Source organism: Engystomops pustulosus, chromosome 1, assembly GCF_040894005.1.
Source record: "Engystomops pustulosus chromosome 1, aEngPut4.maternal, whole genome shotgun sequence".
NCBI lineage: Eukaryota > Metazoa > Chordata > Amphibia > Anura > Leptodactylidae > Engystomops > Engystomops pustulosus.
The window spans coordinates 256,835,580-257,123,937 of record NC_092411.1 but is presented as its reverse complement, the minus strand read 5'-3'; the positions used below and the strand labels follow the sequence as shown (position 1 = coordinate 257,123,937).

At 42.0% G+C, this 288,358-nt stretch overlaps 2 protein-coding genes across 2 annotated transcripts; both read left to right on the top strand.

The window, feature by feature from the left end:
* Positions 1–80,884: 80,884 nt before the first annotated feature.
* NWD2 (NACHT and WD repeat domain containing 2) lies at positions 80,885–213,002 on the top strand. The gene is made up of 7 exons (XM_072125901.1): positions 80,885–81,287; positions 127,270–127,358; positions 132,991–133,107; positions 181,354–181,557; positions 190,694–190,835; positions 193,046–193,635; positions 208,007–213,002. Exons 1-7 carry the CDS (start codon positions 81,137–81,139, stop codon positions 211,937–211,939), a joined length of 5,226 nt encoding a protein of 1,741 aa, XP_071982002.1. The 5' UTR covers positions 80,885–81,136; the 3' UTR covers positions 211,940–213,002.
* Positions 213,003–224,060: 11,058 nt separating this feature from the next.
* PGCKA1 (PDCD10 and GCKIII kinases associated 1) lies at positions 224,061–273,918 on the top strand. The gene is made up of 5 exons (XM_072125887.1): positions 224,061–224,137; positions 224,262–224,414; positions 266,405–266,447; positions 268,622–268,674; positions 271,486–273,918. Exons 4-5 carry the CDS (start codon positions 268,643–268,645, stop codon positions 272,246–272,248), a joined length of 795 nt encoding a protein of 264 aa, XP_071981988.1. The 5' UTR covers positions 224,061–224,137; positions 224,262–224,414; positions 266,405–266,447; positions 268,622–268,642; the 3' UTR covers positions 272,249–273,918.
* The last annotated feature ends 14,440 nt before the right edge of the window (positions 273,919–288,358 follow it).

Here is a 288,358-nt window from a genome sequence, read left to right as displayed (position 1 = left end):
AGAAGATATAGAACAGAGAATAATTGGGTATAAAAATATCCAAAGTCAATATAATGACTAGACTCAAGAGAAGAGTGGAAGCAATTATTAAGGGGGGAAAAAAAAATTTTCTTTTTACAGTTTGGAATATTTATTTTGGTGCCTTAAAAGTTGTAACTGTATGTTTGGAGCCCTGATACTGTAAATGACACCAGTTTTCCCCTATCAAATCTATTTTTCGAGATCTGCTATTGCCACCTTACAATGTAGACACTGCTAAAACCAGTGGTCACTCAATGGGGGGGGGGGGTTATAAACACACTTGTGCCACAGTTCTGGTGGTTTTGCACCAAAAACACTGTCGAAAATGCCTTGCACCGCAGTTATCAAGGCTTTCTGACCTTTTTTTGGCACTTCCCCGACTTGTCTGATTAAGGGGCGTGACCTTCAGAGAAAATGGGCATGGCCTCACGAGAAAGGGCCGTGGCTTGCGGAAAATTGTCTGTGCGCCCAAAATTCTGGCGCACAACTAAAAGTTGGTCTAAAGTAGGAAATAATACTTCTACTGCACCAGAATTCATCAATACAGTGAGAAATCTGGCGCAGCAAAAGACAAGTGTTTTCCAGCTAGAAACCGGCAGAACCTGAGACACATTGTTAAATCCCCCCAATGTTGTACTAAAGAAATTCTTAAATTAATGTCAACTAAATGATAAATGTCATATTGCTGCTCAAACTAGTAGTCACTCAATATTGTGCAATTTTTTTTTAAAACCAATGTCATATTTTATGGCTGTAGACTACATATTTTCGCTAAAACCGTGTTTCTGTGATTTCCTATGATGAGGGGTTCTAGGACATTCGAGCTGGATGCTCCAACAGTAATCAGCCATAAGAACACTAAGAGCCATAGCCATAAGAACATGGTATTCATTGCATCAACATCATATAAACTAAAGATGCCAGAGAGAAATGGAAGATATTTTCAGAATCAGCAGCTCAAAAATAATTGTCCTTAACTTTTCAACTTTGCATAAATCTGTGCAACAAAAAAAAAGGAATTCCCAGCACCCTCCACTTTTTGATAACCTTCCAATACTTATCGAGAAAGTCGAGAGTGCTCAGAATTCCTTCCTTTTGTAGCATACTTACCAGTAAAGCCACCCCATGACATTACAAGTAGAGCAGTGAGCTGTTAGATTCTTTTGAACCTTATTCTTGTTGCATACGGATATAACAACAAGAAACTTTGTATTATATGTTAACTGAGGAAAGAGCTTCTTTCTACATTTACATTTGCTCTTCTCATCCTACCTCCAAATTTGCTTCTCACTCTGAAAAATCGGATTTGTCCGCTTCTGTAAGAAAATGGACAGAATCTGACTGCGGTGTCAGGTTACATGGAAGTCTATGCAGAAGGGAAGGGGAGCAGGGAGTCACAACAGCTAGGTCTCAACTCTGAGAGCACTGCAAATTACAGAAACAGACTGCAGAGAGGAAAGCGGCAGAGAAAAATACATTACTAGTCACATTATATGCAGAAGCTGCTCTACTTCCTCATGTACATGACCTAAACTGCTGACTTTAAATTGTTAAAACTAAAAAAAAGTAAGAACAGCATTAAAAAAGCATCCGCCGGTAGCAATAACAGTGCCACTATATGCAGGTGAACATTTTTCATTCCATATTATACTTAAAGAACTTCTACCACCAGGATGACGGATTGTAAATCAAGAACACTGGCGTACTGGTGTGTGCCCACTCTGGCAGGTTCTGCTCTTCTTTTAGCCTAGTTTTAAAAGAAGTCGTTTCAAAATTATGCAAATTAACCTAAGGGGCCCCTGAGCTCTATAGGAGTTATTGGAGCCTGGAGCCCTGCAGGCTAATTTGCATAATTTTTAAAACCTATTTTTCTTAAAAATAAGGGCATAAGAAGCTCAAAGAAGAGTGGATCCTGGCACAGAGGGCACACACCAGCATGTTAGTGTGCTTGGTTTACAATCCTTCATCCTGGTGGTAGATGTTCTTTAATGGCAGCTGTATTTAGTAGAAGTTACTATATACAGTGCAATAGATATTGGAAGTTTATTCAGCTTGGAGCATTATGAAGTTCTATCATCTGTTCTTTTATCCATTATACCCAAGACACCTGATAAAAAATTCTGTGAATCACAATATGCACAGAACTTTTTTTTTTCTTCAGCCTGTGGAGCTTGGTAAGTGACCGCGCATGACCGTTCTGCTCCATTCATCTCTATGGAGCTGATGGAGATCACCGGCGCTCGGCAATTTCCGTTTGCTTCGTTGAGATGTATGGAGCAGAACAATCATGACCGGCTGATCCACTACTCTCCCAAAATAACAAGGGGTCCGACTGAGGTAACCACATCCCATAGGAACTCTTGTTTTCATGATCTGACTTCACTGAGATCCCCCCCGATTAGCAAGTTATACCCTATCCTGTGGATAGGACCTAACTTTGAATTGTGGGAAAACCCCTTTAAACAAGTGTTTTCTCACCTCTAAGATTCCAAACAACTTATTTGTGAAATTCCAGCATTACCTGGCAAACATTTATCACCTTAACTCTCGACATCTGTTGTTTGCTCTTTTATTTTCTACTCCATGGGTCTACGGTCTTCCACTGTTTAGAATATGCTTTCAATAGATGTCCCCCTATCTTGACTGCAATTACATTGTACTAGCAAACAGTATGGCCATGGGATATTTTATCGCCCATTGAACATTTTTATTACTATTATGTTACAAAAAATAAAACTTATTTTTCATTTTATTCATTTCAAGTAAGTAAAAAATATATATATAAAAAATACAATTAAATAACGGGGTCGTCTGTGATCTGTTATCTGCACAGAGGCAAAGGATTTATTTTTAAACCAAAATGTCAATTAAATTTCTAATACTGTAGTATTGCAATATATGGTATGATTAATCAGACAACCTAGAATTTAAGTACCCTAGGGGGTCTGAAAAATAGTAAAAAATGTAAAAAAAAATGTTAGAAAAAAATTATATTTAAAAAAAAAAATTAAATCACCCCCCTTTCCCTAAAAGTCATATAAATATAAATAAACAGTAAAAATCATAAACAAGTTTCTGCATCCAAAAATTCCCGATCTATCAAAATATAATAATGTTTTTTCACTGTGTTTAACCCAGTAACAAAAATAGCGCCCAAAGTAAAAAGGTGCACTTTTTTGCCTTTTTGAAAAATATAAAAAAATTCAATAAAAAGTGATAAAAAGGCTGTACAGTCCTAAAAGTAGAAGCATTGAAAACATCATCAAAAGTCACAAAAAAGACCCTATCCTCAGCACCGTACACCGAAGTATGAAATAGTTATTAGCCAGAAGATGGCAAATTAAATTAAAAACATTTTTAAACAGGAGGTATTAATTCTTATAAATGTATAAAAACATTATAAAACCTATACAAATTTGATATCCCACTTTCATACCGACCCAAAGAATAAACTAGACATGAAATTTGGGGCGCAAATACGTTTTTTCACCAATTTCACTACATTTGGAATTTTTTTCCCCCTTCCCAGTACACGGCATAGAATATTAAATACCATCACTATGAAGTGCAATTTGTTACGCAGAACACAAGCCATCACACAGATCTTTATATGGAAAAATAAAAAAGTTATAGATTTTTGACGGTGGGGAGGGAAAAATGAAAACGCCTCGGCATTAAGGGGTTAAAGAAAATCTACAAATAAAATCAAGCATCATAAACCAGGGACATTCATCTAGGCACCGTGACTGCAGTAATCTTCTTACAATTGTTATTCATGGCCTCCTCCCTTCTAAAATCTACTAATTACACTAATTAGCCTGAAGTTCCTCAGTGCTGAAGATTCACAGACTTTTACTAGGAGCAGAACAACCCTTGCTGTCTCCCTCCTCCCTGTTCTACTCCTTGTAACAGCTTGTGAAGTACTGCAGCGCTCTGGAAGCGCCCACCAGAGCCCTTTTGGTACATACCGTATATACTCGAGTATAAGCCGACCTGAGTATAAGCCGAGACCCCTAATTTCAACACAAAAAACTGGGAAAACCTATTGACTCGAGTATAAGCCGCAGGTGGGAAATGCATTGGTTACAGCCTCCCAGTATATAGTCTGCCAGCCCCTGTAGCACACAGCCTGCCCAGCCCCTGTAGCATACAGCCTGCCCAGCCCCTGTAGTAGGAAAAAAAATAACACTGTACTCATCTTTCCGACGTCCCCCATAGGTCCTCTTCTGTCTCAGACAGAAGAGGACCTATGGGTGACGTCAGAAAGGTGAGTTTTGTCTTTATGTTTTTAGTTGACTCGAGTATAAGCCGAGTTAGGGTTTTTGAGCACAAATTTTGTGCTGAAAAACTAGGCTTATACTCGAGTATATAAGGTAATCATAATTATAAAAGTTGATTTTAGAAGTAAAGAGGCCATTGATAAGAAATATAAGAAGATTACTACCGTCACAGTGCCTGGATCTATGAGTAGTAGATTTCTGTTAAGTGCATAGGAGATAGCAGACATCAATCAAATATGCGGGGTTACCTAAATTTTGGCCCAATCCCTTCAACCAAGGTGACACTTTCAGGTTTTATTTTCTTACCTATATTTTGCCTCTTATATCATTCTGCGTCATATGAAATGGCTCGAGGATTATTCATTTTTATGGCAATAAAATGAAAACTGGAGAAAGACACCGAGGCTTGAAATAATGTTGCATAAATATATTAAAATAATTTTTTTTTGTCCTTTCACAATGTTATTACAATGGTTGTGTGACAATAATGAGTCTTGGTTGCAATTGAAAAGAACAATATCATTTCCAGTCCTATTTGGATTTTGCTATCTTTACCCACGTCATGAAAAAGTGAACCTTGTCAAAACAAAAGCTGGAAAAGGAAAAAAAAAATTTTTTAAAGTTGTAATTATAATTTTTTTCATATTTGTGATAATGAATAACTTAACAATTGCAGCCTCAACTTAGAGAACAAAATTCCTGTATAGAAAGGACTTGGATTGATGGGCCATTTACATTCCATGCAATTAAACGCCATGCCGGCTCCGATTTTTCTCAGCTATATCTTGACAGATGTCAAGCAAAACAATCACACGTCAAAACTTACATTATTCTTGGCTAAAAAAAAAGTTATCCACTTAGTAGCGCTCTAGGCTGACAAAGGAGAGCTGAGGCAGTGAATGAAAACATACCTGACTGTTTTCTGTATTTTGGGAATGAGCTGTTTCAAAACTTGCTTAAAGGGTCTGAGATTGAAAAAAAAGTATGTATCGATGGCGGGGGGGGGGGGGGGGGGGCTGTGGGCTATATAAAAAATAAACCTCATATATTCACCTTTTCTGTTGCTCCTGTTCACCCGAGGCACAGTCCATCAATGCCGGTCCCTGTTTGTTTACAGAGTCTGCCGGTGACATCTTGAACATGTACTTGGTTTTGGCTCACAATAACTGAAATAAATAACTGAAGACCTAATACAGAGGTGAACAATTATACTAGAAATAACAAGAGGAACAACACAAAACCTGTTATAAAAAATATGAACAGAACAAGTTTTTTTAGAGGCAGCATGTAATGTCCATGCCGTGATGTCTCTGTATCAGCAGTTTGCAGAATAGGTGGCGTTAATATGTGTTTCTTGTGTGTGAACTGTGGCTTACGTTTCTCCTGTGTTTGAATTTATTGAGGCACCTGCCTAGTTCCCATCAGACCTTGCTGCTATTTAGTCATCTGTGTTATCTAGTGCTATTGTTTTTTGTTATTGACTTTTGCTACTCCTTTGGTCCATTCTTTTGCTATTCGATTCTGTACCTTTGCCGCCATCTTGGTTTTGACCCGGTTTTGTCTGACTCTGATTGTCTGTCTGTATCTGTTGTTTGTCCCATAGTGTTGTGTAGTCGAGACAGAACCTTATAGTATTAAATTCATACACCTTGATTAATTACACACCAGGATATTGGCACAAGCGATAGCTTTACTGCCCTGGCCCACCCTGCTCTCCATGGCCTAGTACACAATACCACCAAAAAGACTGGCACACAAATATGTGTGTCCCTTTTAGTATTACATATAGTAGTGATTATAATAACTGTCTAAAGATCATAGAACATCATCTACTATTGTTGCTTCAAGAGGAACCACTATCTCATAAGGTTGTCGTTTTCTAACCTAAAACCCTACTTCTTTTAGGAAATATGCTCACTTAGCATCTTTATGCATGAGGTGTGGTTTAGCTCCCAGGTTATAACTGTAGCCACTCAGATCCCTCCCAGGGGCGTAACTATAGGGGGGTGCAGACTGTGCGATTGCACCTGGGCCCAAGAGGTTTCGGGGGCCCTTATGGTGTCACTTTCCCATATGAGAAGATTATTACTAAAAACCATACATTGTAGTCGGTGCCTGGCGCAGACATTGCACTGGGGCCCATCAGCTTCTAGTTACTCCATTGACCATCAACTGCAAGCACTGCCCCCTTGTTCTGTGGAGCTTCATACATCCTCTTCTTGAAATATTGACTGTACCAGCAGAGACCTGGTGTGAACAGTGGCTTTAGGCAGAGAATCAGTCTATACTGCACCTTTATATATAAATACTACTATTTATAATAGCGCAACATAGAAAATTACACCAAATACAAATCTATAATAATATCCTTTTTGCTATTATATTAAATGATTCTCTGAATGGTACAGTACATTGAATCCCACATGTACAAGAAACTGTAACATAATACAAATACATCATCTCTTGTAGGTATGAGGCCATATTTGACTCTCCTCTCCTTTGGCAAGACGGATAAATGGCTTGGATGCCCTCCAGAGATCTATATGAAACTGCTGATCATCGTCTGTGTTCTGGCAGAGCTTACAGACTATAATCCATGAGTGCTGTTGTGTTTCGCTTTGCATTTTTTATAATGGAGATTAGACTTTTCAACTCTTTATTCGCTGGTGCATTAAAACAATAAATCAGGTATACAAATCAGTGATTTGTATTTAGGGGCACACTGCACTTGTAAGAATGAACTATGGGAACAGCATGTAGAATAAGCAAATGCTCACTGCCTTTATATCTCATTATAGTGTTTTTCTAATGGAGGCAGACCATTTAACTGCTAGGAGGTCCTTTGGCTGTTCATACCCCATATAGCTCCTGCAGATACAAGTCATTTTCTCAGACCTTCTGTTCTGTCCCCATCTTCTTCTGCCCCAACACTAAGAAGGCTTTTCTAGATACAATGGATAGCCCCAAGGGGTGAAGAACCAGGGATGGCGGTGAGAAAATGATGATTACTTACCTTCCTGCAACTCATGGCTCACCATTTATGCCTTTGGCTGGGCTGGAACTGTTGGTGGATCCATGACCACTGTGGGCAATCAGAGTGAAAATTGAGACCTCTGATTAGCCACAGTGGTCACAAGAACATTTTCATTTCTTGACATGTCAAAATTGTAAATTAAGCTTCACTGCAGAAAATGTCTGTGGAAGGTACAGTAATTACTTTTCCAACTTCAGCCTCTGTACCTGTCTCCCCCATCAAATTGAAACTAGAACACCCCTTAAAGTGAGGCTACATTAGAGTTCACATCCTTGTTGGATCTTCATATTATTATGTGAGCCCAAACCAGGAGTTGTCGAACACATAGAAGAGATGCCCTCAGTGTCTAGGACTCTACAGAGTTAAGGTGAAACGGAAAGACTTGAACATGAACTTGGTTTTGGCGCACAATAACTGAAATAAATAACTGAAGACCTAATACAGAGGTGAGCAATTATACTAGAAATAACAAGAGGAACAACACAAAACCTGTTATAAAAAATATGAACAGAACAAGTTTTTTTAGAGGCAACATGTAATGTCCATGCCGTGATGTCTCTGTATCAGCAGTTTGCAGAATAGGTGGCGTTAATATGTGTTTCTTGTGTGTGAACTGTGGCTTAGGTTTCTCCTGTGTTTGAATTTTTTGAGCCACCTGCCTAGTTCCCATCAGACCTTGCTGCTATTTAGTCATCTGTGTTATCTAGTGCTATTGTTTTTTGCTATTGACTTTTGCTACGTCTTCGGACCATTCTTTTGCTATTCGATTCTGTACCTTTGCCACCATCTTGGTTTTGACCCGGTTTTGTCTGACTCTGATTGTCTGTCTGTATCTGTTGTTTGTCCCATAGTATTGTGTATCTCCCAGTATGACCCGCTTTCCCTTTTTCAGACGTGTGTAGATTTTCTGTGTACCAGTGTGAACACCGGTCTTTATCTGCCCGCTCCCCCATCCAGCAGCCGCCAGATGAAGTATATTTTCCTGTTTCCTTCTAGGGGCACTCAGGGACCGTTAGTTGGGTTCCTCATACTGGGTTCACCCTTGCCAGGGAGTTTTATCTGTTTTAGGCAGCTAGCGCCAAGCCTGGTTGTGGCTGCACGGTTGCTGGACAGTATCATTACACAATACAAATGATTTTCGGAAAAGAGATGGATGCTTTTTAAACTTAGATTCTATGCAGAGGAAGATGTTTCTTTGCAGAAGAAGATATCTAGACAGAACAGAAAGATTTGGGAATTGAAAGCAACTGCTGGCATGGGATGGGGCGGAGTTTACAGACCAATGTGTCCTCATGATCTAGGACCTCATAGCAGCTATTCGACTTGCCTCCATTGAAAATACTCCACTGATGTATTATAGTCAAAATATTCAATCATTTCGACTAGAAATAACAAGGAGAACACCAGTGGGGGCTGGGGATGGAGAAATGTGAGGGGGGAGTATAATTTTATAATTTAATTCCCCCCCGCCCCCTTTTTTTTTTTTGTAGGTCTGCTTAATATTTCTTCTCCTTACCATTCTCTGCTACTTTACCCTAGGATACTACTGGAGTCCGATTTTAGAGATGGTTGGGGGGGAAGAATAGACACATCTAGACATATAGAAAGTGATAGGGTATTGGGTTGTTAACCCTTGGGATTTGGGGGGGTTGGGTATGTTATTTACATATGGATTGTATTTTTGTCTTATTGAAGCATATGTTACAAAAATGTGTTCTTTTTGAAAAATTTAAATAAAGAATTTTTAAAAAAAATCTTTTTAAAAACAATACTAGTTATTAAAAAATCTGAACAGAAAGTTTTTTTAGAGACACAACTTTGTAAAGAAACAACGATTTTAGGAAAAGAGATGCATGCTCTTAAAACTTAAGTTCTATTACATGGAAATGGAAAGTTTTTATGCAATTTCTCGCTTACATACTGCTGTTTCATTATGAAAGTATTAACATGCGTAATGCTGATCTTTTATTAAAATGTACATTTTGCATACAATTATATTTTAAAAGAAGAAACTGGGATATAACATTTGCCAGTGGTGCTCAGCGGGGATTTTCTACTATCTCTTGAAAAGGTCAACAGAAATTTTGGGAAAAAAATAAGTGAGAAAGCCTGAAGCTTTCTAACACATGAAGTTGTTTCAACAAAAGGTCAAGGTTATTGTCTTTTTTACGTAACTTTCATCTTGAATATATCAGGGTAAGGATTCAAACAATGCTCAATCCATTCGTATACACAAATGTCACTGGACATGATATACAGGAGTAGCTGACTAATGGTCCACATCAAATCCATGTCAGAACTAAAAACAATCAGCGTTCTGCACACAGGAATTAGGTTAATAAATCTATTTCATATACAAAGAATTATTATCTTTTTCTTCAAAGGACATCTACCACCAGGATGAAGGATTGTAAACCAAGCACACTGACATACTGGTGAGTGTTCCCTATGGCAGGATCTGCTCTTCTTTAAGCCTCTTATGTCCTGGTTTTTAAGAAAAAAAAGGCTTCAGAATTATGCAAATGAGCATAATTGGGCTCCAGGCTCTATTAACACCTATGCAGTCTGGAGATCCTCAGGCTCATTTGCATAATTTTAAAAGCCTTTAAAAAAACAGGCCATAAGAGGCTTAAAGAAGAGCAGATCCATCCAGTATGTTAGTGTGCTTGGTTTACAATCCTTGGTTTTAGTGGTAGATGTCCCTTAACCCCTTAGCGCTCTGCGCCGTAGCTGTACTGCGCTGAGTCCCGCGAATAGCGCTCAGCGCAGTACAGCTACTGCACAGAGACGATGCCGGTTCAGCGCTGCATAGCAGCCGAACCGGCATCGTTAGCCGTGGGATTTCAACGGTAATCTACCGCTGACATCCCCGGCTAACACCCGCGGTCGGAGTGGGCTCCGATCGCGGGCGTTTAACCCGTTGAATGCCATGGTCGACGCAACCGCGGCATTTAACATGCCTTCCGGGGGTCTTTACCCCACGCGCCGTTTTCGGGGGGGGGGGGGCGATCGCTGCTATGGCACCTAAGGCAGTGCCTTTAAGATGGCGTCTGTGACGTCATCTTAAAGGTAAAGTGTCAGCCTATGCATCTGCATAGGCTGGCACTGCTAATACCCTGCAATACATCAGTATTGCAGAGTATTATCATGAACAAGCAATCAAATGATTGCTTGTTCATATCCCATGGTGGATCAAGTAAAAAATGTAAAAAAAAATGTTTTTCAATAAAAAATAACTTTATAAATCACTAAAAATGCCCATAAGCCCCAAAACATATAAAGAGACATATAACGCTCAAAAAAGTCTAAATCATAACACAAACCCCACATTTATAGTATCACCGCGTCCGTAACAATCCATAGAATAAAACTAAATAACTATTGAACTCACATGATGAACACCGTAAAAAAAAACGTTAAAAACCCGCCAAAAATTATGATTTTTACCTATTATATCCCACTAAAAATGCAATAAAAAGTGATCAACAAAACATATCTACTCCAGAATGATACTGTTGCAAAGAACAACATATCCCGCAAAAAACAAGCCATCAACCAGCTCTGTAGCCAAAAACGTAACAATGTTATGCCACTTGGAAGACGGCGATGCAAAAATGATAGATTTTTCCCCACATTAGGGTTTTATTTGGCAAATTTAGTAAAACATAAGAAAAAATATTCATGTCTGGTATCTCCGTAATCGTATCGACCCATAGAATAAAGATAACAGGATTATTAGGATATACGGTGAACACAAAAAAAAAAAAAAGTAAAAAATCCAGTACAGAATTGATACTTTTCTACTCATGACCTCAAAAAAAGTTCCTAAATTTTCAACAATAGGTGATACCAACCCCAAAATGGTAACACTGGAAAAAGCATCTCAACGCGCAAAAAAAATGCCATCACATGGCCCAAATAACAGAAAAGCGAAAATGTTATAGCCTTCAAAAGGGGGCAACGAGAAAACTAAAATCCTGGCAGCTGCAGGGTGCTCCTTCCCTTCTGCGCCTGGCTGTGCCCCCATAACACAAGTAATGTCCACATGTGGGGGGTCGCTGCACTCAGGAGAAATTGTAGAACAAATTGTATGGTGGGTTTTCTCTATTTATCTTTTGGAAATGTGTAAATTTTAGGGCTAAATGAACGTATAACCGACAAAATTTGACCATTCTAAATTTCACCGCCATTTTGATTCAATTACTATGAAGATCTCAAGGGGTTAACAATCTTTGTAAATGCTGTTTCTGATAGTTTGTGGGGTGCAGATTTGAAAATGGGTTGGATATATAAAGGGTTTTTGATGCTAAATATGTAAAATTTTATTTCAAACAGTATTTATCCCCAAAATATTCAATTCTGAAAATACGGAAAATCGCTATTCGATTTGTAGGCCGCGTGACGTCAAAATAAATTATCCAAACATTTCAAAAAGTACACAAATGGGAAATGCTATTCGGCAAGTTATTTAGGTGGTAAATCGATCTGCCTGAAAACGCAGTGATTTTGAATTCCGAAAATGGCAAATTTTTCTAAAAATTCATCATTTTTTTCTTTTTTTTGTAAATAAACGCAAAACTTATCAGCCAAAATTTACCACAAAAATGAAGTACAACATGTGGGGAAAAAACAATCTCAGTATCGCTTTGATAAGTAAAAGTGTTCAAAAGTTATAACCATATAAAGAGACGCAGGTCAGAATCCAAAAAATGGGACTGAGCCTTAAGCTGTAAAATGGCTGCGTCCTTAAGGGGTTAATAAGCAAAGATTCAATATAAGAATAGATGGCATGCTACTTATTTAGATTTCTAGTCCCACTGAAAAACAATGAGCATAATGATTTTCCCTGTAGAACTTATAGTAAAATAATTACTGCATTTTCATGGGATTGGATTTACATCTAAGTAAGTTACCAGAAATCCTGGACAAACTGTTTGGGTAAGGAAGGGGGTTGATCCCAGTTCCTCCATTTGCATTAGTACTTTTAGCCTTCACTTCTGGATCCCTGCTGAAGATCTAGGGCAGTGGTGGCGAACCTTTGGCACGGGTGCCAGAGGTGGCACTCGGAGCCCTCTCTGTGGGCACCCAGGCCTTCACTCCAACACAGAGTTTGCCAGACATGGCACCTTCCTGCAGTCTCAGGTAGTCCAAGTAGTGCCCTGCTATTTTAAAGTGACCCATCCTGTGCTGCTTGGTCCTGTCCAAAAAGTGAAAAGGTGTGGACAGGGTCGGATTGGAGCTCCAAAATTCTGGTAGCAATAGGTTTGTTACTGACTAAATTGCCGCGTTGGCACTTTGGGAAAAGCTAGTGTGTTTTGGGTCTCATTTTGGGCACTCGATCTCTAAAAGGTTCACTATCACTGATCTAGGGGATCGTGGAATTTACTTTGGCCAATTATTGGCCTCTTTTGACCATGCCCCAATGTCACATGTGAGAGGAAGAGTTCCAAGGAGAACATAAGTTGCCTGAATCAGTTCCAGTGACCTCTGCACTTTCATCAGGGGCAGCAGCAAAGACTAAAAGTACCAGCTAAAAGCAGTAGCTGGGAGCCTAAGCAGAGTCAGGTATCAAAAAGTCAGAAATATCAAGCTAAAAAATGTCCAAGATCATCTTGCATACCCAATGTTTATAAATTGATTGATAATAATTTCCAATGGATATAGGATTGACTATGCTACCATGGGTCTACCCAGTGGGTCCATAGGTGTAATAGGGTCTTTTGGGCCAAAAAGATGGCCATAGCTTGGCCAAGTAAGATGCTCTTACCTACTTGTTGGTAAGTGGTGACTTCTCATTGTTTGGATTGGATTTCTTTGAGGCAGGCAGCTTTGTACATAATAATTTTTATCCACTAATTTAATTATAAGTAGTTCATTATTCAGAAGATTTTGTAAGGTGGTATGTTCCTCAATGGATAAATTATCTGACGGCGTGACCTGGTGTTTTTGATAAGATAATTTTTTGCCTTTCTCTTTTGGTCATAGATATGTAGGTCTCTACCAGGTGATAGTTCCTTGATGGCATGAACAAGCTCTTATTCCTCAGACTAGTGATGAGATTTGTTGTGATAATTGTTTCCTTTAATTTCCTGTTGTAAGGCTAACATACTAACACTTGTTGTTGACCTTTGTTTTAGGCTTGCACTGAAAACTTTCTCTATTAATGTGTTATAAACTATACATATATGTAAATATAAAATTCAAGCTAAAAGAAAACTTTAGTTTTGCCCATTGGACTGCCTATAAGACTGAGCAGAACACAAGAACCCTGTATTTGTTTGTCTCTCCAGGTGCTTAGAACAGCTCGATCCAGATTCCCATAAATCTGCTTTATTGTGTTTCATTTCCCTTCTGACCTCCTTTGACCCTATGAATAAACCCACTAGGTGACCATCTCATATCTCCATTTGCTCCTGACTATGCAGGACCTCTTATCAGTCACCCTCGAGCCAGAACAAACTGGAACTTCTCCAGGCCAGCAATGGGTTATAGATATGGGCTTCATAAAACTAAATATATGATTTCCCATATAATGGAGAAAACTTTTATAAAAGAGGTTACTCTTTCAGAGTCGTATTCTTCCTAAAGACAATGATCTATACCTCACTACCCTAAGGTTAAGGGGGATTAACCTATTGCAATATATGGGTATTTTCCTCCTAATTCATTACAATGTGCAAATCGCACAGTGTAATGAAATGGTTAAAATGAGACAGCCTTGGGTCTTCAGAAGACTCGAGGCTGTCATGGCGACCGATCGGTGCTCCCCATGACTTCATCAGGGAGCGCCGATCGGTCACCATGACAGCCTCGAGTCTTCTGAAGACCCAAGGCTGTCTCATTTTAACCATTTCATTACAGTGTGCGATTTGCACATTGTAATGAATTAGGAGGAAAATACCCATATATTGCAATAGGTTAATCCCCCTTAACCTTAGGGTTACCAAGATGGCGGCACCCATACACAATATGCAACAAAGACTTACCGGCTATGGATAGGGGTCAGCCTGTGAGCCCTCTCCATGTACCCGCACCCGACGCGCGTCGTACTATCATAGCGCACGTTGTTAAGGGGTTAATTATCCTGGAACCTAACGTAACTTATTAAAAACTTTATTTTAGTAATATGTAAATTAACTGCAGTGCCTACTGAGGTGTGTACTAGCCTGGCCCGGGAGCTAATGCTACTCCACGCCCCCCCACAGACCCTGTAGTTAATTTACATATTACTAAGATAAAGTTTTTAACAAGTTAGGTTGCAGGATTATTAAATTACAGATTAGGGCAGAGGAATCTACCATCACATCTCCTTCTGATAGTAGACTCCTCATGGTAGGTTTCCTTTAAGCACAAGCCAGATACTACTGTGCACCTACTCTTTATTCAGACCTTTTGCTTCAGCACAGCGATGTTGCTATTCCTGTTGGCATCAATTCAACAACCCAAAATGTCAAATTTCATTTTCCTTCGGAATGACATAGTGAATACTCACAGGACTGCGTGGCCTTCTTGGATGTTCCTAAAATGTGAGCTTCCAATCTCATTGTTATTTATTACCTCATTTGTGGTAGCGAGGTATTCAAGGTGAAATAGCAATGGGACTGTCCAATAAAACACATCCTTTTTTATTATGTTATTTCTGCAATGGTAGAAGGACGTCCCAAATGTATCCTGTATATATATCGTTATACGTGTTTAGACTGTTTATCATTAGTCACTGCAAGATCCCTTCCAAGTAGTTATGGTATGTAATAGAAAACTCACTGACAGTTACAATGGTAAAATAGACAATAAAATAGTCAGTTCATTTTTCGAAGACTCAAGGGGGGGGGGATTTATAATGTTTCACTTCCTATTGGCATGCCCATCCCTCCTTTTTAAAACTGTGCCTTGTGCAACATATTTCTTTTTTGTCAACGCCACAAAAAGCTTTACTAAGACTCAAAATTTTTTTGGTCTCAATTTTAACGCACTATACAGGAGGGTCCACACAGTGTTCATGATTTTACAAGAAAACAAATGAATCACAAGCACACAGTGGGGAAATACTTCCTCTTCCTTTATTTCCAGCACTTTCATACTGCTTCTGAGAAGGATGTAAGTTTTTTAGACAATTCTTGACAATGGCCGAATTTAACCCCTTAACAACGTGTGTGGTATTATTACGTCACACGCCGGTAAGCCCTCTCCATATAAGGTGGGCGTTTGCTGAATGTTGCAGCAAACACCCACCAGTAACACCCACAGTCAGTGCTGGCACCGATTGTGGGTGATAACCCTGTAAATGCCTCCAACAAAGCTACTGGTGGAATTTAAATCCTGGACGCCGCTATCTTGAATTTGATCGCTGCCCCCTTGTGAGGTGATTGGGGGCTAGCACCAATCGTGTGTATTAACCCTTCATTCGACTATGGTAAAAAGCTGACATTGGTCAAAGCAGAGCCCCCATATTGGCTTGGATCTTCTCGTTCCCTGTGACGTCATCGTGGAGCAACGTTCTGTTACCATAACAGCTTAAGGTCTTTCTTGTTTTAGCCGATCTATTACAATGTGTGATCTGCACATTGTAATAGATGATGTGGAAAATCCCCCAATACTGCCATACTGTAGTATCAAACAGACAACCCAAGGTTAAAGGACACCTGTCATAAGGTCACTGTCACTTGTCCTGTCACTACTACCTGTTGGAGCAGCTCACAACGATCCCATCCCAGGCTTTATCTAGTTATTTCATACATTAATCATTGTAAAATCAACTATTCTTTATTATGTAAATGAGCCTGGTCACATGGTCAGAGGCAGTGATGTCACCCCTGTTACCCCTCCCCCTGCTCATGTCTGTGTGTAATGTATAGTAAAGCATAGTTAGTGTATCTGCTGACATGCTGCATCCTCCTAATACACAGAGACACAGACATCAGCTACACAAGTACCTGACATGTGCTGCTATAACATGGCTGCCTGGAGCTGCTGTATCTCTCCTATACACACACACACATGCACACACAGGCTGCAGGAGGCGTGACACCAGCAAGCACATGGAGCAGCAATTACATGGAGCGGCTCTCAGTCAAGCACTGGGGATGTGGCTGTGCCGCCCACTCATGAATAAGCTGGACAGCTTGAATATGCTAATGACTCATTGGACATTTCACAGGTCATTTGCATACAGCTTTAGGACCTCATTGCTTAGGTTTTTAGACATGTAGAGGGACAATGAAGGGATAGAGGCAATGCTCTCTAATGGCAGTTTATGAAAATATATTTAGTTTAGGGGTGTTATTTTGCATGACGGGTTCTCTTTAAACTACTCTAGGGGGTCTGAAAAATTAGAAAAAATATTTTTTTTTTGAAGTTTAAATAAATAAATTATTGCAAATCACCCCCTTTTCCTTAAAGGTGATTTAAAAATAAATAAACAGTAAACAATAAACAGTAAAAATCATAAACATGTTATGTGCGTGTTGTGTGCGGCGCGCAGCTCTTCGTAGCTGCGCGCCCTCGTCTGACAAGCTGGCTACTGCGCATGCACAGTGGCTCCGGCCTCGGAGCTGGGGCTGCTCAGCCTCGGGCCTGCCTTCTGCGCATGAGCAGAATGCCATCATGACGGACGAGGGCGCGCAGCTACGAGGAGCTGTGCGCCGCCCACAACAGGGTAGGAGGAGTAACGTGGATACTGGGGCGTGGAGTAGCCGCGATATGTAGCCTCGTGCTCTACTCTATGCCCCAGTACTCTACTCTATGCCCCAGTAGCCGCATAACTAAATTTACATATTAGTTCAATAAAGTTTACCAAAAGTTAGCGGGGCGGTGAGGATTAGCTCTAAAAAGAGCTATCCTCACGTCCCTTACATCCACCTACCACCCGTTCTACCTTTATAGGTAGAATTGTGGTGGTAGGTTCCCTTTAACATGCAAATTGAAGTGATTACACATGCTTTAAATGTTCAAAATTTTGCACAGTAACCTCTTTTTTGAAATTTCAGAAATTTTTGCATTTACATTTTAAAAAAAAATGTATTTCCTCTATTTAGTTACAATTTAGCTTAATGACTGCTTTGTCACAGCTTCATCAAGATACCATTACTTTATTCTTATTGGGGCTTATTTACTAAGAGTCCCGCTGTCGCATTTCTGTTGGGTTTTCCATCATTTTCAGGGATTGCGCCGCTGGGTCAGGCATTTACCTGGGGATTGTGTCGCACGCGATCGGATTTTGGTGCCGGATTTCGTGGGACAGAAATTGGGGGACGGACCGTCAGACGATCCAACGGATTCGGACTGAGCGCAGGTTTTTAACATTTAAATTGTGTCGCAAGACATACACTTACATGCACCAGGAAGAAGCAGATGAACTCTGTCGGCCCTGAGCGGGGAAGTGACACATGCAGGAAATCAGGCGCACAATCTTAGTGAATCACGCTGGAGTCCATGATCGTTGGACAACGCACAACGGGGATCGTGACAGGGCCGCGTTAGTAAATGTGCCCCATTGTTTTTAATGTGTGTATAAGTGCGGGGGCAGGTCAGTAGATGTCCTGTATTTTATGGCTGCAGATGGAGGTTCACGTGATCTCTTACTGTCCATTTACCTTCCAGTGCCTTGTGATAGCGTCCTTAAATATAAGAGTGATGAAAATGAACCACCTAAAAAACAAAAAAAGGGTATAAGTACCCACCTCCGGTCCACTTTATCTTGATCCCGTCTCTGTCTGTCTCTAGTATTGACACCCTGGGATCACCTAGAAAACAAACTTTGTCTGGCACTGTGGGTTTGCTAATTATGCACAACTCCTTCTCCCATGCTGGGAGTATGGGAGAGGAAGGTGACATAACACGAGAGGCGTGAATTCAGCTTCTCAAGTGACATCACCTTGCTCTCCCATGCTCCCAGCATGGGGGAGGAGGTACGAAGGCGTGTAAAATTAGCAGCACGGAATACTAGACATCTTGTCCCTACGCTCTTGTGCTGCTAAGTTTGTTTTCTAGGTGATCCCAGCATTCCAAGACTAGAGAGGAACAGCGTCGGTTATGTGCTCACATCTCTCCATTTCCATTCTCTCTGAATGACCCCTTATTTTCATGTTATTCCCAAAATGATCTCTGATATATATATAGATCTATCCATATGTACAAAATTTTATTAATGGTTTTTAAACATATACTATCCCTTTTATGAGCTATTTGCCTTCTTGTAGGTTCTGGAAGCATAAGAAAGAAGATAAATTATTCATAATTCAGCAGAGTGTAAAGTACAAAATATAATGAGGAAATAGCAGAAGTCTGTAAACTGTAAATGTGACAAACTTGTGGAGAAGCATGGGTGCTATCATCAGCACAACCATTAGATTGAGGGAGAAGAGCAGATATGATAGTTTTTTAGAGCGTGGAGTTTACGATTAAAACTAGTGACTGAATAATGTGTCTGTGCTGGTTTATGGTTACAAAATGCTAGAGTTAAGGGGGGTTTGGTGGACATAAAATAATCATATAGCAGATCGTATCTTTTCAATAGATATTGTAAACCTGAATATGACAACTTACGGGTCATAGCAATATCATATTACTTGTGGCATTTATCATGGCCATGAAAATTAGATATTTCTTCCCTTCGTGCCATCTAAGTTGCCTGGATCAGTTAATAGAGTGGACCAAGCTGGTGCTCATTGGGTTGGGCTTGGGCAGGGAAGAACCAAACCTGCACGGTGTCTATACCAGTCCCTGCTCAGGTTATACTCCAATGCCATGTAAATCAATTTCATGTAAGGACTGGTGTAGAATTAATCTATCATAGAATTAAAAGAGTTTACCCACTAAATAAAAGTCTCAAATGTTAATCCCCTAGTGATGTTTACACAATAAAGATATTTTTTAAGCCTTTAATTTACAATTTTACTCAGTTTTATTGCTGTTTTAGTGTGGGCAGGGACTCTCTAAGCAGACATTTCATGATCCCTCTAGTGCTGCGAGATGCTGTGTGCTTACAATGTGCTTAGATTATCAGGGACCAGGTTTATATACACATTTATTAAGCTTCTGAACATTGTACTAGTATCTGACACATGGAATCAGAGATGAGACAGAGATGAGATGATGAGATCCATGAGATGCATATAACACACAATGACACAGTCAGCCATTTTACATCTCTGCTCTGCCACAATACACCATCAGATCTAATGTGCTTCTTTTCCCCTTCTTTCTCCCTCCCCTGGAAAAAGTACTTATCTCCCTGTAGCTTGTAGATTTACTCTCCTCACACTGTGATGTGTAGTGGCAGGGAGTGAGTGTGTGTGAGCTCGTCTTGAAATGCAGGGGAAGAGGGATAGAGGCAGAGAGCAGAGAAGAGCTCAGCTCCATTGCATCAGACAAGATGTCTGCCGACCCTAAATTCAGAAGATTCAGGTCAGAAACCAGGGGCAGCTGAAATTGTGTACACCAGGACAGGTTGGAATTATATCTTTGAAATGCTGTATTTTTGTTAACACCTTCCTCACATTTGATGTAATAATAATACTGCATGGCGGGAGGTGCGTTCTTGCATTTTGCAGTATTATTACGTCATGATTTTGGCACCAGCACCTGAACGGAGCCGGTACCAGAAGCAGCTGACACCCATCTCTAGCACCCGCAATCGGAGTTTCCACCAATTGCAGGTATTATCCCCCTTACACGCAAGGGTCCCGTGCGTGAATCGTTACATTCCCCCCCAGCATGCTCAGTGTGTTACATAACACAGTGTAATGCATCTGTTTTACACTGTATAACACTGTGTTAGGTGAAGAAGAGCTTTAACAAGAGCATCACTTGTTGGAGCCAACCTGTAAAAGTAAAGAATCAAAAGTTAAAAACACTTGATAAAAACACTTTTTAATTAAAAGAATTAAATAAAGTACAAAGTGTCACGAGAAAACAATTTCAAAATCACTTTGATATGTTCCGAAGTTATAACCACTTACAGTGACACAGGGCAGATTTGAAAAAATGGGCCGTGTCAGGAAGGTGAAAAGTGGCTTCGGCATTAAGGGGTTAATAACAGTGAATTAGAGAAAGTGTTATTTTGTTATCCTTGGTATATTTAAGAAACCTGTCTTTGTGGGAGGAATACCCCTTTAAGGCTGTGTATCCAGCACAACATTCTGGGTGTGTAGAACATCAAGAGTGAGTGCACAATGTGCCAACTCTTTATAAATTACCCCTTAGTGTCTATACTTAGAAATTCCCCCCTAGTGTATATGGTATATGTATCTAGCCAGGTTTTAAAAACATAATTATGAAAAAGTTTGTAGTATATTTTTAGTAGCAATTATGTAGAAAATTGCTAAAGAAAATTCTAAAATTCTGAAGTCACGACTGTGATGAAGCTGTCTTTGTGCGCGGTGAACTGTCCATGGTGCTGAAAGTAATAAATATATAATCCTTTGTAATGAGCTTTAATCTTTAAAGGGCTATTCTATTTTGGGAGCTAACAGGCGGCTTTTAAGACTTTTCCGGTGCAAGATTCATTTTGTAAAATAATAACAGAAAGTAGGATTTTTACTGTTGTGCCCTTTGTACACACAGAGATCGCAAGTGTTTTCTGCTTTATAGATGGTAAAACATAAAGATGAGTATTTTTTTTCTGTGTTATGGGCATTTCCGAATTTAAAATATAAATAAAGCTTTTTCATGTTTAAAACATTTTTAAAATGTGAAAATTATAAATGAGGTTTTGCTTAAGACAAATTAATTTACTAATTCTACTAAAGAATAGTTATCCTGCTGTGTTCATCCCTACTGATGAAGGGAAATGGGGTTTGGTTCCCTTAGTTCTAGGGGTTCCCTTAGTTCTATCCAACCCACTAGTCTGTGCTATTTATCCTAAGTACCCACTCCAGTCCTTCATACATCACAGGAGTAACATACAACCCTCGCGGATACTTATGTATAAAAAGACATGGGACAAAGTAACTACATAAATTACAATACAAAATGCATAGAGAACACAACTACACACAGATGCCTCCTTTCCTGCCCCCTCATGGACTCCCAGTAATGTGTATGTATATACAATATATTCTAACACTACATATATTCTGATAGCAGGAGTCACATGCAGTACCTGGCCATATACATGTACATATAGAGACTCATGCACAATAGCGTCTATATATCTACTCCTCCAATACATGTGCAGGACACAGATCCACGTGTGAATGAGATATGGCTACAGATTGTACATGTGTAATATATACACATTCACTGCAGTTATGTATATATGGTAAAACACAGAACACCTAGAACATCTATAGGTACACGTATAAGGTCTACTATATTATGATTACTGTTATAAAGTCATATACATAGACAGAAAGCAAACACAATATAACCTGGCTCTCTGAAGTTTGTGCTGCTTGTCCAGAGGGTTCTGAAAGAAAAAGAGAAAGATTTTTTAGTTTCACCAGTCTAAATACCTCTCTGGAAAACCCCTGCCCACCTCATTACTCCACCCTAAGACCCCTCAGGATAGACCCCACTGTATACAGGGAGAGAATCTCCTGGCTCGTGATGGCTTCTTCCTGCTGAAGGTCTCTGTGATACTAATGACCAAATGGCCTCAGTACACACTGACATCTCACTACAGAATATCAGTGACTGCTATAAGTGTATACTATATCCATTTACCTTTACCCTGTATGTAATTTATATAGTAATAGCGTAAAGTGTAAAGTTAGGAACAGTGTTCTCCTATAACACCTACAATAAAATTACTAAATAAATACACACAATACACATCACCTTTAGTTTACTTGTATTTATACATAAGGATGAGTGAACCCAACACATTCATTTTCTAGGATAAGATTTAGAAAAAAAATTTTGGCGCCTATTTGGCTACATATGACTTTTTGATTGCTTTTTATTTCAATGTTTTTCAGGAGAGATGCAACAGGAACCAGGCAGTGTGTTACATTCACCTTCCTGCTGCCTATGTGTATTTTCATCCTGGGGCACAATCTGTCCACTAATGAGGACCTAAATGTATATCATAGGGTTAAAAGGGTATTCTCATCTTTGGCACCAATTCAATAATTATAAAGCAAGAGCCAATCCGGAGGACGTTGGCCCTTTAAGTCTTAAAGAGCCGTCGTGCTTGCCCTAGCAGTGGGAGCGTGCTGCCTAGCAGGAGTACAGCCAGGAGGGTGGAGAGGTGAGCTAGGCCGGGGTGCGGGACAGCGGCAGCGGGGATTGCGACACATAGAGGGGCATGGTTGTGCCGCAGTAAGGATAGTGGGTGCATCTGTGACAGTCTGGCCACAAGATGGGAGTTGGGGGGACCCAGTTTATCCATATGAAGCAGGTACTTCACGCAAGATCTATAAAATATATTCTGTTACAATGTTCTGAAGCATAAATACATATAGTAAGAATACCCCAGTTAAGCTGGCAAGATATAATCAGTATCTGAATATACACTAACACTAGGCACAATGGTCACCATGATTGCACAATGCTGAAAAACTTCACTACTGTAAATTTCTAGATGCTAATGAAATAAAGAGGGTTTATTATGCTGGTGAAAGTGTCGAGCCGCCAGCAGGTGGGAAACTATTTATATTTTAGAATTTAGATATTACAAAGATCACCAGGAGACTTCGCCTTTTGCATATATAATTTCAGGCAAACAAAGGAGCAATCAATTCTTTGGAGAAGCTACTGGAATGCCAGATGAATACATCAAGGATCTAAATTACAAGCTTAAACCTGACTTGATAAGAACATTTTTATTCAAAGTTGAACAATGAACAATAAAATTGTGAAGCAGTCAAGCGGATATTAGGTAGTAACAAGGAAGCAAATCCTAGAAACATCACTTGTGGAGCTAAGGTCCTCACATGCAGGGTTTAGATGTCCGTCCCATCCCAACTCACTATAGTTTTATGTTAAAGGGGTTATCCGGGTTTAAAAAATTTCTTATGTCCGGGCTGAGGAGGGCTATTTAAACACAATAAACATGTACTTACCTCCTCCGGTGCTGCCGATGTCCCGCGCCGCGGCCGGTCTTCACTGTGCGCCGGTTTCATTACAAGTGCGCACAGGGAGCTTCCGGCCGGCCGGAAGCTCCCATGCGCACCATCTCCCAGCGCTTACAACGCTGAGAGATAGGGACGGATGGGAGGAGCCGTCCACATCGCGGACCGGAAGCTCCCTGTGCGCGGCTTCCGTGCCCCTGTAAACAAACAGGGGCACGGATCAAAGGGACCGGAGCGCGGGACATCAGCGGCGCTGGAGGAGGTAAGTCCATGTTTATTATGTTTAACTTGCCCTCCCCAGCCCGGCCATAAGAAATTTTTTAAACCCGGATAACCCCTTTAATGCTTTTGTGTATAGAGATTCCTCACTGACAATACTTAAGATATTGGGGAAGTTTTATCAAGCTGTCTAAAAGTCAGAATATTCTTAGTTGCCCATGGCAACCAATCACAACCCCCCTTTAAAAATTTTATGAATACTGGTAAAATGAAAGCTGAGCTGTAATTGGTTGCCGTGGGCAACTAAGAATATTCTGACTTTTAGACAGCTTGGTAAATCTGCCCCATTATTTTTTACATATTACACATAATAGAATTCCAGGAGTTAATAATGTTAAAACTTTATGTACTCCAATTGTGTTACGGTGTTCATTTTGTAAAGCAATAAAGGCTTTGTATTCTACGATTGTGTCTTCTAAGTTTTTCGGAAAAATTAATCCACAGTACAAGATGTGACCTTTCTTATGGCTTGAGGTATCTTGAGATAAAGGACATGAGATGATTCGCTATTAAGGACCAAATTTTTGGGTCACTCTGGCTTTTTTATGCTACATGTATGTTCATAAGAATGTATTGAATTTGTGGCAAGAAAATTTCGGTATCATAATTTGTGGAATGATAAATGTGGCCACATTTGCATGTGTATCCAAAAAAGCATGAGTAGATTTACAGGCAACTGTTGTCACCAGGGAAATCAAAGGCTACTTTGGTACAGTGAGAAAATGACGTATTCAGTCAGCCACAAATTGTGAAAGTTGTCCCACCGGTTATTCAACTAGAAGAGACAAAGGGGCACATTTACTTACCCGTCCCATTGACGCCACCGATCCGGACTGTCCAACGAGGATTCGGAGCTGCCGCGATTCACTAATATCGTGCGTCCAATTTCCTGCATGTGTCTCTTCCCCCCGCTGAGGTCCGCCGGAGTTCACCTTCTTCCCGGTGCATGTAAGTGCTGATCTTGTGACACAATTTCATCTTTAAATTCCGCGGTTTGTCCGAATCAGCTGGGTTGTCTGACGTCCATGCCCCCCCGATTTGTGTCGCATGCAAGCCAGCGCCAATGCACCACAATCCGATCCCGTGCGCCAAAAACACGGGGCAATTCAGCGCAAAACAAAAAACTTCAGGAAACCCGGAAATGCGTTCAATGGACCCTAAGTAAGTTTGCCCCAAAATGTAAAAAAAAAATCCAGAAAATCACATGGTCTGATTTTTAGAACATGTATTTGCAAATTATGGTGGAAAATAAGTTATTTGACCATTGGTGGACTTTTTCTGTGTATGTTGTCTTTTTAAATGCATTTGTTTTATTTGATCTAATAAAGTGTTATTTTATACTTTCTACATTTCTGCTTTTTGTTTCCTTTTTTTGTAGTCTTATTTGATTTTTAGGAACAATCTATTTAATCTAGTGGGGGTACATTTTGTTCATGCCCCCTATAACTTGTATCAGTGTTCACTCTTCTATAAAAGTTGTTTTATGTACGTGGGGTATAGTTTCTATAATGGGGTAATTTATGGGGTTTTACTTTTATTTAGGCCTCTCGAAGTGACTTGAAACCTGAGCAGGTCCCTCAATAGCAGGATTTTGCATTTTTTATGAAAATGTGAAAAATCGCACCTAACGTTCAAAGACCCATAACATCCTACAAAAATAAGAGTGTGCATAAAAACCATGTCCCCATAAAGTAGACATTCGGTGAATGTTAGTCATTAAGTTTTTTTGTGGTTATAACTATGTATGGAAAAAGTAGAACATTTTGAAGTTCGAAAATCGAGAATTTTTCCAAATATCTGATTTTCTCATAAATCAATGCAAAACATACCACCAAAATTTTTCAACTAACATGAAGTATAAAGTGTCACGAGAAAACAATTTTAAAATCACTTGGATATGTTAAAGCGTTTCAAAGTTATAACCATTTATAGTGACACGGGGCAGATTTGAAAAAATGGTCCATGCCAGGAAGGTGAAAAGTGGCTTCGGCGTTAAGGAGTTAAAGGGGTATTCTCATCTGGGCAATTTGCCATACAAAAACATGTCGTCAATTGGATGTTATTAAAAAAAAATGTACCTGGGTGAAGATAATTTCCCATAAATGTAGCCATGTTGTCCCTTTGAAACAAGATTGTTGCCAGATATATTGCTCAAAGAAACATGTTGTTTTTGCATATGAAATGTCTGGGGGTTACTGCATGTCCCACAGCCGTCCTCTGCTAATTGACCGCTGTATCCAGGTGGTCAGACAGAGCTCAATAGGGCATATCTGGCCACCGCTGCCAGGGTGCGGGGATGGTCGTATCCAAGGGCAGCTATCTTGTTTCTAAAAGACAACATAGTGCCATTTATAGGAAATTATCTTCACACAGTTGCAATTTTTTTAACAACATGTAGTTTAAAAAATGTATTTTTATGGAAGAATAATTAAAACAAATGTGAATGCTCAGACGAGAATACCACTTTAGTACATCTGCTAGTTGTTGCTATATGAAAGATATGTCTTTACTACTTACGTAACTCCCACATGAGCATGAAATTCTCAGAATAAGACTGGGAACTGTTTTTAATGGACTCAGTGTAAGAACTTGGCATTACATGTTGTTTTCATCATCTAATGTTATTATAATGTTAATAGAATATTTATTCATGCACGAGAACGGTTCCGAAGCTACAACAGAAAAGTCAATCCTATGCTATTTGCTTAGCTGAGAGTAAACACACACATATAATAACTTTCCGATGTGTTGGCAGTGAAAGGTAGACAGAATTTCTGTCTCGATGGCTTTGTGAATATGGATGACTGGCATTCTTCCAGACACTCCAGCATCACATTGATTATTTCTCCTGCTCCGGAGAGCCTCTGCTCAATCCCAATTTTTTTGTTGAGAGGACAATTTAAATTCAGAATATTAACGTAAAGAAGTAAAGATATTTTGACAAACGGATAGACTTCAACATAGTCACTTGCACAGATTGAGGGGAAGAATTTCTATCTATAGTAATACCTATATAGTAATAAGCTTATACTTGGATCCATACTATAGGAGGTGCTGTAGAATTTCCATTCTGATCACAGTTGATTGATCAAATCACTTGACTACTATAAACTCTTAATACACAATTAGTAAGCCTATAGACACTAAATTTACAGAAAGTGTCCTGTTATATCATTATTAATGTGTTAATATTTTTACTTCCAGAATCTGGCAAGTCTCTTTTTCATATAATTTTACCTCCTCCTGGACTCCTGGGCAGTCCTGTAGCTTAGGGCTTATTCACATGGCCATCCGCGTACGTCCCCATAGACGGCAATAGCGGCGCGGCGCAGATACGGTGCCACACATGTGTGGCACCGATGCAGCCTGCACACCACAAAAAAATAGAGCATGCTCTATCTTTTGGCGTGTGTGCGGTCGTGCGCCGCTATTCTCTATGTAGGGAGGAGGGGTCGCCTCCTCCTCCTCTCCAGCACACGGCGGTATGCCCGCATGGAATGGACCCTTAACCTCTTCTATTATGTAGCCTTGCCTCCTTCCAAGCCTCTGCCACATATCTCTGCCCGCTTCTGGGTTCAGACTGAATCCTTGGGGGAAATTTATCATTTGCTAGCACTACGTGAAGCGGTGTATGATGATACCTACCACACTGGCACGGCCCTGAACAAGACCAGCCCACCAGTCGCATCCCCTTCACACCAATCTTCACCAACTTGATGTGGTGGTGCCTTACAGGCCATGTATTTCGATTATTTTACAGCCTGTACAGAAAACTGGAGGCATGTAGCTCTCCTCATGATGTGATGTGTGGTTTGCTGGCAGGAAGTGAATGTGTGTGAGCTCGTCCTGGAATGCAGGGGGAGGGGCTGGAGGCAGAGATCAGAGAAGACCTCAGCTCTGCAGCGTTAGACAAGATGTCTGCCGACCCTAAAGTCAAAAGATCAAGGGTCGAAAACCAGGGGCAACTGGAATTGTGCACACAAGGACTGATGGGGACAGGATGGAATTGTATATTGTTAATAACAGTGAATTAGAGAATGTGTTATTTTGTTATCCTGGGTACATTTAAGAAACTTTTCTTTGTGCAAATACCCTTTTAAGGTTTCTAATACTTTTCTACTTGAAATACTTTTCATGCCAAAGTTTTTTTTCCATGTTCCAATCTATTATCCTCCTAGTGTACATGAACTTTTACAATTGTCCCATTGTACAGTTTTATAGGTCTGCAATTAGCTGTGAGTGACAGATGCCACTGGGGTAAATGAGTGGTTTAATGGGTAGCCAAATGTTTAAAGTTAACTTCAGACATTTTACCAAGGAAACTAATTGTATGGTTGTCAATACCGTGGACCAGTTTAACCTGGGGGCTCCCTAGAGAAAGGAAAAGAGCCATAGGAGATATTGTAGCACTTCTGTACCGCCACTGTGCTCAGCACATTATCAAACAATTTGCTAAAAGCATACCGCCACTAGTAATGCAATCAAAGAAGTGTTTTATTATGCCAATAAGTCACAAAAAGTGTTTCATGCCTTCCACAGAGTGAGTCACAGATTTGCTGAATCATACCCTCTCCCGTTAAAGGACTGTAACTAATTTTGTAAGGGGAAAAAAATGTCTAATTTTATAAATTCCTGTGGTGACTGTTGCCAGAGAAAGCAGAAAAGGAAGTTTCGAGGCTTTAGAGGAGCTCAGGGCTCTGTTAGAACAATTAATTGCTTTGCTGCTGTATATTCATTTCCTTTCCATATGGTTTCTCTGATTCATTCTTAGATGATAGAAGATGAAATTATGAATGTGCAGTATTAGTATGCAGCAGGCACATAATGGAGGCGCAGGAGCTCACCAGGAGTCTTTGCCTCAGAGCCATGGCGCTATGTTGTCTTCTGATAACAGTAAAGATATAATTAATGTGATGGCTGAATGTACCTGTCATTATTTGGTTATGATATCATTGTAACAGTGAATCAACCTTTGAACATTTCCAAATCCACTGCCTGTCATAACTGAGGAATGGAGTTAAAAGGATTGTGTCACCAGCTTTTACATCACTAAACTACTAGTGAATATTGATGATCGGGATGGTCGAAATTCGGGTTCATCGAGTTTGTCTAAACATTGTGAAATAATTTGGTTCACGGACCCGGACTGGTAAATGGAGGTACTATTGGGTACCTAGCTGAAAAATTGTGTAAATAACAGAGCAGTTGCCTGATAAAATGGGCTACAAAATGTACTTAAAATAATAACATGATATTAAAAATATAAAACAAAATAATTCAAAATTTATGCCTGAGTCACAAGGTTGGTGGTGACGCCCAAGTCGCACAAATGCCGCAGTCGGTAACGCTGCCTGCATCCAGTAATCAGCGCTATGTGCATCTTAGACACATATAGTACTGATCGCAAATTGAGGGCTGGGAATTGGGATGCCACCCAAGGGTGGTAGGCGAAGGTGGCAACCTAAGCAAGCACCTAGTCATGGCCCTGCTTGTCGGGCACAGTGCAGCTGCAACATAAAATCAGTGACAACACCTCCCCCATACATGCCCCCAGTTTACAGGTAGTCCTAAACTTTGCCCCAGTATACAGGTATTCCCAAACATGCACCCAGTATACAGGTACTCACAGACATGCCTTCAGTATACAGTTAGTCCCAACACATCCTCCCAGCATACAGTTCATCCTCACACATGCCCCCCAGTATACAGTTAGTTCCCACATATGCATTGAGTATACAGTTCGTCCAAACACATACGCCAGTATACAATAACTCACACATATGCACCCAGTATACAGGTACTCCCACACATGTCCCCAGTATACAGGTACTCCCACATATGTCCCCAGTATACAGGTTTTCCCACACATGCCTCCAATATACAGTATACAGTTAGTCCCTAACTTGCCCCCCAGTAGATATGTGTGCCCACCACCCGCCCTCCAGTTTGTGAGTTGCACAGAAAAATAAAAAAAAAATTATACTCACCTACCCATGCTCTCTGCAGCCGCTGCTTTCTCCTCAATACCACACTTGTCTTCATTTCAGTAAAGAGTAGTGGATGTGCATCCATTTCTCTCCATGACCCAGGCACCATTGCCTGAGCAACAAGGTCATTGGTGAGCCCTAGTCACACAGAGGGTGCAGGCAGCGGTAAAATTGCTGTCTGCATCAAGTGATCAGTACTGTGTGCATCTTAGACACATATGGAGGGCCCAGGAATCAGGGCAGCGTCACAGGGTGGAAGGCGAAGGTGGCGCCTTACACAGTCGCCTAGCCTTGCCTACACCTTGTCCCAGCTCTCCTTGTTGGACACAGTACAGCCGCAATCCAAAACAGGACACTTCATTAATTAATGTGCAAGCAGTTTTCACCTTCTTTTCAGTGCAAAGTCAGACAGAAAACTGGTGCAAACACTTTAATAAATATGGGCCCATATAATTCAATGGCAAACTTCCGATGAACCCTGTAGATATATGGAAATATGGCAGGAAAACTTGTTTTAGCCTTTAATTTAAATTTGATTTTGCAGATAAATTCTAATATCCAGCATGCAAAGCTGTTTTTATGAAAAAGAACATCTCTTTACTGTCGCTTGTCATAAATTTGTAAGGCATAAATAAATTTGAGCTTCTCAGTATTCCAGCAATTTTCTGTGTACCCATGTTACAAATGTTCCCAAGGTCGTCATAGTCACGCCGGAGAATATGTGGATTTATTGATGGAAACATAAGTAAGAACATGACTGAACAAAATATTTCTTCAGTCTTCAATTAACTGAATCTATCGAAACCTCAGAAGGTTCACATTTACTGCACCATCGCCTCTGCCGCAACACGCATGCAGCTAAATGAATGCAGTGAATTCTGATATTGCTTGAGGTGCTGTCTTAAAGATTAAGTGATTTGTTCTGGATTGAGAACAGGGTGAGAGCACTTTATCCCCAAGCTCAGCTGCAGTAATAATAAGAGAGTCAGACAAAGGAAGATTTTATCCTGCATGCGCCAAAATCATCCAACACTTTTCTTCCGGTCTTTATAGTCTATCTTCAATCATTTCATAGCTCAGATGAAACGCGCCCCTTTATCTGCTGATGTTTACTGAAGAAGCACATTTTAATTAACTGTAGAGATATTGTTAAGGAAAATGTATCACTTGATTACCTTAATTCCCATTGTAATATCTATAGAGATCTAATTACACACACAAAAGGTTAATCACTCAGATGTTCTCACTCATTTTGATAAACCTTACATTGCCTGAATAGTAATAATATTTAAAGGGGTTTACCCACAAATTCAAGTTAACTTGCTGATCGGTGGGGGTCTATGGAGCTGACGGAGATCGCCGAGTACGGTGATTGGCAATTTCCTTCAGCTCCATTGAGATGTATGGAATAGAACGGTCAAGCATGGCCGTATGCTACATTACTCTCATGGAGCGACGAGGGGTTCGATTGCACTACGTGGGACAACATTGGACCCCTTCATTTTGTGATCTGTGGGGGTCTCATCACTGAGAGCCCCACCGATCAGCAAGTTAGGCCCTATCCTGTGGACAGGACCTAACTTGAATTTGTGGGAAAACCCCTTTAATCATCAAACTGCATATGCAAAATTTGCCAAAATCTCCCCAATTCTTTAAAAGATTAGGTTCAGAACAAATCAGTTCGAAAAGATGTTGCTCCAATTCTCCTGAAAATTGGTATAGAACCACCTCTTGTTTTCTAAAACACAGATTTTTCATTAGAAGCTGAAGAACTCCTGCAGGATCTAGTACATCAGTTTAAGTTTTCTCAGTACCACACCCAGGTTCATGCTCTGCAGAGGGCTGTATGATTGATGGGTCAGTAGCCTCTCTCATCTGGGCATGTGTGTGCATATGGTCCTATGATGGTGCCGGAGCGTTGCACCAATCAGCTGCAGGGGTTGAGTCCAGTCAGTAGTTTGATATTTCCTAGTTGGGTACCACACCCACTTGGCGTACTTTGGCCAAACTCTTCCCACTTGCATTTTGACTGCGTTCAAAGAAATGTCAAAAATGTATTGTGGAAACACACCCTCTGGCTCTATTAATTCCATAATGGAAAAAAAATAACATGTACACCAAGAGGCACAGACCCGCACCCAGAACACACAGAAGCCTATTCCTAAAGATGAGAAAGGTACTTTCTCTAAAATTGAAAAGCAATAAAGTATGTCTTGAAAGCTTATAAAGTGCCCTTCACAATTTTTTCATAGACTCACTTTAAACTGCTTTTCTAAAAGCAACAAGATTTCATTAAGGTGTTACATCTGTGCAAGGAGAAGCTGATGTTCTCTGTGTCTCACTCTTTCTTCTTGTGTGCACATGGTTTTATTTGCTGGGATGTTACACCACGCTTGTCTCTTCTGCAGCTCCACTCTGGAACAGAAAAGGTTAACCTCCTGACATTGGCAGAGCTTTACACCAATCACTTGGGGCAGAGGTTGTGCTTGCACATAAATATCCTGTTCACGGCTTGTCTGGTGCCCATTAAAGCTCATCTTCACCTTCTGCATATCCTGCGAGTGAGACTTTTATCTCTATCCCTGGTATTGATGACGGCTTCTGTTTTTGACTATTCTTCTGTATCTTCGACTCTGTACTGCATCGCTATCTCTGCTGTGATCTGGAATGTTTACTATTAGTGATGAGCGGACCCATCAGTATTTGGGTCTGATGAGTTTGGCCAGACCCAGACCAAAAGTCCAGGTTCGTGGACCTGGACCCAAATACAAACTCTCATGATCGATTCTGCAGACCCAAACTTGCAATGTTTGGTATGAACCTGAACATTGCTCTTCAATCCGCTCATCATATATTCACTTTTCTTCTTTGTTTTAGTCCTGTGTTGTGTCTTAACTTATGGCACATGGAAGAAACATCACCCAGTTACTGACCACTGTTTAGATTGGACCCAGTTAGTAGGCAGGGGCAGTTTGGGGAGCTCGGTCTTAGAGCTCACTGTCCTTGTCCATGTCATGCCATTACAATACAGTACTCTATAGTCACTGCCCTACACGTATCTGTGTGTGCCAACTGAGATATGCATTTTTTAAGGATAAAATCTAGAAAATCTGAGATCTTTAATGTTCAGCTGTCCAAAGAGAGTTTCCCCCAGTATGTAACTAATGCCTACCTGTCCAGACTAATACACTGCCCACCTGTCAGCATTATTCTTTCTGACAATGGAATATGCTCCAGAATCCATCAATACTTTACAAAGCTGAAGTTCTTTTATATTGTTAATGTGTCTTGCTATTTATTTCCTGCAGGATTTTTATTTCTTGATAATGAATTGTTGTGAGTGACTTTCTATAACTCATTTATGCAGGGAACATGGTCTTGCTGAGTTTAATCCTTACAATAATTTTCTGGGGAAAAATTGAAATTGACTGTTAATTTAACTACGAGGAGAAATGTTCAGTGTTTAGCTAGAATTTTACAGAAAAACAGAAAAGAGATGCTGGAGACTCTCCTGTTCAAATTCAATCACATGGAAATATACAGTAGATGAAATGAGTCCTATTGTACCATTTACCCCTTTAATAATGAAAAGTTAAGAAAATCTATAAAAGGGAACCTGTCACCAGGAACCTGTCACCAGTCCCCACAGAGCATAGTGCATACACTGCCAAAGTGTTTTTGTATAAAAAATAGGTTTTACAGAAGAAAAGATATGTTATATTGTACCTGTCATTAGCATCTGCTGTGTGACTAGGCAGTTGCCAAATGGGAGGGTCTGGAAAGGAGCAGTCCCCCCCCCCCACCCTTGGGAAACATGTGACCTTTTCAAATATATGAATAACTCCCCACACTTGGGATTGGCTGTAGAGCAGCAGGGGGCGTCGCTAAGCCCAGTGATGGGTGTTTTCATATATTGGAAAAGGTCATGGAGAAACTGTTCCCCAAGGGTGGGGGGGGGACTGCTCCTTTCCAGCCCCTCCCATTTGGCAACTGCCTAGTCACACAGCAGATGCTAATGAAAGGTACAATATAACATATCTTTTTTTCTGTAACCAATTTTTAATACAAAAACACTTTGGCAGTGTATGTACTATGCTCTGTTGGGACAAGTGGAGTGCTAAAAATGGGTCTCCTGGTGACAGGTTCCCTTTAAAATCAAGCATGATAAACCAGGGGCACTAGATCCAGGCACTGTGACTTTCTTCTAAAATCAACTTTTAAAATTATGCAAAAGAATATAGGTGTGTTACTATAGCCTTAGATTACAGGATGTGCAGGGGGAGGAGGGTGAAACGGAGACCTGCTGCTTCAGTGTAACAAGAGCTTGTGAAGCAAGAGCAAAGAGGGCTTCTGTAACACACCCATAGCCTTTCACCCTCATTAGCATCACCCTTTGAATTTAATGTAAGGATGGATACACTTGCAATATTTTTTTGCTATTTGATAAGGGAAAGGGGAATGGCACCTGCGGAACGCAGGTGTGAATGTAGCCTAAGATGTACTAATAGTATATATTTAGACTGATTGTACACAAGAGATTTTTTCTTACTACAAATCCTGTGTATGTGATCTATCAGTATGGATACAGAACTGAGCTCAATATATCAGAGAGTGTTTGGTAAGATAATTTTTAATAATGTTCTTGCCATTGAAATAATGGGATGGCAGAATATGTGTTATATTTAGTGATAAGTCAACATTCGGGTTTGTCCGAGACCAAACTTTAAAACCATGTTTGGGTCTGAATACCACACCGAGGACAGTTACCTGTTTAAAATCATGGGCGGCATTGAAACTACTCCGGCCGAATGTGCCGGCACTGGCATGTTGGCAGCCTTGCGTGTCACCATTCTGTGGAGGATTGTCGCTCCCGATAACATCATCAGAGAGCGATGATCCTCTCCAGAATGGTGGTACTCTGTGCCACCCACATTTTAATGCTGGTGCAGGGGGTTTAGCTATTTAAATGCTTCTGGCCACTATGTTTCCGCCATTGAATTCTGCTATCCGTGTTGGTGGAGTGGTCATTATTGGCAGGGGGTTTGAATGAACCCGCAACAGGTCCAGAACTTATAATGAAGTTGGGTACGAACCTGAACTTTACAGTCCTGGTCCGCCCATCACTAGTCATTATTCTATCATTATTCTTCAATTATAATTAAATCCTCATCAAATGTAGTGACAGAACTGCTAGTAGAAACCTCATCGTACAACTTGCCCATTGATTGCTAAAACGCATGCACACCACTTAAGGGTCAAAAGTATTAAAAAAAATATTGATCTTACCTCGATTAAGAGCACAAAGAATATCAAGCATGTCAAAAATTCTGGGGCTCAGCTGGCACTAAAGCGTTCATGAATGCAACTCTAGGTACTAGACAAAAACGAAAACCAAGAGCCAACATCAGTGTATAATGGCCAAACAAGTAACCATGACAGTAGACATATTGAAGTTAACAATCAGCAACAATCACATGTTTTCTCAAGTTGTACATCTCAGATAACCAAATACTAATATAGCAATTACATAGTAAGGAGGTTGTAATTACAAAATAATGTACTAAGCGGTGGAAAACCTAATTCAGTTAGCTTTCAATTTGTAGAAACTTTAAGCTTCTCCGTGATAGCTGAGGCCATCACCACAAGGCATCCACAAACAAGGGCACAATATGACCTTAGTAAATGAGCCCCAGGAGCTTAAAATGTGGTTAAATTTAAATTGCTGGATCCTAAATTGGTTCAAACCTGAAAGATCAAGTAAAGACCACTTTAACTCCTTCATGACGAGTCCTGAAGAAGCTTTGACCCCTTAGTGACCAAGCTCTTTTTTGCCTCATATCATCCCTCAATAACCTTGGGAATGCTTTTTAAACAGATGGAGGATGTATCATATGTTGGCGCATTGTATAATGTGATGGATCAGGAAGTTTGGACCTTCTGATATATCCAGCAGCCGTTGTGCCAAAGAGCAGTTCTATGCCAGGTCCGATGCAGTTCCAGGTGAAGGCTAAAGGCAGTGCGCGGACCCCCCTTTCACCGCAATGCATGACCCCCTTTACACCCCAGGTGTGAGGTGGAAAATAGGCACAATTACTGGCCATGCAAAATGAATTGTGGCTTGCAAACCAGTTCCCTGGCATACTTCGGTGGGTCAGTACAATTACAGTGATATCCCATTTTTTATAGTTTAATAATTTTTCAGTAAAAAATGCATTCAAAGTAAAATCACATGAAAAATAGAATTTTTACTTTTTTGTTCATGGAGCTATGTGATGGCTCATTTGTGCTTGTAATTGGAATCCTCTTGGAGTTGATATGGCATTGTTCTCCAAGTTACAGGGAGAAATACCCCCCTTTTGGGGGCAAACGTTTTGGGCTGAGCTGTGCTAAACGCTTTCACACCCAGTGATAAAACAACCATATAGAGGCCGCAGCACATGCTTCTTCCACCGGACCTGACAGTTCCATCATTTTATCAATCCGTTAGACTCCTTTTCTCTTGATTCTCCCGGATTTTGCAACCATTAAAGCCTATTAAAACTATAAAATCCTTCACGACCATCCATCATAAATATATGACGCGAAGTTGTGAAAGGGAGTATGGAGAGGGCTCATGAACAGAGCCGTCTCCATAAGCGGTGGGTGTCAGCTGGATTACACAGCTGACACCTGCCAGGAACTGCAATAATTGGTGCTAGCATCTGTCTGGTGCCACAGTCAAATCCGACCACGGCACATAAGAGGCATGCTGCAGGGCGCCTATAATGGCAGTCTGTGCCCTCCATGACGTTGTCAACTAACAGTCTATTAAAGTGTCCCATAGCTGTCATTTGTAATTATATATAACATGATAGGTATCGTTGCATTGCCAAAATGTCGATGAACCCACATAGAGAAAATGGTTCCTAAATGTCCAAACTGTCACTTTTTTGCCATTTTGCTTCTAATAAAAATTTTTATAAAAAGTTTGTACTGTTTTCAAACTTTTTTTTAAAGGTATTGAGACATAATATAACTATACAGTATAAATTTGTCATCTCGACCACACAATGAAAGCCCTATGAATAAAGCCCAACAGAATATGGCGCTTTTTTTTTTCTTTTTTTGCCAATTCCACCACCTTTGGAATTTTTTTATCAGTTTCTCAATACATGGCACAGAATATTAAATGGTGCCACTAGAAAATAACATTTTTCTCGCACATAACAAGCCAACATATAGTTTGCCGATGGAAAAAATCAAAAAGTTATGGCTTGTGGAAGGAGAGGAAATGCTAAACATTTTTAAAAAACTTGGTCTTGAGGAGGTTTCATAGTTTATACGGTTGAAAAAAGACACTTGTCCATCAAGTTCAACCAAGGAAGGGAAGGGATTGGATGAGGAAGGGATTTAGGGAAAACAATTCTATATAACATAACCATCAATGTTATTTAGGTGTAAAAAGGCATCTAGACCCTTCTTGAAGCTCTCTGCTGTCCCTGCTGTGACCAGCGCCAGAGCACTGCTATTCCACAGATTGACACTTCTCACAGTAAAAAAGCCCTGTCGCCTCCGGTGATTAAACCTTGATTTCTCCAAACGGAGACAGTGCCCCCTCGTCTTTTCATTTGATTTAATCTGAAACAACTTACCACCATATTTTTTGTACGGACCATTCATATATTTAAATAAATTAATCATGTCCCCTCTCAGTCGTCTCTTTTCCAGACTAAATAAATCTAGTTGTTTTAATCTTTCCTCATAACTGAGACCCTCCATACCCCTTATCATTTTTGTGGCTCTATGTTGAACCCTCTCCAGCTCCAGGGCATCCTTTTTATGGACCGGTGCCCAGAACTGGACAGCATATCCCAGGTGAGGCTGAACAAATGCCTTGTACAGTGGTAATATTACATCCCTATCATGAAAGTCCATACCACTTTTGATACATGACAAGATCCTACTAGCTTTAGAGGCAGCTGCTTGACATTGCATGCTGTTATTCAATGTATGATCTACTAGTACCCCCAGGTCCTTCTCAACAAGGACTCTCCCAGATTTACTCCCCCAAGGACATATTTTGCCTTTGGATTATTAGCCCTCAGGTGTATAACCTTACATTTATCCACATTAAACTTCATTTGCCAAGTGGATGACCAAACATTCAGTTTGTCCAAGTCACCCTGCAGCCTATGAACATCCTCCATAGACTGTACTACACTACACAGTTTGGTGTCATCTGCAAAAATAGACACAGTGGTATTAATTCCTACCTCTACATCATTAATAAATTTATTAAATAGTAGTGGGCCAAGCACAGAACCCTGAGGTACACCACTCATAACTGGTGACCATTTCGAGTAGGAATCATTGACCACAACTCTCTGGATACGATCCTTCAGCCAGTTTTCAATCCAATTGCAAATGATTTCTGCCAAACCAATAGCCCTAATTTTACCAATCAGGCGTCTATGAGGGACAGTGTCAAATGCCTTTGCAAAGTCCAAGAACACAATTTCCACAGCTGCTCCTCCATCCAGGTTAAACCATTATTTGTCTCATGCCTCCCAATCACTAATATCCAATCCTCTACTGTTATCTTTTCAGACCTTTTTGAAAACTCAAAACAAGTTGAGGCTTTAACTTTTTTGGGCCACCTCTCCAGCTCTGATCTTTCATGGACATCTCTGACCTCCCTTTTACAAGCCACTTCCGCTGCTGTTTTTCCCAATGAACTTGGGATGAGTCAACTTGTTCTCTCTGATAATTTACCCGGATGTCCCCATTTTGGGTTTAGAATCGATGGACTTCATTCTTCCAACTCTCTTGATACTCACATAATGTAGTTTGGATCTTTTCGTGCCAGATAATCAGCATGAATGGTGGTGTTTCATTCTAAACTGTAATGAATGGTACAATATGGAGCGTGAAAGCCTAAGGTTCAAAACCTTTTGAGATCTGTAGTTAGTTTTTCAATATTTTCAGAACAACCTATCTACTAGGGACCGTGCAAGTGGATCTAAAAAAGGTGAAAGATGGTCACACCAAATACTGATTTGATTTCTTTTCTGCTCATTAACTTTGCATTTTGTAAAATGATAAAAATAAACTATTAACACTTGTGACCACACTTCTATCCCTGAAAACATTCTTACTTTACAGCGTTTTTTCACACCTTCCTAAAACGTATGCACCGTGCAGCATTAGTAACGTTATGTATACTGAACAGAATCAGGATAAACCTGATATGACAGTATAATAGATAATTAGAGAAAAACAACACACAAGAAGACCGTGTGATATGGAAATTCTTTGCATGATTTACTTACAAGAACAGATGGGGGTTAATATATACAGAAAATTACAATAATTTACTGCAGGGATTAATGTGGCCGAGGGAAGAGGAGAGGATGCATGGTTCATAGGCAGCAGACTGTCAAAACACAGAGAGGTTACTGGTTGCTGAAATCTTTAAAAATCTGACAACCCCTTAGAGGACACTCTACAGGTTTATATCAAAGGGGTGAATCTGCTGTTAAGTGTTTTGCTAAATCAAGCTTTTCTAAGTTAATAGGCATTAAGTGCCCCCAAATATAAGCCAGGGGTTCTCAGTCTGGAGGTTTTGGAACTTTGCTGCCATTTTATATCAATGTTCACAATTTATTGCTTTATTTCTCCTGTAGTGGTGCTATACATTTTGCCTAATATTAAAGGACATCTACCACCAGGATGAAGTATTGTAAACCAAGCCCACTGACATGCTGGTTTGTGCCCCCTGTGGCAGGATCCGCGCTTATTTAAGCTTACTATGCCCTTGTTTTTAAGAAAAAAAGTTGTAAAAATTATGCAAATGAGTCTGGAACTCCTCAGGCTTATTTGCATGATTTTAAAAGCCTTTTTTTTGTACAAACCAGGACATAAGAAGCTAAAAGAGCAGATTCTTCAGGGAGAGGGGGCACACACCAGCATGTAAATGTGCTTTGTTTCCAATACTTTATCGTGGTGGTAGATTTCCTTTGAGTCATCCGCTTCTAAATGGGATTGCCCATAGTGAATATACACTAACATATTAATCATTGATTTCCACACTATGAGTAATAAGAATAATTTAGCTGTATGTGGAGTTTGTTTTACAGTCCAGCCTCTTAGGAATCATGGAAAAACCCAATCGGAGCAGGGTTCTTGGAGCTCAATAAACAACGTTCTTACCCTTCTCCAGATCCTTCTCCAGATTTTGCCTGGGAGTTCCAGGTCAGGACCAGCTTTGGCCAATCAGTGACATCCTAGGACCAATAACGTCTTGTGATCCGAGGAGGCCACTGATTGGTTAAAGTGGGTTCCTTGACCCGTGCCACTTTCCGACGAAGACCATCACGATGCAGGACCTGCCAGCCAGAGCGGAGCAAGTACACACTTTTTTATTGGCACCCATGGAAAACCCCTTTTAAGAATGTATATATAACTTTTAGATACTTTTGATAGATCTGACCTCATTGAGGCATGGAATACCATATTTAATTTAACCCCTTTCATGGCCCGACCTTCCAGATCATCACTTGATTGCTTTGGGTCTAGATGCTAAGATTTCTTTGACCAAAGACATTACCATTTAGTCGGCATAATAATATTATTCATGATTTATGTAAAGTTACATATCCCTGCAGTGCTAATGGCACATGCTAACCACTCGTATTACATTTTACTAGTGCTAAGGTATTCAATGTATTTATTCATCATGGGAGCTACCTCCGATACGTAAGTCAATCTTAGAGATGTGCCAAGGGTAGGTCTTTTCTTCAACCTCCAGATAGACCCCCACTTCCTGGATAACTGTTACTAAAACAGGTCATCATTGTGGTAATTGAATTATTCCTTCTAAAATGTTACAGGGAATAAGGTAATTGAATAGGATGTGCTATAACAGCCATGAAATGTGCATTATATCCGGAACAGAATGGATCTTGCTGCACACAATCGTATGAAACTTACGTGTTGGGTCATAATTGCTTCTGCATACATGTAAGATTTTCATGCCATCTCTTAATATTCAGTGTCGAGGCTCCTGCATTTGCAGATGTGATACAGCATCTTCCTTTAAGCTGCAGTATGGTGTCATCGACACTCTCCTCTCTAATGCCAGCTGGCATGAACCAAACAGGATATTCGCCTTGAAGTGCAATTCATTTCTTCAATGAATCAAGTTAAAAGGCTTTATCATTCCAGACTTAAAATAAAATACAAAATTGACTTTCAAATGGCAATTCAGAATGAAAGAGTTAAAGGGATGCCGTGGTTTGAGATAAATATGGCTCATATGTTGGAGCAGGTGTGATAGTCTCAAGCGCTGATCTTCGAAGACTACAGGGAGAAGGTGGGGGCTGCTTTGTTATTTGCATGTGCAAATTTATACAGGAAGTCTCTTATAATCTACAAGGGCTATATCCATTGAAGTCTATGAACGGTAATGTATATATTAAATCTATAAATCTTCTGGGATTTCTGCAAAGATATTCTTGTTTTGACAATGATATTAATTTTACATGAAGGAGGGACTGATAAACCGGAATATAACAAGACCTTAATAAGGTTATACAAAGTATTATTGTTATATACTATTTATAGGATAGGGAATAACAAGCTGATCAGGGAGGGTCTGACTGATGGAACCAGGGTCGGCGACAGCACTGGGAGTACCTGGACATGTGCCGGGGCCCAGAGCTGCTGGGGGGCCTACATAAAAATGTACATAAGGATTCCATGGGGGTGAAGGGGCTGTATCTAATGAATCCATGGGGTGTGAGTGGGGCTTATATAAATTAACCAAAAGGGGCTGTATATAAAATAACGATAAGGGGGTCTGTTTGGTATGATAAACTAGGGAACAGAAGACTGTTTTTATTTCAGAATTTTTTAATGCTACCATGTGAGTTCACTGCAAAGGGGCCTACTGAGGCTCTGTTGCCAAGGGGTTTCTGAATCCTGAAGCCGACCCTGGATGGAACCTCCATGGATCACAAGAATGGACCCCCCACAGTTCAATAGAATAGGGGTCCTGTTCTCAGGAACTGAATGAAATAGCAGGTCAATCATGTGTCCTTCCCATTCAATTAGAAATGCTGACCATGAGGCTTGGCTCTCTGCAGAACTACCATTTACTATCAGAGAGAGTACTGGAGAGAACCCTGTGCACAGAAGTTTCCGTCTACTCCAATAGAATTCAGTGGAGCTCCAGGACATACTCTGCCACTTCAATTACTGAGAACCAAATCCCCTTTCCAATTACATACTTCTTCTCCTTTTTTGTGAATGACGTGTGTGCTTGTTCTTGTGATTTTTGTAACAATTAAATTTGGTGCGAACACTGTAAAAGGGGTTATCAGAGATTCTGAAAAAATACATGTCCTGGGGGTGGGCAGTAAAAAAAATGTAAACTAATACTTACCTTTCCAAGCACTCCTGTCGTCTTGCCATCTGTCTGTGTTGACAGTGGCAGCATGCTAAGCTCCGACAACTTCCGATCGCCTAGCATGCCCACCTGTCCCCTGCTGCCTGATTCTCATTGAAACTAATTCTGTATCAGGCTCAGGGACAGGGGACAGGTGGCCGTGCCAGATGGGTGAAAGTTGTCAGAGTGGAGTGTGCCTGTCTCTGTAAACAAACACGGGCCCGGCACCAACGGCCAGTGGCACAGGACAACAGCAGTGCTGGAAAAGGTAAGTATAAGTTTGGGTTTTTTTAAAGCCACCTATATATTTTTTTAAACATTGTGACAACCCCTTTAAGTATCCCATTCACCTAATATTGCTGTTGGGCATTGTTTGTTCAGCTAACAGCTATCTGACCCAACTCACTGTACAACAACGGGATCTGCTGGTCTGAAAGTGTAATAAAAAGAATAAAGGAGTGTAATAAAAGAAGGACGCCACTGCCAGACTCCTGTGTCTGCAGCTTATCTTCCCAGAATAAAAGGATTGGAAAGTCAAATTCCAACTTTATCTCTCCATACTTGTGCCCTATATATTTGTATGAGAGTAAGGAGACGGCATGCGTGTAAGATAGCTGATCAAACCCATCAAAATCTTATTTGACTGCTATTCATTAGGCATTTTCCGGACTATGCACCTTTTTCAGGACTAAAACGGCTTGCACAGGTATTTAAGAAATGTGGGATTGTGGCGCATGCAATCCTTTTGTGGCTCAGCCGCGCTGCTTCCATGCAACACAAAGTAGGGGGTGTGCCGTCGGACTATCCGACTGATTCGGACTGAGCGTGGGATTTAACTTTTAAATTGTGTCGCACGCCCTATGTTTAAGATGCATCACAAAAAATATGGTGAACTCTGTGGGGTCTGAGAGGGGAAGCAACACATCCATGATACACCGTAATGGCAGCTTATATATTTTATATGCCCTGTGACTCCTGAGCTTGTGTTCTCCGGTGAAATGCCAATTGGGGTGCAGGTCACTGCTGTAGCCAATCCCTGGCCTCGGCAAATCATGTACCATGAGTATAGAGGTCACTGATTGGTGATCTGCCTATCAGGGGGAGGATACATTTATTTTGATACTTATAATACATCTGATTTGAAACATTTTTTTTTTCATGTATGAGCAGGACAATTGTTTTAAAAGTTTTTTTTCCATTTTTGTCGGAAAACCACTCCATAAAAAGTACAAAAAAATGAAACTTTATCATTTCTGTTTTCGGATGATCATTCTCATTCATGAGACGTCACTATGGTCTGTCAAGATGTTTAATTCTCTCCTGTGGCTTCTCTGCGTGAACTTGAATACTGAATACTGAAAACCTGTCTGTGCAGAAGACAATTTTGCTGCACTTTTACCCTATAAGTTAGCTATGGTTAAAAATAGTGAAGATACTTATTCTGTAAGATGCGTTCCACTCTGACTTTTCGGAAAATTTTTATGCAAGGTTTGTAAGCAACATTTTTGGCAACACCTTCAGATCTACTTGTTGCAAGAGTATAATTAATAGAGGCACCATATGGCGGCACACCAAGCGCCAACAGCTCCAAATTGCTGTGCAAATGTCTCTGTAATGTAAGGCACAACATTATTTTGTCTTAACTTATTTTGCAAGATTCCCCAAAAAACATATGATTTAGTCTTTTTCAGCTATCCGTGCTTTTTATTTAGTTTAGAGCTAAATGCAATTATAAAGTTTTTCTGTGTAGAAGTTATTCCAAAAGTAGATATTTTGACAGCTTTGTCAGGCTAAAAATAAATCAATGTCTTCAAGTAAGTGAACATGAGGTAAAGTGATTTTTCTGATAAAGACGAGGACAGTCTGTTTCAAAATGTTTAACATGTCACAGGGTTTTGTGCCAAAAAAGAATTGAAAAAAGTTATCAAATAGATTTCTATAGGGAAGCAAATGAAACTTTTAACCACTACTGATGCAATGTCCTATACAGCTCTGCAGCAAAAGAACTATGTAGAACATGGCTCCCTGAAGGAGCCCATGATGTCTGTTTTATTACAGTCCTGAACTATCACTAATACCTAGTGAATGGAAGAGCTCAGATCCCGGGTGTTGTGCTCCTTAGACGAATGTCAAATTGGTTGCAAGGGTTTACCTGTAGTGTTGTTCAATTAGGCCATGCCAGAGGTATGGCCTAACAGATCGCACGTCAGTAACTACAATATAATAGTCACGGGTGCTCCTGCGACCCATGCCCTGGGTCGCAGGCGCAGCTGTGCCCCTCTCCACTCCTTAGGACCCCCACTGTCTTGCTTTGATCCAGCACTGGCTTCAGTGATCCACCCTAGGAGTCAGGAACGCATGCCGGCTTCACGAGATTTAAAGGGCCAGCGCGCCCATAATTGGAGCTGACCGGCTGCCAATTCTGTTAAATTTCCAGCCATTTCATAAGTCCACCTGCCTGACCTTTGTGCTTCAGGAAAGCTGCATTCTTTGCCCTTTGCGATTATAATGATTTCCCATTGTAACCTCGATTCCGTTCCTGACTTCGCTCCTGTGCTGCTTGTGCTGACCTACCGCTACTCTGATCCTGTGCTGCCTGTCTCGACATCCTGCCTGTCCCCGACCACGCTTTTGCCTTACGACTCTGTACTACATCTTGGCCGTCACCAAAGTCGCGCCTGTGGAGCAACCTGATGGTACCACGTAAAAACCAGACATCTCGTGAAAACCAAATGCCACTTAGACTCCGTTCCATCGTCGTCCATGGTGGTCCAGTGGGTACACTGCCCCGGGTTCCTGACAATAATACACTGTACTGCATGAGTAGTGCAGTGTATTATACCACAGATCAAATGATTTCATGCTAAAGTTCTCTTGGTGGGACAAAGCATTGTATTGTACTGTAAGTAAATACCTAAAAAATAAAGTTTTATACAAAACATTAAAGTCTGTAAAAATATATTAGAAAAAGATACCAACACACAAAAAAAGTCCACCTTTTAAAGAGAAATCTAGCACACGGAGGCAGTGCTTCTTAATCAAGTTTGGCGGAGAAGAATCGCATGCCACACCAGGTATGGATAAAACCATGAAACTTTTATTCCAACTCTCTGGTTGACAGAGAGTAAATATGCTGACAGATGGCCTACGCATTTCGGGCGTGCATGGCTGAGCCATGAGTAAGGGCGGCTTGCACGCCCGAAACGCGTAGGCCATCTGTCAGCATATTTACTCTCTGTCAACCAAGATGCTTCACTATGTTTCACCTATACCCTTCATGTGATTTTAAGAAGTTTTGGAATAAAAGTTTCATGGTTTTATCCATACCTGGTGCGGCATGCGATTCTTCTCCGTCAAGCTCCGACTCAACTTTCGTGGTCCCAGAGCAGCAGCCAGCACAGTGAATGGACAGAAGACGGTGAGCGGAAAATTTAATTTCTTTGTTTTGACTTCTTAATCAAGTACACTTCCACGCTGGGGTGTATCTCCTGAATTGGGATCTGTTTTTCTCTTTGTTTCTTATAACTTGATTTTTCTTATTTAAAATTACTTTCAATTTATGCAAATTAGCATCAGGGCTCAAGTCTACAACACAGGAGTCCCTTCTGCCTATGTCATCTGCCAATCATTTGAGTCAAGGGCTCTCAAGCTGTGGAGGAGGAGGCAGAAACAGCCAAATAAAGGTACGAATAGTATAGACAACAGAGCCAGCAGAGGCTCCTGTGATGTGGACAGGAGCCCCCTTAGGTTGCATTTGTATAATTTTAAAAGACATTTTTCTCAAAAACTGAGCTATTAGAAGCAAAATGAAGGACTCTGGAATACTCATCAATCTGTAAAGTGAATTGCATCATGTTGCTCTCTAGGATCCAGAGAGTCAAACCCAAAGTACCAGTGATGGTTGGGTTTCACAAAAATATTGTAGACCCATAAAACCGAAAAGGAGTTACTTATCAAAAAATAACTTATTTATGATGGATCAACCAACTGTAAATAAAAAGTCTTGTCCTGCTACCCAAAAAACTAACATTTTATTACTAGGTTGAAAAAAAAATAATTTAATACAATAAATAACTAGGAAAATATCCACAGCTCCAAATTTATCCACAGCTCCATACACCAAAGTATGAAAAAGTTATTGGCGCCAGAAGATGGCAAAATAAAAAAAAAATATTTTGTACAGGAGGTTTTCATTTTTTTAAATGTATGAAAACATTATAAAACCTACACAAATTTGCTATCCACGTGATCGTACCGACCCAAAGAATAAAGTAGACATGTCATTTGGGATGCCGAGTGAAAGCTGTAAAATCCAAGCCCACAAGAAAACGTCGCAAATGTGGTTTTTCACCATTTCCACTGCATTTGGAATTTTTTTCCCGCTTCCCAGTACATGCCATGGAATATTAAATACCGTCGCTATGAAGTGCAATTTGTTACGCAGATAATAAGCCATAACAGAGCTCTATATGTGGAAAAATAAAAAAGTTATAGATTTTTGAAGTTGGTGAGGGAAAAATGGAAGTGAAAAAACTAAAAAAAGGCCAAGTTGTTAAGGGGTTAATATTCAATTTGATTGCCATATACATCATTCATTTTTGTGTGGCTGGTGAACACCTGATGAAGTTGGGGTGAGGAGAGACAGCTTTGTCAGTACAGCTCATATTGTAATATTACACTTTGTTCTAAATTTGCAGCAAACCATGACCCAAGTCAGCCGTGTGAAGGTGGCGGTCAGTACTTGAAACATAATGGAGCTCTGCAGTTGGTCCGGTGTACAAGCACAACCATTGTTTATAAAGCCTAGCATAGCGTATAATGACTGCCGCCCTGTGCACTGTTATTTCACACTCCATGGCAGGATTCCTGCTACCAGAAAATGTTCATTTATTGGAGATTGCTGCCTGCATGCGACTTTTAAACAATAATTTCTATTTTAAAGTACACGGTGTTGTATAATATGAAGTATAATTCTAGGCTTTAAGCAAATGACTTGTCATGTTTTAAGAGTGCGGTGCAAATTGCTGCATGTCACATTCGTCTTGGTAATAGCTTAATCGCCTTATGGGCGTCTAATATCTGTACTGACAGGTTCTGAAAAATAGTATTGTCTTAAAAGACCCAAGTCCGTGACAAATAGACCATGTATGTATTGTTTAGCCTTTAGACGTACAAGCTAGCCATCTGTCACCACGCACTTCCATACCTTTGTATTGAATTGTATTGATTTGGATATTTAGTGGCGTTTTATATAGAAGTATAATTTACATGTCCAGACACATTCAAACCTCGATGGTAAAATGGATCAATGGCGGTCCAACTGCTGAGGAAACGCCAGAACCAAATAGCAAAACTGAGGCAACAGTTTAATCCACTGTTGTTGTCACATTTCTAGAAGGTATAAGAGGTACCAAGATCGATTGCTATCTTCTATCTGTTATCTTCTAAGAACAGAGGTCCTGACTAATTGAAGGAAGCATAAGGCAGAGCACGAATCAAGCCATTGCGTTCAATACTATGGGAGGGTTAGAAATAGCAGAACACAGACCTTGACAATCTCATCATTTTCATGGACAGTGAATAAGACTCATGGTCATTCAATGAGTTACCATTAGATCCCCATTCTCATGATTTACAAGGTCCATTCTCATGATTGTGGGTATAGAAAAGATAGCCCACACTGATCATACTGCCACCCCCTATCCTGTGGACCCCTATCTAAGTGTCAAGCAGTGTGTAAAAGGGAGTTCAATGGAGCACATATTGTCCACTTCTTAGGAAAACTACTCCAATACTGGATAATGGGCCACTGTGTCAAAATTATTTGAGAGTTAAAAGGGATTTTACCAGCAGTTATGGCCATACAAAGCGTTAAATAGAGTAAGTTAGCTACTCCAGAGATCTGTGTAGCCATAACATTGTATTCATTTTCTAGAGTTGTAGCTGGACTTGGTACAGTGTGGGAGTGCTGTACAATCTCTGCTTCGTAGCCCCTCCTCCCTGAGAAAATATTGTAGCAAAGTACTGGTTGAATATCACAGCTGTAACCCAGAGGGGGCGTCTGGGAAGAACTGTAATGCAATCTATTTCAAGTTCAGCTGCAATTCTACTACTAACAATGCACAATGGTATGGTTACACAGATGTCTAGGGCTGCTACTTAAAGGGAACCTGTCATCAGGCACTATAGAGAATAGTGAACACATTGACAAAGAGTATTTATAGTAAAACTGGCTTTTTTTTTTTGAAACAAGGATAAGTTAGATCAAAGTTTATGTATGCAGAGCTGTGTCCCTAGTCCCCTCGGAGTAGGCAGTGAGGAGTGCCCACCCTTCACACCGTTGAGAAACCGCTCCATCATGCATCAATTTCAAATTAAAAAAACTCCCATGTCCCCCATTCCCATTCCCATCGCCCCCCCCCCCCCTTCAGGATGTCATATATGTCTGCCCCCTCCTCACTGCCCACTCCCAGAGGGCACAGCTCTGCATACAGAAAGGTAAACTTTTATCTCACTTATCTTTTTTTTGGAAAAAGATAGCTTTACGATAAAAACTCTTTGGAGGCCTCCTGGGATTTCATGTTATCAGATACATACATGAAGATTTTTCAAATGATAGTGGGTAAAGGACCTTTGATGACATCACTCTGGTCACATGACATGCAGTACTGAATGGGGAGGAGCAACTGGACAGGTCCGAGCTGGATACGCCCCCTCTGGCTCCTGATAGATCTGATGATCTGTTTGCCAGATAAGATAAAAAAGTTGATTTTATGTCGATGTAAGGGAAACTATGTTAAGCTAAAATAAGAATGGCATTTAGTTCATAAAGCTCTATGGTTACCTGCCAGGGCATTTCCCCCTCCCATTGTGTGAGATTGCAGAAAGAGGAGGAATTACCTAGGGAGCGGGGGGGTAAAAAGTGTAACAACCTGTGAAGCAACAGCACAGCACATAGGGGCTCTGCAATTACCTGCAATTAACCCCAGAGCCCTTCTGGTTCACTATGAGGCCATGGATAATAAATATAACAAGATTACCGCGGTTACACTGCCTGGATCTATGAGTAAGTGTCTTATGTATTCTTTTGTGATCGAATAATTTTACTCCGAAATTCTGACATGTAGGGCTTAATAAATTGCCAGATAAATTTTTATTCTAGGAACAGAACATACGACCTTAACCCCTAAAGAGGTTAAAGAAATAATTGATTCTATCTCTTTTTCTTGGGTTGAAACATGAGTGACTGACATTTCTTTTTCCAGGGTTCTGTGTAAATGGAGAAAAACTGTCAACTGTTTCTGTGTGTATCGGTTATCCTCCCCTCCCCCAGCAGACATCAGCTGCCACAGAGCAGAGGGCACAGACTGGAGATAACTTCCCGTTTAGATGCAATGACATGTGTGTGTATGTGTGTACGTTTGGCTCTGCGTTGGGTAAATGAGTAAAAGCTGTAGATACTTTGATTCTTAAGGAAGTCCTTTAGCCTTGCTAAATTTCTTTCTGTAGTTATCTAATAAGAGTCCCAAAAAATCCAGGAGTATATTATATAAAACATATAAAATATAATTTATGTCACCAGAAAAGTGGGCAAAATGGGGGAGATTTATCAGGGCTTGTAGTCTAGTATTTTGTGGCGTTTCAAACCCTGAAATAATTGTAATTCCTTGTGAACCGGCAGGAATTGGGATTATTTTGCCCCTTTATGACACCTTCGCAGCAAGTGACCAGGGGCACAGGCTATAGCGCAATACTACACCAGAATTGCGTATCTGGTATAGATGTATGTATGGTGGGGGCTGGGCCTCATACGCCGGCACACAATGGACATGAGTATAATAATTTTCCCCCAATTAGTCTAAACTTGGGTGCAGATTTCATGAAATCACCACCTTCTGTACCTTTCTCCCACTGAAAGAGGTTATGGACTAAATAAACAGTCACATTGCCAGGAATGGAGCCAACGATCATAAACTAGACATTGGTTATGGAAGGAGAAACAGGCCCTTGTGGAATGGATGGAACGGAGATCAAATGTCATCTCCATGGGGGGAAAGGTACGAAAAAGGGGTCAAGTGTTATTGCAAGAGGAGCTAGTTAAAAGAAATTTACCATCAATATCAATTATCAAAACCAGGAGCACTTCCTAATGCTTTTACATGTACACCGGCACTACAAGTGTGGTATATTTGTTTATTTTGTATACTTCCTTCTAAAATCAACTTTTGCTTTCAACAAGAAAGAAAAAAGGATGATGTGTATATAGGACAAAAAGATTTTTATCAGTAAAAAATGCTACAATTAAAAACACTTAAAACAGCCAGACAAGCTGGACAAATGTACAAAATCCACTCCCAAGCTTTGTTCAATATAAGTCTATAGAAGCCAATGTAACCAGATAACTCCAAAGTAAAGGTATATATAATAACCAATATACAGAACAAAAGCAAAATTGTTATTATTGAGCTTAGAAATGCCTGAAATCAAACATATAGTCCATAAACATTGCAAAATTATAGCAGCAATAGTGGGGTTACATTACCGATATAATGTGGATAGAAGTCTGCCTTTTTTTCTTTCTTGTTGAATGCTATTACTTGATGTGTGGACTAAAAACATTGGGGCACATTTACTTACCCAGTCCCTGGGCAATCCCCGATCTGGAATGTCCGACGAGGATGAAGTCTGCCACGATTTACTACGAGCGTGTGCCCGGTGTCCTGAATGTGTCGCTTCTCTGCTCAGGTCTGCCGGAGATCACCTTCTTCCTCCAGTTGCATGTGAGTGCTTGGCTTCTGACACAATTTAAAATGTTAAATCCTGCGCGTTGGATCGCCCGCCCCCTGTTTTGTGTCGCGCGAAAGCCGGCGCGATTGTGACACAATCCGATCGCATGCGATGCAATTCCCGGCACGATCCCCGAAAACGTCGGAAAACCCGGCGGAAATGCGGCCGCGGGACCTTAGGAAATAAGCCCCATTATGTCCAATTAGTCCTATTTCTTTTTGATAAGTTATAAACTCAGCATTTGCTATTATGCCATTGAACCTGATGGGCTACCAAAGCCCCTCTGTGATCTGACTTTACAGACTGTAAGACCGGATAATTTCTTCAATAAAAGATTACATTGTGGGATGCTGGAAGCTATGATGGGAAGAGTCACAACTATCACACTCTTTCCAACTATTTTGATAAACAATGCCCCTAAAAATGTCCAAAAAGTTCATGAAAACATTTAAGACTTTTTTGAGGGGTGAAAAGATCCTAAAATTCTAGAGCATTTTACTTAATCTCCCACATTTGTATAAATAGATGATAAAGGGCAAGAATTACCAGCAGTTCTGGCCTCATGCACACAGTCGTGATTTTTATGGCCAAGGCAATTGGCCAAATGCCCTTGGGGCTCAACTCCGAGCAGGTTCAATACTTGTTGGCCTCACAAACACATGACACATGGGCGTGTACATCTGCAGCAACTGCCGATTGGCTGCTGCCAATGAAGGATTGTTCCCCCAGTGATGTCACTTTCCTTATATGGACAGTGATATTACCGGGTCCTCCCTCCTGCCTCGCGAAGTATGCGCTCGGCGGAGCTGTGAATAGGGATGCAATAAGCTGCATTCGGTCCCCAAAGCCGTCCATTGCCTCCACTGAGCACATACGTCGGACCTCACACTGATGACAAACGGGCCACAAACATGCGTCTCTTGCTTGTGTGCCTGTAACCTTACTCATAGAAATTTAGCTGACCATCTAAAATTATGGCACATTGGCACCCAACAGTGTGGGGGTATCCCCTGCAAGTTTTTCTGTAGGACATTTAAACAAAACCACAGTAGGAATTTCCCAAATAAAACTATCCATGAACAATATACAACATAGTTTTATTAGCCATATCTTATTCTGAAAGTATACTGTAAAGGAATTATATGGAAAAGACAATTGCTAAGACATTTTTGGGAAACTGAAAAACATGGGATATCCTCTATGTGTTAACATGATGACAAGGCTGCTCACACCTTTCCCCCTCTTTCGATCTGATACTTGCTAATCACACTACACATTTCATTGAGAACCTCAACACCTTCTGTGCCTTATTAGCTCTCGGAAAAATAGAAAGGAGTAGGAGAACGCAGTTTCTAAATTATGTGACAAAGATCAATAAAATCAGCTAAAAAATACAGGCTCACATTCATAAAAGGACTGAAAAGAACGTGCAAACTTCTTGCACATGTATTTATAAAGTGCATTTTGTGTCGTGGCTGCAACTCACATGCACCGGGAAGAAGAAGGTGGACTCCGGCGGACCTCAGCGGGGGAAGCGTCACATGCAGGAGATTGGACGCACGATGTTAGTGAATTGCGGCAGCTCCAAATCTTCGTCGGACATTCCGGATCGGTGGCGTCAACGGTACGGGTAAATAAATGTGCCCCATTGTACAGAGTGCACCAGTTTTGATAGATGTGACCCAGTGTTCTCCTAGAAAAAAAGAAACAGCATATATGGTACATACATGGGTCTGGCTATGATGAGTGCAGTATGTGAAACCATATGGGGAGGTTGCCCATGGCAACCAATTACAGCTCAGCTTTCATTTTACCAGTGCTCATGAATATTTTAAAGGGGAGCTGTAATTGGTTGCAATGGGCAACTAAGCATATTCTTACTTTTAGGTATCTTGATAAATCTCCCCCTATGGTGTTTTCATGGACTCAAAGACCCACTGTTGAAAAATGACACCTAAAACGTGATAGACCAGACTTTGGTTTGGAGCCCAAAAGCTTTCTTTACAGCCCTGATATGGCTAATTTGTGAATTTCAAGGATGACCTATTGTAATCCTACAATAAAAGCCCTTGATGATCGGTTTATTGTGAAAAGATTTGTTATATAGTGAAGGATGTTAATGTAGCAAACTCTCACAGGAGGAACTATACAGTACCTGCAGATAAAATGTATAAAAAAGTTTTAGCCGCGTAAGAATTTTTTAGTATTGCATCTGATGTACATATGAAAAAGTCACAATTTTGGACTAAATCATGATTAAAAAGTGGAAAATAATACCAGTCCCGGCCAGGCATAGGAAAAACTTTAGAAGGGGTTTCAGAAGAATTTTGCTACTTTTGTGCAACCTTTTAATAAAAAGTCACAAAAACCCTACAGATTCAGCTGCCTGATTTATCAACCTCTTAGATAACTGAAACAAGTCCGAAAACCGGAATAACCACAAACAGACAAACACAAATGTCCTGACTAAAGATAAATAACCACCATTGTCTTACATTTCCATTGTTTAAGCAAAATGATCATACTTATCTCACATCTGGTCTTTATATGGGATGTTATCATTACATTACAGCTGACTCTCACAGATAACAGAGCAGCCTGTGTCATCTCTGTGCCATACGTTAATGGCAAGTTGCAGGAAGGGCTTAATACAGGTAAACAGAATGATCTTAATATTGAAGACTAGAGATGAGCGTGCATACTCGGACCGGCTCGTTACTCGGACGAGTATCTCGGCTGCTCGGAATCGAGCATTAAATTAATACAATAAAGTGAAGAAAAGTATTTTTATTGCAAAATAAAATATTCCACATGTTTCCAGATGTTTTAATTGTTAGAATACATTGAAAAAACACAATTCTTCACTTCCCAGGTGTTCCAGGCGCGTGTCTCCCGCTAAGTTCGGAGATGTTCGGAACATCTGGAATGTGAAGAATAGTGTTCTTTCAATGTGTTAAATGCTCCTGTGTTCACTGTTTTCACTGTTTTTATTCTATTCTTCACATTGCAGGTGTTCGCGCGTGTCTTCCGATAAAGTCGGAGATGTGCGCGCACATCAGCAATGTGAAGAATAGAATAAAAACATTAAAAACAGTGAAAACATGAACGTAGTGCAGAACACATTCAAATAACACTATTCTTCACATTGCTGATGTGCGCGCACATCTCCGACATTATCGGAAGACACGCGCTAACATCTGCAAAGTGAAGAATAGAATAAAAACAGTTAAAACAGTGAACACAGGAGCATTTAAGTGCAGAACACATTGAAAGAACACTATTCTTCACATTCCAGATGTTCGGCGCACATCTCCTAACTTAGCGGGAGACACTTGCTAACACCTGCAAAGTGAAGAATAGTGTTTTTTCAATGTATTCTAGCAATTAAAACATCTGGAAACATGTGGAATATTTTATTATGCACTGTTCTTTTAATGTTCTATTTTATTAAAAAAATGCTCGGGTCTCCCATTGACTTTAATGGGTTTCGTTATTCGGTACAAGCACCCGAGCATCGGGAAAAGTTTGTACCGTATAACAAGTACCCGAGCATTTTAGTGCTCGCTCATCTCTATTGAAGACCCTATTTTGGGCTCTAGCAAAATACTGCTACCTACTGTAGATAGAGACATTAAACACATGTCCATATAAAAATTATTAGAACAACTGTCTCCTTTCTTTTATCCCACTATGGGCAAAATGGCATAAACCTTACAGGGTTTTTTTGTACCTTTGGATAACCCCTATGAGATTATGGGTTAGAATTGATTTGCCCCATCTGATGCCCTAGAAGAAGCCTCAGGATGGAACCCAGGGTCGGGCAGTCATGTCCTCTGGCTATTGTTTGGACCGATTTTATACAAAACGCTATTTTATTCTTGTTTGTGAGTCCCCCGGGTTACATGCAAGATAGGGTCTGTAGGTTTGTTCTTAAGTTGAATTTGCATGTAAGTCGGAACTGTATACTTTATAATTGTAAACCCAGACAAAATTTTCTTGGTCTCTCTAACAACTGTATTTTTAAAAATGTTGGATTGTCATAAGAACCAGGATTAACACTAAAGCTTCATTGCAGACATCATTTATAACTGTTATAGCTGTTTATTGTAGCCTGGGACTAAAGTACAGTAAATTACCAACATCCAGAGGTCCGTTTGTAACTATGGGTCGTCTGTAAGTCGGGTGTTCTTAAGTAGGGGACCGCCTGTATATGGAAGTCCAAAAAAACCTTAAACTTAAAATTTAATGATATAAACTTAAAAATAGATCCAAGATGTACAAATAAAATTGAATAAATGGCCCATGACAAGATACACCATACATTAAAAAATGATGAAGCAGAGGTGTAGGTATCATACATATGGAGTATGTATGACTGGTCGGTAAAAATAATTATATTATTGGTCATAAAGGGTCACCGTGGGATCGCAATGTCTCACCCTATTGTGACCCTTGATGAACTGTGGTCCTAATAAACCCTTAGACCTCAACTCGGAGCAACACCCTAACTGGGTATGCCCCCGACTGGAACCGGACCCTGGGAACAATACAGTCCCTACTTTATCCCTCGGGTGTATGCAGGATCCCAATTAATCAGTTCTGTTGCAGCGAATATAATTAATTTGGTCAAAAATGTTTCCAGATATAACATGTTTCACCTGGATGAATGTGCCAAATGTTACTGTGCAGGTTAGTTGGAAAATTAACGTGGGAATATCGTACAAAACTGAAATTTATTATTTCTTATTTTAAACAGGCTTTAATAGGGGTTTCCATAATTACCATGGTTTATTTTGTCCTATGATGTCACATATGTACCTCATAAAGGGTAGTACTTGCTTAGGACCCCCTCAATAAACCAGATTTGGCAACCTCTAGAATCTTTTTTTCTGATGTTTTATAAAGATGTTCTATGGTCAGAATTTTGATCATAACAAACTATTTGCAGGTTCTGAAAACTGATATTGGACCATAAAATACAGGAATTGAATGAGTGATGATTTCATTTGCATGTAGAGATGAGCGAGCACTAAAATGCTCCCGATGCTCGAGTGCTCGTTTCGAGTAACGAGCCCCATTGAAGTCAATGGGAGACTCGAGCATTTTTCAAGGGGACCAAGGCTCTGCACAGGGAAGCTTGGCCAAACACCTGGGAACCTCAGAAAAGGATGGAAACACCACGGAAATGGACAGGAAACAGCAGGGGCAGCATGCATGGATGCCTCTGAGGCTGCTTAAATGCACCATTATGCCAAAATTATGGGCAACAGCATGGCAATGACAGAGTGACAGAATGAAGCTAGATAGCATCTAAAACATCCAATAATTGACCCTGACACTATAGGGGACGGCATGCAGAGGCAGCGGCAGCAGCGGACTCGCCTACTCTCCCTCGCTACTTGTCCCGCAGAACTACGCACTCTGCCGCTAGCGCTGTCAGAAGGGAAATACTGTTTCAGCTTGTGCACCAGGGCCTGCTGGTATTCATGCATTCTCACACTCCTTTCCTCTCCAGGGATGAGAGTGGAAAGATTTTGCTTGTACCGTGGGTCCAGGAGAGTGAACACCCAGTAATCGGTGCTGGAATAAATTCTTTGAACGCGAGGGTCACGGGATAGGCAGCCTAGCATGAAATCTGCCATATGCGCCAGAGTACCAACGCGTAAGAATTCACTCCCCTCACTGGCCTGACTGTCCATTTCCTCCTCCTCCAACTCCTCCAACTCCTCTTCTTCTGCCCATACACGCTCAACAGTGTAGGACTCAACAATGGTCCCCTCTTGTGTCTCGCCAACATTCTCCTCCTCTTCCTCCTCATCCTCCTCCACCTCCACCTCCTCCGATATGCGCTGAGAAACAGACCTAAGGGTGCTTTGGCTATCAACAAGGGAATCTTCTTCCCCTGTCTCTTGTGAGGAGCGCAAAGCTTCCGACTTCATGCTGACCAGAGAGTTTTTCAACAGGCCAAGCAGCGGGATGGTGAGGCTGATGATGGCGGCATCGCCACTGACCATCTGTGTTGACTCCTCAAAGTTACTCAGCACCTGACAGATATCAGACATCCACGTCCACTCCTCATTGTAGACTTGAGGAAGCTGACTGACCTGACTACCAGTTCTGGTGGAAGTTGACATCTGGCAGTCTACAATCGCTCGGCGCTGCTGGTAAACTCTGGATAACATGGTCAGTGTTGAATTCCACCTCGTGGGCACGTCGCACAACAGTCGGTGAGCGGGCAGTTGGAGGCGGCGCTGCGCTGCCCTGAGAGTGGCAGCATCTGTGCTGGACTTCCTGAAATGCGCACAGATGCGGCGCACCTTCGTGAGCAAATCAGACAGATTGGGGTATGTCTTGAGGAAACGCTGAACTATCAGATTTAACACATGGGCCAGGCATGGCACATGTGTCAGTCTGCCGAGTTGCAGAGCCGCCACCAGGTTACGGCCGTTGTCACACACAACCATGCCTGGCTTCAGGTTCAGCGATGCCAGCCACAGATCAGTCTGCGCCGTGATGCCCTGTAATAGTTCTTGGGCGGTGTGCCTTTTATCGCCTAGGCTCAGCAGTTTGAGCACCGCCTGCTGTCGCTTAGCGACGGCACTGCTGCTGTGCCTAGAGCTAGAGACTGATGGCGCCATGCCCACGGATGGTCGTTCGGAGGAGGAGGTGGAGGAGGGGTGGGAGGAGGAGGAGGCATAGTAGGCCTCAAACACCTGGACCGAGGTAGGCCCCGCAATCCTCGGCGTCGGCAGTATATGACCAGCCGCAGGGTCACACTCGGTCCCAGCCTCCACCAAGTTAACCCAATGTGCCATCAGAGATATATAGTGGCCCTGCCCGGCAGCACTCGTCCACGTGTCCGTGGTCAGGTGGACCTTGTCAGAAACGGCGTTGGTCAGGGCACGGATTATGTTGTCTGACACGTGCTGGTGCAGGGCTGGGACGGCACATCGGGAAAAGTAGTGGCGGCTGGGGACCGAATACCGAGGGGCGGCCGCCGCCATGAGGCTGCGAAAGGCCTCGGTCTCTACTAGCCTATAGGGCAGCATCTCCAGGCTTAGCAATCTGGAGATGTGCACATTAAGGGCTTGGGCGTGCGGGTGGGTTGCACTATATTTGCGTTTCCGCTCCAGCGTCTGGGGTATGGAGAGCTGAACGCTGGTGGATGCTGTGGAGGATCGTGGAGGTGACGATGGGTTTTTTGTGGCAGGGTCCTGGGCAGGGGGCTGACTATCAGCTGACACAGGGGAAGGAGCAGTGGTGTGCACGGCCGGAGGTGAACGCGCTTGTTGCCACTGAGTGGGGTGTTTAGCATTCATATGCCTGCGCATACTGGTGGTAGTTAAGCTAGTAGTGGTGGAACCCCTGCTGATCCTGGTTTGGCAAATGTGGCACACCACAGTCCGTCGGTCATCCGGTGTTTCCTTAAAGAACCTCCAGACTTCTGAAAATCTAGCCCTCGCCGCAGGAGCCCTCGCCACGGGAGCTTCACTAGTTGACACATTTGGCGCTGATGCACCAGCTCTGGCCCTGCCTCTCCGTCTGGCCCCACCACTGCCTCTTCCAACCTGTTCTGGTCGAGGACTCTCCTCCGTCTCAGAAGCACTGTGCTCACCCGGCCTCTCAACCCAGCTTGGGTCTGTCACCTCATCATCCTCCGATCCCTCAGTCTGCTCCCCCCTCGGACTTCCTGCCCTGACAACAACTTCCCCACTGTCTGACAACCGTGTCTCCTCATCGTCGGACACCTCTTTACACACTTCTTCCACTACGTCAACAAGGTCATCATCACCCACAGACTGCGACTGGTGGAAAACCTGGGCATCGGAAAATTGCTCATCAGCAACCGGACAAGTGGTTTGTGACTGTGGGAAGGGTCCAGAAAACAGTTCCTCAGAGTATGCCGGTTCAAATGGCAAATTTTGCTGGGAGGGGGCAGACTGGGGGGGAGGAGGCTGAGGTGCAGGAGCTGGAGGAGTGCCGATTTCGGTGACATGGGTGGACTGCGTGGAAGACTGACTGGTGGACAAATTGCTCGAAGCATTGTCGGCAATCCACGACATCACCTGTTCGCACTGTTCTGGCCTCAACAGTGCTCTACCACGATTCCCAGTAACTTCAGACATGAACCTAGGGAGTGTAGCTCTGCGGCGTTCCCCTGCTCCCTCATAAGCAGGTGGTGTCTCACCCCGCCCAGGACCACGGCCTCTGACCCCTGCAGTAGTTGGACGCCCACGTCCCCGCCCTCGTCCTCTACCCCTAGCCCTCGGGTTAAACATTTTGAAAATGAGAGTTATAACTTGTATTTTTTTTTTAACTTTTTTTTTTTTTTTTGTTTTTTTTTTGTGTTTTTTAGTTTTTAAAACCAAACGATGCTATCCTATTGCTATGGCTATTTTCTAGCCAAGTATTACAGCACACTACTATGCCAGATGAGATGACGCTGAGTTATGAAAAAAATAAACGTAAAATAAAAAGAAACTGGCAGACTGTGCCTAATTGAAATACAACCCCGGGCCCTAATAAATTTTCCCACTTCGGTCTTTGCGATTGATATGTGCATCACTAAAACACAGTGGTCGCAAGTCTGACTCCAAATTGCTCCCAATTTGATAGTAGATGCACTGCCGCAAGTACAGCCACCAGCAGATCAACCAGAAATCAAATATATATAACGCTACTGTAGGCGTAATTAAGACGTTTGTATTCTCCTATGGCTATTTTCTAGCCAAGTATTACAGCACACTACTATGCCAGATGAGATGACGCTGAGTTATGAAAAAAATAAACGTAAAATAAAAAGAAACTGGCAGACTGTGCCTAATTGAAATACAACCCCGGGCCCTAATAAATTTTCCCACTTCGGTCTTTGCGATGGATATGTGCGTCACTAAAACACAGTGGTCGCAAGTCTGACTCCAAATTGCTCCCAATTTGATAGTAGATGCACTGCAGCAAGTACAGCCACCAGCAGATCAACCAAAAATCAAATATATATAACGCTACTGTAGGCGTAATTAAGACGTTTGTATTCTCCTATGGCTATTTTCTAGCCAAGTATTACAGCACACTACTATGCCAGATGAGATGACGCTGAGTTATGAAAAAAATAAACGTAAAATAAAAAGAAACTGGCAGACTGTGCCTAATTGAAATACAACCCCGGGCCCTAATAAATTTTCCCACTTCGGTCTTTGCGATGGATATGTGCGTCACTAAAACACAGTGGTCGCAAGTCTGACTCCAAATTGCTCCCAATTTGATAGTAGATGCACTGCAGCAAGTACAGCCACCAGCAGATCAACCAGAAATCAAATATATATAACGCTACTGTAGGCGTAATTAAGCCGTTTGTATTCTCCTGTGGCTATTTTCTAGCCAAGTATTACAGCACACTACTATGCCAGATGAGATGACGCTGAGTTATGAAAAAAATAAACGTAAAATAAAAAGAAACTGGCAGACTGTGCCTAATTGAAATACAACCCCGGGCCCTAATAAATTTTCCCACTTCGGTCTTTGCGATGGATATGTGCGTCACTAAAACACAGTGGTCGCAAGTCTGACTCCAAATTGCTCCCAATTTGATAGTAGATGCACTGCAGCAAGTACAGCCACCAGCAGATCAACCAGAAATCAAATATATATAACGCTACTGTAGGCGTAATTAAGACGTTTGTATTCTCCTATGGCTATTTTCTAGCCAAGTATTACAGCACACTACTATGCCAGATGAGATGACGCTGAGTTATGAAAAAAATAAACGTAAAATAAAAAGAAACTGGCAGACTGTGCCTAATTGAAATACAACCCCGGGCCCTAATAAATTTTCCCACTTCGGTCTTTGCGATGGATATGTGCGTCACTAAAACACAGTGGTCGCAAGTCTGACTCCAAATTGCTCCCAATTTGATAGTAGATGCACTGCAGCAAGTACAGCCACCAGCAGATCAACCAGAAATCAAATATATATAACGCTACTGTAGGCGTTATTAAGACGTTTGTATTCTCCTATGGCTATTTTCTAGCCAAGTATTACAGCACACTACTATGCCAGATGAGATGACGCTGAGTTATGAAAAAAATAAACGTAAAATAAAAAGAAACTGGCAGACTGTGCCTAATTGAAATACAACCCCGGGCCCTAATAAATTTTCCCACTTCGGTCTTTGCGATGGATATGTGCGTCACTAAAACACAGTGGTCGCAAGTCTGACTCCAAATTGCGCCGCAATCCTCGGCGTCGGCAGTATATGACCAGCCGCAGGGTCACACTCGGTCCCAGCCTCCACCAAGTTAACCCAATGTGCCGTCAGAGATATATAGTGGCCCTGCCCGGCAGCACTCGTCCACGTGTCCGTGGTCAGGTGGACCTTGTCAGAAACGGCGTTGGTCAGGGCACGGATTATGTTGTCTGACACGTGCTGGTGCAGGGCTGGGACGGCACATCGGGAAAAGTAGTGGCGGCTGGGGACCGAATACCGAGGGGCGGCCGCCGCCATGAGGCTGCGAAAGGCCTCGGTCTCTACTAGCCTATAGGGCAGCATCTCCAGGCTTAGCAATCTGGAGATGTGCACATTAAGGGCTTGGGCGTGCGGGTGGGTTGCACTATATTTGCGTTTCCGCTCCAGCGTCTGGGGTATGGAGAGCTGAACGCTGGTGGATGCTGTGGAGGATCGTGGAGGTGATGATGGGGTTTTTGTGGCAGGGTCCTGGGCAGGGGGCTGACTATCAGCTGACACAGGGGAAGGAGCAGTGGTGTGCACGGCCGGAGGTGAACGCGCTTGTTGCCACTGAGTGGGGTGTTTAGCATTCATATGCCTGCGCATACTGGTGGTAGTTAAGCTAGTAGTGGTGGAACCCCTGCTGATCCTGGTTTGGCAAATGTGGCACACCACAGTCCGTCGGTCATCCGGTGTTTCCTTAAAGAACCTCCAGACTTCTGAAAATCTAGCCCTCGCCGCAGGAGCCCTCGCCACGGGAGCTTCACTAGTTGACACATTTGGCGCTGATGCACCAGCTCTGGCCCTGCCTCTCCGTCTGGCCCCACCACTGCCTCTTCCAACCTGTTCTGGTCGAGGACTCTCCTCCGTCTCAGAAGCACTGTGTTCACCCGGTCTCTCAACCCAGCTTGGGTCTGTCACCTCATCATCCTCCGATCCCTCAGTCTGCTCCCCCCTCGGACTTCCTGCCCTGACAACAACTTCCCCACTGTCTGACAACCGTGTCTCCTCATCGTCGGACACCTCTTTACACACTTCTTCCACTACGTCAACAAGGTCATCATCACCCACAGACTGCGACTGGTGGAAAACCTGGGCATCGGAAAATTGCTCATCAGCAACCGGACAAGTGGTTTGTGACTGTGGGAAGGGTCCAGAAAACAGTTCCTCAGAGTATGCCGGTTCAAATGGCAAATTTTGCTGGGAGGGGGCAGACTGGGGGGGAGGAGGCTGAGGTGCAGGAGCTGGAGGAGTGCCGATTTCGGTGACATGGGTGGACTGCGTGGAAGACTGACTGGTGGACAAATTGCTCGAAGCATTGTCGGCAATCCACGACATCACCTGTTCGCACTGTTCTGGCCTCAACAGTGCTCTACCACGATTCCCAGTAACTTCAGACATGAACCTAGGGAGTGTAGCTCTGCGGCGTTCCCCTGCTCCCTCATAAGCAGGTAGTGTCTCACCCCGCCCAGGACCACGGCCTCTGACCCCTGCAGTAGTTGGACGCCCACGTCCCCGCCCTCGTCCTCTACCCCTAGCCCTCGGGTTAAACATTTTGAAAATGAGAGTTATAACTTGTATTTTTTTTTTAACTTTTTTTTTTTTTTTTGTTTTTTTTTTGTGTTTTTTAGTTTTTGAAACCAAACGATGCTATCCTATTGCTATGGCTATTTTCTAGCCAAGTATTACAGCACACTACTATGCCAGATGAGATGACGCTGAGTTATGAAAAAAATAAACGTAAAATAAAAAAGGAAATGGCAGACTGTGCCTAGTTGAAATACAACCCCGGGCCCTAATAAATTTTCCCACTTCGGTCTTTGCGATGGATATGTGCGTCACTAAAACACAGTGGTCGCAAGTCTGACTCCAAATTGCTCCCAATTTGATAGTAGATGCACTGCAGCAAGTACAGCCACCAGCAGATCAACCAGAAATCAAATATATATAACGCTACTGTAGGCGTAATTAAGCCGTTTGTATTCTCCTATGGCTATTTTCTAGCCAAGTATTACAGCACACTACTATGCCAGATGAGATGACGCTGAGTTATGAAAAAAATAAACGTAAAATAAAAAGAAACTGGCAGACTGTGCCTAATTGAAATACAACCCCGGGCCCTAATAAATTTTCCCACTTCGGTCTTTGAGATGGATATGTGCGTCACTAAAACACAGTGGTCGCAAGTCTGACTCCAAATTGCGCCGCAATCCTCGGCGTCGGCAGTATATGACCAGCCGCAGGGTCACACTCGGTCCCAGCCTCCACCAAGTTAACCCAATGTGCCGTCAGAGATATATAGTGGCCCTGCCCGGCAGCACTCGTCCACGTGTCCGTGGTCAGGTGGACCTTGTCAGAAACGGCGTTGGTCAGGGCACGGATTATGTTGTCTGACACGTGCTGGTGCAGGGCTGGGACGGCACATCGGGAAAAGTAGTGGCGGCTGGGGACCGAATACCGAGGGGCGGCCGCCGCCATGAGGCTGCGAAAGGCCTCGGTCTCTACTAGCCTATAGGGCAGCATCTCCAGGCTTAGCAATCTGGAGATGTGCACATTAAGGGCTTGGGCGTGCGGGTGGGTTGCACTATATTTGCGTTTCCGCTCCAGCGTCTGGGGTATGGAGAGCTGAACGCTGGTGGATGCTGTGGAGGATCGTGGAGGTGACGATGGGGTTTTTGTGGCAGGGTCCTGGGCAGGGGGCTGACTATCAGCTGACACAGGGGAAGGAGCAGTGGTGTGCACGGCCGGAGGTGAACGCGCTTGTTGCCACTGAGTGGGGTGTTTAGCATTCATATGCCTGCGCATACTGGTGGTAGTTAAGCTAGTAGTGGTGGAACCCCTGCTGATCCTGGTTTGGCAAATGTGGCACACCACAGTCCGTCGGTCATCCGGTGTTTCCTTAAAGAACCTCCAGACTTCTGAAAATCTAGCCCTCGCCGCAGGAGCCCTCGCCACGGGAGCTTCACTAGTTGACACATTTGGCGCTGATGCACCAGCTCTGGCCCTGCCTCTCCGTCTGGCCCCACCACTGCCTCTTCCAACCTGTTCTGGTCGAGGACTCTCCTCCGTCTCAGAAGCACTGTGTTCACCCGGTCTCTCAACCCAGCTTGGGTCTGTCACCTCATCATCCTCCGATCCCTCAGTCTGCTCCCCCCTCGGACTTCCTGCCCTGACAACAACTTCCCCACTGTCTGACAACCGTGTCTCCTCATCGTCGGACACCTCTTTACACACTTCTTCCACTACGTCAACAAGGTCATCATCACCCACAGACTGCGACTGGTGGAAAACCTGGGCATCGGAAAATTGCTCATCAGCAACCGGACAAGTGGTTTGTGACTGTGGGAAGGGTCCAGAAAACAGTTCCTCAGAGTATGCCGGTTCAAATGGCAAATTTTGCTGGGAGGGGGCAGACTGGGGGGGAGGAGGCTGAGGTGCAGGAGCTGGAGGAGTGCCGATTTCGGTGACATGGGTGGACTGCGTGGAAGACTGACTGGTGGACAAATTGCTCGAAGCATTGTCGGCAATCCACGACATCACCTGTTCGCACTGTTCTGGCCTCAACAGTGCTCTACCACGATTCCCAGTAACTTCAGACATGAACCTAGGGAGTGTAGCTCTGCGGCGTTCCCCTGCTCCCTCATAAGCAGGTGGTGTCTCACCCCGCCCAGGACCACGGCCTCTGACCCCTGCAGTAGTTGGACGCCCACGTCCCCGCCCTCGTCCTCTACCCCTAGCCCTCGGGTTAAACATTTTGAAAATGAGAGTTATAACTTGTATTTTTTTTTTAACTTTTTTTTTTTTTTTTGTTTTTTTTTTGTGTTTTTTAGTTTTTGAAACCAAACGATGCTATCCTATTGCTATGGCTATTTTCTAGCCAAGTATTACAGCACACTACTATGCCAGATGAGATTACGCTGAGTTATGAAAAAAATAAACGTAAAATAAAAAAGGAAATGGCAGACTGTGCCTAGTTGAAATACAACCCCGGGCCCTAATAAATTTTCCCACTTCGGTCTTTGCGATGGATATGTGCGTCACTAAAACACAGTGGTCGCAAGTCTGACTCCAAATTGCTCCCAATTTGATAGTAGATGCACTGCAGCAAGTACAGCCACCAGCAGATCAACCAGAAATCAAATATATATAACGCTACTGTAGGCGTAATTAAGCCGTTTGTATTCTCCTATGGCTATTTTCTAGCCAAGTATTACAGCACACTACTATGCCAGATGAGATGACGCTGAGTTATGAAAAAAATAAACGTAAAATAAAAAGAAACTGGCAGACTGTGCCTAATTGAAATACAACCCCGGGCCCTAATAAATTTTCCCACTTCGGTCTTTGCGATGGATATGTGCGTCACTAAAACACAGTGGTCGCAAGTCTGACTCCAAATTGCTCCCAATTTGATAGTAGATGCACTGCAGCAAGTACAGCCACCAGCAGATCAACCAGAAATCAAATATATATAACGCTACTGTAGGCGTAATTAAGCCGTTTGTATTCTCCTATGGCTATTTTCTAGCCAAGTATTACAGCACACTACTATGCCAGATGAGATGACGCTGAGTTATGAAAAAAATAAACGTAAAATAAAAAGAAACTGGCAGACTGTGCCTAAATGAAATACAACCCCGGGCCCTAATAAATTTTCCCACTTCGGTCTTTGCGATGGATATGTGCGTCACTAAAACACAGTGGTCGCAAGTCTGACTCCAAATTGCTCCCAATTTGATAGTAGATGCACTGCAGCAAGTACAGCCACCAGCAGATCAACCAGAAATCAAATATATATAACGCTACTGTAGGCGTAATTAAGACGTTTGTATTCTCCTATGGCTATTTTCTAGCCAAGTATTACAGCACACTACTATGCCAGATGAGATGACGCTGAGTTATGAAAAAAATAAACGTAAAATAAAAAGAAACTGGCAGACTGTGCCTAATTGAAATACAACCCCGGGCCCTAAAAAATTTTCCCACTTCGGTCTTTGCGATGGATATGTGCGTCACTAAAACACAGTGGTCGCAAGTCTGACTCCAAATTGCTCCCAATTTGATAGTAGATGCACTGCAGCAAGTACAGCCACCAGCAGATCAACCAGAAATCAAATATATATAACGCTACTGTAGGCGTAATTAAGCCGTTTGTATTCTCCTATGGCTATTTTCTAGCCAAGTATTACAGCACACTACTATGCCAGATGAGATGACGCTGAGTTATGAAAAAAATAAACGTAAAATAAAAAGAAACTGGCAGACTGTGCCTAATTGAAATACAACCCCGGGCCCTAATAAATTTTCCCACTTCGGTCTTTGCGATGGATATGTGCGTCACTAAAACACAGTGGTCGCAAGTCTGACTCCAAATTGCTCCCAATTTGATAGTAGATGCACTGCAGCAAGTACAGCCACCAGCAGATCAACCAGAAATCAAATATATATAACGCTACTGTAGGCGTAATTAAGCCGTTTGTATTCTCCTATGGCTATTTTCTAGCCAAGTATTACAGCACACTACTATGCCAGATGAGATGACGCTGAGTTATGAAAAAAATAAACGTAAAATAAAAAGAAACTGGCAGACTGTGCCTAATTGAAATACAACCCCGGGCCCTAATAAATTTTCCCACTTCGGTCTTTGCGATGGATATGTGCGTCACTAAAACACAGTGGTCGCAAGTCTGACTCCAAATTGCTCCCAATTTGATAGTAGATGCACTGCAGCAAGTACAGCCACCAGCAGATCAACCAGAAATCAAATATATATAACGCTACTGTAGGCGTAATTAAGACGTTTGTATTCTCCTATGGCTATTTTCTAGCCAAGTATTACAGCACACTACTATGCCAGATGAGATGACGCTGAGTTATGAAAAAAATAAACGTAAAATAAAAAGAAACTGGCAGACTGTGCCTAATTCTACTCAAACCCCTAATAAATTTTCCCACTTTGGCGTTTGAGGTGGATATGTGTGTCACTAAGAGCTAAACACAACGGTAGCAAGTCCCCCTGCTAATTCCTCACAATATGGTACTAGCTGCAAATAAAAAAAAAAAAAAATTATAACGTTATTGTAGCCCTAAGAAGGGCTGTTGGGTTCTTTTAGAATCACTCCTGCCTAACAGTAAGCTAATAGAACACCCTAACGCTTTCCCTGAGCAGCAGCAGCTCTCTCCCTAGCGGCATCCAGACAGAGAATGATCCGAGCAGCGCGGGCAGCGGCTAGTCTATCCCAGGGTCACCTGATCTGGCCAGCCAACCACTGCTATCTACGTGTAAGGGTACCACGTCATGCTGGGTGGAGTGCAGAGTCTCCTGGCTTGTGATTGGCTCTGTTTCTGGCCGCCAAAAAGCAAAACGGCGGGAGCTGCCATTTTCTCGAGCGGGCGAAATACTCGTCCGAGCAACGAGCAGTTACGAGTACGCTAATGCTCGATCGAGCATCAAGCTCGGACGAGTATGTTCGCTCATCTCTATTTGCATGTGATTTTATTGCAGGATTTAGCCAGAACAACTTCAGGGACAAAACATCAATAGCAAAGAGCATGCTCGCTATATAATAACTGGGCTGGTAACCATTCTATATGTTATATGACTTGTGTTCACAAAATAATAAAACCAAGTTCAGACCTTGACTGTCTTGTCATCTGTGATTCTTTTGTTAGTGGATGATGACAAGCATTCACACATATCAGCTTTATTGTATTTGGTCCAGTTTAGAAAACAAAGGCTGGAGTCTGATGGTTGTAGTGAGATATATAGGGCACTTCTTCTCAATGACAGCTGGAGGATGTTTGTAGATAGAGTACATTAAAGGGAACCTACCACCACGATTCTACCTATAAAGGTAGAATGGGTGGTAGGTGGCTGTACTGAAAGTGAGGATAGCCCTTTTTAGAGCTAATCCTCACGTCCCCGCTATCTTTTTAAAATATTTAATACCCTAATATGTAAATTTTCTAGAGCGGCTACTGGGGCGCCTTCGTCCAAGAAGCCGGAGTTCTGCACATGCGCAGTAGCTCCGGCTTTGGAGCAGTGGCCTCAGAGATGCGGGCCGGCTTCTTGGACAAGTGCACGCAGCTACGAGGTAGAATCGTGGTGGTAGGGTCCCTTTAACGCAAACCACTCTCAATCCATTACCATCTTATTTCCCATATGTACTGTACATGTAGGTTCAGGCTGGCAAACCATATGCAAGTAAAGGCCAAAGAGCTGCAGAAGAAGACAACCTAATTTGAAGGTCATTATGGCCCATTTCCTGGGGCTGCTCCAAAAAAAACCCATATCACTACAGACACCTTAAATCTGATCATTGCAGCCTCGGGCTAAAGTGAAGTATGCAGAGAGCTTCACAAGAGGTCACAGTTGGCAGAGAGGTCCGTTTGTAGCTAGGGGTCATCTGTAAGTCGGGTGTCCTTAAATCGGGGACTGCCTGTATTTCTCAGAGAATAGTTGCATGTGTAAATCATGCCCATCCATCATGCCTGGAATTGTATCTTTACAGGATGCGTCACAAAGTCACAGCCTACCACAGACTGTATCACGTTGAATATCTGAGTATGAGTAGCAGGTATATGTAGCAATTTCTCATCCTTAAAATAAATTCTTGCTCCCGAACACATACTGACTTTTATCTGAAGGTCACCAAGAGTGAACTAGTCAGAGAAAATTTTTTGCACAGAGGACACCCTGATTCTATAATGACTGCCACTTGGCTTTTACTTCAAAGGCTATGCTCAGCAAAGCGGAAAATCAAGATGTTTTCCCCATAATAAACATGCCATATATTATTATCATAACTGAGGGTGTTTTTACACATCTTTTAGGATCACTATTATTTTTAAAACTTAAAGTGACCCTGTCACCAGAAATGTGATTTTCTTTTAGCTGGGGACAGGTTCCAGTAGCCTATGCTATGCTAATTTTAATTATACCTTAGTCAGCATTCTGAATTATTTCAGTAGTTATATATAAGTTTAATTCATATTACCTAGCTCCCTGCCAGCAGCATGTAGTGAGTCTCCAGGTAGGGAGAGCTGCAGCCTGTGTGTGCCTTTGTTACCTCATACCTTCTTCCTCTACTTCACAACATCCCCCTCCCCTGCCGGCTCAATGCATTGAGGAGAGGGGAGGGAGCAGGATGAGTGGGGAGGAGAGAACAATGATACAGGCACACACAGACTGATGATTCCCCTCTCTGCTGACTCGCCACATTCCTGGTGATAGGATCGCTTTAAAATATCACCATTTACAAGTTAAAGGGTCCACACATTCAATTTTTAATCAACCCTTGCATATACACATGGTAGGTATCCTGAACAAGACCAAGAGACCTTTCAACAACAGTCTCCCAATAGCCCCTTCTTTCAAGTGATTGTTCCATTCATATTCAAATTTTTCCACCTCAACCCCCAGGAGGATCCTAAGGTAGGACAGCTCAACCCTAATGGAGAATCATTTCTATTCTGATGGAGTTATATATTACCAGGTGAAGAAGTAGTCATCCATATTTTCAATTTAGTCAATTCCAGAACCCAGGACCATGAACAACAATTTTTTTGTGTTCTACACTGTAAGAGGTTTCCTAAAAGTAATGAACTGTGGTTGATCACCTTGACCTTGGTGTATCTGGTATTACAGTTTGGATTAAATTACTTGAATGTGGCTGAGCTTCCTTACCAGACTCAATCCATTAAGAGGAACTGGTTACTCAGAAATAGGCTAATTTTGTTATCCAGGAAAACATATTTAAAGTAGGCTTTGTATACATCTATATAATGGCCAATTCAGGCCACCATGAACAATCAGAAAATGTGGTCCATTTTTTGCATCTGAACTAGTCATAGTGATTTATGAGGAATCAAGTCCCAAAAGAATTGCATCTCTTTTGCCCTTTACAGCCTTAAGAAAATCTTGGAAATAATTTGGCACACAGAACGAGTTTACCGATACAGACCTTACCTATTTTCCATTTTTTTACACAACTCCAGTTGTTACTGTAAAATAATAGTTTTTAATAGTTCTTACAGGAAAATAATAAGCCATTGCTTACTTCTGGTCAATGCTTTCCCAGGTGGAAAAATGAACCCCTTTCAGCCGGTAGTGGATTACAACATAGGCGGTTCGGGCGGTGGCCCAAGGCCCAAGCCTCCTTGGGGGCCCATGGTCACCGAAACCACCCTCCAAATTTTACACTCAAAAGGACTTCACCCAGGAAATCCTCATACATCTGTTCCTGCTCTCAATACACTTGTTCTCAAGAGCCATTTAAGCACCTTTAAAGGTCCTCCTAACGTTAAGAAGCATTAGAAGGGACACATCATCCATTCCTCAAGAAGCCTGATTCTATAACAATGGGGCTCATTTACTAAGGGTACGCGGACCGCATTTTCGTCGGGTTTCACAACGATTTCCAGGGTTTTTTTTTTAACAGGGTGTTTTGGGGCATGGAATCGGATTTTGGCGCAATCGTGTTGATTTTCATGCGTCGCAATTTGGGGGCATGGCTGTCGGACTACGCACTGGATTTAAAATTAAAATTGTGTCGCAAGACACCCACTTACAAGCACCGGGAAGAAGAAGGTGAACTCCAGCGGACTTCAGCAGGGAAGCAACAGATGCAGGAAATTTGGCGCACGAGTTACGTCAATCTCATTGCGCCGCGTTTCATCTTCGTCAGACCTTCCGGATCGGGGATCGCGACCAAACCGGGTAAGTAAATTTTCCCCAATGACTCAAATTTACATTGTAGTGCAGATAAGCCTGTATGGAGGGGTTCCATACAATGTACAAACCTGTCATTATCTCTCGCATCAGTACTGCACCAATCACGGCAGTTACATTCAAGACACAATGGGGCAGATTTACTTACCCGGTCCTGTCGAGATCCAGCAGCACGTTCTCCATCGAGGATTCGGGTTTTCCGGCGATTTACTAAGGTAGTGCGCCCGATGTCCACCAGATGTCGTTGCTGCGCTGAAGTCCGCTGGAGTCCGCCGGAGTTCACCAACCTATGCTGGGTGCAGATAAGCGCATGTCAAGCGACACATTTAAAAAAAAAAATACGGCAGTTTTTTCGAATCCATTGGGTTTTCTGACGGCCACGCCCCTCGATTTACGTTGCATGCATGCCGGCGCCGATGCGCCACAATCCGATTGCGTGCACCAAAAACCCAGTGCAATTCAGGGAAAAGCGGCGCAAATATTCAGGAAACCTGACGGAAAAACGCGATTCGGCCCCTTAGTAAATGACCCCCAATGTCACCTCGGCCAATCACTGGGAGAGTGGCCACTTTTAACGTGAATTGCAGCTGGAAAACTAACCGGCGGCACCAAAGTAGACTGGGGAGCAGCTGGTAACATTTACTTATTTTACAGCTACCCGTGAGATTGTTTCATTTACTGGATGACCACTTTAACCACTAAAGATCTATAGATCTCATGGGATTTCACCCATAACCGCCATGTATAATGCACAACTTATTCCTATTAGACCACTAATAACTTTAGGTTTTAACTGCTAATCCTCACTAAACCACCAGTAATCAGCAGTATAATACCTGTTATACTAATCCCGGGGCTATTATACTGTCCTTGCATGAAGATAATTAGTGGTCAGTGTCGGCCATATCTGATACAGTATGTGAAGGAAGCAACACTGGATTGTTTGTTTACAGTCTTGTCCATTTTGCATTCTTCCCGTGTTTTCTCTACACTGATTTTGATGTTGTTTTCTTTGATTCCGTAAATGCCTGTGAATAAGTGATTTTCCAGACTAAAAGGAAAAACATCATTTAGAAGAGCCTGTGGTACGGAGAAAACTGGAGCAGCAGAAACAAGATTGCTGCATGTCTCACCAAACAATGAAAGGAAAACATTGATTCTTTTTTGTAACTTTTTATAAACATGAAGCCGAGATATTTTCCTTTCTTCTTTATTGTGCAACTGTTTATCCTCTTCTGTCAAAGTGTCTGAATGGAAGGACGGTAAAACATCAGCTTTTTGTCTCCATGACTTTGATGGAATTCCATGTTTTGTTCTTTTTTATATATAAAGAGGGCATTATTGTGTTTTTTAAAGGAATTAGAAATCGTTACAGGTTTTTAAAATGTCCCATGGGTCTAGATCCAAGGGGATCAATAAAAAAATCTTTTTCTGGAACTTAGCTTTGTAGTTAAGTGCAGGGATACAGTACCATATGTGTGACCTGTATGTCTGTAAGCCCACCACCTATATGGCTCCCTACGGGGGACTGTATGAGCGCTTGCAAAAAGAGTGAAAATTTGTACAGAAGAAGAAAATTTAGCACATAGTGGCCAAGATTTATTGAAGCCCCTGCGCCAGGTTTATGTCGAACTTTGCACGTTCTTTTTCGTGCAAACTGCTTGCACGTTTAATTAAGAAGTGTCACATGTGGGTCATGGCTGCACTATTCCCAAAGCTAAACACATTTCTGCATTGAAAGCGGCAGTCTGGTGCACAGTCGGATCGTGCACCACATTTATTAAGCAGTGTCCGACAGAAATGTGTTGCATGCCCTTTGTAAAAAAAAAAGTTGGTGCACTCTGTTGGGGCAGTGCAGAGAGCACCAGGTTCATGAAGAACGGGTGCCACAATTCATGAATCAGGCGCACCCTGCACTATACATAGGCAAACTGCACCTTAATAAATGTGCCAATTGAAAATAGAGTACATAGTGATAAAGCCACAGCTAAATTGCGAAAGGGGAACTCCAATATGACCATTGACACTTGCACCTTGGAGTATGGACAGGACAGGGTGTACATACTGGTTGGTATGTGATAAAAACTATAATCCACAGTAAATGGTTAGCACTGGATACAACCCAATCAATAGCTTGAGATTAGGAGGTCCTACACAGTGTTGGAATCCAGTCAGTTCTCCTACACCGGATTGTTAGAATAAGTGGGATGTGTCCTGGTCTCCCTGTGTTCTGTCTATCATAGGATGCAGTTTAAAGCTATGACAAATTCTCTGCTGTACTATTCAGAGAAGAACTGTATTTTAGGGCGGTAGTAAAAGACATAAATTTGCTTAAATCCCCGAAATAGCAAGTACACCCATGAGCATAGCAGGTATTCAATCTATATTGTAGTTCTATACAAAGAAATTTGAACAGTTTTTCCAAGTATGTTGAAAAAACTTGTGGAGAATGAGGCAGGAATGACAAAAAGAGAACAAGGACTTCTTCGGGTCCAGGATTCCAGGTTGCTCTAGTATTTCCTGGTTGTCTTATGGAATTTCAAGGAGGTACAGGAACATGCTTCAGTAGGCTCCAAAAAAAAGTGTTCAAATTAGCACGAGTGGTATCTAGATTTGGGTTGTCAATGATCTTTTGTGGATGGTCTATCCCAGAGATCCAAATGCACTGTTCATCAGCAGAGCAAGATGGAGAAAGTCGGGAAACAAGTCACCGCCATCATGTGTAGAGTCATAGCTCTGAAAAAGACATAGGGAAGATTTATTAATTTGTCCACAATATAATTATGTTGTAGTTTGCACTGAAAAACTGCCCGCACCACATTTATATAGGATTTTAGACTGTTTTGGGGCGTGGCCTAATAAAATGGGGCGTGGCCTTGCACCAAAAAGATCCAGTGCGCCAGAAATGCTGCTTACCTGACAGAATTGTGTCCTAACCTTCTGGTGTAAAGTAGGTTGGCTTAGGAGGTGCAGAGTACAACTAGACAGTCTCATACTAAGGACAGAGTACATGGAGCTGCATTGGCTGGATGCCATCATCACAGCACTGAAAATGAATTTACAGCTTCCTGTAGTTATAGCTTTTTACAGAGACCTGTTGCAAAACAGCTGACGGATGCAGGGTCCGGTTATTGGCCCCCAATGATCAACTATAGGTTGGCTATGAATAATTAGCCTGGATTCCCATACAGTGAGATACTGTGCATTGCAGCCTTCAGTCACACATACAGGGCCTAATGCGTTTTAATTTTAAATTTCCACCAATCTTATTTTAAGGAAATGCTCCAATTGTTTACTGCTGAAATAATTATTTTTCGTGAATTCCAGAATGTACAGAATATCCGCATATTGCACCAATACAGAAGAAGTTATATGGAGGTCCCCAGTCCACCGCAGGAAGAGTAACAAAGAAATCCCCGTAAAGTTCTTAGTTCTTCCACATTGTAAAAAAAGCTAATTAACAGAAACTGTACAGCAATCCCATTTACTGACTATTAGCATACATGACTTTATTCCGCTTCTTAAGAACCCTGATTTACAAAAATACTGAGTCCACAAATCCTGATTATTAGCACAGTCAGTTTTACCTTGTTAAATGGCGTTTCTGACAAAAGATATTGACATTCCTCTTCCTGCGCAATAAATACATCCGAGAAACGGCAAAATGAAGGTCTGCTTTGTAACTAATGTCCTTACCCCGAGGGATTAATTGGCATCAAACCGAGTCTTTGATTCATCTGCATTCACTTCCACCCAGCCACTCCAATTCAATCAATTCTGCTCCATTTGATAATTAAACCTTAACTCAGAGACAGTCATTTGGAGAACAGTGCTGTGGCATTTACCCAGAGAAAAAGCAAGTGATGTCCTGTAATATGTCAAGGGAAGAAAAAAAAAATCATAAAATCCATTCTTCCGGTAGTGTCAAGTCATGATGTCACTGTCCTGGGCCTCAGAGATACAGCCATGAGCTCATTCCCAGATGCATCTTTATTCCGGCTTGTATAAATGTAATTAATGTATAATATCGGGAGCGCAGTCTGCTGGTGGGGACATTATAATGAAAATATTGATTTGCCATGAAAAAAAATGTTTTATGGCTGGGTCCTGGGAATGGAGGGAGAGGAGACACAATTTTTGTTATCATAACAGGGCTCGCCATAGGAACTGCTTCAGCTTCAAGGTCAAAGGATATAGACTGTAATATCATGATGGGTTACCCTATTACACGTATTTTGGGAATGCCAAAGGCTAGTTATCTTTTGGTCTTGCCTGTACCAACTGATCAATTATATATTTGAAAATCTTTACTTGGTTTTTACCTTCTTAAATCAGGCTTAGAAAACATTTGTTACACCCCAACACAGGTTTGTGCAATGTCATATTAGTTGTTCTATTGCTTGAAATATGGAAAATATGCAGATGACCGACATCCAAAGAAACTATTTTAAACGTCAATAGTAATTATATGTCTACACCCCACTCCATTAACAAGAAAAAGGTGGATACACCGAAATGTCGCATCTGAAATAAAGATCACCCTGCATTAATACACAAACTGGAGTGCTGCTGCCTTTCCTGAATATACTATTGGATCCTTGCCACTGATATACAGATTTATGCACCCAGACTAGTAGGTTGTGCTGCCTTGAACTTTCTTTTTTCTATATATATATATGTAAACATTTCTTCAATTAGATGTTATTAAAAAAATTTACCTGGGTGAAGAAAATTTTTTCATAAATGTAGTCATATGGTCCCTTAGAAACAAGACTGGGTCCTTGGATACGACCACCTCTGCTGGAGGGATTGCACAAAGAAACAAAAGGTTTTTGTACATGAAATGTCCAGGAGTCACTACATGTCGCACAGCCATCCTGTGGTAATGAACCCTGAATCCAGGAGGTCAGGCAGGACTCTATAGCACATGTCTGGCCACTGCTGCCAAAATGTGAGGTGGTCGTATCCGAGGAAGCTATCTCGTTTCTAAGGGACAACATGGCAACATTTACGAGAAAACCCCTTTAACTCTTTAAATGCTGCTGGCATTTGAATGGCTTAACTGTGTGTTGCTGGCACTAGCATTGCAGAGGCCCAATGATGTCCCTAAAGGATCGTCACTCCCTGATGATGTCATCGGGAGAGTCGATCCTCCTCAAAATGGCGGTGCGTGCCTGCCGCAGTAATTTTAATTCTGCTGACAACTTTTTAAACAGTTAATGGGGCAGATTTCTCAAGCTATCTGAAAGTCAGAATATTTCTAGTTGCCCATGGCAACCAATGACAGCCCAGCTTTCATTTTACCAGTCCTCATGAATATTTTAAGGGGGAGCTGTGATTGGTTGCCATGGGGAGCTAGAAATATTCTGACATTCATACATCTTGAGAAATCTGCCCCAATGTCTTTGACTGGTGTTGGCACCGATCACGGGTGTCACTAGTGGGGAGGGGGGTGGGTGGATCTAAAAAGGGTTTTGAAATTAGGGTCTGACGTTTGACCGGTCTGCTCCTCACTATGTATGAGTACATATTTACACACAGCCAAAATACTTGCGGTAAATTTAATTGTAAATGGAATTATTGGAGAACCTCATTTTGGGCTAAGCCCTTACACTTTTAACAGTCCCCCTTAATGTGCTATATCTTATTGGGGTTTTTTTTTACTTCCTTCTGCCTGCTTGTCTCTTGTGTACATGTATATTGAGAGCAGAAACAGCTGTATGAGCATTTCATAGGTAAAGTAATTTAGGGAATGGTTTTGGTGGCTCTGGGTCCCTAGAAGGCTTGCGCCCCGGGCTACCGCCCTCACCCACATATTATCCACTACTATGTTAAGAGTGGACATGCAATTATTCCATATACTGATAAGTATAGATAGAAGTTAAATAGTCATTAATGCATAGGAACCTGTGGTCAGTATTATCACTGAATAACTTTGCAGTCCATGTCCAACCAGAACTGGTTGATGCTATGGAACCATTGACTATATAGAAGGGTCAAGTTTCCTTTAAACCATACATATTCCTAATATTTTCTGGTTTGGTCAAATTAAACTGAATCCTCATAAATAAAAATACCTGATCTTGTATCCTTAGTGCTTTGAAGGCTTTGCTTCCTCCCGGGGACTTACATTTCCTGCCCATTCTAAGCCGCTCTCTCTGGGAGGTTTATATATAATGCACAGACTGTAAAGGTCCACGGCTCACATTAATGTCGCCTCTAGCTGTGACCACAGACACTTCTTCCTCTCTTGGCAGTAAAATAAAAGAAAGTGTTTTGTCTACAGGGTGCAGCCTTTTAGCCTGATCTTTGTACTACGCCTTTTTCTCCAATTCTTGAAACGCACAGAGAGAGAGATTTACGGATCATAATTATAAAGGAAGCACTGCCAGGCACCCAGGGAGCTACTAAATTTTTTATTTGGGCCATATTCACCAGGATGCCCCACCGCACACTGGGCAAGCGAGCAGCACAGAGTAAGTACAATTATTTATTTATGTTTTGAATCATTAGGCAGCAGAAGCATTATACACTGTAGATAATGGATCACCCTTGCATATTTTAAGAGCACTAGAAATGGCACTTGGCACTGCTATGGCATTTATAGAACACAGACGTAGCATATACTATGCCATCTGTAGGACGTAGGGGTGCGGCGTAAGCAATCAATATACTGCAAGATCCACCATAAATCACAGCGATGATACTATATTTACTATATACATGCATATTTATAGAGAGCGAGAGACGTAGCGTTAGTTACAGAATGCATCTAAATTAAAGGGATCCACAATGTATTTATTACTTACTAATAAAATGTAAATGAAAGGGAAATGGCCCCAATACCAATAATTTAGAGCAATAAAACCATTAATAGACGTAGACAGAAGCCCATTGGGCTCCTCAATGTTACCATTACAGGTCACTTATTCATGAAACTTTGGGGATGATATTTCATCTGTTTTCCTTTATCACTTTTTCCGAATTTTTTGTCTTCATTAAAGGGGTTGTCCGAGTTTTGAAAAAAAAACTATATGTGGCCAGGAGCGGGCTGCCTAAAACAATGAAGATGTACTTACCTCCCGATGCCCTCCGGTATCCAGCGCTGCTGTCGCTCTGGTCCGGGCGCCATGTAAACAAACATTGCCGCCGGACCAGCGCTGCATTCAGCTTCCGGCCGTACCCGACAACCTTCTGGCCCCCATACACAATGTTGTGTATAGGGACGGATAGGCGTACCCGGCCACGGCCAGCCGGAAGCTGAGTCCAGTGCTGCTCCGGCGGCCATGGCGCCCGGACTGGAGCGACAGCAGCACTGGATAGCGGAGGGCACCGGAAGGTAAGTACATCTTTATTGTTTTAAGCAGCCCGCTCCCGGCCACCTATAGTTTTTTTTCAAAACTCGGACAACCCCTTGAAGACTGGAACAAATAAGGGACAAATAAATGTCAACTTGGACAAATAAGTAGTTAAAGAAACCTAGAAATGTATCTTTATTTTGACTTTTTTCTTCTCTTTTTGTACATTTTGTATTCTTGTGACTTTTTTAAAATATTTGCGTCTTTTTTTTTTAGCCTATGCCCGGGTGTTATGAAGTTCGCTGGTGAGTGTGACTGTCGCAGCGTTCCTGAAGTATCTTTGCAAGACAGGTGTTTTATTTGATGTGCAACTTATTTTTGAGCAAAACAGTGACGTATTATTCGCAAATCGAAGTACAACAGACCCATACTTCCTTTCATACATGCACCAAAAGAGTAAAAAAATTAATTGAAAACCCGCGAATCAAAGAAAAGAAAGACATACATCAAAACGGCTACTATGGAAAAGTACATAGCACTGCTAAAGTATGCCGACTTCAGCCAACTTCAGAGGTAATAAGTCATCCCCTCTGTGCCGGAAACCTTGTGCCAGCAAGTGCCGAAATCTCGTGGCAGCAGAGAGCCGTAGGGAGGAGGCACTGAGAGAGCAGGGAGAAAGTGGGAGGGGGGGCGGTGCAAGAGCCAGAGCCCAGGTGCATGAAGGGTCCTGTGACGCCTCCTGAAGCCCTTGTGCTCCATTTGAATTAAGATAAAAGAAAATTTAATACATAGAGTACTGGAGCAAAGCTGCTTATATGGATATACCCGTATTCACACTACTGAGAGTTAGTGATAAATAAAGACAGATTAAGGTTTGTAGATTTGCTAGTACATCCACAGGGTCAAATCCCCTCTGCCAAAAAATGCAGGTCCCAGAAGTCCAATATCTCCAGAATCTCCTGAGCCTTGTGAAATGTTATTGCATAAGGCATTTGATATGTGATATAGGTACTTTACTTCACATGCTGTAAAGGGGCGTGGGCGTGGCTTACATTTTCTATGCCCCTGTCAAAAAAGGGGCTTTCTACATCCCACAAGGGGTGTGGCTTTAGAAAAAGGTAGATTGGTCCTGAAATGTTGTGCAGAATGCCTAAATGTAATTCAGAAGGTGGATCCAGGCCTGGGAGAAACCAATACAGTATAAGCAATACGTCTTAGTGATGGAGCCTGGTGCAGGTTTTTACATTTAAATCTCTGATGCTCAGGTTCATGTAGCAAGTAGGTGGTGAAGCTCCAGTAAGAGACACAGGCGTCTCTGTGTTGGGCCACTTTAATGTAAATAGAAATCCGCAGAGTCACTTGTATTGATTATGAGAGTCCTGTATGATGTGACTTATAACTATGCATATATAAAGTGCTTACATTGTATCTTCATCACATAGTGGACCCTACAGTCAGTAATAATTAATGAATGTTTTGTTATTGTCTTACTACTAAGTAAGATCTATTTCCCCTGCTCTGTGATGTTGTTGGCTATGAGGTTACTTTTATATAAAGAAGAGATTTTGGATCTAAAAAGTGGGGCATTTATCCAGTATAGCGCCTCCCGCCTTGGACTGGATCCTCCGGTGTGCCCAGGCTCTAACCCAATGATGTTCAAGCAGTAGACAACCCAATATGTAGAATAGTAGGTTTTATTTTCTAGTGGATGATGAATTGTGGCCCCCCCATTAAAATGTTATCAGGTGGGACGGAGCAGACCAGTCCAACACTGGTGCCTCCTATTGTTGAAGTAGAAGCTCTACCAATAGACCTGGATGGCAGTACCTTTAATTGTGTAGCTATTTGATAATGCTTAAATGTGTAACAATAAATAAATAAATAATAATAATCTTAATGAATCTATCAACTCAGGATAAATATATAAATATAATAATAATCTGAACAACAACACTAATCTACCGTATTAATAATGAAATCATTGAATAATCTAATAATAATCTAATAATTATGAATTAATTAAACTGGTTAAGAAAATATTTTAAGTTTATTAATAACATTAATTATCAGGGATGATGATGATGATAATAATAATAATAATAATAATAATAATAATAACACTATAATTATATGATACTAATATAATTAGTATACTAACTATATTATTTGATTATATGATGATAATAATAAAAATTATTTAATTACTTAAACAACTTAAGATACATATATAAATATAATAATACCATCAATAATAATAATAATGTAATTCATTAATGAATGAATTAAGCTGCTTAAGAAAAGAATAATACCAACAATAATTTTTTTAATGAATTAAACAACTTAAGATACATATATGAATTTAATACTATTACTAATAATAATAATAAAAATAATGGTACAAATGATAATATCATTAATCATGATAATGGTAAAGATAAATTATTAATAATAATTGCAACAAATGAATAATATGCGTATTATAAGGCACTTTTCTATTTAAAGGAGAATAAAGGAGAAACATAAGTATAAGTCATCTGATAATAAAAGTATAGGTAAGTATAAAGGATGCTGGGTGTGATTTTGGATACTATTCTCTGTGTTAGGTAATATTCTGCTTCCACCTGCATGCACTATAGTATACAGTCTGTATCTAGATGCAATTCTTATATATGCACTGTGAGGATGGGCACTGGGGGTGCCTGCTGTGCCCGGTGTGCAGGTGGTGTGTGCAGCCCTGGTGCCCCTCCTTGTAGCTGGGCAGGGAGAGGAGGGCTGAGGATTCTCCCAGTCACATGCTCCCAGCAGTAGCTGCACTAGCTGGAGCTGCCTGACTGCAAGAGAACAAGCCAGCCTGGCACTCACACTACATGCTCCCTGTGATGCCACTCATCCTGGACCTACCCCTTCACTGTGCTGTCTCCTTGCAGTAGTTGGCATGGTCCCTCTCTGTCTGCAGGTGATTAACCATTTAGATGTGGGTGGCAGTGGCTAAGAAGTTGCCCAGCAGTGACTTGCCTACTTCACTTCTTGTCCCTGGCATGTCCCTGTGAAGCAGATGACATGTGGCCGTCTGGAGCGAGCAGTAGGGCACCATGCCCCCGGGACTCTGCTATCAGGAGGGCAGCTTTCTCTGGGAACCTCTCTGCCATGCCCCCTCACCTCGTGCCAACTGGGAAAAGCGTCAGAGTCTTCATCAGTGCCAACCCTGAAGGTAAGTCATACTTTATTACACTCATATGCTGCTGCAGAACCTCTTGGATAGTGACAATAGTAACAGTTGTCTATGGGATGAGACTGCTACATGCACTATACATGTATATTATTCCAATATAATGTGTGTTCTTATATACAGGTCTTTCTAAAACATATCTATATAGATGTTTTATGGGGTAGTGACATCTGTTTGCTTATTATTTGGATTTTTTTTACCCAATATATGTCCTTTTTGCTATGTATCCCATGTTAAGGATATTGTATTATGATGTAAGTATTATGTATATATATTATATGTAAGGCTAAGGGATATTATATCTATGTATGGTGTATCAGATACCAGTATACGATCATATAGATCCGGTGTCATGGATGCAGATTTATGTGTGTGGTTATTAACCCCCTCTCTCCAGGAGAAGCCCCCTATCCCTAATAGTTGGGGAATACACTACAGAGTGTGTGAGCATGTCCTCATCATTAAGTGTATTTATAGTAAGCCTACACGGCTCATTGAGCCGGAGATGAATGCCAGGGTTACAGAAGATCCATCACATATTAGCCTGTTGTCTACACTTCCTCTAATGTATTTCTGATCTCTCTACAATGTGCTCAGATGTCAGACACCAAGGATGTGTGAACCCTGCATAACAGATGACTGGCATGTGCTCACAGCACCCATCACAGAGACAGCAAAAAAAAAGTAGGTGCCCCAGATTTAGCAGAAGAAGATGTTACTGATATAGTAAGCAGAGCAGAAAGTACAGTAGTTATCTCCGAAGGGACCAGACCAAGAGACGGATGAGCCCGGTAGAGTGACAGTTCTCTATGTGGACTATGTCTAGATGGAAATGATAACATGTGTATATACAGAACAATGTACAGTACAGTATACGGATCTGATATATACAGTACAACAGGTGCAGCGGTGCTGAGTTTGTCATAGGAAATTGTATTACAATTTTCACCTAGTTCTAACATATGATATGAAACCTATACAGTATAATTTTAGGCGTATGTGATGCGTTTGGTGTCAATGTAAAGTTTGCTACATTTGTATCAGGAAGGAAGTTATTACAACAAGAAGCTACATGGTGGATATATATATATATATATATATATATATATATATACATTCAGATATTCTATATATTGCATAAAGGAATTATTATTGTTATTATTATTATTGCATCTTCTTTTGCGCCATAGCTTGCGATATTACATAGGACCGATCTATAAAATATTCTATATATTGCATAAAGGAATTATTATTATTATTTTATTATTATTATTATTGCATCTTCTTTTGCGCCATAGCTTGCGATATTACATAGGACCGATCTATAAAATATTCTATATATTGCATAAAGGAATTATTATTATTTTATTATTATTATTATTATTATTATTATTATTATTATTATTATTATTGCATCTTCTTTTGCACTATAGCTTGCGATATTACATAGGACCGATGTATAAAATATTCTATATACTGTCCTATGGCAGTTGTATGATTTGCGTCTCCTCCTCAATGATATCATCCTACCAGGAGACTGTGACTGCATAGCAGTAAGTTTTGAGGTTGTGCACTGGTGACATCATCGTCTACAAAAAGCGTTGACATCACTGCCATCTGAACTGGGGATGTGAAGACTTTTTGCTAAGGAGAAGGATGGGGCCTGACATGATCACACATGATCTTGCTTATATATTTGACCTTGCTTGGATATGAGATGCCCAGCCATTCTCCAGCTTCTGTAGATAACCTGAGCTTTCCAGGGTCTGTAGCTGTAACCAGATCTCTACATTATGGCTCACAATATGTGCACTGTGTACTTCCAGCCTACACTAAGAAAAAGCTGGAAGCTGCTAAAACTATCAGTATGTCATGTAATATTTGCTGATAAATCATTTCCTATAACCTGAGGATATATGATCAGGCCTGGACTTCATGCGTTTTCATCAGGGTCACTCACTGCTGAGTATATGTTTATGTAGAAAGCCAATGTCACTATGTATTCTGCCTTTCTCCCTTCTATTATGTCTATTACATAATTACCATCTACTTCTGTTATCAGAATGAGCAGAGCAAACAGCGATGACCCCCCTAGGGGGGCAATGATGTCCTGTACCTACAAGCAGTCACCACTAGTGGGTCAGAGCAGAAGGCAATCTGCCCAATCTGCAGGAGTAGATTTGGTGTATATGATGCCCAAGCAAATTATGTCCTCATACATTGTATTGACACACTAAGGATGGGCAAGGCAAGGCATGGTATAGAGCAAGTGTGGCTGAACAGATGTATGTATAGTTTGGCTGTCAAAATTATAATTTCTGTTCCTACTTGTTTTTAAGTCTAATAGGTAGTACTTATTTGATAAATGATGACTCTCTACACAGGGTTGCCATCAAGAATTTCAGGGCCCCATTCAGGAATAATTTACAGGCTTCCCATCCTAGTGCACTTTACAGTTTACTATGCTATACCATAACACAGAACATATCACAGGCCCATACCTTAAAAGGTTTGCCACACAGTTCTAGATAGAAGTAGCAATCTAAAGATGGGCCCTTTCAGGTCCACAACTTCATAACGTCTTCTGATCATCATTTCTCTTTCATTGCTGCATTGTTGCCCACAGTTGTTTTCAGTTCCTTGCATTAAATCTTCACACTGCGCCTCTAAAAATACCACAGTCACTACAAAACTGTAGTCAGACCACAATTGACCCTTGTTTGCCCCTGCATGTATCAAATATACTCATCACAACACAGCTGTGATCCTTGCATGTATTAATGATGATAAATATTATGTCCCTTTAATAAATTATATATTCCTCTCTAAATAAAATTAATAAGTATAAATACAGAACACCTTCAATAATTCATTAAAATATATATAAACCCTTAATTACATTGGGGCAGATTTACTTACCCGGTCCATTCGCGATCCAGCGGCGCGTTCTTTGCGGTGGATTCGGGTCCGGCCGGGATTCATTAAGGTAGTTCCTCCGACGTCCACCAGGTGGCGCTGCTGCGCTGAAGAGCATCGGAACGCGCTGAAGTTCACCTGCCTATACCTAGTGAAGGTAAGTGCAAGCTCCGCAACACTTTTTTTTTGTTTTAAATGCAGCGTTTTTTCCGGATCCGCCGGGTTTTCATTCGGCCACGCCCCCCAATTTCCGTCGCGTGCATGCCAGCGCCAATGCGCCACAATCCGATCGCGTGCGCCAAAATCCCGGGGCAATTCAGGGGAAATCGGCGCAAATCGGAAATATTCGGGTAACACGTCGGCAAAACGCGAATCGGGCCCTTAGTAAATGACCCCCATTAAGTTTAATGTACCCCTAATAATGTACTCGCTGCACCCCTGAAGTAATTATATTACAAGGAGTGCTTGTTCCCTGCTAGTAAATATACACTCACCGGCCACTTTATTAGGTACACCTGTCCAACTGCTCGTTAACATTTAATTTCTAATCAGCCAATCACATGGCGGCTGATGGTGCATTTAGGCATGTAGACATGGTCAAGACAATCTCCTGCAGTTCAAACCGAGCATCAGTATGGGGAAGAAAGGTGATTTGAGTGCCTTTGAACGTGGCATGGTTGTTGGTGCGAGAAGGGCTGGTCTGCGTATTTCAGAAACTGCTGATCTACTGGGATTTTCACGCACAACCATCTCTAGGGTTTACAGAGAATGGTCCGAAAAAGAAAAAACATCCAGTGAGCGGCAGTTCTGTGGGCGGAAATGCCTTGTTGATGTCAGAGTTCAGAGGAGAATGGGCAGACTGGTTCGAGCTGATAGAAAGGCAACAGTGAGTCAAATCGCCACCTGTTACAACCAAGGTAGGCAGAAGAGCATCTCTGAACGCACAGTACCTCGAACTTTGAGGCAGATGGGCTACAGCAGCAGAAGACCACACCGGGTGCCACTCCTTTCAGCTAAGAACAGGAAACTGAGGCTACAATTTGCACAAGCTCATCGAAATTGGACAGTAGAAGATTGGAAAAACGTTGCCTGGTCTGATGAGTCTCTATTTCTGCTGCGACATTCGGATGGTAGGGTCAGAATTTGGCGTCAACAACATGAAAGCATGGATCCATCCTGCCTTGTATCAGCGGTTCAGGCTGGTGGTGGTGGTCTCATCATGTGGGGAATATTTTCTTGGCACTCTTTGGGCCCCTCGGTACCAATTAAGCATCGTTGCAACGCCACAGGCTACCTGAGTATTGTTGCTGACCATGTCCATCCCTTTACGACCACAATGTACCCAACATCTGATGGCTACTTTCAGCAGGATAATGCGCCATGTCATAAAGCTGGAATCATCTCACACTGGTTTCTTGAACATGACAATGAGGTCACTGTACTCAAATGGCCTCCACAGTCACCAGATCTCAATCCAATAGAGCATCTTTGGGATGTGGTGGAACGGGAGATTCGCATCATGGATGTGCAGCCGACAAATCTGCGGCAACTGTGTGATGCCATCATGTCAATATGGACCAAAATCTCTGAGGAATGCTTCCAGCACCTTGTTGAATATATGCCACGAAGAATTGAGGCAGTTCTGAAGGCAAAAGGGGTCCAACCCGTTACTAGCATGTTGTACCTAATAAAGTGGCCGGTGAGTGTATATTGTATCTCTGGCAATTATAATTTAAGCAATTATCTCTGGCAATTATCTCTGGCAATTATAATTTAAGCAATGTCCCTTATTAATAATTTTATATAAATATCCCTTAATCAACTATAACACATGTAATGACCTGCATTCTTCATATCAGTCCCTGATGAATGTTATATATATGGCCACATTATAATTATTATGTAAATATTGCCTGGTATAAAAAATTATTACCGTGTATATGTCTGATGCCTCCATCATGAATTATAGTTATTACAAGCAGAGGGAAGACTCTTCTGTGCTGCTTGGATAATCAATTGTATCAGTGTCTTAAAGGCACTTGTACAATTTATTATTTAATTAACTAATTGTTTAGTAATCCAGAACCCCATTGTGGCCACATCGAGTACTAAAGTAATGGGTCACAGCACTAATGCACATGACAGAAAGTGGGGAGGGGGAGGGACATGCGTGAGTGGGGAGGAGAGGAGACTGATACAGACACACACAGGCTGGCTGGGAGCTAGGTAATGAGAATTAAACTTGTATAATGTATTGAAATTATTCAGAATGATGACAAAAGATTTTTTTAAATCAGCACAGCATAGGCTATTGGAACCTGTCACAAGCTAAAAATGCCATTCCTTGTAACTGGTTCACTTTAAGGAAATGCTGTCCCACTGGACAGGAACATGCTATGATTGCTTTTAGGTCACCTATCATATTATTTAGATAGTAGGTCATTAGAGGAACCTACCACCAGGAATACACTGATGGTAGATTCCTTTTTCTTGTTCAAAGCCCTACACTACCAAATATTTTTCGCCCTATCTAACTAAATAAAAACTTTATATGTCCTCTAGGTAAATTAACTTCAGGGGTAATGGGGCATGGATTAGAATGGCTGGGAGCTGAGGCTACTCCACGCCCCTGTAGTCTCCGAAGCCTTCCTACACATCCCCGAAGCACTCTCCGGCTCTTTAGCCCTTCTTTACGAAAGGGTGATAACTTTCGGCTCACTTGGTGCCATCTCCCCTGGAGAAGAGCAGGAAAATTAGAAAAAAATCAGCTCATAAGTGAATGACACAACTGTCTTCCGAAATGAGGCACAATGTGGGTGGGGCTTAAATGAAAGAATGAAATTTGTGCCGTTTTATAGATGAGATGTGAGTAAATCCCAAAAATGGGTAAATGCTTGTTGGAAAGCCATCGCCCCCCCCCCCCTCTATTAAATAGATATTAACAAGTTAGCGGTTGGGTGGGTTGTGAAGGTTTTCTCAAATTTTATCTGTGGGGTCACTGCTGATCTATATAAAGATCTATTCTTTTTTTGTATCCGCATTTTAATGTATTATCCTGTTTTCTAGAGTTATATCAGGTCCATTTAATTTGAGAATCTTACGGCAAGAACAATATGTGCTGCCTGTCAAAGATACAGTGATATATTGCAATGCAAACATCGCTAGACACCCACGGCGCTCAATTTAGGAAATTTATTGACGGGAAATTAAGAAGCTTTAATTGAAAAGATTTAAATGTACAAAGAAATTACCAGAGAAAAGAGCTGATAAGAAGACATAACGGTTCTTCCAACGGTGCTTTAACGCTTTAAAATTGGTAATAATTGCTCCAAATGGCGCAGCCGGGTGTGCAAGGTTGGGGAGATTTCTCTTTCTTACACAATGGGGCAGATTTACTTACCCGATACTGTCGCAATCCCGTGCGTTCTCCGATGAGGATGAAGTCTGGTGCGATTCTTCAAGATCGTGCGTCCATTTTCCTTCATCTGTCACTCCCCCGCCGAAGTCCGCCGGAGTTCACCTTCTTCTTCCCGGTGTATGTGAGTGCATTGTCTTGCAACACAATTTGAATTGTAAATCCCGTGCTTAGTCCAAATCAGTCGGGTTGTCCGTCGGCAATGCCCCCCCCATTTTTGTCTCATGCAAGTCGCCGCGATTGCGCCAAAATCCGATCGCGTGTGCCAAAAAACCCCACTTAAATGTGGCGCAAATCGGAAATAGTGGGGAAACCCTTAGTAAATGTTCCCCAATGTCATGACCGACACAATTCCAGAAATTTCAATTGTAGAAGGTAAATGTCATTGTCTCCTAAACTGGGGAACATATAAAAAACATATACCTGCTACTGCTTATGTGGTAAGGGTTAAACTAAAAATTCTCTATCCATTTACCCGAATACACGTGAAGGCAGTATAAAATCTAAGAGGTTGTTGCATAACAGACAAGCAGCTCTGACATTTCCTCTGCAGAAGATGATGTGAAGGAGATGTAGTGTTACAGGACGGGCAATGAGATGATAACTACATAGATGTCTGAAGGCTGCCATAGTGTGAACTTCTCTCAGCTGTCACAGAGAGATGCCCTGTAATTCAGCTGAGAGTTGTGGAACCTGTCAAAAAATACCTCCAAAATACAGTTCAAAGGGCTCTAAAGGAGTGCAGGCAGTATATACACATGGTCACATGAGCAAGAATACAGCACATATCCCTCCACAGTATGTCTTCTCCATGGTGTGCCAAGGTTTGGGAAGAGCTTTTATTTCTAAAAATATTAAAAAATATTGGATAATACAATTACATCTGCTTTTTGTAGGGAATCTGTCATTGGGGGTTAAAGTATGTAGCCCTATCTCTTATTACCTCGATATGTCACTTGTCACACTGCACACTATACGGAGAAGACTGTCAGTCAGTGGCAGGGGAGCACACACCTATAAAAAGGGGCATAACAGGGTTTTATGGAATCTGTTACCGTGAAAAGTAAGAGATGCAGCTCTAAAACAGGGTCCTGTGACTTGTAGATTCATAGTGAATCATAAGGACACAGAGAAGGTTGCCCCTTTTATAGTAAATCTCTTCTATTAGACATGTCTCAATGGGGCATATTTATCAGGAAAACGTCAGTGGCGCAGAGGCCCTGAAATAATCGTAAATGCTAGCTTATTGCTAGCTTTTGCTATTATTTGCCCTGCTCTGCCACCTTCACCCCAGTGGGGCGTGAAGGGGGGGGCGCGGCCGGCTGAGTGGAGGGCGCGGCCGGCCAGGAGTGGGCCAGCGCGGGCGTTACTGTCCCCGTGAAAAGTTACTATCATACATGAAAAGTCACCGGCTGCTTCTTTTTTTACGCCAGGTCCTGCCTGGCGTAGGATAAACGCTGCTCTGCTGGCAGCCCGATACATCAAGAGGTGGAAGCGCGAGCGCCAGCGTATGATAAATATCCCCCAATATGTATATGTACCCACGTCTTTACAAGCTGCAGCCTCTCCATGCCCTGTGCTTATACACACACATAGCTGCAATCTCTGTCTCAGCTCCAGGACGTCCGTGTGATGTCACCCTCTATTTTTCTCTCTTCTCACAGTCCACCCATACTGATATAGGCAGGGAGAGGGAGACAGAGGGAGCAGGATGACTCAAACTAAGCTGCTGCAGCTCCTCCTATTTAGCAGAGCTCACATGTGTAAAGAAAGAAGCACAGAAGGTCTGCACACAATATAAGAGTAAGTAGCAGGACAGCTTAATCACTGCATGAAATTACAGGGATTGTCTACAAGGCAGTATAGGCAGACAAGCAACTTACGTGAAGTAGTAGCTAACCCCTTTAAGACGGGGACTAATAAACACATTTTAACTTTTAACTTACAAAACATGGATTAAAGGTGAATAAAAGGGGTATTCCCATGTTGGAATGATATTACATTCTTATTAGGGTACGCTGTATGGTACATTATGAGAACTTTACAAATCCAAACAAAGCGATGACATCCATCCATGGGACTGAGTGATAGTTGTATACATACTGCAACCAATGGTAATGATCATAATGGGCCTTCACAATCACTAAGACATGTTATATCTGAATGTTTTGCTGTCACTTGTTTTAGTGATATTTTAATGCATAGACCCAGACTTAAGAACACCCGACTTACAGACAACCCCTAGTTACAGACGGACCCCTCTGCCCCCTGTGACCTCTGATGAAGTCTCTGGATGTTACTATAGTCCCAGACTGCAATGATCAGCTGTAAGGTGTCTGTAATAAAGTTTTATTAATAATCATTGATCCCATTACAGCAAAAAATTTTGAAAATCCCATTGTCCCTGGGACAAAAATTTTTTTTTCTGGAGTTACACTTACTACCTAAACCTGTTCCAACTTACATACAAATTCAATTTAAGAACAAACCTAAAGAACCTAACATGTACATAACCCGGGGACTGCCTGGAATCCCTATTTATGGATTTTTATTCATAAAAAAACTTTAACATTTCTCTTCTGTTGTTGTACACTGTCCTTGTTGTCCCCATGTGTGATGAAGCATAATGAATCATTTGTGTAAAGTTGTGAGGATGGTAAAAGTGTGAAGCAGCCGCACAAATTCTCTATTATGCCAATTACATTCTGTATCGCGTCAATCAAATTACATTTTATGGAAAAACGGCAGCTAAAAAAAAAAAAAGCTTCTATTTAAGGAATACCAAGCCCGTGTATTGCTGAGATAGCAAGATATCGCTGATATGATTGGGAGGATAGAACATGGAATTAGGGGGAGGCATGTACTGTATGGGGAATATACTGGTAACATATACAGACAGTCCCCGGTTACATACACAATAGGGTCTGTAGGTTTGTTCTTAAGTTGAATTTGTATGTAAGTCGGAACTGTATATTTTATCATTGTAATCCCAGCCAGAACTTTTTTGGTCTCTGTGACAATTGGATTTCAAAAATGTTGGGTTGTCATAAGAACCAGGATTAACACTAAAGCTTCATTACAGACACCTGTGATAACTGTTACAGCTGTATATTGTAGCCTAGGGATTAAGTACAATAAATTACCAATATCCAGTGGTCCGTTTGTAACTAGGGGTCGTATGTAAGTCGAGTGTTCTTAAGTAGGGGACCGCCTCTATATTATAGGTTATTATCTGCACTATTTCCAGAACAAAAATTACAGATTCTAAATGTAAGGAACAATTAAGCTCGTCTCTGTATTATTTGGTCGCATTTCAGTAATGTTACTGTAATTTGTCAAAGAATCAATTGTTACCATCGATTTCCAGTTAGTGTATATAACGCATCATTTGTTTCTCCAATACCAAATGTCTAGGGATGTAAGTTATAATATAAGGACGTAGATTCGGGGAATTCATTAGGACTGATATATTTGATGTGACTTTTTCTTGGTTTTCCTTGGTTGAACATTGTATGTGCGTGATGGATGGGATGAGCGGCTTTTAAGGCAATATAGTTGTACTGTATTGTGCTGTATGTGCAGCTGTTTTAAGGTTTTGTTCTTAGATAGCGCCGTTCTCTGTGTAGTGGTTGAACAGTGACATGGCAGCATAGCTCCTATTCATTTATATGGGAATGGAGTTGTATGTTGGAAGCATACGGCAGCTCATGGTAACAGGTGTTCCCCCATTCTGCAGATCGCAGTGGGTCACACATTTATCCTATGGATAAAGGAAGATTTACTTTAATTGTTAAGTAAGAATCTCTCTCTCTCTACCCTAGCAGGAAGTCCCAGCACAATCTCTCCTGCAGCTAAATGGTATCATTTTTATCTGCTGCATGTGAAAAGGCTCTTTTTTCTTTATACTCTAAAAGCATAGAAGCTGAAGAGACATTCTTACTTTATACTGGTTCACTTGTTTCTTGTAGCCTACTGAGCCAAATATATCCTAGTGCAGCGGTAGGGAACCTTTTTGGCTGTGAGAACCATGAACGCCACATATTTAAACATGTAATTTTGTGATATACAATATGCACATGCCCCACCCAGTAGATAGGTAGCCACAGCACATGCCCCCAGTTGATGGGTAGGTAGCCACAGCACATTCCCATCAGTAGTTAGGTAGGTAGCCACAGCACATGCCCCCCAGTAGATTGATAGGTAGCCAAGGCACATGTCCCCAAGTAGATAGGTAGCCACAGCACATACCCCCTGGTAGATAGGTAGCCACAGCACATGCACCCCAGTAGATAGGTAGGTAGTCACAGCACATTCCCCCAGTTGATGGGTAGGTAGCCACAGCACATTCCCATCAGTAGTTAGGTAGGTAGCCACAGCACATGCCCCCCAGTAGATTGATAGGTAGCCAAGGCACATGTCCCCAAGTAGATAGGTAGCCACAGCACATACCCCCTGGTAGGTAGATGGCCACAGCACATTTCTCCCCAGTAGATAGGTCGGTAGCCAGAGCATATGCCGCCCGGCTGATAAGTAGTTAGCCACATCACATGCCCCAGTTGATAGGTAGGTAGTCACAGCACATTCCAAGTGGATAGGTAGCCACAGCACATGCCCCTTGTTAGATAGTCACAGCACATGTTCCCCAGTAGATAGGTAGGTAGCCACAGCACATTCCCCCAGTAGATAGGTAGGTAGCCACAGCACATTCCCCCAGTAGATAGATAGGTAGCCACAGCACATTCCCCCCAGTAGATAGGTAGGTAGCCACAGTATATGACCCCCAGTAAATTGCTAGCCACAGCACATGCCCCCAGTAGATAGGTACGTAGCCACAGCACATGTCCCCCAGTAGATAGGTACGTAGCCACAGCACATGTCCCCCAGTAGATAGGTAGCCACAGCACACGCCCCCAGTAGATAGATAGGTAGCCACAGCACATGTCCTCCAGTAGATAGGTAGCCACAGCACATGCCCCCCCAGTAGATAGGCAGCCACAGCACTAGCCCCCCAGTCGATAGGTAAGCCTCTTTTAGGATCTACTATTATGTGAGGCACATAATAATGGAGGGGGTTGCTCCTCATTAGTGAGGGAGACTTTAAGAGGGAAGTATGAGCTTCTGAGGGTACCGTTACCTCATGGGAAACACCATGTAGTGTATAGAGATATTATTGATAACATTGGTCCTGTTGATGTATATATGCCTAGTGTATAACTGTATTACATATAAATACTTTTTACATTTTTTTGGACTTGTACCTATAAATCAAGGGGATGAATTAACACACCTCTGATGAGCCTAAGGCGCATTTGCCTGTGCTTTATACTCCTGATGGAGCAATGAATCATAGCAGAGAGCTTGAGGTATGCTGTGTTCAGTGAAGAGTGAGCTCCAAGTCCAGGTACAATCCTGGAATATAGATTTGTTGTTAGCAGAAAAAAGACTAGAAAATGCAAAGGTAAAATAGCAAACTGCTGACCGATTACATTATCTTCCTGACATCATGGGATTATTTTTACCAGAAAATTTCTATACATTCTGTAATAACCAATTTCCAAGCGCTGATGCACAATGTTACAGAACACATTCAGATCAATACTTCCCAACATGTTGTCTAAGGTGTTAATATTTGTCATTGCAATGTGAAGAATTGGTTATTTCACTTCCAGCTTTATCTATATGTTCCATTGAACTAGCAGCGACATGTGACAGATGATCCCATCCTATCAATTCCTTGACATTTTCACGGCTATGTGTGTATCCCAGTTAAAAGGGCAGCCGCATATATATTGGATGTTGTTCATTTAGTTTTCACTTATCTATCGAATGGCTTCTGTCAGCTTCAAGACTCAACTATTTAAACTCTTAACTATTTTCTTTGTAAAAGCAAAGCTTCTCCTCGGGCCGATTGTGGCTGAGGCTCTTATTAGATATATTGGATTCTATACATCTTTTTCCGTTCAGCTGCCGGGTGCAAGGAACAGTAAGAGCGTGAAGCCTGGCATTATTCACCTGTTTTATTTAACTCCCTCCATACCCAGGGAAGGAAGACTCTCTGTATGACTCTATATTATGGCTTTTCTCGAAACAATAACCTTCCCCGGTGAGGTCTAGTGGATTATTACTTTCAAGATGTAAGACAATATTATATGCTTTAGGCTTTGTGATAAGAAAAAAAAGCGCTATTCAATAATTCCTACGAAAATGGTTTTACTGTCAGAGTGAGAACTACTCTAAGGCTATTGTAAGTCTATGTGCTGTGCAGTAGATAGGCTGGTAATCATGCATCCAACCATTACAAGGACCTCCAAAGTGGTGAAATGTTTTTATACATAGAAAAAGTATTACCATTAAAAATAATACATAAAATATATAGGAATGTGAGCCCTGAACCTAGCAGACTTTCTCTACCTACTTGCCCAAAACCACCCTAGTGGTGGCCAGTAACTGGGCGACAGTACCTGCTTAATTCTAAGTGATAACAACAGACGAGAGCAAGAGAAATGAAAAAGAAAAGTAGCCAAAAACCTAGAGGACAGCGAAGTACCAAATCGATAGAGAAAAGGGAAAACCAGGAAGACAAGCCAAGGGGTCAGAAGATACCAAGTATACGCAGACAGAATACATGTAAGCTTAGTCAAGTGTGCACTATAACAATCCTGGTTCCCAGGATCTTTTATGTGATGTTGGAATCCTGATTCTAACGCTGATAGGATAAGGATTCTGTCCATCATAGCAGGTTAACTATAAAAAAAAACTGAAATGAGGTGGTATATAATTAGCCACATTTATTTACAGAGACATTTTAAAAGCTCTAAAGGTTGCAATTCACTCCAGAAAGTGGGGTAGTATCTTTTGAAAATTTGAAGATGAAGGGAATTCATTAATGTGCCACCTGCTCTGATCAGCGCCGAGCTCAACAACGCTAGTCTAGTGCTGCCACAGATTTGTCATTGTGATGATGAATCTATCGTAATTTAAGACTGTCGAGTCCTACATTAAGATCTGCATTTAGCTTTGTGGCGCACCCTGCTTGTATTTGGGAGAACTTACTGGGGCAGATTTATCAAGCTGTCTGAAAGTCAGAATATTTCTAGTTGCCCATGGCAACCAATCACAGCTCCCGTTTAAAATATTCATGAGCACTGGTGAAATGAAAGCTGAGCTGGGATTGGTTGCCATGGGCAACTGGAAATATTCTGACTTTCAGACAGCTTGATAAATCTGACCCACTATTTCTGGCCTAAACCACGTCCCCTTTTCTAGTGACCCCACCCCTTTCTCGTGGCCATGACCTTTCTCAACCAAGAAGGAAAAGTACCAAAAAATGGTCTAAATCTTCATAAATCTGTTGCAAGGTATTTTAGGCACTGTCATCACTGACTGCAATGAGAGAGTCTATACGAGGATATCCATTCAACTGGAAGCAGATACTTGTAACATCTAGTGATAACACTCATTAGGGGGGGATTTATAAACACACTTGTGCCACAATTTTGGTGGTTTTGTGCCAAAAACAGTGTCTAAAATGCCTTGCACCACAGTTATCAAAGCTTTTAGACCATTTTTTTCCTGACTTGTCCAATTAAGGGGCGTGGCCTTTATGAGATGGGTGTGGTGTCGTGAGAACTGGGCGTGGCTTGCGGGGAAATCATCCATCCACTCAAAATTCTGGTGCACCGTTTAGACCAACTAAAAGTAGGTCTAAAGTGGGAACTGACAGTCCTATACGCACCAGAATTCATCATCAAATTGGGACACATTGTTAAATCCCCCCCATAGGGACAGATTTATAAAAAGTGCCCCAAAGGTTAGACTAAACAGAATCTGCACTAGATTCATATAAAAGCCTGGTTCTGGGTGATAAATCTGGTGCACTTTCATACTCTGCAACTCCCATTAGTTGGCTTACTTTACACCAGAAATGAAGACAAAATTGTGGCAAATCAGCAGTATTTTTGGCGCACAGACATTTGTGGCTAGTCGTAGGAGAGCCAAAAAACCCTTTATAAATGAGGGTCTTTTAGTGCAAACTACAACAGAATTGTATTGTAGACAGATAAATAAATCTCCCCCATTATGGTACAACAGAGAACCCTGTGCTCAGTAGGGGTGGTGTTTTGATGCACCACCAAACTTGGTCCCCCATACACCATAGACCATAATTACTGAGTTTATCTCTAAAATAAAAGGTCACTGAGAAGCAGGAATAACGAGGGGCATTTATTGATTTTGGCACAGTGTGGCACTAGAACCGTGCTATATTTTTCAGTGGGATGTAAGTTTGTCTGATTAAGTGTGATTAATGAATTGGTGCATGGACTTTTAGCTGCTCTAATTTTGCACCACAAAAAGTAACTAAACGTGTCGAAAAAATAGAAGCGCTAGAAAAATGGTGGATTCACAAGTGCCGCCAAAATTTAGCGCCCAGAAATAAAGGTATAAGAAGCTAAGAGAAGAACAAATCCTGCCAGAGGGGAAGCACACCAGTCTGTCAGTGTGCTTGGTTTACAATCCTGGTGGTAGATGTCCTTTAAGAGTTATTTTTACTATTAGAGCTACATAAATTATATCTTGGTAGTGCCTGTGTAAATGGAGTTATAGATAAGTTGTACCTGGCTTATATCTTCTGCTTAAATAATAACTTGTTATTTGACAACACAAAGGGAATTATGGTGGTCCCAGAGCTGTCCGACCTGCCAGATATCTTCGGTGATTAGCCTTTAGACAAATTGGTGGATAATTAGCTGTCATCACATGTCCTTCTGGAAACAGTTAGAGGTGTTCCTTGTGTCTGGAAAAGTATATTTTTGCCTCAGATTTTGCTGTACAGCAGATAAATTAAGTTCAAATTTTGGTCCACAGCCAAACTCATCCTACTTTTCCTATCTCAAAACAGTGAAAGTCAAAATGGAAATCTAAGCTTCGGAAAATGTAGAAAATCAATACCAAACGTATACAAAAAATATTGTTAAAGTGTTTTATTTGGATGAAAATAATGACAGCTTCTTAATATTTTTATTGACGGGGATATAGAAAACACTGCAAAATAAATTTTGGCAACATTGATAGGTATTTCTTAATTTCCTTTTGCCACGCATGGATAACATTGATATCAGCTTCATTTGTTGTGTATCGACTGAGTTGTGTTGCCGAAGAGTTCTCTATCACTAGAGACAAAAAGCAAAAACGTAATTGTTTCTTTGTCTCTCAGATAGCGGTGGAGAAATTGTGGCTCTAGTGGCCCTAGAAGCACGATTGAGGATTTGGGCAGTTAGGTCCCTTCTTCTTTGAGATGAATGGAAATAAACTAAAAAACTGCAAAAGTGGAAAGTTCCAGGAAAACTATATTTACAGTCGTTGTTACCCCTCATGTACAGTGCACATACTGATCTACTGATTGCTGATGAACATTTGATGAAGGGGTGAAAGGTTAAGGTATATCTTTCAACTGGTCACATGACCACTTAGTGTCAAGGTCCACTGAAGGATTTTCTGGTAGGCGAGTCCAATGCTGGGGTTGAGGTTGACTGAGAAATTGTATCCCTTTGAATCTTTTCTTTTTTATCCATTGTGTTATAGATTTGCTGGTGTGCTTGGTTTTACATCCTATGCCATGATTTAGTCCCCTTCAAGTTTTAGCTGTTGGATAGAGAGGCTCACATGTGACTTTAAAATACATTGTTGTTCAAAGTAACTCATGGTCAGCACTATCACAGCTAGGTGCCCAGGTCCTGCAGCTCAAAGTTAGGCCCAAATTATTACCACTCAACCAAAGTTTGATAGATGATATGAGGTGTTTTTGCCCATATTCTGGTTTGGTCTACATGAGAAGTGGCACTATGCATTACAACCAAAATTTAGTTTTTTTAGTGTTTTTTTTGTTTCTGTAGAGCAGTGGGGTCCTGGGATGTCCCCTTCTGAGAATATTGTAAACTGACTTAAATATTTTCCACTTGTGAATGATCTCTTATTCTTTTAGCTTACTGTCTTCAACAATTGTTTCTTCAAGACAATGGGAAAATATGCAATGTTTTCCAGGATGGGATAAGGAAAACCACGCCTCTTTTAGCTACCTTGTAAGGCAGCTCCCTTGACATCAAGCATGACCTACAAGAGGCCTTATTAACTGATGCGGAATTAAAACCAAACCAGTATATCTATTTCAGAAGGAACAGACTCCCAACAGTAGACAGCTCTGTTTTGACCTGATTGGGTCTCCTCAGAACAGCGTAGGGAACTGGTTTGGTTGAGTGAGAGGCTTGTGACTAGGGTCGTGAAGTAAGAGTTCTCTTACTTCTCCACAATAAATGCAGTCTTTTCTACTTGGTACTATGTTAATACAACCCTGATTGTTCCAGATGGAAGCTGTCAAAGCTTCTGTTTAAATAGAGATGGTCACATTTTTTATAATCAATTACCATATATACTCGAGTATAAGCCAAGTTTTTCAGCACAAAAATTGTGTTGATAAAACCTAACTCGGCTTATTAAAAAAAATTAACACAGTACTCACCTTTCCGACGCCCCCTTTCCGGTCCTCTTCTTATTTCCGATGCTCCAGTGCCTCTTTGGGTCCTTTTGCTCCTTTACGGGTCGTTTGGCTCCTTTTCGGGTACACTTGCAATGCCAGGGAATCACAAACCACGACGTTGGCAAGCGGCTGACATCATTCTGCGTGCCGGCCATGTTCAGGGACCTGAAGGGGAGCCAAGCAACCTGAATAGGAGCGGAAGGACCTGAAGAGGAACTTACAGGCTTGCCATACTGAGGGGCATGGGCTGGCTATATACTGGGGGGATGAGCAGGCTATATACTACAGGGGCTGGCTGGCTACATATTACAGGGCCGGGTTGGCTATATACTTTGGGGCTGAAAAGCTATATACTACAGGGGCTGACAGGCTATATATTACAGGGCCTGGCAGGCTATACACTGGGGGGCAGGAGTTTGCAGGCTATAAACTACAGGGGACAGGGGGTGGCAGGCTATATACTACAGGGGAGGCAGAGGCTGGCTATAGAATGCAAGGGCTGTCATGCTCTATAATGGGGGGCAGAGCTGGCAGGCTATATGCTGGGGGCAGGGGCTGGCATACTATATACTGGGGGGCTGGCTAGCTATATGCTGCAGGGGCTTGTAGACTATATACTGGGGCGGGCAGGCTATATACTGAGGTATATGGGCTGGTCTGCTTTATACTGACTGGAGGTTGAGACCAATGCATTTCCCACCCTAGGCTTATGCTCGAGTAAATAGGTTTTCACAGTTTTTTGTGTTAAAATTAGGAACCTTGGCTTATAATTGGGTCGTCGTATACTGAGTATATACGATAATAAAGGATTTTGAATGTCAGAGCCTTTCTGCTACTCACTCTCTTATTTCCTTCCAGGAAGCAGTAAGGGTAAAATTATTTGCTGCAATCTGTTGCATTTGTTATTTTTCTGAGGTTGTATTTACCTAGTTGTTATACCTTCCAAGAGCTAGATTAGTTTTTTCTAATCCTGACATGTAAAAACCGTAGAATTATTTTTCTTGTTTTTTTCTTTTTCCTGTGACTGTATCTACAGTATGTAGAGAATATATCATTTTGTAGTGATATTAGCTTTTTCTTATCATGTTTCTATCAATAATTCAGCAGCCAGTAATTGACATAGAAGTGGCAGTGAAATCTGATACAACAGCCGTAATCAACATTAGAAAAAAAACATCAGTTCTGATTTGACCTTTAAATATCATTTCTAATGTTATGTCATTGCTCTAAATTTAGGTGAATTTGACAAAAATAAAATAAAGGAGGAGAAAGTCGCTGATTACTGATTAGGATTATGCGGTTTTGGTATTTGGTTTATGGCATTGGCGGGATAAATAATGACATCAACTAGAGTATTTTATACAAATAGATATATACAGTAAAGCCCAGATTATCTGCCACTGAATATTTACCAGTGACCTTCGAGGCTAACCCTACAATTGTAAGGTTTTGTCTCTAGTGTGGAATTTAGGCACATTTTGAATTTTTTTTTTCATGTTTTTTTACTACATATATGCTTTTGAAATCTATAATTTGGTTCATTCAAAAATTAAAAATAATTCACACAAGGTTTTATTTTCATATGACTATGTTTTTGTTTTAATTGCACAGCACGTTGCATAAATATTTATCTATATTCTAAAAATTATTTTTTTTATTCATTATTTTGACAAATTGTGGCTTCTGTAATGTCTAAAGACCTTTGTGGGGTATATGAATAAGCTTTTATTTTCATGGCAATTTTTCTGTAGCATGAGCTGACATTTTAATTCCAGTAATAGAGGGCGACTATAACCTCCAGAGCTATACTGCCGAGCGACATTGGTTTGCTAAGACCATGCAGCTGCCGCGGCTACTTGGCGGCCACCTACTTGGCAGCCACATGTCCGGGAGAAGTAAACTTGGTCTTTTATATTTGTGTTTTCAACAGATTTACGATACCTGATTATCAGTGGACTTTCCTTAATCTATTACAAGTCCCAAGTCCAACCACAAATGAATGACAATCCAAGTAATGCAAGGGCGTACTGGGTAAAGATCCTGAGAAGGGGAACCCTTAAAGTTTCTATTGAAAGGAGTTCTCACCGTGAGATGTGATCCTAAGAATGGGACCCATAATAAGTTGTATTGAAAAGGGGTTGAGGTGGTAAAATTAGGAATCCTATATATGGTACCCCAAGTAGGGAAACTCAAAATGAGTTGTCACAGTGAGACCACCTCTACCACAAGTAGTCTTCATTCTTTATAAGATGATAGCACATCATGGTGTCTGTAAAATTGCGGCTTATAGCATCTAAAAATTAGGGATCCTAATCCCCCACTACTAAAATTATGGTGTTGTATCCTAGCGCTAAAATGATCTAGGTTCCCATTTTACCTTGTCACCACACCGTCACCAATGGGGTAATGCATGACCCGTGTAATTACGGATAGTCCGGCGATGTGCTATATTTCACCGCATGGTTTTACTGGTTTGTAGCCAGTCATACGCTATATACCTTGATTGAATAATTTTCTAGTAATGAACAAAGTTAAACATTTATGCCTTAATGGAGGCTGCGCCCGCTACCTGCCATCCATAAATAATACAGAGGCCGGAGCGGCTTTTAGAGTAGATGGGAATGCCGGCAAGAGTGATGGGAGTGCTGATACCTCCTCTGAACTCTTCCTTTACTTCGGGCTTTACAGAAGGAAACATTCACGTTATAACCCGGCTAATGCAATATGTTATGGTAGTGCGAGGAGCCGAGACCGGATTCATAGTACACAAGCTTAGAATTGTTTAATAGAGACAGACTGACATACTGACTTCCATTGCCGATTGTAGAACTGATGTTTTCAGAAATACCTGAAATAACTGTTCTATGTATAGACGATAATAGGTATTTGGAAATAAAACATTCGGGGATAAAAAGCTTTGTGTAGCATCAATGTGGTTCAGAAATTCTTGACTCTTTACAAGCTGCAGTGGGTTGTATTTATAACATACATACATAATATGATAGAGCGGCTTGTGACCTTGCTGCAATCCAGATCAGATTCAATATAAATAGTCACTGAAGCTGTTTCCTAGGAATGAATGAGGGAAATTCGACAGAATCCAGGAGTAATTTGTGCCCAAAAAAAACTGAAAATATGCCTTTTGAAAAGGGAGCAAGGCTTCACGTCAGGAAGTTGGTGCGCCGATAAATAAAGTTGGTGAACTAGACCAACTAATATTATGTTTTATTTTGGCATTTATTCCTTTTATTCTTCATCTTCCTTTCTGTTGTGCCCATATTAATAGATAGAATGATTTGGAATTGGGTGACATGTTTTTGTTATCTTACAGAGGGTGCTGTCCCTCGCTGTGCCCTCGGGTCAGGATGTCCGCATTCATGAACTTGTCTGGGTCATCATACGCTTGGGGGATCTGGACGTGTGGTATTCCCAGTCTCCAATGTCATGGTGAGGGTGGCATTTTCTTAATATTGTGGTGGCTGAATGAAACTACGAGGCCCTCTAGTATTATGTAAGAAGCCTGTATATATTTAAAGAGAACCTACCACCACGAATCTACCTATAAAGGTAGATCGGGTGGTAGGTGGATGTAAGGGACGTGAGGATAGCTCTTTTTAGAGCTAATCCTCACGTCCCCGCTAACTTTATGTAGACTTTTACATAATAGGGGAATAAAGTCTACATAAAGTTAGCGGGGACGTGAGGATTAGCTCTAAAAAGAGCTATCCTCACGTCCCTTACATCCACCTACCACCCGATCTACCTTTATAGGTAGATTTGTGGTGGTAGGTTCCCTTTAAGGGTGCAAAGTAAATGGACACATATGATATAGAACACATAGGTCCACATTCATTTAGCAATCTGCGCCAGCATTCTAGCGTAGATTGCACATAAATAGATGTATTTATGAAGTTTTTGCACCAGTATTGCATTGTAGCTGCACTATGGACCCACGACACAATACAACTAAAAGGGCGTTCTCTTGCCGATTCCCACCAGCCGTCCAACATAATTGTGGCAAACGCCCATTAAACTGAGTGTGCTGCGCACAACTCCCCTCTCCACTGGGATGCACTGCCCACACCATCCAAATAGAGAAAGATCTTTTCCCACGTGTGTGGCACTGTACTACTGTCGTCTATACAACGTATATACGGCTGCAGGCATGCACAACGGCAGTGTGAATGGGGCCTTAGATTACCACAGATTTTTCATCAAGTATAAGACAAAGTGATAAATCTGGTGCAACAGAAGACTCTTCCCTGGTCTAATGTGCAACACAATGATAAATCTCCCCAAAATGTCATAAGGTAACTCCCCAAAATGTCATAAGGTGACTTCCGCTTACTTTTTTCCCAGGCGCCTATATACCATATGAGGATGCTTTTTATCCTCAAAGCAGAAAAACTGATGGTGTTCATGCTTTGAATTTTGATATGATTTAAATCCATTGGGTTCCCAACACTGGGACCTCCACCGATCAGCAGGTTGTTATTGAAAACTTCATATGGCGGCACAACCACTTTAATGATGACCTTCATGTCTACCATCTTGTATCAGCAAACACCCACCACTTACACTCAGGGTCACTTGCAGGTGTTAAACATTTAAATTCATTTGACGCCATTTTAAATTGGATTATTGCCCCCATGATGTCATCAGGGAACCATCACCATGACAGTCTGGAGTCTCTGTGAGACTTGACGGCCTATTAATTAGACAGATCTGTTACAGTCTGTTTGTGACAGATTGACACAGATCAATGATAAAATGGCAATACAGTAGTCCTGGAGTATATTGGAGGAGCAATACAGCACAACATACAAAAATGTATTTTTATCCCTAAATTTTACCAAAATGTTCTTTCTTAAACAGCTGTATTCATTGAAAAGTGAAAAAGTTATGTCTATGAGATGATTAAAACACAAAACACAAAACACAAAAATAATGCCCTGAATTGCAGTTTTCTTTTCAGTTATGCTCATAAACATCAAGCTTCTAGCCAATATCAGAGTGATATTGGAACTTATGTATGGTGTCTGGAAAGCATATGGATTAGCAGTCAGATAGATGCCTGTATCTGGACATGTATTGATCCCCTGCCCTGTTTAGTTGTACTCATGTTCCTTACAGTAAAGCTCTGTCCACATCTATCACTTTTTCTCTATGTTTCCATCTATTATTTGTAACCAGAAGACAGAAGGAAAAATAATGGCAGAACGAGTTCCATTGATTTTAAAGAGACATTGTCTAGTAAGATTCTCTTAGTATTCTTGGTTTAATTACCAGGGTAGAAGACGTTGCAGATGTAGTCACTGCTTGTGAGATAAGGGACACTGAGTGGCTGTACCCAAATGTTATCAGTGTCTGGATCCAGCATTAAAACTGCTAAACAGATACACTGTTAGTACATCCTTATACTGAAACTTTTTCCACTAACTAATAAACAGTTTTTGCTCAGCTCCTCCTGCTCTATAACATGCTGCTATCTAATCACATGAAAGCATCGACTCACAGTGATTGTCATGACTGTTCTCTTTCTTAAACACAATGGGGCAATTTTACTTACCCGGTCCTGTCGCGATCCCCGATTCGGACAGTACGACAAGGATTAAGTCCGGCGCGATTCATGAAGATTATGCGACCGAGTTCCTGCATCCGTCGCTTCCCCGCCGAGGTCCGCCGGAGTTCACCTTCTTCTTCCCGGTGCTTGTAAGTGCGTGTCTTGTGACACAATTCTAAATGTTAAATCTTGCGCGTTGTCCGAATCCGTCGGGTTGTCCGACGGCCACGCCCCCGGATTTCTGTCGCGTGCAAGCCGGCGCCAATGTGCCAAAATCCGATCACGTGCGACAAAAACCCGGGACAATTCGGTGCAAAACAGACCCTTAGTTAATGAGCCCTATTGGCCCAGATATGTTATTGGGTCTGTGTCAGGATTTTGTCTTTGGAGCTTGCACTTGTATTTATTATTATTGTATTTATTGGGGCAGATTTACCAAGCTGTCTGAAAGTCAGAATATTCCTAGTTGCCCATGGCAACCAATCACAGCTCCCCTTTAAAATATTCATGTGCACTGGTAAAATGAAAACCCTGCAGACTCATTGGGGGAGATTTATTATGGCTTCTCTGCCAGTTTTCTGCCAGGGAAATCTCTGATCTGCACGTCACTGTGGGCGTCATGGAGCGGAGAGAGGGAATGGAGCAGGGCGGAGGGCAGGCTGGGACAGGAACGTTTACTATAGTCTTCTCTGGTCTTCGTACTATAGTAGAAAACTCCATGGGGCACATTTACTTACCCGCTCAACGGAGTTCACAGAAAGTGTATTGTCCGACTATAATGCTGTGTGCGGATGTGTCACTTCCCTGCTCAGGTCGGCCGGAGTTCTCCATTTTTTTAGTGGTTCATGTAAGTGCTAGGGTTTGCGAGACAATTTGAAAGTTAAATACTGCGCTCAGTCCGAATCAGACGGCACGCTCCCTACTTTGTGTCACATGGAAGCCAGCGTAGCTGCACCACATAAGGGTTGTGTGCTCCAGAATCCCAGTGCACACACTTCTTAAATACCTGTGCAAGCTGTTTTAGCCCCAGAAAACGTTGCACAGTCTGACAAGAGTGCGCGCGACCCTTAGTAAATGAACCCCCCATGAGTTGTGATCTGGTCAACAGGTTGGACCGAATGGAGCTCGGACCAATATTCATTAAGAGGCCGGACCCACGTGAATATGGGTGCATGAGAGACTTCAGCGGGGGGTTTAAGACTGGCGTTCTAAATGTCTTAATTAATTCCTCCTGTGTAGTCAAATCTATATTTGGAATCATCAATATCAAATACACAAGAGCTATGTAATTGTCACAGCAGTGAGTTTAGCCTATGACTGTGCTTATGGTTATGACCAACTCCTTACTAAACCAAAGTAAACAAATTCCAGGGGCTTTTATTACTTATTAAAATCCAATTAATATTAAATTAATAATATTACATAATAATACATAATAAATTAATATTGGATTGACTATGGAAGTATATAAATACATAATATATATCGAGAGAGTCATTTTATAATTCCTTGTTTCATCCCACTTGGGGAGAAGTCGTCTCTTGATCTGACATGTGCACATGCTGCACATCACTAAAACAAAAGCAAATAGAGCAAAAACCAAATAGATCTAAAATATGTTCATGCTGTGCTTCTTTTTTTAGCTGGCCTACTTTTGTAGTTAGTAACCCCCATGGCGGTTTTACTGTCCACATCAGATGGAGCACGGAGGATAATTAGTACATCGCTCACAAAACATTTCCCGTACAACAATCTTCTGCTGCTGACATTGTTGTGCCCACAGAGTCTCCTAACATACAAAAGTTGTGAAAAGTTCCACCAGGTAGAAGATAAGTCACATACATGAGCTTCAGAACTGGTGCAGAAGAAATCCTCAGCCCAACTAAGAAAGAAGAATGTTCCATAAAATTGGCTGAATTAGTTTCCACTTTAAACCCAATAGGGCTCATTTACTTACCCGGCCGTGGAGTTCACCAAAAGTGCACTGTCCGTGTATAATGCACTGTGCCGCAATTCACTAAGATCGTGCACCTGAGATCCTGCATATGTCGCTTCCCCGCTCAGGTCCGCCGGGGTTCACCTTCTTCTTCAAGGTGCATGTAAGTGCATTGTCTTGCGACACAATTTTAAAGTTAAATCCCGCGCTCAATCCGAATCCGTCGGATCATCCGAAGGCACGCCCCCGATTTCTTTTGCATGAAATCCAGTGGAGTTGCACCACAATCTGATCGTGTGTGACACAATCCCCTGTTGAATAGCTGTCCCAGTGGCGCAAATCCAACTGAAATGCGATCTGCAGACCCTTAGTAAATAAGCCCCAATAAGTGAAAAAATTTCTTTTATACACAGTAATTGGAGGAAAAATAAGAGGAAAAATATTTTATTAAAGAAAAGTTTTATGTTTTCTACATTTCAAGCATCGAAGAGCTTTGAAACTAAGGTGCAGACGATTCACAGAGGAGTGTAAAGAAAGTAAAACACATCAGTAACACGTCAGTAAAATGCCACAAAGAATATGTAGATGCTAAGAAAACAGGGTCCTTTGATGAAAAAATCCCTTTTCATTTTTTATAAACTATCACGTCTTCTGGTGTATTCTTCATGAACGGATCGCTCAGGAGCATCTGTGCTGTCATATCCCTCTAGTGTTCCTCCTAGAAATTATGAATAAGTTCACAACTGGGTCTTTCCATTCCCTCTTGGCAAAAGGGTGTGTTGATCCACGTATAACTCTCCTAAATGAAGAAATGTCTTATGTTAGTATTATTAGTAGCACTGCCCTATAATATCCATCTGGAATATAGAAATAACTCAGAAGGATGTTTCACAGAGTATGTTCCAAAGATCTTTTGCCATACGTACAGCCTGGCTGTATAGCTCCGTATGGAGAGGGAAGGGGTGAGGAGCGCTCACCCCTCCTCCTCTCCAGCTATTCCTATTCAGGTGCGGGTATAGCATAAGTATATGTGAAAGGGGCCTTAGATAGCCAACTTTTGTCCAAAATCGCCCCCATGCTCCAGTGTTTTTTCCCCAGGCTTGTTCATGGCCAACTGTATAGGAACACACCAACAATAGTAACACCCAACAAATGGTAAGAGACAAATTATTTTTAATTATTTTGGCTCTGTAACAGAGGAACAGCACAACTTATATATTAGAAGCACCCATAAATTCAAGCCAGGGCCTCACTGGGCTGCAGTAACGCAGCATGACCACTACACAGAGAATGATGCTATGCTTCCCACTGCATTCTCAGTTTTGTGCTTGATGTTTGGGGTGCTCAACCCACACTGATCAGATATGGATCGCTGAGTCAAAGGATAAGTCATAAATAATGAATCTTGCAACCCAATTGAAGTCAACGTTGTCACTATTTTTAATAAGATCAAGTGGTTGTCCACTTTCAGTACAGTATTTATATTGTTCGTGTAGTAAAAGTTTATCCAATTTTCTGATATATTTTCTGTAAATTCAGCACTGATTTTAGATCTTTTCTTGCTGTCATTCAACAGGAAGCTTCAGAGTCTACTTCCTGTGGATAAAAAACAGTCCGTGGTCATGTGATGTCGCTCAAGCGTACGGCCTATTATATTCCTGATCATGTGATGTCACACAAGTGCACGGTCTATTAGATCCCTGTTCATGTCACATCTCATGGCACGTCTCATTAGTATCACAGAGAGTAAATATAGCTGTGTAATAAAAGTTTTTTATCCACAGCAAGTAAACAATGAGGCTTCCTATAGAAGGACAGCAAGCAGAGATCTAGAAAACCTGTGAGGAATTGATACAGAAAGTATATTGGAAATTTGTATATCTCTTCATAATAAATAATATACAGACAGTCCCTGGGTTAAGTACTAGATAGGTTCCATTGGTTTGTTCTTAAGTTGAATTTGTATGTAAGTCGAAACTGTATATTTTATAATTGTAGTTTCAGACCAAAAATTTTTTTGCCCCAGTGACAATTGGAGGTTTCAAAATTCTTTGCTGTGATGGGATCAAGGATTATCAATAAAGCTTCATTACAGACACCTTACAGCTGATCATTGCAGCCTGGCACTATAGTAACATCCATACCCACCTACAGGCGGCCCCCAGATGCTCTGTTCCCCGCGGCCGGTCTCTGGTCTTCTCTGTGTTGTATCAGCCGGCAGATACGGGCCCACGCCATCTGCCGGCTGGCACGCAATATGACGCGGCGGTGTTGCCGCTGATACAACACAGAGAAGAGAGAAGACCGAAGACCAGCTGCGGGGAAGACAGAAGAGGACCCACCGAACATCGGGAGCCACGCGGACCATCGGCCCTCTGGAGGGTCAGTATGGAAATTTTTTATTGACTCATGTATAAGCCGAGGGGAGGTTTTTCAGCACATTTTTTGTGCTGAAAAACTCGGCTTATACACGAGTATATACAGTACTATTATTTTGCTACTGTTTTGTTATAATTTGCTGACAGTGAACAACCCCTTTAGTCCTGCCAAACCATTTTACTAATAGTATTTATATTTTTTTATGGAATAGGTTGCTTACATTTACCCTAAAGTAGCTCTGTATGATATATGATGGCACATTTCTATCCACAAATAAAATATGTGATGTAATACCATTCCAGATGCCATACATATGTTAGGGAGTCACATTCCAGACTCATTGGATGATGGACAATTAAGCTGAAGTTATGCGCGATTACATCAGACCCTCTCCACAATCATTCTCAATAACGAGATGACTCTTCTGAGTGATGAGAATGCAGAACGTGATGATTTCAGGTACAACTAGATACAGAACACGAGCTACCGGAGGCAGATCCTGAATACAAATCCATCAACCTAAAAATGAGATACAGATATGGAAAGAGAACACTCTCGTCTATATGCATAGAATCTAAATCTGATGTCATTGAGGAACAATCAGGAGTTCATCAGTCTGATTGTTAAGTGCTGGATAATATCTATAGGTACTCAGCTGATTGACGACGAACCACTTATGACCAGACTACACATGCTCAGTATACAGGAGAACATAGAGCACGGATACAAGGTTTACTTCGGTGGTTTTTTGAAAATTAAAAAAATTATATATTTATATAATTATTATTATTATGACTGCATAAAATCCTCACCTATACGGTTGAGCGGATCCAAATATTGGGGCTTAGGGTCCCTGAACCCGAACCCGGAATTGAACCTGAAGTTCATATTAGGGTTCACCCCCACCGACAGCATTTAAACGATTAACAACCGCAATCAGTGTCGGTACTGAACACCAGGTGGGTGTTCTGGTTTGGGTACCCAAAGCCAACTTTTTAAAACTATTTTTACTACTTCCTATGTGGTGGACCAAAGAGCTATTTTGGTGGAAACAGTCTATGCTTGTTTCACATGGCTGAGTATTCATACAGTATATAGAGTAACTTATATTACCATTATGCAGGTGATATGGTTTGCCTGCTACAGAGATTACTGCCCAAAATCAAGATTTATCCCATATCCAAAATATATGCAATAAATATCCTATGGGTTTGACTGCTGGGGACTCCTGTAATTACAAGAATCCAGGTGTGAAGTATTGCTTTATATATAATGAAAATGTTTTTATTTTTCATATACTTGCTGAGTGTTGAAACTAAGATGTTTGACTATGGCTGAAGCTGATCAAAGTCCCCTGCTCTCCACCAAAGGAGTGAAAGACCCCCCACAGCGGCTGTTTGCATCTCTCTTAGTCAATGTTTGCATCTATCAAGAGGGATTTACGATTCTATATCCACTTCAGGGAAGTGTCTCCGATGCCCATGTAATAATTTACCAACCAATGGACTATGGACATTACCTCTCTATCCCTAAGTAATGAAGCCTAGGTTCTGCCCCACTGCAGGTTTCTGTATAATACTTTGTGACACAAATAAAGCATCTCACATCTGCCTTACTTTTGATGGCATCATTTCGCAGAGACTGAGATTTTATACCATACGTTGTTTTGGTTTGATTTCTCCTGAGCTCAAACTGCGAATGTTATCAGTCATTAGAGAACCTGAGGTTGTGTGAACAAGGGCAGAACTTGACACAGGAATCCAATTACCCAAGCTCTTTTTTCGCTTATACTTTATCATATTGGGGAGGTCAGTCAGTCATGTGTGGTGGATATGGAAGCCATCAGTGAGATTACTGATTGGCTGTAGTAGTGTCCTACTCTCGACAACAGCAGACAACAACTGAACCGGAACTTCAGCTAACATGGAGCCACTTAGGAGGTTAACATAAAACGGCATTAAATCTGCACTAAAGCAGTGTGCGTTAGCATTAGAATTTATGGCATCTGTGTGTGTCCTATGTGTTTTGGCACGAATAACACTTTTTTTCTCCATCATTATCTTCTTAGATGCAGTCAAGACAGCAGGAGAACCCTTACACCCAGTCAGGCTCTCTCGCCCCTCGCAGCCGCTGTGGCTTGTAAAATACACCCTTCCATGTTCCCTGTGGTAGCTCTCTTGCCGGCACCACGCACATGATACCTGTGCTTATGCAGTGCACTGCTGCAGCCAGCCAGAGATGAGCTACCCACACCAACATGTCAGGCACACTGCGCATGCGCTAGAGTTTTGAAACAGCTTCTAGTGACATGTGGCTGGGACATGGGCATGTGGAGGAACTGGTATTATTATCCACAGAGGCTGTGAGGAGGCATATCTAATAAAATGATGGAGAATAAAAGTGTTTTTTGTGCAGAAGCACCAACACATCGGACACACAAAGGCACCATTACACCACAATTAAAGTCCCCTTTAAGGTAATGGTCATGGTTTATTTTAATGTTTTCTAGTGACAAGTTCCCTTTAAGTAGCCATTAAATTATCAATTCTGCAACAAAAATAATAGAAAGATATGTTTTGTGTTGGTTGTTTTGATAAACATAGCTATGTGTTAAGAAAGAAAACCAGAAAACATTCTTACAAACACTTTGTATAGAAACTAAATTGCTTGAGTGCATAAAGAAATGTCAGTAAACATTACGGTAAATGGTTGATAAGTTGGCAAAAACAAGGAGCTAAAACTTGGCAATAAAAGTCCAAATTCTTAACAATGTAATGTTTCGAGTAAAACATAAAAATAAATAATTTTTTTTTTTCCTAACTTTATTCCTTTATTGTACTTCAGCTTGTCAGCAGGTAATGTTTTTACACTCTTTAGCATTAAACCTAATCTTCAGTTCTGCGCCAGGTTAGTTATTTGCCAGGGCAATGTATAGTGTTTTCTTCTTTTCCTTTTAATTATCATGTCAGATGAATAGTTACTGCTATTATCTCACGCTAAGTTGTAATCACCAGCTAGTGCACCTTATGTCTCATCTGGTGAAAGTATGATGAAAACACATACTAGCAACGCAGACTACAGCAGAGATAGGGAGGGAAGGAGGAGATAGGAGTCACATTATATACGTTACAACGTTTTGAAATTTTGAATTTCCGGCTCCATGTTTCACCAACCTCTACAGCTTTGAACATGAGATGACCATTTTATAGACAATTGTCTTGGCTTTCTCATACATAAATTTAACTTGCAAAAATTATGATTTGTAAAGCGCTACGTAATTTGATGGCGCTATATAAATAAAGATTATTATTATTAAAGATTATTAATATTCAGCACATGTTCAGTTAGGCCGATTCTTGTCATGTAACTGCATTGTTAAAGTTTTCCTCCTGCTGGTGGGACAGTCTTTTTCTTCTTGTATTATAAAAATTAAAACCTGATCTCATGTTCCAAAATATTTAAAATCTAGATTTTTAGGTGCACAACAATAATACAGTTACATGGCAAGCATCTGCTTAACTAGATCTATCTATCTATCTATCTATCTATCTATCTATCTATCTATCTATCTATCTACCTATCTATCCTTAATATTTATGTGTTTTAATTAACATACTTTGGATTCCTCACTTGTGTGTATACAATGATTAATTGACAAGTGCATGGAAAAATCTTTAAGTACATATGAAAATACAATATTCTAAATATAGACATAGAATAATGGAGGAATATAATGTATAAAGCAGTGGTGGCGAACCTATGGCACGGGTGCCAGAGGCGGCACTCCAAGCTCTTTCTGTGGGCACCAGGGCCATCGCCCCAGCACACCAGACAGGACTCAAAGAATTTTCCTGCAGTTCCAAGCAACTTAAAAGATGCTGCTTACAGTGATATTTTAAAGTGATAGTTACTTGGCTACTTGGGACTGTAGGAAGAGGGAGAATGTGTAGACAGGGCCAAATTATCTTTGGAGGACCTTCTGCTGGCCCCATGATTCTCTGTGTACAGAGGGACACTGGAAAGAAGCTACAATGATGCAAATTTTCCCTCCTTCTTTCTACTGTGTTGGTGTCCTCAGGAGGCCAGTATGATTGAACATTGTTGAAGAACATGGAGCAATAAGTTAATGCTCTAATTTTTGGTTGGCACCTCGCGATAAATGAGAGGGGTTTGGGGCACTCCGTGGCTAAAAGGTTCGCCATCACTGGTATAAAGTGAACTAATGTTTCTTCTATGAAATTAATTCATCAGCAATATTGCTAGGAATATGAGTCTGTAGCTTGGGCTGTTAGTGATTTATTATTGCTTATACATAACTTATGGCAGTTGTTCTTGCCTAGCTATTCTTTTTGTCCCGCCATCAGCTATTCTAGCTCTTCCAGCTTATCTTTCTAAAGATTGTACTGACTTAAAATAGCATTAGAAGCTGATATCAACCCATCCAATCCACAATGGCAAAGAAATTGAGTCATAGATGTTCACATATTATGTTATATGTATTAATGAGAAATGGCCTATGTATAACATAGCATTAAATACATGGAAGTCATGACACTAGCTGAAATCTATCAGTAATTAGAAAGCAATCTTGCCACTTAAAATAATAAAATCTGATTCAATTGATGGTGTCTCATTACCAAGGTGCCACAAAAACCTGTGAGCTATCTCAAGACCTTTATAACCTCATTGTTACATTGATTGCAGAAGTATTTCCAAACAACTGAAGATTCCAACGAGCACAGTTGTGGACAAAATAAGTTTAAATAACATTATTTCACCATAAACTGGCCAGAGCTAGAAAAAATTAAGACAGAGGAGTGAAAAGATTGTCCAAGTGGTCCAAGAACCAAGGAACATCTGTGGTCAATTGTCATTAATACACATTAATTAATGTTTGGACATCTGGTTGGTTTTAGTTTTTCAACAGTGTAGAAAGGTGAGGTTGTTACTGACATGTGGAGACATCTTTGCTTGTGAATGTTGGATGGTCTATCTTTGATTCCATATGTAATGGATTTTGTAAGATCACTAGATGTAGTTGCTGGTTTTCCGACAAAGATTATCATATAAAATAGGAGGCTTGGGCATTCACACCAACGTTGCCACCTCCACCTCGTCAAGCAGTCAAAAAATCAAAAATTTCAGAACTGGGGCTTTTTATATGTCTTGTCCACCAGCAACTTGGCCAACAAGGCATCTTAAAGTCCCTACCATATTTGTGGAGATTTTGGAAATATATGATAAATGGATATTATGAAAAATGCATTTTGGTGTGGATAATTCTTTCAATCGCTACATTCATTATTTAAGGAGAACCTAAGTACCACCCATTGATGCCAATAACAATACTAACACTCAGTTACTCGGTTTGTTCCATCTTTGGGGAATTTCATGGCAATATCACCTTTAGAAATATATATATATATATAGAAAATTGGTGACGTGTTCAGTACTTGTCAGATAGAGCTCACTGTGCACGGATGAAAACCACTGCTGCACAGTTACAAACATATTCTTGTCTAGCAGAGACCTATAGCATTGTTCATTGTGATCTCTCCAGTTTATGAATAGAATGGAAGACGTACAGTGTGAATAGTGCCAAAACTACAACAAAGAGCAGAAGCATCCAGGAGCAGGAGGATGTCATTCTTCTTAACAATATAGATTTATATACCATAGTGTCACCAATAGACTGGAAGGTTTCTTCTGCAGAATGTTTTATGAAAACCTTCACTTTACAATTATATGTGCAATTTAATAGAACACAGTAAATGGTGTCCACATAATAGTACTTACTTTTAAAGCAAACCTGTCGCTAGGAACAGCATTTTTAGCTGGTGATAGGTTCCATAAGTTTATATACTTACCAGCTCCCTGCCAGCAGAATGTGGTGAGTCCCTGGGGCAGCTACAGTCTTCCTGTTCCTGGGTCAGTCTTCTCTCTGCCACACTCACCCACCCCCCTTAGTGCATTGAGCAGGCAAGGGAGAGAGAGGGATGGTGGGGAGAAAAGGAAAAATGGATGAGGAGACACAGGATGCAGCTACCCTCTCCATTGGGACTCACCACATGCTGCTGGCAGGGAGACGGGTAATGTGAATTAAACTCATATAAAGTACTGAAAGGATTCAGAATGCTGACAACGACATTTTTAAAATCAGCTATTTGACACCAGCTAAAAATGATGTTCATGGTGACAGTTTCAGTTTAACCCTTAAAGGATGTGGCTTAGTTTGCAAAATATGTATTTGGATTTGTTTGTTTTTTTGTTGCCTTACAGCAAAAAGTCATAAAATTTTTGGGTTATACAATTCTTGGCTTGTTTTTTCTTGGCTTGGCCTTATTTACTATTGGCATCTATCACATTCTGTTCTTTTTTCAATATAATTTGAAGGAGGCACACAATGATTAGACCAAGATAAAAAAAAATGTCATTGTAAAACCATATACTATTTACTTATAAAAAAAATCCTGGGTGTTGGCAGGGCAAAAACAATATTAATTGACACTACTGAGTGGACAAAAGGATATCAGCATCCAATCAGTGACCTTGCTGGACAAAGGAGTAATCATTAGTGACAGGCAACTTCAACATCATTGGGGTCTGTTGAGGTGACTTATTGGGTGCAATGGTCCTGTCACCTTTAACACTTCTGGTCCAGCCAGCAGTGTCAACAAAAAAAACTCCTGCAAAACTCAAAATGGAAACATTGAGGTGGAGCAGGGTAAGTACTCTTAATTCTTACATTTTTTTAACCCCTTCCCAAAAAAAACTCCATTAACAGATGTCTCTTAATAGTCCAAGTATCTGTCAAAGAAAAAAATAAACACAAAAATAGGAATCTGCAATGACAACAACAATGACAGGAGTTTTTTGGTAAAATGTTGCACTCTTGCACTGACTTTAAAGGAAATCTACCATTTGTTTTTATGCACTGTGAACCAAACATACCTTGAGAATGCTGTAGCTACACTAATGCAGAAACATGTCTTGTTTAATTCGTGAACCAAGTGGTTTTGCTCAACAAACAATTATAAAATTCAGGACCTTGGGAAAGCTGGGTGCATACAGACTGCCATTCATAAACACATTACATGGAGCTGCCTCAACTGTCCAGACAGGACTAATCAACCTGAGTTGGATGACTCATGCACAGCAGCTGAGGGATGGTGCAGCGATTGATTACTTCTGCCTGTCAGGGACAACACAGTGATGAATCAGCTTATGCTGGGCAGGACAAAGCTTTAGCAGGGCATAATTAGGGTAAGAGGAGAGTTCTGGGGCACCCACAGGAGTGATAGAGCCTCATTATCATAATTTTATAATTGCTTTTTCAGCAAAACTATTCAGTTCAGGGTTTAAACAAGATATGTTTCTGCATCAATGTAGCTATAGCATTCTCAAGGTATGTTTGGTCCACAATGCATGAACACAAATTGCAGCTTTCCTTTAAGGAATGTATTTACATGGAGCTAACAGGTTATAGGAGTTATACCATTTATAGAGATCGTTGTAGTACTTGAATTCCCTCCATTCACATCTGAAACTGTATAACCCAAGATCCACATTAGAGCTTGGAATTTTATAAATCATTAAGTGAGAAGATTGTTATTTTACCATTCAGGTTACAATGGACACAAGGCATGGTCAACAAACCATAAAGACCTTAGTGCCGAACGTTGTACATAATGCACCATTGTGTTCCTTTAATTAGCAGATGGCAATACAACAGGGTTCATACAGGAATTAATTGTAGATAGAAGGATTTATATTTCTGAAGCCTAAAGCTAATGGCCGCTGCTTATGTTAATGCTCATTAAGTAAAGCCTCTTGAAACTGGAATGAACATAATCAGTATTGTAGCTGCTGGAATAACCAGTAATGAAATAAAATCTCCCATCTGATATACAAGAGTCAATTTCCTCATTGGCACAGTTACCGTGTATGGTAATTGCTGTAGAGAGCGAGACAATCCCCAGTAATCACAATAACATGGAACAATTTGCAATGGTAAAAGTAAGGTTTACAGAATCGCCTTGTGTTTAAACAGGTGTAAAAGAATGGAACATGTGTTTAAGTCAATTATCAATGTCTATGGGATCAAATCAGTTTCAATATGGATCTATTTAGATGATGTTGGTTGAAAGAAAGCCTTGTACAGTACATTATATGTTTTATAGGATTTTTTATGACTTTTTTGTTTTTGTTAGTCTATTTGGCTAATGACTTGGCAGGATAAAAATCCAGATTTTTTTGTTTTAGAAACAACGGGGCCAAATGATCAATTTTCCGGGCTATAGCACTCTTCTCGCCACTGATTTACTATATTATACCATAGAAATCTGTAGCTGAAATCAGAACCAGATAATAATTACAGACAGGTTCCCATAGAGCCCTTCTTTTAGCTAAAAATTGTTCACCTCAGATTCCCATATATTGGTCCCTGGTCATGTGATGTCACACAGGTGCGCAACACATTAGTATAACAGAGAGTAATCAGAGCTGTGTATTATGAGTAGGGCGCCTCGGTGGCTGAGTGAGTTGTGCTTCTGCCTTGCAGCACTCGGGTCCTGGGTTCGAATCCCACCCAGGTCAACATCTGCAAAGAGTTTGTATGTTCTCTCCATGTTTGCATGGGTTTCCTCTGGGTACTCCGATTTCCTCCCACACTCTTAAACATACTGATAGGTTGTTTAGATTGTGAGCCCCGTGGGGACAGGGACCAATTGGACATGCTTTGTGCAGCGCTGCGTAATCTGTGTGCGCTATATACGTAAAGAATTATTATTATGAGTAGCCGTGCACCTGTGTGACATCACATGACCAGGGACCAATTGTATCCACAGGAAGTGAACAATGAAGCTTCCAGTTGATCATTTTTTTTTATTACACAAGGAATATCAATTTTTGCTTAATGTGATAAAACCTCTTTAGTGTGAGTTGTTTATGCCCTTTGGTATAGCTTTATGCATGTTTAATTGAAACCAAAGACAAAATTATTTAAAGAGCCACCAAATAAATAAGATTTCACTAATGCGCAGGGAGCCACTCTCCGGGAATGGAATCATCTTGCTGTTCAATTTTATTTCATCAACCAAACTATCTATCATGGATCCTAATTACTTCAATCCACCCTAATTACAGCAGCTCTATTCCACTAATGGCAGCGTTATAAATTACCACAAATATAAACTGAGTCACATTCTAGGCCCTGCAGCAATAATTTCCCTGGAGACCATCGGATAATGATGCCACTTTAAGAGAACGTAATTGTACAAGATTTTCTAATTCCGGTGACATATAAAGTTTGTTATTATTTTCCAGTATATTTAAGTTTTATACATTTAAAGTGAGTTTTATAGTTTAAAGTTTTTGGGGGGTTTTTTTGTTATATTTACTATAGATTTGTTCAGGTGTTATAGAGCTTTCAGCACCGATTGTGGGGAAGATCTACTAAGCAAAATGGTCAGAATTCTGGTGTAAATTATGCCGTAAAACTTTGTAACATACAAGGTTATATAGATTTATGAAATATTTTTAAACTTTTTAAAACATTTATAATGGCTTTACGCAGAAATGGGTGTGAGTCAGGGGCAGAGATTGACAGGAGCAAGCGACTAATTTATGTCCAGGTAAGTGCTTTGCCACAAATTGGGTACATGCTCCACAGGTCCCGATAAATGACCCATATGCCATATTTTTGAGTGTTTTGGATGCTTTTTCTACCATAATCAGCAAGGTGTGTCACATCTTACTAAACAAGATGCCTGAACTTGTTGAATTGGTTTTTGCTGCTTGTGAACTGCACTCAGGGCTGCTCTGCTTGGAGCTGTGAGTGATAGCTTACCATGCAGAGTTAATTCCCTTGGCTGTGTTGGATGTGTGTTCTGTGTTCTGTTTGGTTTCATCTTGTTTCTGAGCTGGGGATGTCACACGTGTGTTAACAGACAGCTCCATTTAGATTCCCTCCTCCCTTCATTCTTGGGTGGTTAAACTGGTATGTTAATACTTCTGGTTCTACCTTCTCAATTGTGGCATTGCTGGTAATTCAATCTTTGCAATGTTTTTGACTACTGTTTGCCTCATGATTCTGTACCTCACAACCATCTTGGTTTTGACCCAGTTGGCCTGATTTTGCTCAGGTGTGTCTATCTGTCTGTCTGTCTCTGTTCATTAGTTGTCTGTTTTGAGCACATACTCAGAGCAGGGAACGTCAACCAGCTGGGTTTGTGTAGGGCCTGGCAAGTAGGCAGGAACAGAGGTTGTGGGTTTCGGAGTTCAAGGCCTGCACCTATTTCTCTTCTATTTTATCTTGGTCTGTCTAAACTGGAAATTGACTAGGCTTAACAAAAACAAGCCTTATATGCAATAAATTGTGTCAAATGAACAATGAAATTAAATAAAGATAGACAACAGTATGTAATGATGCAGAATATGTGCACAACATGTTGCCTATTATTTAACTTATGTGAAATAATAATAATAATTCCTTTATTTATATAGCGCACCCAGATTACGCAGCGCTACACAGAGCTTACCAAACCAGTCCCTGTTCTCATAATCTAATCAACCTACTAGTATGTTTTGGAGTGTGGGTGGAAACCGGAGGATCCGGTTGCTGTAACATGGCTGCCTGGAGCTGTTGTATCTCTCCTATACACACACACATGCACACACAGGCTGCAGGGGGCGTGGCCACCAGCACCAGGAAGCACATCATTATACAGCCTCACACCATTATACAGGATGTCAGTCAAGAACTGGGGGTGTGGCTGTACCTCCCACTCATGAATAAGCTGGACAGCTTGAATATGCTAATGACTCATTGGACATTTCACAGGTCATTTGCATGCAGCTTTCGGACCTCATTGCTTAAGTTTACAGACATGTAGAGGGACAATGAAGGGATAGAGGCAATGCTTTCTAATGGCAGTTTATGAAAATATAATTAGATTAGGGGGTTTTTGCATGACGGGTTCGCTTTAAAGTGAACCTGTCACTGGGAATGTCATTTTAGTTGGTGACAGGTTCCAGTAGCCTATGCTATACCTTTGTCATTATTCTGAATCATTTCAGTACTTTATAAAGGGGAATTCACATTACTTGGTTCCATGGCAGCACAATGTGGTGAATCCCCCTGAAGGGTGCAGCTGCAGCCTGTGTGTGCCTGTATCAGTCTCTTCCCCTCCTCACTCATTCAGCTCGCTCACTCCTCCCCACTTCCTGTCATGTGCATTGAGCAGGCAGGGTAGGGAAGGGGATGGTGTGGAGTAGAGTAGAGGAATAATGTATGAGGAGATATAAACTACTGAAATGGTTCAGAATGCTGACAAATTCATTTTTAAAATCAGCATAGCATATGCTAATGGAACCTGTCACCAGCTATTTTACAGATTCTCTTTAAGAAACAGGCCATTTTCAGATTTTACATTTCCATTTTTAACTTCCCGTATTACAAAAGTCTTAGCTTTTTCTTATTTTTCCATTTAGAGAGATGTGTGGGGGCTTACTTTCTAGTGGAATCTTTCTATATCCTGTGCAATCTCCTGGGAAGCTAGAAAAATTTCCAAAAATGGTGGAATTGATAGAAAAAAGTTGCACCATTTTATAGTGTGCATTGCAATTACAGCTGTAACTAGACTGTGTAGATGACACCTACCCTATATAATATAGGTCAGCATGATCATGGGGATACCAAATTTATATTTAGCTGTTGGGAGTAAATCATTGATGTGTCGTATGGTCGAACAGTAAAGACCTCGACAACACTACTATTTTGCTGCAACAAAGTCATCATTGAGATGTTGAATCTGTTGCAATTTCAGACTGTTGATTTCTACTTTCAGACCTGCTTCTAGCTGGTTTAATCTTTGCGCCAATATGGTGCACCTGCCTAATTTTTTGGCACATGGACTAATTTAAGCCCATCCGCACTCCCTTTCTCATGCAAGTGGGAAAAGGGGAAAAAAGCCTTCATAAATGTAGCAGAAGGCGTTTTTTGGCATAAATTGCAGAAGAAGTTTGGCCAAAGTGGTTCTATTAATTCCCCCTATTATTTCTAAATACCTCTAAAAAAGAAATTTTTAAGTCACTGTTTTGCAGAATGAAACAACATTTTCAGAAATACTATTTTGAAAACTGTGAATTTTTTTTTTATGGGTCACAAAATGGTGAAAAAGTCCCCCGGGTTACGTACAAGATAGGGTCTGGAGGTTTGTTCTTAAGTTGAATTTGTATGTAAGTCGAAACTGTATATTTTATAATTGTAGATCCAGACAAAAAAAAATTTGGCCCCAGTGCCAATTGCAATTTAAACATTTTTTGCTGTAATGGGACCAAGGATTATCAATAAAGCTTCATTACAGACACCTTACAGCTGTTTATTGCAATCTGGGACTATAGTAAAGCATTCAGAGAGGTCACCAGAGGTCAGAGTGGTCTGTCTGTAACTATGAGTTGTCTGTAAGTCGGGTGTCCTTAAGTAGGGGACCGCCTGTATAGCATTTTGCTTCTGCAACATGTTCATGATTTTTTATGCCTATATATTTTTATGTGTTTTAAGCTAAGAAAGGCGATTTGAGTTTTCTAAAATGTTTTAAAAGATTTTTAAAAGATTTTTTATTTTTTAGTTACTACACGCAATGGGCCCCTGGGGTTTTTGAACCCTAAGGGGTCTGACTCCTTATACTATATACTGTAATGCTGTCATGGGTCGGATGGGCGAACCGTCAGTAAGTCTCTGTGGGAAGAGTCTGTGGACTCCCTGGACCACCGCAGAGGATGATGGTACTAGCCGCAACCCGGGACCGGAGTCTAAGTGGGATGGTCTTGCGGCAGGGTGCCACCAGGTCATTCCACGGGTGCGTCTAGGCCCACGGTGGCAGCCAAGGTAGGGAAGCGGGAAACAGGAATCAAAGGAACGGATCACCGGAGTAGGAACAGCTGGAAGGATCACAGGAGCCGGACACAGGGCAGGACCACGGCTGGATGGCAGGACCTCGGCTGGATGGCAGGACCTCGGCTGGATGGCAGGATATCAGCTGGATGGCAGGACCTCATGATGACCACTGGGATACCGAACTGCCACAGGAATACTGGACTGTCATAGGAGTATGGTAACGCCACAAGAACACAGGAACGCCACAAGAACACGGAAACGCCACAGGAACACAGGAACGCCACAGGAACACAGGTATACAGGAACTCGGAGGAACACTGGAGTACAGACACACGGATGAAACCTGGGAAGACTAGAACACTAGGAAACACAAGAGGGCTTTCACTTCAGGGAACTTACTTGAAGATACAGCAGAGAGTGAAGGGAAGTGCTGGATTATAAGGGTGCGCCGGATTAGCCAGCGCCAATTAGGGGGGCGCTGACCTTTTAAATCCCGAAGAGACGGCACGTGCGCATCCTAGAGACTGCAAGCACCGGGAAGCAGGCTCGCGGACAGGTGAGTCAGAGTGCGGGGACGGAGTGCACCCATGATCGGCAACATTGATTGCAGGAGCATAAGCCCGCGTGCCATGGCACAGCGGAGCACGGGTGCCACTGCGATCTGAGACATGCTATTGTGAATATAGAGCTCTTTTATAAAAGCCCATCCCCAGAAGGCTGTCATAAAGTATAAAAGTATTAATTGTCAGCCATAGAAATCTCCCATAGGCTCCTGGTGAGAACGGAGAACTTATAAAGTCCCTGAGCTCTATGAATTCACTGGGGGAAATTTATTACTGTGTTGCAGGCTCCCACAGTGTAGAGCTGTGCGAAGATGAATCTGTTGGAGTATAAGACTGTTGAGTTCTACTTTTAGATCTGCTTGAGCGCCCCCTCCTTAATTTTTTTGCACGCAGCCAATTTTCTGCCACGCCCCCTTTTTCCATAGACCTCAGGTCTTTCTCAAGGTCACGCTCCCTTTGTCGGAATAGTCGGAAAAAGTGCCAAAATTTGGTCTAAAAGCATTTCTTAATGTGTCGGAAGGCATTTTTATTCTTTGGCATAAATCATTTTTTGGCACAGTAACAATAATGTCAGCTCCGTGCTGACACTGCTTTATAAATTATGGGCCACCACTTGCGGGTAAAAATGTGCTAAACCGTGGTCTTCATAAATGGCCTTCAATTCTTGGCTTAAATTATTGCATCCTATTGCAATATACAAAAGCAAGCAAAAAAAAAAACACTAGTGCTATAAAACAATACCATCACCAACCTTGTAGAACATTTTGCCAGAAGAATATTAAGTTCTTAATATAGCCAGTATCTGTAGGCAGCAAGTGTCCCAGTTACAATGTAACTCTGGTGCCTGAGGTATAGGAGATGAGAAACTTTTACAAAGTATGTGATTGTCACACAGATGACAAACTCTTTTATATGCTCCATTGGGAACAAAATATTAAAAAAAAGTTCTTATTCCCGGATGATATTACATAACACGATTTTACGCAGATGCATCTATGTCATAGAAATGTGGTTGTGTTTAAGTGATTGTAACAGATGTGTGTCCTTCTCTGGTGGAAGATATCCGGAGATGAGTAATGAAACATGCCGAAACCTTCTGTCATTCTGTTGGACTCAGCACTAAAGTTACGACAGTAGTTGTCTCGACATGTCACTTATATTAGCACATTTTAAACCACATAGAAATACATAGTTTGAATGAGTTACAAGAAAAAACAAAAATTTCTTTTCAACTTACCTCTCTGATGTCCCTCCAGACCGGTGCACGAACTATCGGAGTCAGTATTTGGTATCACAAAAGAAGAAGGGTTGTCCAGCATTCAACCAAATCCGTACAGTAATTCGGTAAAGTTAAAATCACATTTTATTCCATACCAAAAAACATTTGCCATGACAAAATAAAGAAAAACTGACGCGTTTCAGATCTAAGGGTTCCTTAATCGTAGTGTGCTTTAAGTTTTTCTTTATTTTGTCACTGCAAATGTTTTTTTAAAAGTATTGCATAAAATGTGATTTTAACTTTACCGAATTACCTTATGGATTTGGCTGAGTGCTCACAACCCTTCCTCCTTTGTGATAGTTTGAATGAGGTTGGCTTTAACTTGGTACATCCCAGCCAGCAGGCCTGCAGTTCTGGCACCATAGGCATGCATTACAGTTTTTGTAAATTCTATAGAAGTGAATATGAGCGATGGAGACAGTATGGCCCTTTATGTAACATTCTATATGTAATTCATATGTGTCCCTATAAAAGATATAGAAATATGGAAAGATATGTGTAGCATTGCCTGCGAGCTATGACCCCCCTTAAAAAAAAAAAAAATCTTCTCCTTACCCTAAACTTTTGTAGTCTTAAATTTTCCCTCTCTGAATATAAATCAAGGACACTGACCGTTCATTAGAAGCAGCAGGAAGACTTATGTTACCTTTATACACTAAATACAGAAGTGTTCAATACTACAATCCGTTCGAACCTGGATTCAAACCACACCCACAGTGCACCAGCAACAATTGCAGATTTTAACTGTTAAGTCGCCATTGGCAATTAAGTTGATGCTGCCGTGTCCACCGCCATTTTGGGGAGGATCAGAGCTCCTCATGATATCATCAGGGAGCCACAATTGTGGAGGGCATCATCGCCAGTATGTAAATGATGACATGCATGTAATCCATTGGGGCTTATTCACTGAGGGTCCAGTGCTGCATTACCTTTGGGTTTTCTGATGTTTCCGGGGATTACGCCACTGGGACAGGGATTTTGGTACATCGTCGCCGGCTTTCATGCAACAAAAATCGGGGGGTGGGCCGTCGGACAATCAGACGGTTACGGACAGAGTGCGGTATTTAACTTAAAAATTATGCACTTACATACACCGGGAAGAAGAAGGTGAACTCGGCGGATCTGAACGGGAAAGCGACACATGCAGGATATCGGGCGTACAATCTTCTTGCATCGCGGCATAGTGCATTGTCTTCATACAATGCACTTTTGGAATCTCCTCCGGACCGGGCAAGTAAATGTACCCCATCGTGTTAAATGTTGCTGGTGGCCTTGCCATTGGTATTTAAGGTGTTGACGCCCGGTATAAGTGCCAGCACCGATTGCAGGCATTACCACCACTCAGCACTTATCATTAGGACAAGCTATATAGACACTTACCTAACAAGTTTTTAATTCTGAAGTTGCAGAAATATGAATTTAGCTCTGGATGTTGATACAGGCTTCAAGTTCAACATAAGTAACGCAGTTTACTGTCCATACAGTGGGTTACAGAGTTCTCATGCCCAATATTGGACTTTTTCTTAAACATTACAGCCACAAACTAATGTATGTTTTTGCTATTTTATGTGAAAGAACAACACAAAGCATCAAGTATTTGTGAAGTGTTTAGATAATTATACCTGCTTTTTCTCATATTTGAAAATGTAAAAAACCCCAAACTTTCAGAGGCAGATGTATTCAGCCCCCTGTACTCAATTCAATGGGGGTTATTATCAAACACTGGTGCTCATTGGTCTCTGGATGTATCCGGCGGGGTCCTGCGCAGTGTTTATCTCAACGCCATATGTAAAAATTTGCCATCCGTATTGAGTGCGCAGATGAGGGGATAGGAACGCCCTGCACTGGCCCACTCTACGCCGGCTGCGCCCATGGCCCGGCTGTCTCTGCGCCATTTACACCACTCCAAGTCCCCCTGACATTAAGGTGGCGGTGCTAGCAGTTAGCTAGCATTTGCAATTGTTTCAGGGCTTCTACGCCCCTGACATGGCACAGATGCCCGGATGAATATCCCCCATTGTGTCTAATTGCCTTCAGAGGTCTCCAATATAGTAAATAAAGTACATCTGTATATCATTTATTATCACATTAACTGCAACTGTTTTGTGAAGGCATCAGAGGTTTGTTAGAGAACATTAGAGAACAAACAGCATCATGAAAACCAAGGAACATAACAGACAACTCATAAAGTTGTGGCAAATTAATATCTCAAGCAGTGAACATCTCCCATAGTACTGCTCAAACCAGCATCTGAGCATGCAAGGAGTATGGCAAGATATGGTTTTCCTCCCCAACTGACAACGCAGACAAGTTTGTGGCTGTAACATTTAAACATAAGCAAATGTTGAAGGGATGTGAATAATTTTGCAACTCACTGTATTTGCATACATTTCTATGTATCTACCGATCGACATAAAAACACACAATGGGGCACATTTACTCGCCCGGTCCTGTCGCGATCCCCGATGTGGACTGTCCAACGAGGATGAAGTCCGGCGCGATTCACCAAGATCGTGCGCCCGATATCCTCCATCTGTCGCTTCTCCGCTGAGGTCTGCCGGAGTTCACCTTCTTCTTCCCGGTGTATGTGAGTGCATGTCTTGTGACACAATTTGAATTTTAAATCCTGCGCTTAGTCCATGCCCCCAATTTGTGTCGCCGATGCGGCGAAAACCCCTGTTAAATGCGGCACAAATCGGAAATGGTTGTGAAACCCGACGGAAATGCGGTCGGCGGACCCTTAGTAAATGTGCCCCTATGTGTTCTCCATAGCAGACACAGTTGTATGACTATTACAGGGTGAGAGGATTCTCTGTATTTCACATATCACTATTATATATAAAATGAAATCTTTTAGCAGCCAGGATATCATTTGCTTTTACATTCAATTACTTTTCCCCTTAAGATATGACACTAATCTCTCCTCATAACATCCTTCATATATTGCTGATTCTTCCGAACGTTGCATTAAAAAAATTCTCCTAATGTCTTTATAATTGTAGACACAGACATTGTACTTGTCATTTTTCCATTCATGGCACTGAGGATGTAGCTGAACATTCGGGCAGATATGGATGCGCTGTAAATGCTTAGCAAATTGCACGACAGCAACGAGCAAAAAATAAGATTTCATTTTGTGGCATGCGATTATTCAAATGAGATAAAAATGCGCTGGCGGGAAACGTTTCTTCCGTGTATCAAAACAGACTTCTCTCTCCAAGAGGATTTTACTTTTCCTTCTAGCAGAAATTGACTTTCTATATGTTAAAGGTAACATTTCAGATCCAAATTGGCTCCCATATAATACAAGTGCTATATAGGAGGCATTATATGAGTCATTAAATGATCAAGAAAAGCAGAGACAGTCATCTGTTTGTGTTTATGCGCCAAATCTGCCTGAAAGTGCAATGAAGGTGAACCGTATTAACTCTCTAGAAAAATCTATAACTTTTTATTTTTCCATGTAAAGAGCTCTGTGATGGCGTGTTTTCTGCATAACAAAAAAAATGATTTCATAGTGATGGTATTTAATATTCCATGCCGTGTACTGGGAAGCGGGAAAAAAAATTACAAATGCAGTGAAATTGGTGAAAAAAAAAAACGCATTTGCACTGTGTAAATCGCACATTGAAATGAATAGGTTAAAACGAGACAGCCTTGGGTCTTCGGAAGACCTGCGGCTGTCAATGCAACCGATCGCCGCCCACCCATGACGTCATGGGGAGCAACGATCTTCACCAAGATGGCGGGGCCCATGCAAATCCAGCAGCACCAACAGCTTTGCTAGCAGCGATAGAGGGGTTAACACCCGGTGTCGTTGCTAGAACAGGGTCGGTGCAAAGACTTACCGGCTATGGAGACGGCACAGCTCGTGAGTCCTCTCCATGCACCTGCACCCGACGTGTGACATACTATTACATCACAGGTCGGTAAGGGGTTAATACATCTCCCCTATATGTTTTGTTTGAACTAGTAATTATTAATTCATGATTAATTAATGATCGGATCCTGAATGTTTGAGACCAATACTTTTATCCTATTTTTATCCTATTGTTTTAAAGGGCATCTACCACCAGGATGAAGAACTGTATGCAAATGAACATACACCAGGATGAAAGAACTGTATGCCTGGGGGGCCCCAGGCTTCATAGGTGTTAATGGAGCCTGGAGCCCCTCAGCCTCATTTGCATATTATCTCTTATCCTGATGGTAGATGTCTTTTAAACTCTGTGGATTTTAACACCAACCAATAAAGGTCAAATCTTTACATTAGTTTTGTCCAACTACAAAAAAAACTCTATTTTGGGTGGGACTGTCCATTGACTACTAATTCTCTGAAATGAATCTATTTAAGTGGGCTCAATCTGAAATCAAAGCTTTAGTTTTTTTAATTTTGTGTTTTTTGGTAAATTTTATAAATAAGTATATTTTTTATTATTTCATGATTTTTGATGAAGATGTTCTCTCTGTATATTGTGCAGATACAGAAGCGGAGAGGAGCGCCCTAAGAGAGCAGGTGTACCCCAAGCTGAGAGAGTTCTGCAGAGAAACCTATGGCATGGAGTTCCAGGTAATATATTTAGCGCACCTAAATTTTGCTATATCTAATTATGTTATTTTAGTCATTTATTTCTGAAACCAGTAACTTCCTTTGTTCTGGATTGTATTTGGAGCAAAGCGGAAAAGAAAGAAAACCTGAGTTATGTTACAAAATGTAAGATGGATAATTATATCCCGAGCTCTATTGATCTCTGCGCGGTATCAACATCAGAGCTGTAACCGTGTATAATAAACAGCCTTGAGATAAGCCGCGGCGGCACGTAATTACACGACTTTTACATGTGATTTTCTATATACACAGGAGACTCGGTAACTAGCTGGTCTTAATGAATGGCAATCATAGATGATGTAGATACATAAGCTGCTTTTCTACCAAACACGACCAATTAGTGGAAGTTAAGCGATGCTTCGTGTTTTTATAGACTTTTTTTACATTTTTGTAATCTAGTGTCTCACTTAAAGGGAACCTGTCAGCAGCAATCAGCCTAATAAACTATTAGCAGTATATTGTCATGCAACTTAACACCATTCAGATCATGTGTCTTTAATGGTGCAATATGGTGGCATCATCCAGAAAATCAACTTTGAAGTGAGATATAAATTGTATGGAGGCAGCGAGGTGGAGAGGTCAGCACAGAGGTCAAGCTCGTAACTCCACAGCACCTCCCCTCTGCTATGAGTGACATCATGCAGCAGACTTCTAGAAAGATCCGGTTAGTGATGTCTCTGGGCAATCAATTACAGTGAAGGGGGCATCGTGAGGCTAAGAGAGCTTGACTTCAGCGTTAATCTCTCCGCCTCCTTGACTTTATACAACCAGTTTACATCTCCTTTCAAGCTTGATGCCACCATACGGAGCCATAAGAGAAACATACTCTTAAAGGTTTGCTTGATAACTTACTGGCAACGGTTTATTAGGTCAAATTCTGCTGACGGGTTCCCTTAAAGGGAACTTGTCACCAGGGACCTCATTTTCACTAAAGACAGGTTGTAGATGCCCTTCACACCTGCAGTGCAAATCTACCTTTCTGCCTTTTATAAGCATTTGTATTACAATATAATTGTGTGTTATAACTTACCTTGCACACTGACAAAATCCTGGGATAGTCACAGGGGCCGGACTTTGGTTTGGATGCATTTCAAAAAACAACACGTGACTTGTCTGTGTTACTCACTCCTCAGATCTTTGTGCTCTTGTACAGCTCCACCTCCTGCTCCTTCTCAGAGGTCACAGCCTGGTGAGATGACATCAGTGGGGGAGGGAGGAGCTGTACAGGAGAACCAAGATAGAGGCAGCCTGCAGCTCAGACAGGTCACATGTTGTTTTTTGAAATGCATCCAAACCAAAGACCAGCTCCTGTGACTACCCCAGGATGATGTTAGGATGCAAGAGTAAGCTATTACAATCTGTCTTTAGTGAAAATGAGGTCCCTGGTGACAGGTTCCCTTTAAATGTCATTTTTTTTCAGAAATCTGAATTACATAGGAAATAATTACATAGGGAATCTGATGTAGACATGGCAGAATGATGGACAGCCATTTGAGCTCAGTCTGTCAAAATGCGTAAAAAAAAACTTCTTTCTGGGTCACTTCTAGAAAAAAAATCATAATTTTGTGATATTTGTAGTTCTAATAACTAAAAAAAAATATTTTACTTCAGGATTGCTGATCGGAAACGGCGGTGATGGGTAAATTGGCGACAGGGTGAGATTTTGGATGTCTAGTGAGGTCTCTCCTATCCCCGCTATAGACACAGTGGTCCACTGCCACTGACAGGGAACCGTGGGACACAGCTCTAGTGTCACAGCTGTCTGGGTGCAAAGCCACAATAGATTTAGTGTGAGTGGGAGCTCTGAGTTCACTGCCTTCACTAACAAAGGTAAGATGGCCCTGCACGCTCAGCAGGAGAGTTGTCCCAATCCTTAGAGCAGAAATCAGACAGTGTCAGCACCTGGAGAGGGGCAACTCTGCTGCTGAGGGTGTGCTGAAAACAGAGGCTATCTTATCTCCATTAGTGAATGCCACTACCCTCTCAGTATGGGATTTCCCTGTCTTTGGATGGCATTAGCTTTCTCCAATCAGCAAAAACATCTCTGGGTGTCACCTCTGACATGTGTGTCCTATGTAGCTATTAATGGTTACATCATCTTCATTATTGAGAGACCTGGATGCCTTTCTGGAGAATTTCTGCAGAAATATCACAGGTGATGGGGGGGGAAACAATAGTTTATTTCTTAAAAGTTGGGCTTGATCGGACGTTTTTTTCCAGCCTTATATACTATGATACTATGATCGGGCACGTGTAATTGATGAGGTCTCCATCAGATGATGGTGAAGCGATGTATCATAGTATCACATCCATGTCTTCATAGACCATTTGTAAATGCAAATACAGAATTTAACTAATTTTTGGGGTACATTAGGTCTTATTTTTGGAGAAACACTGTAATTCTGGTTAAACAAGCTAAGCTCCAGCCACATTTTGATATCGGTCACAAAATTTTGATGGTATGTTGCAACATTTTAGAGCCATCCTTATGCAGTCCAGGGCAAGAAAACTACCATATCCATTGTATGAACAGGAACTCCCTCTTGATCTGACAAGTTATGTGACTTCATATCAATGTGTCTATTAACCACACTTGAAATATAAGTGAATCTGGGTTGTTTCCACATCCTTACAAAAGATCAATGTTTCCCTCTAATAGAGTAAATGTATTCAGTAAACGGAACTAGAAATAACAGGCGTCCAAATCCTTATAATCGTTCCTTCCCTTTACGCTTATCTCTGTGCACAGATGCCCATAGCCAGGAAATGTTTTACTTCTGATAACTTACTAAAGAAAGATATACTTAATACTTTACTAAATATCAAATAATAAAGTGGGTTTGTTCAGGAATGCTTTTCTTAAATGCTAAAATACAATGGGGGGATATTTATTGTTTCTCCTATGCCAGAAAATGACAGATTTGCTCCAAAGAAAACAGTCTTTCTGAACTTTCATTTTCTGAACTTTTGCAACTTTTGAAATACATATATATGTGTGTTTGTGGTCATCTATATCTATCTATATACATAGATATAGGGAGACTATCCATACCTTCTGCCTGCCTTCAATTTTCAGTTTCAGGACCCTTGGTGGACCTGAAATGGTTCTTGTGTGGATATTTATTGAGAGCAGGAACAGATGTGCAACATCCCTGCCAACGCAAGGCAGAGGAGTTGTTGCGAATAAGCCCCTCATATGTGTGTTCTCCTCATGGAGAGTCTGATCAGCTCCTCTGCAGGACACTACACATATAATTAGGTCATTGTGCAGCAGGAGATTCTGCCTGGATAGGCAAGGGTTAAATGTTATTTGTTGTTGTCATCCAATAGTATGCCTCAATGCACTTAATTGTGAACTGGAGTGTGATTGGAGGATGAGACCACCTGACCAGGGATTAACTAAACCCTTAGTCAGGGGAGGAGAGAAAGTTCCAGAAACTTCTGAAGAGAGCAGTTCTCTTCAGGCCTAGCTTCTGACTGAGAAGCACCACATCAGAGCTTGTGCTCTGACAACAGGCCCCTAGGCCTCAGCAGCTCTATAGAGTGTCAGTCCACCTCTAGGGCTAACACTGAACCATTCCAGGATTAAAGCTGAAGCTTCCTACATTGGACACAGCTCCATCCCAGCCTGCCCCTGCATCCAGGCTGGTGAACAGACTCCTGTGGTTCCCTCTCCAAGAGCACTCCCAGTATCCTACCTCTGTAAGGAATCATTGGGCACATTGCCTGCTGTCGCTGTTGGTTCGAATAAAGAACTGTAAGTTATTTTTGCACAACATTGCCTCCGTCTGGTCCCTGCTACGGCTGTATCACCATCAAGGGTGCCCCATCCATCTACCAGCGACACACACTACAGACTCCAAATGCTGCCCCAGGGAGAACCAGTACCTAAGCCTCTACATCATTTCTTGCACACACCACCTGCTGGAGACCTGCCAAACTGTAGGACAGCCCTCCGGTCCCCATACCAAGCACCGTGACATCAGCGCGCCCTAGACCGCAACCGCCAGCCACTCCGGTATTCTGGGCCCCGGCTGCCTCCAGGCCCCAAGAAAAGGCTAGGCCCCGGTGGGGGATGTTGCAGATGTACTAGACTTTCATGGTTGGTTTGGGAAGCCATGGTCCTGGGCTACCACACAAACCGCCTGTATTAGAATCCACTACTGGCTAGATGTTATTCTTATTATTGAATCTCAACTTCTCAATATCCTCCATTCCACACTGTGGAAATCTAAGTACAATGAAGTGTTATATGAAAATGTCCAGCTTCAACGTGTAGTCCGTCTATGTTCTCACATCCTAATCGATTATGGGTATGTTTCCATCCGAATGGGCTGTTTTAGTAATGCAGGGATTTGTTGCCCAATTGGTGTCCATTATTGCATACAATGGGGATCCTAGTGTTGGTGTGAACTTAGCCTTAGCTTGTATATCATTTACTAAGTAATGGTACAGATATGTAAGGTAAACCTTCTTAACCAGGTATGACATGAGTATAATGTTTGTTGTTGTCCTCTCACCAATAATCCATGATCCGTGGTGTTTTTGATGATTAAAACATCAGCTACTCCATATTATAATCTTTCAGCTGTCACCGGCTTTTACATCACTAAACTACCAGCCCCCTCAGGTAGGTAACGTAATGTCCTTTCCAGAATCCTTCTGTTAAGTCAAAACTCAGCCTTTCATCTATGAAAAAATCACCTTCAAGTCATGTGAAAATGAGCTGAGAAGAGTCATGTTTAGAGGCTGGAAGTGGGGCATCACTTTAAATGCGTATATCTTGGACATAGCTATGGCTCTGTAAACCATGCTTTTTATAACAAATTTAAGATACGCAACAATGCGCCACAATTAAGGGGCAACAATGAGACTTGAGCACATAAAAGCGATACATCTGGCCCATAGATCAATGTTTTCAAAGTAAAAGTAAAGTGTTTTTTACTAAAGTGTTACCGGATTCTGACATTCGTTATGTTCAGTTGTATTACCATTTATTTAGCATCCATTATCTTTTAGTAACGGAGTTATATAAGTGGAAATACAGATGGTAGAGTGAACTTAGCCTAACTGGGAGAAATCTATCAATTCTAGACATTTCATACATTACCTGATGGATATAGGAGTTTAATGGGATAATCGCTGGGGACAGTTTCCGTATACTACAATATGTATGTGGACAGTTGTGTTTATTCCACTTCAGTATGCAAATTAGTAAGTTGTACACATTAACATTTGCATATTTTTGATTCCACCTACAGTCTTATATGAAATGTTGGATTATAAGACTTAATTACTATATAATTGGCTTATTACTAAGAAACGGATGATCTCTGCATCTAAATATAATACACAATAATCTAGTCTCTACATTTCTAAATGTAAAAAGCCACAGTAACAATGTTGTGTGTGATTACACCCGCCGGCATTTCCAAAAACTTAGTCATAGAGTGAGTGCAGCTTAATAAATTATAGGATACTACAAAATAAAACACAAATCTTATGCAAGTAATATAGAGTCATGTAGGAGAGTGAAATTGAAGGTTTTTAATAGTTCCGTCTTGGGATACTAATATGTTACATTACATCCTAGGCTATAGACTTGTATTGGGGGATACCAGAAGAAGAGTGGGATAGCCCCGAGCTGCAGAGGACGCGTATGCGGCTGCTGGAGGAGTGTCTGAAGACATCTGCTGGACCATGTTTTGTTGTAAGTGAGCAGTATACTTGTTTCCTACATAATAGCATGGCTTCTGTACTGAGAGAAATGTGCATATTTCCATATCTAATATTAGACGTGATAAGTGGTTTGGTTCTGTAACGTTTTACACTTGCAAATATTATAATATGGTGATTGTAGCGGAAGGATCTGTGTTGGTAGAAACAAGTCAGTGCATTTGCATCTTGAAAGAAATTATATCATATATTATATATATCCTGTAAATGCAAATCCTATAAATGCAAATGTATATTATTATATACTGTATTAGTTACATAGTTGAATATTTATGTGAAATTCGATAATGCTAGTATGCCCTCTCCAGGGCTGGATGATTGTGACTTTGTAGGCTTAAAGGGGCCGGCAAAAAGTGATTTTTATACTATTGAAGCAGCTCAATATTTAAAAGGAACCTGTCATCAGGTTTTGACATTTCAACCTAATGACAGGTTCCCCTAGCATTTTAAAAGGGGTTGGCCACTTTACCTCATGTTTTTTGTAATCTCAGTGTAAATGTGGGAGGGGGGTTATTAGCTAATTTACCAATATACATCTATTAATAGCTCTGCTTTCTTGTAATGTAAAGTGAAGCCTCCGGTCTTTTACCTAATCAAGCAGAGATTCCTGACCATAAAATGGCCACAGATGGAGGGTCATGTGATCTCTATCTGTCCATGAACAATCGCCCTGCCAGGACCTTATGATAGTATTCATGAATATAAGATCAATTTCCTGGCAGGGTGATTGTTCATGGACAGATAGAGATCACATGACCCTCCATCTGCGGCCATTTTATGGACAGGAATGTCTGGCTGGTGTGGTAAAAGACAGGAGGTTTCACTTTACAAATCTAGAAAGCAATGCACAAATGAAGATGATGCGACTTCTCTTCAAAACTCAATGAGAAAGTCAGATAGCAGGAGCTGACAGAGCAAGCTGGAGACCTGCTTCTAGTTATGTAGGCAGATAAGGAAGAGCGGGGAGGTGCATTCTAAAAGACTTAATGGGGCAGATTTACTTACCCGGTCCATTCGCGATCCAGCGGCACGTTCTCTGCGCTGGGTTCAGGTCCGGCCGGGATTCATTAAGGTAGTTCCTCCGCCGTCCACCAGGTGGCGCGGCTGTGCTGAAAAGCATCGGAGCGCGCTGGAGTTCTCCGAGCCAGGCTGAGTGAAGGTAAGCGCAAGCTGCGCAACAGATTTTTCGTTTTAAATGCGGCGGTTTTTCCGAATCCGTCGGGTTTTCGGTCAGCCACGCCCCTCGATTTCCGTTGCGTGCATGCCAGCGCCGATGCGCCACAATCCGATCGCGTGCGGCAAAATCCCGGGGCAATTGAGGGGAAATCGGCGCAAATCGGAAATATTCGGGTAACACGTCGGGAAACCGCAAATCGGGCCCTTAGTAAATGACCCCCAATGATTCAGAGGGTTCACAAGGACCCATATGAAGTATACTATAGATCTACTTTTTCCAGTGAATGGAACTAACAAAGGTTATATAGAAAAAAAAGTTGAGACTTTTTTTTAAAAAATATTATTAGAATTGGTCATTAGGGTAAGATGTCAATGACAGGTTCCCTTTAAGAGAGAAGCAAATGTAGATCAAGACTTGGTAATTTAAGATAACACATCCTGAATTACACTAAACCTGTAATGTAATACTAAGTAATCTAGTGCTTCCCCCCTGGAGAATATGTTTTATTGCTGATTCATCCGGTTCTCTCTCACCCTAGAATATGATTAGATCTTTTTTTTCCATATTTAGAGAAAAAGGAAATGGCAACAAATGGTGTCACAACACAATTGTCTGATATTAGTTACTAAATTATTCCTCCAATTACTTGCAAATCCAGTCTATACAGTTAATTCACATTTGTTGTATCAGAGACTAGACACGTTCTCTACATTGTAACCTCTACTGATTGTCTGTTTTAGTAAATTCTTGTTTCCCCATAAAATGACAATTCTAGAACATCTGTTGTTAGATCTTATTGGGTTATTTATCTGTTAATCCTACTAGAACCTTGGAATAAATTGTCAGCTGGGTGTTACCATTTGGGTAAATTTTAATACCTAGTTGTCAATTAAAACAAAATTAGGAAAGAAGATAACAAAGATGAGAAAAGATAATCCTTTATTGGCTCTTCACAAGGAATGTGAGTATCCAGGGAGACAAGTGAAGAGAACTGATAGGTCCCTCTTTATGTTTAATCTAAAACTTTTACTGGGGTTGTACGGATTGTGAATGCCAATCAAGTCCAAGCAAGCCTAACCTAATGGAGATTTATCCCCAATCTTTCCCCGTTGTACACGGTTGCATGTAGCCTTACAAATGTTACCCATTCAATAACTAAGATAGATCGACACAGTCAAGGCTGTTTACTCTATTTGGAAACCAAAATCTTCGTAGAAGAGGGGTTCAAAATCCATCATGATAAACCAGGGACGCTTACTCATACATCCAGACACTGTGACTGTGGTAATCTTCTTATATTTGTTATCCATGGCCTCCTTTCTTCTAAATCAACTTTTAAAATGATGCTAATGAGCCTGGTGTTACACTGTCTCCCCTTCTGCTCCTTCAGCACTTCCTCCCTCCCTCTGCCTGATGTAATCCCCCTGCAGCACAGGAAGGTTCAGCACACAGTGGGAACTGCCCCTGCAAAGAGTAACAGTGGGGTAATGCCCCCAGAGCCTTTCAGGCTCATTAGGATAATTTTACAAGTTGATTTTAAAAGGAAGGATGGCCTGGATAACAAATATAAGAAGATCACCATAGTCACTGTGTCTGGATCTATGGGTAAGTGTCCCTGGTTTATCAGGTTTGATTTTGATAGTACATTTCCTTTAAGAGAGTAACCTGTATCATAACCAGCCTGATCGTTTTCCATCTACAGTACGTGACAGCAGTCAATAATAAAGAAAGAATGAAAAACACATATTTAAACAAGAAACCAAGAGCTCAACATCCCCCTATCCAAAAAATATTGAAAAAAAAAATATTGTTTGTTCCAGGGGCCTCATATTGTATCATAGGTTTTAATTTTATCCGAAAATTCTGCTGAATAAAATTAATTCATCGTTTCCACATGTTCTACAATATTATCAGATATATTATTTATAAAATTCTGTAATATAAGTTTTCTGGCCATCAAACAACCTTTAAAAATCAATGAATTTGTATATTTGCCCCCTGTGAACCCTGATCTGAATCTTATATACAGGCAGTCCCCGGGTTACATACAAGATAGGGTCTGTAGGTTCTTAAGTTGAATTTGTATGTAAGTCGGAACTGTATATTTTATCATTGTAATCCCAGCCAGAACTTTTTTGGTCTCTGTGACAATTGGATTTTAAAAATGTTGGGTTGTCATAAGAATCAATATTAACACTAAAGCTTCATTACAGACACCTGTGATAACTATTACAGCTGTTTACTGTACAATAAATTACCAATATCCAGAGGTCCGTTTGTAACTAGGGGTCGTTTGTAAGTCGAGTGTTCTTAAGTAGAGGCCATGATGTCCTGTGTTTTGCTTATAGCAGGAAAAGTTTTTAACAAAGGTTGTAGATTGAGATTATAATAATCTGGAGACTTCAATACAAAGATATGGGGTTGTATTTAGAAACAGAGAAAAGGCCAAGTTCTGTAATTTGTTAAGAGGCTTCTAAATAAAGAGCAGATTTATTAGGTTGGCTCCACCGGGTGAGTGGCCATGAAGCCGTATAATGGTGTACCCACCCTGCTTCCAGTATACTAATCCGATAATACAGCCTGAGACAGAGCAGAACTATTGTCACCAGTTATTCCTTGTGGAACACGACAAATTGGCCTACAAGAAATCCACTGTGGTTATGAGCAGCTGCGTTACAGCCGAACCCTAAACACTACAGTCTATAAAAAGACAGCATGAAAACACACCTGAGAGTGTCATCTGAAGAGAACCCGCCACCGAGAGAGATGTCTCTAAATGAGGTCATAAGATGCTCTAGTTAGAAAGGGCCATAAAAGACATCAAATGTAAATCAGCACATTTTAGGGGATATGACTTCATCACTGAATTAAAGACACTGGGACACATTAATCATAGGCTGCTTTTACCGTATGTGCGCCGCCGTATGATGTTCTCCCCCTGGCTCGGCATCAGAACTGGGCATACCTGGGCAAGTGCCTGGGCCCCGGGCTCCTGGGGGGGGGCACATAAGGCTGTACATAAGGAATCCCTGGGGGTGAGCGGTGATGTTTCTAATGAACCAAAAGGGTGTGAGGGGGGCTTTAAATAAAATAACCATGACGGGGCTATTTGGGATGATAAACTAGGGAATATTTTAGGGAACAGGAGACTGTTTTAATTTTTAATGCCCCCACATGAGGTCAACGTAAAGGGGCCCACTGTCACCCAGGGGCCTACTGAGGCTCTGTCGCCCATGGGCCTTCTGAAACCTGGAGCTGACTCTGTTCTCCCCATTGCTGTCACGCGCCGGATGTATCAGGAGCAGAGATACGCTGTGCTGTAGGGGCACATCTACACCAAGACTGACCAGGCACAAGCTATAGGCAGTGTGCACATGCCGGCCCAATGCACAGGCCAGCACTGCTCCCTCCTAACCCAACCGGTCGTGGGCAAAGAAGCCACAACTCCCAACTATTTTCCGGTTGTACAAGATGTGATAAATCACCCTCCACACACACACTTTATTGGAAATGCAATAAAAAAAATTAGTTAAATGAAAACCTCTGGACTTAACTCATCCAGCAGTGCAGTGGACACATTGGAACATATTATCAAAGTATCATAGAACCACAGGGGCAGATTTAGTAATGTGTTTACTACTGCATTTTGTTAGAATTTTACACAATTTTGGGCAGAAAGGGAGCAGGGCGGGCAGAGGGTGGGCAGGATTATTAATGCTGGGCCCGCCCCATTTACTATAGTCTGACTATAGCCGGTGAGATTATAGCAAAAAACTCTGCTAGTTCAGACCTGGTCTACAGGTCGGAACTGGTGGAGTTTGTGCCCGTATCCCTCAAGAGGCCAAAGTCTCATAATGGATACAAGCACAGGAGCCCTGATCATGCTTGATAAAGCCTCGATTGAATTGGGGAAACGTGGCACTACTATGGTGGAATTAAAACTTTCTTCGTTTGAATTTCCGGAGTACTGCTTCGTGCTTGTCTACTATTGAACTTTGGGATCAGTGTCGGACACCCTTGAGACGACCTGCACCCGAACTTTTCTCTGTACACAGTGCCGCTCTACACACTTTTTTTGGAGCCCTGATCGTGTGACTTTGAGGGTGTGGTCATACCCCTTTGATTCCGTTTAGAAGCAGAATCGAAAGAACACGGGAGCGTGATACAAATATTAAAGAATTACATAAAATACTTGATTCACAACTAAAGAACTTAGCATCTGTCTCTTACTTTTTATTATAATAACTGAATATTAAATAGATGTCATCCAACACTGGGCCTAAAGTCATCATTGTAATCCCTGCATCTTATTACCCACACATCAAACAGTAACATATCCTATGAGTTTCCTCTCATCTATCCGTGGTATTAACTCACTATTCCCCTGCAGAGGTGCAAGAGGCAAATATTATATTTTCTGTTAAAACAACAAAATATTCCAGAAAGAATAATGTATCGGTTTCTAGGACAGGGAGGATCCATTGCTATATGTTCTGCAGGGAGCTGGTTAATGAGCCAGATGTCCATTTGCTCAGCGCTGATAGCATAGGCAGATGCAGCTGGGAGGAGGTTGTCAATATAGCTCGGCTTAGTTTGCGTTTTGGTCATATAAAAACATATTTTCTGATGTTTTTTTTCATCTCTGTGAAAAATGTGTTACATTAGAATATAGTTATTAGCAATTTACTGTTCTTCTGTAGTCTGTTTATTTAGCCATTCGTGTAAATTGTATCCTCCACAGAGATCTACACTATGATAAATAGTCACATTTAAGGTTTGCAAGGAAGAAAAGTATTGTAACTACCTTTGCTCTTAGATCAGATGAGGATACATCTTTATCATCTTTATTTGGGCAATATCCTTGGGCTGCCATAAATCACTTATAAAAGTTAGCAGACTTTAAGAAAGTGTGCAGGTTCTACACTTTTTATTTACACCGTATTTAAAGGGAACCTGTCATCAGTGAGGTCATTTTTACCTGAAGGCAGGTTCCAATAGCCTATGGCAGTGATGGCGAACCTTTTAGAGACCGAGTGCCCAAACTCCAAACCAAAGTCCATGTAATCATCGCAAAGTGCCAACACGTCTATTTAGCCTAAAATCACACCATACCCCTCTATAAGAGACATATAACACTGCTACATGATGACCATTACCAGTACAACAAGATAAATACCACCATACTGATAATAAACAGACCACAGAAAGTCCAACATCACCAATTATATCACAAAGCAGGAGCAAATACAGCGGGGAACACTACCCCCATCCACTGAGAATCACTACCCCCATCCAGTGAGGGACACTACCCCGTAGAGTGAGAAACACTACCCCCATACAGTGAGGAACACTACCCCCATCCAGTGAGGAACACTACCCCCATCCAGTGAGGAACACTACCCCCATCCAGTGAGGATCACTACCCCCATCCAGTGAGGAACACTACCCACATCCAGTGAGGAACACTACCCACATCCAGTGAGAAGCACTACCCCCATCCAGTGAGGAACACTACCCCCATCCAGTGAGGAGCACTACCCCCATCCAGTGAGGAACACTACCCCCATCCAGTGAGGAACACTACCCCCATACAGTGAGGAACACTACCCCCATCCAGGGAGGATCACTACCCACATCCAGTGAGGAACACTACCCCCATCCAGTGAGGATCACTACCCCCATCCAGTGAGGAACACTACCCCCATCCAGGGAGGATCACTACCCACATCCAGTGAGGAACACTACCCCCATCCAGTGAGGATCACTACCCCCATCCAGTGAGGATCACTACCACCATACAGTGAGGAACACTACCCACATCCAGTGAGGAGCACTACCCCCATCCAGTGAGGAGCACTACCCCCATCCAGTGAGGAACACTACCCCCATCCAGTGAGGAACACTACCCACATCCAGTGAGGAGCACTACCCCCATCCAGTGAGGAACACTACCCCCATCCAGTGAGGAACACTACCCACATCCAGTGAGGAGCACTACCCCCATCCAGTGAGGAGCACTACCCCCATCCAGTGAGGAACACTACCCCCATCCAGTGAGGAACACTACCCCCATCCATTGAGGAGCACTACCCCCATCCAGTGAGGAACACTACCCCCATCCAGTGAGGAACACTACCCCCATCCAGTGAGGAACACTACCGCCATACAGTGAGGGACACTACCCCCATCCAGTGAGGATCACTACCCCCATCCAGTGAGGAACACTACCCCCATCCAGTGAGGAACACTACCCCCATCCAGTGAGGAACACTACCCCCATCCAGTGAGGAACACTACCCCCATCCAGTGAGGAACACTACCTCCATCCAGTGAGGAACACTAGTGGGAATATGAAGGATTGTTGAATTCGGCAGGGGGTGTGTAGGGTAATGTGTATGTTGTAGGGTGGAGGGTGGGTGCACTGAGCAGCAAATCTACATGCAATCAGGCAGGTGAATTTACCATCAAATCACCACATGACAGATGTCTGTGGCCACACACACATACATATATACATATATATACTGCCCTTGGTCTGGAGCTCTGGGCACTGAGGGCGGTATAGTGCACCCCAGGGTCACTGGCAGCATGGCACAGTGACAGGAGAACTGGATAAGGGGCAGTATACATGTGGCCACAGACATGTGTCATACAGGGCAGTTTGGGACACTAAACAATAAGCACCTACAGTTGTTCAGTGTCCCAAAGCTGCCTGAATGCTGCCTGTGTAATGCACACAGAGCATCTCCTGCCCTCCTGCTGCACTCCTCTGTACTCACTGTGCGCTGCTGCGTGCTCCCGCTGTTCTCTCTCTCTCTCTCTTCATGTTCCCGGGCTGAAGGGGGAAGGGGAGGGAGTGGAGGGGCGGGCACAGACCTGCTGCTGTGTCTCTAGGCAGCACTAATGAGCACAGAGCAGGTCAGACGCAGCCTTCAGTGAAAGAGATCACTGGAGCTCTCGGCAATCGGCAGCTTTTCCTGCCTGCCGGGAGTTCTAATGATTTATATATAGACAGCAGGGGAGATGGTCCGCGTGCCCACAGAGAGGGCTCGGCGTGCCCTCTCTGGCACGCGTGCCATAGGTTCGCCACCACTGGCCTATGGCATGTTCATTTCAAAATTGCTGTTGTAAATGGTTTTTAATTGCTTATTTTACGTTACTTGGTCCCTTGTAAGCAGTACATTTCAGAACCAAAGTGGGTCCACTCAGGACTGTAGAACCACCATAGATCACAAACCACTGAGCTCAGAAACTGCAGAAGCTCAAAAGGATAATAATTTCTTAACTAAATCTCATAAAAAGTATCAATCTTCTCAGATCCTCCTCAACTACAACAAGTTGCCTTCAGAAAGGGGCACATTTATCATTAGCTGACGCTAATTGTTAATTAGTGGGGTAGTTAACTCAACTTCTCCTGCTTTATAACATGCTGCCTGCAGATAGGACACTAAGTATAATTGTAATGGCCCTGCCTTTAGACAAATTTCACTCCTGGAACATTGGATTGCAAATGTCCATAGAACCTGATCACCTCCATGCGCCATCTTCTGTTTATATCTGGTATTGCTGCTGCATTACATCTGCCTGGGAGGGAACTGTTTACATACTGACCAATATTTTACAAATGTTTTTTGATTGTTAATTCCAATTGTAATAAGGTCCCTGGTTGGATGGCTGAACTCTTCGCCCCCAGATAAAGTTCCTAAACACATGCATCGGGCATCTCCATCTTTCTTGCAACCCACCTGTCAGACACATGCCAGAGTGGATGAGGCCTGTACAATCTGTACCAAGTAAATGTGACCCAGTAGAGCACTACTCAGCCACTTAGGTACCAGGGGAATCCAACTGCCCCCAAGTCAATAGGTAAGGCCGCGGTGGCGGGATGTTGCATAATCTGTTGCACCTCTCAAGTGCTATGAGATGCTGTCTGCAGATAGGACACAATGTACAGTCTGTTCAGTCTCCTGCTTTACAACCTGCTGCCTAGTAGTTAGAATGCATTTATAGTTTGTTAGTGCCATTAAATCTAAATCCATCATGATAAACCAGGGACACTTATTCATACATCCAGGCACCGCTACTATGGTAATCTTCTTATATTTGTTATGCATGGCTTCTTAGCTTCTAAAATCAACTTTAAAAATTATGGTAATGAACAAGAAAGGTTCTGAGAGTGTTACCATTGCCTCTTTATGCTGTAGCTTCACAGGCTGTTACAGTGTTCCCCCTCCCACTGTGTGCTGAAACTTCCTCTGCTGCCATGAGATAACAGCAGGCAGAGGGAGGGGGAGGTGCAAGGTGAGACAGTGTGACAGCCCGTGAGGCTGCAGCATGGAGCTCTTGTAGGCCACCAGAGCCATCTGGCTTATTAGCATCATTTTAACAGTTGATTTTAGGAGACCAAAGATAACACATATAAGAAGATTACCACAGTCACTGTGCCTGGATCTATGAGTAAGTGTCCCTGGTTTATCATCATGGATTTTGATTATAGATTTACTGTTAAGCGTGCACATACTATGAAGGGGTTAGCAATGTAGTATGTGAATGTCAGTGAGGAAATTGGTAAAAATGTATTAAGCTTATTAAGCTACTCAGGAGAAATGAGCAGCAGAGTATATAAAGAAATATGTTATGTTATTACTGTGACAAGGCTGTCAGCCAGTGTCATTCTGAGTATCAGGACTTGTTTTGTTGTTCTCCTCTCGGGTTTCCTCGGTTATTATGTGACATGTGCTAGCACTGGAAATGGTAATGTAAGCGCAGGGCAGTACACACAGGCGTTTATTACTTAGTGTAATCTGTTTAGCCTTCAAGGCTCCTCCTGACTGTCCTGATTGACAAATAAAAGCCACTAAACCGAATTCAGAGCTGTTCTTGTCTTTTTCCTTATAGATGTAATTGCAGGTCTTTATCACCCAGGACCAGAATCCTCTGGATGTAGTTATTCATGCAAAGTGCAATAGGTTACTGATGGCTGGTTTTACTGGGATAGAAACAGCTGAGTAATGGTGTGGTCTACTCTAAAAGGCTTTGTGTATGTAAATGAATAGAAATGAATAATGGAAATGCATAGCTTGCTGCGTCTTTTTTCATCTTGTGTTTCCCATGGTATGCAAGGTATGCCGTGCAGACATCGCCAGTATATGTCTATGTATACACTCAGCATATATGCAGGGAGCTTTCCTGGAATGTACACTGAATGTATAGAGAAAATGCAATGTGTACAATTATCAAAAAAAGAAAAAATAGAGTATACAAACTAATACAACTATGGTAAAACACTATAGATTTATTATATGTGCTGTAAAAACATATACCGCTAGTTAATAAAATACAATGGAAAAGAATGCTGGACAGCGACAAACATAAATAATACAAGATGAGGCTTAGCTTAAAGGGGTATTCCGGGAATATGAACGTCTGACACAAAAACCCATGATGATAAAAATAAATGAATACAACAATACTCAATGTCATTAGTGACAAAACGGAACTTAAATAGTTTGATTTTATGATTTACAAAATTTATGGCCTCTCTAAAGTAGGTGGAGTTATCACTAAGATGGCCGCCACTGGAAACTACAAGACCCAAGATCCTTTAGTTCTCAGTAACTCCTCCTACCACTTATGCTCTGCTCCCAGTGATGATGTAACAGGTCTTCTTGCACTGTTACCATAGTAATGAGGTATAACAGTGGCCATACTGGATGCACTGCAACCAACTGACTACAGCCAAACGTAGTGGTGATCACATGACCCTGCCCAGGCAGGTGCAGGACATGTGATGTGGACATGTGACCAGCGGCCATCTTCTGTCCTGTGTCTGCTCCAAGCGGAGGAAATTAACGGACTGATTAAAGGGCCAGTAGCAATTTAATTCTTCATTACAGTCTATGTCACCAGCATTTTCTGCTAAGGGGAGCAAAATTTTAAATAACAACTAATTACACATTAGCTTATATTTTGAGTGCCCACTTGTATATGAATTATGCTGATTTCTGGAATACCCCTTTAATTTATAATGGAGACACAATGAAATAAAAGTAATGGACAAAGTATATCAGATCAAAACCATCTTCCCCCTCTAAGCCCAATAGGTGCCGCACCTTGCAGTGGGCGCTCCAAAGCCTAGCCTTGCCTTTAGCCTGACCTGGCATAGAAGGGCTCCAGCGGCTCCGGCAGCCCCCACTTATCCGCAGGACGGAGTCTCCTGATAGATCCAGCGCATTTAGGGACAGCATTATATGCTGACACACTATGCCCCAGTCTATCATCCATATCCTCCATAGTAATTTCCCATCATCCATTATATGCCAACTATCCCTATCTTCCGTTTGTGCTCTCTGATTCCATCACCATCCTGTTCCATTTGTTTTTGGTGAGTTACTTGTTACTTGCTGTGGAACATACTGATTGCTGAATAGTTTGGCTCTACTGTAAGTGATACATAAGTAACAGGAGACACTGTTAGGCTCCATGCACACATTGTGCCATATATGCGGCTAGCTTATGGTCGCCATTTGCGGATATGTGCATGGAGCCTTAGTAAGCAGGGTAAGGGAGGTGGAGTCCAGTTCTACCATCTTGAATCCAGCAGTCATCATTCTGCACCCCTTATGGTCTGGCTTCAGGGGAAAAAAGCAGCATTGGCTTAGAATAGGCCAAAAGAAACAGAGTTCTACTTACTTGCACAAAGAATTACCTCAATCGCAATGGTCAGTGACTGCTGCAGGCTATTGCCATCATCCCTGTTACAGCCAAGTTGAGTGGCGGAAACCATGAAGAATAAGATTCAGAAGTTAATTTTTTAACTTTATGGTTCCCTTATTTGAGAGCAGCACAGCATAAAGGCGCATGTGTATAATATTATATATATATATTCCCCCTAGATGCAATTACAGTACATTCATGAATACATTAAATGGTTCAGCAGTCTAATTTGGTGCAGCCCCCACAACACTACATCCCACCTGAATGCTGTTCTAGATTATGTTTCTTCTGCTGTGACATACAGTACATCATATATCATGCTCAATTTCATTTAATTGCCGAATAGATAAAACCTCAGACTTTTCTGTCACTCTTTCTTTCTGGTAGTTTTGTAATTTGTTCCTTGTCAGTAGGGTAATTAGAGTCTAAACAAAACTTAAATTATTATGTTGGGAGGAGCAATTTGTGCTCCGAGCTTGAGGTCAGGTAGTGATAGAAACTGAGGGTTTTCGTGAAACAAAGCCACACATTTAGGTGCAAATATTCTCCAGCCCTCTCCTGACATAGGAAATGGTTAGGAATCAGTTGAGCAAAAAAATCTCATTTTTTATTAGAATTTTCACCAAAAAGTCACAAATCCAATGCAGATATTCAATGAAATCTACCATCAAAATCCATCATGATAGGCCAGGGGCACTTAGATTCAGGCACCGTGACTGTGGTAATCTTCTTGTATTTGTTATCTATGACCTCCTTCCTTCTAAAATCAACTTATTATAATCATGCTATTCAACCAGAAAGGCTTTGGGGTTGTTACCAGAGCCCCTGTCTTCACAGGCTTTTACACTGTGCAGGAGCTCTTTCCACCTCTCACTGTTTAAGATTACAGCAGGCAGAGAGAAGGGGGAAGTGCTGAGGGAGTGTAGTGTCCCAAAGTACACCTTTGGGCCCCTCCACATCAGTGAAAGGGTTAATGTTTATTAATGTGATGTTATGTACTGAAGTGCACTGTTTATAATGTGATAACACTGTTCCCATTGCATTATCCATGTATGCTATGTAAATTGGTTGTACCACTTTAAGGTTCAAGCCCTGCTAGGTTGGGAGGTAGAACCTGTATATGTAGGAGTTACCTAATATTCTGAGTGTCAGAGCAGAGTATATAAGGAAGGGACCACCCCACAGACATGTGCTCAGTGAGTGTGTCCTCAGTCAGTGAGTGTGTGCTGAGGAGAGTGTCAGCCTGACACAGCAGCAGGAGCCTGACCACAGGCAAAATATCATCATATACAGCTCACAGAGAGGGAGAAAGACCACCCCATCACCAAGGTGAGAGACTAAGGTCCCCCAAGTCACCCAGTCTCCAGGAGCAGCTGGATGAATGTCCCAGTATACAGGCCACGGCCTACAACACGGAGACCAGAGAGAAGCCAGAGGAGCTTAGGCCCAGATATAAGGGTCCAGTGAAGATAGAGAGCACTGCCACAGGAATAGAGGAGTGCAGCAAAGTGACAGTTTTGGGGCTTGGATCTTAAAGATACAGAACTGTATTGGAACAAGTGTAAATTTGCTTTCATTATATGGACCTTGTAAGCATTGAAGTAAACTGAGCCGTGAGCTGGGCCTGTTGGATCGTCACTCCTGCCTCCTGGTTCTTATTTTACCATCAAGGGCACCCCGATTCACCACCTATAAACCAGGAGATTATAAGCCGGGTGTTTGCCCCGGGGTTTACATCAATCCACACCCCCTTCCAACGCTACAGTGAGCCCCACATCAGCCAGCAGACTGCAGAGATTGGTGGGATTAACCTGCTAGCCACTGTGACCCTAGAGCTAGCCAATCACCCTAAGAAGCAGACCGCCACTCGAGGGACCCGCCATCTTGAAGCCTCTGCGTGGGCCGCTACGGTGCCCGCGTTAACCCCTCAGCTGCCACCTCACATGAGAGGGGTTCCTGCATCTGGCCTGCTGACTGTCGCCCACGGGCAAAACAGTGGTCCCACTCCCTGCATAGCGCCGCTTGGCGTCACGAACAGGATCACCGCCTCTGCGCCTGAGAGGTTGGAAGAGAATAGAGTGTACTGTAAAGCATCGCAGACAACGTTGGAGCTGCATGACCAGTGGTGAAAGAGTTAACAGCCAGAAGTTAGCTACACCAGCGAGTAAACCAAGGAAGAAAAAGAGCGAGAAAAAGGCCGGAAGTTGCCGCCATCTTGAGAAGGTACTGCAAGGACCGCTAGCCTAGCGGAGCAAGTGCTGAAGTTGCTGAGGAGCATTCCAGTGAGCTTCATAGAGACAAGTGTCCAGCTAAGCTGTGGAGAGTGGACTTAACCGTTCATCTGCCGTGCTGCATCCTGAGATTGATTGTGGTGAGTGTCCACTGGACAGAAAACAGGGTACAGGGAATTAAAGAAATAAATAGAGACTGTGTAACAGAGCAAGTTCCGGGTAGGGGACCCGAAGATAGTGATACCGGCAAGTTTAGCTGCTGCAGAGTGAAAATACTGTACTGTTGCTAGGGGCAACCAGCAAGTTAAAATTATAGAAGATGTCTAATGATGGGGACCGTGAGATGCCCAGCCCTAGTGGATCATCCCCAGCTATGAATGCTATGCCATTTGCCTTGCCTTACTATTTTGGAGCACCCTGGCTCCCACGTTACAAGGGAGATGTAGGCACCTTTAAGGACTTTCAGGAAAAGATCCGAGCCATGTTCCGTTTGTTTCCTGTGAATGCTGAACAAAAGTTGGAGATATTAATTGGACAGTTAGAGGGCGCTGCCCTCAGAGAGGTCAAATCCTGGCCCAGCACAGAAAAGAGGTCTGTGGAACAAGTGCTTGAGAGACTGCAAGCTACATTTGATGTAAGAACTGTATCTGAGTTGAAAATGAGATTCTTTGGCAGGAAGCAAATGCCTGATGAGACTTTACGTGATTTTGCCCTGAGTTTGCAGGAAACCTTTAATGCTTTAAAGCAGGAAGACCCCAATGAGGCAAATGATGCAGATAAGACCCTGCGAGATCAGTTCATAGAGGGAGCTAAAACAGAGAATTTAAAGACACAGTTGAGGATGTTATCCATGCAGCACCCTAATTTCTCCTTCCTGGATTTTAAAGAAACAGCCATCCGTATCCTTGGAAAAGAGTCTGGAAATTGCCAAGTGCAAACTACAATGTATCCTGCAGAAAATTATCCTAGTACAAAGCTTGTGTACTCCACGCAGATGAGGACAGGAGCTGAAGTGACTACTACTCCAGGGGAAGTAATGGCCCAGTGTTCCCCTATGCAAGTGCCAGATCCTGTACAAGAACTTAAAGAGCAAGTAGCTGCCTTATCTAAGAGTTTCAATGAGTTATGCCAAGAGTTCAAGCATCGAGAACAACAGCGCCCCCGCGAGGAGAGAAGTTGGTACTACAGGAACCAGCCAAATGATAGGCTCAACAGAGGAAGCTATTATCCTCCAGGTAGACGACAGTCAGATCAGTTTGATGCTGGTGGAAGGCCTATATGCAGAAGATGTGGGAAAAAGGGCCATATTGAAAGAGAGTGCCGTCAGTTAAACGGGAATACCCCAAGGCCAAGGACTGCCCCTTGGGAGGATGACCCAAAACAGCAAGTAAAGTTTGCACACCAAGCAGCTGTTTTGACCAGGAACCAGAAGAGGTTCCCACCAAAGTCCAACATGCCTGAACCATCTTCACTGCATACTGATTGGATTCGCATCCAGAGAGAAAGTAGAGTTTTACAAGACCTTGTAGCTCACCTAGATTCAGGTCAAGAGCCTTGGAAAACACAGCATGGGAAAAGCATCCCTGAATTAGTCAAGCTATGGAGAAGTCGTGCATACTTCTATAGAGAAAAGGGGTTGTTGCTACGGAGAACACAAGATCCCATTACTGGTGAGCGTATCCATCAGATAGTAATCCCCCGACGTGATGCAGGAGTTGTGCTAGAAGCATACCATGATAAATCAGGTCACTTCGGTGTCCAGAAAACAGAAGCCACAATCAGGAGAAGATTTTATTGGATTGGAATGAGAGATGACATAGAAAGATGGTGTCGTGAATGTCCCTCCTGTGCCACCAAAAGAGGTGAGAGGCAAGATCAGAGAGCTCCCCTGCACTCTATTGTGAGTCACAGACCACTGGAGCTAGTCGCCATTGATCATGTGAAGCTAGAGCCAAGCAGAACAGGCTATGCATATGCCATGACCATAATCGACCACTATACAGGCAGTCCCCGGGTTACATACAAGATAGGGTCTGGAGGTTTGTTCTTAAGTTGAATTTGTATGTAAGTCGAAACTGTATATTTTATAATGGAAGTTCTAGACAATTTTTTTTCTTTTGCCCCAGTGACAATTGGAGTTTCAAAATTTTTGGTGTAATTGGACCAAGAATTATCAATAAAGCTTCATTACAGACATCTTACAGCTGATCATTGCAGTCTGGGACTATAGTAAAGCATCCAGAGAGCTTCACCAGAGGTCACAGTGGGCAGAGGGGTCCGTCTGTAACTATGGGTTGTCTGTAAGTCGGGTGTCCTTAAGTAGGGGACCGCCTGTACGAAGTTCACAGTGGCCATTCCTGTAAAAGATTTGACAGCGAGAACTACAGCAGAGATCTTCTGGAAGACTTTTGTGTTACCGTATGGATACCCAGAACAGATCTTGACAGACAAAGGTGCTGCATTTGAATCGCAGTTATTTCAAGAGATGTGCAACCTTTATGGATGTAAGAAGCTTAGAACTACATCATACCACCCACAAGGAAATGGATTATGCGAAAAGATGAATCAAACACTGATTGACATGTTAAGAACTGTTCCATCTCATAAAAGAGCTGACTGGCCAAAGCTATTGCCAGAGCTGGTGTTTCTCTATAATAACACTAATCACTGTTCTACGGGGTATACTCCTTATTACCTCATGTTTGGTCGTCAGGGAAAGCTACCATCTGACATTGTCATGGATGTACAGATACCAGATGAAATCAATCCATTGCCACAGACAGATTGGGTGTCCGATCATCAGCGCCGCCTGAATGAAGCTAACGAGATTGTGGAAAGTCGTACGGAAAGTGCCAGAAGAAGACAACAAGAGGACTTTAACCAGCGTGCTAAAGCTGAACCATTGAAGGTTGGTGATAAAGTTTGGTTGAAAAATAACCACCGCACCGGTAAACTTGATAGCAAGTGGGAAACAGATCCCTACATTGTCAAGACCATCCCACGTCCTGGTATTGAGATATATGAGATTGGCAGAGAAGGCAAAAGTACCCAAGTTGTCCACCGTAATCGTTTGAAACCCTGCCTAAAAGAAGCTGGCCTTATGCACCTTGTTTGCCAGTCTACCTGCCTGCTGTTGTTCCTGAAAGAAGTGGATTACCAGGAGAGTCCACAGTCGCAGATGAGCCATTGAGGAGATCTGAAAGAGCCACTAAGGGTAGGACGCCCGCCAGGTATCAGGACTGAGGGACTAAACCTGTTATTTGTTTTGTTATTTCCAGGACATTGATGGACTTAAAAGTTTATGCTTATTGAGAGACTGTTTGAGAAGGACTTTAATGACATTTATATTGTTCTTATGAAAGAAGAATTATTTGCCACCGCACATTTGAAATGTTTCCAGGTTGCACTTGAACAAGTATGATATATACTATTTTTCCTGTGCATGTTGTCCCTTTGTTCTCTCTTACAGGAGTTCCAGAGAGGAAGACGTCGCCGGGACGGCTTATGTCAACAAGTGGGGAAATATGTAGTGTCCCAAAGTACACCTTTGGGCCCCTCCACATCAGTGAAAGGGTTAATGTTTATTAATGTGATGTTATGTACTGAAGTGCACTGTTTATAATGTGATAACACTGTTCCCATTGCATTATCCATGTATGCTATGTAAATTGGTTGTACCACTTTAAGGTTCAAGCCCTGCTAGGTTGGGAGGTAGAACCTGTATATGTAGGAGTTACCTAATATTCTGAGTGTCAGAGCAGAGTATATAAGGAAGGGACCACCCCACAGACATGTGCTCAGTGAGTGTGTCCTCAGTCAGTGAGTGTGTGCTGAGGAGAGTGTCAGCCTGACACAGCAGCAGGAGCCTGACCACAGGCAAAATACCATCATATACAGCTCACAGAGAGGGAGAAATATCACCCCATCACCAAGGTGAGAGACTAAGGTCCCCCAAGTCACCCAGTCTCCAGGAGCAGCTGGATGAATGTCCCAGTATACAGGCCACGGCCTACAACACGGAGACCAGAGAGAAGCCAGAGGAGCTTAGGCCCAGATATAAGGGTCCAGTGAAGATAGAGAGCACTGCCACAGGAATAGAGGAGTGCAGCAAAGTGACAGTTTTGGGGCTTGGATCTTAAAGATACAGAACTGTATTGGAACAAGTGTAAATTTGCTTTCATTATATGGACCTTGTAAGCATTGAAGTAAACTGAGCCGTGAGCTGGGCCTGTTGGATCGTCACTCCTGCCTCCTGGTTCTTATTTTACCATCAAGGGCACCCCGATTCACCACCTATAAACCAGGAGATTATAAGCCGGGTGTTTGCCCCGGGGTTTACATCAATCCACACCCCCTTCCAACGCTACAGTGAGCCCCACATCAGCCAGCAGACTGCAGAGATTGGTGGGATTAACCTGCTAGCCACTGTGACCCTAGAGCTAGCCAATCACCCTAAGAAGCAGACCGCCACTCGAGGGACCCGCCATCTTGAAGCCTCTGCGTGGGCCGCTACGGTGCCCGCGTTAACCCCTCAGCTGCCACCTCACATGAGAGGGGTTCCTGCATCTGGCCTGCTGACTGTCGCCCACGGGCAAAACAGTGGTCCCGCTCCCTGCAGGAGCAGAGGGAGACATTTTAACAGCCTGTGAATCTGAGGCATGGAGGGAATCTGGTAACACCTCCAGAACGTTTATGGCTCATCGGCATAATTTTATAAGTTGATATTAGAAGGAAGGAGGCAATGGATAACAAATACAAGAAGAGCAACACAGTCACAGTCACTGTGCCTGAATCTAAGTGCCCCCGGTTTATCATCATGGATTTTGACAGTAGATTTAATTGAATATCTGTTTTGGATTGGTGACTTTTTGGTGAAAATTCTAATAAAAAAAAAATATTTTTTTCTCCTCCAATGATTCCTACTGAGTCACAGTGTCTGGATCTATGTGCCTCTTTTTTATTCTACTTGATTTTTTATCACACTCATACAACAAATTTATTTTATATACAAAAAGCTGGTGCAGGAAGCCTGATGATAAATTCACCCTCAAGGTATCCAGAGTTTTAGGAAAGTTGAAGGAGAAATATTTCCCGCTAAATAACTCATCTCTCAGCTTTCTATGCACCAGGGATTGTGACATGGGAAAGATATTGGAGTTAACTACGGTCATAACAGGTCTAGAACAGAGTTTTTGAACTTTTTAATGCAAAGTACACGTAGTAACAAAAACATTCCAGCCAATAAAATGTTATTTTATAACAATATTAACACAATAATGGTCTATTCTGGAAGTCAATAGACATAGATCAAATTTGGGTTGAATAATAGCACAGTCAGGGAATTCTTCCTATGATCTTATTGTGACAGATCCCAATATTCTGCAATGGGGTCTGGAGGAAGGGGAGTCTTATGGTGTCCATAACTGAACTGGCTTACACACTAGAGAGGAAAACACACAGCGGAGCATGTATCATGCCCTGTATGGAGGCATCTGGGACTGGTACACAATTATGTGGGAAATGGTGTCTGGTACACACTGTTATTGGGGCCCATGTGGCTGTCATGTACTATTATGGAGGCACGAATGTTTGGCACGCTCTTGTGAAGGACCTTGTTCCTGAAAACCAGTATATAAAGGGTTACTTGCTAGCCTACACTTTTATGGGGCAAATGCTGTCATAATCTATAATGGCCACAGTTGTGGCTGGCATCCACCGATATGCGGGCAATCGATCGTAGATGCCACATATAGAACTGTGGTTACTAATGTGAAGGAAGCAGGAAGGAAAGTGTTATCGCCTATTCTCTCTATAGTAAGACCATAGAATGGTAGATTGAACATTCAGTGTACAGATTTTCTTTAATGTTACCTTTTATTTTGAGATATTCTTAGACTGTGTCAGAGGGAGTGTTGTAGAATTTCTTTTTAATATACCTTATTAAGACATAATTAATTTTTAAAGCTGCCTGGTGCAAAGTGCCCCTTAGTAACAGTTTTTATCTCTGCTTATAAGGAAGATCTGTATTCCAGCTAGACTTCTGCTCTTTCTGCTGTTCTACATAGCGCTGAGAAGTTTGTTATTTGTTATAATCTTCCAGGAGCAGTATTTTCTAGCAGAATTGTTTCTCGTTTTTTGTTTTTTTACTTTCATTGAGTGATATAATCTCCTGTTAGAAAATATGCTCATATAATATTGTAGCCAGGGGGAGAGCAGAAAGGGTTCATCCTAACTGTTCAGAGCCATACAGGAAAACACAGGATTGAGGCTCCATAGACTCACTTTCTACAGTCTAGAATATAGATCTCTACAGGGAGATAAAAGCTGTAACTAAGGGAAAGGGGTCTTTTTTTTACAAATTGGGCAGAATTCCTTAATAAAGTATATAAGAAAAATGTTTACAACACTCCCACAATATTAAAAGGGATGACATTTACCGTATTTTTCGGACGTACAAAAAAACCTTTGATTTTCTCAGAAATCAAAGGTGCGCCTTATAGTCCAGTGCGCCTTATATATGAACCTTACTTACAGACAACAGCTGCCTTGAACTGTGCACAGGTCTGCCACCGGCTGGTCATTCATCCTTACAATCAGGTGCGCCTTATAATCCGGTGCGCCTTATATATGAACCTAGACATTTTAGAAGGCATTTATTGATGGTGCGCCTTATAATCCGCTGCACCTTATAGACCGGAAAATACTGTACACTTGAATAAAGGCTAATCCAAGATACTTCAGATACAAGGCCATTTGTCTATGACTATGCTCCTTATTGTCATTTGAGAGCGGAGTGTCATCATTTGTCGTGTGTACTTATGTCGTCCAATAAGGGTATTCATATATCTTCAGGAGAAGTCGTTCTACAACAAAGATCAGAATTGGTATATTAAGACAAGGTGACAAGTCCTCTGTGCAGGTAAAAATGGAGGCAGATGTTGTGGAGGATCATCTCTCCGGCACATACGTACTACCCGAGATGTCAGGATTGCTGTATTCTTGTATAGACCAAGACTGTAAGACAATGTACACAGTATGGAATAGTCACAATTCTCTCCCATTATTCACCCTCCTTCCCTTCTCAGTCACCGGCCAATTGGTCTTTCAGACCTCATGGGCAGCGGCACAATGGCCCCGAAACGATTAACTAGAATTAATATGTAGTAAGAATTCACTGACTGCTAAATGGGGCAAGTGCTAAAAAGAAATCATAGGTGAATAATTACAGGATGTTATTGTATTATTACAAGGAAATTGTATTGTAAGATTTATTATTCTTTGAAGGAAACAAGACTTTGTGACTTTTATAAATACATATGAAAAGGTCATAGATAATAATATGTTTTATCGGAGTAGTGGATGGATGTTGTTGTATAATGTGTAGGTGAAAATTGCTTAAAGGGTTTGTCTGGAGGTTGAAAAACATGGTTGCTTTCTTCCAAAAAAAAACCCCACTCCTCTCCTGACAATGGGTAGTGTGTGATATCTACCCATTCATCTCTATTGAATTGAGCTGTAATCCTCACCAGGTGCTTAAAAACATAATAAAAATCTTCCCCAAATAGGTATCCAGTTCACTGCCCCCAAGTATATTGGTATCCAGGGATGGCACCAGCACCAGGCATACATGGGCAAGTACCAGGGCCCAGAGCTACTGGGGGGGCCCACACAGTCGAATCTTAGTCCCCAGCAGGCTGGCAGCACCTGGTTAGGGGTGAGGGCTCTGTGTTTAATGAAGCAATGGGGGGGCTGCATATAGTTAAACTGAGGGGGCTGTATATAAAATAACTTTGACAAGGATGTTTGGGAATAATAAATTGAGTTTGCTGCAAAGGGGCCCACAGAGGCGCTTTTGCCCAGGGGCCTACTGAGACCTGGGGCTGGCCCTGTTGGTATCTAACACACTGTCCGCCACCCAAGTATATAGGTACCTAACACACTGCCCCAGTAAATAGGTAGGAGCTGGGCCATGAATAAAGAAGAGGAGCCACGGGGATGGCGGGAAGGTGAGTACTTACTTTGTTATTTTTTTTACTGGGTGGCCCCCATTTTTTCCAATGGGTTCCACCCGGGGCTGTCGCCCAGTAAGTCTGGATATGAAATATAGGTGTAAATAGTTGTAGACCGCAATACAAAATCACTACCAGACCATCAACTTTAATATTTATAGTATTGGTTTTCTCATATGAGGAATAGATATGTTTGTCCAGGAGTGACTGTGCCCTCTGTACCCCATCAGTTTACACCCCTGCCCTAAAGATACCCTAGACTGTCTTAAACTGCACCTGGGTGATTCTTCTTGTGCCTAGATTAACATTATCTATTTCCCATCCCTTACACTCACACTTATCTGTGTAACATTATATTCTATGGCTTTAAATGAGTCATTTTAAATGATATCAGAATTTTTAATAGTGTGACTATATCTATTCTTTCAATATCAGTTTTTCCAAAGAATCTCATCCTGAAATAATTGTGCGCAGCATAATTGATTATAATAAAATTATCGTTATTGTAATAAAACATTGGCATTGCTAGAATGTTTCGCTTCATATTGTCTCCTTTGTTTCTGTGTTAATGAGTGAGAATTTATCACCTTCAAAAAAAGAATCAAACATTCGATGGTGGGAAGTGTGAAGTTTAGGATAATTGCTGCGATAATTTATTTTAGCGTTAACGCTGCTGTAATGACATATGGAAGAAGAAAAAAATACGCAAACTGCCATATCGCCATCTAGTGGCCATTGGGATGTGAACAGCAGTTTTACTATTATCAACTAATCTTCTAACACTAAGCTATATCGCATCTGTTATTATGGACGCCTTATTCCAGATTCTGGATAGTTATTGTTATTTTATCTGTTCTAACTAATTAACATGAGCAATTCTAGTGAATAGTTGCCCAATCATTGACAAAATAAAGCTCATTCAAGGAGCTTTGACCAACTTTACACAGTTTATGAAAAATAAACCTACTTGTATACACTTGATTTCCATTATACACTTATATATATTTCATTCATTAGTAGCTGGAGGGATCTCATAGTTGATAACATAAGCTACTTGCCATGAAACCAAAAGGTAGAAGCTTTTTAATGTGGGAGTGAAGGGAACATCGTACTTACATTGTCTAATCCCTGAGGTGTAACCCATAATGAAAATGGGGGTCCTAGAGAACGTGGAATAGTGGTAAGCGCTCTGACCACCACTCCATTCATTTTAATGGTCGTGTTTGAATGGTTTGAAATATGAATGGAGCAGTGGTGATGCATGTGCACTACAGCTGTACATACATTGGACTTAGGGACCCCATTCTCATGATCGTTGGAGGTGCTAATTGTCAATTGTTCATGGGAAAACCAATTTAGGGTCCGAATACACCTTTGACAGCTGCTGCTATTGGTTTAGAGATATTTTGATCCCAGTAGGCTTCATTTTAATCAGCAATCCATGGGTTGAGTGTCTGTGTTTGTTCATATCTCTGGGACTAAAGATGGCCGTCCTGGAGGTCCTTTAGAAGTGGATAGAGCTGGAAGCAGACATGCACCTTACCTCTTCATTCACACTAGAGGGCCTATTTATCAAGGCTTTTGCCCCAGAACACTGGGATAGAAGCCCTGAAATAATTACAAATGATATTGTATCATGTTATCAAGCCTCCTAGGTGCTTTAGATCCATTATGGACCCCATTCTTGTGATTATTTGTCTATAATAGAATGGGTTGGCCATTTGGAAATCTTAACCAGGTTAAGTATAAGACCCTAATAATATCACCCATGTTATGCTCAACCTGATAAAGTTTCCCGCTTGCTGCTGGGAGCCCTCAGTCACGTGACCATGGGGCAGCAGGACTCTGGACTTCCTGTGACTTGTCACGTCCTGCCAGCTTCCAGTGAATGGAGAGGGTCGTGCAGACATTATAACCTTCATAACCTTTCCCATATCAGTGCAGATACATGTGATCCCTACAGTTTCTGGAGAGGAATCGGAAACTTTATGAGGGTAAGTATAGTATGTGTGGCCCTCTTATGGTCTTATACTTTCCATTTTAAAGATTTCTATAAGTGGCCAAATCATTAAAGAATGGAACATAGAATGAAGTCATACTCCCAATGACCTCCTATCACTACAGTGAGATTCCATTAGATTCCAAGAAAATCTTCATACTGGGGCCTAAATGTTGGGAGTGTGTGGGGACCTTAGGTGGCCCACAGAAAATTAGTGTGTGGATCTGTACTGGCACATGCAAAGGATGTAGTCATAGCTGGGCACAAAAGCCATAGGGACCCATGCGGAGCCTCTTTCACATATGTAAAGACCCGTAATATAGACAGTACATTATAGTATGGCCTAGTACAGTTTTCACATTGAGGCCCAGAAGAGTAATATGGATATAATGTGAGTTTGAGCTTTCACAATCACAGTTTTATAGATATTTGCAGTTACAACACACTGTGGAGGCTCCGAGGCGGGTCTGCTCTCTGGTGTTACATTCTTCAATAATAATTTACATGAAGGAGTTCGTGGGTCCCACTAATGGTTTGATACATTTTTCATTATGATCAGGTCCTTTACTTCCTTTCCTTTCAGGTCCTTTCTTTAGATGGACTTTGGGATAATTGGGCCAGTGACATTGATGGTATTAAGGAAGAGGTATGGAAAGACGTGTTTGAGGTGGTGTGAACATATTGCTGAGACATAACGGTTCTTGCTCCATCGCGTTTATCGCTTTGGCATAAAATGGAATTACGTTGTGATACGCAATGTCCCCGCTGTCCAACCGAACAAGCAGTGTTTCTATACATGTTCTGGACCCGTCCTCTGTTACAGGGTTTCTGTGGCTGAATATTTGACCTGCTTATTAAACTATTCACCACTAATATTAGGGCTTCCCCCAGTAGGTGTATTGTGTCAGATTTTTCAATTAACAGAAGTTTAAAAACTCTCGGAAACCAAGATTCTTCACAAATTAGTGGCCTTCCATTAGCTAGAAGCCCCTCAACCACAAAATGCAATGCCCTTATGAAGGATGAGGGGCAGTGGTGCTCCAGGATATTGACCTCGGAGTTACCCTCTCTTGAAAGTGGACTATTCCAAGGTAGAGATGGGGAGACTTATTCTTGAACACTTATTCTTACTTACCTGTCCTGTTGCCATCCCCGAAAGTGCATTGTCGCGCGCCCAATATCCTGCATCTTTCGCTTCCCCGCTCAGGTCCGCCGGAGTTCATCTTCTTCTTCCTGGTGCATGTAAGTGCATTGGATGTGACACAATTTAAATGTTAAATCTCACGCTCAGTCTGAATCAGTTGGATCGTCCGACGGCCCTCCCCCCAATTTCTGTCACATGAATGCCGGCGCTGCGCCAAAATCCGATCTCTTGCGACACAAGCTGTCACAGCACCGCAAATCCCAAAAATTTCTAAAATCCAACTAAAGTGCGTTCCAGGACCCTTAGTAAATAAGCCCCTGTGTCTTTAGGTGGTGACACGGTACGTAGTCTCCTCTCATGTAGGGGGACACTCATACAGTGTCTAAATCTCACCAGGGTCCTGAATACTGTTGTGTTAGGAGACACCCTTCGCCTTAGGTTGGTAGGGTGGGGGGATATCTTTGTCTTTTGTATGTGTCTTATATTGTGATATGTGTGTATGTTTTTCTTTTTTGTAAAATATGAAGAGTTGTTTTTAATAAAATGACTTGATTGAGTAGTGTGTATATGAGTGTATACATGTATGTATGTTGTGAAGTCTAATCCTGTCACCCTGAATCTGGAATCGAACTGTATAGGAATCGGTCTGTATTTTATTTTGACTCAGAGATGTTTCCTGGACAGACTCTGCTTACTATTTTATGTTTTTAGATGAAAGCCTTTTTTCAAGTAAATCCATGTGTATCTGCAGCATATTACACTGCTTTCTGTAAGCCGTCTGTGTGACCTCCAGTGCACATCGCATCCTCCAGGGCTCCGGATTCATTTTGTTATATACATAGAAATGCCTGGTTGCACACTGTAATTCCCCCAAGGGGTGAGTAAGTATTTGTCATAGCGGAGGTAGACTTGTTATTGTGATAAAACCTACATGGATTACATCAAAAAATCAATTGCGTTCACAGCTAAATGTATTGACCTTGGTGTAGCTGGCAATATACCCATCTACACAATAGCATTCTGAATTTATACGGGCACAGGAGACCACATGGGCTGTCTGTGCGCTAGATATAGTAAAGCAATTGAAGGCAAAAAGTAGGCAGGAAACCAGGGGTCTTAGTTTGTCTTGTTAAGTTTGGACACATGAGTAGTGTTCCATTAAAACTTGTTAAGAATTTTAAAATCCTGTTTAGGTCCGGTTTTAGGTACCACAACACAACCCCAACCAGTAACACCCACGATATGCCAGAGGTGGACAGATCTCTCAGTGCTTTCAGATACACTGCTAACTGCATGAGAAGATGCTTTCCCCACTAAACAAGTAAGACCCTATCCTCAGAACATGAGTACAAGGCTCCAATGGGGCCTGATGTACCCCAGTGGGACCCCTCGTCACTGATCGAGAAGAGCGGAGCAGCAGGATGCGCATGTCTGGGCTGGAACTGACAGAGATTGCAGAGTATGGTGCTTGGCAATCTCTGCCCGCTCCATAGAGAAGAACAGGACATGTGCATCCTGCTGCTCCATTCATTTCGGGGAGTAACAAAAAACCTTTAAAGGTTTTGTAATTCTTAAAGGAAATCTACCACCCAGGTAGTTTTTAGGTACATGCTGATGGTTTGATCCTGAAACATGTTCTTATCTTCAGTAATGCTAAAAATCCACAAAACTAGAGGAAAAAAAAATAATTTAAGGGATCCTGTCACTAGGGACCCCATTTTTACCTCATTTTGCAAAAGCCCATCACACATGTAGTACAAACATGCCTACTCTAAGCATATAATTGTGTGATAACTTACCTTACACCCTGACAGAATCCTCTGTGTACTCCCAGGGGTTGGGCTTTGGTTTGATGCATGTCAAAATACAACATGTGACTTATCTGCGCTGTTCACACCTCAGCTCTCAGTCCCCACATTTGTGCTCCTGTACTGCTCCTTCCTCCCCCTCTGTGAAGGAGCAGAGGAGCGGTACAGGAGCACAAAGATGGGAGCTCTGAGGAGTGAGCAGCACAGACAAGTCACATGTTGTTTTTTGAAATGCATCCAAACCAAAGCCCAACACCTGGGACTACACAGAGGATACTGTCAGGGTGCAAGGTATGTTTTAACACTCAATTATATTGTCATGCAAATGCTTAGAGAAAGCAGAAAGGCATATTTGCAACACAGCTGTAATGGGCTCCTGTAACTTGTCTTTAGTGAAAATTAGGTCCCTGGTGACAGGAGACGTGAATAATTCGATGAGCGCCAAGTAGTTCATTTGCCTCCCATTCTTCCAATTCTAAGAGATGCAGTTACTTTGTGACTGCTGGATTCAGCAAGGTAAAATCAGTGATGCTGTTCTTTCCTTCTTAGGAATACTAGGCCTTCAGAGGTCATACCCCGAACCTTGTGATACTTCATTACTTTTTTTAAATGGGGAAACCCATTTAAAGGAAATCTACCATCAGAATCCATCATGATAACCAGGGACACTACCTCAAGGATCCAGACACCGTGACTGTGGCAATCTTCTTATATTTGTTATCCATGGCCTCCTTCCTTCCAAAATCAACTTTTTAAGTTATGAACCAAGATGGTTCATGCTTCATGCTAAATCTTCACAGGTTATTACACTGTGCAGGAGCACTTCTCTTCGCTGACTGTGTGCTGAAACTTACTCTGCTGCCAGGAGATTACATCAGGCAGAGGGAGGGGGAAGTACTGAGGGAGCAGAGTGGGAGGTTTTGAAGCTCTGGCAACACCCCTGGAGCCCTTCTCTTCCATTAGCATAATTTTAAAAGTTGATTTTAGAAGGAAGCAGACCATGGAAAAAAAATATAAGAAGATTACCCCAGTCACGGTGCCTTGATCTATGAGTAAGTGTCCCTGATTTATCATAATGGATTGTGATGGTAAATTTTCTTCAAGGAATCTACTTGCCTATTTTTTATTAAATGCAAAGAACTATATATCAAACATGAATCCTAATGAATTGCTTACGTGGTGTATTCCAGATGCAGAGATCAATAGAAAGCACTTACTGGGAGTATAAAGCCATGTCTCGGCTGTAGCAGTAAATCACCGCTTCCATATTTTCCACTCCCACTGCCGCGTGTCATATTGATTCTGTGATTAATAGAAATAACTATACATTTCCTAAACGTGAAGCGGTGCGGGGACAATATATCCAGCGCGGTCTCTTTACTTCCTGTGATACTTGAATAAACAAACATGTTCTACTACAGATGTACTTCACACGGCCCGGGATCTACACAGGGGAGGTAATTGTAAGGCCGCCAATTATTACTCATTATCATAGTGATGTTGTAAGACACTGCCTGCTACGCCTGAGGAAGACTATGTGCAAATCACTAGTTGTTATTGGCACCAAATTACAGTGTCTAGTAATTATGGAAGGAGCTAATGGAGGCGATTGTGTGCTGACAATGTCCCGCCATTAAACCTAACGTAATTGTTTATTAGCTTTTGTTTTTTTTGGCTTCTAATGAAAGATAATGACCAAATGTGTGGGAAGGAGCTGCATGCACTGGATTAACCAGATTTCTCATCTTCGTTTGAGTTAAGGAACCACAAGAAAAGAAACATAATATTTGTGTTTTACTGTTGAACGCCATTGGGATGACAAGAAGTCGTCACATGGACATGGAGGGAAGTAGTGGAGCTGCTCCCAGTTATGACAGCAGAGGGATAGGTCAGTGTACACACACTACATACTGTGCATACTATATACCCACACAGACCTCTATCCACTTGTGCTGATCCAACTATTACATGCACTGGGATGTTACATTGAGTTAGGGTTTATATAACTGTTCACTACATCCTCCTACATAATCATCATATGACATAATGGGGCACATTTACTTACCCGGTCCTGTCACGATCCCCGCTGTGTGTTGTCCGATGAGGATTCGGGTCTGCCGCGATTCACTAAGTTCTTGTGTCCAATTTCCTGCATGTGTTGCTTCCCTGCTCAGGTCCGCCAGAGTTCACCTTCTTCTTCCTGGTGCATGCAAGTGCTTGATCTTGCGCCGCAATATCGTTTTTAAATTACGCGGTTTGTCCGAATCAGTCGGGTTGTCCGACGGCCACGCTCCCCCATTTCTGATGCATGCAAGCCGGCGCCTATGCGCCACAATCCGATCGCGTGTGCCAAAAACCCGGGACAATTCAGCGCAACTTTTAAAAAAATCGTGAAGCCCGATGGAAATGCAGCGTTCGGACCCTAAGTAAATGTGCCCCAATATTTGTTATCGTTTATTATATTTCTAAGTGACATACACACCCCATAATTTCTAGTGTGTAGAAACTGTTATTCTTTTCTGTAATTGTTTTCAACTCAAATGTTTCAATTTGTTCTATAAAGTATGTATACTCTACATCTTGGGGCACATTTACTTATTCCGTCCCCGGAGTTCACCAAAACTGCATTGTCCGACTCCAATGCACAGCGCCGCCATTCACTAAGATATCGTGCATTTGTTGCTTCCACACTCAGGTCTGTTCACCTTCTTCTTTGTGGTGCATGTAAGTACATAGCCTCCTTGTGTTTTATTCATGGAACGCTTCTTTTGGGTTATAAGGTGGCATCCTATGACAGCGCCATGTTGAGCTCTCCAATACTAGAGCACAAACACACACACAAGTTTTGGCAGTCTGAACGCTGAGCAGTGACCTGAACAAAAAATATATATTTACCACTTGTAGGACATCACTGGACCATCCGATCACTTGGGTGCATTGATCATCCGTTCAGTGGTGCTTCTGCTTTTGACATCCATCAATGATGATGCCATGTTTGGGGTTGAGTTTTGGTTTCCCTGAGTATGGCCGAAACCATCATCAAAGTTTGGTCTGGTCCGGATCCTCAAACCTGAATGTTCATCCCCACTAGTAACATTCGTGATGGGTGCTGGCATTGAATGGGACTGTTACCCTTTAAATCCCATCACTATTTTCGATAGGATTGTTGCTCCCAGTGGCATTTAAAGGAAATCTACCATTTGATTTGATGCATTATGAAGCAAACATACCTTGAGAATGCTGTAGCTACACTGATGCAGAATCATATCTTGGTTAATCCCTGAGCTGAGTGGTTTTGCTGAAAAAAGCTATTATAACATTCAGGACCTTGGGAAACTGGGGATAGGCTGGCTGCCTAGATCATCACATTAAACAATGAGCTTGTAATTACAAATGGACGTTAGTCAAGCATGACTAATCAATGAGCTGGATCACTTAAAACACAGCTGCTGGGGGATGGTGCAGCAATTGATTATTCTGTCTGGCAGGGAGAACAGTGATTGCATCATCATCTCCTGCAGAGAAAAACTCACATGCTAGGAGAAGCACTGAAGGAGCCATAGGAGCAACAGAGCTTCATTATCACAATGTTAGATCTGTTTTATCAACAAAACCACTCAGCTCAGGGATTAACCAAGATATGATCCTGCATCAGTGCAGCTACAGCATTCTCCAGGTATGTTTGCTTCATAATGCATCAAATCAAATGGCAGGTTTCCTTTAAAGAATGAACACATCCCAAGACATGTTTATTGGATTTGATGTCGGGGTCAATTCTGGGGTAATTATAACTTGTTTTTTCAGGGTCAGGGATTACCTCTAAAAGAGGAAACCCCCTTTGACCTAAGCAGCAAGCACACATCTTCAGTATTCTCATTTATTCATAATTCTTTTTACATTTATTTTCACATTTTTTATAATTATTATTATTTTTTTTTAATATTTATTCACATTTAGTTTTTTTTTACTCTTTGATTTGTGGTATTTTCTCAGGTTTACTTTGTCACCAAATGATGGGTCTGTAAATCCTAGTGCATGATTTTGGCTGAGTTTAGACTTGCATGTTATTGTAAGAGCATTTTGCTTTCTCAAGGGCACGCGGCGCTCATGCAGAAGCTTATCAGACTTTCCGTAGAGCGGCTTTATCAGCTTGAAGTTTTCACATTATCTTGTAGCATTTTACTGCACTTGTAGCTGTACCAGTGTTATTAATAAGAACTGCAAACACAGCAATTCAAGGCAGAGTATAATAGCAATGTCAGGCTAACCTTAGCTTCATTTCACAAGATAGTTGTCTTCATTTATAAGATGCTTCTAAAATTATAGGAGTGTGGATGCGAAATGTCATTGTCATATTCGTCTAGAAAAATGTACCTTTCTTCCATGTCTCTAATACCTACAGTAGTTTTATGCTGTAGGGGCACAGTTACTTAAAGTAAAACTACCATCAAAATAAATGGTGATATACCCCGGGGAAATTTCTCATAGATCCACAACTTTTATAATTATGCTAATGATGGGTGTTGCCAAAGCCCCCTCAGGCTGTAGCTTACACTGCACAGTAGCACTTCCCCTCCCACCATGTGAGGAAATGTCCTCTTCTGCAGTGAGATTACAACAGGCAGAGAGAGGGGAGAAGCGCAGGAGGAGAGTGAGACAGTGTAACAGCCTATGAAGCGGCGGCATGGAGGGACTCTGATTACAACTCCTAGAGTTCTTCTTGCTCATTATCTTAAAGGAAACCTGCCATTTGATTTGATGCATTATGAAGCAAACATACCTTGCGAATGCTGTAGCTACACTGATGCAGCATCATATCTTGGTTAATCCCTGAGCTGAGTGGTTTTGCTGATAAAACAATTATAAAATTATGATAATGAAGCGCTGTGGCTTCTGTGGCTGGGCTCAGTGCTTCTCCTAGCACATTAGTTATTCACTGCTTCACAGGATGATATAATCCCTGGGTTGTGCGTGAAGGTAGAATAATCAATTGCTGCACCATCCCCCAGCTGCTGTATATGAGTTGATTAGTCCTGTCTGGTCTAAGCCCCATGTGTACTACAAGCTCCGTGTAACGTGTGCAATCATGCAATCCAGCTTTCCCAAGGTCCTGAATTTTATAATTGTTTTTTCAGCAAAACCACTCAGCACAGGGATTATCCAAGATATGATCCTGCATCAGTGTAGCTACAGCATTCTCAATGTATGTTTGCTTCATAATGCATCAAATCAAATGGTAGGATTCCTTTAATTATAAAAGTTGATTTGAGAAGGAATGAGGCCATGGATAACAAATCTAAAAAGCTTAGCACAGTCACGTTTTCTGAATCTATGAGTAAGTGTCCCTGGTTTATCATGATGGATTTTGATGGTAGATTTCCCTTTATACCATATGGGATTTATTTTGTTAAATGGACATGGTTTTGCTAGAAATAAGAATGACCTAAAGGGAGCCTATCAGCAGTATTGACCATACAAAGCTGCAGACAGTGTTAGTTATCGACCCTGGAGATACGTGTAGTATACCTTTGTGTGTTTTTAGTAGCAGCAGGACTGGGTAAAATGGAATTCTAGGATTGTAGCTGGACCTGGTGCACTCCTGTGTGAGATCTCAGAGCACAGATCCTCCCCTCTTCTCTAAAAAACTCCATTTTAGGATAAATCTTTGGGCTCCAAAAAAATCCTCCAAAATGTAGGTACTTTTTCTGGCCTAAGCTAAGTCAACAAATGGGCAGTGTAGACCACACTGACCCAGACTGTCATCCGGCAACAGCCACTCGGGTACATTCAGAGCATTTTAAGGTTATCTAGTCCTATTTAAATTAAGACAGTGAAGAAAATATTCTTCAATGTTGACACAGGGGATAAAATGATGTGTTAGAATTTTTGGATAAATTACTGTATGTTAGGATTACATAGTGAACCTGTGGACAACAGCGTGCTCCCAACTAATTGGCTGTACCAGTCGACATAACACTGAAGCTAGAAACTCTTGGCTCCGTGCTCTGTGAAGTGGGCAGAAGCTGTTACTGTATTCCTGGTTCACAACAAAGTTGCCCCCTCTCAATGGTCAATTACCCTGCAATTATTTTACAGTAATATCTGGATGTGCATAAAACACATGTTTTTAAAAATGAAAAAAAAAAAAAACGCAAGTATTAGCTGAGACCCCTAATTTTGACATAAAAAACTGGGAAAACCTATTGACTCAAGTATAAGACGAGGGTGAGAAATGCATTGGTCACAGCCTCCCACTATATAGCCATCCAGCCCCCTGTAGTATATAGCCAGCCCCCTGTAGTATATAGCCTGCCAGCCCCCTGTAGTATATAGCCTGCCAGCCCCTGTAGTATATAGCCTGCCAGCGCCCCCTGCAGTATATAACCAGCCAGCCCCCCCGTAGTATATAGCCTGCCAGCCCCTTTAGTATATAGCCTGCCAGCGCCCCCTGCAGTATATAACCAGCCAGCCCCCCCCTGTAGTATATAGCCTGCCAGCCCCTGTAGTATATAGCCAGCCCCCTGTAGTATATTGCCTGCCAGCCCCTGTAGTATATAGCCTGCCAGCCCCTGTAGTATATAGCCTGCCAGCGCCCCCTGCAGTATATAACCAGCCAGCCCCCCGTAGTATATAGCCTGCCAGCCCCTGTAGTATATAGCCAGCCAGCCCCCTGTAGTATATAGCCTGCCAGCCCCCTGTAGTATATAGCCTGCCAACCCCTGTTGTATATAGCCTGCCAGCCTCTGTAGTATACAGCCAGCCCCCTGTAGTATATAGCCTGCCAGCCCCCTTAGTATATAGCCTGCCAGTGTACTCACCTTCCAACGCCCCCGCCCCCTGGCAGGTCCTCTTCAATCAATCGATGCTCCGGTATCTTCTTCATGTCCCCACACCGTTCCATCACAGGGATTTTGATGTCAGCCGCTCTCTGACATTATACTGTGTGCCGATGTTGTCGCAATCCCTGTGATGGACAGCACAAAGCCGATGTTAGAGCATCAAAGAGGACCTGCGGGGGGGGGGGGGTAGGCGGCTTCGGAAGGTGAGTACATGGTTTGTTTTTTTTCTTGACTCGAGTATAAGCCACTTTAGGGTTTCGCAGCACATTTTTTGTGCTGAAAAACTTTGCTTATACAGGCGGTCCCCTACTTAAGAACACCTGACTTACATACGACCCCTAGTTACAAACGGACCTCTGGATATTGGTAATTTATTGTACTTTAGCCCTAGGCTACAATGATCAGCTGTAACAGTTATCACCGGTGTCTGTAATGAAGCTTTATTGTTAATCCTGATTCTTATGACAACCTAACATTTTTTAAATCCAATTGTCACCAAGACCCAAAAAAATTTGGCTGGGGTTACAATGATAAAGTATACAGTTCCGACTTACATACAAATTCAACTTAAGAACAAACCTACAGACCCTATCTTGGATGTAACCCGGGGACTCGAGTATATACAGTAAGTAGAAAAAAATAAGGAGGATGTTTATTGCTGTCTTTGATTATTTCTGCCCCCAAAATTAAGTGTTTTAATAATTTGATTATCTTGTAACTTTCAGGTGTTATTTTTCTTGCCGCTAAAGAATCAATTAATTAAAACATTCCAAAAATATTTTAACCAAACTGAAGCTTCAAAGCTTCAGTAAGACACAAGCCTGGAGCGTCCTTACACACTGGGAAGTAACAGTGTTCATGCCGAGAGAGATTTTATACAGTAAAAGACTTCATTCCTTTTTAACATCTTTAACAAGATGTTAATAACTAATTTCTGTCATTTGGAAATAATTTTGTTTCTCTAGCAGTTTCCCCCTGAAACATCTGGTATTTACACTCCCGTCTTGCTGCGGCGGCTGCCGGGTGCCCTCAGGGGTGTTCTTATCATGTCACGCCTGCAGCAAGTTTGTTTACACAACATGTGAAGTCCAGGAAAATCTGCCTTTTCCTGCCGCAGTTTCCACCGAATGACAACAAATTAATTACATCTGCTAAATGAACCATAAGAAATGGTCTAATAATCGCGAGCAGGAACAGTAAGTGCGGGTTAATGAAATCTAACACTGCATACATATCAATGGAAACCCTAGAGCTCCTCGGCCCCATAAACTGCAATTGGACCCCCAATAGTTGTCACTTGTACCTCTGAACCCACTAATCCATACCCCTTAACCTTTTATATGTTTGATGTAAGTGTAACTGTGTAATAAATACAATGGGGCACATTTACCTACCCGGTCCTGTCGCGATCCCCGATCCGGACTCTCTGCCGAGGATGAAGTCAGGCGCGATCCACCAAGATCGTGCGCCCGATATCCTGCATGTGACGCCTCCCTGCTCAGGTCCGCCGGAGTTCACCATCTTCTTCCTGGTGCATGTAAGTGCATGTCTTGCAACATAATTTGAATTTTAAATCCCGCGCTTAGTCCAAATCAGTCAGGTTGTCTGATGGCCACGACCCCCGATTTGTGTCGCATGAAAGTCGACGCCAAAAATACGATTGCGTGCGCCAAAAACTCCTGTTAAATGTGGCGCAAATCGGAAATAGACGGGAAAACCAACGGAAATGCAGTCCGCAGACTCTTAGCAAATGTGCCCCAATGAATTAGCAGCCTTACATCATGTACTACCACAAGCACAATAGATGGCTCACCAACCCAATTAAGTATACATTAATATAGGTGAGGGTATATAAAACATAACTTTTAATGAATATATTAAAATACAACAAAAAAAAACACCACGTACAAATCACACTAACCACCAAATCGTGGTCGGTATCTCAATAGGACACGGTGACCATCAGAGTCCTTATGCAAACACAAACAGCACCAAATAGATGAACTGTAAGTCATATTAAATACTAATACTGTAAGTCATATTAAAAAATGTTCAGGTCTCATCCTGCGAGTTGTGATGAAGAGGGTTGTTGCTGGCAGGTTATCGGCACATCTAGGTCAGGAATAAGGTACAAGCACAGCCCCTAGGTGTAACTAGAAGCTGATGGGCCCAGTGCAAAGTCTGTGCCGCGCCCCCGACTACAATGTATGGTTTATAGTAATAGTCTTCTCATATGGGAAAGTGACACCATAAGTGCCCCCTAAACCTCTTGGGCCCAGGTGTGATCGCAACCTCTGCACCCTCTCAAGTTACGGCCCTGCCCCTAGTATGCCCTAAACTCCGCTCGCCCTGAACTCCACAAGGACAGTCCCAGGTTATCTCTAATTTTAGGAGTACCCTAGAATGCTCTATGGGTCCAATTGTAACAGTGTTCCAGTGAACCAAGCCAGAGCAGCCACAAGAGAAAGCCTGATCTAACTTGACAAAGGCTGCGTGACCGAAACATTGTAAAATTTGATCTGTTATACCTACCTCTTTATATATGGTGAAAATTTTGCACTAAATAAAAGAAGAAAATACATTATTCTATGTGTGTGCCATGTTTTTCTATATGGACATTTCTGGATTGAAAATCCGACAATGAGCACCACTTAAACAGAGTGTGTGGTCTCTAATGCTCTACATAATTTCAATTTATAGACTAAAAAAATTACTTTACCAGCTGTCAGTGAGGCTAAACTCCATGTCACATAAGTAGAGAAATATCAGCAGCGCTCCCAATGGTGTCAGGAAAAATCATGCCCACTGGAAGAAATCCACTTGATTTCTTCCACAAATCCGTGGGAGTGCTGTTGATTTTTTTCTAATTAGATAGATCTGAAGATAGATATATTATAGATAGATCTGAAGGAAGAGAGACAGGTAGGACGTTTATCACAGGGCATTATCTTTTCTTTTATTAAAGATAACATTTCAGAATCCCCTTTTGTCCGTGTGTTAAACATCCTTTTAAGAGCCTGGATTCATATTTAATTCATGGAGAAATCTGGTGCGGTGAGGGATGTCCATCTGGATGCCGCTCTCTTTATTCCTCTGTGTGTTTTATATATGTCTGCGGGCTCGGACAGCAATTACAGCGTCTGTGACTGACTGTCATTTCCCAGGTCTCCTCAGCAGCCATAACTCATGTCTGCCGGACACTATTTCTAGTATAGCCACATCAATTGTTATGTTTCTGGCTCATCAGTCTTTACATTTACCATTTTATCACTACACTGTCTTTTACGGCAGTGAAGAAATGACCTCCTTTCTGTAGGATATGTATCCCCAAAGTATGTTGTCTCGACCAAAGGGACATAAATGTGCAGGTACTGGCAGTCTCCGACTTACAAATGACCTCTAGTTACAGACGGACCTCTTTACCCAATGTAATCTCTGGCGAAGCTCCCTAAATGCTGGTTATTTACTTAACTTTAGTCCCAGGCTGCAAGTATCCACTATAAGATGTCTACAATGAAGATTTATTGTTAATCCTTGTTCCTAGGTCAACCAAAAATACCTGTTCTGACTTACTGTGAACTTAAGAACAAACCTACAGAATCTATCCTATACACAACCTGGGGACAGCCTGTACCAGTGGTCGCAAACCTATGGCACACGTACCATCTCCCCTGCCTTCTCTACATTCAGCACTGGAGCTCCGGCTAGGCAGGAAATGCTGCCGCTTGCCAAGAGATCCAGTTATCTATCACACTGTAGGCTGCCTCTGACCTGCTCTGTGATCACTAGTGATGTCTTAGAGAAACAGCAGCAGGTCAGTCTCCTCCGGTGAGTGAGGCACGGGCCGGAGCACAGTTCACAGGCAGCGGTTCAGTGTCCAAAGTGGTAAATTCTTAAAGAGGTCCTGCCAGGCAGACTATAGATCCTTATTGTTTAGTGTCCCAAATTGCTGTGTATGACAGCTATCCATTGACACATATATACTTCCCTTGGTCCGGATCCCTTGCCGTTGTGCGATGCTGCCAGTGACGCTGGGGTGCACTACACTGCCCTCACTGACAGCAGGGCACAGGTGCCCAGAGCTCCGGACCAAGGGCAGTATCTATATATATATATATATATATATATATATATATATACAGCAAAGAAAACGGCAGCACTCCAAGATTGTGAACAAATAAACTTGGTGTTTATTCCACCTCCCGCGACGTTTCGGCTGTGTTCAGCCTTTGTCAAGCTTGACAAAGGCTGAACACAGCCGAAACGTCGCGGGAGGTGGAATAAACACCTAGTTTATTTGTTCACAATCTTGGAGTGCTGCCGTTTTCTTTGCTGTATATCATTGGACTCCGACTGGTGAGAGTTAAGGATAGCACCCATATTTTCCTTTCACTCACTTGGACTGTGCTGCTATTTTTCCATTTTGTATATATATATATATATATATATATATATATATATATATATATATATATATATATATAACCACAGACATGTGTTATGTGTGGTCATTTGATCTGAAATTCACCTACCTGGTTCCTTGTAACTTTGCTGTTCAGTGCCCCCACCCCAAAATACACACTTTGCCCTATACACCCCTTGCCAATCCTTCATATTGTCCCTGATACCAGCAATATTTGGTCCATGAGCAGCTTAAGCACCATAGTCTGACCCCGACCAGCCCTCCCTCCCAGGACTGTCACTGTATAAGATAAGAAGTGTATAAGATTAATCACAGTATGGAGGTAATGATTACGATATAGCTGAAAATTATTCACTGTATGCAGGTAATATTCCTCACTATATGTTGGTAATATTCCTCACTGTATGGGGGTAATATTTCTCACTGTATGGGGGTAGTATTCCTCACTGTATGGCGGTAGTGTTCCTCACTGTATGGCGGTAGTGTTCCTCACTGTATGGCGGTAGTATTTCTCACTGTATGGGGGTAATATTCCTCACTGTATGGCGGTAGTATTCCTCACTGTATGGCGGTAGTGTTCAACACTGTATGGCAGTAGTGTTCCTCACTGTATGGGGGTAGTGTTCCTCACTGGATGGGGGTATTGTTCCTCACTGTATGGCTGTAGTGTTCCTCACTGTATGGCGGTAGTGTTCCACACTGTATGGGGGTAGTGTGCCTCACTGTATGGGGGTAGTGTTCCTCACTGTATGGCGGTAGTGTTCCTTATTGTACGGGTGTAGTGTTCCTCACTGTGTGGAGGTAGTGTTCTTCACTGTATGGCGGTAGTGTTCCTCACTGTATGGCGGTAGTGTTCCTCACTGTATGGGGGTAGTGTTCCTCACTGTATGGGGGTAGTGTTCCTCACTGTATGGGGGTAGTGTCCCTCACTGTATGGAGGTAGTGTTCCTCGCTGGATGGGGGTAGTGTTCCTCACTGTATGGGGGTAGTGTTCCTCACTGTATGGAGGTAGTGTTCCTCACTGTATGGGGGTAGTGTCCCTCACTGTATGGGGGTAGTGTTCCTCACTGTATGGAGGTAGTGTTCCTCACTGTATGGGGGTGGTGTTCCTCACTGTATGGGGGTAGTGTTCCTCACTGTATGGCGGTAGTGTTCCTCACTGTATGGCGGTAGTGTTCCTCACTGTATGGGGGTAGTGTTCCTCACTGTATGGGGGTAGTGTTCCTCAATGTATGGGGGTAGTGTTCCTCACTGTATGGAGGTAGTGTTCCTCACTGTATGGGGGTAGTGTCCCTCACTGTATGGGGGTAGTGTTCCTCACTGTATGGAGGTAGTGTTCCTCACTGTATGGGGGTAGTATTCCTCACTGTGTGGGGGTAGTGTTCCTCACTGTATGGGGGTAGTGTTCCTCACTGGATGGGGGTAGTGTTCCTCACTGTATGGCGGTAGTGTTCCTCACTGTATGGGGGTAGTGTTCCTCACTGGATGGTGGTAGTATTTCTCGCTGTATGTGGGTAATATTCCTCACTGTATGGCGGTAGTGTCCCTCACTGTATGGGGTTAGTGTCCCTCACTGTATGGCTGTAGTGTCCCTCACTGTATGGGGGTAATATTCCTCACTGTATGGCGGTAGTGTTTCTCACTGTATGGAGGTAGTGTTCTTCACTTTATGGCGGTAGTGTTCCTCACTGTATGGCGGTAGTGTTCCTCACTGTATGGGGGTAATATTCCTCACTGTATGGGGGTAGTATTCCTCACTGTATGGCGGTAGTGTTCTTCACTGTATGGCGGTAGTGTTCCTCACTGTATAGCGGTAGTATTCCTCACTGTGTGGGGGTAGTGTTCCTCACTGTATGGGGGTAGTGTTCCTCACTGGATGGGGGTAGTGTTCCTCACTGTATGGCGGTAGTGTTCCTCACTGTATGGGGGTAGTGTTCCTCACTGGATGACGGTAGTATTTCTCGCTGTATGCGGGTAATATTCCTCACTGTATGGCGGTAGTGTCCCTCACTGTATGGGGTTAGTGTCCCTCACTGTATGGCGGTAGTGTCCCTCACTGTATGGGGGTAATATTCCTCACTGTATGGCGGTAGTGTTTCTCACTGTATGGAGGTAGTGTTCTTCACTTTATGGCGGTAGTGTTCTTCACTTTATGGCGGTAGTGTTCCTCACTGTATGGGGGTAGTGTTCCTCACTGTATGGCGGTAGTGTTCCTCACTGTATGGAGGTAGTGTTCTTCACTTTATGGCGGTAGTGTTCTTCACTTTATGGCGGTAGTGTTCCTCACTGTATGGCTGTAGTGTTCCTCACTGTAGGGGGTAGTGTTCCTCACTGTATGGTGGTAGTGTTCCTCACTGTATGGTGGTAGTGTTCTTCACTTTATGGCGGTAGTGTTCCTCACTGTATGGGGGTAGTGTTCCTCACTGTATGGCGGTAGTGTTCTTCACTGTATGGCGGTAGTGTTCCTCACTGTATGGCGGTAGTGTTCCTCACTGTATGGTGGTAGTGTTCTTCACTTTATGGCGGTAGTGTTCCTCACTGTATGGGGGTAATATTCCTCACTGTATGGCGGTAGTATTCCTCACTGTAGGGCGGTAGTGTTCCTCACTGTATGGCGGTAGTGTCCCTCACTGTATGGAGGTAGTATTTCTCACTGTATGCGGGTAATATTCCTCACTGTATGGCGGTAGTGTCCCTCACTGTATGTGGGTAGTGTTCCTCACTGTATGGCGGTAGTGTCCCTCACTGTATGGAGGTAGTGTTCCTCACTGTATGGAGGAAGTATTTCTCACTGTATGCGGGTAATATTCCTCACTGTATGGCGGTAGTGTCCCTCACTGTATGGCGGTAGTGTCCCTCACTGTATGGGGGTAGTGTCCCTCACTGTATGGGGGTAGTGTTCCTCACTGTATGGCGGTAGTGTCCCTCACTGTATGGGGGTAGTGTCCCTCACTGTATGGGGGTAGTGTTCCTCACTGTATAGCAGTAGTGTTCCTCACTGTATGGGGGTAGTGTTCCTCACTGTATGGCAGTAGTGTTCCTCACTGTATGGTGGTAGTGTTCTTCACTTTATGGCGGTAGTGTTCCTCACTGTATGGGGGTAATATTCCTCACTGTATGGCGGTAGTGTTCCTCACTGTATGGCGGTAGTGTTCCTCTCTGTATGGGGGTAGTATTCCTCACTGTATGGGGGTAGTGTTCCTCACTGTATGGCGGTAGTGTTCCTCACTGTATGGGGGTAGTATTCCTCACTGTATGGCGGTAGTGTTCCTCACTGTGTGGTGGTAGTGATCCTCACTGTATGGCGGTAGTGTTCCTCACTGTATGGCGGTAGTGTCCCTCACTGTATGGCGGTAGTGTCCCTCACTGTATGGGGGTAGTGTCCCTCACTGTATGGGGGTAGTGTTCCTCACTGTATGGCGGTAGTGTCCCTCACTGTATGGGGGTAGTGTTCCTCACTGTATGGGGGTAGTGTTCCTCACTGTATAGCGGTAGTGTTCCTCACTGTATGGGGGTAGTGTTCCTCACTGTATGGGGGTAGTGTTCCTCACTGTATGGCGGTAGTGTCCCTCACTGTGTGGCGGTAGTGTTCCTTATTGTATGGGGATAGTGTTTCTCACTGTATGGGGGTAGTGTTTCTCACTGTATGGGGGTAGTATTCCTCACTATATGGGGGTAGTGTTCCTCACTGTATGGCGGTAGTGTCCCTCACTGTATGGGGGTAGTGTCCCTCACTGTATAGGGGTAGTGTTCCTCACTGTATGGGGATAGTGTTCCTCACTGTATGGAGGTAGTGTTCCTCACTGTATAGCGGTAGTGTTCCTCACTGTATGGGGGTAGTGTTCCTCACTGTATGGGGGTAGTGTTCCTCACTGTATGGCGGTAGTGTTCCTCACTGTATGGAGGTAGTGTTCCTCACTGTATGGGGGTAGTGTTCCTCACTGTATGGCGGTAGTGTCCCTCACTGTGTGGCGGTAGTGTTCCTTATTGTATGGGGATAGTGTTTCTCACTGTATGTGGGTAGTGTTCCTCACTGTATGAGGATAGTGTTCCTCACTGTATGGCGGTAGTGTCCCTCACTGTATGGGGGTAGTGCTCCTCACTGTATGGCGGTAGTGTTCCTCACTGTATGGGGGTAGTGTTCCTCACTGTATGGGGGTAGTGTCCCTCACTGTATGGCGGTAGTGTTCCTTATTGTATGGGTGTAGTGTTCCTCACTGTATGGCGGTAGTGTTCCTCACTGTATGGGGATAGTGTTTCTCACTGTATGGGGGTAGTATTCCTCACTGTATGGGGGTAGTGTCCCTCACTGTATGGGGGTAGTGTTCCTCACTGTGTGGAGGTAGTATTCCTCACTGTATGGCGGTAGTGTTCCTCACTGTATGGGGGTAGTGTTCCTCACTGTGTGGCGGTAGTATTCCTCACTGTATGGAGGTAGTGTTCCTCACTGTATGGGGGTAGTGTTCCTCACTGTATGGGGTTAATATTCCTCACTGTATGTGGGTAGTGTTCCTCACTGTATGGTGGTAGTGTTCCTCACTGTATGGGGGTAGTATTCCTCACTGTATGGGGTTAATATTCCTCACTGTATGTGGGTAGTGTTCCTCACTGTATGGTGGTAGTGTTCCTCACTGTATGGGGGTAGTATTCCTCACTGTATGGCGGTAGTGTTCCTCACTGTATGGGGGTAGTGTTCCTCACTGTATGGGGGTAGTATTCCTCACTGTATGGGGTTAATATTCCTCACTGTATGTGGGTAGTGTTCCTCACTGTATGGAGGTAGTGTTCCTCACTGTATGGGGGTAGTATTCCTCACTGTATGGCGGTAGTGTTCCTCACTGTATGGGGGTAGTATTCCTCACTGTATGGGGTTAATATTCCTCACTGTATGTGGGTAGTGTTCCTCACTGTATGGTGGTAGTGTTCATCACTGTATGGGGGTAGTATTCCTCACTGTATGGCGGTAGTGTTCCTCACTGTATGGGGGTAGTATTCCTCACTGTATGGGGTTAATATTCCTCACTGTATGGGGGTAGTATTCCTCACAGTATGGGGTTAATATTCCTCACTGTATGGGGGTAGTATTCCTCACTGTATGGGGTTAATATTCCTCACTGTATAGTGGTGGTATTCCTCATAGTATGTTGCTATTAATCCTCACTGTATGGCGGTAATAATGGCAGTAGCATGACTGTTTGGCGGTGGTCAACATGTGGCTGTATTATCCCCCTTATAGAGCGGTATTGCTGGTAATGTGAGGCTAAATAGCCGTGCTGGCACTTTGCCATAATTACATGGACTTTGGTTTTCGGGCACTTGGTTTCTAAAAGGTTTGCTCTCACTATAATATTCTCTGTATATGTCTGGAGTTAGTGTAGGGTTCCATCCGAATGAGGATATTAAGTCTAGGCAGGGTGATCATATGAGACAGATTGGTTCTATGGGGCACATTTCGTACGCTGGCACCGCATTTGGCATCATATGATGGTGCCCCTGCTCCTGGCACCAGACGGATAGATCAGGAGGTTCCAGACACCTGATAAACCCCACCACCGGGCAGCTATAGCATAGAATTGTGCCATAGATTGTGTCTGAATGGGTGTTCCTGCCCCGTGGAGGTCTAGTGATCCATCGGGCACATCCCCTTCACAACTCTTCACACCCACTTTGTGTAGAGGTGTGGCAATGAGGGAAATAGCAGCAATTTGTGCCCTTGCGCTATAAACTGCACCTATTTCCGAGCTTGTGCACCAGATTTCAGACATAAAAGCCTTGATCAATGTTGCCCATTGTGTTACAAATCTTTGAAATTGTAATCTACATTAGGCAAAGGATGTTGATGCCCTTTTCATAGGACAGTAAGCTTGGTGGGAGCCTGACATCCAGGACTCCTATTATTGGGCTATTCATCATAGCCACAAATGCTCAAATTAACATAGTTATGTTAGCTTGCTAAAGGTTGAGTACTATTGACTTCAAAAGATGAGTAATTTGGATAGATATGCCCTGCAGGTCTGTAGGCTGACAACAGGGGGTGCTAGTGACTTCTGAGGTAAAAATTACATATACGGCTTTCAGCTTTGCAACCGTAGCAAGGGTTGCTGTGGGTAAATGTAGGTTTTCCTTAAGCAAGAATGATGGATGCAAACATGTTTTGTTGTTTAAGGAAATTGTTTTTCCCTGTGAACACATTGGGACAGATTTACTTACCCGGTCCTGTCGCAATCCCGCGGCGTGTTGTCCGATGAGGATTTGAGTCCGACGTGATTCATGAAGATCGTGCGCCCGAGTTCCTGCATCCGTCACTTCCCTGCTCAGGTCCGCCGGAGTTCACCTGCTTCTTCCCGTGAGTGCTTGACCTTGCGACACAATCGCGTTTTTAAATTCCGAATCCATCGGGTTGTCGGCCAACCTGCCCCCGATTTCTGTAGCGTGCAAGCCGGTGCGCCACAATCCGATCACATGGGGAAAATCCTGGGGCAATTCGACGCAAAACACAAGTCGTCGGGAAACCCGACGAAAGTGCGTCTGACGGACCCTTAGTAATTGAGCCCCCTATGGGTCACTATCAACCAATGCACTTCTGGGAGAAAAAAGCTGCTGTATCCAGTGTCTGAAAGCCTGCGGATTATCAGGGGGAGATTCTTCTTCTTCCTGGTGTATGTGAGTGCATTGGGGCAGATTTACTTACCCGGTCCATTCGCGATCCAGCGGCGCGTTCTCTGCGGTGGATTTGGGTCTTCTGGCGATTCACTAAGGCAGTTCCTCCGACGTCCACCAGGTGTCGCTGCTGCGCTAAAGTCCGCCGAGGTCCGCCAGAGTCCACGATCCATTGCTGGGTGAAGGTAAGCGCGTGTCCAGTGACACCTTTTTTTTTTTTAAATCTGGCGGTTTGTCAGAATCCGTCGGGTTTTCCTTCGGCCACGTCCCCGATTTCCGTTGCATGCATGCCGGCGCCGATGAGCCACAATCCAACCACGTGCGCCAAGAACCCGGGGCAATTCAGGAAAAATCGGCGCAAATCGGAAATATTCGGGTAACACGTCGGGAAAACGCGAATCAGTCCCTTAGTAAATGACTCCCATTGTCTTGCAACACAATTTGATTTTTAAAACCCGCGCTTGTGTGTATTTAGTGTAGGGACAAATGTATGAGGATTTCATGGGTGAAAATCCTTTTAAGTGTAAAATTTGGGGTATGGTACGGGTGACCATGAGTCCTGGGGTACCGTCCAAATCGCCTAAATTACGATCCACTACTGCTGGCCTGTCAGGATTCAGACTTGCTGATTTTATTAGAGATATATGATGTATGACTAGACAACCCCATAAATAGTCTTAAATGCTATATACTATATAAATATATGAACACTGGGACCCCCACCCTTTATGATCGCTAGAGAAGGTCCTGATTGAAACTGTTATCGGACCTGTGAACTGCTACTCCCTTCAGAATAACGGAGACAGAACAGCCACTTACCCTGTGAGAAGTTACAATACCATAAAGGCCAAAGCGTTTAGTTCTTGATGTTTTATGTGCACACAGCAATGTATATAAAAGGAAAAGAATAACATAAAATAATACGGCCATCAAAGCCTGCATTGTGCTCCGCAGGATATAAAGGTCTCTCTATATTGTGCTCATCGCATTACTGGACACTTAATGCAGAGTCACGCAGAGAAAATAGTGAGATTACTGCTCCGCAGAAACGGATCTATGAGGGGATATCACTGTACTGGAGTGTAGCCGTGAACATGCCGCCATAAAGCAGGAATTAGCAAACATTTCATTAGATCGTTTTCTAGAAATATTGCTTTATTTTATCACATTTAGTGAAAATCTATGCTACCTGTGGCTGAGAGCGTTATAAAAGAACAGAACAGGCAAGGCTGTAAATATATGTCTCCATCCAGAGAAGAAACTAGACTGATTATGAAGATATATGGAAGAGGAGCCGCTTTTATTATGTGTTGCCCAAAAACATGAACATTATGGCTCTACATGTCATAAATCCCATAGCTGCTGTATTATGTTATCAGAGTAATAGCCATACATTCACTGTTCTCTGACTGTATAATGGGTCTCCGGACTCTTTTGATGTCGTGTTTGCTGCTTTTATATGCTGTCTGCACAGTGGCATGGTATCATTGTAGATATCCAGTTCCATAGGCTCCATCATACAAGACATAAGTTACTGGATGTTTAATGCCGCCACATTTATCATGATGAATCACTACCCTTTGTATTAAGTAATTTTAATTTAAGGATGTCATTCTCAAACACATTTGTTTAAAGGAAACAAATCACTTAAAGGGGTTGTCCAATTTCAGCAAATAACTGATATGATTTGGTTAAGAAAAAAGTATCCAATACACTTTCTGTATCAATTCCTCATTGTTTTCTAGATCTCTGCTTGCTGTTTGTCTAAAGAAAGCTTCCAGTGGATAGAAATCTGTCCATGGTCTTGTGATGGACATGCAGGTACATGAGCCATTAATATCACAGAAAGTAATCATAGCCGTGTTATACTAACAGCTCGTGCACCTGCATGTCCAACAGGAGACCATGGACAGATTTCAACTGGAAGTAATCATAGTAGCTTTCTATAGAAGGGCAGCAAGCAGAGATCTAGAAAACTGTGAGGTATTCATACAGAAAGTATATTGGAAAATTATACAACTTTTCCTTACACAATCCATATCATATTTGCTGAGAGTGGACAACCTATTTAAACTAACCCATACTAAATAAACATATCTTTGTAAAGTGCTAGAATACATCAGTACAACTATCCCTATATTGTTATTCTCCATGCCTGAAAAGTTCCACAATCTGTTTGTAAAGTTGACTCACCATCTATGCAAATGACCCCATGTGAGTCAGAACTTTGTATTTTCTCTGAGCGGTGTCCAGTATATTCATGTCCTTCCTGCCGCTCCTCCCCTCATTCTCCTTACTGAAGAGAAATTCTGAGGGAGGGAGGAGTTGATTTCTCTTCATTGAGTCACACAGCCAAAGTGTAAATGATGTATCAGAGTCCACTGAGCTGGAGGCTTGGCTGAGCTAGAAGAACATAAATATGCATATATGCCATAAATGAGACAAGTTTACATGGCGGTTGTGGATCTTTTCAGGCATGCGGAATAACAATATAGGGATAGTTGTACTGCTGTATAATATCAGTTTTCAAAGATATTTTAATTGTTTTGGGTTAAGATGGATTAAATTCACAAATTTTGTTGGAGCGAGCCCTCAGAGAATCAGCAATGAAACTACATCTCCTAACACTTGCATTTTGTATCAAAAAGTATCTTTACTTCCCCCAGAAATAGCCAATAAACTTTTTATTGACAACTGGAAGCAGAAAATCCATCCGAGTTATTCATGGAAAAATAGAATCTTAAGAATAAAAATATAAGAATCTTGCAAAACTGAAAATTTATCTTCCATAATAATGTCCCTTACACTGTTACTTTCCATCTGTTGAGTAACTACAACTCCCAGCATGCTGACAGCTGTAATTTGGGAATGTATAAAGTATAGTGTAACTCTCATGGGGAACACTGGGTGTACTTACACAGTGAAGTCTTTGTATCTTGTCGTGTTGAGCCATCCCTGAGACACAAGTAACCTTCATCTCCGGGGAAGGATAACCCCTGTGGCTGAATATTTGTATGCCTCGCTACACAACATTAAAACAAATACACAGGTTGTGCCGTTGATGTATCCTCTGTAAGCTCCCTTCACATCGCTTCACATTGTATTCTCTGCCACAGAACTCTTTCATTTCCATTGCTGTTTTTAAGCCTAATTAACCAAATTCCATAGGGATCTCGACATGTCAGATATAAACTGCACTAATTCTATTGCACAGGGTCTGCTCGGAGAGAAATATGGAAACATCCGTATCCCTGGAGAAGTGGAATCATCGGAGTTTGAAATGATTCTGGATGCTGCCATCGAGGCCAAGCTGGATACAAGGACTCTGGAAGAATGGTATTGCAGAGATGAGAACGCTGTGCCTCCGGCATATTACCTCAGGCCAAAAACAGAACTACTAAAGAACCATCACAATCCTGTGAGTACAAATCATTCACCTGTAGACATTTGCTCCATGACACGCTCCGTGCACTTGGACCATGAAGGATAACATCATTGTCCTTTTACACAGTTTTTATAGTGTGAGAAAGCTATGTTGATATTTCTCAAGACCTCGGCCTACATGTATTATTGACATTACACCACTTTTTGATTTAAATTGAGTAATTTTGTATGTGTTTTGTTGCAATTACATTAAAAACTTGTGTGGGTTGAAGGGTCGGTCTCATGTTACCACAAGTTTGAAATCACCAACTTTCAAAATTGACCTAAATCAAAGCATTGGTACTCCATTGGTACTGAGAAGTGGTTTGTGGTCCCCACCTGTAGCACCACTCCTTCCCTTCCTTGGTTGAACTTGATAGACATGTGTCTTTTTTCAACTGTATAAACTATGAGACTATGAAAAAGCCTAGTTCACTCAGTTGGCGCGGTGCTTTTCGAGATATAATAATATATCCACCGGCCACTACGTTGGCAGGGGATAAATAAGACTGTTGTGCAATACTACAAACTTAATAAATCCCCCCGGTATGTCTGCACCATAGGTATGTCTTTGTTAATAAAACTATGGCCCGAATGCAGAAAAAAGTTTTAATTCTATTTTGCTGCAACCATTGTCGAGCCCACAAGGTCCAATGCACCTCTTATACATGACCCCATTAAATATGGAATTCCCAGATATTTTTGTCCAATTATTTTATGCCTTTTATCCGGCAGTTAGCTCGGCCCCATCAGTCACCTTTCTCCCATAGCTGATAAAACCAATTCTCCATTTTCATTTAGACATGAGTAAACATTCCAAGCACGGGGCACGGGGTTATCCAAAAGATTGTATTCCACTTCTTTACTTTCCTTTCACCTTCATATAGTTTATGCATTAATAGATTCAATATTAATTTAGAATCAATATACTTTAGTGAAACAGGAAAAGATTAGCTCTCACCGTTGCCCTGTGATAGTGACTATATGTCACCTAATAATAGCTGTTGTTTCCCTTTAAATGCATTACATTACCTGCGCCGGCGTTATGTTATGTGAGGTTTTCTCCTCTCCTTTTGACCTTGTGTTTCATATTTAGATCATTTCCCCATTCTTCTTCTACGGTGCTAATATTTAACTAAAATGTCTGTAACATTACCTTGCAGGGGGTCTGCCTGTTTAATAAGTAGCCTGCATTTTAATGAGTTCCCAATGGATCGTGTTTTCTTTGTGTGATGTTGATACATTATAATTAAGCCGTGTGCATTTGAAAATATGTAGAGAAAAACACCCCTTTCACCGCTCTCCTTACATCTAATGAGTGTTACATCATGACAGTGTACAAGGAAAAGTTAGTTTTACCTGCAAATGCCAGCACTGAGGTTTGCAGAATTTAACCCAATTCCTTAAAATACATTTCAAATCTCATGTGTATTATCAGTTATGTTCTCTTTGTAGATCTTGGAAAATCAAGGGTGGCATTTAGCATACACTGGCATATGGTGCACCAGCATATGAGGTGAACCCCGCTGCCTGGCACCCACCGGACCTATCAAGAAGCTCCAGCCTCTGTATATATCTGGCGGGTAGTTACACCACCCCTCAGTTCTACACCAAGTTTGGCCAAGCATAGAATTGCATTGACTAGCTCCTGTCACAGGCTACAGTTAGGTGCACTCCTCTCACATGGAGGCGTTAAGAGGGAAATAGGTGAAATTACTGGCTGCACACCACAAGCTGTGTCTATTACAGGGTTTGTACACCAGAAAACTGCTGCACAAGCTGTAATAAATCCCCACCCCCCCAAGAAGATATCTATCTAATAGATGGATACATAGATAGATTGGTATGAGATAGATAGACAGACACACAGAAAGATAAAGTTTAAACCAGTGAACTGTAAAGCAGCAAGGACTTGGCATCCATGTTGTGCTGAGATGAAGCATCATGGGTTTGTTTTATATATAATTTTTCATGCTATGTAGTAACCCAGTGAAATGAAAATTAAAAAATTAAAAATGTGAATAAATAAATTATAGATAACACAGCATTTTTATTTATTAAATTATTTTCCCTTTTAAAAGAATGGCTGGGCCACTATACAAGCTCTTACACCTCTTGTGTCACCTCCTCATCCTCATAGACTGTAAGCTCTCGTGTCACCCCCTCATCCTCATAGACTGTAAGCTCTTGTGTCACCCCCTCATCCTCATACACTGTAAGCTCTTGTGTCACCCCCTCATCCTCATAGACTGTAAGCTCTTGTACCCCCTCATCCTCATAGACTGTAAGCTCCTATGTCACCCCCTCATCCTCATAGACTTTAAGCTCTTGTGTCACCCCCTCATCCTCATAGACTGTAAGCTCTTGTGTCACCCGCTCATCCTCATAGACTGTAAGCTCTTGTGTCACCCCCTCATCCTCATAGACTGTAAGCTCTTGTGTCACCCCCTCATCCTCATAGACTGTAAGCTCTTGTGTCCCCCTCATCCTCATAGACTGTAAGCTCCTATGTCACCCCCTCATCCTCATAGACTGTAAGCTCTTGTGTCTCCCCCTCATCCTCATAGACTGTAAACTCTTGTGTCACCCCCTCATCCTCATAGACTGTAAGCTCTTGTGTCACTCCCTCATCCTCATAGACTGTAAGCTCTTGTGTCACCCCCCTCATCCTCATAGACTGTAAGCTCCTGTGTCACCTCCGCATCATCATAGACTGTAAGCTCTTGTGTCACCCCCTCATCCTCATAGACTGTAAACTCTTGTGTCACCCCCTCATCCTCATAGACTGTAAACTCTTGTGTCACCCCCTCATCCTCATAGACTGTAAGCTCTTGTGTCCCCTCCTCATCATCATAGACTGTAAGCTCTTGTGTCATCCCCTCATCCTCAGACTGTAAGCTCTTGTGTCACCCCCTCATCCTCATAGACTGTAAGCTCTTGTGTCACCCGCTCATCCTCATAGACTGTAAGCTCTTGTGTCCCGCCCTCATCCTCATAGACTGTAAGCTCTTGTGTCACCCCCTCATCCTCATAGACTGTAAGCTCTTGTGTCACCCCCTCATCCTCATAGACTGTAAGCTCTTGTGTCACCCCCTCATTCTCATAGACTGTAAGCTCTTGTGTCACCCCTCATCCTCATAGACTGTAAGCTCTTGTGTCACCCCCTCATCCTCATAGACTGTAAGCTCTAGTATAACCCCTCATCCTCATAGACTGTAAGCTCTTGTGTCCCCCCCTCATCCTCCTAGACTGTAAGCTCTTGTGTCACCCCCTCATCCTCATAGACTGTAAGCTCTTGTGTCACCTCCTCACCCTCATAGACTGTAAGCTCTTGTATCATCCCCTCATCCTCATAGACTGTAAGCTCTTGTGTCACCCCCTCATCCTCATAGACTGTAAGCTCCTATGTCACCCCCTCATCCTCATAGACTTTAAGCTCTTGTGTCACCCCCTCATCCTCATAGACTGTAAGCTCTTGTGTCACCCGCTCATCCTCATAGACTGTAAGCTCTTGTGTCACCCCCTCATCCTCATAGACTGTAAGCTCTTGTGTCACCCCCTCATCCTCATAGACTGTAAGCTCTTGTGTCACCCCCTCATCCTCATAGACTGTAAGCTCTTGTGTCACCCCCTCATCCTCATGGACTGTAAGCTCTTGTGTCACCCCCCTGATCTTCATAGACTGTAAGCTCTTCTGTCACCCCCTCATCCTCACAGACTTTAAGCTCTTGTGTCACCCCCTCATCCTCACAGACTGTAAGCTCTTGGTTCACCCCCTCATCCTCATAGTCTGTAAGCTCTTGTGTCACCCCCTCATCCTCATAGACTGTAAGCTCTTGTGTAACCCTCTTCATCCTCATAGACTGTAAGCTCCTATGTCACCCCTTCATCCTCATAGACTGTAAGCTCTTGTGTCACCCCCTCATCCTCATAGACTGTAAGCTCTTGTGTCACCCCCTCATCCTCATAGACTGTAAGCTCTTGTGTCACCCCCTCATCCTCATAGACTGCAAGCTCTTGTGTCACCCTATTCTTCCTTATAGACTGTAAGCTCTTGTGTCACCCCCTCATCCTCATAGACTGTAAGCTCTTGTGTCACCTCCTCATCCTCATAGACTGTAAGCTCTTGTGTCACCCCCTCATCCTCATAGACTGTAAGCTCTTGTGTCACCCCCTCATCTTCATAGACTGTAAGCTCTTGTGTCACCCCCTCATCCTCACAGACTGTAAGCTCTTGTGTCACCCCCTCATCCTCACAGACTGTAAGCTCTTGTGTCACCCCCTCATCCTCATAGTCTGTAAGCTCTTGTGTCACCCCCTCATCCTCATAGACTGTAAGCTCTTGTGTAACCCTCTTCATCCTCATAGACTGTAAGCTCCTATGTCACCCCTTCATCCTCATAGACTGTAAGCTCTTGTGTCACCCCCTCATCCTCATAGACTGTAAGCTCTTGTGTCACCCCCTCATCCTCATAGACTGTAAGCTCTTGTGTCACCCCCTCATCCTCCTAGACTGTAAGCTCTTGTGTCACCCCCTCATCCTCATAGACTGTAAGCTCTTGTGTAACCCTCTTCATCCTCATAGACTGTAAGCTCTTGTGTCACCCCCTCATCCTCATAGACTGTAAGCTCTTGTGTCACCCCCTCATCCTCATAGACTGTAAGCTCTTGTGTCACCCCCTCATCCTCACAGACTGTAAGCTCTTGTGTCACCCCCTCATCCTCATAGTCTGTAAGCTCTTGTGTCACCCCCTCATCCTCATAGACTGTAAGCTCTTGTGTAACCCTCTTCATCCTCATAGACTGTAAGCTCTTGTGTCACCCCCTCATCCTCATAGACTGTAAGCTCTTGTGTCACCCCCTCATCCTCATAGACTGTAAGCTCTTGTGTCACCTCCTCATCCTCATAGACTGTAAGCTCTTGTGTCACCCCCCTGATCTTCATAGACTGTAAGCTCTTCTGTCACCCCCTCATCCTCACAGACTGTAAGCTCTTGTGTCACCCCCTCATCCTCACAGACTGTAAGCTCTTGGTTCACCCCCTCATCCTCATAGTCTGTAAGCTCTTGTGTCACCCCCTCATCCTCATAGACTGTAAGCTCTTGTGTAACCCTCTTCATCCTCATAGACTGTAAGCTCCTATGTCACCCCTTCATCCTCATAGACTGTAAGCTCTTGTGTCACCCCCTCATCCTCATAGACTGTAAGCTCTTGTGTCACCCCCTCATCCTCATAGACTGTAAGCTCTTGTGTCACCCCCTCATCCTCATAGACTGTAAGCTCTTGTGTCACCCTCTCATCCTCATAGACTGTAAGCTCTTGTGTCACCCCCTCATCCACATAGACTGTAAGTTCTTGTGTCACCCCCTCATCCTCATAGCCTGTAAGCTCTTGTGTCACCCCCTCATCCTCATAGACTGTAAGCTCTTGTGTCACCCTATTCTTCCTTATAGACTGTAAGCTCTTGTGTCACCCCCTCATCCTCATAGACTGTAAGCTCTTGTGTCACCTCCTCATCCTCATAGACTGTAAGCTCTTGTGTCACCCCCTCATCCTCATAGACTGTAAGCTCTTGTGTCATCCCCTCATCTTCATAGACTGTAAGCTCTTGTGTCACCCCCTCATCCTCACAGACTGTAAGCTCTTGTGTCACCCCCTCATCCTCACAGACTGTAAGCTCTTGTGTCACCCCCTCATCCTCATAGTCTGTAAGCTCTTGTGTCACCCCCTCATCCTCATAGACTGTAAGCTCTTGTGTAACCCTCTTCATCCTCATAGACTGTAAGCTCTTGTGTCACCCCCTCATCCTCATAGACTGTAAGCTCTTGTGTCACCCCCTCATCCTCATAGACTGTAAGCTCTTGTGTCACCCCCTCATCCTCATAGTCTGTAAGCTCTTGTGTCACCCCCTCATCCTCATAGACTGTAAGCTCTTGTGTAACCCTCTTCATCCTCATAGACTGTAAACTCTTGTGTCACCCCCTCATCCTCATAAACTGTAAGCTCTTGTGTCACCCCCTCATCCTCATAGACTGTAAGCTCTTGTGTCACCTCCTCATCCTCATAGACTGTAAGCTCTTGTGTCACCCCCTCATCCTCATAGACTGTAAGCTCTTGTGTCACCCTATTCTTCCTTATAGACTGTAAGCTCTTGTCACCCCCTCATCCTCATAGACTGTAAGCTCTTGTGTCACCCCCTTCATCCTCATAGACTGTAAGCTCTTGTGTCACCCCCTCATCCTCATAGACTGTAAGCTCTTGTGTCACACCCTCATCCTCATAGACTGTAAGCTCTTGTGTCACCCCTCATCCTCATAGACTGTAAGCTCTTGTATCACCCCCCTCATCCTCATAGACTGTAAGCTCTTGTGTCACCCTATTCTTCCTCATAGACTGTAAGCTCTTGTGTCAACCCCTCATCCTCATAGTGTGTAAGCTCTTGTATATTATTATTATTATAACTATTGATAGATAAACAAATAGATAAGGCATCATGGGATTGATTTAGACCATTTTGCATTTTGTATTGTGTGTCTTTGAGAATGCTGTTTCACAGTGAACTCAGAGTAAGTGACCAGTTTAGATAAGGGGGGGGGGGGGGGGGTTAAGTAGTCTGATAAGCGGTGAAACTTCTGTCAAATGTTGTATCATTCGGTTCTTTTATGGTTATTTTACTTGTTCTGTTATTTTGTTTAAAGTTTGTTACAACTCCTGTTGCCTCATAAAGAAAACCTTCATTAAGACAATAACTTGTGTCTTCTATTGTTACACTACATATGCACTGTGTATAGAATCTATACATCCTAAGCCTCGGCTTCTCTTGTATTACACATCGTTAGCCTACAAATCCTTTTGGAATTACAGGTTATTTCAGTAAAACATTATGTCATTTCCAATTGTGAACGCTTTGCCGTAAGGCCACATAATTCCTTCGGATTCCCTGCCATATTTTAAGATAAACCTTCATGTGAATGTTCAGATTTAGCGTCGGCTGAAGAGCTTGTTGAGAGGAAAAACAGAATCTCTTTATTGTTGGGTGAAAATTACAAGCATTCAATATAATTGTAGTGGTCATACACACAGACACAGAGAGACTGTCAAAGTGCATGGAGCCGAGGTCAGAATGGAAAACAAAAATAAATGCATAAAAAACTAATTCTTTATGAATAATTCAAAACAAAACAGCAGGAGAGCAGCACTCCGTGGTGATTAGTATTAGTGGCAAAAACATGCAACGTTTCAGCTAGCTCCATGTAGCCATTTTCAAGCAGTGAAATGGCTACATGGAGCTAGCCGAAATGTTGCATGTTTTTGCCACTGGTGAATGAATAAATACTAATCACCACGGAGTGCTGCTCTCCTGCTGTTTTATTTGGATCTTTCTGGCGCCTTGAGTCGGGCCCATAGAGCTTGCACCCACCTGGATCTGAATCCACTTCACTGTGCCGCCCTCATCTCCTTTTGATAATTCAAAACATTTAAAGGAAATCTACCATCAAAATCCATCATGGTAACCAGAGCCTGTCATGCTCATTAGCATAATTATATAAGTTGATTTTAGACCATGTATCATGTGTCCATGATAACCAGGGACACTTACTCATAGATCCAGGGACCGTGACTGTGGTAATCTTCTTATATCTGCTATCCATGGCCTCCTTCCTTTTAAAATCAACGTATATAATTATGCTAATAAGCATGGAAGGCTCTGGCGAGTTTTTCCAGAACCCCTCCGTGTTATAGTTTCTCCCCTCCTCCTGTACTTCCTGATGCTGCTAGATTACACAGACACAGGAGGAAGGAGACATGTTGGGTTGGGTGAGACATGTGCTGCTCATTGAAACAGCCTGGCAATTTTGCTACACTGAGGGGCTCTGGTAACACCCCCAGAGCACTTTAGGTTCATTAGCATAATTTGAAAAGTAGATTTTTGTAGGAAGGAAGCCATGGATAACAAATATAAGATAACCATAGTCATGGTGACTGGATCTATGAGTAAGTGTCCCTGGTTTATAATGATGGATTTTGATGGTAAATTTTCTTTAAAAAAAAACACATAAAAATTATGTGGAATAAGACTCTCAATTCCCTTTATGTCTGGCTATATGATGTACAAGGGGTGAAAAATACCTGTGTCACACAGGACTAAATATACATCAATGAAGTATCTAATCAACAAGGAAAATATATCTGCACATTCATAAGTTATATCCCCGGTGTAAACAAAAGATAAGCAAAATGTTTATTTAACTTTTTACTTTACACCATATAGCATTTATTTACAGTTTCTTAAGCTGCATGATTTCTGCCCCTCTTACTTACATGGATTTTCATTTGCCACGTCCACTCTATACATCTGGACATCAGGTCTGGACCATTGGGATAATACTCTTAAAGGTACCTCCCATGGTATGTACGAGATAGGTTCAATGGGACACGTTTATCATATGGTGGTGGGAGGAGCACCGGCATATGATATGATCGCTAACCCCCCCTACTAAACCGGATTTATCAGGAGGCCTACTGATAAATCCAATGCACTGCAGCATTGGGACATTTCTATGCCAGGTCCGACCTGAACCGGCACAGGCTGTAGCTAGTGGGCAGGAGCAGGGCAGGAACGCCCCTTAGCGGCCCACTCAGCCACCACCTATCAAGCCACTTCCACGCCCACTTTACTATCCCAAGAAATACCCAGCATAGCACCTTGTGGTTCAAAACATATACAATGTAGCTTTAGAGTTGAAAAAATAGAAATTAGCAATATAGAAAACAGGGAATTGTGAACTATTTGAACTATTGGTCGTCCATGCTGTTTGGCTTTTCTCTGTAGACTTCTCTGAAATGTTTAGGTCCATCACTGGCTTTGGCAGTTTCATGATTTTTAGGCCAACGATACTACTGAGGCCGTTGTCTGGGGGGGGGGGATCGGTCACCTGGGTGTATGAGTATATGGTGCAGAATGTTTCCCTAAAATAATAATAATAATCTTAATTTATATAGATCCATCATATTCCGTAGTCCTTACAAATCATAGGGAACGCCTTGTGGTTCCAGCTTCATTTCTCCTTTACCAGTGAACAATCCTTATCATATCTTTTATCTGATTATTATTTTCTTTATTTTTATAGGGAGATTCTTCCACAAGATCTACTGAAGAGAAGTGGAGAACAGTAGTAGAGGAGATCAAGAACATTTTCAACACTGCAGTAAAGCTGTTGAATGAGAAAGGAAAAATGAAATCCAGCCAAACAAAAAGATACTTATCCTCTGGTATCTATAATTTTTCTTTTTTTAGGGGGGGGGGACTTTTTAGAGAATACTTTTCAAAGTAGAAATATTCTAAGAATGTTGAATGATGATTAACCCCTTAGTGACCAAACTGATTTGCGCCTTGACGACCAAGGCCTATTTTTCAAAACCAGCACATGTCACTTTATATGGTTATAACTTTAGAAGGCTTGAACTTACCCAATTGTTTTTGAGTTTGTTTTTCCATTACATTTTGTGCTTCAAGTTAGTGGGAAATTTTGATATAGTGGGAATGTTGATATATTTTGAATTTATTTATGAAACAAAGGTTAATTTGGTAAACATTTTTTAAAAAAAAATAGCTATTTTCAAACTTCAAAATGTTCTGTTTTTCAAACTGATAGTCTTGCTACCCAAATTAGTTACTAACTAACATTTACCAGATCTCGGCTTTGTGTTGGCGTCATTTTAGAAATGTCCTCTTGTTTTATTACAGCGCTTGAAAGATCATGAAGATCGAACAGCATTGTCTCAAATTTTTAAGAACATTTTAGAATTAATTATTTTAGGGACCATTTACATGGGTTTTAGAATTTCTGTTAATAGAAAGCCCCCAATAGAAAGCCCTTAACCTCACCCCTCAAACTAATAAAAACAGCAGGTAGGAAGCTTGTTAACCCTTTATGTATTTTACAGAACTTCAAATAAAATGAAGGTTTGATTTGAAATTCACGAATGTTTATCATTAATACATTCATTTAGCCCTAAAATTTACGCACATTAACTGAATAAATGTAGAAAATGCATCTAGGAATATATTGGGCAGTTTTTTCTGAGTCAGAGAACACCTCATATGTGGATGTAACCCCATGCCAGGGCACATGGCGAAGCGCAGAAGGGAAGGAGTTATTGAGCTTTGTAGGGCAGGATGGTTTTCAGGTACCATGTATGTAGAGCCCCTGAGGCCGCGTTCACATGTGGTATTTTGGTTGTGTTTTGAAACACAATCCAAAGGCTCCACCTGCGATCGCACCTTGAGGTAAGACTGCTTTTTTTTACGTTCAGTTAACGTCTTGGAAACACAATGTTACCAAAATATGTGATCGCGAGTGGAGCCTTTGCATTTCGTTTCCAAATGCAACTAAAATGCCAGGTGTGAACGTGGCCTCGGGTACCACAAAACTTTATCCCAGAGAATTTGTAAACTTTTTATCATGTAGTATAGGGGTCATATAAACCCCTTGTCCCTGATGGGCTTATTCTATTTTACTTTCTGTTTATCGCTCCCCACTTTCAAAAATCAATAACTTTTCTATTTTTCCGTGTACAGAGCTGTATGAGGGCTTATTTTCTGCGTAACAAATTGTACTTCTTAGGGATAGAACATGTCCTATCTTTTCCCTGTGTACGGATCGGTACGGTGCCGCACGTGTACTGCACCATATCGCTCCATGCACCCATTACCAAGCTATGGGGGACATATATACGGCCGCAAGCTTGCAGCCGTATATACGTCCCCCCCAATGGTCTTATGAATGCAGCCTAAGATTGACAATAATCCCACTGTAAAATGTGACGTTCTATAGAAAACGATGAAGTCGTTACTTGAGGTCATTTTAATGGAAAGATGATAAAATTTAACATTTCTAAAACGGTTCAGAAGTATTTCATGTTGCATAGAGTTGATTGGTAATTTTTGAAGCATTGACCTTTGTTTCCAGTAATGTAGAAGGAGGTTTTTCAAGTGCAGCCTCTCAGAGCAGGTGTATTTTTGCAACTTTTTAGGCACAAAATAGTGATATATGCCGTGCAAACATCTGCAGAACGGATTAGAGACAAATTTAATAACTGCACCAAAAAATTGCGCAAAAAAACCCTGCAAAAACAGTCTAAATAAATATCAATGTCCCCCTATATAATTTTATATTTTTTATGATTTATATAAATTAAGGTGAAGTCTGATGATCAACTATACACAATAATAATAAATAATAATAATAACCCTTATGATCGCTATATTTGGGGTTCAGAGTTCTAGGTTTAAATGGATTCCATCTGTGGGACCTCTATTGTTCAGACACTGATTCTCTACCTTGGAAAGGTAATAAATGCGGTTTCTGGGAAAAATCTACTTTAACTAACAACATATTTATCTGATGTGATAATTTCTTTAACTACTTTGTTTAACCAGTTTTGATTTTGTTTAATTGAGTGTTTTTGCTTGTCTTTAGCTTTGGAAGATGAGTTCGACTTCGCTTTAGGAAAACAGACAGCAGCGTTTTTAAAGAAATGTGTTTGTTACATTCGGAAAATTTCCAACATCGAAAAACATGTAAAAATACCTGAAATGTCCAAGTATACAGATGTGATAAACGTAGAAGGCAAACTCATCCGAGACCCAGAGGCCCTCGAGAAGATGGTCAAGCTCAGGGATGAATTTATTCCAACGATTGTTGCATCATCCAATCTACGGGTCTACACCTCAGTGACACATTGTGACATGAAACTGGGCTACTCTCAAGAAGTGGAGAACCATTATGTGGAAGGGCTCTGCAAGCAGTTCTACGAGGACATGATTGATATAATCCAGGCAACTGTGCAACAGAACTTTGAAACCGAAACAGATCCGCTCTATGACGAAATCTTGCAGCATTTGTCTTTGTGTAGAACCTACTCTTCCTTTTACGAATACAGATGTGAAGCTCTAAGCCTTGTTCATAAATACATACAGCCTTCCAAATCAGGCCATATCAACCCACTAGTAGTATATGGTGGACCTTGCACTGGAAAAACACTCCTCCTAGCAGAAGTAGCAAAAAAGGTAACAGTGAGTCCTGTACATTGATAGACTGGATTTATGTTGACTTTTCTATTACAGCCAGTCCCCGGGTTATGTACAAGATAGGTTCCATGGGTTTATTTTTAAGTTGAATTTGTACGTAAGTTGAAACTGTATACTTTATAATTGTAGATCCAGAAAAAATTTTTTTTGCCCCAATGACAATTGGAGATTCCAATTTTTTTGCTGTAATCCTTATTACAGACTCCTTACAGCTGAGCATTGCAGCCTGGGACTATAGTTTCACCAGAGGTCACAGTGGGCAGAGGGGTCCGTCTTTAACTAGGGGTCTTCTGCAAGTCCTTAAGTAGGGGCCTGTACTGGATATAAAACCCCATAACCTAAATCATCTAAACAATAAAATGTTGAGAGCTTGTAAACTGAAAAAAATCTCACACATTTAACGCAGCCTCTTCTACCCACTGTGCAGTAAAGGTAATTGATTAGGGACCCTCATATGGATGTTGGTTCCATATTTTATGCCCTTTATATCTCATTACTAAAAAAAAGAGTTTTCTTGCAGGAGACCATTAGTTTCTTTTTTAGGTAGTGTCCGTTCAATGAGAGATGCCAGTGAGTTGCACTACAAGATGTGGTCAGGGGACAAGGTGAGGTCAGGGCAGACAGAGTTCATGGTAATCCAGTCATCAGTCAGGGCAGATCTTATGGTAATCAGGCAGAGGTCAGGAGAGGTGACACAGATTAATTAGGGGAAATTTATTAACTTCTGGAAAATTGTCTGAAGTGCTTAGCGTCACTTTTATCAAGGCTTTCAGACTATTTCTTTACACTTTTCCCACTTATCTGACAAAGGGCACACTGTTGCGGGGAAAAAGGGCATTGTCTCGGGAAAAAGGGGGCGTGATTTGACGGAAAAAGTCAGTGCACTAAAAAAATTAAATTAAAATTAAAAATTAAGTGCACTCACAGTTTAGACCAGCTAAAAGCAGGTCTAAAAGTAGAACTCAACAGCAGGGATCTATCTACAGTTGTAGCAGCCATAGCAGCCACAATAGGGCCCGCAGCGTGAGGGGGCCCTAGCACCAGGGGTATTTGGTGTGTATTAGGTGTATGCTATATGAGTGTGTGGTGTATATATAATTTATGTGTGTGTATATGCTCTATGCCTGTATATGGTATTGTATGTATGTGTGTATATGCTGCATTGGTATTTTTGTTACTGTATGTATGTATATGTACTGTGTGTATACTGTATGTATGTTTATGCTGTATGTCTATATACTGTATATATAAGTATTTTAATTTATTATGAGTGTATAATATGTAGATTTTTTTTAAGGGGGAAGGGGACGAATTTAGAAGTCTGCTAATGGCCCCTGCCTCTCCTAGTTCAACAGTGTTAAACTGTGACATAATTCATCATCACAACCATTAATCTGGCACAGCAAAAGACTAGTGTTGTCAAGTTCTGTGCTATCGGACCATGCAACACATTAATAAATTCCCCTCATTGTCATGTGAAACTGATAGAGGTAAAACACAGGTAATATGGAAAAACTATAGCAGACGCCTTTGCAGGAAACTAGCAGTTAAGTTAATCCTATTGTTCAGGCACCTTTCATGATTACACACCTACCCTTTAAATTGCCCTGTGCGGAAGTAAAGGGCAGCTGTGGGTCTGTGCTTCAGTATCGGGTGCAGCCGGAGAAGGGTAGATGCCATCACACACAACACAAGCCACAACATTACAAAGTCCTTGTCTGAAATCTTCAGATCTTATCTCAACAATTACTATATTGTGATATTCAGAAGGATATAAAACATTGTGCAGGTTATATTTTGGGTCTTGATATACAGATGGGACGGTCTATTTCAGTACACTTAGCACATTTTAGCAGATGTTCCCCATTTTATCCTCGACAGATTATGTTTACTGTGCGCAATCTGTTTATCAGAGACAATCTTACAGAAAATTGGTTTATGAACCAGAAACTGCTGTGAGGTAGGAGACCTCAACATTTTAGTTATTGTGATGTCCTTAAAGAAAACCTGTCACCAGAGGGCTGTTTTTAGTTGTGCCCAGGTTCCCATAGACACAGTAAAGAATAATGTAATAGTGTTTTTAAATGGTTAATGAAATAAATTAGAATAAACTTTACCTGACTCCTTGTAAGCTCTCACCTTCAAGTGAATGGGGTGTAGGGTCCAGCCGATGGCAGGCTGATGGAGAACAGCTGTAAAATTACTATATACAGCAATACAGTAGTATTGCCATATATAGAAGGAGCAGTCAGACCCTGCAGGGTTAAATTACCCCAGAGGGCCTGAAATAATAATAAAAATAAATAAATACAAATACAAATAAATAAAAGTTTAAATCACTCCCTTTCCTTAGAATAAATATAAAAATAGTAAAAATAATAAACATATTAGGTATCACCACGTCCCAAAATGCCCATTATATAAAAAATATAAAAAAGTTTATTCCCGGCCGTGAACACCATAACGGAAAATAAAGCCCAAATATCCGACTCGCCACTTTTTCGCAATTTTTCCATCCATGAACATTAGAATAAAAAAATGATCAATCAGTCATATAGGTCCCAAATTGATATAAATTAAAATGTCAGTGTATACCTCAAAAAATTACACCTTATATAGGTCCATAAAGTTATTGGCCTTGGAAATTGGCAAAATGGCAAATTAAAATCTTTTGTACAAAATTTTTTTAGTAGATTTAGTAGATTTTTAAAATCTACTAAAACCTACTAAAACCTATATAAATCTGCTATGCCTATGATCCTTCCAATCCAAAGAAAAAAGGGGAGGTGTCATTTGGGACGCATAATCAAAGTCATAAAAACAGCTCCCCCAAGAAAATGCTGCAAATGTGTTTTTTTGGCAGTTTCACCACACTTGGAATATTTTTCCAGCTTTCCAGTATATTGCATGGAATATTAAATTGCCCCAGTAAAAAGTACAATTTGTTTCACAGATAACAAGCCCATATACATCTCTGTTTACAGAAAAATAAAAAAGTTATCACTTTTGGAATGAGTTTTTGAAACGCAAAAACAAAAATGGGTCCTGTAAGGGTTAACTTTGGAACTGCCTACATTGTAAGATCATAAATAGATCCCATTAATATCCAATATGCAGAAACATATGTATAGAGGTTCAATATTGAGTGGAATTTTTCATCCCGCACTCTCCAAAATCCACTAATAAACCACCATATACAGGAGCCATTGTCTGCTGGCTGCTGCGGCAGTTAACAACTAGAGATGAGCGAACATGCTCGTCCGAGCTTGATGCTCGGTCGAGCATTAGGGTACTCGAAACTGCTCGTTGCTCGGACGAATACTTCGCCCGCTCGAGAAAATGGCAGCTCCCGCCGTTTTGCTTTTTGGCGGCCAGAAACAGAGCCAATCACAAGCCAGGAGACTCTGCACTCCACCCAGCATGACGTGGTACCCTTACACGTCGATAGCAGTGGTTGGCTGGCCAGATCAGGTGACCCTGGGATAGACTAGCCGCTGCCCGCGCTGCTCGGATCATTCTGTGTCTGGATGCCGCTAGGGAGAGAGCTGCTGCTGGTCAGGGAAAGCGTTAGGGTGTTTTATTAGCTTACTGTTAGGCAGGAGTGATTCTCAAAGAACCCAACAGCCCTTCTTAGGGCTACAATAACGTTCTACTTTTTTTATTTTAATTTGCATCTAGTACCATTTTGTGAGGAATTAGCAGGGGGACTTGCTACCGTTGTGTTTAGCTCTTAGTGGCACACATATCCATAGCAAAGACCGAAGTGGGAAAATTTAGTAGGGGTTGGATTTCAATTAGGCACTAACTCAGTGTCATCTCATCTGGCATAGTAGTGTGCTTTGATACTTGGCTAGAAAATAGCCATAGGAGAATACAAACAGCTTACTTACGCATACAGTAGCGTTCTATATATTTGATTTCTGGTTGATCTGCTGGTGGCTGTACTTTCTGCAGTGCATGTACTAGCCAATTCTGAGCAATTTGTAGTGAGACTTGCGACCGCTGTGTTCTGCGCTTAGTGACGCACATATCCATAGCAAAGACCGAAGTGGGAAAATTTAGTAGGGGTTGGATTTCAATTAGGCACTAACTCAGTGTCATCTCATCTGGCATAGTAGTGTGCTTTGATACTTGGCTAGAAAATAGCCATAGGAGAATACAAAGAGCTTACTTACGCATACAGTAGCGTTCTATATATTTGATTTCTGGTTGATCTGCTGGTGGCTGTACTTTCTGCAGTGCATGTACTAGCCAATTCTGAGCAATTTGTAGTGAGACTTGCGACCGCTGTGTTCTGCGCTTAGTGACGCACATATCCATAGCAAAGACCGAAGTGGGAAAATTTAGTAGGGGTTGGATTTCAATTAGGCACTAACTCAGTGTCATCTCATCTGGCATAGTAGTGTGCTTTGATACTTGGCTAGAAAATAGCCATAGGAGAATACAAAGAGCTTACTTACGCATACAGTAGCGTTCTATATATTTGATTTCTGGTTGATCTGCTGGTGGCTGTACTTTCTGCAGTGCATGTACTAGCCAATTCTGAGCAATTTGTAGTGAGACTTGCGACCGCTGTGTTCTGCGCTTAGTGACGCACATATCCATAGCAAAGACCGAAGTGGGAAAATTTAGTAGGGGTTGGATTTCAATTAGGCACTAACTCAGTGTCATCTCATCTGGCATAGTAGTGTGCTTTGATACTTGGCTAGAAAATAGCCATAGGAGAATACAAAGAGCTTACTTACGCATACAGTAGCGTTCTATATATTTGATTTCTGGTTGATCTGCTGGTGGCTGTACTTTCTGCAGTGCATGTACTAGCCAATTCTGAGCAATTTGTAGTGAGACTTGCGACCGCTGTGTTCTGCGCTTAGTGACGCACATATCCATAGCAAAGACTGAAGTGGGAAAATTTAGTAGGGGTTGGATTTCAATTAGGCACTAACTCAGTGTCATCTCATCTGGCATAGTAGTGTGCTTTGATACTTGGCTAGAAAATAGCCATAGGAGAATACAAAGAGCTTACTTACGCATACAGTAGCGTTCTATATATTTGATTTCTGGTTGATCTGCTGGTGGCTGTACTTTCTGCAGTGCATGTACTAGCCAATTCTGAGCAATTTGTAGTGAGACTTGCGACCGCTGTGTTCTGCGCTTAGTGACGCACATATCCATAGCAAAGACCGAAGTGGGAAAATTTAGTAGGGGTTGGATTTCAATTAGGCACTAACTCAGTGTCATCTCATCTGGCATAGTAGTGTGCTTTGATACTTGGCTAGAAAATAGCCATAGCAATAGGATAGCATTGTTTGGTTTTAAAAACTCAAAAAAAAACAAAAAACACAAAAAAAAAAAAAAAACACAAAAAAACCCAAAAAAAAGTAAAAAAAAAAATAAAGTTATAACTCTCATTTTAAAAATGTTTAACCCGAGGGCTAGGGGTAGAGGACGAGGGCGGGGACGTGGGCGTCCAACTACTGCAGGGGTCAGAGGCCGTGGTCCTGGGCGGGGTGAGACACCACCTGCTGATGAGGGAGCAGGGGAACGCCGCAGAGCTACACTCCCTAGGTTCATGTCTGAAGTTACTGGGACTCGTGGTAGAGCACTGTTGAGGCCAGAACAGTGCGAACAGGTGATATCGTGGATTGCTGACAATGCTTCGAGCAATTTGTCCACCACCAGTCAGTCTTCCACGCAGTCCACCCATGTCACCGAAATCGCCACTCCTCCAGCTCCTGCACCTCAGCCTCCTCCCCCCCAGTCTGCCCCCTCCCAGGAAAATTTGGCATTTGAACCGGCATACTCTGAGGAACTGTTTTCTGGACCCTTCCCACAGTCACAAACCACTTGTCCGGTTGCTGCTGAGCAATTTTCCGATGCCCAGGTTTTCCAACAGTCACAGTCTGTGGGTGATGATGACCTTCTTGACGTAGTGGAAGTGTGTAAAGAGGTGTCCGACGATGAGGAGACACGGTTGTCAGACAGTGGGGAAGTTGTTGTCAGGGCAGGAAGTCCGAGGGGGGAGCAGACTGAGGGATCGGAGGATGATGAGGTGACAGACCCAAGCTGGGTTGAGAGGCCGGGTGAACACAGTGCTTCTGAGACGGAGGAGAGTCCTCGACCAGAACAGGTTGGAAGAGGCAGTGGTGGGGCCAGACGGAGAGGCAGGGCCAGAGCTGGTGCATCAGCGCCAAATGTGTCAACTAGTGAAGCTCCCGTGGCGAGGGCTCCTGCGGCGAGGGCTAGATCTTCAGAAGTCTGGAGGTTCTTTAAGGAAACACCGGATGACCGACGGACTGTGGTGTGCAACATTTGCCAAACCAGGCTCAGCAGGGGTTCCACCACTACCACCAGTATGCGCAGGCATATGAATGCTAAACACCCCACTCAGTGGCAACAAGCCCGTTCACCTCCGGCCGTGCACACCACTGCTCCTTCCCCTGTGTCAGCTGCTAGTCAGCCCCCTGCCCAGGACCCTGCCACAAAAACCCCATCGTCGCCTCCACGATCCTCCACAGCATCCACCAGCGTTCAGCTCTCCATACCCCAGACGCTGGAGCGGAAACGCAAATATAGTGCAACCCACCCGCACGCCCAAGCCCTTAATGTGCACATCTCCAGATTGCTTAGCCTGGAGATGCTGCCCTATAGGCTAGTAGAGACCGAGGCCTTTCGCAACCTCATGGCGGCGGCCGCCCCTCGGTATTCGGTCCCCAGCCGCCACTACTTTTCCCGATGTGCCGTCCCAGCCCTGCACCAGCACGTGTCAGACAACATCATCCGTGCCCTGACCAACGCCGTTTCTGACAAGGTCCACCTGACCACGGACACGTGGACGAGTGCTGCCGGGCAGGGCCACTATATATCGCTGACGGCACATTGGGTTAACTTGGTGGAGGCTGGGACCGAGTCTGACACTGGGGCTGCTCATATACTGCCGACGCCGAGGATTGCGGGGCCTACCTCGGTCCAGGTGTTTCAGGCCTACTATGCCTCCTCCTCCTCCCACCCCTCCTCCACCTCCTCCTCCGAACTACCATCCGTGGGCACGGCGCCATCAGTCGGTAGCTCTAGGCACAGCAGCAGTGCCGTCGCTAAGCGACAGCAGGCGGTGCTCAAACTGCTGAGCCTAGGCGACAAAAGGCACACCGCCCAAGAGCTATTACAGGGCATCACGGCGCAGACTGATCTGTGGCTGGCACCGCTGAACCTCAAGCCGGGAATGGTTGTGTGTGACAACGGCCGTAACCTGGTGGCGGCTCTGCAACTCGGCAGACTGACACATGTGCCATGCCTGGCCCATGTGTTAAATCTGATAGTTCAGCGTTTCCTCAAGACATACCCCAATCTGTCTGATTTGCTCACGAAGGTGCGCCGCATCTGTGCGCATTTCAGGAAGTCCAGCCCAGATGCTGCCACTCTCAGGGCAGCGCAGCGCCGCCTCCAACTGCCCGCTCACCGACTGTTGTGCGACGTGCCCACGAGGTGGAATTCAACACTGACCATGTTATCCAGAGTTTACCAGCAGCGCAGAGCGATTGTAGACTGCCAGATGTCAACTTCCACCAGAACTGGTAGTCAGGTCAGTCAGCTTCCTCAAGTCTACAATGAGGAGTGGACGTGGATGTCTGATATCTGTCAGGTGCTGAGTAACTTTGAGGAGTCAACACAGATGGTCAGTGGCGATGCCGCCATCATCAGCCTCACCATCCCGCTGCTTGGCCTGTTGAAAAACTCTCTGGTCAGCATGAAGTCGGAAGCTTTGCGCTCGTCACAAGAGACAGGGGAAGAATATTCCCTTGTTGATAGCCAAAGCACCCTCAGGTCTGTTTCTCAGCGCATATCGGAGGAGGTGGAGGTGGAGGAGGATGAGGAGGAAGAGGAGGAGAATGTTGGTGAGACACAAGAGGGGACCATTGTTGAGTCCTTTACTGTTCAGCGTGTATGGGCAGAAGAAGAGGAGTTGGAGGAGTTGGAGGAGGAGGAAATGGACAGTCAGGCCAGTGAGGGGAGTGAATTCTTACGCGTTGGTACTCTGGCGCATATGGCAGATTTCATGCTAGGCTGCCTATCCCGTGACCCTCGCGTTCAAAGAATTTATTCCAGCACCGATTACTGGGTGTTCACTCTCCTGGACCCACGGTACAAGCAAAATCTTTCCACTCTCATCCCTGCAGAGGAAAGGAGTGTGAGAATGCATGAATACCAGCAGGCCCTGGTGCACAAGCTGAAACAGTATTTCCCTTCTGACAGCGCTAGCGGCAGAGTGCGTAGTTCTGCGGGACAAGTAGCGAGGGAGAGTAGGCGAGCAGGCAGCTTGTCCAGCACTGGCAAGGGTACGCTTTACAAGGCTTTTGCCAGCTTTATGTCACCCCAGCAAGACACTGTCACCTGTCCCCAGTCTCGGCAGAGTAGGGCTGATCTTTACAGAAAGATGGTGAGGGAGTACGTAGCTGACCATACCATCGTCCTAAATGATCACACAGCTCCCTACAACTACTGGGTTTCAAAGCTGGACATGTGGCACGAACTGGCGCTGTACGCCTTGGAGGTTCTTGCCTGCCCTGCCGCTAGCGTCTTGTCCGAGCGGGTTTTCAGTGCAGCTGGTGGCATCATCACCGATAAGCGTACACGCCTGTCGACTGACAGCGCTGACAGGCTGACGCTTATTAAAATGAATAAAGGCTGGATTTCTCAGAATTTCCAATCTCCACCAGGTGAAGGAAGCTCAACCTGAATAATTGATCCACTCCTCCTCCTCCTCATTTTCCTCCTTCTCCTCCTCTTTGTACAGTAAAGCAGAGGAAAATGGCTATTTTTTGACAGGGCCCACTGGCTCTTGCTATAGTACTTCATGCATTTAATTTTTCTGGAGGGCCACCTACCCGGTCCTCTGTTTGAAACAATTTTTGTGAGTGCCACATACAGGCACTCAATCTATTCCATTTTACTGGAGGGCCACCTACCTGCTCCTCTGGTTTGAAAAATTTTTGGGACTGCCACATACAGGCACTCAATCTATTCCATTTTACTGCAGGGCCACCTACCTGCTCCTCTGGTTTGAAACATTTTTGGGACTGCCACATACAGGCACTCAATCTATTCCATTTTACTGGAGGGCCACCTACCTGCTCCTCTGGTTTGAAAAATTTTTGGGACTGCCACATACAGGCACTCAATCTATTCCATTTTACTGCAGGGCCACCTACCTGCTCCTCTGGTTTGAAACATTTTTGGGACTGCCACATACAGGCACTCAATCTATTCCATTTTACTGGAGGGCCACCTACCTGCTCCTCTGGTTTGAAAAATGTTTGGGACTGCCACATACAGGCACTATCCAAATTAAATTGTCTCCATAGCAGCCTCCACACGTTGTCTCCATTGCTACCTCCAAAAGTCGTCCATATAGCTGCCTCCATACATCGTCCCTTTATCAAACGAGGTGTGTCAGGCAGAAATTTGGGTTGTTTTCATGGATTCCACATCAAAGTTGTTAACTTTGTCGCCACCCTGCTGTGTTATCCACAAAATATACTGGCAAACTTTTACCATTTAGGGATATTATTTCAGCGCTTCTTGCGCATCTGTTTACATTCCCCTCACCCGGCATATCCTAAACTTATAAGAACGCTACTACACTTGATCTTATACAAAAGGTTCTTAGAAGTGCTGTTTGGGGAGTAGCCTAGAGACAGGGGCTTGAATTGGCGAAAGCTCGCCTGGCAGCGGAGCGCCAGCTCCATGCGCATCATGCGCTTCTTGCGCATCTGTTTACATTCCCCTCACCCGCCATATCCCAAACTTATAAGAACGCTACTACACTTAACTTGGTGCAGGCTGGGACCGAGTCTGACCCTGGGGCTGGTCATATACTGCCGACGCAGAGAATTGCGGGGCCTACCTCGGTCCAGGTCTCAAAGGCCTACTATACCTCCTCCCACCCCTCCTCCACCTCCTCCTCCTCCGAATTACCATCCGTGGGCATGGCGCCATCAGTCGGTAGCTCTAGGCACAGCAGCAGTGCCGTCGCTAAGCGACAGCAGGCGGTGCTGAAACTGCTGAGCCTAGGCGATAAAAGGCACACCGCCCAAGAGCTATTACAGGGCATTCCACATCAAAGTTGTTAACTTTGTCGCCACCCTGCTGTGTAATCCACAAAATATACTTGCAAACTTTTACCATTTAGGGATATTATTTCAGCGCTTCTTGCGCATCTGTTTACATTCCCCTCACCCGCCATATCCTAAACTTATAAGAACGCTACTACACTTGATCTTATACAAAAGGTTCTTAGAAGTGCTGTTTGGGGAGTAGCCTAGAGACAGGGGCTTGGATTGGCAAAAGCTCGCCTGGCTGCAGAGCGCCAGCTCCATCCCAAGATCCAACTAACATAGTTGCAGCACCTTTAATCTACTACTAGTTCACTGCCTCCATAATAATAATAATAATAATCTTTATTTATATAGCGCCATCATATTCCGTAGCGCTTTACAAATCATAGGAAACAAATACAAATGTATTGTAACAGAGCACAACATTTGTATGGAACAACAGGAGTGAGGTCCCTGCTCGCCAGAGCTTACGGTTTATGAAGATGATGGGGTAACACGAGGTAAAAGAATATTTAACGGTCAAGCCATTCTTCTTAGGGAATAGAACAAAATATAATAAATGGAATTGCTGTCGCTTGAACCACTCAGCCGTCATCTTATATACCAGGTCCAGGGTGAATGGGACTGCAGAGAAGTCTGGTGCCTGTTGGTTGCTGGATAACAGATGGGAGGACGACACAGGACGGGTTAGTAGAAGAGTTAAAACTTCATGCAGTTAATGAGTGTTATAGGCTTGCCTAAAGAAATGGGTTTTAAGAGCACGTTTGAAACTTTGGAGGTTAGGTATTAGTCTGATAGTCCAGGGCAGAGCATTCCATAGAATTGGTGCAGCTCTAGAGAAGTCTTGGAGACGCGAGTGGGAGGTCCGCACTAGGGTAGAGGTTAATCTAAGATCACTGGCGGATCTAAGAGCACGGGTTGGGCGATAGACTGAGATAAGAGAGGAGAGGTAGGGGGGTGCAGCATTATACAGAGCTTTATGGATGAGGGTTATTATTATTTTAAACTGTATTCGAAAGGAGACTGGCAGCCAGTGCAGCGACTGGCATGAACTGTAAGCATACATGGTCCCCTTATCAAACGAGCTGTGTCAGGCAGAATTTTGGGTTGTTTTCATGGCTTCCATGTTAACTTTGTCGCCACCCTGCTGTGTAATCCACAAAATATACTGGCAAACTTTTATCATGTACCGATATTATTTGAGCGCTTCTTGCTCACCTCCTTTGGTTCCTCTCTGACACCCATTGGTTTGAAGCCTGAGTCCAATTAGGGTATGTCGCCATGCCACTCTCTAGCCTGCTGCCGCTGCCTCTGCCTCTGCATGCCGTCCCCTATAGTGTCAGGGTCAATTATTGGATGTTTTACATGCTATCTAGCTTCATTCTGTCACTCTGTCATGGCCATGCTGTTGCCCATAATTTCGGCATAATGGTGCGATTAAGCAGCCTCAGAGGCATCCATGCATGCTGCCCCTGCTGTTTCCTGTCCATTTCCGTGGTGTTTCCATCCTTTTCTGAGGTTCCCAGGTGTTTGGCCAAGCTTCCCTGTGCAGAGCCTTGGTCCCCTTGAAAAATGCTCGAGTCTCCCATTGACTTCAATGGGGTTCGTTATTCGAGACGAGCACTCGAGCATCGGGAAAAGTTCGTCTCGAATAACGAGTACCCGAGCATTTTAGTGTTCGCTCATCTCTATTAACAACCAATCAAAGCTAAGCTTCTGTTTTGCCACAGGTCATTAATATGAGCTCTGGCTTTCAGCCTCATTGATGAAAAAAACTGATGGACAGACAGACAGACAGAAAGAGAAATACATGGAGAGAGACAGACAGACAATCACAAACAGACAGAGAGAAACTAGCAGAGAGAGAGAGAAAGAGAGTAACAGGCAGATTGAGACAGACAGAGATAGAAAGTCAGAGATAGAGAGATAAACAGAGATTTTGTTATAATTTTGTTAAAATTTAGAGAAGTTATTTGTGGAGCAGGAAGTTGTAAGTGTATCCTTGCCAAATGGATCTTTATGGCTCATTGTTATTACATCAGTTATTGGAAATACCGTATATACTCGAGTATAAGGCGACCCGAGTATAAGCTGAGACCCCTAATTTTAGCACCAAAAACTGGGAAAACCTATTGACTCAAGTTTAAGCCGAGGGTGTAGTATACAGCTAGCCCCCATGTAGTATACAGTCAGCCAGCCCCCTTTAGTATACAGTTAGCCAGCCCCCTGTACTATACCGCCAGCCCCAAGTAGTATACAGCCAACCCCATTTAGTATACAGCCAGCCCCAAGTAGTATACAGCCAGCCCCATGTAATATACAGCCAGCCCCAAGTAGTATACAGCCAGCCCAAAGTAGTATGCAGCCAGCCCCAAGTAGTATACAGCCTGCCCCCATGTAGTATACAGCCAGCCCCAAGTAGTATACAGCAAGCACCGAGTAGTATACAGCCAGCCCCCATGTAGTATACAGCCAGACCGTATAATATACAGCCAGCCTCCATGTAGTATACAGCCAGCCTCCATGCAGTATACAGCCAGCCCCCTACCAAAAAAAATTAAAAACGTAATACTCACCCTCCAGTGTCCAGATCGTTGGCGTGGGTCTCGATATTCAGCGCGAGGCTCCTGATCTTTGGCGCGGGTACCGGTGGCTCCTCTTATCTCTTCCCTCTTCTTTCTTCTCTCGCCGGCAAAATCGCGTCCATGCGATCTGCCAGCGGTCGCATAGTATGATGCGGCAGTGTCGCTGCTGATGACGTCATCAGCCACGACACCGCCACATCATAATGTGCTCCCGGACGTGACTCTGCCGGCGAGAGAAGAGAGAAGAAAGAAGAGAGAAGAGGAGTCGCCGGGACCCGCGCCGAAGATCGGGAGCCTCGCGTTGAAGATCGGGACCTGCGCCAACGATCCGGACACCGGAGGGTGAGTATTAAGTTTTCTTTTTTACTTGACTCGTGTATAAGCATTTTTTGTGCTGAAAAACTCGGCTTATACACGAGTATTTACGGTAATTGAATTTACAATTTGAGTTCATTAGGAATAATATATTCACATTTTTGTATCTTTGATAGTCTATATTGAGGGTTAAAGATTAAATGAGGAGTAACTTAAATAAATAATATAAGTGATCACAAGAAATGTTCTTAGTATATCTTATCTAAGAGCTGTGCCCCTTTCTCCATTTGCTTTGGTTCTTATCACCCTCCTTCTTAATCTGCTTTTCTTTTTGAAATCTCTGCTGACTTCAGTCTTACTAGTAAAATGGGCAGAAGCTTAGGTTTCTGAAGTGTTACCATTCACATATTCACACAATACTGTGTTGTTTGCAAAGTCGTGTGAACATTTAGTTATACTTTAACTATAATAATCCTGGCAGTCTAGCCTGCCTCACACCTGCTTGTTTCTTGGACTTTTAGTTAATAGTAGTGTAGATATTAGGTCCTAATGATTTAGATGGTCTATACCAACAAGATCAATATCCCTTATTGCATTAAACATTGTTGAATTATAGGCCTGTACAGTATAAGGCAGTAGTGGCGAACCTATAACACGGGTGCCAGAGGTGGCACTCTGAGCCCTTTCAGTGGGCACTCAGGCTGTTGCCCCATGGCAGAGTTTGCCAGACAGGGATCTTCCTGCAGTTTCAGGACTTTCCATGCTTAGCATTATTTTAATGTGGAGCATCCTGGTCTTCCTGAGACTGCAGGAAGAGAGAGGAGGTGTGGACAGGGTCAGGTTATCATTCTGTGTGACCCCTGAATCTTCTTGTTCAGGGGGCTGTCAAGGGAAGCTCTAGTGGCAATCCAAATTTCTTCTCCTTCTGAAAAAGGTATTGGTGTCCTCAGGCCCATTGAAAGCTGTCGTACAGCACGGAGCAAGAAGATTGTAATAAGTTACTGTATGATTTGCTTTGTTGGCACTTTGCAAAAAATATGCAGGTTTTGGGTTGCAGTTTGGGCACTCGACCTCTAAAAGGTTTGCCATCACTGGTATAAGGTTTCCATTCAGTCACCCAGTATTTTAGTTGGATAAAAAAGTGTTCCACGCTGGACTTTTTTCTTCCATAATTTTTATGGGAATGTAACTGAGCCTCCAAAGCAGATGTGAACTTAGTCTAATAGAATATGTCTATCACATGGTCTTAGATTAATCTTAACTTTCATGTAATTTTTAGCTTTATTTGACCATTTCGTATTTTAATTTTACGTTATTTAATTTTATGTGTTATAGGTTTGTTCATGGCTTCAAGAAGAAATGGGACCGGAGTCTGATCCTGTCGTCATTGTAAGATTTCTTGGATCTACCGAGATGAGCTCCGAATTAAGCGGTCTGCTTCAAAGCCTATGTGAACAGCTAGCCGTCAATTACAGATGTTTACTGCAGAGCATTCCTAAAAAGATTGTAGATCTGCGAGAGCTCTTTTTGAACTTGCTGAATGAATCATCTTATCATAAACCCTTGGTCCTTGTGTTAGACAGCCTTGAACAACTCGCAGATAGTGATGATGCCAGGAAACTTTGGTGGCTCCCTATTCATCTTCCACGTACAGTTCGTATCATATTGTCAACACTGCCAAACAAGCATGGAATCCTCCAAAAACTACGGTGCCTTATAAACAACGAGGACAACTACATAGAACTTATTCCACGAGACAGGAAAATGTGCAGCCAAATACTTAAACATCAGCTATTGAGAGTTAAAAGGAAAGTAACATCGGGCCAACAAATTTATGTAAACGAAGCATTTTCTAGGTGTACCCTACCAATGTTTGTAAATCTGACATTTCGAGAGGTCAGAAATTGGAGGTCTCATAAGGATGTTGACGAATCAACTCTCTGTGTCACCGTCCATGAGAACATTGAGCAGTTATTTTGTTCTCTGGAAAATAAGTGTGGACTGAGATTGATCTCAAGAGCACTTGGTTATATCACAATGGCTAAAATCGGACTCAGCGAGGTGGAACTAGAAGACATTCTAGCACTTGATAATAACGTCATGAATGAGTTAGTAACAAATGGGAAAATATTGAATCCATTAAGAATACCATATACAATCATTGCACAAATCAAAGAAGATCTTGCTGGATATTTAGTTGAACGACACATTAGGAATTGTAACCTTTTGGTTTGGTCTAATAGACATCTTCACCTCATCGCCCAGAAGTTGTATCTCAGCAATGATGACGACTTGCAGGAAATGCATATGAATATGGCGGAATATTTCCTCGGTGCATGGTCGGGAGGCAGGAAAAAAACGTTCTACAATGATCATAACTATTTTGAAAATTGCATTCCGAATGAACACAGGGGATTACGTGCCAATGATATACACTACAATGATGAAAATGAGTTTGACAGGCAGGCCCCCGAGCAGCCATGGGCATTTCAGTGTAATCCTTTACAGCCTGATATTTTTTTTGTAAATCACAGGAAAATGACAGAACTACTACATCATTTGACAAGAAGCGGGATGACAGATGAAATAATGTCTGGGATTACAATGAATTTTAGCTGGCTCTACACAATGATCAAAATTGGACAATTTGATAGGGCTTTAAGTGACATTGAAACAGCGTATAATTATTCACAAGAGAAAGAGCTGAAATTTCTCGCTAGTACACTTCAAAGCATAAAAAACAAAGTTCTGAAAAACCCAGGGTCCCTTTCAGCTGAACTGCAGCAAATACTTCTTCCAGTTGTGATTTCCTTGCCTAAGTTCAGAAACCTTCTTGTAGAATGTGACAAAGATGGACCTAAATACTGTTCGATTGTCCCATTGCACTCTTCGATGGATGTGACCTACACCCCGGAAAGACTTTCACTTTCAACCAGCTCGTTGCATGTTACAGAGGTCCTCCCTACTTATAGCCCAAATATAATCATTTCTGCACTTGAGAATGGCACAATCAGTACCTGGGACGTAGAGTCAAGGCAACTTTTAAGGCAAATAACCACAACTCAGTTTGTAATTATGGGAATGAAGCTAACAGCAGATGAAAAATATCTGGTTGTCTCCACAGCAAAAAATACTCTCTTAATCTATGACAACCAAAATTCATGCCTTCTGTCAGAAGTAGAAGTGAAAGGTTCCAAAAGTGTAGGAGGTGGGCCAAACCTAATCAATGGCTTCACGTTGTCCCATACACATGCACTAGCCTGGCTGGAAGCAAGTAAAAATGTCAATGTAATAGATTTACTGTATGGATGGCCACTATATAATTTCCATTGCTGGTACGAAGTAACTTGCATCCAATGTTCTTCAGATGGTCAGTATGCATTTTGTGGCCAATACCTCAATACGACCACCATATTCCACTTAGGCACCGGCGAGAAGCTATCAACTGTAACCTCGGAATTTTCTGGTGGGTTTGCGAAATATATTCTTGTTCTTGATACGAGTCAAGAAGTGGTCATGATTGACAATGAAGGCAGCCTCTCTGTTTGGAATATAGAGGAAATAACCAATCCCCAAGTAACGGAAGAATTTGATTGTACGAAAGGCGACAGTGACGTCATTAGCACCGAACTGTCTGAAGACCAAAGTGCACTTTTAATTTGTAAAGCATTAAGCATTGAACTTTTGGACACACGTATGTGGAAAGTTTCTGAGAAGTTTAGGGCAAAAACAAATGAGAGATTTATATCTGCTGTACTTTCTCGGAACTGTGACTGTATTATTGCTTCCATGGAAAATACCTCATCTATATTTGTGTGGAGAAGAGACACTGGGCAGTGCATGGCAAGTTTACAGGAGATCTCAGGGAGTATAGTGAAATTAGTAAAGTCGAGCCATCATAACTTACTTCTGTCCCTGTCCATCAGTGGAGTGCTTTCTATATGGGACATTGACATCTTAACCGCAATGTCCAATATTGACAAGACTGGAAGATCTGTTAACACGGTTTTATTGTCCGGGAGAGGGGATTACATTTACTCAATTGATGGATCAGAATATGTTCAAAAATGGAATTTTAATACTGGCTTTATTGAATCAGCCTTTAAGCATGAAGGTGTTGTAGAAAATGGTGTACTCACAGCCACCGGAGAACTGCTGGTCACCTCAGATGACAAATGTAATCAATATGTCTGGCATACCGGGACTGGGGAAAACCTCTTCCGGATAAGTGGTCAACGAATATCTCAACTGTTAATTACACACAATGATCAATTTATAGTGTCTTTATGTGAGCAAAATGCATCCAGAGTATGGAGGCTCGCCACAGGCCATAAAGTATGTAATATCTTAGCTGCCTTAAAGAATGCCCTTATAACAACTGCAAACACTTTTTTGATTGGAATGACCAAGAACAAACTTTTGGCCGTGAGCCTATGGACAGGAAGCATAACAAAAAAATACTGCATTGACGATGGATCGACCATTGTCAATTTTCAGTTGATACCGGACTGTCCAGAGTTTGTTGTGTTCATGACATCCACTGAGACGGTGAGCATCTGGAGCCTTGCTGATGAAGCCATTTGCAGAAGAGTCCAGTTACCACTAAACTTTTTAAGAAATCTTAATGATTTTGAAATCTCTCCTAATGGGAAGCTTGGGATTATAACTCACGGAGATGAAAAGTTCAATGTTTTGGATCTTCACACTGGAAAACTCAGAGTGATTCATGCATCAGGGATAATATGGAAGCAGAGATTGTCTTGCGATGGACGTTATCTTGTCTACATTTGCTTCCAAAACGGGGAAGACGATGAAGATAATTCTGTCTCAAGTTTAATCGTGATGAGACTTGCAGATGGGAAAAGCATTGGTGCTTGCACGTTATATAAAACGCCAACCTTTCTTGCACTCTCACAAAGGCACCTCAATATTGTAGTAGGGTTTGACGACGGAAGCATTGGTACTTACACTGTGGTGGACCGGGTGGACGCAACTTTAAAAATTAAAATTGCCACTTCGAACAGCCGTCAAATTTTCAATAACAAAACACACTTTCATAGGCCAAAATGCAATAACCACATATTCAAAATGGCACCTGACTGCTTATGGAGGGAATCCACCGAAGTTTTTGCGAGAGATAGCCCCATCACAGTTTCCGAACCGGGTGAAGGAACGGAGTCAACGCCTACCAAAAAACATAACTTTTGCTATGAGAAAATGTGTTCTGCCATCGACTGCAGGGGACAGAGCTTTGCCGCTAACAATTGAGGCCACCAAATGATTGATATGTTCAAAAATGTTTACAAATGCAGTGTTTTCTGGTGGATAAATTATGTTACATTTTTCTTGTGATAGAAGTCACCGAAAGTATGGCAGAATTACCCAGCACTTAGTTATTGGTCTGTTTTACAGCATGCACTATATAACTATTCGAGGAATAAAAGAAGAACACTTACCACCCTCGCCATTTTCTCCGGTACAATAGAAAAACAAACATAATGATCAGATGAAGGTTTTTTTTCCTTGGAATCAGATTACTGTTTTCATCCTTGGTGCATTGACGTTTCTTATAGTAGAACAGATGCAGAATTTCTCTACAATTCAACAAGGGGTTATTATCTTTTCCATTTTCTCAACCTTTAATATAGATATAAAATGTGACATCATACTGGTTGCTATCGGCAGTCCAAAGGAAAAAAACTGTAGCCAGTTACATAATGGTCTAGAAAAAATAGAAAAATGCATCTCTATACTATATAGTTGATCCCAATTCAAGTTATGCCCCATTCTCCCCAATAAGTCCACATGTCACTCCATGTGTTAAATATTGGTGGTAGGTTCTTGTGCTATCCAGGATACTGGCTCTGCCATTTTTATTTTAAAATGTATTTATTTTTATTTATTTTGATACTTAAGGCCTATTTTTAGAATAAAAAGTAAATCAGTAGTAAATGGATTAAGGATGACCACAAATGGCCCCAAAGACTGTATAGAGGCAGCTCTTGGACTCAACTCCTATCTCAGTGTCTCTGTTTCCTCTACCTTTTTGTCAAGCTGCAAGTCATTGGTGCGGTGTCTTGTGGGAATTTCATCCAATCACAAAACCAATTGGATGTTGATGACTTATCGTGCAGAAAGGTCAGAAGTACCGACCATTTGATAAGCGGCCAAAAAGTCCTTTTAATAATTTTTTATGAAATGACCGTAGACCATGGGACACTTTTTTTTTCAATTCTAGTGGTGAAAGGGGTTGGAAGTTAATATCAGACTCAGCCAATAAACTAGCACCAGTACTGTTTCTGTGAAAAAATAGACCCCTTAGAGTTGTTGTTTTTTTACATTTTTAAGGTGGATCCGCAGATAGTAAAGGAAATCTACCATTTGAAAATGGTCATTGTGACCCAAACATACCATTAACATAAGGGTAGGTAAGCTGATGCTTGAGGTTGTCTTGTTTAGGCACAGAAATCAGCAGTTTCATCCAAAAATCAATTTATACAATAGGCAAATTACCCATGAAACAGGGCGCTTTGCGCTTGGTCACTAGCATAACTATGCACGTACGCATGCTTGCAAGTTCTCCCCCCACCCTCGCACTGTGTCTTCATTATCCATGGTCGTCCGCTTTGCAGTGCCGCCGTGCCAAATGAAGATACAGTGGACATGTGCCATTACTCCCGAGAGTTCGGTGACATCACCGGCTCTCAGGAGCGAGGGAGGGAGGGTGGTTGGAGAACTTTCAAGCAAGCAAGGCGCGTGCATAGATATGCGACCAAGTGACCAAGCCCCGAGCGCCCTGTGACAGGGGGCATTTGCCTATTGTAAAAATCTTTTTTGGGACGAAACTGCTGATTTCTGTACCTAAACAAGACTGCTTCCAGCATCAGCTTACCTACCCCTATGTAAAGGTATGTTTGGGTCAGAATGACCATTTTTAAACGGTAGATTTCCTTTAAGTGAACCAGCAGAACAAAATGATAGGATTTAAGTCACGTTCACGTGGAAGTCCGTAAAATACAGACTTTAGGACGGCACTGTTTTCTGGACTGAAAACAACCATAGCCCTGGCCTCCCAGCATCTTAATAATCATCAGTGTTACTTGGACTCTCCTCCATCACTACGGTTCCATTATGTGTAGGAACAGGTGCTTAGTCTAGGAGATATGGCCATCATATGCTCCATATTTATCTATGTGTGTAAGGCCTTGACTTGCGGAATGTCAGCTCATACAGAGGGTTTTATCAGCAGCTGTACAGTAAGGTTCCTCGATCAGATTTGCCCGCTTTGCAGGGCTTTAGGGTGGTTGTTTTCACATAAACCCGGCAGCATGTTTGTCACATAAGAACCAGGCTCTAAAGATTTAATACACTAAAACATTCTACTTACCACAAACCCTCTGAATCTTCTGCTATCCCCTCTCCCAGGTCTGTAACTTGAGGGGGTGCTGAGGGTGCGGTCGCAACCGGGTCCAAGAGGCTTAGGGATAAGGTGTCACCATATGAGAAGACTAGTTTGATAAACCATTCTTTATATTCAGGGCGCAGACTTTACATTGGGGGCCATCAGCTTCAAGTTACGCCACTGCCCTCCTCCTCTTCCATGACTTCTTGTATTGGTGACCACCATGTCTACACATGTAATAATGAACAGTTATTCTGTTCAGCACAGAGAACCAATAGATGACATAAAAAGTTTTTTTTTCCAGTTTGGGAATTTCATATGGGTCCCAACATCTTGAGAACACCCCCTTTCCACAGCTCTACCAAACCATGAGGTTTCCACTCGTGCAGGGCCACTCTCCATCCATTTCTACGGGAGCAACGAGAATAGCGGAGAGTATAGACTTTGCTATTTTGGGGGCTCCCATATTCCTGAATCGGGAGTGTCAGCGCATGCACAGAAGGCTCTCCCTTTATTCCAGCTGCGGGAAGGGGGTAAACGGAGCTCTGTTCATTAGATAAGTACAAATACATGATATCTTGTAGATATGTCATAACTATCTAAGCAGGGAATCCCCTGGGAATCCAAAACTGGAAGATAGAAGGTTTCAATGACAAAATCAATTCCCACATGACATTTACATCTGGAGTTATCCTTTAATTCTCAAATGTCGACCTGAACATCTAAAACGTGACATATCTGGACCAGCTCATGGTGTGATGTTGACATCTGCCTTAAACTTCCATCACTTTGTGTGTTACACACGGATACATTGAACATCCAATACTCTGGGATTGACATAATGCCTGCATATTGTCAGCATAGTCGATAATATCAAAAAGATATCCAAAGGTTCTATATTATTTTGAATTTCGAGAAGTTTTGGTACTTCTTGCGCTATATGGGACGTCCACCATACAGCTACCGACTGTTCTACAACTTTTCTACAAACCGTATTTCAATCCCGTATGTAATATGAATCCTTATTAAAGAATTTACCTTCATCTAATATATTGTATGTGCAATACGGCATGTCCTTACCCAGCTTTCTAACAGAAGGACTGACATCAAATATCAGCTTGTCGGGCGTCAGATTTCTGTCTGAATAGATTTCTAGTATGAGATTGCCCAGCGGTGTGATCCATCTGTGTTCTGTGTACAAGCCAATATTAGTATATTCTGTGACTTGAATGATTTTTTTCCTATCTTGTTTGCAATTGATAGATGAATGTTTTTATGTAAACTTTATATTGTTGGGAGAGTTTACCCAAGCAGAGATTTATATTTTCATAAATGTTTAACTTAGTTACCTTTTGTTACGGAGTTATTACATGAATACTGTATTGCAGTCTTCAATAATATACAGTCTTGTGTATGCCTTGTTTGTACGAATAAACCATGTTATATTGACAGACTACGGTGTCTTTCCATTCTACAACTACAGGGACCCCGACTGTTACCTGAGCTCCAACTTTAAAGCATAAGCATCATTTGAGATATTTTTTAATATTATGTGCAGAGAGGATATGGTGCACATTTTTCAAATATACTTATTAACACATTTGGCTTAGTTTGTAAAAAATATCAAGCTACTTCATCCCATAAAGATTCTGTGGTTTTGCTATAAAAAAAAAAATTATACATTTCAGGACCTTGGGAAAGCTGGGTGCAGACTAACTGGCTACATAAACAAATTACACGGAGCTTCATGAACTGTCCAGACAGGACTAATCAACTTGAGCTGGATGACTCATACACAGCAACTGAGGGATGGTGCAGCGATTGATTACTTCCTCCTGTCAGAGACAACACAGTGATGACGTACTCTTAGACTTATGCTGGGCAGGACAGGGCTGGAGCACTGCATAATTAGAGTAAGAGGAGAAACGCCAGAGAAACCACAGGAGCGATATATATAAATATAATTTTATAATTGTTTTTTTTCAGCAAAACCACTCAGTTCAGGGATTAAACAAGATATGTTTCTGCATCAGTGGAGCAACAGCATTCTCAAGTTATTTTTGGTTCATAATGCATAAAATCAAATGGTAAATTTCCTTTAAACAGCTTTGGGAGGATTAACCCCTTCACTTTCAGTTGGATCTTTAAAAATACTGCTTATAGCATACTACAGTGAGGGAGAGAGGAGAAAGGTTTAACACTCACAGCTGTATAACAAATAGAAGAATACAGAGAGATCCGTTGTAAGCAAGGGTGGCAGGAGGGTGCAGAATGACAGGCAGGACAGTGAGCCATAAGCTGAGCCCCCAAAGCTGTCACCTACCTACCCACTGTCACAAACTAACGCAGAAAGCAGGGTCAGGGATGCGAGTCACAACGAGATATCAGGTACAGTACAGAATCGAAATCCTAGAGCGATAGTCCTCAGAACAAAGCTGAGATCAGAAAACCAGAGGAAGCAATAGAATACAATAGAAGGTTAAAGTATGGTATGGAGCTAAGATATGATAACCAGCAATGTCTGATGGGACTGAGCAGGCATATACAGCAGATCCTGGACCCGCCTCCAGCAGAAGTTGTCCGTCAGGCTAGTAACCCTTGCTGGACAGGGCTGAACTGAAGAGAGCAGGGAGTGGCTAAATTAATCCAAACGCAAGGCTAAGTCGCAGTTCACACACAGGAAACACAAACAGGAATTAACACCCCCTAATCTGCCAACTGCTGATAGAGGGACGTTTTGGCACGGACGTTACACCCGTCTTCACTCATGTAGACAGATTTGCCAATAGCAATGTAGAAGTAACATGGTAACTAAGGGGAACTGTGAAGCCTGTTTCTTCACAAACTAAACTAGAATTTGTTAATGAAAAATGTTCACAACACCGCCCCCCCCCCCCCCCACACACACAATATCAAAAATAATCTGAAATGTTTGTTACTCTTTAAAGGGATTTTTTAAAAGATAGAAATCAAGTATGATAAACACTAACTCATGGATCCAGGCACCGTGTCTGTGGTAATCTTCTTAGATTTGTTATTTATGGCCTCCTTCCTTCTAAAATCAACTTTATACTAATGAGCCAGAAGGGCTCTGAGGGTGTTACCAGAGCCCCTTCATGCTGTATTTTCGCAGGTTGTTAAACTGTTTCCCCTCTCTTTGCTCCCTCGTTACTTCCCTCATCCCTCTTAGGCCCGTTCCACACTTGTGAGTGTGATGTGATGAACTCGCATTACACTCGCAACGCATGCTGCCGGGATCTCCAGGCCCAAATGCTGCACACCGGAACTGAATTCAACATGTCAGTTCAGTTCCTGTTTGCAGCGTTCGGGCCGTGCGTTCCCGGCAGCATGCGTTGCTAGTGTGATGCAAGTTCATCGCATCACACTCGCAGGTGTGGAACGGGCCTTAGTGCTGTAATTTCACATACTCGGAGGGGGAGGTGCTTCTGCACAGTGTGACAGCCAGTGAATCGGCAGCACAGAGTTGATGTTAGAAAAAAAGAGCCCATGGATAAATATTATAAGATTCAGTCACTTATCTGGATCTATGAGTAAGTGTCCTTGGTTTGTCATGCTTCCTGTATATATACATGTTTGATGCGATCTGAAAGATGAAATTCTTATCTTTAGTATGAGAAAAGCCTATTTCTAGGTACTAGAGAATTGAAGACAGAGGTGTCTGAAGTGGCACTCCCATTGCAACCTCTAAACTTGGCTCATCTCAGGCAAAATGTGACTGTGTCCCTTTAATATCAGTTACAGGCCATGTGGTGTGGTGGGGGTCTAGCAGCTGGGTCCCCAACATTTCTGAATAAAAGAAGTTGCAACCACTTTGTCCTAAACAGATGCTTTCCTAGACACAGGGACACATTTACTTAGGGTCCGAATGCCGCATTTTGGTCGGATTTCACGATCTTTTTCCGTTTTGCCCTGAATTGCCCCGGGTTTTTGGCGCACACAAATCGGGGGGCCTGGACTTTGGACAACCCGACTGATTTGGACAAACCGCGGAATTTAAAAAGCAAATTGTGTCGCAAGATCAGCACTCACATGCACCGGGAAGAAGAAGGTGAACTCCGGTGGATCTCAGCGCAGCAGGGACACCTGCAGGATATTGGACGCACGATCTTAGTGAATTGCGGCAGACCCGAATCCTCGTAAATGTGCCCCACATGCTGTGCAGAAAGCCTACTACTTTTGTAGGCCCTCTAAGGTACTTACCCCTTTGGGCTCTGATGGCTCATACAATATACTGCAATACAACTGTCTCTGGCAGCCTGCCTCCAGTATAATACAGCAGACACCTGGTCTGAATAGACAGGGTTTAACCAGTAAGCCGCTCCACTCACCCTTAACAACACCATGGTGTACAGGTACGTATTGGTGAGTTAAGAGGTTAAAGGGGAACTCTTCCAGCATCCCCCACTCTTTGCATTCTTTGACTTCCCTGCTGAATATAGAGGCTAATTAGCACTAATTAGTGTGGATCCAACTGCCCTGGAAGGGAGAAGCGACCTATTATACAATTTAAAGGGATGGTCTAGGTGGAGGTGGTAAAAACGTATCTTTAAAATAAACAGTAAAAAATCTAAATGAAACACAATGGTAGAATTTTAATAAGAACAGGACAGTTCTGTAGCTGAAAATTACAGTTTAATGTCCAGATGTGGGTCTGGGGCTATATGAGATCTGTTTTTATTATTTTGGCTCAACTTAACTTGATAAGAGCCTACACCGACGTCATATGAACCCATGACACAGATTAAAAGTCCAGCATAATTTCATAATATATCTTAATAGGTTCAGAGCATTATTATCTCACACAAAGTCCCCTCTCAGTTGTAGAGTTAGATAATACTATGAGTGGTAGCTCTCTTCCGGCAAATAAAGTATAGAGACCAGTCAATGAGGTCAACCGAGAGGGATCAGATAGGGATCAGATGAGTCAGATAGTGGGTGGTCAACGTAGACTTCTCCGAATGACAATCTCTTTCCAAAACCATGTCTCTGGAATGTGATGGGTTTTCCTTAATTTTTGAAGTGGACCATGATATAAAGGAGATTTATAGTGATAATTAGGTGACATGCCTATTGACATGTTACAAGTGGGTGCTACTCTCTCTTAAGAGAGAGGCTACTATTCTAGAGAGAGAGGCTACTACTCAAAGAATGAAGAGTTTTGTCATAGTCGCGGGGGTCGTCGTTGTCCCCATCCTTCCCTGAAGGCCGTTTAAATACCCAGTTACACACATCTCAAGTTCTCTCTCTTGCTTGTACTAAACACCTAACACCATCCCATTGGACTTGGTGGTTTCAGCTGCATCCTGACCCATTTGCTAACAAAGACTCTTGAGGATATCTACTGCCACAGCTTCCAGTGAATCTTGGTTTCCTTGGAGAGCTCCAAATCTCCCAGCTGACAGCACAGATAGAGAACCATCAAAAAGGAAGCTGTTAAAAGGCAAACAGGCATCATGTACAATGATGGGACACAAGTTTGAGAACCATGAAACATAACGTGTAGGAAAGCCAAAATATTGGGAACCTTAATCTCCACTGATCTTGATGTAGCTGCAGGGGTGAACCTGAACTCTCTGCTGCCTGAGGGGGGCTATAGAATGGTGCTCCCTCTGCCCCATTATTATATCAAGCAATTTTTTAGGAAGTGGATTCTTCAGGCAGTGTCTCACACCCATGATGAGTCTGATCCAGCTTTGTAGTAGATGACTGTGCCCCTGTTGCTGACCCCCATTTTGCTGAAGGTAGTGCTGTCTGAGGTGAAAGGCTCAACTTGCCTCAAGGTTGGTGCACCAACTGGACTCTCTCCTGCAATATGTGTCCTCAATATAAAAAATCTACAATGTTATTTATATGTAAATAAGCAGTTTGGTGCAACATGGACACGGCCTTGAGATCTGATGCATCTTTAATGATGTTGTTGGTGATGCTCAAGTCTGCAGTGATCTCATCAAACTGGACAATCTCGAGCAACAAGATTGTGGCTTCTCTACAATGTAATCTCCCAAGAAAGTAAACACAAAATGTTATGCCTGAATGTGAAGAGATCACTTCACATGACAAGGGAAAGGTCACATATGGTGAACTGGTCAAATTCTGTATAATAGACAAATTTATGGGAATGGGTCATATCTAGAGTTAAAGTAATTTTTGGATGTTAGGCAAGGTCTACCATATTATAGATCAATGAAAGACTTCAAAATAACGTTACACTTGTAGTTGGAAAGAAGGGAATGAAACACACAAAGAGCTGTTCTAGTGTGAGCTTCCTCTTTCAGGAGACCCTCAACTGAACAATTTATTATTTTGATTGAATTGAGGAAGTGAAGTCTACAGCCGATGATTGAACGCCACTTGGGCTTGGCAACACACACCAACCATTTGCAATGCAAAATTATCAAAAGTTATATATAAAATAGAAGTACTGTAAATAAGACATCAACATATGAATTCAGTATAAATAAGGTATATCTGAGGACTACAAATAGTAGTAACAAACCTCTTATGGCCCTTTCTCAAGTAACTAGATCAGTGATGGCCAAGAGGTGGCACTCAGAGCCCTTTCTGTGGGAACCCAGGCCATCACCAGAGATGACTCCAGGCTTCCTGCAGTCCCAGACAGCCCAGGACTTGCTGTGCACAGAGCTATTTTAAAGTGACAACTGTACCTGGGACTACAGGAGGAGTGGGAAGGTGTGGACAGGTCTGGATTATCATTGTAGCTCCTGCTCCGGCCCTGACAATTCTTCCTGTTTATGGGACCCTGGAGGGAAGCTACAATGATCATCCAAATTTCTTCTATTTTCTGCTTTATTGGTGTCCTCTGGTGCTGGTATCAATCACAAATTAAATTTCTGTGTTGGCACTTTGCGATAAATAAGTGGGTCTTGGTTGTAGTTTGGGCACTCCGTCTCTAAAAGGTTCACCATCACTGAACTAGATTATGGTACTTTTCTCTGACCTTACATAACACCAAAATATGGAGCGAAACAAAATGGGCTCTACTTGGAGGATGAGTTATCCCAAAAATGTAGAGATGACGGTGGATCTCTCTTCTGAAGACGTTTAGTTGCTCTCCATATTAGACAGAGTGAGGAGAGTTGCTCCCACGATTTACTGAAGTGGCGCAAGCACAATGCACCCTTGTAGTAGGCCGGCTCCAGCCCTGAGGAGGATGATGTCACCAGACAGTGAGCTGGGTATGGGTTGTGAGTGGCCAAGAGGAGGCGGGGCAACTTGACTGTGTGGCGGAGCTGCCCTGCCTCCTTGACTGGGTCTTTAGAATAAAATAACCTGGAATAAAAGTCATTTTTCCCAAATAGTGGTAGCAGTAATTTACATAAAGGCATCATTGCAACAATTTACACTCTAATCATAGGTATTGTTTACACTTTGTGGGGGAGATCGTTGGTGACTGGATCCCTTTAAAATAGGCTGAGGTGCTGAGGGAGCAGACAGGAATGGGGGAGACAGCGTAACAGCTTGTGAAGCAATTTCCCAGAGGGGCTCTGGTAGCATGGTTTTAAAAGTTGATTTTAGAATTAAGGAGACCATGGATAACAAATATAAGAAGATTACCACAGTCTATGAGTAATGGTCATTGGTTTATCATGATGGATTTTGATAGTAGATAGAAGCTTACTAAAGTCAGTGGGGCAGATTTACTTACCCGGTCCATTCGCGATTCTGTGCGGTGGATTCGGGTCCAGCCGGGAATTTATTAAGGCAGTTCCTCCGCCGTCCACCAGGTGTCGCTACTGCGCTGAAGTCCGCTGGAATGCCCTGAAATTCACCGGCCTAATCCTAGTGAAGGTAAGTGCAATTTTCGCAACACATTTTTTTTTTTAAATGCGGCGGTTTTTCCGAATCCGTCGGGTTTTCGTTTGGCCACGCCCCCCGATTTCCGTTGCGTGCATGGCGGCGCCGATGCCCCAAAATCCGATCGCGCGCGCCAAAATCCCTCGGCAATTCAGGGAAAATCTGCGCAAATCGGAAATATTCGGGTAACACGTCGGGAAACCGCGAATCGGGCCCTTAGTAAATGACCCCCAGTATGTACAGTATAGGTGTAAAGCCCAAGAATGTGACCCATGAAAGTTTAAGGCCCATTGCAACCTAAGTTTGGAAAATTACATATGACGACTAAAACGATAAGGCCCCTTCTACACTTGCGTTTGTCATGCACGTGTTATGCGCATACTTTGGTCGTGCAGAACTTGTAATCAATGGGCTTTTTCAGACTTGCATTTCACGCACACATGCACATTTTTTTTTTAACGTGTGTTTAAATCTCAGCATGCTCTACTATTGCAAGTCTCTTGTGTGAAAAACGCATCATACAAGTCTATGGAGATGCATCAAAAACGCATAACACTGTGAGACACATGCAAGTGCAATGCAAGTACAATGCGTTTTTTACTGATCAATTCCCATAGAAAAGATAGAGCTCAGCCCTGAGTCCTTTTCACACGCATTATCTGTGCATGAAAAGCGCATTGAAATTGCATTGAAAACGCGAGTGAAAAACTGAGACACTGAACAAACTCTGACTAAAAATCGATTGAACTCTGATGGAAAATGTCAGTTTGTCACTGACCAAACCCTGATTATTCGTTTACCTAGGAATATAAATTTACCCAATCTCTGTCAAAGCCATAGGTAAATGAGTTGAGTCACTTTTTGCCTGAAAAGAATCACATTTAGAGGCTGCAGGGGGTTGTCACTTCAAACGCCCTTATACTCAGTTCTATAGAACCCGGTATCATGGTTTTGGGGTCATATTAAAGAGAGTAACATGTCTTTCATCAGGTTTGTGCTTCTGTGAGCTACAGAATCAGAGACAAGTGGTTGGCGTCCTCCGTTCCCAACATGGGCACATCTTTAAGCTATGATCATGTATGTGCTGTATGTCCGCATGTAGCTTATCCTTGTTCCAGTATTAGGCGTCCATCTCTGTGTAAGTTTGCCTTCGGCTAGCAGCGGTAAGTCATTACCTGAGTTGTCTTCTGCTCCTCTCATCTCTCTCGCCTTGTATTTCCCAATCCACACAAACACCCAATGACTCCTGCTCTAATCTCTTCTGCAATCAAGCACAATCTGCAACGTTTATACCCATAAATACAAATATCCCCAATCTCTGTCACAGTCTTAGGTAAATGAGCTGAGAAGAGTCACTTTTTGCGTGAAATGAATCATGCTTAGAGGCTGCAGGGAGGTATCACTTAAAACACCCTTATCTTCAGTTCTGTTGTTGTTTTGGTGTCATATTAAAGCTAAGTTACTTATCTTTCTAATTTCATCAGGATTGTGCTTCAATGAGCTACAAAACCAGAGACAAGTGGTTGGCATACTCCGTTCTCAACATGGGCACTTCTTTAATCTATGATTATGTATGTGCTGTATGTCCACATGTAGCTTGTCCTTGTTCCAGTATTAGGCGTCCATCTCTGTGTAGGTTTGCCTTCGGCTAGCAGCGGTAAGTCATTACCTGAGTTGTCTTCTGCTCCTCTCACCTCTCTTGTCTTGCATTTCCCAATCCTTTCAAGAACTCCCAATGACTCCTGCTCTAATCTCTCCTGCCATCAAGCACAATCTGCAACGTTTATACCCATAAATACAAATATCCCTAATCTCTGTCACAGTCATATGTAAATGAGCTGAGAAGAGTCACTTTTTGCCTAAAATGAATCATGTTTAGAGGCTGCAGGGAGGTATAATTTAAAACACCCTTATCTTCAGTTCTGTTGTTGTTTTGGTGTCATATTAAAGCTAAGTTACTTATCTTTCTAATTTCATCAGGATTGTGCTTCAATGAGCTACAAAACCAGAGACGCGTGGTTGGCACCTCTGCATGTAGCTTGTCCTGGTTCCAGTATTAGGAGTCCATCTCTGTGTAAGTTTGGCTCAGTCATTACCTGAGCTGTCTTCTGCTCCTCTCACCTGTCCCGCCTTGTATTTCCCAATCCTTACACAAACTCCCCAGGACTCCTGCTCTTATCTCTCCTGCCATCTGGCACAACCTGCAGCCTCACACAGAAGCCATAAAGGTAAACCAGTCCGGCAAGGGTTAAACCTCGCTCGCCCTGCAGGTGAAGCCTTACACGGTGCAGGTCTAGGAAGTATGAAAGAATTTATTTCCATGTCTTTGTCACGTGATCCCTTAATTCTCAGTGTCACCAGCTCCAGTCCCTCATTAGGAGAGGTCATGCAAACTGCAGGCTGCTCCGGAGAGTCAGGACTCCATTCACATTCATATCCAGGCGACGGGATAAGGAGTATGGGACATGCCTAGAGGAAGACCCCTCCAGCCCAGGACCAAGACAAGTAAGAGACCCTCATACTTTATACTGGGCTTACCTGTTCTCCAGCGGACACACCTGCTACACACACAGCGGCTCTATGGGGACTACTACACTACATGTCACACCTGGAGAGAGATGTAGCAGAGCTGAGTGTGTCCTATTACTCATTTATTCACTGTCACTCCTTGGTTTAGATAATGTTTTAGGTTAATCAACAATCTAAAGAAAAATCCCGAGCTCTGCTACATCATTACATTATCACATCCGTTACAGATCTGATTGGGGATGGATCTTTATCCTAAGGGGCATGAACGAACCTTTATACTTCATTTATTTTACTACAGAGACCATACGGTGTTTTTATACCCTTGGTTACCTATTTCTATTACTCCGTGATGGTAGCTCTCACTACTAGGAGTTTACTCTGCTACTTACACAGGAGGTAGAGTAGTAAATGTTATGTGTTATATTTACCTGCCTGTAACAGGAACAGAAGTCGCCGTACAGTGTGAGCCGAGGCAAACACAAGCCTGTTTTGTACATAAAAGCAAGTCATAGCCGGCGTAGTAACAAGAGAAACATTGTGCAGTAGTAGGGCTGAGGTTGTCATCCGCCAAATATCTGGAGTTTATATAGTTTTGTATGGATTGTAATTGTCATGAATGGTCAGCGACAAACTCAGCTCTGCTACATCTGTAGCATCGGAGAGGAAATCTGATCCACTAGTAACTTTAATGAATTATACATATACAGGCGCTCTCCCCTACTTAAAGACACCCAACTTACAGATGACCCCTAGTTACAGACGGACCCATCTGCCCCATGTGACCTCTGGTGAAGCTCTCTGGATGCTTTACTATAGTTCCAGGCCGCAATGATCAGCTGTAAGGTGTCTGTAATGAAGTTTTATTGATAATCCGCGGCAAAAAATTTTGAAACTCCGATTGTCACCGGGGCAAAAAAAATTTTTGCCTGGAACTACAATTATAAAATATACAGTTTCGACTTACTTACAAATTCAACTTAAGAACAAACCTATGGAACTTATCTTGTGGGTAACCCGGGGACTGCCTGTATATTTATAGAAATTAACCCTCCCGCTCCAAAACTTGTTCCAAAAATTGTACATAAGTTTGAGGATAAGGACGTGGAGGGTTTCGGTTTGACGTAAAATTAGCCCTCAGAATCCACCATGGCTGTCACCAATTTCTGCAAATCACCTGCCACGATCTTTTGGGTTCATGATATCCTACTAGATATGGTCCTGTGTGTGCAAGAAAAATGATTTAGAGGAGCGCGTTGGAGTCATCCTAAGGGTCAGCCAAGGAACCCCAAATCTGACGCTGTGTTTCTTTACTAGAAAGACAAATGATGTATTTATTATTTGAATGAAATCTTCCATCAAAATCCTTCATGATAAACCAGGGACACTTACTCATAGATCCAGGCACCGTGACTGTGGTAATCTTCTTATATTTGTTATCCATGGCCTCCTTCCTTCTAAAATCAACTTTGCCAATTATGCTAATAAGCCTTTAGGGCTCTGGGGGTATCACCAGAGCCCTTCTGTGATGTAGCTTCACAGGCTAGTACACTGTGCAGAAGCACTTCCCCCTTTAACTGTGTACTGAAACTTCTTCTCCTGCAGTGACTGGCAGATGGAGGGGAGAAGTGCTGAGGGAACAGGGGGAGGGTGAGACCGTGTAACAGCCTGTTAAGCTGCAGCACAGAGGGGCATTGGTAACGCCTCCAGCAGCCCTTCAAGTTCATTAGCACAATTTGTTTCTCAAATAAGTTGATTTTAGAAGGAAGGAGGCCATGGATAATAAATATAAGAAGATTACCACAGTCCCGGGGCCTGGATCTATGAGTAATGTCCCTGGTTTATCATGATGGATTTTGATAGTAGATTCCCTTTAACAACAAATTTAATGCATCTTGAGAATTCAATGAAATATTGTAGTACAAGAATTTCCTGAAATACATAAAAAAAAAGTCATAAGTTTTATCAAATAACTAAAAAATTCCCCACTGCTGCATCTTTATTGGTGGAAACCACTGGGGGTCCATTAGAGAGAATACATTTATAGGGGTCCGTACTATTGTATAGCGATACATCCGCTATAGTGATGTTTGTCTTCTGCTGAACCTTGTAAGGCTTATCTTTTATTCCCACTTTGTGCCAGATTTTACATAAAACCAAAAGTGGATTTATAAGAAATGAAAAATAAAAACTTTTACTTCTCCTTCCTGCTGGATCTACATTACATGGTATAACAATCTGACCAGTGGGGGCCTGACTGCTTGCAACCAAGGATGGACCAATCAAGCGAGCAGGAGGTCTGTCATGTGTCCTATCATCCAATCAATTAGGGGTGTTGAAACTTGCCAAGCACAGCGCTGGGGTATCTCTTCCAAATATCAGTGTCTAGGAGTGTGCAGGAGAGATCCTGTTATGTTTTGGCTTAATATTCAGACCCATCCTCTGATGTTTCACAGGATTCTTTCATATTTTTATTCCTTTCATAAATCAGTGAATAAACACTGTTACACTCATCTTTACTTATTTGGGTCCTTGGCTTCCCCCATGCAAATCTATTAAGTGTGAAGCCACTTCATCTGTTCAGTGTGAATGTGCACTAAGACTTCTTTATAGGAAAACCTGGTAAATATGGACCTTATTGTCGTAAACACATTGCCCTTCCCTTATTTCGGGTACGTCATGTAATGTACTTCTACAGGGAATTGTTTTCTCATACACCAGTGTAGACCACAAGTGGGTACAGAATGTGCAGTCTATGGCCTTGTACACACATGCATCATGCAACAGTGTTATTATTACAGCTAATGATAGGATTTAAAGGGGCTGGCCACTGTACCTCTTTTTTTCACCTTTTCTGTAATGTGTGTGTAAATGTGGGGGGGCAGGATATTAAGTAATTTAACAATATACATCAATTAATAGTTCTGATCCGCTTTCTTGATATGTAAAGTGAAGCCTCCTGTCTTTTCCCTGCTCATAAAATGGATGCAGATGGAGTGCCGTCTCAAGTAACAGCAGAATACATTGGGCCTGTGACAGGGGAGAAACTTCACTTCATGACACTTTCCTCCTTAAAGGGGTTGGCCACTTTACCTCATGTTTTGTGTAATGTGTGTGTAAGTGGGTCATGTGATCTCTATCCGTCCATGAGCAATCTCCCTGCCAAGACCTTAAGATAGTATTTATGAATACAAGATCAAGGTCCTGGCAGGGCGATTGTTCATGAACAGATAGAGATCCCATGACCCACTTATACACACATTACACAAAACATGAGGTAAAGTGGCCAACCTCTTTAAGGTGGAAAGATCCCTGTCATGAACTGAAGTTTCTCACCTGTCACAGGCCCCATGTATTCTGCTGTTCCTTGAGATGTATGAAAATAAGAGGCACTGACAGCAGAGGGGAGATCTTGTTTTTTTTATGATAGGATAGATCATGTTTATGGGGACCCCCATGTGGCACCCCCATTATTAGCTTATTGCAGAGAGGAGAGGAAAGCTGAGCTGCAGTTACCTGGCTCGACCACTACACAAAGAATGGAGCCACCTGATCCCGGCTCCATTATATGTGTTACTTCTCGCAGAGGACATCTACTAAATGGGGGTGACCGGTATTGGAGCCGCCGATCGAATATTTAGGATCAATCACTTGCGTAAGTCATCAATATCAATACCATGAAAAATCCCTTTAAGAGATCAGTTTTCAGTCTTCAGTTCTTTCAAGATTCAGCTTCGTTGCAGAACGATTTTAAGCCACCGTTATCATGTGCAACCTGAAAAACCACTGCTAAAAGTCACATACAGGATAAAGTATTATTATCCAATCAGCTGAGAGGACTGAATGGCCCTATCTGCAGGGAAGATCTGAGGATTACCTGAGAGTGGATGCAGCAGGTAGAAGGAGGGTGGCAGGCAGGAAATTGGGGTACAGATGAGGCTTGAGACATGAACACAGGTATAAAATTAATTTAATAATTTAAAAAAAACATGTTTCCATGTCACTGTCTATATTTAGAAAAAAATACTTAATCTCGTATTTTTCAAACTGGCCGCTTGTTAATTCTGTGGAAGCTTTATTTGCAACTGTCACCTCATTTACATCACAGAGCTTTGAAGATTATGCAAATGAGACTCAGGGGTTCCAGGCTTCATTAACATCGATGGAGCCTGGAACCCCTCAAATTAATTTGCATAATTTTTTAAGCTTTATTTTCTTTAAAAAACAGGGCACACACCAGTATGTCAGTGTGCTTGGTTTACAATCCTTCATCCTGGTGGTAGATGTCCTTTAGACACAGGATTTCTTACTGTATCTTTATGTGATGAATGGAATTTCCCTTTAAATCCCCTTTAAGTCACATGCTAGTAATTTACATGGGAACGTCACTGAGAATTAGCTATAATCATATTTTCCAATTTAAGGAAACATCCCCATTATTGTGTTTTCGTGCTGTTTTGTTGTTTATCTTCTCTAAAGATCTGTTTCCTTATAGCTGATAGAGAGGTTGAATAATCTGTATCAGGAAAATGAAGCGTAGGGGGAACCTGTCATGTTAGATGTGTTGTCTCATCTCCAGGCATTGTGTTATGTAGAAGGAGAAGCAAAGCAGATTGAGATGTGACTGTGATGGAAAATAGCACAACTTGCAATATGATCAATAGCTCTGCTACTTATGTGTTTAAGAGTCCACTGGGTGGTCCTACTCAGTGATTGACAGTTACCTGTTAATTACTATTCACACAAGTTATATTGGATCTTTATTAGACAAAATTATATATCTATCACTCATAGCATTCTGCCTGCATATAGGACACTATGTACAATCTGCGCAGCTCCCCCTGCTCTATAACATGCTACCTGCAGATAGGACACTATGTACAATACCCTCAGCTCCTTCTGCTCTATAACATGCTGTCTGCATATAGAACACTATGTACAATCTGATGAGCTCCTCCTGCTCTATAACATGCTGCCTGCAGATAGGACACTATATACATTCTGCTCAGCTCCTCCTGCTCTATAACATGCTGCCTGCATATAGGACACCAGGTACAATCTGCTCAGCTTCTCCTGCTCTATAACATGCTGCCTGCAGATAGGACACCATGTACAATCTGCTCAGCTTCTCCTGCTCTATAACATGTTGCCTGCAGATAGGATACTACGTACAATCTGCTCAGCTCCTCCTGCTCTATAACATACTGCCTGCAGATAGGACACTATGTACAATACCCTCAGCTCCTCCTGCTCTATAACATGCTGCCTGCAGATAGGATACTACGTACAATCTGCTCAGCTCCTCCTGCTCTATAACATACTGCCTGCAGATAGGACACTATGTACAATACCCTCAGCTCCTCCTGCTCTATAACATGCTGCCTGCAGATAGGACACTACGTACAATCTGCTCAGCTCATCCTGCTCTATAACATGCTGCCTGCAGATAGGACAATAGGTACAATCTGCTGAGATCTTCCTGTGGTATAATATGCTGCCTTCAGATAGGACACCAGGTACAATCTGGTAAGCAACTCCTGCTCTATAACATTCTGGCTACAGACAGGAAACTATGTATTATATGCTTAGCAGCCATGCTATATAACATGATGCTTGCAGGTAGGAGCTCCTCCTGCTCTATAACATGCTGCATGTGGATAGGAAACTAGTTACAATATGCTCAGCTCCTCATGCTCTATAACATGCTGCTGCCTACAGATATGATTACACATACAGACTACTAAGCTGCTCCTGCTCTGTAACATGAACCACTTGTATAATGGGACCGTTTTCTTTTAGGAAATCTACCCACCATTACAACACGGGGACTTATTGTATTGGAGCTGTGGTCAGTTTCAGAATAGATCTTTTATTGGCCATCTGGGTGGATGACATAGTTATTGTAAGATACACTTTGCCTGTATTGTTACTTTTAATGGGTGGAAAAACAGGCTTGTCTTATGGACAGTAAATTGCCGGAGCCAGAGAACGCCTCTGGGAGTTGTTCCACTATGATGACAAATAACATAAGGTATTGAGTCCTTTAAGAATGTGGGGGAACGAGGTTGTATGTGTGTAATACATTACCTCAGCAACACATCACAGGGAAGTAACCACCATGTATTGTACAAGTTTACTGCCTGTAGCAGATGGCCACAGCCGTGTACAGGGGAGATTCTTAGGAGATGTTACTATGTAGACAACCACTAAGGCGATGGAATTACAGAAACATCACTGGCATCTCTGCATATACAGCGGCTCATGGCTATTACACCAGGACCATGGGGGGATTTATCAGGACTTCTATGCCCCTAAAGTGGTGTAGAAGCCAAGAAATAATGGGTGTATCACTGGCACTTGCCATTATTTTCCCCTTTCCGCCACCTCTTCGCCAGAGGGACTTGAAGAAGGGCACTGCTGGCAGGGGAGAGGGTTGATAATCTGCCTAGCTTGCCCTGCTCTATAACATACTACGTGCAGATATGATAATATGTACAATCTTCTCAGCCCCTCCTGTTCAATAACATGTTGCCTGCAGATAGGACACTATGTACAATCTTCTCAGCCCCTCCTGCTCTATAACATGTTGCCTTGCAGATAGGACACTATGTACAATCTTTTCAGCTCCACCTGCTCTATAACATGTTGTCTTGCAGATAGGACACTATGTACAATCTACTTAACTCCTCCAATTCTATAACATGTCTGCAGATAGGACAATATGTAACTCTGCCCAGCCCCTCTTGCTCTACAACATGCTGCCTGCAGATAGGACACTATGTACAATATGCTCAGCTCTACCTGTTCTATAACACACTGTCGGCAGATAGGACACTATGTACAATCTGCACAGCTCCTTCTGCTCTATAACAAACTGCCTGCAGATAGGACCCTATGTACAATCTCTTCAGCTCCTCCAGCTCTATAACATGCTGCCTGCAGATAGGACACTATGTACAATCTACTTAATTCCTCCTGCTCTATAACATGCTGTCCACATATAGCACACTATGGGGCACCTGTGTCATAAGTCTGGCTTTGCCCGTCTGTTTTTTGGGACTTTTCTTGGCTTTTCTGCTGGTCAGAGGTATCTTAGTGTTTTTTTCTTATTGATACATGTGGCATTTGGTCTTTAGTGAATATGCGACTTTTTAAAATAAAAGTCACAATCAGTTCAAAGCTTATTTCTACACCTGGTCAGGGGCAGCTGAAGATTTGCAACAAAATTTGAGACTTTTTTGTAACTTTAAAAAAAAACGCTTCACATCTGGATTCGGGTGATCACTCAGGGAACACTGCAGAAAACGAAACAATGCCGAACGATGAAGGGAGACTGTCTTAGGCGCAAAAAAGTCTCAAATAAGCACAAGCACCATGAAAAGCCAAAAGTTTGATACATGTCCCCCTATGTACAATGTGATTAAATCCTCTTGCTCTATAACATGCTGCCTACATTTAGGAAACTACAATCTGCTCAGTTCAAGTTATGCCGCACAAGCATTGAGATGCAGCTGTGAAACGCAGGTTTATTTTCCATAATGGCAAATTTTAGAATTTTTAGCCTGAATGTTTAATAAAGAGATGCTATATCTCCATGGCACTCGCTTACTCCATATGGCCCTGCAGAGTGTTTTTCTTTTAATTTGCATAAGCCCTGGTAATGTGATCATGTGGAAATTCCAGTGGAAGAGGTTACTCTGTAAGCCCCGGAATTAGATAAAGTGCTCAGTCCTGAGGCCGGTGTGAGAGGTCATTCACTGCTGCACGATGCGTCCATAAATCTCATCTGCTAGGCTCCAGGATTGAAAAAAATAAATATTACCAATGAATGTTGCTTCTTTATTAGAGAATTGTATTATATCTACTCTATGTATAGTAATTTTTTTTATTTTATGGGTGAAGTTTCACTTTAAAGGGGTTGTCCAGAGCAGAGGGGATAACAAGGTGATTGGTGTGGGTCTGACTCCTCCTCCCATTCTCACTAATTGATAGAGAAACTGGATGAGCGTGCACTCTGCCACGCCTCCTGGCTATCTAAGGCACTCATTAGTGAGAATGAGAACCTGGTTCATGGATTGGTGGGAGTCTGTTCTCATGTTTAGAGGGTTTCCAAGATCGTGAAGCCATATTGATCTTCTTGTTATCTCCTATCCTTCTCTAACACCGCAGTTCTTCTGGAAAGAGGAGATTTATACAGAATGAAAGGATTTATGACCACAAAGGGCTGGTATTGGAATTACATGAGGTCACTAGATAAAAATCCTCCTAGATGCCATCCTCCCTAGGAAATGGACCCTAGTAGCCTCCAAGTGGGTTTTCTTCTGCTGTACCACTGAAATTCAGTATTGGGTTAGAAACTGGTCCCACCAGATTCTCTGATGCCCCGGTGGGCCAGTCTGACACCGCCCTATTAAGGTTCTATAGCAACTGCACAGGCAGCCTTTATGGTATCTGCACCTTTAGTTCTCTTCTATAGAACAGGTTTTATAGGCAGATATAAAGCAGAGGGAAGACTAGATGCACAACCTTTTGTGCAGGTTATAATAGGTTGGGTTAGGAGAGGTATGTTAATTATATTCTGATATCATGAAATCTAAACATGAAGGTTTGCCTGGTTGTTTCTTTACATTGAGACCCGAACCACAAACTTTGTGAGTGCGGCAGAAAAAGGGCAAAAAGTTGGCTGAAGCTGTTTCCAACAAGGGAGAAGTGGATTCTCCATAATATAAGAATTCTGGTGCATCTTTTTAAAGGATAGATAGATAGATAGATAGATAGATAGATAGATAGATAGATATCCACCATTAAGCCTGGAAGCAGCAAGGGGTCCCTGGCAACCTGGGAACCCAAACCCAGCCAGACACAAACATGGACCAACCACAGCTGACCACAGCCAAAATCAACAAAGCCCAGGAGGAACATGTCAGTGACTGGAGGACCACCATAGAGCCATCCCAGAAGCTGACCATCTACCAGGGTCTACAGAGAGACTACAAACTGGCCCAGTACCTGGAGAAACTACAGGACCCCAGAGACCGTCAGATCCTGAGCCACTACAGACTGAGCACCCACAACCTGGCCATGGTGTCCGGGCGGCACAGACATATGTGTCCAGGGAGAGCAGACTGCAAACTGTGCCAACAGTGCCAGAACCAGGAGGCCACCGGGGATGAGGTCCACTTCCTGCTACACTGCTCCAGATACTCAGCAGTGAGGGACACTCACATCAGGAGACTCTTAGATCTCCCCCCCGGGCTTCAGGTCCAGCTACATGGAGGAGGGAGAGAAGATCCATCCTGTTGGGGGAAAAGAAGGCCACAATGGCCATATCGGCACAATATGTCACTGCCTGCCATAGACTGAGAGACATGTGATACCATGGACTATAATAACCCCCAAACTACATATCCCCATTCATCCTGTTCCCCATGACCATGCACCCCAACTTCCCCACAATACCAGATGAGATAGATAGATAAATAGATAGATAGATATCAAAGTGAAGAGGCGGCACTCCTAGTAGTGTTGAAAGGGGGTGAACCTTTATTCCATGAACCGCGAAGTTTCTGTGTGCGTTTACACCTTTGTCATGCTTGAGAAAGGTGTAAACTCACACCGAAACTTCGCGGAATAAAGGTTCACCCGCTTTCAACACTACTTGGAGTGCTGCCTCTTCACTTTGATATATTTGGGATTCTCCGCCAAGGAATCACTGGCTACTGCACTCACTGCTTCAGCTGTGCTGCTCAAGACTCTCCCTTGTTTAGATAGATAGATAGATAGATAGAAAAAAAATAGAAAAAAGGCAGCACTCCAATTAGTGAAAATAAAGTGGTGTTTATTTCACCTCTTGCAACGTTTCAGCTGTATCCCAGCCTTTTTCAAGCAATGTGTGTCACAAAACATGGAAGTACTTATAGTCACAATTTGATGACATCATATATAAGGTAAACAAATAACAGTGATAAATATATACAAATTTAGTACATGATCGCATGTGGTTACATCAATATATACATCAACATTGTGCTGCCGTTTTTCTATTTTTTGGATATCTTTGGAGAGTGTAGGATAACACCCATTACATTTTTTCTAAGGACTGTGCTGCAAATTTTTCTCTTTTTAGATAGATAGATTTATAGATAGATAGGAGATAGATAGATAGATAATAAATAGACAGCTTTAAGGCAGGTTAAAGAGTATTTTCATAAGATGTGTTTTTTCTTCTCAATGTGCTTGTAAGCTCCATGTCTCCTCACTTCTGTAGTTATATAGTTCCCCCCTAATGTCATTGGTACATGTTGTAACATGAAGGTTTATTACATGGAAGATATCATTCTGGGACATTTATTGATGGTAATTTTAATATTTATTCATGATCCATGATCAGTGGCGTTCACATCTTCAGATTAAAGGGAAGGGAGGGGGGAACTTCATAAATCACATCTGTCAGGACTTGCCTTTAATTGGAATTAAGATGGAATTTAATAAAGTGAAAAGGATGGGGGTATAACTAGTCTGGTGTAGAATAGGACATGTACTACAGGTTTGCCCCCCCCCCCTTCCTTATGCTTTCAATATTTTTAACAATTGGTTCTGCATATGAAGACAGGCAAAAAAAGTGTAAGTTACAGGACTGCAAAACCATAATGTTAGAGGAATCAGACTGTGAACGACTGTCAATGAATAATGGAACCTACTTGATTAAATACTGTATGTACTCATATACTCGAGTGTAAGCCGATCCGAGTATAAGCACTCTCCAAAACATACTGTTAGGTTGTTTAAATTGTGAGCCCCATGGGGATATTTGACATTGTTTGTGCAGCGCTGCGTAATCTGTGTGCGCTATATAAATAAAGAATAATTTTATATATATATATATAAGTGAGGTCAATAATTTTACCACAGTTAACTGGGAAATTGTATTGACTCGAGTATAAGCCTATGGTGGGAAATTAATTGGTCACAGCCTTCCCTAGTAATGTAATACCCAGTAGCCTCCCGTTGTAATGAAATGTCCATAAGCCTCAACCACTAGGGATTCATTAGATAAAGCCCCCCTAACCCCCATGGATTCCTTATGTACAGGCTTATGTGCCCCCCCCCCCCCAGGAGCTCAGGGCCCTGGCACTTGCCCACGTATGCACAGTGCTGGCCCTGCTCTCGTGTATAAGCCGAAGTGGGGGTTTTTGGCACATTTTTTTGCCGAAAAACTTGGCTTATACACAAGTATATATGGTAAGTCTCACAACTACATAGTACAGAAGATCAGTGCTTCACCATCATGTGTAAAAGTGCCAAGCCCTTACCTAGATTTCTACTTTGAGCTCCTCCTTTGGTTAGGGACTTGTCTACATTGAACAGGCCCTTGTTATACCCCATATTGGGCCATGTGGAGATCTTCCCAATACAGACGAGTGATGGGTTTATCAGCCATCCATATGCTCTCCTAGTAGTAGTGGTCAAACTGGTTTACACTGTTTGCTCTATGAACTCAATGGTGGTGGAACATGAAGGATCAGTCGATAAGATGGAAAAATGAAATAATGCACAGGACTATGTATTGTGTATAATATCGGCGGCTTGTCTTTATAATAGCCTTCAATGTCTTTTATCTGAAGATTCATACTGTAGAAGCCACTAATAGCACAGAGACGTACAACCATCTGCCTACACAAAAGAGTAGGCAAACTAACAAAGGCCATTCACATAATAGGCCCTTCGGTTATACATATGGGAAGAGGTCACAACGGTAAACACTGTACAATTCTTTCCTGCAGAGACTGTGAACATCTATATTAAACAGGATTAAACTTAAATAAATATTAAATTTAAATTCTTATTTTATGCAAATATGGAGAAAAAGCTGCCTGCATCCCTTTAAAGTGTGGTGAAAACACTTGCAAGAGTAAGGAACCTTAGAATTGCTGTTATGTGTGGTTATAGAGTTATAGAGTTTGTATGTTCTCTCCGTGTTTGCGTGGGTTTCCTCCAGGTCCTCTGGTTTCCACCCACACTACAAAACATTCTGGTAGGTTGATTAGATTGTGAGTCCCATTGGAGACGGGGACTGATTTGGCAAGAACATGGGTCCCATTATGTGTCTTTTCCCATATAAGAAGACCAATATTATAAACCAGAAGTCACCACCCACAATGCCATGGCCCATGGCTTAGACCAGTTAAACCTGGTCACTGGCTTCAACTGAACAAAAGTCCTCCCCTATCCTATCTGGCTTGGTAGTCAGCTCTCCTTCTCTTTTCTTCTGTGGAAGTCCTCTCCTCTTCTCTGACGTGGCAATCCTCTCATCTTCTCTGTTGTGGCAGTCCTCTCCTCTTCTCTGAAATGATAGTCCTTTCCTCTTCTTTGTTGTGGCAGTCCTCTCCTCTTCTCTGACATAGTAGTCCTCTCCTCTTCTCTGACATAGTAGTCCTCTCCTCTTCTCTGACATAGTAGTCACCTTCTCTTCTCTGACATAGTAGTCACCTTCTCTTCTCTGACATAGTAGTCCTCTCCTCTTCTCTGACATAGTAGTCCTCTCCTCTTCTCTGACATAGTAGTCACCTTCTCTTCTCTGACATAGTAGTCCTCTCCTCTTCTCTGACATAGTAGTCCTCTCCTCTTCTCTGACATAGTAGTCACCTTCTCTGACATAGAAGTCCTCTCCTCTTCTCTGACATAGTAGTCCTCTCCTCTTCTCTGACATAGTAGTCCTCTCCTCTTCTCTGACATAGTAGTCCTCTCCTCTTCTCTGACATAGTAGTCACCTTCTCTTCTCTGACATAGAAGTCCTCTCCTCTTCTCTGACATAGTAGTCCTCTCCTCTTCTCTGACATAGTAGTCCTCTCCTCTTCTCTGACATAGTAGTCCTCTCCTCTTCTCTGTTGTGGCAGTCCTCTCATGTTCTCTGACGTGGCAGTCCTCTCATGTTCTCTGACGTGGCAGTCCTCTCCTTTCCTCTTCCGTGGCAGTCCTCTTCTGTTCTCTGCTGTGGAAATCCTTGCCTCTTGTATTTTCTGCAGTGAAAAGTCCTCTACCCTTCTTTTCTCTTCTGTGGCGGTCCTCTCCTCTTCTCTGTCATGGCAGTCCTCTACTCTTCAATAATGTGATGTTGCAGTCTTCTTTTCTCTTCTCTGACTTGGTAGTACTCTCTTCTTCTCTGCCATGGAAGTACTCTCTTCTTCTGTTCTCTGCCGTGGCAGCCATCTCCATTTCTCCTTGGTAGCTCTCCCTTCCCTTCTCTGCTGTCGCCATCCACTTCTTTTCTCTCCCCTTCTCTGCCATGACAGTGCTCTCCTCTTCTCTTCTATATCATGGAAATCCACTGCCCTTCTTTTCTCTGCCATGGCAATCCTCTCCCCATTTCTGCCATTGAAGTCCACTCCCCTTGTCTTCTTTGCTGTGGCAGTCCTCTCCTTCTCTACTTGTGGGGAGAAGACTGGGACTTGTGAACTTACATTTTAAGTACTGGTCCCTAGTTTAAAAAAAAGGTTGGTAATCACTTTAAAGGGAACCTGTCACCAGGAGACCCATTTTTAGCACTCCCCCAGTCCCTACAGAGCATAGAACTTGCCAAAGAGTTTTTATATAAAAAATATAGAAATAAAGATATGTTTTATAGTACCATCCATGTGGTCTGTGACTAGGCACTTGTCCCCTGGGAGTGGCTATAGAGGAGCCGCCCAACCCCCCTTCCCCCAACCATTGGAAACCGCACCTCTGTGTGTCCTTTTCAAATATATGAATAACTCCCATCACTCGGGAGTGGCTATAGAGGAGCAGGGGGCGTCGCTAAGCCAAGTGATGGGAGTTTTCATGTATTTGACACATGGAGGAGCGGTTTCCCAAGGCTGGGGAGGAAACTGCTCCTCTATAGCCTCTCCCAAGGGACATGTGCCTAGTCACAGAGTGCATGGCATTGAAAGGTACAATATAACATATCTTTTTTCTGTAAAACCTATTTTTACAGCTGATTAAACATTTGCAGCTCCATCAGCTAATCCCTCCATGCCATAACGCCTCTGCAATGCCATCTGCTGATCCCTCCATGCCATAACACCTCTTCAGTGCCACCAGCTGATCCCTCCATGCCATAACACCTCTGCAGTGCCATCAGGTGATCCCTCCATGCCATAACACCTCTGCAGTGGATACCTCCATGCCACGCTGCACTGATGCAGTCATTCATACAAAAGGAGCCCCGGCCAAGTATTGAGGGCATTTACTGTACATACTTTTCATTTGGCCAACATTTCTGTGTTCAGAATTTTTTCAGTTGGTCTTATATAATATTCTAATTTTATGAGATAATGGGGCAGATTTATCAAGTGTCTGAAAGTCTGAATATTTCCAATTGCCCATGGCAACCAATCACAGCTCCCCTTTAAAATATTCATGAGCACTGGTTAAATGAAAGCTGAGCTGTGATTGGTTGCCATGGGAAACTGGAAATATTCTGACTTTCAGACTGCTTGATAAATCTGCCCCAATGGCTTTTGGGTTTTCCTTATAATCCATAATCGTCAACTTTAACAGAAATAAAAACTTGAAAAAGTTTTGTAATGACTCAATATAATATGAGTTTCACTTTTTGAATTGAATGACTGAAAAAAATGTCTCCTCTATCTTGATGCTCTGTGCATTTTTCTTGTCGCTGCTCTTTACTGGAGCCGCTGCTCTTCTTGTGCTTACCGTGGCCTTTTCCTCTGTGTCTCCTGGTAAAAGCTTTGACCTTTTACCATCACATTTGAGTGTAAATGTAAGCTGCAGGTCATGAAGTGGATGACTTCATTTAGCAATATTCAGCAGCCAACCTTGTATTAAGGAGCAATAAGCCTTTGCTTTGGAAGGCGCTGTCACTTTCAGTGAAAATTGAAAGTTGTTCTACGTCTCATGTGGAGATCAGATAGTGGAAGAGGGAATTTATACCCCATGGGCCGATGATTGCCCTATTGTTCTCTGCTGTTAAAAAGCAGTGCAGTTTATTTCACTGTTACATCATATTACGGTGTCTGCATGAAACCTTCTCTCCATTTTCTTATTTTATATATGTCAGGATTTTGGCAAAGTATTATAGTGCAAAGTTAATCCAGACAATCTCAAAACGCAATTATCAAAGTGTCAAAGGTTGATGATGCTTCTGACTGGTTTAACTTCATTAATACTTCCTAAGTACATTGTATTAGTTTTCATCAGAAAATGCCTATTTTGAAGCACAATGATGCAATAAAGACCACCCCAATTTTATACAAAGCTATGGTCATTTCTAAAAAAAAGCCTTGCCTATTTTTCATGGAGCTATACCCATTTCTCATCTACCCTTGCCCATTACTCATGAAGCCACATCCACTTCTTATGACTTCATTCTCATTTCTCAAGAAGCCTTGCTAATTTCTTGTGAGGACTTGTCCGTTTCTCACAAAGCCTTGCCCATTTCTCATTAATCCTTGTCCGTTTCTCATAAAGCAATGCCCATTCTTCATTAAGCCTTGTCTGTTTCCCATGATGCCATGCCCATTTCTCATTAAACCTTGCCCATTTCTCATGAAGCCTTGTCCAATACTCATGAAGTCTTGCCAGTTTCTAATAAAGCCATGCATATTTTTAATGAAGTCTTGCCCCCGTTTCTAGTGAAGATCATGCCTGATTTTCATAAAGCGGTGTGCATACAGGATTAAGCAAAGCACAGATTACCACTCCCCTAACACCCCCTCCCCCCCCCCCCCCGACCCTGTGGAAGTGCAGTAGGACGTGGACCATAAGAGGAGTCACCCACGACTCCTACAGACAGAAGAAGAAAGTTTACCAGGGTAAGTACAATATGGGTAACCCTATTAGGAGATTGTACTTATCCTGGTAAACTTCAGACTTTGTTTTCGACCCTTTAAAATGGCCAGGCAAGAGGAGATTAGCCCCTTAATGACCCTTTACTATGACAGCAGTTGGTATGAACCTATTACCTCTAGTGGAGAATTAGATATCAACGAGTCTAGACCACCAAAAAGTTGTGCATGAATATTCCAGTACCAGAGACCAAAGTGTTTCCACTGCCCCTTTTATACTATAGGCCTTTACTACCCAGAACAGCACAGAAGCCTTTATTAAACTCCCCATAACTGTATCTCAGATTAGCAAGGAAGCAGAGAAAAACTGGTTCACTGGGTCTGAAATGATTCAGGATTTTTTGTGTTTAAACTCAGTTGTACTTCTATGAGGAAATAGGATTATTTATAGTTCACAGTATCAGACACAACCACACTCCTACACTGAAAAAATTGGAACTTTCTGTAACCTTTATGGATCATTAGGAAACAGGAAATTTGTGTTTGGAAACCTTCAAAGGGTCAGCATAGGGGGTCGATTTGTAGGTTCATTGTTTGCTTCATTTGGTTCTCCAGATTAAATGATTCTGGGACCCAAGGTAACCCACCTTCTATCAGATCCCAAATAAAGGAGCCTATTATTTCTGAGACAGAAAGATGAGGTTGCTTTTTCGTGGATCTTTTGGGCCTCTTGGGAGCTAGTAAACTCTGTAAAGAAGATTACAAGGATTTTTCAGTAATTTGACACTACCCTTTAAAGGAAATCTGATGCAGAAACATATCTTGTTTAATCTCTGAACTGAGTGATTTTGCTGAAAAAACAATTATAAAAAAAAACTATAAACAGTTCAGACATCTCCTGAAGTAATGGGGCACATTTACTTACCCATCCCTGGCGCGATCCCTGATCCGGATGGATAATGAGCTCTGCCTCATTTCACTTAGATCGTGTGCCCAATTCCTGCATGTGTCGCTTCCCCGCTCAGGTCCGCCGGAGTTCACCTTCTTCTTCCTGGTGCATGTAAGTGCATTGTCTTGAGACACAATTTTAAAGTTAAATCCCGCGCTCAGTCCATATCCGTCGGATCATCCAACGGTCTGCCCCCCCGATGTCTGTTGCATGAAAGCCGGCATGATTGCGCCAAAATCTGATCGCGTGCGACACAATCCCCTTTTACATACCTGTCTCAGCAGCGCAAAACCCGAAAAAGGTCGGAATATCTAGCAAAAGTGCTGTCCACAGACCCTTAGTAAATAAGCCCCAATGTGTTTATGTAAGCAGCCATTCTGCACCCAGCTTTCCCAAGGTCCTGAATTTTATAATTGTTTTTTGAGCAACACCACTCAGTTCAGGGATTAAACATTATGGGGCAGATTTACTTACCCGGCCCATTCGCGATCCAGCGGCGCGTTCTCTGAACAGGATACGGGGCCGGACGGGATTTATGAAGGTAGTTCCTCCGCCGTCCACCAGGTGGCGCTGCTGCGCTGAAAATCATCTGAACGCACCGGAATACACGGAGCTGGACCAGGTGAAGGTAAGCGCTTCCCAAGCGACACATTTTCGGTTTTTAAATGCGGCGGTTTTTCCGAATACGTCGGGTTTTCGTTCGGCCACGCCCCCCCCGGTTTCCGTCGCGTGCATGCCAGCGCCGATGCGCCACAATCCGATCGCGTGCGCCAAAATCCCGGGGCAATTCAGGTACAATCGGCGCAAATTGGAAATATTCGGGTAACACGTCGGGAAAACACGAATCGGGCCCTTAGTAAATGACCCCCTATATGTTTCTGCATGTGTGTCGCTACAGCATTCTCAAGGTATGTTTACTTCACAATGCATAAAAACAAATGGTAGATTTCCTTTATATAATTCCCTTTATATAATGTTCTCGGCCTACTGCCATTAAGTTGTTTAAGTAATTATTCAGAATAACATTCTGGCACATTTACAAAAAAAAATGCAATGAAATAGTAATAAAAACTGAAATGGGAATGTCTGACACAAAACCTTCTTGGTTCTCACTTACTTATCATCAGGTTTGTTGTCGCTGACTAAACAAACATTTGCAGAGAACTGGAGTGAATGACTTGTTATTGCCACGACCTGTTCCCACATTTACTGTATCGGCTTCCAAACATCCTTGATCGAAATATCTTCCCTCACTAAGTGCTGAATGTTGACTCATATTATCATCGTGCCCAAGACCACACACTTAATATTTCATATTTCCTCACAGTTATTATAACAATTTAATTGTTAAATAAAAATCCTAATGAATTGTAAAATTCTAAAAGTACAAAAAATATAAAATTATATTTGGTTCTGTTGACCTTGATGGAGCTGGTGGGATATGTAGACACTTGCATGCAGTGTAGTGATGAGCGCACCCGTACCAGAATATTCGGGTCTGTGCCGTATGTTGTAGGTTCGGGTCCCCGGATCTGAAAACAGATTTGAGCACGATTGATGCTGGCAGAAAGTTTGCCAGCAGCATTTAAAGGGTTAACACTCACAATCGGGGCTTGGATTCAAGTTCAGGTCTAGGTACACACACCTGGATTTTTGGGACTTGGTTGAGCCCACCAGGCCCGCATCCCCCTGGATCCACTCATCACTACTACTAATAGAGGACTATTGTCTAAGAAGTGTGAAAAGTCCCCAGCAGATCATTGCTATAACCGTCATTTTGAAAATAATATTAAAATCATTGTACCACCTTGAAGCTTTATCCTTATGAGACTAGTATTTTTGAGTTGCAATGGTCTCAATGGGGCACATTTACTTACCCAATCCAGTTGCGATCCCGCAGCGCGTTGTCCGATGAGGATTTGGGTCTGCCGGATTCACTAAGGTTGTGCACCCGATATCCAGCAGGTGTCGCTGCTGCACCAGGGTCCGCCGGAGTTCACCTTCCTCTTCCCGATGCATGTAAGTGCTGATCTTGCGACACAAATCGTTTTTTAAATTCTGCATTTTTTCCGAATCTGTCGGGTTGTTCAATGGCCACGGCCCTTAATTTATATCGCGTGAAAGCCCAATTTCTATCGCGCCATAATCCGATCGCGTGCGCCAAAATCCCAGGGCAATTCGTCGAAAAATGGAAATATTCGGGAAACCCGACTAAAGTGCGGCGTTCGGACCCTTAGTAAATGAGCCCCAATGTGTATGAGGAATGCCCCCCCTACCCCGCGTGTTTTTCTGATTATTGTCAGTAAAATGCTGGGCATGTTGGACTTCAGCATGTCTGATCTTCTGTCACCTCTGGCAGTAGCTTGTTGCACACTAAGGAGCTTATAGTAAGGCCAGCAAATGAGTTCTCAGCATGAAGACTCATTCACATGTCTCTGTTTTAGGTACATAATCTGCTTGAAGACCCAGTTAAGGGAATTTGTCAGCAGTTTTCACTATTCAAATTTGCTGGCAATAGTAGTCCTCGAGAGCTGTGACTATACAAATGTGTGTCTTGTTAGTAGCAGCAGGAAAGAGAAAATTACATTTACATTTCAGGATTGTTGCTGGACTTAAAGCACTCTAGAACACTGGTGTGTGAGACAGTAGTGGATCATAATATAGATTGCTTAGTCCAAGGCCACGGAAAGAAGTCACCAAGTTCATCCTGGTGTGTAAAGACATTAATAATAATGACTAATAATATTAATCTGCATATGCGGTATAACACGATACTACCATTCTTATCATTTATATATGGAAATGATCATTACTACTACTGCATCATAACTAGGGAATGCATATCAAAATAATATTATCTTATATATATATATATATATATATATATATATATATATATATATATATATATATTTTATTTTTTTTTTTATTTTTTTTTTTTATGCCCTGGGCCCATGTGAGTCTTAATCTGCTCTGCCGCTATGAGATCTCTTCACTCGACGCAGCACAGACCCTTCTCCCTGAGTAATTGCTGTAGTGTTCAAACAGAAGCCTGTTACAGCAGTGACACACAGCAGAGAGGAGGGGCTACACTGTGAACTGTGGAGAGACCTCACATACTAGCGCATCTGCTCCGCCTTGTCTGCAGCTTTATACGGTCAAAATAGCTGACAGATTCCCTTTTTTGTTATACACGTGCATAACCTGTGCCTGTTTGGGACAGTCAGTGCAGGATTTATCCTTGGAGTTTTGAGTTTCCTGTCTTCAAAACATCTCAAAATTGTTCTATTTGCCAAGTGGCAAACTCAGATAATGCAGGTTATTAGATGACACGGCATGTGCTATATTATACAGAATACTATAATATGCACATTACTGTTAGTTTAATGCCCCTTGTATATTCACATGACTGCTGCTAGAGTGTTATTGTAAGTAATAAGCGGCATTCATCACTGTCTCCACCATAGTCATCGACTATTATTGTCTGATCACCAATAATTCTTCAATCTGTAGATTGTTCTGTTATATTTCATGCTGTGCAATAATATTAGACTCATTAGTCAAAGTGAAATCTAAGAAAATTGGACGTGTTATCAATTGGAACTAATGATATCTTTCAATGCAAACAACTTCCATGTGTAACAAGATAATTCCAATGTTACTATGAAGAGTGAAGCGTGCACAGAACTTCAACAGCCATAGGTGGGACTCTTGGCCGAGCGTGCATGTGCTGTATGGGGGGAGATGGGAGTAAAACACGGACAGAGACCTGGGCAGAGCTTTCCTCACCATACACAAAGGGTCAGCCATGTAAAATTTAACATGAAATATTTTTTTCCTTTTATGACCTTATAAAGGAAACCTCCATGGGACACTTCAATGCATATCACATTGCTTGTCCCACTAAAACAATGTAAATAAATTGTTATACCTTAAAGATCAATTAAACCTTGGAAGCAGTTTTTATTTAGTAATGAATGGAGCAAGAGATAATAGTAAAAGTCATACACTTCAATCGGTAAAGAAGCTTCTCTGTGTCTTGCTTCTGCTTTTTCTCCTACGGTGAGCAGTGTTCCCGAAAGCATTCAGAAAGATAAGAAGACTAATCATTAACTCTTTCCACACCTAGAGAACATTTCCCTTAATAATTCAGGTCTTTGAAAAGATTAGTCTATCCAGAGACAGTCTGTAAAGAGTTTACTTTATCAGGCTCCTCTATCTCCCAGCTATCAGTGGGTACAGGACAGAAAGCTGATTTACATAAACTGCTTAAATAAGGAAGAAAGGCAGAGCAAAAACAAGGACGCAGGAACAGATACTTTTTTTTTTCCAATAAAGTTTATTACAAAGTTTCCTAGTATCATCTGCATCGTTCCTTGATAAACATATCTCTCAGTGTCAGGAAAATACAGGGTTCAATTGAGGTTAATTTCGATTCTCATGACTACAGCAAAATATCAAGTTAACAACAAAGAACTGAATAAAGAAGGGTAACTATATTGCTTATTTTGTGTCTACGACTTCCTGGCTTTGCGGATACAGTAATTATTTAATAGCCTTTAATAGGTGCATAGTCCAATAATGTCTAATAATGCAAATATCTGCTGATTAATGTCTTTATAGCAGTTACAAGCTTTGTTTTACTGATAAGAAACTCCAAGTCCCTGGTAATCTATAGCTAATTAGTCATATTCTAGCTTCCAGCAGCCACCAGTAGGGGGAGGTAAACTTCATTTACTTGCATACAAAGTGCAATAAATCATAGAGTACATTCATAATCCACATTTTCTTCTCTCTTATTCCACCTACAATACTATTAACTGGGGAAAAGAAGCATTAGGACACTTTAAGGAGTCCTTCAAGTACTGTTTATTTATAGTCCAGTGATGATAAAGGGAAAGCTGAAAGCAGTAAACTAATAAAGGGGTTACACAATTCATTTCCAATGTGAGAAAACTAAAAACTTTCCGTTGCATTTGATATTAATAGAAAGTTTCCATTTCTGCTGTTTCAGGAAGATGATTACATGGTCCAGGGTTTTTAGAACTTCCATCTAAAAGTTAGTTCTTCAGTGTATTTCAAGGACTTTTCCAACTTTTGGTATGTTCTGCATAAAATATTCTGAAAAATTCTCTATCAGGCTTTTCTAGTTTCCTGACAAGTGACATATCCAATCAAGGAAAGAAATAATAAATAAATGCATTGCAAGGAAATGAGAAGGGGAATTTTAGCAAAGATTTTTCTAGTTGAGTCCTCTGTGACCTAGACTGACCCTCAGGGGGCTCATAAGGTACCATAAGTACTATAAATAATTTATTATAGTTGTATTGGGAGTTTAGTTTCTGCATTGGGACCCAGAAAATTTAGGTACCGCCTTCACCATACCTCCCAACCGTCCTGAATTTAGTGGGACAGTCACAGATTTTAGGTCCCCCTAAGCCTGCCAACAGTACCTTGTTCTGTAATATGTACGTCCCCTGGCTTATTTCTATAGCCACATCATTCACCGGTTTTCCAGAGATCTTGCGCATGTGCAGTGCACCTGTGATCTCAGAGCCGGCTCTGCACTTACTGTGCCAGCTTCACAAGCGCACCACACATGTGCCAATTTGCGGTGCAAGCCACTGTGTCTCTCGGCTAGCCCATGCACAGGCGGCTAGCTGAGAGACACGGCGTATATGCAGTGCATCTGTGAAGCCAGCACAGTATAAATCCCAGTGTTGGCTCCAAGATCACAGGTGCAATGCACATGCGCAAGATCTCTGGATAGCTGGAGAATAACGTGGCCATAAGATGCCAGATTCATGGAGTAGGCAGAGCAAACAGTTTGCCAGAAGGGGGTTTTCCTGACCGCCTGGTAGAGCAGCCAACCTCCTTGACTACCAAAGAATAAAAGGTACTGTTTGTGGGCCTGGTGTGGTGACAGGTTCCCTTTAATACAATTGTGAAGCAGGTAGTCATTGGCTCCCTGTTCTTTAATGAGCCTTTCATTTATCACATCCAAAAAGGAAAGATAGGGGTGCGCCTAACATAAAAGCATGTTTAATATTTGTAAAATTGTAAAACTTTAATTAAATTGTAAGTTGGAAAAAAAGGACTACAACAATGGTCAATCATAGATGGGCACTATAGTAAAAGGGGCATAAATCAGGGGGCTCAGTAAAGGAAGGCATTACAAGTGGCGGACAAGGGTGCATTCTATAATGGGGAATACGGAAAGAAGGAATTTTTAATGGGAGCCAACAGAAAAGGAACCACTATAAGGAGGAGGCAGAAGAAAAGGGAGCATTGTACGGTATAATGGCACATGGAGGGGGCATTATACAATATGTGGGCCATTATGTAGTGTAGGGGACAGTATGGGAGGTGATTTTATATTTAGGGGAGTTAGAGGCATGGCAGGGAATTGTGAAACATTCTGCACCACACTACGCAACACAACCTTTGTCCGTCTTTGGCCTTCATAAGAGTTGGGAGGGATGTTATACAAAGGAGACTTATATTTCTGCAGTTCTTGTAGCTCTTATTACTTAATATTCATCATCTATTATTATATAATGTATATTCAGTGTTAAGATTAGGGTAAATAACACAAGCCACAACAAGTTGGTGAAGACTCATAAAGCTCCAATGCCCATAAGAAGTGCACTTGTGACATTCACCGTATAGAGTGCACATCTCATCACCATGTTTAATGCAGATTGTATTAATATATGAAAAGATTACTCCCATGAAATAACTAAAGGACGCAATGCTAATTTCAAGGTCCAGAGATAAATGAATTGGAAGTGTGCAAGCACCTGAGACAAAGCCAATTTACAGCCGCGCTTGGCTGTTTGATGTGCTCAGTCACATAGAAGGGACATGTCCCTGGATGTCTTTTTGAAGTCACTAGACATTTACAGCCTCAGAAATATCTTTTATGGGGAAATATCTGATGAAAGGTAATATAAGTCAGCGTAGCGGACAATATGGAAATTGTAAGAATCCCGGAATCGCTCGTTAGAAGATTAAAGGATTTCCGAAGAGTTTTGCTACTAACAGTACACAGAGTGACCCCCTCCAAGACACAATGTTATCACAGTAATAGTATTTCTTCACCCCGTTATGTATGTGGGGTGGATAATAAAGTTATTAAGGAGTTCACAATTTTAAGGAATCTGGAGCTAAAATAAGCAGAATGGGTCATTCAATTTTTTTGACCTAGAATCTGAATATATAAATTTGTGCAATGCATGGAATTGAAGGATTTGTGGTCAATCCTCTATCACATGGTCCGGATTAGCTTTAAATACACATGTAAATATGAATGTCAGCATTGGTGTATTATGGGAGTTTCATACTCATTTGTCTATGGAGGTGTGGAGTTGGCTATAGTGGATAAATGGTGCTTAAGTTCTGATGCAGCGTTTTAGAAATCAGTATAAAATAAGGAATAAAATAAAGTTGTTTATTGTTTTATTAACCTTTTAGATACACCATTGACAAACAGAGCACTGAAGTATTTCTAGCACTCACGTAGAGAGTGCCGATGAAAATTGGAAATTTACAAGGTATTAAATAGAGTGGTAAGGCGCAGGCTGTACCTGCTGAATCATTCAATTACCAAGAACAGGTGTCCCATTTTTGTGAACAGTGTGGTCAGAATTTCACTGATCAGTTATCATCTATCCAGAGGATAACAAATGAATTTGGTACAATCCTGTAAGAGACCTAGTATCCCCATACCCATTTTATTTTTCATCTCTCTCTCTTAAAAATGCCCCTGACTTTTGCAGGGAAGCTGTCCATTAGTCACTGATTGCATCTCTCATGATCAAATTTTAGGGCAGTGAAGAAGGAGGCAGTTCCCTAACAAAGTTAGAGGCCATTTTAGGAGAAACCCAACCAGTGTCAGACTGAAGTTCCTTGGGCTCAACAGATACTTTTAAGGCACAACCTCTATCAACCCTCGACTGTCTTCTCCTGGTCCTCTGGTGTCTTGTATTGGGTACGAGTCTGGGGCCAGTGGAGAATTCTCTAAAAATCTGGTGGGCCAGTTCAACACTGGATAGAAGAATTTAGAGAACATTATAGCTCACTATGATTGTTAGCTGGCTGGAAGATTGCTTTAAGGTTAGGGTCAGTTTGGCTGACTAGAGGACCATGGCATTCAGCATCAGTAATGACATTAAAAGTCCAGCCCAAGACAATGTTCAGCTAATTATTCCCTATTATATGGCCTGCCCATCTCATCTGTGTCTTTACTATGGGGCCAACTCATAGTACAGGACCGATTATTTATTTACTGTAGGCACGCAACAAGGCATCATTGAACAAATTCTGTACGACTGTAACATCCGTGACATCATCATTATTTTATGCCCACAGAATGCGACTTTGAAGGCATTGATTTTCCTCTGTGTTTTGTGTGTGTGAACTGTGGCTAAGGTTGCTACTGTATTGGGACTGATTGAGCCACAACTGGTTCCTCTGCAGCTTAACTGTGTACAGAAAATGGTTAACTTTAGTGATGGGCAGTCGGTCCAGTCAGCTGCAAGGGGTGACGTCCAGGAACTCCTTTATATATATGCCCAGTTCTACTACACCATTATACCATGTTATACAATGACTGCCATTATTTTGCCACTCATTAGAGAATACAAGTGTCAAAAAAGCCCAGAGTTATAAGACATCTCTTATTTATTCATATGTACAGCAATGTTATCCAGTAATGGACAACAGTGGCATAAGACTTTGATCAGACTATTTCTGTTGCAGGATCCTCTTATCAATCATTTTTTATCCTCGCAGGAAATATAAACTTGGCTCTTCTCCTGTTACCGCAGACACATATGCTGTGTGAATGTGACAGGTGGCATCTAGTTTGCATACAATGTGCAGGCAGAAGGAGAGGCTGAATCTGTCATTCCTACAGCAGCTAAAGAGATGCAAGAGAGTGATCCCAGCGCATAGGAGGGTTCTGCTGCCCTTGTATGACAATGGAATATGACCCAAATATGTTTGGAAAAGTAGATACTGCATCACACAGCAAAGGGACAAGTGATATCAATGTGACAATAATGAATGATGATTCAAGTGTATCATTTATAATGAAAGGCATAGAAATAAGACTACATAGGAGTAATAATACTCTGGAACCAATCCAAAATTCATATGATTTACCTTACTGGGGTTCTTATATGAGGGAAATAACAAGACACCTAGTGGACCTCCTAAGGCTCCTCAGACCTGATTTGTCTACCCCATCCAAGGCTAGAAACCAAAGTGTGATCCTTCGACCAGTAACAGGGGGCAATAGCAACCCATAAACACCAGGCAGATCTTTAGTTAGTCTTTCCTTCAATGCTCAGGATCATTGTTCCTACTATGAAGATCAAACATGTGAAGCACAAGACTCGAATCCAGTCTGCCACCTCTTTTTATCTGGTCCACAAAATTAGCAGCATGTAGAAACCTGATTCAGCTTTGACATTCAGAGCCAAAACAGCCATGGCAGATACGGATATGCTTGGAAGGGGGGGTCCATTACTTGATTTACAGCAGAACGTTACTGACACGCAATGAAAGAGAGGTGTTTTCAGTTGATAGATGAATCATTTGCAACACCCCCGCCAATACAATGGCAAGAGAGTAGTTGCGAACAGGTGCTCTCTCCAGGTCAGGAGCTGACAGAGGGAGTTGCGAACCCTCCAGGAAGGTTCCAGAACCTGAGCACTAGGTATTAGCAGTGGTAGATTCTGCCTGATCAGGCAAGGGTTAAGTATATGTGAATTGTCATCCAATTGTAAGCTGGAGTGTGATTGGAGAGTTAGCCACCACCCGCCCAGGTTAATGAAACCCCATCGACAGGGAGTGGTTAGGTCTCTTAGGCCCAAGGCCCTTTCACAGAGCAGAGAGTCAGTCTTAGCTCTTAGCTCTTGGAACCTAGCTCTCTTGCAGAGCACACCTTCCACACTGAGTGAAGAGAGACAGTGACACACAGCAAAACCCAGGATTCATATCTGCAGCATCCACAGACTGGACACAGCTCCATCCCAGCCTGCATCTTCTACCAGGCTCATGAACCATTCCTGAGGACACTCGCCATGACCACTCCAGTAATCTGGAATCTGTTACCAAAATTGCTTAGGCCGTTGCCTGCAGTTGTGCCAATAAAGAATTGCAAGTTATTTTGCATAACGTTGCCTCTGTCTGATCCCTGGATACATCTGTATCACCACCACGGGCTCCCCATCCAGTACCCAGGGACCGTACATCAGTCTCTCCATCATATTTCTTGCACACACCACCTGCTGGAGACCTGCCAGGCTGTGGGACAGCCCTCCGGTCCCCACGCCAAGCACCGTGACATCAGCACGCCTCCAGGCCCCAAGAAAAGGCAAGGCCCCGGTGGGGGATGTTGCAGATTCATATAGACTCCTGAGACATGATTCATCTACACCTTCTTAGGCTAGAACCTTTAGTGTGATCCTTGGACCAGTAACGGGTAAACCAACCCATAAACACCAAGTAGATCTTTAGTTAGTCTTTCCTCTGAAGCTCAGGATCTTGTCCCTATATGAATCTAGCTCTCCCATGTGAAACACAAGACTCATAGTCCGAATCCAGTCTTCAACCTCATTTTATGTGGTCCACAAAGTTAGCAGCATGTAAAAAACTTTCACATGCAGAGCCACGACCGTGGCCAAAAGGGGTTCCATTATTTGCTTTACTTTGCTTTAGAGAGAAAGGCAACAATGAAAGAGGTGTTTTCAGTTGATAGACGAATGATTCATATAGGCTTACAAGTACCATGGGCATTTTAGGAGCAACCAAAGCACTCATGGGGCCTTGGTGAAATTGACTATGAAACCATGATACATAGAAGTTGCTTGTTAGTGCCCCCTGACATCCAGCACCTGGGACACAAAACCCAGTCACCACAACCTACAAGGAACTGGACACTATTTTATATTCAACTTGAGTCCAGTATCCCAGATCCACACCATAATGATCCTTGATGAATGCTTGTACTAGCTCTTGCGTTCTTACATGACCACAGTAACCCATAAACCTGCGGTCCTGCTCTACAGTACTTTATGTGTTAAAAATGAGAAGGAACTATTAAACTCAGGTGACGGGTGCAACGCCAAGCTAAATATTAACTGGGAACAATGTGGACACTGAAGAAAATGTTTTCCCTCCACTATAAAGCATTAATATAACTGTAATGACTCTGTAAAATAGAAAATCCTTTTCACTGAGGAAACATTAATGCATCAATAAAGGAACATAAGCCAAAGACAATGATAAGTTTTACATACTTTATAAGAGTTACACCATAAAGGGGTTTTCCAGGCTTATTAGACCACAACAGCATCGGGTACCACCCACCAATCAGTTGCGTGCTATCCTTGCCAGCATGTTGCTACAATGCGGGCAGAGTGCTATCCTGGCTAGGTCATACAAAGTTGTTAAAGGGCTCAGGAAACCCATTTAAAGTGACCATTCACACTCAAAAACGTGACTATATATAAGGCATGAATTGTCAACATATCTGGTGTCTTTGATTGTAATCCTGGTGTTTCCCTGAAATCGGTGGCAATTTTGGGAGAAAACTGAGCAGCGAAGTGAATGAAGCAATGGAGACAATTTATTCCTAGTATATAGTCAACTTTTCAAACTCTCTTCACCATCCTGTGTGTTCAACTGGCAGAGAACAGCAGGATTGTCTAATATTGTCTGATGGGTACCTAGTGTCAGGATTTTCATGGCCATTTTGTGGGTCCTACTTCTCCCAATACCAGTACACACATTACAGTTTAGCACAGTGATCCATGTCATGTTGCAATGTCAATGTCACACAATAGGGGATTAGTCACTACTATCTGCTCCTTCAAATGCAGAACTTTATGGTAACATCTCCCAAATATTCAATTATCACGCCTGTATTACCCTAGATATCTTGAGCTCCCACTGTGCCCCAAGATTCCAAAGTCACTTACAGTAAAGTATCACCTGGAAGCAACACTGTGTTCCTAAATAATAATTATATGCTTTAAGCACCAGCTTCCCTATGATGAGTGAAAGTTGAAAGGCGTAATGTAGCTGCGGGCTCTATAGGTATCAGGGGTATTCTGTGGGTATGCCCTTGTAAGGGTGGGAGATATTTTGGGAATAAGGGTTAAGACAGCCCCCAAGTAATTCCCCCTTTACCCCCCCCCCCCCCCCTTATACGTGTTACTGAATATACCTGGACCTCACCTGGGGACAGACTGGTAAGATCAATCCTTTTTGTCTCTGTTTTTGATATAACCTAACTGTATAGGAGGTTAGGAGTGTATATTATTAGCGATACAGGGATATGTCTGTAACTGCTCTACAAGAACTTATTTGAGTAGTCCAGATGATGCTGATATTTACATTTGTGGATTGTTTTTGCCATATCAGTTTGTTTTCTATCGGTGACAATATAGTTTTTTAAAAATCAATTATTAAAGAATTCATTTTAACTGCACTTTTTGCTGTTCTCTATTATATTTAGTGCAGATCCATTTGAATGGTATCTCTTGTTCTTTAATGCTGTGCGATTCTTAGTTAGGAACCAGTATCATTTACTCCTCCTCATTTGCTCCTCTTAGCAGTAGATCTTACACCTGTGGACCTGGGTTATCCACAGACGAAGGAGGTGGTTGTAATCCACCCTGTAAATGCTTTGGGATACGCAAGGAAAACAATAGGGCTTCCCAGTATCGAGGTACAATTCTAGGACTGCCCTTGTCAGGGAATTAGCTACAGGGGTACTTTCTTAGGGACAGTCACCAAGGGCCCAGTGCCCCATTCTGCTTGTTGGTTCCTAATACCCCTGTTCCTGTACTGTATAGTCTGATAAGATCCAACCATTTTTTGTACCTCATGGTTAGGTGGATTCTACTAAAGGGCTCTGTATTTTTATATGCATTGTCCAGCAGTACAGAGCATGGAAAAACATTTGGATTGTAGAGATATATTAGTATTTGAGAATATGACAGATTACAGGTATGACTCCAGTTTTGTGTTTTTCAGGGCAGATACAGGTATGGTAAGTTGTCTTAGCCACGAACGAATTTCCCTCTACATGGGGTGTGTCTTTTTCTGCATTGACTTAGTTGAAGACCCTAGGATGACGAAGGCTTCAGCTATTTCATATTTACATGGTGCCTTCTTTCCTTTATTTGCTCTATGAAAACATGACTAGTCAAAGGAATGTCCACTTCTTTTGTCCATGGCAGGTCGTAAAACTCATTTTGTAAGACTGAGAAACCAAAAAAATGCCTTCCGACAATCTATGCAAATATTTTAGTAATAAAGGGAACTAGAGGCACTTGAATTAAGTGACATTCATAGCACAGCTCTTAACCATGTCCAGAACCCACATTATTCACATAACCATGTCCAGAACCCATATTACCCACATAACCATGACCAGAACCCACATTACCCACATAACCATGTCCAGAACCCACATTACCCACATAACCATGTCCAGAACACACATTACCTACATAACCATGCCCAAAACCCACATTACTCACATAACCATGTCATGAACCCCCATCACTCACATAACCATGCCCAGAAGACACATTACCCACATAACCATGCCCAGAATCCATATTACCCACATAACCATGACCAGAACCCACATTACCCACATAACCATGTCCAGAACCCATATTACCCACATAACCATGCCCAGAACCCACATTACTAACATAACCATGTCATGAACCCACATCACCCACATAACCATGCCCAGAAGCCACATTCCCCACATAACCAAGCCCGGAAGCCACATTACCCACATAACATGCCCAGAATCCATATTACTTACATAACCATGCCCAGAATCCATATTACCCACATAACCATGCCCGGAAGCCACATTACCCACATAACCATGTCCAGAACCCACATTACCCACATAACCATGCCCAGAATCCATATTACCCACATAACCATGACCAGAAGCCACATTACCCACATAACCATGTCCAGAACCCATATTACTCACATAACCATGTCCAGAACCCACATTACCCACATAACCATGCCCAGAATCCATATTACCCACATAACCATGACCAGAACCCACATTACCCACATAACCATGCCTAGAACCCACATTACCCACATAACCATGCCCAGAATCCATATTACCCACATAACCATGTCCAGAATCCATATTACCCACATAACCATGTCCAGAACCCACATTACCCACATAACCATGTCCAGAACCCATATTACCCACATAACCATGCCCAAAACCCACATTACTCACATAACCATGTCCAGAACCCACATTACCCACATAACCATGCCCAGAACCCATATTGCCCACACAACCATGGCCAGAATCCACACGAAAGTGTTACCACCTCCATTTAACTGATCAACACAACAAGGTACAACAAGGCCATAACTTATGTATGTACCTGTTTCACGTAATGTCATGTATTCATATGGGCAGACAATATCTTAATCACTTTATTGTTCATGAACTAAAAACATACATTTAGTAAATACAAATTCAAATATCTAAAATTACTTAAATAAATCAAAAAAATCATGGGTATCTAAATATGACTAGGGTTCTTGCCCACTGGGTTCAAGTAGAGTCTTCTTCTTTATGCAAATAAAAAAATATATATTCACCTCATGGATCCACGACCTTCCACTTCCAGACACTGCCAGTTCCCTACTTACTGTGACCTGCCTCCATTTTAGAACGTCATTGCTAGAGCACAAACTGCAGAGCAGAAGGGGCATGGTAGTGTCAGGTACAGAGCTAGGTCCTATGTAACCTATGTTAACAAAAATGGCAGCAGTCCAAGAATAAAAAAGCACTACAAAAAAAGTGGATGCAGTCCAAGATTCAAAAAGTGACGTAAAGCTCCAGAAATAGGAGCCTAATCTTGTGGCTGATCCAGGAATATTTCTGATTGTCACATTTAGATTCAGAAAGGAAGTTTTCCGCTAACATAATTGGTGTAATTGGCGTGTCTACTTCATCAGGGGGGTTGCCTTCTTCCGGATCAAGACAAGACTAAAAGCAAAAAGAGTCTCCACCTCAGAGGAGCTACAATCCATAGGAGAAAATTCCACAAACTCCTAAATCCAATACTTATCTATTGTCAGAGCCCTCTACTGCTATTCTCCACCGAGATTACTTCAGATAAGAAATATTCCTCCATCTTCCACAGTGTTGAAATTATACCTAGGAACCAGATAAAACATTTCCTCATGGGAATGTTGTCTTCTTCGGGTTATAAAACATTTAGTGGATGAACTAATCTAGATACTTCTTCATCTGGATCTACTTCCTCTTACTGATGGAGAACAACTATCCATACTCTACTGTACTGGCTAATAACTCGAAGGTTATCTGGACTAAATTATTTAGTTGTGATTGTCGTTCTACGCTGACCCAAATTTGGGGCTTCAGAAGGTTTCAGCAGCAGCCAAGGAAACAGTAAACTTCACAAGTCATAAACTCCTACAGGAGTTTAGTCTCAAGTTTTGTCTCAGTATTTGGTAAGAGTTTTGCCCCTCTAAAACGGGTGAGAACAGCACCTACTATATCTCACACATACAGTTTTTTTTTATTCCCTTTTTTTCTAAGCAACTACATTGACAATCAAAAGCCTAACAATGTTTTGACATTTTGAGTTTCAAGCTCCATCCACTCACCACCCGCTACAGCTCTGAAATGTGAGACTGCCATCATTTTATAGACAATCATCTTGGATATTTCATGCATATATTTGACCGGAAACCATTTAGAATAAGCTTAGATATGCATTTTTACAGTGTTGCTAAAATATCTATATAAACTATTAGTCCAAGATTAAAAAAGTGAAGTAAAACTCCAGAAATAGGAGCCTAAACTTCTGGTTGATCCAGGAATATTTCTGATTGCCACATTTAGAGTCAGGAAGGAAGTTTTCCTCTAACAATCATCAATGAGTCTGTATAATAGGGGGGGATTGCCTTCCTCCGGATCAAGACAAAACTCAAAAGCAAAGAGAGTACTTTTCATAGGCGCTACAATCCATAGGAGAACATTTCACAAATGTTCCTCCATCTTCCACAGTGTTAAAATTATGTCTGCCCCATCCTTCTAGGAATCCACTATTCACTAGAGGTCACTGCATCGAGTGCAGGGATTAACCGCCTGTAAACTGGAAAGGGAAAAAACAATATTTTCAACACTGTGGAAGGTGAGGAGCATTTCTTCTCAATGGAGAAAAGCACTAGAGCTCTACGGCAATAGATAAGTTCCTCCAGATCAACACTGAAGAATTATACGATGCACCTGATGGAATTGGATTTGGAACCGTCCACCTTTAAACAAAGTTTTCAAGTTAATAACTGGAGTTAAACTTGGACTAAGTGAAGCACATTTCATTCTGGTAGCATCACTTATATATGTCCTAAGGACTCGTAGTAAAATTGACAAGCGGTGGAAAACAAAGAAGGGTGCGGTAGTTTGTGTAGCGCTCGCTAGCTAAGGCTAAGCCGACATGTAAATTGTTTCCATTAAAAGGTACAGAGCCGGTCATTGTGGTTGTGAGAGGCGCCTCCTCCAGATAAGACGTCCGTGTCTTGCACTTTGCATTTGTGATGTAATGTGTGCTCAGGGCGGGATGTTTACCCTCCAGTTACAGCCGTGCGCTTTGTACGTGGATGGGATAATACACACAGCACGGATTGACAATATGACTTCTGGGGCGCAGCCATGGAAACATTTCACCAATGATTTCAATGTGAACTGTGCTAACATCCCGCAGTTGGCTCTCTTTTATCAGATGTCCAGCCTCATGTTCAACTCAGTGTGATCATTTTTTAATGCCCCGGGGGTGCATTGGCCATTAAATGCTGCCTCTAGGAAGTACAAAATGGGCAAAATATGGGAACATGCTTTTTTCAAACATTTTGATAAGCTTGTATCATTTTCTTTACACTTCAAAAATACTTGAGACTTTGCTGCACATTTACCTACCCGGTCCTGGCGTGATCCCGTGGTGCGTTGTCCGACGTGGATTCGGGTTCTGCCGGGATTCACTAAGGTGGTGCGCCCGATATCCAGTAGGTGTCGCTGCTGCGCCGAGGTCCGCCAAAGTTCACCTGCTTCTTCCCGGTGCATGTGAGTGCTTGATATTGCGCCACATTTCAATTTTCAAATTCCGTGGTTTTTCCGAATCCGCCGGGTTGTCCGAAGACCAGGCCCCCCGATTTCTGTCGCATGAAAGCCGGCTCCGATGCACCACAATCCGATTGTGTGCACCAAAATCCCGGCGGATTATGAATAAGCCCCTTTGTGTTGTTGTATCACATAACTTTACAATAAAATTGATCTACGTTTGTTGCTGTAATGTTTAAAAATTAGTAAAAAGTTTCCAAGGTATGAATACTTTTGCAACTCACTGTATACTGCTAACACTATGAATTTGTTTCCGTAGATACAAGTAGTATGTTGAGAAAAGTGTAGAAGTACCATGTAAGCCAAGAAAAATCTAAAATCTTCTATGATGTTACATACTTTTCTGTGAAAACTACAAAATGATACCTTTATTAGCTAACCAGAAATATTGTATATTGGCTAACCAAAAAAGTTATATTTGTTGCAAGCTTCACTGGGCATACCCGGGCAAGTGCCAGGGCCCACATAAGGCTGTACATAAGGAATCCATATGGTATGAGGGGGGCTTATATAAAGTACCCATGAGGGGGATGTTTTATATGATACACTAGGAAATATTTTAGGGAACAAGCAGACTGTTTTAGTATCCAAATTTTTTATGCCACCACATATTCACTGCAAAAGGTCCTACTAAGGCTTCGTCGCCCAGGGGCCTACTGAAACCTGGAGCCGACCCTGCAGATCAGGCAAAGATACAAATTAGGTACTGAGAGAAAAGCACAACATTTGAGAGATGTTATACTCAGAAAATTAGTAAATATAGTGAGACATAATTAAGAGATGCCAGGGGAAATATAACTGGAGGTTATGTTACACAATGTAGGGCCATGGGGGGGGGAGGCCTGGGATGGCAGGGTCTGGAGTCAGTCTCTTGAGGGGTTTGAAGTGAGTCCATGCAATGAGCCATAAACCCAGGTGTAATATTGAGGCCTTGTGTCAGTGACTGGAAGGTCATCATCAGCTGGAACCCCCAGGTTTCCCTTTCTCTGCCTTTCTTAACCCCTTAACGACTTGGCCATTTTTAGTTTTTTCACTTCCATTTTTCACACCCCACCTTCAAAAATCTATAACTTTTTTATTTTTCCACATAAAGAGCTCTGTTATGGCTTATTTTCTGCGTAACAAATTGCACTTCGTAGTGACGGTATTTAATGTTCCATGGCGCGTACTGGGAAGCGGGAAAAAAATTCCAAATGCAGTGAAAATGGTGAAAAAACACATTTGCAACGTTTTCTTGTGGGCTTGGATTTTACAGCTTTCACTGTGTGCCCCAAATGACAGGTCTATTTTATTCTTTGGGTTGCTATGATTACGTGGATACCAAATTTGTATAGGTTTTATAATGTTTTCATACATTTAAAAAAATTAAAACCTCCTGTACAAAAATTTTTTTTTTGATTTTGTCATCTTCTGGCGCTAATAACTTTTTCATGCTTTGGTGTACGAAGCTGTGGGTGGTGTCATTTTTTGCGACTTTTGATGGCGTTTTCATTGCTATCATTGTTAGAACTGTGCTACCTTTTGATCACTTTTTATTAATTTTTTTATATTTTCCAAAATGGCAAAAAAATGTCATTTTTGACTTTGGACACTATTTTCCGTTACGGGGTTAAACGCAGTGAAAAAACGTTATTATATTTTGATAGATCGGACATTTTCGGACGCGGTGATACCTAATGTGTTTATGATTTTTACTGTTTATTAATATTAATATCAGTTCTAGGGAAAGGGGGGTGATTTGAATTTTTAGGTTTTTTTAATATAATTTTTTTTTTTTAAACTTTTTTTTACTTTTACTTTAACTATTTTTCAGACTCCCTAGGGTACTTTAACCCTAGGTTGTCTGATCGATCCTACCATATACTGCCATACTGCAATATGGCAGTATATGGGGATTTTACTCCTCATTCATTACAATGTGCTGATAGCACATTGTAATGAATAGGTTAAAACGAGACAGCTTCGGGCCTTCGTGAGGCCCGATGCTGTCATGGCAACGGATCACCGCTCCCCGTGACGTCATCGGGGAGCGAAGATCCGCGCCAAGATGGCGGCGCCCATGCGGCGCCATCTTTTTGAAGCATCCGGCAGCATTGCCGGAGGTGATCGCGGTGAAAGCACCGATCGCGGGTGTTACCGGTAAGCCTTTGCTGCAATATGCAGCAAAGACTTACCGGCTATGGAGAGGGCTCGGCCCGCGAGCCCTCTCCATGCACCGGGACCCGGCGCGCGCCGTACTAGTACGGCGCGCGTCGGGAAGGGGTTAAAGTCACCTTTCAGTATTAGGACCTTTAAATGTTTCTGGCTGTGACCTGGTCCAGAAAAGTGTTTTCCCACAGGTGTGTCCATCCCCTCGCTTAAGGTGTGTCTATGAGAATTCATCCTGCTCTGAATCTACAGAAATCTTCTATGATGTTAAATACTTTTCTGTAAAAACTACAAAAGTGCTTAAAGAATGATAACTTTATTGGCGAAGCAGAAATATTATATTTGTTGCCACAAAGCCTATCATTCTTTAAGCACCTTTGTAGTTCAAATTTAAACTTGACTCATCTCATCTGAAAATGTGATCAGAAGAGTTAAATTTCCCTGACTTTGAGGGAGATTTTTTTCATATCTAAATGGGGAAGATTTCACATAAAAGAGGGAATTCTAGAAAGAACATTATATACTATACTGGATAGTAGTTCAGTTGGGTAAAACCTTTTGACAGGTTCCCTTTAAAGCAGTGATTTTCAACCTGTGTGCCGCGGCACACTAGTGTGCCGCGACACAAGGTTGAGTGTGCCGCGGGGGAAAGTTCCCCGACCTAAGTTGCCCCGTTGTCGAGCTGCCGCCGCGCCCCCGTGTTTCTGCGCCCATACTTACCTCAAAGCCTCGCGTGGGCGATCCGCCCATCTTCTGTAGCTCCTGTACCGCGCGGCCCATGTCACGTGACTGACGCGACCTGACGTCAGGTCGCGTAAGTCACGTGACCAGAGGCGCGCGGTGCAGGAGCTACAGAAGGTGAGCGGATCGCCATTAGGAGTGAAGGTACGCGGAAGAAGACATCAAGGGTAAGTATATAGGGAAGTCAGCTAGGGTCTTTTTTTTTTATTAGTAAAGGTAGGCTGGGGCTTTTTGTTTGTTAAGGGAGGCCTTTAGGGCCTTTTAATTAGTAAAGGGGGGGCTCTAGGGCCTTTTAATTAGTAAAGGGGGGGCTCTAGGGCCTTTTAATTAGTAAAGGGGGGGCTCTAGGGCCTTTTAATTAGTAAAGGGGGGGCTCTAGGGCCTTTTAATTAGTAAAGGGGGGGCTCTAGGGCCTTTTAATTAGTAAAGGGGGGGCTCTAGGGCCTTTTAATTAGTAAAGGGGGGGCTCTAGGGCCTTTTAACTAGTAAAGAGAGGCCGCGACGGGCTCTTAATTTGTAAAGGGAGGCCGCTAGGGGCTCTTAATTAGTAAAGGGAGACCGCTAGGGGCTCTTAATTAGTAAAGGGAGGCAGCTAGGGCCTTTTAATTAGTAAAGGGAGGCCGCTAGGGGCTTTTTATTAGTAAAGGGAGGCAGCTAGGGGCTTTTTATTAGTAAAGGGAGGCAGCTAGGGGCTTTTTATTAGTAAAGGGAGGCCGCCAGGGGCTTTTTATTAGTAAAGGGAGGCAGCTAGGGCCTTTTTATTAGTAAAGGGAGGCTGCCAGGGGCTTTTTATTAGTAAAGGGAGGCCGCCAGGGGCTTTTTATTAGTAAAGGGAGGCAGCTTGGGCCTTTTTATTAGTAAAGGGAGGCAGCTAGGGGCTTTTTATTAGTAAAGGGAGGCAGCTAGGGCCTTTTTATTAGTAAAGGGAGGCCTTTTATGACTGTTTTAGTGTCATTTTGTGCTATTTTGGTTGGTGGTGTGCCCCAGGATTTTCTAAGTATAAAAAGTGTGCCGCGGCTCAAAAAAGGTTGAAAATCACTGCTTTAAAGGACATCTAACATCAGTTTAGTGATAATAGAAAAGTTCCTGTTAAACTATGTTCCTATTTTATTATAACTCTATATACTGCAATAGCGGAAATATAGAGTTATAAAAGTTATGCAAATTAGCCAGGAGTGCTCAGGCTACGTCACCCGAGTGCCTCAGGAAGCCTTGTGTGCATACATTAAAATACGAGGCACCCTGAGGCGCTCGGGTGATGTAGCCTGACCGACCCAGGCAAATTTGCATAACTTTTATAACTCTATATTTTCGTGATTGCAGCATATTGAGTTATAATAAAAGAAGGCCTAGAACTTCTTACTTGGACACATCCATCACTAAACTGATGGTAAATGTTCGTTAAAGGGGTATTCCCACTAAATAAAGCTAGGGTTCAAGGTTGAATCCATAGTGCTGGAACCCCACTCTCCGTCAGACTAATGGAGCAGACAGAAATTGCCGAGCGCGGTGCTCACTGATCTCTGTCAACTCCATAGAGATTAATGGAGCAGAATGGTCATGCGTGGCCCCCACTGAGACCCCCAATGATCAGCAAGTTAGGCCCCATCCCACGGATAGGGCCTAGCTTCATATCATGGGAAAACCCCTTTAAGTTTTTGTGGGACAATGCAAGATATTTTGCATTTGGTTCCAACAAATTGTTTCCACTGCTGCATTGAACGTACGTGGGAAATTCTTCTTCATTCTAGATCAGGGGTCTCAAACTCGCGGCCCGTGGGCCAACTGCGGCCCGCGGGACAACATTTTGCGGCCCCCACCTGGAAAAGCACCGCCCGCCGTGTATTCACGGCGGCGGTCGGGTCGCGCTGCATGGAGAGGGCTCACGGGCTGACCCCTCTCCATAGCCGGTAAGTCTTTGCTGCATATTGCAGCAAAGGCTTACCGGTAACACCCGCGATCGGTGCTAGCACCGATCGCGGGTGCTTTCACAGCGATGGCTGCCGGCAAAGCTGCCGGCAGCCTCAAAGAGATAGCGGCGCATGGGCGCCGCCATCTTACCTGGGATCGCCGCTCCCCCGGGGGCAGCGATCCGTCTCCATGGTAGCCTCGGGTCTTCCGTAGACCCGAGGCTATTTCGTTTTAACCCCTTCATTACAATGTGCTGATAGCACATTGTAATGAATGAGGAGGAAAATCCCCATATACTGCCATACTGTAGTATGGCAATATATGATAGGATCGATCAGACAACCTAGGGTTAAAGTACCCTAGGGAGTCTGAAAAATAGTATAAATAAAAATAAAAAAAAGTTTTTTAAAAAAAAATTATAATAAAAAAACATTAAATTTCAAATCACCCCCCTTTCCCTAGAACTGACATAAATATAAATAAACAGTAAAAATCATAAACACATCAGGTATCGACGCGTCCGAAAATGCCCGATCTATCAAAATATGATAACGTTTTTTACAATGCGTTTAACCCCGTTACGGAAAATAGCGCCCAAAGTCGAAAATGGCACTTTTTTGCCATTTTGAAAAATATAAAAAAATCTATAAAAAGTGATCAAAAGGTCGTACAGTCCTAAAAATGATATAATTGAAAATATTGTCATATTTCGCAAAAAATGACACCACCCGCAGCTCCGTACACCAAAGTATAAAAAAGTTATTAGCGCCAGAAGTTGGCAAAATCAAAAAAATAATTTTTGTACAGGTTTTAATTTTTGTAAATGTATGAAAACATTATAAAACCTATACAAATTTGGTATCCCCTTAATCGTACCGACCCAAAGAATAAAGTAGACATGTCATTTGGGGCGCTCAGTGAAAGACGTAATATCCAAGCCCACAAGAAAATGGCGCAAATGCATTTTCATTGCATTTGGAATTTTTTTTCCGCTTCCGAGTACATGGCATGGAATATTTAATACCATCATTATGAAGTGCAATTTGTTACGCAGAAAACAAGCCATCACACAGCTCTTTACGTGTAAAAATAAAAAAGTTATAGATTTTTGAAGGTGGGGAGTGAAAAATGGACATGAAAAAACAGGAAAGGGCCCGTAACCGGTTAATCCCCTTCCCTCCGGTACTTGAAAAAGATGAAGTCGCCGCTCTGAAAGCACTTGGTGCAAGTCAGAGCGGCGACTTCATCTTCTTCGATGGGAGGGACACGGGGAGGCAAGTACCGGGGGGGAGGGGGGGCGATGGAGTGTCCCTGACTGGGCTCAGTGCGGTAGGAGCTTGGGACCCCTCGGTGCACAGGACGCGTTCATAGAGAAAACACGTCTCCCCGCTCAGGGCTTTCCTTGCGCTGGGAGACGCCATGACATTTGAATCTGAATAATGATATTTTGTAGGCGCATTTTGTGTGGAAAACTTGATGCGGCCCAGCCTTACCCAGAATCTACCTCCAGCGGCCCCCAGGTAAATTGAGTTTGAGACCCCTGTTCTAGATATACAGGCGGGTAGACAGATGGAAGTATTACAAGATCATTTAGCAACAATATTTCCACTTTAGCTGAGTAACAGGAGTGAGCCGTGTATCCTAGGTGTGGCGACTTCTGACATGAGATGAATAAAAAAAGTTCTCCCATTGGAGGGAGTTGTGCAGCTGTTGTGTAGTTTATGACTTTAGGCTATAATAAAAAAAAACACACAATATCACCCATGTATCTAAGCAAAGTGGAAAGGAAAGCAGAGAAGAACATGCAGGCGCTACTGTACAGGTACAACTAAAGTCTTCAAAATCCCTTGTATGAGGATTTGTTTTGGGCAGGATTAGGAAACTGTTGTCGGCACAACTGACAATTGGCAAAATGTAGGAAGAACATTTATATTCTGTATTTTTATACCATTTTTACACTAGTGACTGCTCATCTTCAATAATTATTCATAGAACAGGTTGAGGTTCTGGGGATAAGAAGGGTGCTCAGATTTCTCCTGTTCTGTAGCCATCATGTAAGATACTGGGGGTCATTTACTAAGGGCCCGAACCGCGTTTTTCCGACGGGTTATCCGAATATTTCCGGTTTGCGCCATTTTTCCCTGAATTGCCCCGGGATTTTGGTACATGCGATCTGATTGTGGCCCATCGGCGCCGGCATACACGCGACGGAAATCGGGGGGCGTGGTCGTAAAAAAAAAAAACAGACGGATTCGGAAAAACCGAAGCATTTGTAAAAAAAAAGTGTTGCTTGACACGCGCTTACCTGTACCCGGCCTGGCTTGGTGCACTCCGACGGACTTCAGCGCAGCAGCGACACCTGATGGACATCGGGGGAATTACCTTAGTGAATCGCCGGAAGACTCGAATCCTCCACACAGAACGCGCCGCTGGATCGCGAATGGACCGGGTAAGTAAATCTGCCCCAATGTATCACCTGTGTATTATGATTTTGATGTTATTTTGATTGTTTTTATTTTTCATCCCTTTATCCCTTTTATTGTTTTCTAAAAGTACTTTTTGTAGTTTTAGTAATTGTGTGACTGCATAGGCTGTGTAATGTGATGAAAGCTGGATCCCTCCCTCTGCTTCTCCCCTTGTAGCTGTGTATGAGTGACCACTTGGTCATAGTGGCAGTGAATAGCATGGACACTAGGCTGTATGAATATTATAGCCCCTACAAGTCTGGTATCACTTCCTACATAAGAGACTAGAATCAGTTTCCTGGGGAAAGGAGGAAGAGTCCCTTCTGTCTGCTTTGAATCTGTGGTTTCAGGACCTTTAGAGGACTTTGAAAGGTCCTGCAATGTCTCTTGTATAGATGTATATTTAAACAGATGTAAACAGATATTAAACTGGAACAGATGTACAAGAATTTCGTATGTGAAGGTTCTTCTCAGTATAAAATTTGGTGGCCGATACTATAATACGCTACTGGCCACAGTCCACACATCATAGTACAGGTACTCTGAGTATTACTCTCCATGCCCCACTGTGGTTTTACAATCTAATAATCCAAAGTATTTGATACTTCACTACCTATCCGTTCTTATTGATACCAAAATCTAAATAATTTTACAGCATTTAAATGCATTTTATTATTCTCATAATTTGTGTAAATGTTAATTTTTATGGCTCTATGGCTAATAGGCAACCATTCTTGTTCCAGACATGCGGCTCCCATCTCTGACCTTTAAAGGAACACCTTGAAGGTAATCTTTATTTTTTACTTTCTGGTAATATTTTACTACTCAGTGAGATAATTTTTGTTAACAGTTTTAGTAACTATGAAAAAAAAATTCTTGACATAAAAGGGGTCGCCCACTTTCTGCAAATAATTGATATTGTTTGTGTAATGAAAAGTTATAGAATTTTCCAATATACTGTACTTTCTGTATCAATTCCTCACAGTTCTCTGCTTCCTGTCATTCAACAGGAAGTTTAATTGTTTATATCCTGTAGATGAAAGAAACGGTCCATGGTCATGTGATGTCACACAGGTGCACGGCTCGTTATATCCCTGGTCATGTGATGTCACACAGGTGCACCGCTCGTTATATTACAATGAGTAATCAAAACTGTGTTGTTTAATGAGCCGTGCACCTGTGTGACATCACAATAACAGGGATCATTTATCACCCAGAGGAAGTAAACAATGAAGCTTCCTATAGAAGGACAACAACCAGCAATCTAGAAAACCGTGAGAAATTGATACAGAAATGATATTGGAAAATTGTATAACTTTTCATTACACAATATCAATTATTTTCTGAAAGTGGACGACCTATTTGCACACTACATTTGCAGTGTACAGTTTTGTAGGCAAGTGTTCTGCAATGTAATTTATAATGAATGATATTTATAAAAAAAATATTTGATAGTGTTGATAGTTTTTCTTATCAATTATCAAAATGCAAAGTGAAAGAACAAATGAGAAATCAGAATCAAATCTATGTTTGGTGTGACCATCCTTTTTGCCTTTAAAACAGCAGCAGTTCTTCTACACCTGGTATACTTGCTGAAGGAACTTGGCAGGGAAGTTATTCCAGTTGGAGATCCATTATAGATTGAAGGGTTACAAGGCTACCCAGCCAATTGACCTGTCTCATATTATAAGGTGTTATCAAAAAACTGAAATGCTGAAGGCGCCTTACAATATTTACCAACAAAAACGCTCTAATTTATGGGGTTTTATAAAGGCATACATACAAAAAATAAGGATTATCAGTATTTTATATATAATCGAGTATAAGCCTAGTTTTTCAGCACAAGAAAATGTGCTGAAACCCCAAACTCTGCTTATACTCGAGTTTAAAAAATATAGGTTTTACCGGGTTTTTGTGGTAAAATTAGGGGCCTCGGCTTATACTTGGGTCGGCTTATACTCGAGTATATACGGTAGATGATCATTTAGTGATCTGACTAAAGGAGTCAAATAAATTAATCTGATATACTGGCAGTCCCCAACTTAAAGAAATCTACCATTTGCTTTTATGCATTATGAAACAAACATACCTTGAGAATGCTGTAGCTACACTGATACAGAAACATATCTTGTTTAATCCCTGAATTGAGTGGTTTTGCTGAAAAAACAATTATAAAATTATGATAATGAGGCTCTGTCGTTCCTGTGGTTGCCTAGGGTGCTTCTCCTCTTACCCTAATTATGCAATGCTCCAGCCTTGTCCTGCCCAGCATAAGCCGAGAATACGTCATCACTGTGTTGTCCCTGACAGGCAGAAGTAATCAATTTTGCTCCATCCCCATTTTGCTCCATGCATTTTGTTTCACGATGCATAAAAACAAAGAACGACCGACTTAAAAATGTTGTTAATGGAGGAGACGTGAAGGGGCGCAGCCTCCAACAGAGTGGTTAACCACAGGGTGTCACTATCTAAAAACCTTCACTGCTGAATGCTCGCAGTTTTTAACACAAAACCTCCACCATCGCAGATACATCAGAAGGTCCAAGCCCAATGATTTATCTGCCGTGGAAGCTGAGGGAAGGGGGTTGGGGACTTATACACGGGTGCATAGAGCACCAGCACATGATACATCTTCCCCATAGTCAGTATAAAATATCTCTTGTGGCTTCCTCAGATAGGAGCCATATCATCGCTTCCATGGGGGTCACACCAAATAGTGATTTAATTCTAATTCCTAATGACTATTAACACTTTTACTTTTTAAAGAACTTTCACTTTGCAGCATTATTTCATCACTTGTCTAAAACAGCCAAAGAACAAAACTACCAGTGCCAAAGGCTGGATTTTTTAAAATAAACGTATATTTTGTGAAAAAAGACCTACGACTTTAATATATAGTACAAGCAGAATCCTGCTCTTCTGTCTCCCATATTACTTTGTTTTTATTATTTCACATACAGGTATTAAGAGACCTTAACCAGATGGGGTGCAATTGCTGTAGAATGCTGAACAGGTAAATGACTAATTGGAACTGGAAACATTATGTATTACCACAATATATGCTTGTGCTCCATCGGCTGAAATCACTTTGGTGGAGCATGCAAATATGTTTTACTATATCTGCACTTGCTGTCAATCCTGACTGGACAGCAATTTTAGATATAGAAATGTATTAACACAAGAGATCAGCGGACCCTAACTTTAGGTTAGATGTCCTCCATTCGGCAGCTCCACCTAAGCTAGACATGTTGCTGGATGAGGTAGCTTTACACCCCTAGCAACTAGGGATGGCTGTGATTGGTCAGACTGACACCTGGTAGACATACCTATCCAATCACAGCCATGCCTAGTTGTTAGGGATGTAAAGCTGTGTGATTGGCTGCTCAGCAGCCCATCAAGCAACATATCCGGGTTATGCAGAGTTGGCAAACAGAGGACACCAAACCTTCATTTGGGTCCATTCCTCTCTAATTAACACTTTTTACTCCATTTGCTCAAAAAAAGTTTCCTACTTTCCCAAAAGGGGATGTGGTATAAGGTCAGATTTACTACTTTATGTTAGTGTTCTGGTGAGAAAACCTGTTACAAGCGAGTCCACTCCCTTACTTGAGTCAAATGGGTGGTTGGTTGCTGAGGCTGTGTGCCTGTCCCTCTTCAAAAATTAGGCCCACATTGTGCTGGGGTCGATGCTCCCAAACAACTTACCTATAAATCTTTCTGTATTTACTAGACATAATAGTAATGTGGTTGTCAAGTTCCTGTTGAAGCCAAATTTACACTGTTTTAGAAGTCATAAACAGATACTGTTTATCCAAAAAGGATATACAAAGATTGGACCTTTAAGGAGTGGAGGTCTAGCCCAATTTGGTTACAATCCCTTAGTTATTTGGTGCAGAACTTCATCTCTACAGAAAAATTAGATTGCATGTAAGAGTGAGGAATGACTGGGGGTAATAGAAAGCATTAGGATAGAGCATAGATCATGACAAAAGCCAGGCACCATAATGGAGTAGAATTGTGGATGAGGCAAGACTTCACCTTATCGGTCTATAAAGTGTCTTCTCCCGGAAGCACCAGCACTGTACACTATGATACAAATCAGGTGGTGTGCACTTTGCATGTATTTGTATGAGTTTCTTGTGTTCTAAGTGTTGCTCACATTACCTGGACAATAAATCTTGCCTGGTATAATACACATCAGTTTAACAGGTATTGTCTCATTTAGTTGTTCTTTTTGTTCTGAAAAATTCCAGGAATCCTTCTCTTCAGTTGTCATGTGATTTCTTGTCATCCCTGAGAATCACATACCTTTCTCTTGTTTCAAGAGGGTTACCATTTTAGGCACCATACTCCCCCGATTAAGCAATTTTATGAACTGTACCAAAAAGAGTCCCCACAGGGGAATCACAGCTTGTGCTGATGGTCAGACAGGCTCCTGTCACATAGTTATAATGTAGAAGATTAGACTGTGAAATTTTTGACTGTCCACTTTTGTTTTTTAGATTTTTTTGAAGGTAAAGATGATTAATAAACACTATCTTAAAAAAAATATGCAAATAAGTAAGTAGAAAAATATGTAAATAAGATAGAATAAGAAAAACCACGCCTCTTTTGCTACCTTATAAGGAAGCCCCCTTAACACCAAGTATGACTTTCAGGAAGCCTAATGACTTGATGCAGGATTAAAGCCAAACCAGTATATCTATTCCAGAAGGAACAGATTCCCAACTATAGACAGAACTGTTTCAACATGCTTGCATCTCCTCAGTACAGTGTAGGGAACTGGTTTGGCTGAGTAAGGGTTGGGAAGTAAGAGTTATCCTTACGGAGACTGCCAATTAAGGCAGACCTTGCAGGCATGTGGTGACCTATAGCCATTGACACTCCACTGAGGGATTCTGGAATATATGTAAACAAGTTTTCCAGGATGGGATAAGCAAAACCACGCCTTTGGTTACTTTGTAAAGCAGCCCCCTTAACACCAAGCATAACTTTCAAGAAGCCTAATGATACAATGCGGGATTAAAACTAACCAATATATCTATTCCAGAAGGAATAGACTCACAACTGTAGAGGTTGCATCTCTTCAGTACAGTGTAGGGAACTGATTTGGTTGAGGTAGAGCTTGTACTGGCTCTAGCTGCCCATGTGATGTTGTGCTGAGACATGGTGTAATTTATTGTAATGGCAGCGCAGAGTTAGAGAGAAAGCTAGAAAGTAAAGATAGTGGGGCACATTTACTTACCCGGTCCAGTCGCGATTTCGTGGAGCGTTGTCTGACGAGGATTCGGGTCTGCCGGGATTCACTAAGGTTGTGCGGCCGATATCCATCAGGTTTCGCTGCTATGCCGAGGTCCCCCGGAGTTCACCTTCTTCTTCCCGGTGCATGTGAGTGCTTCATCTTGGGACACAAATCGTTTTTTAAATTCCACAGTTTTTCCAAATCCGTAGGGTTGTCCGATGGCCACGCCTACTGATTTCTGTTGCGTGAAAGCCGGCGCCGATGCGCCACAATCCAATCATGTGCACCAAAAACCTGGGGCAATTCAGCGCAAATTTTTGGGAAAACCCGACGAAAGTGCGGCGTTCGGACCCTTAGTAAATGAGCCCCAGTGTCTTAACTGAGCACACAATAGGCTACACTGCAAGGACAATAGTGTTTCTCACACTCCGCACTTCTATGTAAGTCATCAACATCATTACTGGCCTGGATTAATGAAGAGGTTTGGCTTACAAATACAAAGGTAGACACATTTGTAATAGTTTATGATGTTATATTTGTTGGTACATTTTGAAGTACAAATGACATTTCCCTGTCTTTTAGTTATATGTTCAAACCACAAGAACCTCCGACAAATGGATATGTGAATGAAGCACACAGCTACGATCATGACCGTTCCAAGTCTCCTACAATAAAGATCAGTGAACTTATGAATGAAGGATGCAACGTAATCGAACGAGACAGATTCAGTGGTTCACATGATTTGTACAATCCACCAGAAAAGATCAATGTTAAAACTGATGAAGCAGACTCCACAGGACCAACAAGTTCCTCATCGTATGCCACATTGAATGAGAACCTTATAGGTGATGTCAAAGAAGCAGATGACCATTCCTACCAGTCTCATGACAATGAGCAGTTATCGCATACTTCAAGTCAGCAAAAGTTACGTATACCAAATGGCCACACGACTAATTCAGATGAGCCAGAATGCATTCAGCATGAGCTATCTGGATCCATACAGGAAAATATTTCTCTTACAGAAAGTGCAATACTTGAGGTCAAAAGTAGTAACTTAAACTTAGAAGTTGATGGTCTAACTACAGAGAAAAATTATGCAAATGACTCTAACAAAGATCCTCCAGATAAGGCTGACATTGGATCCAATTCTCCATCAGATGACCATGGTTCTATACAAAGGTCAAGATTTCCTTCTTTGGTTGACCTCATGATTGAAAGAAGTGTATCACGGGGTTCAAAGAAATTAGTAGTTACAAACGGGGAATTCCTGGATGATGATATGGATCCAGATGTTGCTGAAGCACTGGCAGCACTGGCCGCTGCAATAGCTGGTGAAGAATATTAAGACTATTAGACATCAGATGTGGATGCACTTTAATAACAAATCAAGTTTTTTGGACAAGTTTAGATGGACAATTTCAGTTCTTTGGATTCAGAAAGTCTGAAGATTCTTAATATTGGAAGAAAGCATAATAAATTTGGAAGATATGCTGTAGATCATGAAGGTCACAGGATGATGTTCTTCCAAAGCACTGTCAACAATATGCTTGATATTATGACATTTGGTAGCATGACATTTTAAAATACCACTGGTTGGTAGTAACATACTCATTTTTATGTAATTTAATTTCTCATCTTTTAATATTTATTGGGATGATTGTAAAGTATGATTGCTTAAGCTATTTCTAAACAAGGAACCTTGGGTTTTGTTTCTACAAAAAGTGGCCTTGTTACATAGAGACCAAGGTTCAGATGAAGAAGAACTTTGGTTGTTATGGTCAACAAAGTTACTATTTCTCTGATATACTCTTAATACATGAGACTGTTGGGTTACATTTGTCCATAAATGACAATAATTGGTATGTTTTTATAACATTAAATGCATTTATGGCCTGTGGGAAGAGGCCTCCCTAATTCAATGTGCCGTAGATATTTCTAGACAATTGTCCACACGTTTATAAAAGGTAGTTCTGCACTTTCAGAAGACATTGTGAAGTCTGATCTAACTATTGATATAGGAAGATCATGCCAGGTATCATGCCAACTACATGCAGTCCCCTACTTAAGGACACTGGACTTACAGACGACCCCTAGTTAAAGACGGACCCCTCTGCCCACTGTGAACTCTGGTGAAGCTCTCTGGATGTTACTATAGTCCCAGATTGCAATGATCAGCTGTAAGGTGTCTGTAATGAAGCTTTATTGATAATCCTTGGTTTCATTACAGCAAAAAAATTTGAAACTCCAATTGTCACTGAGGCAAAAAAAAAATTGTCTAGAACTACAATTACAAAATATACAGTTTTGACTTACATACAAATTCAACTTAAGAACAAACCTATGGACCCTATCTTGTATGTAACCCGAGGACTGCGTGTACTGGGTTTCATAGTCTTTACCATGGGGAGGGCAGGTGAATGAAAGGCTTGAAACAAATTGGAATATGGTTGTCCTCTTGGAAATACCTGCCTTTGGGACCAAGACATCTTATGAGTGAATTTGCATCACATTCTGTTCCACTTCTTTAATTCATATCTGTTCTTAATCTATGCAACCAGTATACACCCCAGTATAGTGACCTCCAAGACTGAAGCAATACTTTCCTCATGGTTGTCCAATGCTATCATAAACGATGGGGCAGAACAAGGGCAGTATAATCACAAGTGATATTGTATCTTACATTGAGGAAATAACAGGAATGGATAAGACCAATGGTGCTGGGAATTGGTCCCAATATATATTGCCTTATAATAGAATAATCTCAGTGCTAATGTACCCTATTATTTAGCAATTGTGGAAACAGCTTGGGAAATTCAATAGTGTTACCTTTGTGTTACAGTAAGGTGTTACAGATGTTCTTACATGCAAACATTGTTGTGGTACTTATTTCGGGTTTGCCCATTCCTGCAAGTGAGAAATATAATCTGAAAACTGATTCAAGAAATTTCTGCAGCACACAATGCAAGAGGCATGAACCGACCTACTGTTTAATTATCATCCAACTTAAAGGAAACCTACCACTTACAAGTGGTAGGTTTAGACACATATACATGGCACCAGCTCAGGGTGAGCTGGTGCCAGATCATATTTTTGTTAGGGGAACAAAGCCCCTATCGCCGTTTTATAAGTTATATTAACTTATAACTCGGCGCACCGCACTTGGGCACGCGCAACTTAGCGCGGCCTGTTTCCCCGTGCTAAGTTGCGCAGGCGCGCGTGTGCCGGAGAGCTCGGTGACGTCACCGGCTCTCCAGCACTTTAGAATCCGGCGCACGCACGGGCACGCGCATGGTGCGCCGTGCCCAAGTGCGGTGCGCCGAGTTATAAGTTAATATAACTTATAAAACGGCGATAGGGGCTTTGTTCCCCTAACAAAAATATGATCTGGCACCAGCTCACCCTGAGCTGGTGCCATGTATATGTGTCTAAACCTACCACTTGTAAGTGGTAGGATTCCTTTAAGTCCAGAATGCAAAACTCTCTAGTCACCAAACATAGAATATATTGATGCCTCACAGTTCCAAACCAATGTCTAGTCCAGATAATTGGATACTTTTCTTTTCTTTTTACTTTAGAACCGAGTATATGAAATATTCTCTATCATACATATTGTCGAAATTCTCAAAAAGCCGAGTGTCCACAGTAGCACTGAATCAGTATAAATGACAAGATTACGTGTCTCAGTGAATTTTATTGAAAGACCAAGATAACAAGTTTCCCCGAGGGAATGTTGTCTTTTTCAGGTTAGATAACATTTAGTTGATGAACTAATCTAAATAGTTGTTCTTCATCAGGATCTACTTCCTCTTACTATCCATACTCTACTGTACTGGCTAAGCACTCCGAAGGTTATCTGGACTAAATTATTTATCTGCGATCGTCGTTCTACACAGAACCAAATTGAGGCTTCAGAAGGTTTCAGCAGCAGCCAAGGAAACAGTAAACTTCACAAGTCACAAACTACAACCGGAGTTTTGTTTCAACTTACAAAATAGTATTTGGTAAGTGTTTTAGCCCTTTAAAGGACATCTACCATCAGGATGATGGATTGTAAACCAAGCACACTGACATACTTGTGTAAGCCCCATCTAGCAGGATCCACTCTTCTTTTAGTTTCTTTTGCCCTTTTTTTTTAACCAAAAAAAGCTTTTAAAATTATGCAAATGAGCCTGAGGGGCTCTAGGCTCCATAGGTGTTAATGGAGCCTAGGGCCCCTCAGGCTCATTTGCATAATTTTAAAAGCCTTTTTATTCTTAAATAAGTGTCCTTTAGCATCCAATGAAAGGGTGCATTTTGTTCCCCAGTTTGGAATGCTGAAAGATGGCGCTAGCTCCCTTGTGTGATAAAAAACGTTTTATTTTTATAAAACGATCATATTCAATAAAATTGTTAAAAAACAGTTATAACGCGTTAAAAAACAGAATAACGCGTTTCGCACTTGTACCTAGCGCTTCATCAGATTCATGTGCCTGCTTTCTATAACATGGAATTTATAAGAGTTTATAAGCAGGCACATGAGTTCATGATCAAGACTGATAAATCTGGGGATGATCCAACATGTTGACCTTCATTTTTCTTTGTTCTGAAGCACTAGAGAACGATCTTTTGGTTGGTTTAGGCTCTGACACAAGACCTGCAAGCAGTTCACTCCAACCTCTTATGGAGTCGATCACTTGCCCATACAGTTTATTTCTTATGGGTTGATATACAAATGAATTAAGTGAGATACAGCCACCTCTGAATTCACGTCTTACCTGGATTAGGTAGCTTGGACAGTGGTTGTAGGATCACGGAGCTTGGAATCGGTATAGGGGCCCAAATGGTTAAATTTGTTATTTAAAGTTCATAAAAAAGCCTCTGAAACCCATTCATTAGGCAATAAAAAGCAAACAAAGACTCATACACCTATATAAAGAACCTATATCATACATTCACCCCTCCCTCAAACTCTGGACAGCTTTTATTGTCCATCAAAGTGAAGGCAAATCTCTACATTATATACACCCCATTAAATCCACAGTGAGTCAATGCTGGTGATTCAAGGTTGTGAAAAATTATATGAAAAAGTTCTAAGTGGCAAATTTTATTATTAGGTATTTTATAGGTGCATATTGTGACCTGCACGCAGGTAGATTTACAATACTTTGAATATATGTCATTCTACAAAATATAAGACTTTACAATGGAGTTACTGGAAGCGATTTTTTTTTTCTGTTTCAGTACATTGTCCAAATGTTAATAATATCAGGTGAATGTATGATGACATCTATTGTATAATTGTCACTGCCTGACACCACCATAGCTACAATCACCTCATCTCCCAATGTCCTCCTGCCAGTCCTAGTGATGTATAATGCCTGTTCTATCATACTATGAGAAATGATATATATGTATAGTATTAGTCGCCCCCTACCAAGGACTAAAGTAAAGTATGCAGTCACCAGTTAGCCATATAAAGGTTGGCACTCTAGTTGACAATCCTTATTCCTCCTCCAGAGTTAGCCATCAGGCAAAAAAAGTCTGCAAAAGAGCTGGCGCTTAATAATGACTTTAAAGAGATTTTCCCCCCCAAATGAAAATTCTCACATCTCATTCCCCTAGTGATGTTAACCCAATAAAGATTATTTTAACCCCTTATCTTACAATTTTACACAGTGTTATTGCTGTTTAAGCTCCTATCACTCCCTAGGCTGCTCAGTGCAAAATCCCAGGGTGTGGGCAGAGCCTCTCTAGCAGACACATTGGGGCACAACATTCCCATTGTAGTTCACTGAAAGTGCATTGTCCGATGATAATGCACTGTGCCACGATTCACTAAGATCATGCACCTGATATCCCTCATGTGTCGCTTCCCTGCTCAGGTCCAACAGAGTTCACCCTCTTTTTACTGGTGCATGTAAGTGCAATGTCGGATCGTCCGACGGCACCCCCCCCCCCAACTTGTGTCGCGTGTGAACACTCGTGTGCAACACAATCCCAGTGCAGACACCTGTTAAATACCTGTCCAAGCCGTGCAAACCCCAAAAAGCTGCAAAGTCTGACGAAAGTGTGAACTGCGACCCATTATGACCCATCTAATTCTCTGGGGTGACAATGTGGTTACATTATCAGGGCACAGGTGTATATACATTTTCATTTGGCTTCTGACATCGTACTAACACACTGACACATAGAGAGAAATGATACAAATCAGAGATCCATGAGATCCATTAGATGCCTATTACACACACAGCACTGCTACATCCCCGTCTCACAGATATGTGCCTGCCTCCCCCTTCACCCGGATCATTTATCTCTTTGAAGTTTGTAGTTTGCAGCTTATCTCTGCTCACCATCTCCTGCCAGGAAGTGAATTATTGAGCGTCTCTGAGCTCCGTGCAGGGGGCGGATCTACAGGCACAGAGAAGAAAGACACAGCTCCAGGCTGTCACACAAAAATCCAAGATGGCGCCCCCCCTCCACCCTAAGTCAGAAGTTACAGGCTTGTGTCTATCCAAGATGGCGGCCGACCCTAAGTCAGAAGTTATTGGTTCGGACCTAGTGGCAACTGAAATTGTATACCGCAGGACTGATAGAGACAGGTTGAACTTATATCTGTCAAATGCTGTATTTTTGTTAATAACAGTGAATTAGAGAATGTGTTATTTTGTTATGCAGAGTACATGGAAAGAAACTTGTCTTTGATCAATACCACTTTAAATTACCAAATACTTTTTTCCATTTTGAAAATAAAATATGCAAATTATCTTACCTGGAAACTGTCTATCTAGCGCCACCTATAAAAAAATATCAGCAAATAGGATGCAACACACTTTACACCTAGGGATGCACTATATGTTTAATAGGAATCTCATTATTCCCCTGCAATAATTATAGCATAGACTAAATTGTAACTTAATATGATGTATGTGCATATTGTATTTAATAAAATCTTTATTATTTGTATGTATTTTTTACATTTATTTTCCATACTAAATGTTATTTGGGAATTTAGTTATGGGGGGGGGGGGGCACTTTATATGCAAAGGTGCAGAACAATGCTCTAATACACTGATGAGGGTGTACAAGCCTTAAAGGGGTATTCTGATTTTGATTATTGTTATTTTTTGCATGTTGAAAAATGATACATTTTTCCAATATACTTTCTGTATCAATTCCTCGTGGTTTTCTAAATCTCTGCTTGCTGTCACTCTATAGAATGCTTCTATGTTTATTTCCAGTGGCTAGAAATGTGACCATGGTCACACAGGTGCACGGCTCATTACATCACAGATAGTAATCTGAGCTGTGTGATATAACGAGCCGTGCACCTGTGTGACCATGGTCAGATTTCTGTCCACTGGAAATAAACAATGAAGCGTCCTATGTAATGACAGCAAGCAGAGATCTAGAAAACTGTGAGGAATTGATACAAAAAGCATTATGGAAAATTGTATAACTTTTTATTATACAAACAATACATTTTTTTTACTGAAATGGTAATACCCCTTTAAATACATTAGTTTAAATGCTGTAGAGCTTTTGTTACTATGTGCCACAGAAGAAGCAAGGGATAGTTCACATTTCTCAAATAAATATCACCCCACATGGATATGAGTCACTCAAATATCTTCTACATTAAGAAGGCCGTGTTATGTGATCAAGTTGAAGGAAGGCAATAGATTTTCTACAGTTGTATGGTCTATTTTTTGGAAGGTAACTGTAATCCAGGTTCTGGGAACAGGCAGGTGACACAGACAGAGACAATGGGCCCCGAAACCCCCCCATTCCCAACTTTCCCTGCCTGATTGCCTTAAATTACCCTAAGCAGTAAGGGACAACTAGTCGAAGGTCTCTTCCTCCTCCAAAGTGCAAAACACAAAGACATTACAAATACAAACATGGAAGAATAGTCTCCAGAGTTGGGTGAACACTACCAGAGTGAAGAGAAAACAGATAGCAAGATGGCGGAGCTAACTACAACCTATAGCAGGCACTAAAGTCCCACCTACTGGAATGATTGGACCTCTGACAACCATAGTGCAAAGGATTTTGGTGGATTGATCAAGTCCATGGTGTGCACCCATTGTAGTTACTGGTGTTGTTGGATAATTGTGTAATTATGACATATATATGTGTGTGTATATATATATATCATACAAAGAATAAAAAATACAATAAATTGGCTGTATGCACCAGACAACCAATGCTTATGTGCAGAGCTATGCTTTCCTTAAAGCAGTTGTCCGACATTAATAAAAACTTTACTGGTGGGCTGGGTTGCTAAAGAAAACCCTATACTTACCTCCCTTGGCGCTCCTGGTGTCCTGCGCTGCCGTCAGTCACTACTGTTCACAGGGGCATGCCACCTCTGTTTCAACAACTTCCAACAGTCTGGCACCCGTCTCCTGTCCTATTGCCTGCTACAGCGGAAGTACCCGACCCTTTAAACAGCGACAGACAGTGCTGCAGGACACCGGGAGCGCCAAGGGTGGTGAGTATAGGTTTATTTTTTTAACAGTCCCCCCAGCTCACCAGTTAAGTTTGTAGTTTTGTAACCAAAAGCATAAAATACTATTTTGAAGCGAAGAAGGAAGAAGGCGGCTGGAATCCTGAAATAACCTCTAGGTTATTAACAATGGAGACCTGCGGTGAAAGCTCTTGCAGGTGTAGGTAGCGATATTAATAGCTCAAAGGACTACAGTACAACGGAGAGGAGGATTGTCTGCAGTTCTGAAATAAAATGATCTGGACTTTTACAAGAATTGGCCCGTTCCCAGTGACCCTGGAGAAAAAAATCACTTGTTTATTCACAAAAATACCATTTACATACTGTACGTCGTTTACTCCGTACTAGCTAAATAAAGTCCCCACTGCCTGGCCACCAATTGTGCTATCCAATATTTACTATGACATCACTGTGTGCATTATACAGGCAATGTGACAGATTTGTGAATTAGGGATAGTTAAATGACAAGGTGTAAAACAGCCGAAATATTTTGTGTAACCTAATCTCACTGACCTTTGGGCTCCGTTGATGTCATTTTAATCATCTAGCTATGATAATAAGGTGTGAACAAAGCCTTAACTGTATGCTGTAAATAATAACATATAATGTAGGAAGTAAACAAGAATTTTAACTGTGACCTACACAAATAAGTAACATCCAGTATGTCACCTACCTGTAATTAATACTTAATAATAATAGGATCACACAGTGATGACTTATCCAACATACAATTACAACCAAAAGGAATCATAAAATGATGACAAATGTGTTTCTGTACTTGACAATAACATAATAAAAGATTATAATCATCATGAAGAATCTGACAAGGCTTTATGAATCTATCAGCCCTCATTACTATATTCTCTTGTAGAAAAAGTCAGATGCACTGATGGGGCCCGGCTATAACTATACACATTGGGCCACATTTACTAAAAACAATGAAAAAACGGTACTATTTGCAGTTTGCCTGTGTAGAGGGCAGGGGGCGCCAGATTCAGTATTTCTGGTGCACGTTCTTCATGAATCTGGCGCCCCCTGCACTGCGCCAGCAAAGTGCACCAACTTTTTTAGGTGCTCCTTTAACATGGGGCATGTGACACACTTCTGTCGGACCTTGCATGTTAAATGTGGCGCACAATTGAGCAAAAGAACGCCCATTTCAGTTACCAAATTTGTGTTGCGCAAAGAATAGTGCAGCCACAACACAAATGTGATGCGGACACTTCTTAAATACGTAAGTAGTTTGCACATAAAAGAATGTTCAAAGTCCGACAGAAAACTGGTGCAAGCTTCTTAGTAAATGTGCCCTATTCTGTTTATTGCATTTGTCCCTGTTTATTGCATTCAAGTCCCAGGGTCAACATCTGGAAAGAGTTTGTATGTTCTCTCCGTGTTTGCTCCGGTTTCATCTCACACTCCAAAACATACTGGTAGGTTGATTAGATTGTGAGCCTCCTGAGGACAGGGACTGATTTGGTAAGCTCTGTGCAGCGCTGCATAATCTGTGAGCGCTATATAAATAAAGAAATTATTAACAATGTCTACTTTGAGCTGCTCGTCAATGTCTTTCCAAAGTTATAGCATTTTCTGTTCTGAAAGTGTTCAGTGGGCGGAGACCAATATCTGTCAGTCTATGCCCTCAGGCTGAGGCCAGTTAGCTTGCCCACAGATCCCATGATGCCTTGTGTTCTCTCTCAAAGTAATTTACCATTAAATTAATTTAGTTTCCCACAAGTAAATCCACTGAACACTGCACAGTGCACATACAGAGATGGAGAGACTGATAGGGAAGATCTTGTACCTCGCTTTTCTGTACAGAATACATCTGCATTCACACATCCAGCTCTGCTTCACACACTTTCACATGACCTCCTCCCCTCCCATAAAACCGTCTGATAAACATAAAAAAAAGTACTCACAGGGCTTATCAGCACAGGCAGAGGAAGCAACTATTGCAGCTTTGAGGTAATCTAAGGATGTGGGTAACAAAGATAATAGGTAAAGTTGTTTTACAACTCAAGAGCTATTGATTTGTAAAAAAAAACCTTTACAGTTACTCTTTAAAGACAGGCTCATATAAATGTTATATACCAGTATATTAGAAAAGTAAAATGATAGCCAATTATTAAAGGGAACCTGTCACCAGGAGACCCATTTTAGCACTCCCCCAGTCCCCACAGAGCATAGTACATACACTGCCTAAGTGTTTTTGTATAAAAAATAGGTTTTACAGAAAAAAAGATATGTTATATAGAACCTTTCATTAGCATCTGCTGTGTGACTAGGCAGTTGCCAATTAGGAGGGGCTGGAAAGGAGCAGTCCCCCCTCCCCCTTGTGACCTTTTTAAATATATGAATAACTCCCAACACTCGGGATTGGCTGTAGAGGAGCAGGGGGCGTCGCTAAGCCCAGTGATGGGTGTTTTCATATATTTGAAAAGGTCACATGGAGAAGCAATTTCCCAAGGGTGGGGGCAAAACTGCTCCTTTCCAGCCAATCCCAATAGGCAACTGCCTAGTCACACAGCAGATGCTAATGAAAGGTACAATATAACATATCTTTTTTTCTGTAAAACCAATTTTTAATACAAAAACACTTTGGCAGTGTATGTACTATGCTCTGTGGGGACTGGGGGAGTGCTAAAAATGGGTCTCCTGGTGACAGGTTCCCTTTAACACATTACAAGAAAAATCAAACATAGAAGATATATTGATATATTTGAGCCAGGCGCCCCTCAAAACTAGCTTTAATAGTGGTATAAGCCATTTGATTAGACAGTTTGAATATTAATATATTCAGAACTGTGCTGCCCACATGTATGAGCATCTCTAATGTCTCCTAAATGGATCTTCGGTCACATTATTACCTGCAAAACCTCTATATTGTTATATTTAACCACCTTTAGACGTTTTGGCCATAAGGATGGAAGGCCATATTCATGGTTATTGTTAATATAAATATATTATATATATAATATATATATATATATATATATATATATATATATATATATATTATATTCTTAATATATAGCCAGAGGCCATAAAGAGATAATTATTATTATTTACAGATAATTAGCAGTCTAGTTTCTAGCTATGTACTGTTGGGGGTAGGGTTCCTGGTATATAGGGGTTTAAGCTTAGTTAGTGACATATATATTCAGAAGTACGCTGCATACTACATACCAACACATACTGGCACTGATTGTTGATTATATGATTAGTCAGTAGGATTGTGAGGTATGGCAGAAGCTGTGGTTGGCATTAGGACATGAAAAACATTGTGACTGTCTTTGAGGCATTTTGTTTGGCATTAGGATATTTACACTGGTATAAGAGCTTTTGATCGCATTGTGAATCATGGCAGCATTATGTCTGGCATAAGACTGGTTAGGGCTATTGATGGCAAAGTGTTTGTCACAGGTTGTGGCTGGAATGGGGGTATCACCTCAGATTACGGCAATCATCAGTGGGGGAATACTGGGACTCCAGTCATGGCCCAGTCAGAAAAGGGGACCCAAGACCCATAGTCCCATAATTCCTCTCCCAAATCCTGATCAAGTGTACTAATTTGCAGTGAAACATGGTAGCCTTCAGCCAGCGTATGGCCTATGAGATGAAGGAGATGGGGCACAGGCAAAATAATGTTATGAAGCCGCATCTCCTGCAGCTCCAGAGTGATAAAGGTGCCAAGAGGAAGAAGGTATTTGTTTTTAAAAAATGTTACCATAAACTACGGGGACAATGAAATTTGAGGGTAGGTGTTCATTACAGATATGTGAAAATAGGCTGCTGTGGGGGGCACTGTCAGTATATTGGCTACTGTGGGAATTCTTTTGACTACGTTGGAGACAAAATAGCTATCTCTACTGGAAGAGGTGAGTATGTATTATTTTTTTAAACTATGGAGGGTTGATTACTCTATGGCTATGGCTACTCTGAAGGAGAAAGGGACTTGGCTACTGTGTGGTGCAATGTAACTATTGGCTAATATGGGGGACACTGCTACTTGGCTACTGTGGAGGACAATGTGAGTTCCAACTGTGAGAAGCTGTCATGGTGGCCAAGTAGAAGAAGAAAACAAAAGAAAACTCCTCCAGTCAAAAATGTCATCTGTCACCAAACACCAAATATATTACCCATGAGCACCTAATTCTGCAGCTTCTATGTGCTATGACTCTGTTATGTTCTCCTATGAGGGTGAGCTTCACAGAGACAGTCTTATACTACTCAGCCAGCATCAGACTCTGTGATATGTCAGTATAATGCTATCTGTCTCTCTTTGCTTGTTTCTGGTCCAGTATTTATTGTAGTAAGCTGGGTTCTGCTCCTGTATCTTGGTTCTGGTGAGGTATTCCTTTAGTAAACTTGATTTTGGTAACATTTATATTTTGTAATCTTTGCTCCTCTGGTACATTATCTATGTAGTAATCTTCTGTAATTGTATCTATGTAGTAAGCTTGGTTTGGGTACTGTATCTATCTAGTAAGCTTAGTTTTGGTGCTGTATATATGTAGTATACTTGGTTCTGGTGCTGTATCTATGTAGTTATCTTGGTTCTTGTATTGTACCAGTGTAGTTAGCTTGGTTTTGGTGATGTATCTATGTATCTATCTATGAAGTAATCTTGGCTCTGGTATCATATCTATGTAGTAATCTTGGTTCAGCTGTTTACCTATGTATTATGGGTCATTGGGGCAGTTTTTTTAGGCATTTTGGTTGATTTGGGGACAATTTAAATGGTATTTGGGTGTTAGTAGCTTTGTGGCTTGCGTGGCAGAATTGAGTATAAGGGATGCTGTGGGTAATACATTGGAGTCACTGAAGTTGCCATTGAGGCATTGTGAGAGGATTTTATCACAAGTTTCATAGGTAAAACGGTTCTAGTTGCCCATGGAAACCAATCAGAGCTCATCTTTAATTTTATAAACCACTGTAGAAAATAAAAGCTGAGCTCTGATTGGTTGCCGTGGGCAACTAGTACAGTTTTGCTCTCAGACACTTCTGATAAATATCCCCTATTGTTTTGGTAGTGAGAAGACTGTATAAAATTTGATCACTGTAGATAATGGATATTGTGGTTATCCTGAGGGCAATTATAGACCTTATGATTTGTATATGGGGCATTAACAGCAATGAAACTGTTCTCGTTGTTCTCTAATGGCAACCAATCGGTGCTTAGCTTTCATTTTATAATCTGCTGCGAGAAAAAGAAAGCTAAGCTCTGATTGGTTTCCATGGGCAACTATAACAGTTTTGCTCTCAGACAGTTTTGATAAATCTCCCTCATTGTGATTAGGGTGTTGGACATTGTTGGTACTTTATTGTGGTTTAAATAAAGTTGGATTGTAAGCAGAAGTTGAAATGTCAGATGTCATTGAATCACTGTGGTGTTTGAGTTGGCTCAGTGACTGACAATACATGGCATTGTTAGTGCTATGACTCGCTGGCTTATGGGGTATTGGAGACATTCTATCATAGACTTCATTGTATATGTTGTTTCACCAGAGATATTCCCATTGGTCTATGGTGTATACCAGGAGTGTAGGGTCACACTGTCTCTTCTCTTAGAGGGGATATTTTCTAGTGAAGAGATACAAAGACATGAGAGGACAGACAATTAACCCCTTAAGGACGCAGGGTTTTTTCGCTCATTTCTCGCTCTCCACCTTCAAAAATCCATAACTTTTTCATTTTTACGTGTACAGACCTGTGTGCGGGCTTATTTTGTGCGTAACAAATTTTACTTTCCTGTAATGTTATTTATTTTAACATGCCGTGTACTGCGAAGCTGAAAAAAAATTCCAAATGTGGAAAAATTGAAAAAAACGTTCTTGTAGGCTCAGTTTTTACGACTTTGAATGTGCACTCAAAATAACAGCTCAGCTTTATTCATTGGTTCGGTGCGATTGCGGTGATACAAAATTTATATAGGTTTTATTGTGTTTTAATACATTTTCAAAAATTAAACGAATGTGTACAAAAGAGAAAAAAAATTTTTTGCCATCTTCTGAAGCTAATAACTTTTTCATACTTTGGCACACGGAGCTGTGTGAGGTGTCATTTTTTGCGAAATGAGGCGACGTTTTCATTGCTACCATTTTGAGGTCTGTGCGACATAGTGATCATTTTTTATAAAATTTTTTATGTGATGTAAAAAGGTGTAAAAGTCGCATTTCGGACATTTGGGCGCCATTTCCCGTCTCGGAGGTCACCGCCGGCCGTAACCGTTTTTATATTTTGATAGATTGGGCATTTTGGGACGCGGCGATACCTAATGTGTCTGTGATTTTTACTGTTTATTCTGTTTTATATCAGTTCTAGGAAAAGGGGGGTGGTTTGAATTTTTAATATTTTATTAATTTTTTTTATTTTTGAAACTTTTTTTTTTCACTATTTTTTAGACCATCTAGGGTACATTAACCCCAGATGGTCAGATCGTTCCTACCATATACTGCAGTATATGGCAGTATGTGGCTCATTGTAATGGATATGCAGAAGCCATGTATCCTCGGGTCAAACGAAGACCCGAGGCTACCATGGCAACCGATCGCCGCCCCCTGATGACGTTCGGGGGCGCGGCGATCGTAACAAAGATGGCGGCGCCCGGGGTTAATAGCTGCGATAGGTGCAAGCCCCGACCGCGGTTATTAGCGGTGGGGGTTTTCTGCAATATGCAAAAACCCCCACCTTTGTATGAAGAGGACTCAGCCTGTGAGCCCTCTTCATACACTCCTTATACCTCTGCGCCGTAGAGCTACGGCGCAGAGCGTTAAGGCTATATTCACACGAACGTATGGGGGACGTATATATGGCCAACGTATATACGGCCGATATACGTCCCCCATACACTCCTATGGGCGCACGGCACCCTACGGGAGCGGTACGGTGCAGCAAACAATAATTAATGTTATTGTTTGTATAATACAATTTTCCAATATACTTTCTGTATCAATTCCTCACGGTTTTCTAGATCTCTACTTGTTGTCCTGCTAAAGAAAGCTTCTATGTTTACTTTCAGTGGATATATATCTGACCATGGTCACACAGGTGCACCTGTGTGATCACTGGAAGTAAACATTGAAGCTTTATATAGCAGGACAAGCAGTAATGTAAAAAAGAAAAAAAATTAGGAAATGGTATAGAAAGTATATTGAAAAATTGTATAATTCCTCATAATACAAATAAAAACATTGATTTGCTTTAATGGGAATACCCCTTTAACCCCTTAGTGACATGCCTGAAAACGCTCTAGTGACCAAGCATTTTTAGCGTAAGCGCTGGTTTAAGGGCCATAGCATTTTTTTTTTTTTTTTGCAATGTTTTTTTCGGGACACATAGTTATAGTTAAAAAGGTAATATTAGTTTAAACATTTTTCTTAATTTTAATTTCTATTTGGGGTTAAAAGTGGAAAAAAAGCTTTTTTGGTAATTAATAGTACAGTACTTTTTTTATTTTACAAATTACCGTATATACTCGAGTATAAGCCGACCCGAGTATAAGCCGAGGCCCCTAATTTTACCACAAAAACCTGGGAAAGCCTATTGACTCGAGTATAAGCCGAGGGTGGAAAATGCATTGGTCTCAGCCTCCCAGTATATAGCCATCCAACCCCCAGTAGTATACAGCCTGCCAGCCCCCTTGAAGTATACAGCCTGCCAGCCCCCTTTAAGTGAAGTATACAGCCTGCCAGTCCCCCTGAAGTATACAGCCTGCCAGCCCCCTTGAAGTATACAGCCTGCCAGCCCCCTTGAAGTATACAACCTGCCAGCCCCCTTAAGTATGCAGCCTGCCAGCCCTTAATATACTGCCAGCCCCGTTCGCCATCACATAAAAAAAAAAATTCTTCCATACTCACCTACAGGCGGCTCCCTGATGCTCTGTTCCCGTGGCCGGTCTCCGGTCTTCTCTGTGTTGTATCAGCCGGCAGATACGCGTCCACGCCATCTGCCAGCTGGCGCGCAATATGACGCGGCGACAATATGACGTCATCAGTGGCGACACCGTCGCTTGATATTGTGCGCCAGCCGGCTGATACAACACAGAGAAGAGCGAAGACCAGCCGCGGGGAAGACAGAAGAGGAGCCACCGAACATCGGGAGCCACGCGGACTATCGGGCCTCCGGAGGGTGATTATGGAAGTTTTTTATTGACTCGTGTATAAGCCAAGGGGAGGTTTTTCAGCACATTTTTTGTGCTGAAAAAATCGGCTTATACACGAGTATATACGGTAACTAAAAATTAACATTATTAATGAATTCCCTATTCTGTTTCGGTCGTTTTGATATATAATATGTATAGTCTCGGGAAAACAGGGCGATGCTTTTTGTAGTGTAGCAGGGGATTTTTTTTTATTAGATGGGGAAACGTCATTGTATTTTTATGAATATTTTTTGCATATGTTATTTAATTATTATTTAAATACAATTTTTTTCTTTTACAAGTTTACAAGGCATCTATAAGAGTCCCAGTTACAGAGGAAAACAAGCACCTGGGACTGGGGATTCTGATCAGAGCTGGACTTGGTCTGATTAGACCCAGCAGCTCTATTTAACCCCTGCAGACCCGGCGGTCACGTGACCGCCTAGCCTATAGAACCAGTGGCCGCGCCGGCTCCACTCCACTATGCATTACACTCATTCAGCGCAATGCTGTGAGGAGCAGAGAAGGGAGAAGCGGTAACAAACCGCATCTCCCTAGGGTCTCAAGGTCCTGCACCCGCGGTGGTCCGAGAAGAGTTAAACATAGAACCGCTACTAGTGCAACGCCATGTAAAATCAGATTTATGACTTGCGATTTTTTAAACTAATCTCAACATAAAATTGCACAGTTGCTCTAGTCTCCTGCTGGTCTATGTGCTTCTGCGATATTTTTACTCATCTTGTGACACTGCTGAGAGATTTATTAAAAGGCCAATGTCACTTTAACAAGTCTGACGGGCAGCGGAGCTCCAAAGGCCATGAATG

Coding starts and splice junctions, on each gene's coding strand:
- NWD2 (XM_072125901.1), top strand. CDS start 81,137: ATGTGGCCGTCTGGAGCGAGCAGTAGGGCACCATGCCCCCGGGACTCT. Junction 81,288..127,269: donor CATCAGTGCCAACCCTGAAG/GTAAGTCATACT, acceptor TATATTGTGCAG/ATACAGAAGCGGAGAGGAGC. Junction 127,359..132,990: donor CCTATGGCATGGAGTTCCAG/GTAATATATTTA, acceptor ATTACATCCTAG/GCTATAGACTTGTATTGGGG.
- PGCKA1 (XM_072125887.1), top strand. CDS start 268,643: ATGGGGTGCAATTGCTGTAGAATGCTGAACAG. Junction 268,675..271,485: donor TGCTGTAGAATGCTGAACAG/GTAAATGACTAA, acceptor CCTGTCTTTTAG/TTATATGTTCAAACCACAAG.